Source organism: Carcharodon carcharias, chromosome 2, assembly GCF_017639515.1.
Source record: "Carcharodon carcharias isolate sCarCar2 chromosome 2, sCarCar2.pri, whole genome shotgun sequence".
NCBI lineage: Eukaryota > Metazoa > Chordata > Chondrichthyes > Lamniformes > Lamnidae > Carcharodon > Carcharodon carcharias.
In genome coordinates, this window is record NC_054468.1 from 218,157,405 (window position 1) to 218,417,730 (window position 260,326).

Here is a 260,326-nt window from a genome sequence, read left to right on the forward strand (position 1 = left end):
GGTACTGTACTCAGTCCCACATTAACCCTATATGTGCCAGACCCTTATACTACAGGAATCCAGACTTGGAGCTTGTAAATTGTAGAGGGATTTTGAAGGGTCAGGAGGTGAGCTATTCATTTTGGAGTACCCAGTCTCTGCCCTGCACTTATAGCTATAGAGTTGGTATGGCTGGTACAGTTACACTTCTGATCAATGGTGACCACTAAGATGTGAGTCAGCAATGATGGTCAGGGCTTTATTTAATTGCACATAGCCATTAACTGGCATTTATGCTCCCTGCCACTTGTCAGCTCAAGTCGGGATCTCATTCATATCCTGCTGTAGGTTGCCATGGGAAATTTTCTTATCAGAGAAGTTATGAATGGAACTGAACACTGTGGAATCACCAGGGAACTACCATTTCCCTTACCTTCTGTTGGAGGAAAGGTCATCAATGAAGCAACTGAAGATGATTGAACAGAACACTCTGTCCTAAAAAAAACTCCTGCAGTGATGTTCTGAGGTTGCAATGATGGAAATGCAACAACCACAGCTATCTTCCTTTGTATGCTTCCACTCACTACAGGATGTTCCCCATAATCCACACTGATCTCATTTTTGCTCAGGCTCTTTGATGCTATACTTGATCAAATGCAGTCTTGATCAAGGCAGCTGCTTTCAACTTTCCCATGGCATTACCTCTTGTCTCAAAGTCTGCACTGTTGAGCTGAGTGGTTTTGGTGGGTGTCATTTGATTGAACTGCTGATAACTTTTTCATCATTTGAAATGTTGATGTTCAAAGGGACCTGGGCGCCCTTGTTCATAAGTCTCTGAAAGCTAACATACAGGACAACAGGCAATTAGGAAGGCAAATGGTATGTTGGCCTTTATTGCAAGAGGATTTCAGAACATGGGTTAAAGATGTCTTGCTGCATTTGTATAGAGCCTTGGTGAGAACACACCTGGAGTATCGTGTACAGTTTTGGATTCCTTAACTAAGGAAGGATATACTTGCCATGGAGGGTGTGCAACAAAGATTCACCAGACTGATCCCTGGGATGGCAGGTTAAGGTTGTCATAGGGAGACAGGGAGGAGACTGGGCCTATATTCTCTAGAGTTTAGAAGATTGAGAGGTGATCTCATTGAAGCATACAAAATTCTTACAGGACTCAACATGGAAGATACAGCAAGGATGTTTACCCTGGCTTGGGGGAATAGACCAGGGAACACAGTCTCAAAATAAGAGGCAGGCCATTTAGGACTGAGATGAGGAGGAATTTCTTCACTCATAGGGTGGTGAACCTTTGGAATTCTCTACCCCAGAGGGCTGTCGAGGGACAATCATTGAGTATGTTCAAGACAGTGATTGATAAATTTCTAGAGATTGAAGGTATCAAGGGATATGGGGATACTGTGGGAAAAAGGCATTGATGTAGAAGTTCAGCCAAGAACTAGTTGAATGGTGGAGCAGGCTCAAGGGGCTGAATGGCCTACTCCTGCTCCTATTTCCTATGTTCCTGTGTCTGATTATTGAAAATAGGTTGATTAGGATAATAATTAATTGGGTTAGAATTATCCTGCTTTTGCGGATATGGTATACCTGAATGATTTTTTAACTTGTTGGTGCATGTCAGTGTCATAGCTCCACTAGAATAGAATAGTTATAGGACAGCTAGTTCTGGTGTAGAGATCTTTGGACGTTCTCGGGTCCAAAATTATCAGAGCCACTTGTTAAATGAATTGCGTTAGCTAAATGTTGGCCTCAGTGATGGTGGGATTCTCTCATGGAGGCTGAATAGAATCATCTAATTGGTGTTGTTTGCTGAAATTGCTTGCAAACACTTCAACATTGTCTCTTGCATTCATGTGGTGGACTCCATCATGATTGACTATGAGGTCGTAGAGGTACAGAGCTTTGCTACCTGTTGTTTGTGGTGCTGTCCTTTAGCATGCCCTTCCCCTTTGAACCATGTGGTGAGTCTCCCAGCTTGATGATGATGGAAGAGTGAGGGATGCAATGGGCTGTGAAGTTGCACATTGTGGTGGTATCCAATTCTGTTGCTGCTGATGACCCATAGCCCTTCATAGAGACTCAGTTTTTGGGATACTACATCTGTCCTTAGTTTATCAATCAAAAAGAAAGACTTGCATTTATCATGCCTTTCATGACCTGCTGGCACACCACCAAGTATTCCTCAGAATGAGGTCCAAACTAGTGAACACACACAGGGCTGCCTCCATGCTGAAAAGGCAGCTAAGTGGTCCCACATAGCACAGCAGTATTGCCACACTACATGACAACAAGTAGCCTCACTGCAGAGGCAAGACTTTGCACTCCCTAAGGTAGTGCAGTGGTCAAACCTATCATTGCTCCTGTGCAAGCTAAAAGCCAGTGAGAATAAGGTCAAATTGTGCACCTCAAACCAAAGTCAGCCCTCAAATCACACAAGCACATTTTCCCACTGAACAAGTTCTACAATTTTTTTACTTGAATTGTTTCTGTCTTTGTCTTTTTCTCCTGATAACACCAACATTGGTGTAAGTAAAGTGCAAACGTTTGACAGGATATAAACCTCCCTGTAGGTGCAATTTGTATTTTCAGGTTTGTCCTCTCACAAATTAATTAAGTCACATTTCAATGGTGGAGAAAGCTGTGTGAGCTTTATTTCTAAGCTTATTCGATCGCAATTAATTTATTGAAGTCCTGGAGTAATGACATTCACTATGCAAATCATATTCTATAGACAATTGTTAGAAAAGAAAATTGAAAACATACAAAAATTGACAGTGAAATACTTTGCGTGGTAACATTTTACAGCATTCAATAAGTTAAATCCTGAAATACTCACATGTAACTTTCACAAAAACAATATAGAAACAGTGCATTTGAAACCTATGAGGCCCCAAAAGCATTCCAAACTGATGACCTTTAGTCTGCTGGGTTCTGGGATTTACACTAAATTGAATTTTTAAGAAATAAAATCTGTCAATTGTACCGGGTAACCCTTAAAAAATTGCAGGTGGTATTTGTAATGGTTCTATTTTTATTGTCTTATAAAATTAAATGAGAGTCTTTCACTTATCTTCTTGGCATCTGTGTTACCATCCTTGCACAATTAATTTGCCTCTGAATCTAAACAGTTTGTCTCTGGCTCTGATTATCACCAAATCATCGCAATAACAAGATAACAAGGACGGTACCAATTCCTAAGTCAATGATCTGTGAAAGAGGGATACGAAAGCTTGATTTACTCTTGTTAGCAAAAAAAAATGCATTAGGTTTCAAAATGGAGAACGAAAGGAGGAATGCTGTTCACACATTATTTACAACATTCTGAGATCTTCACGCTTTGCCAATTCTGGCCTCTTGCGCATTCGCCATTTCCATCGCCCCGCCATTCACAAACATGGTGTCAGCTGCCTTGATCCTAAGTTCTGGAAATTACTAGAACATTAGAAGCAGATGCCATAAGGACATCGCTATAACTAAGTTAACTGCCGCCCCCAACCTCAAGGGCTCCATCTGTGCAGTGCCGCGAAGTTCACAACTACCTGACACTAAGGTGGCACCAGATAGGAGCAGGAAAGAACCATGAGTGAAAATAAGGACTCATATTTTGCAGTCAGCGGTGAAGCAACATGCCCACCACTTACTTCGAAGAAAACTGCGCATAAAGATCAAGCAATCTTTATGGCTTGGACTTCCCCTCTCCCAATGGCAGGTTAAATCTGAAGCAAGTCAAGGAGACATGTTAGCGTACAGAAACAGTGATGTCAGCAAACAGATAAAGAATCAGTCACATTGAAGTATTTACACACAACAAACCAGGAAGTTAAAAACACTCAATGTCCTTCATTTTTAATTTTAGTTTCCAGGTAGTGAAATAAATGATAATGATTGGATTAAGATAGAAACTAAAATAAAGATAAACACAGTTTTAAAAGAAAAGAATTGAAAATATGTAGATTTTTTTTATCATTATGGAAATCCACAAATGTTTAAAATTGTTTTCTCAGGGCCAGTGAGGCTGTTTATAAGTAATTATGAAGTTAGTACATCATTAAAAAAAAACAGTTACACCCCATTGAACAAGGTGTAACTGTTTCAAGGGTTTTTACAATGAGACTGACTAAGTGTTAAAACGAAAATTCTTGTCAAATCATGATTGCAACAGAGATTGCAGTCTGTGGGAATCTCTAAACGCATCCTACGGAGAAGCATAGACTCACAGACAGAAACTTCTGCATTTTTGCATTGCTTGCTGACAGGTTCACTGTGATTACCACAACAAACTCCAGGTCCTGGGTTTTAGGCACAAAGGGTAGTCATGATGTTAAGAAATAGCAGGGGTGGTAGTGCATAAAGATGATAGCGAACATTTACATTTCTGGCCATTTGTTTCTGTACTTTTTACAGGGAAGCAGTTTTCCCTTTATTGTGGTTATTAGTGTTTGTAATTGTCCTTGACCAGAGAGTATACTAGAGAGGCCACAGTCTAGCTGAATGGTTGTCTGAAATTCAGGCAAGAGATCTTGAAGGCTTTGTTACGTCTTATAGGCAGAGGGCACTTTCTTTATTAAAAGAAGATGGTGATGACCCTGATGGCAAGTGCTGCCGGCAGCAGGAATCCTGGCCTACTCTCTCACTTAAAGCATAAAGACATAGAAAATCTACAGTACAGGAGGAGGCCATTTAGCCTATCATGTCTGTGCCAGACAGAAAGAGCTGTACAGCTGAATCAAACATCCCAGTTCTTGACGGGTAGCCCTGTAGGCTATAGGGTTATAGTGCTTCAAGTGCAAACCCAAGTGTGTTTGAAATGTTGTGAGTGTTTCTGCATCTACCACCTTCAAAGCAGTGAATGCTAGACCACTACCACTTTAAATTATTCCTCAATTCTGCTCTAATCCTTCTGCCAATTACTTTTAACCTATGCCACCTGATTATTGACCTCTCTGCTAAGGGAATTAGATCGTTACTATTCACCTCAACCTCCTCTGTTCCAAAGAAAATAACTCGAACCTATCCAACCTTTCCTCGTAGGTAAAATTTTCCATTCATGGCAACACCCTCATAAATCTCCTCTGCACCCTCTCTATTTTCTCATCCTTCCTGTAACGAGGTGACCATAACCGTATGCTGTACTCTACTTTCGTCATGAGCGGGGATTTGTTGTTCGGCACCTTCCACCTCCTCATTTTCAGTGCTTGTAAAGTCCAAACCTTTGCCAAGTTATGGAGGGCACAATAATCCTGGAAGCCTTTTACTACAGGGCATTACTTACTGACCTGTCCAGGCTCCAGGAACAGTACAAGAGTTCCCGATGGTCTGTTTCTCTTGAGCCAGTTTTCAGCCTCTGCCCTCAGATGCCATCATAGGAACAGGAATAAACCATTCAACGCCTTGTGCTCGTTCTGCAATTCAGTCAGATGCGGGCTGGGGCAAGTACCAGTGCTTTTATTGAGCACTACAGGTATGCTAGATTGCCTGGGAATAAACAAAACATGGCTATTCCTCAGAAAACATGGGTTAACATGCACAATGAGGTGGCTAGCCACACTAGATAACTGGGCATTCAGGATATTAAATCATTATCTATGAAGATGCTTTGAAGATTGGCCTTTTATGATTATGCCAACATAGGAGTCAGCAATGGTACCTTGGACTTGTGGGAAACCATCAGGGAGACGCTGATGGCTCTCACTACATCTCTGCTTTGTTGAGTCCACATATAACTGCTTAGAGTGAGTGCTGCACTGTTGGAGCTTCCATCTTTTAGGTGAAATCTTAAACCAAGGCCCCATCTACCCTCTCACATGGATGTAAAAGATCCCAAGGCAATATTTATGGGCCAGGATTTTCCCTATGGTGGGCTGGCTGGGTGGGAGCAGGCAGGGACGGGTGCGGTGCCATTTTACATGGGCGGGCCAATTAAGGCCCACCCAGTGCAATACGCGGCCAGTATCGTTCAGCGCTGCCTGTGCGGGCAAAAGAGAATAGCAATCTCCCTGAGGCACGGAGCTGCCTCGGGGACATTGAATGGATATTAAAATAATTTAAGAGTTGATTTTAAAATTCATTTAAACATGTCCCCTCATGTGACTGCATCACATGAGTGGGGACATTGTTTTATATTTATGAAAATTAATGTATTTATTTAATAAAAGCTTCAGGAAACCGCATCCTGCTCGTGGATGAGGCTTCCTGAAAAACATGAAGGCCACTTGGGCTTTCCACCTGCCCCCCGCCAACCTTAAGGTTGGACAGGCAGCATTCACACGTGATTCAATGAATTTTTAATGGCCTCCGGCGCACGCCCACCAAACGAAATATCGCGATGACATCGGGGCGTACGCCCAACATCATCGCACGTCATTTTACGCATTGGCATGTTGGGCCCACCCCCGCACGCCGACCAGAAAATTCTGCCCATGGGGTATCCTTCTGATATCCTGACCGATATTTATCCCTCATCCAAAATCACTGTTGAGTTACTGCCCTGTGTACTGCCACAAGAGGCAACTAGCTGCACACAGCCTAAGTATTGTCAGCGTTACAAAGCAGGGCCCGTTGTGAAATGGGGCTGCATGACAGCTTCCAAACATTGCCATTTCTCTGCCATGGGGAAAACACAGCTCTCTCTAAGAACAGCCTAGAGGAAAAATGCAGGTGGAATCTCCCTGTGGAATGAAGACCTGCGGATCACATGCTGCCTGGGTGCAGGCTGCTGTACTCTCCTGGTTCCCATTTTTTCCTATGCCCACATCATTTTTCTCCCCCAAGCACTATAGCGATAGTATCTCCAGAGGGAACTGCAATTTTTAGCAATGTATGGCTCTCTTTAAACTGTCAGCACATTTCATTAAACACCTCGGAAGGAATTGCATTTATGTAGTACCTTTCACAAACTCAAGATGTCCCAAAGCGCTTTATAGCCAATTAAGTACTTAAAGTTCAGTAAGGTTCTACAGGCAATGTAATAATAACCAGATAATCTGTTTCAGTTAGTTTTTTGAAGGATAAATATTGTTCAAGGCACCAGAAGAATAATCCCATATCTTTTTGAATATTGCAAGTAGGATATTTCACATCCATATGAGAGGCTAGGTGGGAGACTCAGTTTGACATCTCATCCAAAAGAAGGCACCTCCAAAAATGCAGCATTCTCTCAGTACTGCACTGGAGTAAATGCACATACGTTTCATCTTCTAATGACTCTCAGTCAAAATTGTGTTGCAGAACTGCAGTCCTGTGTGGCCTTTCACCTTCCCAATCACCTCTAACCTGTAGGGTACAGGGCAGTCTCATCATCACCACATTTATAGTTGCAGTGATTGCTCCTCCTCCTCTTTCACGTACCATGCCCTAAGATGGCGTTGACAATCATGGACTTCCATTGGATTGGTCCATGGTTATGCTTGGCAAAGTACTACGGTGGTTTGCCGCTGCCTTTTGCGGTATGGCTGACCTGGAAACTCTCCCACTCTTACTGCCTGCCATCAGGTGTATTGGAAGGCAGTGATTTGCTGAGGTAGTTATTTGCAGAAATGAAGGCAAATGTTTTGCCACATTTGACCATGACGCCTCCCCCGCAAATCACCACCCCACCCCCCCAACCCCCCCCCCAACCCCCTCCCCACCCCCGCCCTCCCAGATTCTTCATTCAAATATCACAGGTGTGCTTCCAGCTGATGGCTCGGAGTCACAATGGTAGGGTTGCCGACTTTGGAAGCCTCAACACATGAACCCCAACTCTAACCCACTCTGCCCTCAAACTGCTGCCATTGCTTGCCCAACATGCCGATACTTGCAGTACACTGCTTTCCCACACCAATTAGAAAGTGAATAGGTTCTTCATTAACTGGTCGGGTGATTCTTGGCTGTCAGTCAAACAGCTCTTTCTTCCCCAAGTCTGATATTTTTAAAACTCATCCACGAAAGTTTTGAAAGAAAATTAAAAAGAATGCCATTTTTAACAGGCTTGAGTGCTCAGAGCAGTGTCTTAGAGATTACCTTGGAGGGTTGCCATCCATACACAACAGAGTCATAGGAGGGTAATCATGACAGCCATCTTCTGGACTGTAAATTCAACAGAGGGTCTCACCATCCTCCCAAACTCCTCTACACCACCCAAACACAACTGTCTTATAAAGGAAAATCTAAGCCTAGGTAAGCACACATTTCTTAGCAATTTGTGCGCACATTTGTGTGTCTTGAAAGATGTGTAGTTTCCTGCATAATTCTGCTTAGGAGAATGCCAACCCAGTAAAACTCTCACAAAGTCCTTCTGATAACTCATAGACATTATACAATGAGGATAGGATTAACAATAAAACATTATTGTAAGGTTAAGGAAGCCACAACTAAACAGTATGTGAGGAGAAATTCTGCTAAACCAAAATGGAAAGTCTTGTGATATGACTGGAGTTAGAAAGATGCTCGCTTGTCTTCAAGACAGAGGAAAAGAGAGGTGACTGAGCTCTATGCAAGTACAGAAAAGGGATTTAAAGTGAGACGACAAGCTGAGTGGACTAAATGGCACAAAAAAGTTAGTAAGTTCATTTGTTTTCTTTTAGAAATTGATAATAGTTAAAAATTGGGAAAACTAGTAGGTATGAGTCTATTATAAGGTATTGGATTGGTTTATAATTGGTCTTGGGAATACACCTTTCAACATTATCCTCAGACCTCAGAACTGTCTCAGTCTATATGATCTTAATAGAGTTTAGCCATAAACCTAGTTGTAAATGACTGTGAAAACCTGACTGTGCAGTGGTCAACCAATTCCTACATCAAGGGGCCTAAATCGCCAGTAATATCAATTTCACTCTGCTGAGCTAAAAAATGGTGTAAGCGTATCAGTCATAATCTCTGCTACTAGCTATTCATTAAAATCACCAGATAATCATAAATACAATTCCCCTCTACTTTAAAGAAAATGGTAAACTATTTTGTGTCCACATAGCAACACTGCTACACTTGCAAAATGAAATTAATTCATACATAATCTTCTGAGGTTGGTATGTTTTCAAACAGGTTTTCTTTGACATAAAGAATATCTTTATAGGGTAGTTATTTACTCTTTTGAAATTAAAATTTTTAAAGTTAAGAAATTTAGGGCAGAATTCATTCCATGCTATGAAATTCCAATGTTCCATTCCGCATCTCCTCAGATCCACCTAGTATGCAGCCAAAAACAAGTATGCCTGCAAGTCAAGGCCAACAATACCATTCCCAGCAGCAATCAAACTCTCCGATTGCCTTTGGAAAAATTATAAGGCAACAAAGGAAAAATTGCAGGACTTTTTTTTTTGTCTCCAGCCACTTTATCCAGACTCTTCTTGACAGTGGCAACATGATACTCCAAAATTCCATGACTTCCTCAGGGTAGATGTCTGGCAACTCACCTGTAACTGTGAGTCCCAGAAACCAACAACTCATTTTAAACTTTTTTGCCTCAAGTTCATGTGTAACCAAAATTAAGTTCAAAAACTGGGAAGACGCTGGGGTTGTTCTCCTTGGAGCAGACAGAAAGTTAAGAGGAGAGTTAATAGGGCTGTTCAAAATCATGAATGGTTTTGATAGAGTAAATAAGGAGAAACTGTTTCCAATGACAGAAAGGTTGGTAACCAAAGGATACACATTCAAGATGATTGGTAAAAGAACCAGAGACAGCATGAAGAAACAATTTTTTGAAATGACCTAAATAACATTGCCTGAAAGGGTGGTGGAAGCAAATTCAACAGTAACTTTGAAAGGAGGATTAGATAAATGCTTGAAGAGAAAAAATATTATAGGGCCATGTGGAAAGGGCAGAGGAGTGGGCAAAGGCAGAGGAGAGTTTGTGCCAGTAGTTTGACCAAACTACTGGCACAAACACAGTGGGCTGAATGGCCTCCTTCTGCACTGTATCATTCTATGATCTATGATCTCATTAATTCTGACAGTCTCCTCTCCAACCAATGTGAGGGTCTAAATGTATTTGCTTGCTCCCTCTAATGATCAGATTGGCATGACACTCCCACTCCTCTGCCTTTTCCACATGGCCCTATAATATTTTTTCTCTTCAAGCATTTATCTAATCCTCCTTTCAAAGTTACTCTTGAACCTGCTTCCACTACCCTTTCAGGCAATGCTATTTAGATCATTTAAAAAAAAAATTATTTCTTCATGCTGTCTCTGGTTCTTTTACCAATCATCTTGAATGTATATCCTTTGGTTACCAACCTTTCTGTCATTGGAAACAGTTTCTCCTTATTTACTCTATCAAAACCATTCATGATTTTGAACAACCCTATTAAATCTCCTCTTAACCTTCTCTACCATCTTAATCTCTCTAACTGCTTTATGGTACTGGAGCAAGGCCATTAAGTCTATCCACTGTCTGTCAGCACTAGTCCCTGTTACAAGTTTGGGAAATTTGCCTAAAGTATTCCACTGAGTACAGCGGTGTTAGTAATTCCTGTAAGTGGCCTGGGAGCCTTATGTTTTAACGTACTGCTGAATTTCTGTTTCATATGGAAATGTTGATATTGTGTTCCCTATATGTTTGTCAGTATATTCATATATATTAAGAAGGGCTATGATCCTAAAACTGAGCCCTGAAAACGCACCATTGTTTACATCCATCCAATCCAAAAATAAATCTATAATTATTACTCTGCTTTTTGCATTGCAGCCAACTTCCTATCCCTGTTGCCACATTCCGTTTAAAACCACAAGCATTAAATTTATTAACAAGTCTTCTGTGCGGCACACATGCATAATACTGACAATCCACCCCCGCCCCCCCCCCAATCATAATGATAAAAGCTGATTTCTTTTGCTGACAACTGATATCATGGGTTGAAACAATGACTGTCAGTTTAAACTGCTGATGATTGACACTGGATGATGAGGAAGCAGTGATTAGATAATACCCAAAGTTTGGATTTAATACCAGATTTCTCAGGTTTGAGACCCTAGAGTTTTTTTCTCTAGTAAGAGTAGAAACGGTTCAGTGGCTCTTGAGGGTAAACCTTCCATTTGGTGAAGTTCATATGTGAGTATTTAATGAGAATTGTACTATATTCCTGTATGTACTATTTTCATCTAGCCTTTAAGTCTATATTAACTCCTGCAGAAAAAAACAGCTGACACAGGAAGGTGGTGCAATTATACAGGTCAAATATCCTTTATTCTATACGTTCGAAAACCAAACACATCCAAAAACCAAGGTTTTTCTGAACGGCAATACAGTTAATTTGTATGTTCATAAAGCAATGTAATATTATACAGGTGTAATAAGTGTTAACAGGTAAGAAGTAGGGTGTGTGAGAGTTGGAAAATGGAGAAACAACCCAGTATTTGTAGACTAAAGCTAGCCTAGCCTATTGTAATGTAAGTAGGCCTGGGCCTACCGTATATATGGTAGATCCAAAAACCGAAAATATTTGTATACCGAAACACAATCAGCCCCAAGGGTTTTGGATAAAGGATACTCAACCTGTATCAAGTAGTCTTGCATGAACTGAAAATTGGGAGGCCTACCCTTTGATGTCAGCATGGTGAGGAAGCAGGGTGAAGGAACATGTTTGGGGTTCTGGAAGGAGCAGCACTACAGCCTTTTCGCCCTCCAGACCAATGTATTCTTTTTTTACTCTAGCCTCCTATATCCCCACTTCCCTACACTCTACCCATTGTGACAAAGCCGTCAATCACCATGGGAACACTGTTTGGAAGTACCTCAGTAAAACTCCCTGCCTCTGTTCCTCTCTCCCCACTTTTAGTGAGTTCCTTAAAATCTATCTCCATTAACTATTTTTCAATCACAGCCTCTAACCACTTCCTTCCAGGCACAAAATTCATTTTCATTATGCCTATTGTGAAGCACCTTAGGGTATTTGTTGCATTAAAGGCAATATTTAAGTGCAAGTTAATTTGGGGGAACAAAAAAATGAAACATCAAAGAAGCATAAGCCATTGTATATATATGTAAAATATACACCACAGTTTGTAAAAATGGGGGTTGGAGATCAAAAGTGAGAGAAGGACGCTAACATTTCTTCTATCTTTTCCCAACATGAGCAATGTACTTGAAGAACCTTTTGGGATATAGGAGCAGTATTTATAATTTGACAGAGGGGGTCTATGGCTTAAGAACCAGAGAAAAACTGTTTGGCACAAAAGAGTGAACCAAAGTTCTTGGCAGCTGGTTTATATGTTGGGGCTCCAAGACAGATACTGAAACCAGGAAATCCAATGTATGAAGACAGATGAAGCTTACAGCAATTGAAGATTGGAGGCAAGGGTAGAGTAATGAGTCATATAAAAAACACAGTCTCTTTCCAAAATTTACAGAAGCAAGATTTTCCGGGTTCCCCACCCAGCCGAGTTCTGTTGATATTACCATGATGGATTAGAATTAAAGAAACATGAAGGTTCCCTATTTTGACAATCAGTCTCTGGCATCGATTTTTAACTTTTGCTTGGCTGACTGCACCAATCAGCTGCTCATTCTGACTGTGAAGTGGTCCCTGGGATTTTGAGGGTCTGGCCTCAATCATGTTCACCAGATGACTTGCAGGACACCAAACACGCAGCCCAACGTTGCTTACCAGGTTCGGCAGAGGGAAAGAGGCTGGAGCTTCTTGCCTGGAAGGCAGGTCATGGGGCAAAAGTGGAAGGAGGTTCCAGGATGACAGCGGCCCTGATTATTTTTTGTGGGCCGCTGGGATACATTTCTGTTCCAATGAGGCCAACAAAAATATAATAGCAATCAGGTCTGATTTATGTCATAGACCCTGATTTCCACATTAAAAGGAGCCAATTATCTGAAACAGACAGGCACTTTGCACATGCAAAGGTAGACCACTTTTAAAATGGTGCCGACTGCATGTGCAGTGTTAGTGGGGTAGTAAGACTACCTATCTCATTTTGAGGCCATTAGCATAAGGCAAAGGGAATGAAAATTGACCCTTGTGTGAATAACTGAACACGTAGATGCTTTCACTTAGTGATTAATGCCTGTGGGAGGTCCTGGATAATTTGCTAAGAAACAGTGGAAGAATACCCATGTATGAACATCAATTTAAGCCTATGCTAATACAGACTTATTATACAAATCTTCAACACAAGGAAGTTAGAAAGAGCAAGGCTATAATTATTATAACCCAAGACCTTTTCTCATTTCAAGTAAGGCCGTCTCCTCACAGGTGAAGTGTTATTACAATTCTCAATTAGAGTCATTTCTCTTTCCAGTGTGTTCATTTAAATCGAGGTCTCACCGTTTAGAATTTAATTAGCTTTCATCTTCAAATATTAAGGCAATTTTGGCTGTCACAAAAAATGAAAAAAAATCAAAATTGATATAACAAACTAAACGTGACATAGAGAGAAAAAAAATCAGCATGCAACTCAGAGCCTGAGTTGGTTTGCAATCATTTTTAAATCACAGTTATTCATCATATCCCATTTAAAAAGCTTGCAAATAATTAATTGATCCACCGCGTTCATAAAAAATAGATTAAGACTAGAATATTGTGTTAAATGCGTAAATTCCTAAAAGCAAACCAACACTGAATAGTGTGAATAGGTTTTGCGGCTGCAGTAACAGATTCAGAAATGGTTTTATTTGTGTCCTCAATGGCTTGGTGGGGTAAATATAATATTGTGTGATACCGAATTGTATAAACATAGGAGATTGTATGTTCAATCTCTGTCCTAACTGATACTTGTTTTAACCTAGGCTTGGTGGTTGCATGCTTGCTTCTGAGTCAGAAGTTCCCACTCCAGAGACTTGCGTATATAATTCTGTACCTTCACAGTCAGTACTGAGGGAGTGCCACCCTATCAGTGATACCATCTTATGGATAACACATTAAACCAAGGAGGTCCCATCTGTGTTCTCAGGTGGATGGAAAAGATAACCATGGCACTATTTGAAGAAGAGCAGGGGGGGGTTCTCCTGGTCTCCTGACCAACATTTATCCCTCAACCAACATCATTAAAACAGTGAATCTGCTAGCTCGTCTCACTGTGGTTTGTGGAACTTTTGCTGTGTCCAAATTGTCTGCCGCATCATCCCACCCTTTGCAACATTTCAGAAGGATTTCATTGGCTGCGAATTACTTTGGGACATCTTGCAATTGCGAAAGGCACTATATAAATGCAAGTCTTTTCCTTTCCTTTAGTATTGGTGCTCTGATCGGTACCCTGGGCTCAAGGATAGAAAACATCTGCCAGAGTTCACCTAATCCCAGAAGCCTGCTGCAAAGTGAACATTGGCTGAGGACAGGTTTCAATTCAGCTGTAGGGGTTCAGCAGCTCGTTGGGATTCATTGACTTGTGAGCAGTTAGAAAAAAGCACTATGACTCAGGTGAGGTATCAGGGAACTGCAGGTCACTGTAGTATGAGTCATCACCCTCAGGACAAAAGGGAAAAGTGATTTTACAGATGTTAAAATAATTGCAACCTTTCATCAGAAATTAGTAATAATATTAGTTCTTCAGTTACCCTAGTCAGGAAAAAGTAATTGGAGCTTTTAAACTCTGATTTCTGCAGTGCTAAAGATACACAGGTACAGCAGCATAGTGATTATGTAACTGGACTAGTTATCTAGGGGCCTGGACTAATGATCTGAAGCTATGAGCTCAAATCCCACCATGTCAGCTGGGGAATTTAAATTCACTTAATTAAATAAGCCTAGAGTAAAAGTATCAGTAAAAGTGGCCTTGAAACTACTAAATTGTCATGAAAGCAAATGTAGTTCACCACAGAGAAGGAAATCTGCTGTCCTTACCTGGTCTGCCTGATTTGTGACTCTAGATCCACAGCAAGGTGGCCTAGCAAGCCACTCAATTGTAACAAACCACTAGGAAATAGGAATAAGACCTGATGGACTGACCAGTATTGACTGAGGCACCAGGCATGCCAAAGGCACACCCAGCCCAGTCAACATTGCAAAAACATCCTCACAAACAGCTGGGGACTGGTGCCAAAATTGGGAGATCTGCCCCACTGATGAATCAAGCAGCAGCCTGACATAGTCAACCTCAGAGAATAGCATTCTCAGCCAATGTCCCAAGCTCTCCCATTACCATCCCTGGGGATGACTTTCGCCACCAGCAGGAAAGACTTACCAGACATGGTTGTGCAGTGATGTACAGTCTGGAGGAAGTGGCCATATGTGAGGTGCATTTCACACGTTAGCCAACACTGTGACCTGTTGCTGAATAATACTATCAATTTACTGCCAGGGCGGTGAATATTTTGCTGAGCCTTTGTGCTCACCATGAATGAAATAACACAGCCTAATTACCTGTGACATCCAGAAAAGCAAACTTTTAATCCCATCAATCTGTATTGGACTTAGACCCAAGAACTTAAGGTTAAAGTACATTACTGTACCCACTTGTATAATGCTTTCCTCAATTTAACTTTACTCCTTGTCTTCTCATTGAAGTTATTCAGGGTCTCTGCACACTAACCTTAAATCTCTTGGTTAATTGTCTTCATAGATCAATCTCCTTTTTTTCTATAGATTTCAAGATTTCATATATTGAGCAGTTAAGGAATTCTCATTCCAAAAAGGTTACTGCAAGCATAACTGTATAAGTTTGTGCTGTTTGATTTTGGTGGTTCAATGCACTAGAAGGTCTTAAGAATAAATAAGTTCAGTGAATTATCCCTAAACTAAAATTTTCTCCATCCTAATTACTGCAAAACTTTCTTACGCATGTTGCTACTGTAGTGAATGCAGCGTACGGCTTATACTTATAATTTGCCAAATTTCCATTGCATTTATTTAGCACCAACCATTGTTCATGGCCTTTATCAACCTCACAAAGGCACTTAGCTCGATCAACCGTGAAGGCTTACGGAGTATCCTCCTCAAATCTCGCTGCCCCAAGACATTTGTCACTATGACATGCAACCCGTGATCCTCACCAACGGAACCACCACAGCCCCTCCCTCAGTGAAGACTGGGGTCAAACAATGCTGTGTCATTGCATCAAGCCTCTTCTCCATCTTCCTCGCTGAAATACTGCACCCAGCTCCAGCAAAATACCCATAGGAGATAATTTACAGAACAGATGGGAAACTGTTCGACCTACACCACCTTCAATCCAAAACCAAAATCGCACCAACTTCAGTCATTCAGCTCCAGTACGAAATGACACTTGTGTGTGTGCTCACTCAGAACCTGAGCTCCAGGGTCATTGATGACTCCTTCTCTGAAGCATATGAGAAAATGGGCCTTTCACTAAACGCTTGGGGCAGAATTTTGAGGTCGTTGGGCGGGCGCAGTGGGTGGGCGCTGGAGTGACCGGGAAACGACCCGCTGCCCATGATCGGCCAACGACCGCAATTCCACGCTAGCTGGCTAATTAGCTGCCAGCCAGCATAAAAGGCGCGCTGAAAGGCTCAGCGACGCCAGGGTGAGAGTGGGAGGAGGGCAAGTGCTGAAGTCAGCATGGGCGCGGGGGGAGCATGCAATGAAAGCTCCGGGAAGACAGAGAGCTGCCTCAGAGAGCTGAAGAATTTGAAACCATCAAATACAGATTCTAAAATGCAGAAAAAAATGTCCACACATCGGACTCACTCACCTAAACATATAGATTATAAAAATTCTGCCCAAACGTTTTTTTAAATTAATATCGGAAACCTCATCCCGCCCTTAGATGAGTTTTCCTCAAAAATCCAAATGCCACCTGGCCAATTTGCCCGCCCGCCAACCGTAACATTGAATGGTCAGTGCAAAATCCAGGTTAATTAATTGTCAACGGGCCCACTGCCGACTCTCATGCACGCGCACCAACCGAAATATCGCACAAGTGCGCAATGACAACGGGACGCTCACCCAACGTCAGTGTGCGTTAATTTACACTCGGGCATGTCGGGCACATCCCCGCATGTCAACTGAAAAGTCCTGCCCCTGGAAAACTAAAGTCTTCTTCTGACTAGTTCCTACAGCACAACACCTCCCCCCATCAATTAAAATCAACAGTGAGGTTTTGGAAACCCCCTCATGACAAAGATGGACATAGATGACAAAACTCATCATTGCACCCAATGTGCCAACTCAGCCTTTGGCTAACTGAGGAAAAGAGTATTTGAGGACCAGGATCTCAAACCTGAGACTAAGGTCATGGTTTACCAGGCAGCAGTGATCTCTACGCTCCTAGATGCTTTGAAAACTTGGGCAACCTACAGGAGGAACCTCAAAGAACTGGAGAAGTACCACGTTGCAGTGTGCTCCAAATCTGGTGACAAGAAAGACGATCCAACAGCAGCATCCTTTCCCAAGCCAACGTGCCCAGCATCAAAGTGCTACTCAAATCCAGCTCTGCTGGGCAGGACATGTTGTTTGTATGCCTGATACCAGACTCCCGAAGCAACTGCTCTACATGGAACTTGGTCATCGGAGGGGATTCCCAGGAGGACTGCGGAAACTCTTTCCTCAAAGCATCTCCAAAGAGGTCAAACTTCCCTGACAACTCATGGGAGCTCTTGGCTTGTGATTGACCGAAATAGTGAAGGTTTATTTGGGGAGGCCTCGAACACTTTGAGAGACTTTGTTGAGAACATGCACAGGCAAAAAGGAGACATCAGAGAGAGCGCACAAATCTCCCAACAACTCATCTGCCTGACCCTCCAAGCACCACCTACCTCACATGTGGCAGAATCTGCAAATTGTGCAATGTGAGTATCAGCCATCTCAGAACCCATCGAACCAGAGTGGAAGCAAGTCATCCTCAATTCCAAAGCCTGCCTAGGAAGAAGGTTTAACCAATACCTTGGGCTCTTACGCTGGATGGCGCTTTAGTCTTTGATCATGATATTGGGCGATCCTTTCAAGTTCCACTACAGCTCATTTGATGATTACCAGGCTAATGGCTGCATTTAGGTTGATACTAGGAACCCTTCCACAAACAAAATCTAATGGAATGCCTGAAGGCAACCACAGATAAATATGGAATATGAACAGCAACTGCTAGAGAAGTATCAATTAAAGGGAATCGAGCAGTAAAGTTGCAATCATCAATAAGAGCTCAAGGACTAACACATTTTCTTCAGCTGCATGTGCAACATTCATTGTCTTGTAGTTCAGAATAATGGTTACCTGTTACATTGCGCAAACCTCCGAGACATCGGTTCTCCTCCAATTCTGGTTTCTTGCCCATTCTCAATTTTAATTGTTCCACCATTGGCAGATGCGCATTCAGCTGCCAGGGCCCTTAAGTTCTGGAATTCCTTCCCTAAATGTCTTCACCTCTTTGCCTCTCTTTCTTTAAGATGTTCCTCAAAAGCCTACCTCATTGACCAAGCTTTTTGTCATCTATCTCAATATCTTCCTATGTACCTCAATGTCAACTTTCATTCAATAATGTTCCTGTGAAATGCCTTGGGACATTTTACTACATTAAAGGTGCTATATAAATACAAGTTAATGTTGTTGTACTGTTGCCTAACATGATTCATCATTTTGCCTGCTACTCCCCCTGTTGTGCATGAGATGCCTGTTTTGTGGGGAGTGCTCTACAGCAGCGAAATCCACTTTAAAAATGACTTTAGAAAGTTTCCAACAATAACAATCTGCTTGAGTGTTGGTTATTTCCCCCAGTGGCTGGGGTAAAGTTCTGCACATGCTAGCACAAATGGCCTGCCTATGTTGTGTGCAAAAGGCTTTGCCTGTAGTCATAAAATGCAAACACCTTGGTATCCAGCAGGATGTATTTATGTAGTAGTGGGAGGCACAGGCTGAAATCAATTCTTGGTGGCGCTTTCTGGCCCCATTGGCACAAAAACTTTTGTTGCTTGGAGGCTGCTATTGACAACAAAGCAACCAAGTAAATGTGCTGTTTCAATCACTCAAATTCCTAATCAGCCATGGATCTGTTGGTTGCACACTTAACCCTGAGTCAAAAGGTTGAGGGTTCAGTTCCAGAGATTTGAGCCTATAATCTAGGCTGACATTCAAGTGCAGCCCAGAGGGTGCACCGCACTGCTGGAGGTGCTGTCTTTTGGGTGAGATATTAAACCGAGACCCCATTTGCTCTCCTGTGTAGTCATAGAAGATCCTATGGTACTATTTTAAAGAAGGGCAAGAGAGTTTTCCCAGGCACCCTGGTCAATATTTATCCCTCAGCCACTAAAACAGATTATCTGGTCACTGTCACATTGCTGCTTGTGGGAGTTTACTGTCTGCAAATTGGCTGCCATGTTTTCTATATTCTAACAGTGAGCGAATTCATGTCAAAAGTACTCGATTGGCTAACATAAAGCACTTTGGGGGAGTCCTGAAGTTGTGAAAGGCGCTGTATAAATGCAAGTATGTCTTTCTTTCTTTTGTACTAAGGTCCAGAAAGCGATAGTCATTTTGGTAAAGACCAAAGGATATGACCTCTTTTTTGGATTCCTTCTGGAGGCAGCAGCTGCTTCACATATCAGTATCAATCCTTTAGCCATTGTCAGGTTATGTGGTTTGCTGTCCTCTCCAGGGCGCTTTTACACTCTTATATAGCCTGACATTATTATCGAGGCAGTCTCACCATCAGTAACCCTTTTTAAAATCAAACAGATATATGGGATTATGGTCAGCTTTAACACATTTTTTTACCCTATCTATTCTCTAGATTCTATTTTAATTTTTTTAACAGCGAGTACCTGCGATGTCATTGGAGAAAAATTGGCTGGGAGAAGTTATTGAGCCCGACTATCTAAAGGAACTGCATTATTCTCAGCAGGCAATAAGGTGCTTGTCAGCAATAAAAATGAAAATTTAAATGAAAAAAAAAAGCAATTTTTGAGGCAATTATTGTAAAATTACCAGCATGAAAACATCCAGTTCCAGGAAGTTTGAATCCACCTGATCTCTGCTGTTCTATTGGCAGCGCAATGATAAATTAAAGTTGATCTTCATTCATTCGTTTTTGAATGCTTGTTAAGATAACTAATTGTCATGCCAAGTGCAAAATTCCATGGAAGTGTAGCCATTGTTTTTTGTCATACGTGAGGGGAAAATTTGAGATATAAGCGTCGGTGCGCGGTGCCTGTTTTGATAGAAAGTTCTACATTTTAGAAGCCATTGTTATGGTTTACTGTTGGTTTGTTCTTTACCTGAATAGGTAACTATTTGCCCATGTCATGTACAAGTTGATGTAGCCTGTATAAAAACTCCACCATTCAATTAATTCATCAAATACTATGTACTGATACAGCATTACGTACTAAATAGCTACCGAAAATATCCATATTAAAAGTGAGTTTGCTCAATATAATTTAGCATGATTATTTTCCATTTGGATGCACAACATATTAACAAGAAAAAAATATTGTTTGTTAAAAAAAATCTTAAGTACCCTATGTGCATTTCTAAGTTCAGAAAGCACAAAACTTGTGCCTTTGTTAGACCAAGTTAAACTGTCACAAGACCCCTAAAATAGCCTCTCTAACAAACTGTCAGGTATCCAAATGACGCTATTTTAAATGATGAGACAAAATACATATTCAACCAGGGTTTCACAAAGAATTCAATGTTCCCCACAATTGTAAAGGACTAGACTTTTAATGCACTTTTAAACAATATGAAGTGCAGCTCCTTAGGGGGCTGAATTACGCAGTGAGTTAGTGCAGTGGATTGGCATATTGCCTTTTCAACCCTGTGATGAGGATTTGAATGCAGCATAGGCTGGATTTCCTTCCTTTCTCTGCTGGCTGTCGAAGGTCCTAATCAAAGTGACTTTTGACAGTCTCAGCCCAGTTCTGAGCAGATGCAGGCACACAGCAGGAGAAAAAAAACACATTAACTGTTAGTCTCACACAAAATGTGCACAAAAACTGCTGCTGAAAGAATTGAGGAAAAAAAATGACATTGGTATAGTCCGGAATGCTCTTCTGAGGTGAAGGGACAGAGGTCAATTTGTATCTGGTTATATTATACTTGATCATGGAGTACTTGATGCTCATGAACATTGCCCAAATCAAAAATGAATTTTAATGGAAATCAAGGGCAACTTGGCTGAAAATTCCGAATCCACCTAGCCAGTGAGTTTATTTTTATTCTTTCCTGTGATGTGGACATTGCTGACAAGGCCAGCATTTGTTGCCCATCCCTAATTGCCCCTGAACTGGTTGGCTTGTTAGGCCATTTCAGAAGGCAGTTAAGAGTCAGCCACATTCAGGCCAAACCAGGTAAGGCCAGCAGATGTCCTTCCCCACAAAAGGACATTAGGGAACCAGATGGGTTTTTATGACAATAGGCACTTACAGATTTGATTAATCAAATTTAAATTCCACCAGCTACCACAGTGGGATTTGAACCCCTATCTCCAGAACATTAACCAGGGCCTCTAGGTTACTAGTCCAGTGATGTTACCACTACAGCACCATCTCCCCAGCAATGCTGACCTACCAGTTACAAACATTGGTAAAACTGGCTTTTAGATCTTGTGCCTTGATGGGCACAAAAATTCACTTAACAGATTTATAACCTATGGCTCAGTCACAGACACATGCTAACATGAAAGAAAACTAGTGGTGGGACATAAAAAATGGTACCTCTACATACCTAACATATAACTTAAAGAGAAAGAACTTGCATTTAAGTTCCATATTTCACATGCCAAGGAAATTCTAAGCAAGTAACTCATCTCCTGTCTCCCCAAAGCCTGTCCACCATCTACAAGGCACAAGTCAGGAGTATGATGGCATATTCTCCATTTGCCTGGATGAGTGCAACTCCAACAACACTCAAGAAACTCAACACCATCCAGAACAAAGCAGCCCGCTTTCACCCTATGCATCACCTTAAACATTCACTCCCTCCACCACCAACATACAATGGCAGCAGTGTGTACTATGTACAAAATGCACTGCAGCAATGCAAGGATCCTTCGACAGCACCTTCCAAATTCATGGTGTCATGACCTAGAAGGACAAGCGCAGTAAACGCATGGGAACACCACCATCTGCAAGTGCCCCTCCAAGCTACACACCTTTCTGACTTGGAAATATATTGCTATTCCTTCATGTAACTCCCTCCCTAACAACATTGTGAGTGTGCCTACACCAGATGAAGAAAGCAGCTCACCACCACTTTCTCTAGGGCAATTAAGGATGGGAAATAAACGCTGGCCTAGCCAGTGACACCCACATCCCTGGAACAAATAAAACAATTCCAAAATAGGTCACAGCTACAAGTTTCTTCTGAACTGCAGTTGCAGCTATTATGTGAGCAGGTGCAGCAGACAAATTGCATACAACAAGGTCACACAAATAGCAAATGAGATAAGTGACCAGTTTTGATCGTGTTGATTAACGGCTAAAATGTTGACCGAGGTACCAGGAGAGCTTACTGCTCTTCTTCAAGTAGTGCTATGGGTTCTGTTACTTTCACTTGAATAGACAGAGGTTGGGCCTGAAGTTTAACATTTCACACAAACGTAAGAAAAGGATAGGATAATTAACTAATCCATCAGGGTCACCCCTTCCAGACATGATGTAGCTATGCTGATCATTGACATTCCTCCTTTGTCTCACAATCTTGTGTAGAGACAGGATAAGAGAGAAAAACCTAAAGGTAATTTAGGGAAAACGCAGGGAGATTTTCTTCTGATGCCGCATGGCAATCAGACAAGCTCCACTAATCTACAGTAAGTTATGAGTCTCAGTAATCCCAGCCATTTATTACTATCGTTTGAAAACCCTTCCTCCTGTGAGGAACTAACCAACTCCCCTTTTGAAGAACTGCATTGAATCCATACTCATTGCATGCAGTAGCAACCTGTGCCAGAGGGTGGTGACTGTTTATGAAAATAGATATTCCCAAACATCCAGCCTAACTTTTTACCTCCATATTTTATACTCAAGACTCCAATGTCCTAATCTTTACCAAACTGAGCATAGTTTCCTCCCTTCATTGGCTTGGAAACCTCAACCAAAGTAGAAAGAATTTACACTTTTATATCATATTTCCCAACCTCAGGGTGTCCAGAAGTCCTTCATGGTCATTGATGTACAATGTAAAGCATGGCTGAGCAACCAATGTCTGTAACAACATCCTAGAAGCAACTCACATCTCATCCACTAATCATTGCAATGCTACACAGGTTGATTATTTCAAAATATTGAACATTTATCAACCACAAAGTGAAACCTGAGGAAACAACTACTCCCTTCCATCACTCAGCTATCTACTTTGGTGCCTTTAATAACCACCATACAGACTGGAGTTATTCATAATCCATCAAAGATGGTAATGGGTTACCAAGTTGGGCATCTAGTAATGACCATGCCCAGAGTCATGAACCTAAACAGCATAGCATTTCCATTCAGTGAAATGCAGTCAAGGCTCTTCCCCTGACAGTCGTTGGTTTGCTTCAATCAACGGACATCCACAACCAGGATAATGCATTATTCTCAATTCTCTGCCACACATCTATTCCAATCTTCATTTATCCCACATCAGACCCAGACTACAAGTCATCAATGGAACTTCAGAAAAACATTTGGACTTTGCTAACAGAGAATGTTGAATAAGTCATTGTCTCTTTCCCATGGCATAATCTCCCAATCAAGGAAACTTACAAACACACTTGTGGCACCCTCTAAAGGTTACAAAATCCATGTTACCTCATGGCTTTTGTCCCTTGTACATGCCACGCTTGGGCAAAGTAAGCACTGATCCATTCAAACTTCGCAAGGAATTTGGTGATTTAGATTATTACCTTGAACTATTTGGTACTGCCCATTGAGCCCATTAGGTAAAGTTAAGCTGAATGTTCCTTTTACTTGCTCGAGTCAAGATAGCTGGAACCTCATCCATCACCTGGATACTGCTCAAAGTCCACCAGACATGATCATCTGTGTCGACAAATGCCATTGCTAGTTGTCTACTGAATGTGGCAAAAGGTCCCAGCAACAAAGTCTTTGAAAAGCACATGATGATTGGCACCACTCGTCAAAATGCCCCAAACTAGCATGCCCCCCCCAAACTTGACGCTGTGCTACATAACAGGAAACCTGCTATGCATCCAGATACCCTGAGTTTTTGAAGAACCTTGGTCCATAAATTCATAATAAAAACAAAAAATGGTGGAAATACTCAGCAAGTCAGGCAGCATCTATGAAGGGAGAAACTACATTTTCACCACGGGAGCCAGGGATCCCAGCCCAGCATAAAATCCCGGCTATTGTTTCAGGCCAATAACCTTTCATCAGAACCGGTAAAGGTTCAAAATATAATATGTTTTAAGGAAGTGAAAGGGGGGGAGGGTAGGAAAAAGCAAAAGGGAAGGTCTGTGTTAGAGTGGAAGGCAGAAGAGACCAAATGACAAAAGGACTGGTGGTGCAAGGCCAAAAGGAATGGTAATGGGATAGGTAAAGAAGCAACAGATGTGTCTAGAGGAGGTGTAAATGGCAGAATGATGAACAGCTACCATCTGAAAGCAAAAACAAGAGTGAAATTGAAACATGCAAAGCAATAGAAAACAAAATGATGACAGAGATTTTGGTCTGAAATTGTTGAACTCAAATGTTCAGGCCAGAGGCTGCAAAGTGCCTTATCGAAAGTTGAGATGCTGTTTCTCCCTTCCAGAACTATGACGGGGTGCTCATCCTCACCTTACACCCCACCAACATCCATATTCAACTGGCCATCCAACACCATTTTGCCACCTCCAGCATGACGCCACCATCAAACACATCTTCCCCTCCTTTCAGATTTCTGAAGGTACTGTTTCCTACATTATGCCCTGGTCTGCTCCTCAAGCATCCATAATCCTCCTCCCCTTCCTGTGGCACTATCTATGCAAGTGCAGGAGATGCAACACTGGCCTTATTACCTCCTCTCTCCTCAATATCCAAACACTCCAAACACTCCTTCCACGTGAAACACCAATATATGCATACCCTTTCAATTTGGTATACTGTATTCACTGCTCACAATATGGTCTCCTCTACATCCGGCAGATCAAACGCAGATTCAGTGACCGCTTTGCAGCACACTTCCATTCAAACTGCAATCATGACCCAAACTTAAGGTTACCCGTCATCACAATTCTCCACCTTACTCTTGCACTGACCTCTTTTTCCTCGGCCTCTGCAATATTCCAATGAAGATTCACGTAAGCTGAGGAACTTATGTTTCAATTTCCCATGCTCTACTGGAGCCACATGCCTGCTCTAAGTGAGTCGGCAAGTAAAAATTCCACCCATAGTATCCTGCAGCATAGAAGGGAGCCATTCAGCCTGCTCTGTCTGTGCTAGCTCCTTGAAAGAGCTGTTGAAATTAGTCCTACCTCCAAGCTTTTTCCCCATAACCCTGTAGATTAGTTCTCTCAAAATACTTGCCCAGTTATCTTTTGAAAGCTTATATGGAATCTGATTCCATCACCCTTCTAGGTAGTGCACACAGGTCTGTGACAAAAACTCTTCATTTCCCCTCTAGTTATTTTGCCAATTATTTTAAAGCTATAGACTCTGGTTATGAACTCATTTACCAGAAGAAACATTTTCTCCTTACTTTATTGAAACCTCTCATAATTTTGAATACTTCTATCAGATCTCCCCTTAACTATCTCTGCTCTAGCCTTCTCCAATCTCCCCACATAATTGAAGCCCCTCTTTTCCTAAGTGTCATGTATGTATTGGCTGTTCCTCAATATGAGGCTGTCATCTACTCAGGGTCACAAGTTTCTACATTGGGTCTTCATGTGACTGAGCAGGCTAATTCTCGACCAATTGATTTTTGGACACATGGGACAGGACGTTCCATGAGGTAGTGAGATCCGGAGTGCAGGATTTGCTTCCTTTTCTTTCCTTCTGTGCTGGTGTTCTGCCTCAGCATTAAGATATTGTGACTCAAAGCATAATGCAGCTTGATGGACAAGCTGTTGCTATTCTGAATGATTGATAGCAAGCTCCTCCCAGTCATTAATATCAATGCTGCCACACTTCCAGGAGAGCTTCAGTGTGCCTTTGAAGCATTTTCTTTGTCCTTCCCTGTTTGAGAGTTGGGAAAACTGGAAAAGTTTCCAGCCATCCAGACACAGTGCCCGGTTCATCAAAGTTGATTTTGCAGGAGTTCTGCCTGAGCGCTTGTGGAGCTGGCTTCAAGGAGGATATTAGTGTTCATTGACGGTCCTTCCATTGAATCCAGAGAATGTGGCGGAGGCACTGCTGTTGGAATTTCTCTAGTGCTCTTCGGTATCGCTGATACAGCATTCAGGTCTCACTGCAGCACAGGAGTGCCGTGATGACAACAACTCTGTAGATTAGGACTTTTAGTGACTTGCAGAGGTCTTTGTTGTCAACCGCTCGCTGCTGTAGTTTGCAAAAGGCTGAGATGGCATGGTAGGTCCTCATCAATGATGGCCTGATGGTGGCTGCCAAGGTATGGAAAGTGCTTAACATATTCCAGTCTCTCCTCCAACATATATGGGAGGTGGAATATTTGGCTGACCAGGTGTGGGTTGATATACATAAGAACATAAGAAATAGGAGCAGGAGTAGGCCATTCAGCCACCCAAGCCTGTGCCATCATTCAATAAGATCATGGCTGATCTGTTCCAGGCCTCAACTCCTCTTTCGTGCCAGCTCCTCATACTACCTGATATTTCAAAAATCTATCTTCCCTCCTCTTTAAATACTTCCAGCGATCTAGCCTCCACAACTCTCTGGGGTAGAGAATTCCAGACATTCACTACCCTCTGAGGGAAGCAATTCCTTCATATCTCAGTTTTAAATGAGTGTCCCCTTATTCTGTAATTAGCTGTTTTGGCAACATTCAAGAACAGGCCGTGTTTCTTGCATACCGAACTGAAGTCCCTCATTACCTACATTAGGCAGTGGCTGCAAAGCACTTTGAAACGTCCGGTGGTCCTGAAAGGCGCTATATAAATGAAAGTCTTCCTTTCTGACATCATCCCGGTAAATCTCCTCCGCCCGAGCCCAGGTCACTTTTGGGTCACAACATTGACTTGCTGCTCATCTGCAGTGTGGTTTGCAGTTTTTTTAGATGTCCAGCGTTTGTGAACTTATAGGAAATGTGGGAATGAGATTTGTAATCACAAAGAGTGGGCCAGATGGCAAATCAGTTTAAACATATGGAACTCTGTTTATTTTAAAGAATAACATATCAAAGTAATTTACGTTTTTTGAGTTCAAATGAATGAAACGAATGAATATCATCCCTGATGAATGTGACTTTGTAGGTCCGCATAGGTTAACTAAGGGCCACGGGCGTGATTTAATGTTTACTCAAGTAGGCTTTTCTCTGCATTATCCGCTTCCCAATCCAGCCCCATTCAGCTTAACCGTGGTTTTATTCCGTTCCAGTTAAAATGGTCGGCGAAATACTTGGAACCCTTTTCATTCGCTCTGGAGGCTGGCAAGTGCTGGGCATTTGGGACACGCACAAATTGGCATCACACTGGCAGGCTCCCTCTGCACTGACAACTGAACAACGACCTCCCCACAGTGCCGGCCTCATTCCCCTTCGTGTCTCCAAACAAAACGCTGCCAAATAGTTTGCCCTTTCTGTCCACGAGTTGCGCTTCTCTTAACGCAGGGGAACGTGGTTGGGGTATTTTTCACTCTCTCTCTCTCTCTCTTTCCTGTCCTGCACGGACTGGAAGCAGGGTTAACTGCATCCCCACGTGGGAAAACTATTTGAGTAACACTGATGGAATGTTGTACAGAAAATTCCTCTTTGCCTCATTTACTCACGGCATCACTGCGGCTATTGGTGGGGGATTTTCATTTAGACCCGGGAGGAAGAAGGGCAAAGGGGGGGGGGGGGGCGGTGGGGAGAGTGAGAGAAAGGGGAAGGGGTGTTGGTGGGTCCTGGAGATTGAAATATTTAAAACTTTTGTCTGGGAGTCTTTGGGAAACAGAAACTTAACATGTCATTTTGGTCTGTCTCACACAGCTCACTTACAGTTACTTCCTGTAATTTCGGTTTCGTGTTATGTAAGCGAGTCGACCTCCCCCCACCCCCCTTCCCTTCCCACCTCCCCTCCCATGTTGGAGTATTGAATTTTTCCGTCATTTCGAAACCTGATTGTAAATGTCAAAGGAACTGCGTCTGACAGACAGGCTATGGAAATGGCACGCTTAAAATCTTTAAAAGTGAAAGGATCACTCAGATATGGAAACGTAACTCTTGAGCGTGAGGGCTATTTATCGACGTTGGGGGGGGGGGGGGTGCGGTGGTGGTGTGGAGGGAGTGAGATTTATCCTTTGTATGCACGGGAATCTGCAGAATGTGTCCATTTCTCTTGTGCCTGGTTGGTTTGTACCTGTGAAAAAAGGATAGGGCTTTTAAATGTGGCATTTACTACCACCAACCTTCCAGAATTGCATACATTATTTGTCACAGTATTGGATATATATATATATATGGGGAAACTGCTCGCCACACAGCCGCAAGGAAGGGCCAAAAAAAAAGGAAGGATAATTTAGATGGCTTGCAACAATGTCTGGAATGCACGCATGCGCTCTGGGTTCGGTTGTTGCGGGAGGGGCGGGGGGAGAGAGAGATGAGCGAGGCCCCGCCCCCCCAGGAAAGTTTGGGGGGGGGGGAGAGGAGGTGGGGCTTATTTTTCTTTTGGATGTTGTGCAGGCGCGCGTGTCCAATCAGCGGACGAGGAAGGCGCGGGGCGGGGCGGGGAAGAGGCTGTGAGACGTCACAATAGCGGCGAGGTTTGATTGACGTGCCTGCGTGTGTGTGTGTGTGTGTGTGTGTGTGTGTGAGAGAGCGAGATGGGCGGGGGGAATGCGGTTGGTTGGTTGGCTGCTTGCGGGTTGAGTTGGTTGGTGTGTCAATGTGTGTGTATCCATGTGCCTGAGTGCGGACCGAGCGTTGCGCTGCTCAGCTCCAGCTCACTCACTCACTCCAAGCCTGAGCTTGTGCCATTAAGCCGAACGCTCCTTATGACAGTCCGACAAGGCGCTCGCTCGACAGCTCCGAGGAAATCCCCTTCCCTTTGAGAAGGAAGCAACATCCGAACAAATTCTTTTTTTTGGTGGAGTGAGAGTGAGAGAGAGGGGGGTTTGGAAAAAAAAAACCAAAAAATTGTGGAAAGAACTCTCCAGCTTCGCAGTTCAGTTTTGTACGGACAATTCCGATTCTGTTTGAAGAGACAGGGTGTTGTGTTAGGGAGGGAGGGGGGCGGGAGGGTGGTGGTGGTGTGTGGGGGGGGGGGGGGGATTGTGTTGAAGTAGAGAAAATTAAGAAAGCCTGGACAACTTTCTTGAAGTCTTTCACCCAGACAGAAACTTTTTATTTTGATTTTTTGAGGGGAGGGGGGTGAAGGCAAAAAGGAAAAGAAATTCTTGATTCTCTTGTTTTCCCTTTCTTCCCCCCCCCCCCACTCCACCACTCCACCACCCCCTCCTGTCTCTCTCTGCATGTCCCTGTCTTGTGTCGGAGTGGCATCCTCTGAAGTGATCGTCCAAGAGGAGAAGAGTTTTTAATCTTTGAAACTTTCGCCGTGATTTTAAGTTTTTTTTGGGGGGGGGTGGGGGGGGAGAAAAGTTGTTTTGTCCCTTTTTTTTAAAAAAAAAGAAAAACAGCGGGTGCGGAAAATGTTCCCTTCAGGGATGTACCTGGCTGCCAAGTTGTTGGCAGTCCTGCATCTTCTTCAGTTATTGGCTCAGGGCGGCCGGGCTCTGGTGTGTTTACCGTGCGATGCATCCAAATGCGAGGAACCCAGGAACTGCCCCGGGAGTATCGTGATGGACTTCTGCGGCTGCTGCTCCACTTGCGCCAAGCAGAAGAACGAGAGCTGCGGCGGGGTGTACGGTCTGTACGGGACTTGCGACCGCGGCCTCCGGTGTGTGATCAGACCCCCTTTCCACGGCGACTCCATCACCGGCTACCAAGTCGGGCTTTGCGAAGGTAGCTTGAGCTCAAAGCGCGGAGTTTTAGTAACATGGCGCGATGGCATGCGTGTGCTGTAACTTGGACCCGAGAGTGAAGTTAACTCCAGTTGCAGTTTGCACATTTCAGTGGGAGGGGAAAGCGACGTTTTTTCTTTATATCTCTGTGTGTGTGTGTGTGTGTGTGTATATATATATATATAATTACATTTATATAATCTCGCCCCCAGGCATTGGAAGCAACATTTTGCCCTGCTGTATTTTCCAAAAAGCAATGCACCTTTCTGGGGCTTTGCTGGGTTTTAGATTTTGTATTGTATTGGATCGTGGCTCGGATCTGTATGTTAACTGCGTGGTTGTGGGTTTTTTTTTTGCATTGGCGTGATGACTTGCATAGCATTGGATTCGCTATTTTTTAAAATTTATATATATATATATATATATATAAAATATATAATAGTACATCCCCAGCTGTGTGAGGCTGTGATCTGTTAGAATGTACAGGCGATCCATTTTTTTTTCGCTTGCCAACAGATGCCTTGCTGTTTTTGGATTCGGTGCTGGGAGCCCTGCCTTTGACTGTGGGCTGTTGAGAAGCGGGGGGGGGGGGGGGGGGGCGGGGGGTTGACAGGAATGTTTGCTATGTCTGATTACGGATCGGCTCCTAAGATTTGGAAGCCACACCGCTCTTCTTGCCTCCAGGAAGCTGAGCTGCGAGACACTGTGAGCTGTCGATGTCGAAGGCAACGCTTCTTTCTGTCTGTTTAGGACACAACAGCCGCACGCGCACAAACAAACAAACAAGCACACCAGAGGAACTTTTCGCTGCAACTTTCACCTATTCCCTCGGTGTAGCTCACTCCTGTCATTTAAAAGGGAGAATGCACCGTTACAGATGTGGAGCATCTGATAATGGTTATCCATTAGTTTAAGAAGATTGGCTTAATATAGTGGTTGGGGTGAAACACCTTGCCCACTTACTACACTAGGCTATCTTATATATTGGAATTGGCATCGGAAACCTCATGCTCTCAATCCGATCACGTACTTGGTTTAGTTTTCACCAGAGCTGTACCTGTGTTTGTAGATAAGATGGGGGGGGGGGGGGGGTGTGATTTGATGTGCAGGGTCTATTTTATTTTTTTTTGTTTTGGAAGCTTCATAGAATCAAATTGGCAAGAGGATTAAAAACATAAATGTCATCCAATTTTTTAAAGATGTTGGAAACACTTCGCCTTCTGCAAATTTGGCTCCAGCGCGAACCGGACCGACCTGATTTCATTCAGTCAGCAGAGTTTTTAAAAGTAGAACAAATATTGCAGCCCTCTCAAGAGGACAGTAGTTATATTTAAAAAAAAAATCTCGCGAAATACTTTTCAAACCTCTAACGCTCCCCACCCCGCCCCCGTTAATTCTTCCTATTAATTTTCAAGTGCAGAAACTTGCAAGCAAGAAGCTGTCTTGAGCTTCCAGCCTTGAAAGACAGGCGGCAGCAATGAGTCTTGGAAAATAAATTCTCACGATGGAGCAAACAAAACAATAGCTGAATTCAAAATCTCTTCTCCAGGAACTTAAGTCGATCGTTTCTTTATTTGTTTGTCCGGCTACTGCCGCAGTTACCAATCACCTAACTTTGTTTCTGAGACCTTTGATTGGGGAGAGAGTCAAAGGCTTTGGGTGGTTTTGGAGGGGGGGTGGGGGGTGCAGAATCAGATCAGCCATGGTCTTATCAAATGGTGGAACAGGCTTGAGGGGCTGAATGGCATCCTCCTGCTCCTAAGTCCCATGTTCCTATGTTTCAGGCTGTGAGGAGGGAGGGAGGGGTGGAAAGGAGTGTTGGAAACCAGGTACACAGCATGCGTGAGAAATATGTTTGTTTTGTAAAGGTAACTTAACTTTTGGCCTCCAGAGCTTTCTTCCAAATTCCTGGGCAGCAGGAATGTCAGCATTTTTTTTTTCCCTTTCTTATTCTGAAAGTTTAGAGCTCTCCACCCTCTCTCCTTTATATCCCAAGGATTTCCTTAACTGTACCACTGGGACCTCTTTGGGCTCAGTTCCAACCCCAAAGCACATGATATAGCAAAACAAGAGTTGAGCACTTAGGATGACACAAAAGAGAGCAGCTCCAGCACACCCCAAACCCATGACCTGAACTTCCTAACTTTTAAACAAAGCAAGATTTTGATATGTCTAATTCTGGTGTGAAATTCTGAAGCAGAAGTTTACAGGGGAATGTTGGTTAAAGGTGTTATTTCAGGCTTCTGAATGCCTCAGCAAGTTTAACTAGTAAGCAGCTGAGCCCAGGCCTTAGTCAAGATCATGATTAGATGGTTTCAGCTGGTGAGGGAGTAAGGATGCTGTGGTAGATGTAATTTGGGTTTAAAATAGTGGAAAAGTGGAAATAGCATCAAAGAATCGCAATAATTATACAGATGGAAGATATTTGAACCACAGTTTTTCAAGTGGGGCTACCTGCTTTAATCCCATTTCCCAGCTTTTTTCTCCCCATCCTTTTATATTCCTCCTTTTCAAATATTTACCCAGTTCTTTTTAAATGGCACTACAGCCTCTGCCTTGGTCGGTGGTAAAGTGTTACAGTGTCCCTCTGTGTGCAGCTTCCCCTCCATTCTAGTGACATCAGTGCATTGGGGTTCCCAAGTTCCAGGAGGCACCAAATATAATGTTAGTTCTTGTAACTAACAAGAGTTAGTTAAGGGCAAATCAGGGATATTTGACTTAATCAGTGTCCAGTGATCTCAGCTGGAAAACTGATAGGATGAGGCTTAGCCAAGATGCTACCTCCAGTCACACAAGACTGACATAGGATGCTGACCACTGGACTGAGGTACCAAAGGGAACCCATGGTCTAGTAGGAGTAAGTGCTTGTACAAGGGAAGAACATTGACAAGAGGAGGTTGATAAGGTACCGGAGGGCAACTTGGGTCTGTGAAAACTTACCCTAATTAAGAGTCGATGCCTGTACAAGAGAAGAGCAGAACATTGACCTGGAAAGAGGGAAATTGTGTTATAAATCTTACAAACCTAATAGCCTAGGAGAATTATCTGATAATTGAGATATAGGCCACAGTGCAAATGGGATAATGTGATCACTGATGGATTTATTACTATGCACTATATTTATACTCCACTTTAAATTAAAAGAAACTCAAAGTACTGTAACAAAAACAGAATTACCTGGAAAAACTCAGCAGGTCTGGCAGCATCGGCGGAGAAGAAAAGAGTTGACGTTTCGAGTCCTCGTGACCCTTCGACAGTTCTGTCGAAGGGTCATGAGGACTCGAAACGTCAACTCTTTTCTTCTCCGCCGATGCTGCCAGACCTGCTGAGTTTTTCCAGGTAATTCTGTTTTTGTTTTGGATTTCCAGCATCCGCAGTTTTTTTGTTTTTATCAAAGTACTGTAAAATGGGTAAATTTCACGGATATGTTTTTCCACAATATTCATTCGTGACAATAGCACCTCGAAGTTTTTTTTTGAAAAATTAGTAAGTGCTGTGTATTATATTGACTAATAGAGTATGTGAGCTGACAGTATGTTAACTGCAAGACCAGCAGCCTATTGTCCCAGCTCGTGACCTCCTCCATGCTTAGACTGCTGAGAAGGGCTACGAAGAGCATATATAGGTTGCTGGTTAAGATCGAAGGGCCAACAAGGGGAATAAACATGTTGATTACAAGAACTAACGTTGTATTTGGTGCTTCCTGGGACTTGGGAACCACGATGTGCTAATGTCACTAGAATGGAGGGCAAGCTGGATGAAGTCATTGCACACAGAGGGATACCTTAAGACTTTACCACAAGTGGCTATCAAGGCAGAGGCTGCAGCACCATTTAAAATGAATTGGATAAATATTTGAAAAAGAAGAACATAAAAGGATGGGGAGAAAAAAGCTCGAAATGGGACTAAAGCAGGTAGACCCACTTCAAGAACTGTGGTTCAAATAACCTCCACTTGTATAATCACTGTGATTCTTTGGTGCTATTTCCTCCTTTATCCAGTATTTTAAACCCAAATTTTTGCTTTGTTATCCATATGAAACGTTTTCTTTTATTTCTTGCTATGTCATAGATTTCCATTGTGTTATCTCCATGAAATGCAAGAAGGAACTTTATAATTGATAAGGGAAAGCCATCAGTCAGGTTTAAGTGATTACACAGGATAGTTATTAAAAAGCTCCCCTAGTGACCTTGGTGGGTAAATTTAGGGGGTGGCGTGATGCTGAATGATATACATCATGGAAACCCCTGATCATTCTCTAGTGTGCACTGAAATAGCTGGTCTCAGGCAGAGGAGGAATAAGGGTTCCTTCAGATTGGACAAGAGGAGGGAGAAAACAGTTCTGGAGATGGATGGGGTGTGAGCTCCTGCCACAAGTCCAGTGAGCTGGAAGGCGCTAGTCAGACAAGGACATGATCTGGCACAGCCACAGTGCATCTGTAGCCTGTCGGCACCTCGTGGTCTAAGCTCACACATGTAGAATGGACACTTGGGGGCGGTACTGCAGAACTCCTGCTACCTGTGGAACTGTAGCATAACATGAGTCAGCAGATACTGGAGAGGAGAAAATGGGAAAAAATGGGCATAAACAAATGCAAAATATAGTGTAACTTGTACTATTTTATCAAATATTTTTACCATATCATTTGTTTGTGTGTGCAGAAAAGTTCCAGGTCAGATGTCTAAATGTGACCCGCAATGCGGGAAGAGAAAAGATCCTTTCTGTTTTCTTTTTAAATCTGGACCTGCCATGATTTCATATGCTGTTTGTTAACTGAAGAATATTCAGAATGAGTAAAGTGAAAGTAAAATTGCGGGTGTGTGCACACAAGAATTGTGAATAACTTGAAGCTAACCACCGACATCACTCTGGTGTCCATAATCACATCTGTATCACACCTCTAAAATAATATCTTCCGCCATCATTATTGTGGGATGGTGGTGGGAGCCTTTAAATGCTCAGTACTTTTAAAGGCACTGTGCTATTCAAAACTTCAGTGTTGTAGGACATACATGGGGTGTTGCAGTGCTTTTATTTATTGTCTCCGTACCACTCTGATATTCCCCTTTAAAGCATTGACTAAATTTGAATGCTTAAAGAAAGATTGTTTTTAAAACTTTGAAGGCGAATCATGTGGAAAGCGATTAGTTATTGAGTGTTAGAGAGGACCCCACATATGTCATATATAAACAAGTATTTGGGAGCAATTCCATTAATCAGTATCTAAACTAGTGCCAAGATTGTGACTTCTTTGATACTTAAGCACAGTTTACAGCAACATGTAAATTGTAGACTTATTTTGATCCTGGCCATGTTCTGAAAATACTTTTCTTTCAGATGAGAGCTGGGAAGACGACCAACTCCTTGGACTTGAGCCCTGCAATGAGAACCTAGCAACAGGCTGCAACATAGTCAATGGGAAGTGTGAGTGTGACACCATTCGGACCTGTAGCAACCCATTTGTCTTTCCCAGTCGGGAAAGCTGCCTTTCGGCGTTAAAGCGGATTGAAGGTAAATAAGCACTGAATGTCAGTAAAGTACTTAAGATTAGGAGTTGTAAATTTGGCATTGCCTTCTGTCCCAGGTCATGCTAAATATTGGTCACATATATATATAAACTGACTGTTTAGTAGGTGTGGGCAGATAGAGAATTGAGAGTAGAGTCCTTTAGACTGATGTCTGTCTTCAATCCACACCCACTGATTCACTCTGTCACTGTTTGCACCTATTATCTATTTGAAAGCCTCTGTTCTACCACAGAATTCTGTATGCCCCGAAGCTCAAAGGTGTTTTGTTTACATTTCCATTTGTTATCTAGCTGTTATTTCTGTAGTCCTATGAAGTCAGTTTTACTAAAATTTCAGTGCAGAAGGAAGCCATTTCCCTGCTTTTTCCTGCACCCTATAATATGTTTCTAGTTTCCCCAATTGCCACTCATCTTTCTCCTGAAAACCTGCTTTTAAGAACAATCTCTCAAAGGTTTGGGAATGACAGACCCAATCAGAACCAGGAGAGACATTAAGAGGAAGTGACTGAACTCATGGTTGAGGAGTAAGGTTTCAAGGGGGCTTTTGAAGGTGAGAAGCTATGTAGCAAAGGCAAAGGCGTTTACAGGAGGAATTGGAGTGCCAGGTCAAGAGAGTTGAAGGCTCTAAAGTAGTGGTAAAGTGGAAGGACAGGAGCATATGCAGCAGATCAGAGCTGGAAGGTTGGAGGATTAAAGAAATGATACTAAGACTGAATGCCGCTACGGGCGCAAAATGGAAGGTAGCAGATGGGCTGCTCATTTCTACACCATGCCCCAGTTTCCCCTTCCACTGTAGTCAATAGCCAACCCACTGCTGCCTGTTTTTCTTCCTGCCCCAGTGGAATTTTTCCAAAGGGCTGGAGGAAGGAGGTCATGGCACAGTGGGTAGTGTCCCTACCTCTGGGCCAGAAGCTCTGTGTTCAAGTCCTATTCTGGGACTTGATGACCATGTAAATCTTTCGAGTACAAACCCGTTTCCATCTGTTTCAGATGAAGTTGCATTGTTTCATAGTTTGCCATTGTGAGATTTGAACTCTTGATCTTGGGGTTACAAGCCCAGTACCATAACCACTTGGCTATTTAGGCCAAGCCCGAAGGTGCATTGATAATCTGGCCAAGTAGATTGATTATCAGCCTGCAAATCTTTCCAATACACCTGATGGCAGGCAGTAAGAGTGGGAGAGTTTCCTGGTCAGCCTAAATGCAGAAGGCTAAGGCAAACCAGTGCAGTACTTTGCCAAGCATGATCATGGTGATCATGGTCACCAAAGCTTTTGAAGGGCCTGATACCTGGAAGAGGAGAGTTGAAGGAGGCCACAATGGCAGTGGAGGGATTTTTAGACCTGATTCTTTTTTATCTATTCTTAGTATTGAAATTATTCCCCTTGCTACAAACTGTGGAAATAATCTTTCATTATTTAATCTCAACCCCTTTCATAATTTGGAGCTGTTCTGTGTAAACCCCACCCACCATCAGTGAATACAGACTTCATCTGTTAGCCTGTTTATAACTATATCCTTAAACCCTTAGTATTATCCATGACAGCTGTTGCACTATTTTGATTAAGCGAAAGCATAGATTTCCCCAACATTCTCCTTTAGCCTCGCCCTCCACCTTGTCTTTGGACCAGTTAGCATGAGAGACAAGGTAGTGACTTAAGAAATGGGGGTCAGACATTCAGCTGGGAAACAGGAATTTCCACATTCCAGCACATTAAAAATGCACTGGACACTTTTGTTGGCATTTTAATTTAATGTTACAGATGCTAAAACGTTTCTATCGTTATGCATCTACGCAACGTGTTGCAATTTGCTTGGCTGTTAGCAATAGAATGACAGTACTTGCAATGCTCCTGCTGATAGTTTCTGAAGTTGAAATCAGCCCCGGGGTTCCCGGGAGCATGTTAATGTTTGCAGGACGTTCCTCTGTGCACAAAACATATGCAAAACACTGCTGTATGGTACAGTGGACACACAGATGGGCTGCTTTTAATGAGCACAGTCATAATATTCACTGGCAGTTCCAAAAGTCCAAAATATACGCACTCAGCGGAAAGCCAAGTGGCATTTGCTGCCATGCCCTGTGTAATGGGAGGAGGTATAAAGAAAATTTCTTAAGTGGGTCAATGTCGACAGGATGTCTTGTACCCAGCCAGCTGCAACATCGAAAACAACCTTTAGCTTGGCTTAAAGGAGCTGTATGCCTTGAAACAGGCAGGTTACACAATGAGGGCCTCAACGTTTCAACCCCTGGAATCTGCGACTTAAAATAGCAGCTGGCATAAGTGTGGTGGCAAGCAGGAGGGCAGGATGCTGCCTCTGCTTTACACCTCCCTCCCCATGCCCTGTTCTTGACGGGTGCTGGAGGAGGAGGGATGAGAGGATGAAATTATTCCTAGTTACCCATAGGAAAGGATGGACTGGATTTTCCATCTGGGGTCAGGATCCCAGCGTTGGGATCAAATGTAGGTCCTGACCCCACACCAACAGAAATGGTCACCCTATGCGATTTACGGCGAGCTGGCCAGTGAGTTCCCATAGGGCCCGCTCGCCTTTCATTTAAGGCTGACGGGTGGGCACCGAAGGCTGGAGGACCTATAGGAGGCCCTCCAGCAATGACACGTCAGTGGCCTCACTGTCCAAGGTGAGAGCTGCCGATGCCTGCCGAGAGAAAGAGAGGGAAGGGTGCCCTCAAAATGAAGATGTCCTCTGAAGGCCAGGTTAAAAAAAAAAACAATTTGTTTTAAAAATGGGCACAGCTGCCGCACCACGACCAGTTGATCAAATGTGGGTGCAACTATGGCCCGACAGCCCATGATGGGTCTGGGATGGGGTGTCCCTAGGGGGATGAAGCAGCCCTGTCCCATCCCCACTCCCATCTCCCGCCTGCAGGTCATCTCCTCTCACTGGCCGTGCTTCAGTCACTGTGTTGGGTGCACCCCCCCTCTCCAGTTTGATTGCATAAGGAGAAATTAATTACCTGAATTGGTACCTGCCACTTGCCATGGGTAGCCGTTCCACCCCCAACCCGGCCTTCCCAAAAATATCTCAGGGGCAGAAAGATGCTGACAAAACCAGCACGCTGGCTGGCAGCTCAGAAACCCTGCCCAAAATTTCATCAGTGTACACAGCACCAAAAATAACATCCTTTATAAGCCAACAGACATGGAAAGAGTGAGAAATCCACTGGTAGATAGGTAGAAATCTAATGGCTTCAGGGATGTGTTAAGTTGTGGAGACCCTAGTTTTTAAGTCTGTGCTTCAGAGGTGAGTATCAGCTCCATCTGCGTGACTAATCCATTGCTTTCTTTGTTATTGGAGCCACTCTGCTCTTTCTAGGCAGAGGTGTCTTAGTAAATTCCACCTTTGGGTAGAATGGGTTTATTTTTGTTTCAAGGAGAGTGCTCAGTGTGTGTCTGTGTGTGTGTCTGGCTGTGAGTGTGTGCGAGTCTGTGTGTGCGTGTGTCTGTCTGTGAGTGTGCGTCTGTCTGTCTCTCTGAATGTGTGTGTGTGTGTGTGTGTGTGTTTAAAAAAATGAATTTCTGTTTTCCTTTGTGGAAAAATGGGAAATCCTAAACTGCATGGGTGAAAATTAGCCACTACTGTGGCTGAGCAAGGTATAAAAGCCGATATACCCCGCCCAACATCCTTCTACACTCATTGCACAGAGGGACCTGTTGTTTTGGTCTTGATCTGCTGAAAACAAATATTTGGCAAGTTTGTTTGGGTTTGTCCTCCTGGCTATGTGCAGGTGCTGGCAGATAGCTGCATAGCAGTCTCATTATTTCACTGGTGATAAAGCAACGTTTCAAAAGGCTCCTACTGCCTCTGAAAAAAACAAAATGGGAAGGGGGCAGTCTGTGGAGCTTGCTGGAAGTTATTTGGCCTTTTTTTTTTATTGACCACCCCTTTATCGCCCCCACACATGCAATATTTGATTGAGTCCCTTTTTTAGCAAAGTGAGGAATGCCTCTGCTGGGAAACATAATATGTTTCCGTGTTATGCATCCAATGTCAGGACTTTATGCACCATGTGAGGAGCAGTAATTGTTAGATTTAAAAAAAGAAGCTCCCTCATCTGTGTCCCTACAAGTGCCTTGATTTCAACTTCTATTATCCCTGCTATACTATTTCCATGTTTCACATCAGTCATCCCTGTGAAGATCGGGTGGGGCATGTAAGTTCCTCTGTGCAAGATTTTAAATTAGTTTAGCTACAGCCTACAGTGGCTCTAGAGTGGCAGTTCAGTTTACATTGTGCTTTTTGATAGCACAGTCAGGACTGTCCTACGCTCATTTTAGTCTCAGGCCCTTATGCAGCTGGAAGAGAAAGGAAACTTTGCCACAGCCCGTGGACTGGACTTAAGACAAGGTCCCTAGATGAAAGGATAGCGCACTAACTAACACGCTGCACCACCCAGTCTCCTCTTTCACACTTTTGTATCAGTTCCAGACTTCTAACAGTTGAACAAATCAAGCACTGGAAATAATGTTCTCTGTTAAATAGTTTGAAAGCTTGTGTTGGATTGCATCTTTGTTACTTGGCAGGACAGTGTTTTGCAAGACAAACTTGGCATGATGTGACGTTAATTGATCCAAGAGATATATGTGTTTGAGATGCAGTAAAGAACACATTTCCCTGCTATGAGGGGCATTTGCTCTGCTGTCGGCCACCGACACCCCGACTGACGAGGTCTTTTCTTCATTATGATTCTTAAATGCCAGAGATGCCCCATCGTACAGAACCATTTGGATGTGTAGGTGATTGTGTACTTGTCAGTCAATGTATATTTGTCTCCTGAAGATATTTAGCAGGGGCCTTTGCCTGTCTAATATTGCTGATGGTAGAATCAAGTAGGATTAGAACTGGTTGGTGTAGAGAAGAATTAAACATTTTCAGGTGACGAGGTAATAATCACGGCAAAGTCACTGGATGAAAACAGGCAAGTAATTAAATTCACTAAAGGGTTGGTTGGAAATCAGCTAAGCATCCAGATAAAACAGCTGAAGGAGATATAATTTGAAAATGCTTTGTAATTGCAGTTTTAACTACACACTAAAATATCCTGCACTAGAATGAAAATGTAGTCCTGTTATAGGATACGGAGTTGACTGATGTTCTTTTCCAACTCTGACTGAATAAGCACTGCTTTTGGTCGATTGTGTTGGATGTATTCAAATGCCGAAATGTCCAGTCTTCCTAGACTTTTTCTCCTAAACTGGCCCGGATTATTTTTTTGCTCTCTCAGGAGATCGCATGGTTTGGAGAGAGGTGGGGAGTGTCTATGTTGAGAAAAAGAAGGTATTGCAATTGTGTGAACCAGGCTGGATGGACTTAGAGGGTCTTTACCTGTCCGTCATTGATATATGTTCATATTTCAGTACAGTACATTATGTACAGTAGAAAGGATGAGAGAAGTCCACCTTGTCAGTGCTTTTGTTACCCACTGCCTGGGTGCCCCAGCTGTGCTGGAAAGGGCACATGTGTGGATGTCAGGCGAGAACTGTGTTGGGCTCAGCTGTGATGTCCTTCATGATAGATGAGCTTGCTGATACCTACTTGGATAAAAGAGGTCTTTTGGTCTGGGCATTGGAGGAACATTACGCCAAAAAGCAGGGCTCAGGAGAGAAGGGAAGGAAAACTTTGGTGGGGTTTGAGGAGGGAGTGGGGGTGGTGTCAGGGAAGTGGGTTAACATCCTCCTGACTGATTGGGTTTGACTGCTAACTTCATGCAACAACTTTTCATTTGATAAGAATCTTTAGATTCATCCCATCTTCAAAATTGAGGCTGCGTTCGAGTGTTGGGGTCAGGCTTAGTTTGAGCTCAGGACCCACCTTCGCTACTAAGTGTTCTCAAGCTTGCCACTTTGGCTAGGGTTATTGTTATTGGCTTACCAGATACTGAATTGCTGCTTTTATTATTATTATTTAAGCCTAGGTGTAAACATTTTCTCATGCATTTACTCACTTATCTATTGAGTACAGCAGGCAACACAACAGGAATAAGGTTAATGTTTGCTTTATTTAATTGGGTTGTTAAACTGCCCTTCTGAGCCGTTGCAGATGACACAATTCCAGTGACTTCTAAATGGAGACAGATTAGTGGGGAGAGGATGTGTGGGGACACATACTCCTCAGATTAGTACCTGCATGACAAAAATTGTTTATGTAGGCAGTACTCATGAGGGCATGTAGTCATTTCTCAGTACCAGTTATTTTATTTGCATGACCTAGCAGCCATAATCTCCTTAATGGATTAAAATCCTTTCCAAAGTTTAAAAAGTCACTTGCACCCATATCTGATGCATTTGTTCACCCAGGAGGTGTTTACATAAGATGTTAAGAAAGATTAAGAATTCTACCCCCCCCCCCAATCTATTTTTAACGGGCTGATACCTTGGTGTCGTGACCCGGAAGTGGTTCTACATGTCGTTCCATAAATGGAACAAAAACAGTCAGCGAGAAGCCATCTGGGATAGATTTAAGATGGAAAAGCATTTGGTGGTTGTTCAGAGCTCACTTTTTCTTTTACTCCCCGTTTTCGCTTTCATTCTGGCAGAAGCAAAAGGCTTAGAGAATATTAAAACCACGAGCAGGCTTGGGATACTAAGCTACTGGATTTAGAAAGCAAAGTTTGTTGCATTGATGATCTGGGCAGCAGAGTGACTAGAAAATCTTTTCACCATTGTTATTTTAAGCTCAGAGACAGAGGTGAATCAACACCATTTTCTCTCAGCAAGCCATGACATGAGAAGTGAATTATACAAAAGAATGAAAATCCAATCATTCAAATTTATGTGCCAGTTAAATAAAAAGGCATTGCTAAATCTAACATTTCCTGGTGATTAATTCTAAATGTTAATTTAATAATACTTTCCCTAATACCAACTGCTAATGAGAAAACACGAATAATCTATGAGAGGTATTGCAGACTGAAGAGTTAAATGTGAATGCTGAGGGAAAGCACTAGGTTTGAGTGTTGTGGCCAGGCACTGGGACTGAGTATTCAGATGAGGCACTGGGATTGAGTGTTGAGTGGAGGTGCTTGAATTGAATATTATGGTGAGACACATAAGATCATAAGTAGGAGCAGGGCTAGGCCACTTGGCCTACAACACCTGCTCCGCTATTTGATATCATTGCTGATCTAGTTGTGTCCTTAATTCCTAGCTTCGGCAGCACATATACTAAAATTGGAACGATACAGAGAAGATTAGCATGGCCCCTGCGCAAGGATGACACGCAAATTCGTGAAGCGTTCCATATTTTAGACTTACAAAAATTTCACCTTAATTCCACTTTCCTCCTTGTCCCCCATAATCTCTAATTCCCTTGTCGATCAAAAATCTGTCCAACTCAGCCTTGAATATATTCAGTGACCCAGCCTCCACTGCTCTCTGGGATAGAGAATTCCAAAAACTAACAACCCTCTGATAGAGGAAATGCCTCCCATCTTAATTGGGAGACCCCTTATTTTTAAACTGTGCCCATGGTTCTAGATTCCCCAATGTGGAGAAACATTCTCTCAGCATTTACCATGTCAAGCCCCCTCAGAATCCTATATTTCAATAATATCACCCCTCGTTCTTCTAAACTCCAATGAGTATATGCCCAACCTGCTCAACCATATAAGACAACTCCTTCATCCCAGGAATCAGCCTGGAGAACCTTCTCTGAACTGTTTCCAATGCAAGTATATCCCCAAGTAAGTAAGGATTGACTGTTGAGGCCAGGCACCGGGGCCGAGTGTTGAGGCCAGGCACCGGGGCCGAGTGTTGAGGCCAGGCACCGGGGCCGAGTGTTGAGGCCAGGCACCGGGGCCGAGTGTTAAAATAGGTGAGAGTGTTTCACGATACAAAAGAGGGGTTCAGACGATGCCATGGATTGTGTGAATAAATGTCGAGCACTTTATACAGTTATTAGAGCACAGAGATTATACAGTAACCCCTAATGCATTCTCGGTGATCAGATAATACTCTTGTTCGCATTACGGTCCATTATTGTAACCTGTCAGTTCAAGATAGGCAGTGTGATTTGCTCCTCCCGTTGCACAACATTGAAGTTTTAGTTTAAGGAAATCCTCAAATGTTGCACAAAGTTTTAAGTATTTGTCATGAATGAGATGGAACACGCTGAGCTCGTGCTAAATGTATGTGCTCCAAAAGACAAATGTTATTTTAATGGTCTCTGTGTGGGCCTCAGCAAGACCAGAAAAGTATTCGAGGAGGAGTTGGTAATTTGGAGCTATTCTCCTCCGGTCTTTCGACCTTCTCATCTAGAGGACATTACAGAGGAAATGTTTCACATTCCATTATTTTGCTTTTGTGTCTTTATAATCTTTGGCAGGATAACAGCAATGAATATTTGTACCATGCAGCTAGCCATGCTATTTGTAGACTTCTTTGTGTGGACAAAGAACAGTAATGAGTGCCAAGACCAACATGTTGCTGCTCTCTGCACTGAGCCTGGCGCTGTTAAATAATTTGTTGTTTTATAAGGAAGTCGTGAGAGAGAAACAACACCTTGTGGATTCCAGCTATAGTTAGCAGCCACTCCTTGTTCTCATTGGCCTTCCTAACAGTACTGCAGCCAACAGCAAAGCACAGTGTTTCCACAAGGCTACTGATCATGTCCTTCATCTGCACAACACCCTAGCCTGCTTGTCAGTTCATGCTAAGAGACTTCCATATTTTACAGTGATTGTCCTACTCGTACACCCCCACCCATCACTCCATGCTATGCTTCGTTCCTTGGCTTAGAAGGCAAAGGGATATTTATGCATTGCTGACAAAATACACATGTTGTCGAAGCTTTTCGTCATGCACCCATCAGGACAATCCACAAGAATGCCAAATGTAAAGGGAAAATCACACAAATGAGTAATGCAGCATATGAATTTCAGTGCCGGTGTCATGCTAGGTAGGTAAGCCCAAAGACTGGCAGATCAAACAACATGTCACTTGAGCTGTTCGCAACAGGCAAGGCACTGACCGTATCTAACCAGCCCACGCATGCAAAACTTAAAACATAGTGCCCAACATTAAATGTGATTTCATAATTGGACAACATTTGCTAAACAAACGACTATCAGTCGGGCTTGGCAGCGTGGCGCATTTAGGCACACTAGAAGCTACACACGTTAATACACCTGACAGAGAGAAAGAACATGTACACACTTTGCGCCTTTTCAACTAAACAAAATTGGCGACAGCCAGTTCCCCAGGGTAATGCCTTGATCAATCACAGGCAACCTACCTGCTTTGAATTGAAACAAATTTTGGCAATTAACTGTCATCAGTTAACTGAAGCATTCTCAAAGGTAATGCAAGAGTCCACTTGCCAAACAATCAGCACTTTCTTCTCATGCAGTATAAATTGTTGTTCCCTTTATATTTGGTATTTTTGCAAATTATTTTGATGAGAGCAAGACAAGATCACAGAATCACACAGGGCAGAAGAAGCCCTTCGGCCCATCGAGTCTACACGGATATGTGAGAAACCCCTGACTTACCTACCTAATCCCATTTACCAGCACTTGGCCCATAGCCTTGAATGTTAGGATGTGCCAAATGCTCACCCAGGTACTTTTTAAAGGATGTGAGGCATCCCGCCTCCATCACCCTACCAGTCAGTGCATTCCAGACCGGCACCACCCTCTGGGTAAAAAAGGTTTTCCTCACATCCCCCCTAAACCTCCTGCCCCTCACCTTGAACTTGTGTGTCTGACTGACCCTTCAACTAAGGGGAACAGCTGCTCCCTGTCCATGCCCCTCAATCTTGTACACCTCGATCAGGTCACCCCTCAGTCTTCTCTGCTCCAACGAAAACAACCCAAGTCTATCCAACCTCTCCTCATAACTCAGATGTTTCATCCCAGGCAACATTCTGGTGAATCTCCTCTGCACCCACTCCAGCGCAATCACATCCTTCCTATAATGTGGTGATCAGAACTGCAACAGTACTCCAGCTGTGGCCTCACCAAGGTTCTATACAACTCCAACATGACCTCCCTATTTTTGTAATCTATGCCTCGATTGATAAAGGCAAGTGTCCCAAATGCCTATTTCACCACCCACTAACATACCCCTCTGCCTACAGAGGTCTATGGGCACACACACCAAGGTCCCTTTGTTCCTCAGAATTTCTTAGCGTCATGCCATTCATTGAATACTTCCTTGTCAAATTACTCCTTCCTTTTCAGGGTTAAAATCCATCTGCCACTTATCTGCTCATTTGACCATCCTGTCTACATCTTCCTGTAGCCCAAGACACTCAACCTCAATCTTTGTGTCATCCGCAAACTTACTAATCCTACCCCCCACATAGTCAACTATGTTGTTTATATAAATGACGAATAATAGGGGACCCAGCACTGATCCCTGTGGTATGCCACTGGACACGGGCTACCAGTCACTAAAGCATCCTTCTGTCATCACCCTCTGTCTCCTACAACTAAGCCAATTTTGAATCCACCTTATCAAATTACCCTGTATCCCATGTGCATTTGCCTTCTTTATAAGTCTCCCATGTGGGACCTTGTCAAAGGCTTTGCTGAAATCCATATAAACGACATCAATTGCACTACCCTCATCTACACACCTGATCATGTCCTCAAAAAATTCAATCAAATTTGTTAGGCATGACCTCCCTCTGACAAATCCATGCTGACGATCCCTAATCAAACCTTGCCTCTCCAAATGGAGATGGATTCCCTCCTTCAGAATTTTCTCCAATAGCTTCCCTACCACTGATGTGAGACTCATTGGTCTGTAGTTCCCTGGCTTATCTCTACAACCCTTCTCAAAGAGCAGAACTACAGTAGCTGTTCTCCAGTCCTCTGGCACCTCCCCCGTGGCCAGAGAGGAATTAAAAATTTGAGTCAGAGCCCCTGCGATCTTCTCCCTTTCCTCTCTCAGCAGTCTGGGACACAAATCATCGAGACCTGGAGATTTGTCCACTTTTAAGCCTGCCAACACCTCCAATACCTTGTCACTCCCTATGTCAATTTGCTCAAGAACGTCACAGTTTCTCTCCCTGAGTTTGATACCTTCATCCTCATTCTCTTGGGTGAAGATGAATGTGAAGTATTCGTTCAACATTCTACCAATGTCCTCTGGCTCCACCCATAGATTGCCCCCTTGGTCCCTAATGGGCCCTACTCTTTCCCTGGTTATCCTCTTCCCATTGATATACTTATAGAATATCTCAGGATTTTCCCTACTTTTACCTGCCAGTGCTTTCTCATATCCCTCTTTGCTCTGCTAATTACTTTCTTAAGCTCCACCCTGCACTTTCTGTACTCCACTAATGCCTCAGCTGATTTGCTCTCCTTGTGCCTGGTAAAAGCCTCTCTTTTCCTTCTCATCATATCCTGAATATCTCTGTTCATCCATGGTTCTCTGGGCTTGTTGCTCCTTCCTATCCTTCCATGTTGAGCCTGTACCCTCCCCATTTCCTTTTTGAACACCCCCCACTGCTCCTCTGTAGATTTCCCCACAAGTAGCTGTTCCCAGTCTACCTTGGCCAGATCGTGTCTCATTTTACGAAAATCCACTCTCTCTCTCCACCCCACCCCCCTCCAATCCAAAACATTTTTTTGCAACTTGTCGATTTCTTATCCATAACAAACTTAAACTGTACCATGTTGTGGTCGCTATCACTAAAATGCTCCCCCACCACCACCTCAGCCACCTATCTGCCTTCGTTCCCCAGAATTAGGTCCAGCACTGCGCCATCCCTTGTTGGACCCTCTACATATTGACCTAAAATGTTCGCCTGTACACATTTCAAGAAATCCACTCCATCAAGCCCTTAACACTATGTTTATCCCAATTGATGTTCGGAAAGTTGAAATCACCTAATATAATTACCCTATTATTGTTTTTACACACCTCTGCGAATTGTGCACATATTTGCTCCTCAATTTCCCGTTGACTATCTGGGGGTCTATAATAAACACCTAACAATGTGGCTGCCCCTTTTTTATTCCTAAGCTCTACCCACAAAGCTTCATTTGATGCCCCCTCCAAGATATCATCTCTCCTTACTGCAGTGGTAACTGACCCCTTTACTAATAATGCAATGCCTCCTCCTCTTTTACCCCCTCCCCTGTCTCGCCTGAAGATTCTGTATCCCGGAATGTTAAGCTGCCAATCCTGCCCCTCCCTCAACCACATCTCCGTGATGGCTACTATATCACAATTCCTCGTGTCAATCCTCACCTTAACTCATCCGTTTTACCTATAATACTCCTGGCATTAAAGTAGAGGCTATCCAGCCTTGCCTTATTCCCCTGACACTTAATGCAGCTGTACTCCCTCTGACTTGATTGTTTTACTGTATTATGATGTGTCCCTATTCTTCTAACATTGTCTCCCCTCCCCCTGCCGAATAAGTTTAACCTCCTCCCAACAGCACTAGCAAACCTGCCCGCAAGGATGTTAGTCCCGCTCTGGTTCAGATGTGGACTGTCCCGCTTGTACAGGTCCCACCTTCCTCAGAAATGGTCCCAGTGATCCAGGAATCTAAAACCCTCCCTCCTGCACCAACTCTTAAGCCACGTATTCATCTGTGTTATCCTCCTATTTCTGTTCTTGCTAGCACGTGGCAGTTTGAGTAATCCAGAGATTACAACCTGAGAGGTCCTGCTTTTCAGTCTACTGCCTAACTCCCTGAATTCCTGATGCAAGACCTCATCCCTCTTTCTACCTATGTCATTGGTACCAACATGTACCATAACCTCTGCCTTATCACCCTTCCCCTTCAGGATGCCCTGCAGCCGTTCAGTGACATCCCGGATCCTGGCACCAGGGAGGCAACACACCATCCTGGATTCACATTGATGGCCACAGTAGCACCTATCTTTTCCCTTAACTATAGAATCCCCTATTACTATTGCTCTTCCTCCCCTCCTGTACAGACAGGCTGTTTGTGGTGCCAGAAGCTTGGCTCTGTCTGCACTCCCTGGAGGAACCAGCGCCCTCATCAGCCTCCAAAATGGAATATCGCTTTGCGAGCGGGACCCCAGGGGACTCCTGAACTACCTGCTTGTTTGTCTTAGACTGCCTGGTGGTCACCCATTCCCTTCCTTCCTCAAGTCCCTTCAGCTGCAGTGTGACCACCTCTCTAAACATACTATCTACATTGCTCTCAGACTCGCAGATGCTCCACAGTGTCCTTAGCCGCTGTTCCAGCTCTGAAACCCAAGCTTCCAGGAGCTGCAGCTGGACACACTTCCTGCACACATGCTTGTCCTGGGCACTGGAAATGTTCCTGGCTTCCCACATGGAACACGAGGAGCACACCACGGCTTCGAGCTCTCCTGTCTTTAAATTAAACCTTTTAAATCAATTACTCTAGGGCTCTCCTTTCCTGATCCTCGTTACTACAGAATATACAAAGTATAAACCACAAAAAGACCTTAAACTATAAGTGATAAAAGTAGTAAATACATACCCGACCTTACCCACTACTTATCAGTCATTTCTCTTCCTTGTAGCCTCTTCTGCTGCAGCAGGGCAAGACCACTCTCTGAAGATTTAAGAAGCAAAGAAAAAATGCAAAGAGTACCTCTTCCCCTCTGCACCAAATTCCCACTGTGCACCAAATTTCCAATACCCACACTCACTCTGGCTATGTCTCACGCAGGATGAGGCCTCTCCCTTGCTCATGTGCTTGGATAGCACGTCTCTTTTTTCAGCAATACTCAAGTTCTGTACTACCAAACGACTATTTGAATATTTGTGTTGTACGGCCCCTTCCACTTATTTTCTGCATCAAAGCGATGTTTTGAGAGTAGATCTCGTGCATCCCTGATTTTAATGACTCCACAACTGGCGCCTGTGCCTTCAGCATTTGATGCCTTCAGCTCTGGAATTCCTTCCATAAACATCTCCGCCTCCCCACATCACTCACTTCTTTAAGAAATTCTGTAAAATATACTTCTTCGACCAAGCTTTTCATTGTCTGTCCCAAAATCTCTTTATGTGCTGTCTGATAGCATTCCTGAAAAATGCCTCAGGATGTTCTTAACTATATTATAAAGGCGCTATACAAAGGCAGGTTGTTGTTGAGTGGTTTTTTTTTCACCCCCTGCTTCCCATCAAGGAAGTGTGTCCGTTACCCAGCGCTTTCCACTGAGCAGGGTAGAGATTGGAAACTTGCCTGACCAGGCTTGTCAAATACAACCTGTCCCTGGCACTGGCCTTGTTGGAATCCCAACCCACAGCCATCAACAATATTTTAACAATGTGCTTTCCTCCCGAATACTTTGGTCTCCCTCATGCAACGGGAATCATGTAAAAGCTGTTCATGAGGACTCAAGTTACTTAAAGAAGGAAGCCTCGCACCGTTAGGACTCTTCTTAAAATTTGATGACAAGCAGCTCATGATTAAATGTAACGTTTTTTTTTAAGTTTTATTTTGTTTAAAGGATGAGTGCTAATGACATCAAAGAAGCTTTTGGACTTGACAGTGCAGGGCAGATGAATTAACATGCACAGTCACAAGAGCACGATTGTGGAAGCAGTCTGGATTAATGGCTGTATCACTGCTGATGCTAATTCAGCTCCATCACACTGTCAGGCTCTGCAACTCCTCCCAGCCAGTTCTCCTCAGTACTTTCATCTGGACTAATCCAATTATTCACCAAATGACAGGGATAGATAGAAGAGAAAATAGGGAAGCAATAGGATGTTAAAGTTGCAGATTGTCCCATTTGCTTTTTCTTTAATGTGCTGATAGCAATGCTCCCTCTTTACAGCGTGACAGTCTATCTCATGTAAATGAGCTGCCAAAATGCTGTTACTAGATGAGCCCTGACAGCGAATGTCAAACCAGCTCCCTGGCCGTATAATTAAGCCTAATGCAGGAAAAGTCTAATCCAGGTTGCTTCCCCATAATTCTGTAGCTATGCCTCATTCTGTAGTTAACCCTTCTCCCTGTTGTGCAGATGTTGTGAAGCTCTTGGCTTTCAAAGAGTTACCTGAGTCAGCAGAGGGGCATAGTGGCTAGGAACAGGAGTGCAAGAGGACTGCATGCGTGAGTGACAACACGCACGGCAGAGAGGCAGCAAATAGCCAGCAGTTTTCATAGTGCAGGAAACAGTAGCAGGGAGCCTGATGATAGAATATTCAACAGGTCAAAGCCATCAGAGTCATTGATTTCGGCAGTATTGCAAACTTTATCATCTAAGCAGTTGCTTTTTTGGGAGGGGTTTGATATCAGCAGCTCAATAGCGCATTAGGTGGATTATCAAACTCAGCTATGCAGAATGTCTAGAAACCTGTGCTTATCCTAAGGCAGCACCCCCATGGAGCCATTGCCTTAGTGCAAAGACCCCTTGAATACAATCTCAAGGCATAAGACCGCTTTGCCGGTGACTTGGATGATGCCAGCGATATGGCACCTTGCCGACTGGTGTTTCTCATGTTGAAAATAAATTTCTGTGCGAAAATCACTGGAGCGTGTAGCATACTGGGTAGTGGTGACGGGGGGTGGATGGTGGAGTCTATTCCCATCTGTGCCTATTTCGGAAAGAATTCAGTGGCATCAGAATGATTGCTTAGCCGCCCACACAAATTTCTAGCTGTAATTTGACATGCTGCACCAATGGGGGTGCTTTCCCAACTTTCCATGACCAAAGCTCTGAGCCTGAAGACTGAATTGGCAAAATGATTCCTTTTCATTATGCATCTGTAAAGTTAAGAGAGACACATTTCAGTAATGCCCACACCATGATACGGGGAGCTTTCAGAGTTAATCTTGTTGACTGGGCTCGTGTGTTTCTGTTGTACCCCTAGAGAGCTGTGTTTGACACGAGCCATACCGTTATCCAGGTTGTGTGTGTCAGTACATGCCTGCCAGCACCTGAGTCTGAATGCATTTGGGGCAGAGGTGAAGGGTAAGCTGATGGGATGTAGGTTTCCTGAGTTGGGACATGTCAGTCGTTGATATTTCAAGAGCTGAGCAGCGCTGAATTAATTCTGCTCAAGGGGTGAGTGTTGCCATTAGGAATCTTAGTTTGAAGGAATTACCTTTGCAACAAAAGAACATGAACAGTAACACTTTAATGTTCTGATTGCTTTTGGCACATGTGGCCATATTTTTAATTAACTCCCAATGTCATATGGGAACCTATCTGGGAAAAGATTATTGGATCTGACAGTCTGCAGAGTTCAGTTAAAACTGAAGACAGTTTTACACTGATAGAGTGTCATTGACTCCCAGTGCCCAGTGCTTCTAATATTGATGCTACTGTTTAATATAGATGACCTTAACATGGGAGACTTGGCCTCTCTATATTCATTGGCAGTGTGAGCTGCCGTTTGCTCCCTTGTGTGGAGGGAGATTTTCTGACAGATGGAAGGAGGAAACCAGGGCTCTGAAAAATAGCAGGTCTGTCTCAGCACTTTCTTCCCACTGATGGCCCCGCCTGTCTTCCAAGCTCAGGGGCTTACTTCTGGACAATCAAAGCGTAAATCAATTAGTGCTGATATGTGTGAGGAGCCAGATTGCTGTCTTAATACTTAAGGAGCTAATGAAGAGGAGCCTGAAAGGTTAATTTGAACTTATTCTTGTGAGGAGCAGGAGTGCCTCTACGGGCTCCACAAGGAAAACCGACTTGGGTAGTGCCAAAATATATTCTGTAGGGATCTACCTTCCTCTGGGCCCTTGCTGCTCTTGACCACAGGAGGAAACATTCTCTCTGCATCCACTCTATCAAAACCTTTCATAATTTTAAAGAGCTGTATTAGGTTACCTCTCAGCCCTCTTCTTTTCAAGAGAAAAGAAATCCAGCCTGTCAATCTTTTCCTGATATGCACATGCGCTAATCATCCTTGTAAATCTCTGCACCCTCTCCTGTGCCTCCATCCTTTTTATAATATGGTGACCAGAACTGCACACTGTACTCTTAAGTGTGGCCTAACCATAGTTCATTACTGGTTAAGCATAGCTTTTCTACTGTTCAATTTTATCCCTCGAGGCATAAAGCCTAGTTTGCTCTTTTTTAATGGCATTGCTAACCTGTGCCACAACTTTTAGCAATTAGTGTATTTGTACTCCGAGATCCCTTTGTTCCACTACCCCACCTTGACTCGCACCCTCAAGTAATGAATTGCCTCCCAATTCTTCCCTACCAAATGTATGACCTTACATTTATCTGTGTTGAACTTCATTAGTCAATTATTTGGTGGTTATATGGGTTGGTTAATACAGCCTTTGGCACTCTAATTCAGTGCGATGAGTTTGCATTGATATCCTGTACCTTATGAGGCGCAGAAATTGGAACCGCCCTCCTCCTCCCCCTGCACCACCACCACACAGGCACCCCCCCCCCCCCCCCCCCCCCCCCCCCCAACCCATCTTCTGTCCACCAAAGTAAAGAAACAAACTGTCATTACACATCTGTCATTATGATAAGTGTTTCTGTGGTTGCAGTTGCAGCTTCATCATAGCCCATTGGAGAAGACAAACCTTAATAACCTATTGCTTCAGTTCTGTCAAGTTTATTATAATGTGTTCAGACTGTGTTTAGTCTGTGGGTGACTGAGCCATTTTCCACAAACCACCAGTAACAGTACTTTATTATTACAAATAGCTGGCACACATTCTGCTTGTGGGGTGGGCTGGGGGGGAGTCAGCAACACAAGATTACGAGGTTGGGAGAAGGGTCTTATTTCCCTGGACAATAGCTGCGATAATTTGGCTGAGCATCGGGAAGCTGCAGTATTCTGCTCACTTCCCTTGTATTGTCAATGTTGGATAAAATCAGTGCCATATTCTCTATGATGCCTGCTTAAGCAGCGGGAAGCAATGGCATAGTGATAATATCACTGGACTAGCAATACAGAGCCCAGGCTAATGCTCTGTGGACACGGGTTCAGATGGCAACAGGTGGAATTTAAATTTATTTTTATTTTTATTTTGGATTTCCAGCATCCGCAGTTTTTTTACTTTTATCTTAGAATTTAAATTCAGTCAAACTTGGTAATGGTGACCACGAAACCATTGTCAATTGTTGTAAAAAATGCATCTGGTTCACTAATGTTCCTTTGGGAAGGAAACTTGCCATCTTTACCTGGTCTGGCCTATATGTGACTCCAGACCTACAGCAATGTGGTTGACTCTTAAATGCCCTCTGAAATGGCCTAGCAAGCCACTCAGTTGTATCAAACTGCTACAAAATCTAAAAGGAATGAAACCAGATGGACCACCCAGCATCGACCTAGGCACCAGAAATGTCAGCAGCAAAATCGGCCCTGTTTACCCTGCAAAGTCCTCCTTACTAACATATGGCGGCTTGTGCCAAAATTGGGACAATTGTCCCACAGACTAGTCAAGCCTGACATGGTCATACTCATCCCTTACAATGTCCCAGACACCGCCATCACCATCCTTGTGTGTGTCCTGTCCCAGCAACAGGACAGACCCACCAGAGGTGGTGCGACTCAGTCAGAAGGGAGTTGCCCTGAGAGTTTACAACATGAATTCTGGATCCCATGAAACCTCATGGCATCAAGTCAAACATGGACAAAGAGACCTGTTGCTAGTTACCACACACCAGTCCCCCGCTCCCCTCAGCTGATGAATCGCTACTCCTCCATGTTGAACTCCACTTGGGGTGGCAAGGGCGCAGAATGTACTCTGGGTGGGGGACTTCAATATCCATCACCAAGAGTGACTTGATGGTACTGCTACTGACCGAGCTGGCTGAGTCCTGAAGGATATAGCTGCTCTACTGGGCCTGTGGCAGGTGGTGAGGGAAAAACCTACATGACTTCGTTCTCACCTGCTACCTGTCGCAGATGCATCTGACCATGACAGTATTGGTAGGAGTGACCACCGTATGATCTTTGAGGAGGCAAAGTCCCATCTTCGTATACCCATCATCGTGTTGTGTGGCACTACCACCGTGCTAAATGGAGTAGATTTCGAACAGATATAGCAACTCAAAACTGAACATCCGTGAGGCTCTGTGTGCCATCAGCAGCAGCTGAATTGTACTCGAACACGATCTGTAACCTCATGGCCCGGCATATCCCCCACTCCACCATTACCATCAAGCCAGGGGATCAACCCTGGTTCAATGAAGAGTGCAGGAGGGCATGCCAGGAGCAGCACCAGGTATACCTTAAAAATGAGGTGTCAACCTGGTGAAGCTACGATACAGGACTGCTTGTATGCCAAACAGCGGAAGCAGCATGCGATAGATAGAGCTAAGCAATTCCAAAATCTAAGCCCAGCAGTCCTGCCACATCCAGTCATGAATAAGGTGGTGGACATTTAAACAATTCATTGGAGGAGGAGGCCCCACAAATATCTGTATCCTCAATGATGGGGTGCCCAGCACATCAGTGCAAAAGATGAGGCTGAAGCAACCGTCTCCAGCCAGAAGTGCTGAGTGGATGATGCATCTCAGCCTCTCCCTGAGGTCCTCAGCATCACAGATGCCAATCTTCAGCCAATTTGTTTCACTCTGTGTCATATCAAGAAACGGCTGAAGGTACTGGATACTGCAAAGGCTATGGGCCCTAACAATATTCCGGCAATAGTACTGAAAACTTGTGCTCCAGAACCAGCCGCGCCCCTAGCCAAGTTGCTCCAGTACAGCTACAATACTGGCATCTCTGGCAATGTGGACAATTGCCCAGGTATGTCCTGTCCACAAAAAGCAGGACAAATCCAACCTAGCCAATTACCACCCCATCGGTCTACTCTCAATCATGTAGTGGAAGGAATCATTGACAGTGCTATCAGCTGGCACTTACTGAGCAATAACCTGCTCACTGACGCTCAGTTTAGGTACTGCCAGGGCCTCTCAGCTCCTGACCTCATTTCCGCCTTAGTCCAAACATGGACAAAAGAGCTGAAGTCAAGAGGTGAGGTGAGAGTGACTGCTCTTGGCATCATTTGGCTGAGTGTGGCACCAAGAAGTCCTAGCAAGACTGGAGTCAATGGGAATTAGGGGGAAAGTCTCCACTGGTTGAATCCATACCTAGCACAAAGGAAGGTTGTTGTGGTTATTGGAGGTCAATCATCTCAGCCCTAGGACATCAATGCAGAAGTTTCTCAGGATAGTGTCCTCAGCCCAACCATCTTGAATTGCTTTACCAATGATTTTCCTTCCATCACAAGGTCAGAGTGGGGATATTCGCTGATGATTGCTCAACGTTCAGCATTATTTGCAATTCCTCAGATACCAAAGTAGTGCGTCCCCACATGCAACAAGACCTGGACAGCATTCAGGCTTGGGCTGATAAGTGACTAGTGACGTTTGCGCCACACAAGCAGTGACTGTCTACAACAAGAGAGAATCCTGCCATCTGTCCTTGACATTCAATGGCATTATCATCACTGAATCCCCCACTAGCAACACCCTGGGGGTTACCATTCACCAGAAACTAAACTGGACAAGCCATATAAATACTGTGGCTACAAGAGCAGGTCAGAGGCTGGGAATCCTGCATCAAGTAACTCAACTCTTGACTCCCTGAAGCCTGTCCACCATCTATAAAGCACAAGTCAGGGGTGTAATGGACTGCTCTCCACTTGCCTGGATGCATGCAGCTCCAACAACACTCAAGAAGCTCAACACCATCCAGAACAAAGCAGTCCACTTGATTGCAACCCTATCCACAACCTTCAACATTCACTTCCTCCAAGACTGATGAACAGTGGTAGCAGTGTGTACCATCTACAAGATGCACTGTAGTAACTCACCAAGGCTCCATCGACAGCACCTTCCAAACCCACAGCCCCTATCACCTAGAAGGACAAAGGCAGCAGATGCATGGGAACACCACCACTTGGAAGTTCCCCTCCAATGCACACACCATCCTGACTTGGAACTATATTACTGATCCTTCATTGTCGGTGGGTCGCAATCCTGGAACTCCCTCCGTATCAGCACCATGTGTGTACCTACACCCACATGGACTGCAGCAGTTTCTCGAGGACAATTAGGGATGGGCAATAAATGGTGGCCTAGCCAGCGACGCCCACATCCCATGAATGAATAAAAAAAGCCCAATAATACTCACCCTTCAGGCACATAAGTAAGTTGCCTGGACCAAGGAGAATTCCCCAACAAAGGTGGAGTGGATAAGCCAAAAGGAGAAAATAAGAGCCACAGTAAAGAACAGAAAGACAGGACTATGATGATGTACTCTTGGATTGGATGGTGGATCAGGAATAAAGGATCAGAAAATTACAGCTGTTACAAATTTTTATAATGATAATTTTGCCTCTTAGAAAAACAAATATTTTTATTAAAAATAAAAGACTTGCATTTATAGCTTCAGACATGATCTCAGAACACCCCAAAATGCCTTTTAGACATCAATTACTTTTGAACTGTAGTCACTGTTGTAATGTGGAAAGGGTGTTAAAGGTTATGTGTGTTAGGTATGGATATGGAACCAAGGCAGGAGATGGAAGTTTAAAATATGCATCAGTCATGCTGACGTTGGCTGTCGGAACAGGCTCGAGGGGCTGATAGGTCTTCTGCTGCTCCTATGTTCTCTTTTTTGCTGCGCAGTAATCTCTTGAGAGTGAGTGAAAAGTTTAGAACTGCAGCACAGCTACTAATAGATCCAGCCATGTGTGTGTCTGTCTGTCTGTCTCTGGAGTGAACAATACTAAAAGTGACGGAGGTGGGATTTATCACATAGAAGTATGGCATTGAAAGTTGCAGCACAGAAGGAGGTCATTTTACCTGTGCCTGTGCAGAATCTTTGAAAGTTAGTTCCACTTCCCTGCTCCTTCCCCATAGCCCTGCCAGTGTTATCCAAGTATTCATAGCTGGCCCTTTTCCCACTCAAAAGGGTATGCTGAGAGGGGATTGACCCCGTTCTCTGCAGAGTGCTATGTTAAACTGCATTGCCATTGTCCCTGTGAGAGTGCAGATTTGTATTACAACAGGTGCTTCCTTCCCATGATGTCAGCTTTCGGTCATCTGCAGGACAGGACAACAGTTCCACTGAGGCTTGTGCAGAAGCAAGTTAGTTCCACACCCCGCCCCCAACCCGTTCCTCCCGTATTGGGGGAGGTGAGTAGGATTTCTATCCATCAGGAAGCCCTTTGTCTTAATGGGCTGCATGCTTAATATCTGCTGTGCAACCCCCGGGGCAGATATAAAGTTGAAATCCATATCCTCATTGATTTGCATGGATCTTACATTGACAGTGTTAACAGACACAGTAGGGTGTTCTCACTTAGGAATTATTCTGACTGATGAGACAATGTTGCTAGAAACGGACCCTTTCCAAAACCTCCAGCTTCGCCAAGTTCAAGCTGAGTGAACCGGTAAATAAGAATCAAATCAGTTGCCTGGGCTTTCAGAAGATGGATCAAGAGGGGCTCAGGACCCATCTGCAGCTCCTCAGCCACACTTTGGGCCCGATCACAATGGAGACAGTTCTCCTTACCCCCTTAATCCTCAGGTAGACATTGGAAACTGATGCAGCATTGAGATTGAGAAATCCAAATAGCTATAGTACACCTGTTTCCCAGGTGCAAGAATAAAGAATAATTCAATACACCTACCATGGTTTGAATTTAATCATTTCTGGGCTGAATGGTCGATTTAAGTTAGATTGATAGTGTTAGCGGGCTGATGACTTCTGCCAGGATTTGGGTATCAGAAAGGAGCGTAACCAGAGTGCAGATAATATGGATTCCTCCATGTTCAAGTTTTCTCAGCATTATATAATCCCTGACAAGGGGAAGCTCTGCCTCAGGTTGTAGTTCCACTCCACTCTCGGGCTGAACCTGTTTTGCTGATCCTGCGAAATCTGTAATACTGCATTTTAACTCCTTTTAGTTTGGGGAGAATGCCATCACTCAGACAGCACATTCCCACTTCTGCAACATTGCTCACCTTCACCTCTATCTCACCCCTTCGATCACTGAAATCCTGATGGTGAGGATATGAAGCCCTGTCTTGTTCAACCTGAGCAAGCAGCAAGATGGGGTGGGGGAAGTGGGTGGGCGGAAGTGATGGGGGGTGTGGGGGAGTGCAGTGGAGATGGGATTCAGGAGCAAGAGATTGAAGTTTATGGCGGAACTGAATAAGATTGCTCCAGTTTCCCCACAGCCTTGGGATCTATTAGGTCTGCCTAAGAAGGCAGGCTGGGCCTCAGTTTAACATCTGATCCAGAAGACAGCACCTCTGACAGTGCAGCACTGTCGGTACTGCACAGGAGTGTCAGCCTAGATTGTATGCTCTGGCGTGGAAGTTGAACGCACAACCTTCTGACTCAGAGGCAAGAGTGTTACCAGCTAAACTGACACCTTCGCATGCTGAATTGAAGTTTTGTCAAGGTGTAAGATAATGTTAATATGACAGACAGAAATAATGGCAGTCAATTCTATAAATACAATATTCTGCATCAATAATGGCCCTTTACTCTGGAACGACATTCTAAGGCACTTCAAGCAGACAAGAATGGATCAAATTGTAATAGATGAATAAAAGCGGAGGGAAAGTACACTTTGCAAAGGTAGCTTCTGAGGAGCTTTTACCACAGGGAACTGAAGTAGGGAGGTGAAGAGCTTTAAGAAGGAAGTTCCAGAGGGCTGGACAAAACAGCCGAAAGCTTTTGTATCCAAGTGAGACCAGAGCTCCTTTATTATCATCAGAAATCTCAGGCCACTCATGTATACTCTTTGGAGATGAATTAGAATCCTAATCATATCAGTTTAAGTAGAGAATAATGGTTAGCATCGCGAGGAGGGATTACACAGCACTAATCTAATCAAGGGATTCTGAAGATGCATTTAATGGCTTGTAACTGTCATCTGATCCCCTCCTGCCCCCTCCCCACTCCCATTTGAATTCAGCCTTGAAATTAATCCCCACTGTTCTGCAGTTTTACTATTGAATACCACGCAGATTTTAGGTGGGGATAGGCCTTTGTTTTGGGTTTGTCCTTGTACACAGTGGATATAGACACAGGCTACTTGCTTTGTGTACCTGATAACACTCATTCCAAAGGATCACAGAACAGTGCATTCATGACTACTGAGAAATAATCTACAGCAGTTGTGTATGGATGTGTTAATTTAGAATGATAAGGAAAGGCCATTTGAGTCATGGATGTTTGTCACATTAAACCTAATTCTCCACTTGTGACATCTAACTGTATATTGAAACGACCCCAATGTTTTAGCCTTTGCTCATTTTTAAGTGGCTCATCTTACTCTTACAGTGTCCTGCTAGTAGATAATGCAGCAACTTAATACCCAAGCTGGAATACTTTGGCCAGTACTGGTGCATATAGTTTTGAATTTACATTACTAACTTCTTTAATATAGAGTTAAACTCCAGTGATTAAAGAATTCATCTTGCACCATTATCTGCTGCATGCCTTGGTTGGTAACATCTTTGCCCCAGAATCACTGGGGACTTGAGCACTTAACCCAGGCTGACACTTCAGTTGCCTACTGAGAGAATGCTACATTGCCTGAGGTTGTATCTTTCAGACAAGATGTCAAAACCAAGGCCTCATCTGCCCGTTCAGGTGAGCATAAAAGATCCTGTGACATTTTTTGAAGAAGGGAGTTCCTCCAGTATTCCTTCCTTGAACCAATGCCACCAGACATTTATGGGATATACTTCACAACAGTGACTTCACTGCAGAAGTAGTTTTATCTGTCATAAAACCCCGAGGATATGATGAGCTGCTGTACACATTTAAGCTCTATTCTTTCTTGATTTTCATAGCTCTGCTTTTAATGTTGCAAGGCTCTAGTGGCATTATTGCCAATTCCTATTTGCCAGCTGCACAGATCATTTCCTGCCTCATGGTGTGGACATATGACCGGCTCCTATTCTTGGTTGGTATTGTCCTGTAATCTGCTGAAAGAGCACCCCGCTCCCCCACAAACCAAGAATAATTCTCACTTACATTCCTCCTTCCTGTAAGTTAACCACCCCACTCCAAATTCTCCCTTCAACTATTTCAATTCTTTTCCCCTCCATCTAAATTCTCTTTCCCTCCATCCAACCTATCCTTTCCCCCCCTCCCCTCAGAATTCTCTCTCTAAGTTCTCCTATCATCCCTCCCTTCCTCTGAATTCTCCCTCTGTCTCCCCCCCCCTTCTGAATTTGTCTTCTCTAAATCCTCTTCCATCCCTCTGAATTTTTCCACCCTCTTTAAATTCTTCTTTCCTGTCCTTGTTTTTTTTTGTAGACTTTGTAGCAGTTGTGATTCAACTGAGTGCCTTGCTAAACCATTTTAAGAGTCAACCACATTGCTGTGGGTCTGGAGTCACACATCAGATTTCCTCCCCTAATGGACATTAGTGAACCAGATGGGCTTTTACAACAATCAACATTGGTTTGATGGTCACTATTACTGAGACTAGCTTTTTAATTCCAGATTTATTAACTGAATTTAAATTCCACCAGCTGTCAGTGAGATTTGAACACATGTCCCCAGAACATTAGCCTAGGCCTCTGGATTACTAGGCCAGTGACATTGCCACTGTGCCACCTCTAGCCTCAATATTCTTCCCCTCATGTAAGTGGGTAGGGTGTTGTGGGTATGAGCATATGCTTTACCACACTGCTCTGAGGCAACAACAGGCAGAGGCTAAGGAAGGAAAGTTGCAGCCAATTCTCTGGATGTTCCTGTGCAGTTTCTAGTGACTGTTTATAGACTGCCACCACCAGAGCGCTGTTAGCGTTGGATATCTTGTGATCTAGGAGTCTGAGATGGGCTAAGAGAAGAAAGATGACTTAAAAATAGACAACTCATACATGGTTTTAAAAAAACTTGCAAGGGGAAGTTCACTCTGACCTTTCAGCATTAATACTGTGGTGTGTTACTCACAATAAGTGCTTGAGGTGAAAGAATAAGCCCAAAGCTAGACATCTTCCACAAGTTGGTTTATTCTTTACACAGCTCTTCAGTGTAACAGATTTCCCAGCAGCTCTCATTCCAGAATGTTCCAGCTGTATCTATTTATAGTGTTCTGATGGGAGAACCAATGCCCACCCCCATTTTATACAGTGGTTGTCTTTAACAGTGTAATTGCTATGCAGTGTAATTACTGATACATTGACATGATGCTCCGGCTACAATGTGTGTACCCAGTTCAACTCAGAAGGAAGACAAACTCATAATTTTATCACCAGCTCAATCATGAGGTATTGGTACCCAATTCATTCTCAGGATATGGATATCACCAGCAAGGCGAGCATTTATTGCCCATCCCTGGTTGCTCTTGAGAAGCTGGTGGTGGGCCTTTTTCTTGAATCACTACAGTCCGGGTGATGAAGGTGCTCCCACAATGCTGTTAAAGTAGAGTTCTGGCACAGCAACAATGAAAGAACGGCAATAAAGGTCCAAGTCAGGGCGATGTGTAACTTGGAGGGGAAAGTGGAGGTGATGGTGTCCCCATGACCCTGCTACCCTTGTTTTTCTAGGTGGTGGAGGTTACAGGTTTGGGAAGTGCTGTTGAAGAGACGTTGGTGAGCTCCTGCAGTGCATCCTAGATTGCACTGAACTCCATTCCAAGCTGTCTGTGACCCAAGTGTCAGAGAGTTAAATGACATGACCGCAGTGGACACAGCACCACTGACCACCTGAACCCACCACTCAGTCAAACAATGGCTTTGTGTCTCTACCCCAGCTGCAAGTTGAGCTGTGCCTTTGAAAAGCTAAATGGTTTTAAAGCCATGCATGTTGCCTCCAGCTTGCCAGGAAAAGCCATCCTGCTCCTGGTGTAATCAGATCTGCAATTTGTCAGACAAAGAAAGTGCCAGCTAGGGTGAACTGATCTTTTTCCTGCTATCAACCCACGTTTTTTCCCAGATCACAGACAGTTTTAGGTTCCACCTAACAAAGTACAGCCATGTACATATGTCAACGCCTTCCTTTATTGCCCCATAGGCAATATTCCACAAACAAACCAGATAACATAGGTACAGTATCGAGCTTGCCCCGACTTTGGCAGCAAGATAAGTTGTGATAGCAGCGTGTTATTGTGCCACAGGCACATCAGGCTGATGGAGTTTCACTTTTCCAACCACTTAGGCAGGAAATGAAACATTTGTCGTGTTAAAGCTTCTATACATTTTTGTATCTATTTAGCTCTTGCATGTGAATGCAAGCCTGTCTGAGCTAGCTGTTGCTGTAAAAACTTTGGAGTCTTTGTGCAGGATTACCGGTGCGCCAGGGATGCCTCAGGCTGTCGAAACCACTGTGATCCTGGTCACAACTTGCATGCTGTAATTATTTAATATGTATTGAAAACAGTGTGCCACCGAGTAATCCACTGCAGCAAGAAAACAGAAGGTAGAAGTGGAGAGTTTACCATCTCTGGCTTTATTTCCTCCTGAGGCATTCAGGATATGGTCATAACGATGGACTGCTGTGTTCTCAGCTTCTTCCTTTGCCATTCACCTCCCTCTTTCCTGAAGATAGCGGCTGTCTCTGAAGAACTAGAGAACTAAGGGTCACATTTGTAGGGAGTCAAATTGGTCGACACCAGTGGTGCAGAATGGGCTCATAGCAAAACGACAGCTGCCTTTTCACTGTCTCCAATCTTCCTTCCACTGAAGTTCACAAAATGATAATTCCAACTCTTTTAGGAAATTCATTTCCTAATTTCACTGTTGTTATTACTTGGTTTGAAATTAAAGCCTTGGCAATATTTTCCAAGTCGGTGGAAAGTAAAAACTGGTGCGTTGGAAAATCGGCTGTTGATTCACAATGAACCTGTTCCACGCTGACTAATTTCACTCCATGAGTATTTTTTCACAACCTCAGGACATCCCAAAGTGCTATACACCAGTGAAGTACTTTAGAAGCATTGTCAGCTGTTGTAACGTTGGAAACATAGCAGGCAGTGTGTGAATAGCAAGCTCCCACAGACAACAGCATAATACTGATCAGTTAATCAGCTTTGATGGTATTGTCTGAGGGATGTATATAGGCCAGGACACACTGGGGGAAAGCTCCCTTGCTCTTCTTCAAATAGTGCCATGGGATCTTTCTGGTTCATCTGTAAGATATTTGGTTTATCATCTCCCCAGGAGGTAGCATCTCCAACAGTGAAACACTCCTTAATTGCTGCACTGGAGAGTTGGTTGAGATTCTGTGCTCAAGTCTCTGGCATGGGAATTGAACCCCTGGCCTTCTGACTGAGAGGTGGGAGCATTACCCACTGAGCCAAGGCTGAAATGTTGTAGTGTGCTTCCACAAGTGCCAGTCACCCACTGGCACCTCATGCAAATAGTCGGTCTTCATTGGTGAGGCAAAGTAGTGAGTCTTGGTGGGTACACAGACATTGGAGTGGAGGGGAAGCATCAAAAGGAATCCAATCCTACCCTCATTCAGAATCTCCACTTGCATGGTGACTGGCTGAGGGTAGTGAGCAGGAATTCTGGCTGATTTTTCTCACTCTTGCCATGAAGAGCTGATATCAGTTAAAACTTCTTCCCCCAGAATACTACCAATGAAATCCACTAACATTGAGCAGATCAGGAATCAAGCCAGAGTTCTTCCTGGTCTATAGGGATCAGACCCTCAGTGGCTAAAGTTTCTGAGCTTTTATTTTCCTTCTTTATTCATTCACAGGGTGTGACATCACTGATAAGGCTATCCCTAATTGCCCCAAACCACGTGGTTTGATGGGCCAAATTACATTGCTGTAAGTCTAGAATTACAGGTAGGCCAGACCACGTAAGGAAGGCAGATTTCCTTCCCTAAAGGGCATTAGTAACCAGATAGGTTTTTATGACAATCGATGATAGTTGTCATGGTCGCCATTATTGTGGCACACTCTGTATTCTAGTTTTTAAAATTTAAATTCCGCCAGCTGCTGCCATGGTGGGATTTGAACCCCTGGCCCCACAGCATTAGCCTGGGCCTTGGGATCACCAATCCAGTTTCATTACCACCACACCACCATCTCCCCTGCCAGGAAGTGTCTTCTGATTTTGAAAAAAAGGACACTTTTCTTTCAATTACATTGCTAAATCAAAAATGCAGCAAGAAAGCAAAATGAAGTACATAAGAATACTTCTTCAAAACACAATAATGCAACATATGTGTCTGGCAGTGGGTTGAATGCTGCAGCTTTAATTTTGTGGTTTTGACAGCTGTAAACTATTCAAACTTTGCTTCTTTGATTAATTCACTGGCTGACTTTGTTCATAACTATCAATTATTCACCAATTCTTTCCACACTCTATCACTATCACCCCTTTATCCTTGATGGCCTACATTGGATTCCAGTGCCCCAGTTTAAAATTCTCATCCCCTGTTAAAACTCCTTCTCTACCTCTTTAACCTCCTCCACACCAGTGACCCCTCCCCCAACTCTACATTTCTTTGACTCTGGCCTTGTGTGTATCTGCATTTCTCTTCGCCCACCATTGGCGTTGTTACCTTCAGGAACCTCTGTAAACCTCGCTCGCACTCCCTCCACCTCCTTCTCTTCCATCAAGCCCTTCCTCAATACCCACCACTTGGCCAGTCGTTTTGATCACTTTTCCTTCTTTGGCTCAGCATCCATTTAAGTCTTGTTTCATCTTGGTAAAGCAGCTTGCTTTCCATCTTAAAGGTACTGTATATAAACGCCAGTCGTTGTCTGATACAAGATTGATTTGTTTACCTGTCTAGTTAATAATATGGCAAGTCGTACTTGCCTGTTTTTCTGAACGGTAGCTGATACAAGTTGCCAGTGGATGACCTGTTTGTGGTCTCACAGGCAATGTGCTTGTGGTGAGTCTACCCAGAATACTACGTGCAGAGTTAACTTTGGTGGTTTAGCCTTTTGCGGTTAGTTCTTCAAGGATTGAAAAATATAATAATTTTTTTTGTGTTTGCGCAGTGAGTAAGTGACTGTGGCAGCTTTGTTGTAATAAGGTTTGCTTTGTGAAGGAGTGCCGTTCTCTTGACCCATGTAGACTAACTGGGTGTAATTTATCTTGGAGGGGGGAATACCTGTGTGTGCTAGAGAGTTGCTTCAGGATTCTGAAGGGGTTCATCAACAGTGGTGTTTTGTTTTAGCTTCTCTTTCCTTTTTTTATTTTTGGAGGGAGCTGAAGCCTTAAACCTTAGGAAAACTTACAAGAAGAAACTATGGAAACTGTACCAAAAAACACATTATTAATGGCTTGGCTGCAGTTCTCTGCTATCTCAAGCGTTTTCAGAAAGAAAAATAGAAGTGTGCAGTATAAAAGTATTAGTTTCCAATGGCCATTAGCAGCCATCTGAAAGTGTCTTTATTTTCCGAATATATTAGCCTGTGATTTCATGGGCTTCATAATCCAGACAGTGAGTTCAAATCCAACCACAGCAGTTGAGAATTCAAAATCAGTTTTAAAAATCTAGAGAGAGAAAAAAAAATTCTGATATTGTTAAAACTGACCCAGCTATCGATTCAGATTTTTTTGTTAAGGCAAGGGTATTAAGGAACCAAGGCGGTTGTATGGAGTTAAGATGCAGATGAGCCATGATCTAATTGAATGGCAGAACAGGCTCGAGGGTCTGAATTACCTGCCACTGTTCCTATGTCCTAATGAATATGTAAATAAGATTCAGAAAAGAAATTTGGCTTCTTTACCATAACTTAATGTTGTCTGTTTATCACCGCAAATTATCCTCACTGCCCCAGTATCCATGATAGGAAAGGTAAACTGCAGCATTTCAGTCGTATTCTGTTTGGCTGAAGATAATTTTCCTATTAAAGACCAAATTTTCCCATTCCACTTAGCACACAGCGGAAATCTTCCCCACAAGTGGTAAGCCGTCTAAAGATGTAAAAATGAGTAAGTGTGTGCTAAATCACTATAGTGGTTGATAGGTTTGCCAAGAAAAGTTCAGCTTGCGGTAAAATCCAATTTATGGAAAGAGGGACTAGGGAAATGTACTTTGGAATCCTGTGCTTGGATTTCCTGTTTTCCATGGAAACTCAAATCAGGAGAGATGTATGACAGGCGACTAATTCCATATTGATCCTTAGACATTATTACGCAAAGTCAACATCCCTCCCAGTGTGTTTTTTTTTCAGATTTTGCTGTCTTTTTTCTTTTGTCTTTTTTCTTTGCAATGAAGGGGTATGGTTGCCGAGCGGCATGGACTAGACTGTGAACTCTCGCAGTCGTGTGTCCAAGTCCACTCAGGGTTGTGCTAGTGAACCTAGTGTCACAAAATGACCATGAAGTTTACTGGCAAAACCCAACTGGCAAAACCCAACTGGTTACATAATGCCATGCCGTCAAGACTAATCGGTCCATCATCAACACGAACGGGATGGATTTAGCAGTGTAGTTGCTGGGTCCCATGGAATTCAAACTCTTAACATCGTAAAAGCGACTTTCAGCAGACAAAGGACTTTGTGACGATGTCAACCTGTCTTCGCTCTTCTCAGATGTCAACAGGCCTGCTCAGCATTTTCTGTTCTTGTTTCAGATTTGCTACATTTGTTGTTTCTGTTTTTACCTCTGAAAGTTTGATATCCGCACAAGGCTAAAATAAATAGGGCAACTACTATGTTCCCCTAGCCATCCCTTTGATGAACACACAGCCCACCTACACCCCTTACCCACATCAAACTCCCCTGTAAAAGAAAACCTGAACTAAAGAACACTGCAAGATAAACCTACAGTTTAAAAGCTGGAGTCAAACTGATGGGATGGGAGGTAATGCTTTTAAGAGGAATCTAAGACTCTTGTTGCTTCTATCATTTTATATGGGCTATCCTGCCTCCATCAGAAATGTATTATTTTACAAGACTGTCAGATGTTGGAGAAAGGGTTTCAGATACTGTAACGTATACTAAAGTACCTTTTAATCCACAGATTAAGTTTCTCTTTTGTGTGTGCCGTGTTGACAGAGGGCGCCTGAAATGGAAGAGCCTGTGGTACTGTCAGCATTAAGAGTGGGAGAGATGAATGGCAGTGAAAGAGTGCAAGGTAACCTGAGTAATTGGGGGATAAGCGTTATGTGACAGGGCTTTGAGATAATTATGGTATGTGCGTGCACGGAAATGCGTTCAACTACAGAAACATTTTTTTTTTTATTTAAAAAGAAACTTCTGTGCTCTGAAGACTGCCTGAGCTTGACAGCATTGCCTTCTTAACAAGCATAGCTGGAGGCAGATGTTAGTGTGAGTACGAGTGTAAACACACCTCTTTGCTGTTGATTCACACACACATCAGGAAAAGGAAGGAAGGAGGAGTCTTGCATTTATACAAAGCCTTTCACAACCTCAGGGTGTCCCAAAGTGCTTTACAGTCCCACCTGCCCTCTCAGGAAGGTGTAAAAGATTTCATGAGGAAGAGCAGAGGAATTTTCCCTAGTCCCTTGGTCAGTATTTATCCTTCAACCAACATCACTAATAAAACAGATTATCTTGGAGTGCCTCAGGGATCAGAGCTGGGATCTCAACTGTATACAATCAAATCACCAACGTGGATGAAAGGGCCAAGCGTATGGTAGCTAAATTTGCCAAGGACACCAAGATAGGTAGGAAAGTAAGTTGTCAAGAGGAGGTAACAGGATGTAGACAGGTTAAGCAAGTGAGCAAAGAACTGGCAAATGGAGTATAATGTGGGAAAATGTGAATTTGTCCACTTTGGCAGGAAGTTTAAAAAAGCAGTATAATATTTAAATGGGGAGAGATTGCAGAACTTGGTGGTACAGAAGGATCTTAGTGTCCGGATACATGAATCATGAAAGGTTTGTCTGCAGGTATAGTAAGTGATAGGAAGGCAGATGGAATGCTGGCGTTTATTGCAAGGGGAATGGAATATAGAAGTAGGGAAGTTTCACTACAGCTGCACAGGGCCTTGGTGAAACTCCACCTGAAGTGCTGTGTATAGTTTTGGTCTCCTTATTTGAAAAAGGTTATGATTGCATTAGCAGCAATTCAGAGAAGGTTCACTCGACTCATTCCTGGGATGAAGGGCTAATCTTATGAGGAAAGGCTGGGCCTATACCCGTTGAAGTTTACAAGAATGATCTTATTGAAACATATGGATCCTGAAGGGACTTGACAGGGTGGATACCCAGGGGATGTTTCTTCTAATGGGGTGAGTAGAACTAGGGAGCACAGCTTAAGAGCAAGAAGTCCCCCATTTCAGACAGAGATGAGAATTCTTTTTCCCTGAGGGTCTTTAGTATGTGGAATTCTCTTCCCCAGAGTTAGACAGATTTTTAATAGATACAGGAGTCAAGGGTTAGGGAGGGCAGACAAGAATTTAGAATCGAGACTGCAACAAAATCAGCTATAATCTTATCAAAGGGCCAAATGGCCCACTCCTGTTCCTAAATCCTGTATTCCTGTATCGCGTTGCTGTTTGTGGGAGCTTGCCATGTTTCTTACATTGTGACAGTGACCACACTTTAAAAGTACTTAATTGACTGCGTAGTGCTTTAGGAATGCCCTGATATTGTGAAAGGCGCTATGCAAATTCCAAGTTATTTCTTTCCTTGTTGCTAATCAGTAACTCCTGCCTGCCTTTGTGGATGCCATGTGAGGTCAGGGTCAAGTTCAGCAATGCTCCAGTGCCCTGCCTGCTAACGTTTACATATCATTGGGCTCTGCTGCAATGTCTTGCGTGCGCTCCGTTCCCCCTCTATGACTTGTGTAACCTATTGATACACACTGTAGGCTCACACGTGGAGAGTAGTCACCGAGGCTGGATGGCACCTGATGCCTGTGGATTTGTATCCCAGAAGATGAGAGGGTGAAAAATCAGGAGGAAATAAAGGTTTGAAAATAAACACAAGTAGGATAAAAAAAATAATTCCCCCTCACACCCAGAATCATGGCACGTTCCCTGGCCAGTCAAACTGGCGCACTGGCTCACTTTTCTTTTATATCAGAGAAAAGCTTTTCTATCCTGACATTGGGAATCGAATGCTTAGGGAAGCAAGAGCAAACTAGCATATCCTGATGGTGCATTACTGCTGCGTGTAAGCTGGTGTTTTCAATTCACCCGTTTACACTGCAACCAGGGTAGCCAAGTGGAAACAACTGCAGGGGTGCAGCTGCCGAAATGTTGAATTTGCCACCCTGTGTTGTTGTCTTTGGACCTTCATGGGACCAGCAGCGTGGAAGTCAGAAGCAGCCCCCACTGTGCTGAAAAGGAAAAGTGCCAGGCACCACCAGAGGACCATTGTCTGGAAAACCCAGCGAAAGCTCATTGATGTCTCCGGAGATGCTAATTTTACCTTGCCTGCATCACCTTGCTGGCTCAGAAAGCACACAACACAACCAGGGTGAGACCCATAGCCCACCAACACACTGCTGCACCCAACCAGATTCCCAAAGAATATGTCTCCAGTTTGGGCTGGTTGTTTTGTTCAGCATTCTTGGATTTGGCAGACAAAGCAGAAAGAATGTTTCCAGGCATCTATCATTAGCCATGATTCCAGCAGAAGGTGTAAAAGGAGAGAACTGAAGGCTTGTTAGCCATAAAAGGTGGACTCAAAATCAGCGTGAAAAGTTTGAAGCATTGATATATCAATGAGTAATTCTTACTGGTGTTTCATCACTAGAATGTAAATTAAAGCAATTTTGCAATTCAATTTCTCAATAGTGCATTCCTTAGGTTAGGTAATTACAGACAGATTCACTTTGTACTGCATAGTGTATGGCATCTTTTCAACTTCGGGAATTAATTACGTGCCGTAGAATTGTTCAGCTGTGAGCAGCAGCTGACATTAAATTCTTTATTAAAAAAATTAAATGAACAAATCAGAAAATGTTGAGATTAGCTGTCCCCCACTCACTTGTGTCTGTGTATTTGCTTCCAACTCTCCCTGTAGTGTCTGTCTATTTATATCTTTTCTATTTCCTTTTGAGTGTATATCTCATCCTCTGCGTCTTTTGCGCATGTATTCCTGTTTCTGTACTGCATATATCTCTGTATGTCCTCCTGACTGCCTCTGTGTCTCCATGTCAGCCTGTCTCTGCCTCTCTTGTGTGTCTGTTTCTTACAAATGCATGTATCCATTTTTTTTCTCTCTCTCTGTCTCACTCTCTCTGTCTCTCCATCTCTGCCTATCTCTCTCCCAGTTTCGCCCTGTCTATCTCTCTCTCTCTCTCTCTCTCTCTCTCTGTCCCCCCCTGCCTCCCTCTCTCTTCCATTCTCACTCAACCTTGCTCTGTCTGCCCACTCCCTTCCCCTCTCTTGCTGTATGACTACAATTCAATGGATAATCTCCCACTATCTCTCTGTCACAAGGCAGTGCTTTAGTTTTTTTTCTTTTGTAAGCAGACTATTGTTGTCATACAGACACTTATGCCAGAATACCACATTATTCCAGTTCAGTTTCTTGGAATTAATTTAGAAAGAACACCTGATTCGTGGGCTGTCGAAGATGGCAGGATTTTCAGTCATAAAAGATGTCTGAGGACGGAGTGTAATTGTAAACAGTTAGGTGGACTATAAGCTCCTTTCTTCTGAAAATAAGAAGGTTGCCTTAAGGAGTGACCCATGAGAAAAGATGATGAGGCATTAGTGAAACGCTGCGTTTAGTCCAGTCACTCAGAGAAGTCATGCTCATTATCTTGAGGGGTCATTTGAAGGTGGTTCATTCATATAAAAAATATTTTCTTCAGAAGAAAGCTGTTTAGCACCATGTTAATTGACCATTATAGGAATTTTTGAAGTTAATACAGATGTAATTATGCCCATGAGTGGGTAACCGGGTATCCTCGACTGCAAGGGTATTAGCCTCCACTGTAATCTGATCTTTGATGTGTGAGGGTGGAGATTTGTTGTGTGGGTGTGTTAACTGAGCTGGTGGTCCCTGGTCCAGTCCTCCCTGCAGCTGCTTCCTCAGATGATAAGTTTAAAAAGTTTTTCTCTTTCAGGTGCAAATGGGTTACCTGTTTGTCAAATCTACTCATTACCCCACTACTCACCATCACCCGCCACCTCCACCACCCCAACCAACATAACATGATTGGTTTTACAGAGTGATGGATGCTCTGGTGGTGTTCCACAATGCCAAATAGGTAAATTCGTCCCACTACTGAGAGTTTTGGGCCAAATGCCTCGTTTCTGTGCCACATATCCTATGTAAACCATGACAATAGGACCAGGCAAAACAGGGTTAAACTGGTGAAGCAAATTTAGGACAGTTTTCGGAAATAATGATACACGTATGGGTACAGTTTCGGTGGCTAAAAGCCCAAAGGTCTTTTAAGACACCATCGTCGAGTCCGCAAATGCCTGTCATTTTCATTCCCCCGCCCCTCCCCAACTCCAACTTCCACCCTCATTTCTCCATCCTAGGCCTCTGACACTGTTCGAGTGAAACTCAACATCAGCTTGAGGAGTAACACCTCATTTCTCGATTAGGCACCTTACAGCCTTCCAGGCTTAACGCTGAGTTCAGCAATTTCAGATCAGAGCCACAGCTCCTAATTTTTCAGAGAGCTGCTGTTGGATTCTTCAATTCCCATTTACACCTCCTCTAGACCCATCCTTTGTTTCTTTACCTGATCTATTACCATCTCCTTTTGCCTTGCACCATCACCCCTCTTGTCCTTTAAATCTCCTGCCTTCCATCCTATCACAGACTTTTCCTTTTGTGCTTCTCCCCCCCACACCAATGCCCACCCCCCACCACCCACTACTTTGCATCTGGACTTGCTTAAAAACCTATTGCATCTCTAACTTTTTCCAGTCCTGATGAAAGGCCAAAGACCTGAAACAATAACTCTGTTTCTCTCTCTGCAGCTGCCGAATGACCTACTGGGTATTTGCCACATTTTCTGTTTTTGTAACCTTTAAGAAACAATGAATACTGTGATAGGTCACCACTTTTATTCCTGAATTGATGATGTAATGTGGAAACATTGGTCTCTTTCATCTGCCTTTACTCTGCGATCTTAATTGGGAAGCTCTTGGGATTGAGACGGTCTTTACCCTTGTGTATTGGAGTATGAGATTAAGCGACAGCTGTTTTCCCCCCCGTCAACCTCCCCTCCCCCCGCCCCCACCCCAAGACTGCGCTGGTGGTAAATCAGTGCTACCCACTTCCTCTCATTTGATGGGGGGAAGGTCTAATGCAACTGTGCCAGCCATGTCCTTGCTGCTTGACACTCCATCAGGAATGTCCTTTGGGGTCCCTGGGTAGCAGTGAGGACAAGTGGAGTTTAGTGTGCTGTCGCCATCCAATCCCACCTTGTGTTAAAGCTGGACAACATGATCAAAACTGAGCAGCCAGCAGACTGCCGCAGCATTGCCAGTGTCTCGCAGCCTCCATTGATTGCAGAAATGTTGGAGACCACAAAATATCCTTCTGTTAAACGCAGCGCCTATGAAGTCTGGGTCCCAGGGCTCTGCGATTGAGAATGGACGTGAGCTGGCCCTCTGGTCCGAAGGCTGCCATTTCTCCCCTGTCACCCTGCTGCTCACTCCTGCTGGGGCATTCGCCTTAAGCTAACTAGCTAATTCCTTCGGGGTGGATATATCAATGCAATGAATTGCTAGCAGGAGAGTCAGTGACCTGTTGGGCCAGAATTTTACGTTGAACATGCAGGCGCGCGCCCGACCTGGAATCACGCACGGAAAGACATCGGGCACACGGCCTGAGGTCATTGCGCTCACGCGCTGAAGTCAGAAGCACACTCGCCGAAAATTAAGTGGGCAATTCAGCCCATTAAGGAGCCGCTTGTCAGTGATCTTACGCGGCCCGTCCACTTTTACGATGGGCGGACGGGCCAAACAGCCACGCGGCCTTTACGTTTTCACTACAAACTACATCCAGGGCCGGATGAAATGTCCGTGGTTAAATAAAATAAAGGAAGACGTTTGAGGAATGATTTGCTATGTAGTCTGCTGCCAGACTACATTGACAGTATTGTCACAGTTTGCAGCAGTTTATTGAGCTTATTTCATTTTTAAATTACTGCAGCTCCCTGAGGCAGCTCCACTGCAGCCGTCAGCCTTCAGGGAGCACAAAGCCACACCCTCCCTTCTCTCAGCGCCCGCCCTCTTCCCGCACCACCATCCCCACCCACACCCCATCAGCGCTGAGCCTTTCTCAGCGCATGTTTCATGCTGACTGGCCGGTAATTGGCCAGCCAGCGTGAGATTGCGTTCGGGGGGCTGATTGCGGGCAGAAGCACATTTCACACCCGCTTCGGGATCTCCGCTTGTGGGTGCCCAATGCACATAAAATTCGGGCCTTGGTTTCCTAAGTGTCACCAGCTCAGCCGGTTCTTGCAGTTCACTTCCAGAAACTGAAGAGGAATGCATTAGAATTCTGACTACAAGACATGCTACTCAGATAGAGATTGCATGGTTAATGATAAATTATGGTGTGCTGGAATGTGTGCATGTGAGTGAGTGGAGAAAGAATAATAGGAATTGTCAGTAATAGCCCTAAACTTTAACAGATCTATATTAATGACTTAGGCAAAGGGACTGAGCGTGCTGTATCTAAGTTTGCTGGTAATGCAAAGTGGGAATGTAAGCTGTACAGAGGACAGAAAGAGGCTGCAAAGGGATATAGAAAGGTTAAGTGAATGGGCAAGAAGGTGGCCGTTGAAGTGTCGAAAAGCAGAATGCTGTGGATGCTGGAAATCTGAAATAAAAGCAGAAAGTGCTGGAAGTACTCAGATGGTCAGGCAGCCCTTGTGGAGAGGGAAACAGAGTCAACGTTTCAGGTTCAGTTCTGATGAAAGGTCATCAACCTGAAACGTTTGGCAGAACTATACAAGATGCCGGATCTCCCCCCACCCCCCCCCCCCACCCAGACTAAAAGGTCAGCGGGTAGCCTGCCCCTGCGACCACAAGGGCCAGTTGGCTGTTAATAAGCTGGAGGCGGGATTTCCTCCCCTCCAGGAACAGGCAGCCCTACCTTGGAGAGCCGCCGGCCGGCCAGTCAGAGGCCAACAGCTTTCCCGCACTTCGGATCAGAGGCATGCAACACTGGATTGAGACTTGGAGAAGTGCTTGGGGGTCCTGCCAGGTGCCAAGCCAGCAGGCCCACTGAGGGGCTTGAGAGGGGGTGGGGACCTGGGGTTTGAGAGGCTATGGGGGAGATGTTTGTTACAACTTGGAGGCCTTCTGGTCTGCCCCGGTGTCCAGTCGAGGAGGGAACCCTGACCCCCAACCCCCACCCCGCCCAAGGCTGCAACCAGCCCACACAGGGAAACCAGTCTGGCTGACTGCTTGGCATAGGCTTCTCCTGCCACTGGTTAAATACCGGCAACAGCAGGATGAGGCACTTAAGTGGGAATTAATTGCCCGCCGAAGGACCAAAATTGGCAGGCTGGCCACCCGACGTTCCCTCCGCCATTGGTATAAATGTGTGGGGACAGGACTGTGTGGATCTGCTGCCCATTGGATTTAACAAGCCCCCCCCAAACCCCCCGCCAACCCCCCGCCTTCAAACGAGCTGGCAGCAGAGTGTAAAATGAGCCCGTTAACTCTCTCTCTCGCACTCTCTCTCTCTCTCTCTCTCTCCACTGATGCTGCCAGATCTGCTGAGCATTTCTAGCATTTTCTGTTTTTTACAGCAGGTGGTGTATAATGTGGTGAAGTGTGAGATTATTCACTTTTGCAGTAAAAATAGAGAAGCAGAATATCTTTTAAAAGGTGTGAGACTTCAAGCCGTTGATGGTAGATGGACTCGCACAAGGAACAGAGAAAGTTAGCACCCAGGTGCAGCAAGCAATTAGGAATCAAATGGCATGTTGGCCTTTATTACAAGAGGATTGGAGTACAGGAATAAAGAAGCCTTGCTGCAGTTGTATAGGGCTTTGGTGAGACCACGGCTGGAACACTATGCAGTTTTGCTGTCCACACTTAAGTATAGATATTCTTGCATTGGGGGCAGTACAGCAAAGGTTCACTAGATTGGTCCCTGGGATGAGAGGGTTGAGGCAGAAGATCAGCCATGACCATATTGAATGGCGGAGCAGGCTCAAGGGGGCCAAATGGTCTACTCCTGCTCCTATTTCTCATATTCTTTTGTTCGAAAGAGGGCTCCAGCTTAACCTGGGACCTGAGAGTTGGTTAGGGTGGTCGGGATTCACCCATTCAGTTTAATGCAGAAAGCCCTGGTGAGGTCAGACCGCTACAGTCCTGACACCGAAGGCTTGGGAACAGAAACTTTCACACTTGCATGTGCATTCAGTGTTGTGAATGCCAATTGCCAACATGGATAGCAACTTTGTGCCTCATATCACTATTGTGGCAGGTACTCCTGTGAGTACTTCGATCCACATCCTGATCAGAAATTCTCAAAATGTGGTCAGTAAGCAACAGTAGCAGCCCATATTTGGAGAAAACAAAATACTTGCAATACACCAGAATCATAAGCCTTGCGCAAAGCCTCTTATACTTCTGAGAATGTACAGTATTTACAGCAATTAATTAATTCTATTAGTGCACGAAAAGGTTTGTGACCCAAACATTGCAACCAAGAACTTAAACATTGGCAGTGTGTCTAAATAATTCACAGGAGGGAAGCTCTGTTGGGGAGAGGTGTCTCTTTGTAACATTCCTTTTTGAAAGTGGGGTGAGGGGAAGCAGAGTTATTGTATGGGTAACAAGAAAAGGATTTTGTAGCTTTCAACTGCAAGGAATTATTTAATACTCTAAGATCAGCTTGTGGCTGCCAGAGTTGTAACAAAAAACCTGTGACACAAAGTAAGTTTACTTCAGCCACTGGAACACAGAATGCCAACTCTCCATTTTTTCATTGTAGCAGTGAAGGCTTTGCATGGCACAAAATAGATTATCTAGTATTTACAGTGCAGGAGCAGGCCATCCAGCCCAACTGGTCCATGATGGTGTTTACGCTTTACAAGAGCCTCTTTGTATCCTTCTTCATCTAACCCCATCAACATAGCCTTCTATGCCTTTCTCCCTCAAGTGCCTATCTAGCTTCCTCACAAATGCTGCCAATGCTATTTGCTTCAACTACTGCATGTGGTAGTGAGCTGTACATTGTAACCACTCTCTGGGTAAAGAAGTTCCTCCTGAATTCCATATTAGATTTGTTAGTGATTCCATATTAGATTTGTTAGTGGCTATCTTATATTTGTAGCCCCTAGTTCTGGTCTCTCTCACAAGTGGAAACGTCATCTCTACATCTAAGCTTTCAAACCCTTTTATAAGTAGGACCTCCATCAGTTCGCTGCCTCAGTCTTCAATTCTCTAGAGAAAAGAGCTCCAACCTGCTCGGTCTTTACTGATAGGTGTAACTGTGGATTTCACTTTTGGGTCAGTGAGTTTTACAGTCTTACCTCTTTCTGGCCTTTGTGTTTGTTTTTGCATTTATTCACTATGTTGCTCCTTTTACGTTACTCTCACTCATCCTGACGAGAAGGCTGTAGACCTCATTTGAAGATGGGCTCTGCTGCTTTGAGCTCTTATGGCTAGATAGCCTGGTAACACTCACATTTCCAGACTTGTACAAGAGTTATACCTGAACGATGGAAGGCCTCAGGTTTGACCTCTTTTCCATGCTGCACTAAGTGATCTCAGCATGGCCAATAGGACTGTGCTGCAGTTTACCATAGCACTGTCGTAGTCAGCTGTCTCTCAGTTCAACAATAGCATCTACTCGGGGTCGTGAGTTTCTGCCACGAGTCTTCATGTGGCTGAACAGGCCGATTCTCGACTAACGTGCCTTTGGACACATGGGGCAGGACATCCCCTGAAGTAGTGGGATCCGGAGTACAGTATTTGCTTCTTTTTCTTTCTTTCTGATGCCGCTCTGCCTGTTCATTAAGGTGTTTGAACTCAAAGCTCGATGAGCTTGATGGACAAGTTGCTGCCATTCTGAACAATTGGTAGCAAGCTCCTCCCAGTCATTAATGCCAATGCTGCCCTGTTTCAAGGAGACCTTCAGAGTGTCTTTGTAGCATGTTCTTTGCTCTCCCCTGGAACGCTGACTATGTGAGAGTTGAGAAAACAGGACCTGTTGGGGGAGATGCTTTTCGGCCATCTGGATAATGTCCAGTCCAAGGTAGTTAATTTTGCAGCAGTTTTGCCTGAATGCTTGTGGACCTGGCTTCAAGAAGGACACTAGCGTTTGTTCAGCAGCTTTCTCATTGAATCCGGAGGATGGGGTGCAGGCATTCCTGATGGAATTTCTCCAGTGCTCTTATGTATTGCTGAAACACAATCCAGGTCTCACTGCAGTACAAGAGTGTGGTGCTAACTGCTCTGTACACTGGGACTTTTGTTGACTTGTGGAGGCCTTTGTTGTCAAACACTCATTGCTGTAGTTTGTAGAAGGCTGAGCTGGAGCAGTGTTGGATCTCCTCATCAATCAATGGTGGCCACCTGAAAAAGGTGGCTGCCTAGGTATGGGAAGTGCTCAACACATTCCAGAGTCCTTCCTTCAATATATATGGGAGGTGGAATATTTTGACTGACCAGGTTTGGGTTGATACAGGTTTTGTTTTGGCAACATTCAAGGACAGGCCAAGTTCCTTGAATGCAGAATTAAAAAGGTCAAGAGTGATTTGCCAATCTGGTGCAGAGTGGGCAACGACACTGCAGTCACCTGCAAACTGTCGGTCATGTATATCTATAGTGGTCAGTTTAGTTTTGGCACAGAAGGGACTGAGGTTAAAGAGTTTTCCAACTAGGTGATATTTAATACTCACACCAGAGGGCAGTTGATCTTTGATGAGGTGAATAGCCACTGTCAGGTAGATTGTAAATAGTGCGGGGGTTATCACACAGCCTTGCTTGACCCCATTCCAAATTTGAAGGTGTCTATTTCAGATCTCCCACTCAAGACAGTTGCAGTCATATCATCGTGAAGTAGTTGTGGGATTATGGTGAAGTTTCTTGGACATCCAAACCTCTGAAGCACAATCCACAGAGTCTCGTAATTTATTGAGTCAAATCGATGGATGCAGAGATAAAAACAAAAAACTGCGGATGCTGGAAATCCAAAACAAAAACAGAATTACATGGAAAAACTCAGCAGGTCTGGCAGCATCGGCGGAGAAGAAAAGAGTTGACGTTTCGAGTCCGGACTCAAAACGTCAACTTTGTTCCTCTCCGCCGATGCTGCCAGACCTGCTGAGTTTTTCCAGGTAATTCTGTTTTTGTTTTGCGATGGATGCAGAGTTCCTTGTGTTGTTCTCAGCATTTTTCTTGGATTTAGCTGGCAACAAAGACCATGTTGTAGGTCTCTGGGAGGTTTCCTTAGGCACAGGAAGTGGTGTGTGTGTGTGTGCACGTGTGTGTGTCACTCTCCTGTTGTCAACTGATCTTTCAACAATCGCCGTTCAAACATACAAGAATACTGATCATCAGGGTGAGGTAACGGAGAGGAACAAGCACCAGGGGAATCTGTACCAAAACATAAATTGATGATTCAGGAAGGGAGGGGGAAGAGGAGAAAATTACTAGAGAAATAATTCTTTAAAATAATCATTTGATTAAGGTGCATATGAAATATATGATTCCTGGGATGAAGGGATTGTCTTATGATAAAAGGTTGAGCAGTTTGGGCCTATGCTCATTGGAGTTTAGAAGAATGAGGTGATCTTATTGAAACACAAAGATGCTGAGGGGGCTTGACAGGGTAGATGCTGGAGGATGTTTCTCCTCATGGGGGAATCGAGAACTAGGGAACACAATTTAAAAATAAGGGCTTGCTCATTTAAGACAGGTGAGGAGAGTTTTTTTTCTCTAAGGGCTATTAGTCTTTGGAATTATCTTCCTGAGAGAGCAGTGGAGGCTGGGGCATTGAATATATTCAAGACTGAGTTAGATTTTTTATCCACAAGAGAGTTAAGGGTTATAGGGTTCAGACAGGAAAATGGAATTAAGCCCACAATCAGACCAGCCATGATCTTATTGAATGGTGGGACAGGCTCAGTGGGCTGAATGACCTACTCCTGCTCTTGTTTCTTCTGTTCTTATGAAATCGATAACCCCGCTTATGTCACTGACTTCAGGAAAGGTGGGGTGAGGGGTGAAAGTAAGACTAAGTTAGTGAAGATTGCCAGCATAAGTCAGATATGTTTTGGTAATACTTTGTACTGTGTATATAGTTTAGTTAGTGGTGTGAATAAGAACTGTGATTTGAGCTGCCTTTGTGGAGGTAGAGAAGCCTGTGGCTGTTATGTAGGCAATTATTGTGGTTAATGTGTGAAGACATGCTGTGTATATCTGCACCAAAGCAGAGGAAAGAATACAACATTCATGATCTATTTGATCTGCCAGGATGGCAATATTAGTCATAACCTCCTGCTTGTTGTATAATTTGGGGCAGTTTGCATATAAAATATCCTGTGGAGCCTCTCTCCATTGCTTTGTTTTCATGTTGTGGAGCATGCTGTGGCTTAGTGACAAAAGTCAGTCTCCTCACTGAAGCACAGAGAGACATTTTTGGCTTGACTTAGTGTAATTTTCCAGTTAGGACTCTGCCCTATGTTTAATGGTCCTTCCCAGTTCCTCAGTGTTACTGTACCCATCTCAGTGTTAGTGTATCCTTCCCAATGTGTTACTCTATCCATTCCACTGTGTATTGAATCCTTCCCACTGTGTTACCACATCCATGTCACTGTTAGTGTATCCTTTCCACTGTGTTACTGTATCCATCCCACTGTGTTACTGTATCCATCCCACTGTTACCGTATCCTTCTCACTGTGTTATGTATCCTTACCACTGTGTTACTGTAGCCTTCTCGCTGTTACTGTAGCCTTCTCGCTGTTACTGTAGCCTTCTCGCTGTTACTGTATCTCACCTACTGTGTTACTGTATCCACCCCTCTGTGTTACTGTATCCACCCCTGTGTTACTGTATCCACCCCTGTGTAACTGTATCCACCCCTCTGTGTTACTGTATCCTTCTCATTGTGTTATGTATCCTTTTCACTTACTGTATACTTCTCGCTGTTACTGTATCCTTCTCACTGTTACTGTAGCTTTACCAATTACTGTATCCTTCTCACTGTGTTGCTGTATCCTTCTCACTGTGTTGCTGTATCCTGTCCTACTCTATTACTGTATTTTTCTCACTGCATTATTGTATCCTTCTCACTGTGTTACTGTGTCCTCCCCACTGGGTTACTGTGTCCTCCCCACTGGGTTACTGTGTCCTCCCCACTGGGTTACTGTGTCCTCCCCACTGGGTTACTGTGTCCTCCCCACTGGGTTACTGTGTCCTCCCCACTGGGTTACTGTGTCCTCCCCACTGGGTTACTGTGTCCTCCCCACTGGGTTACTGTGTCCTCCCCACTGGGTTACTGTGTCCTTCCCACTGGGTTACTCTTTCCCTCCCCACTGGTAACTGTATCCATTCTTACTGTGGTATTGTATCCTTTTCACTGTGTTATTGTATCTTTCCCACTGTTTCACAGTATCCACTTCACCATGTTACTGTATCCTTCCCACTGTATTACTATATCCTTCTCACTGTGGTATTGTATCCATTCTTACTGTGTCACTGTATCCTTCGCACACAGTGCTGTATTGTAGGGATTATGATGAAGCGCATGGGGATGTCACTTGGGGCTAATGTTGTTGTGACAGTGGATTTCTTTTGATTGTTCTTCCTCTTCAGTCAGAAATGATTTTAGGCAATGCCACCTTGCTCAGACAGTGTGACTTCAATGCAATCCATCTCACCGTGTTACTGTATCCATCCCACTGTATTATTGTATCCTTTTCACTGTGTCGCTGTATCTTTCTCACTGTGTTGCTGTATTCAGCCATCATTGTTACTGTATCTTTCCCACTATTTCTGTTTCCTTCTCACTGTGTTACTGTATCCACTTCACTATGTTACAGTATCCTTCTCACCGTGTTTGTGTATTCTTCCCACTGTGTTTCTGTATCCATCCCTCTGTGTTACTGTATCCTTCACACTGTGTTACTGCATCCTTCACACCTTGATGTTTTGTGTTCTTTTCACTGTGTTGTGTGCTGTGTTAAGCTCTGTCCTTTTTCATGTGCTCTGTGTCATTTTGCTGTCTGTTTTCTGCATCTTGTTGTATGTCCTTTACAGCATGCTGTCTGTGATTTGCATGTTTCTGATTGTGCTGTTTTTATTGAGTTGTGCCCTGTGCCCTTAGCTTTGTACATTTTGTATGATGCTTTATATCTCATGCATTGTGCTGTTTCTTTTTGTTGTTCTGTGTCCTTCACATTGTGAAATTTGCTTTGGGTTGTATTCAGTGTCTCTTGTTGTTCTGTCTTTTGAGTTGTGCTATGTATCTCTCAGGTTGTTCTCAGTATTTTGCATTGTGTTCATGCCTCTTGCATTGTTATGTTTGCTTTGAGTTATGTCCCTTGCATTGTACTCGGTTTCCTTTCCCATGCCACTGAAAGCAATTTTAGCTACTTAGTACCTAGAGATGACGCTTGTCTTCATGTGAAAAAACACATTTCAAAAACATTTTTCACTTAGTAAAAACACACGGTGCTGTATTATAGGGATTATGATGAAGCGCATGGGGATGTCACTTGGGGCTAATGTTGTTGTGACAGTGGATTTCTTTTGATTGTTCTTCCTCTTCAATCAGAAATGATTTTAGGCAATGCCACATTGCTCAGACAGTGTGACTTCAATGCAATGGGCCCATCTTATATTAAGAAAGCAATTTTCTAGTGGGAATTACATCATCCAATCCCCACCCATGGGAAAATAAAGAAGGGAGAGGAACTGCTTCTGATTATGTTGTAATCGCTAAAGCTTTGACTGTACTGGAAGGAATAAAGCAAGACACCCAAGTAAAAACATCACTGCCTTTGTCCTTTTGTTCATGACATCTTAGTCAATCTCTCCTTTGCCCCCAGCTATCGCCTTCTATCCAGCTTCACCTGATCCACCCCCTTTAAACGGTATAAATTTCATCACATTTTTCTACTTCTCTGTAGGTCTGAAGAAGGGTCATACGGACTCGAAACATCAGCTGTTTCTCTCTCCACAGATGCTGTCAGACCTGCTGAGTTTTTCCAGCATTTTCTGTTTGTGTTTAAAAACATCACTGATTTACTTATTTATGTTAACTGTACCTCTAACTTCTGCTCTTTTGTGCCTGGCTGGGGTCACTGATCCTGTTTTCTGGGTGTAAGTTGGAGGAGATGGTCCTCCACTGATTGCAGCATCTCTCCCCGCCCCTGGGTTTACCTGTTTTGCTGTCAGTCAGCAGCACATTGAGACCTCATGTCTTCCTTTTCTGTCATTTCAAACCGTAATGATCTGAGCGAGAGCCTCCAAAGAAGCATGGTGAGCCCCAATGCAAAAAGCAAATGGATCAAAGCATGTGACCCCTACCTTGGGGCATGGCATTGTATATGCATTGCACTGTGGATCTGGTCCAGCTGTGCAGCCTGAAGCTCTCCCTCAGCAGATAGCATAGAGTCACACAGGGTCAGCCAGTTGGAGTAGGCCCTGTCACACCTCACCTCTGTATTGGGAAGCTTCAGTCAGTTCAGTTTCATGATGTGAAAAGTCTGAAGAATCTGGAGTGTTTGCCAAGTTTCACCAGGCAACCCCTCAGGCAGAGCCAGCATGCTGATGTCCCCCCCCACCCCTGTCACCCTTAACATACCCTCACTAAGCGTAAGGGCTCTACAGCCCAGCCCAAGATGTTCCCACTTGCGAGGGAGTCTTAAACGAGAGACCATTAATATAAATCCAGTAGGAAATTCAGAATAAACCTATAAACCTAGAGAGTGGTTAGAATGTGGAGCCTGCTACCACCAGGAGTACTTGATGTGATGAGCATCGATGCATTTAAGGGAAAGCTGGAAAAACACAGGAGAGAGAAAAGAATAGAAGGATACATTAGATGATGAAGATTGGGAGGAAGCTCTTGTGGAACATAAACATTACCCTAAACCAGTGGGGCTGTATGGCCTATATCTGTGCTGTACATACCACGTAGAACATTCTCTCTTCAGGTACAATGTCCTGAGAGGGTATTGGGGCCATGGACTTCTGTGCTAATCCTGCTCTGACGTAGGACATTAACTTCTCAAAAAAAATATTCTTATTAGCATCTAAAGTGATGGATTGTAAGTATGGCTTTCACACTGCCCCTCAGTGGTTGGATTGTACAAGCCTTGCTGCGCAGTCAGGCTTGTCAACACCCATCACACCTTCCATTTATGTCATTGCCCCCTTTTTACTGGGGTAAATTGCACTCCCTCCCCCTTTCCCTCCCTCCCCACCGTCCCCCAGCCAAATAACCCACTCACCCACCACCCCCTCCGTTCCCCCTCTCCCACACACTACAATATGAGTAGAAGGTTTGGCACTATCTCAACTGTCGTCTTGTCAGTAAACTGCTCGGGGAAAAGGCGGTTTCAAAATTATTGTTTTCCACATGAGCTGCCCTGCATCAAGTGACCCTGTCTGAGGTAGAACCTGATAACAACATTTAATAGCAAGACTGTTCGAAGCACCTTGTGTGCTCTATAGCCTGTGGCTCCTCTTGCTCTGAAAATCTTCCAAGACGGGATGCTTGGTTTCTTTTTCAGAGTACTACGAGTAAAACTTACACCATCTGACATCTGCTTATTGAAGCATGCTCAGGCTTCCTAAAATCTAATTGCAATCCAGGGCAGGCACAGCCCACAAGGAGGTGTTTGTAGCTGTTGCCAGACGCCAGTTAACGTCATGTAGTTTCTGAGGGCACTCCCAGGCGAGCTGTGTCGCAAACCGCGGCTGCTCGTACTGCATGATTGACCGGTAGATACGCACGGAATGCAACCGGAACTGGGGTGGGCGATGGGGTTGGCGGGGGGGGTGGGGAGTGTGGGAGTGACTTGCATAGACAGAGGAGTGCTGCCTCTGCCCTTGCGTTCCCAGTGTCCTGCCTCCCCATCGCTTGCGCTGTCCTTCTTCACATCCTAACTTTACAGCTTTCCATTGACAATCCCGTCATACTGCCTTCGAGTAAGCAGAGGCCCTTAAATCCAGCTATGCCATTTGCTTCAACTACTCCTTGTGTGGTAGCGAGTTCCACAACCCAAATACCCAATCAGAAAAGCGGCAGCAAAGTTGCACACAGTCAGGTCCCACAAACCAAAATGTGATGCCGATTGAGGGATAAATATTGGCCAGATGAAATACAGTATAAATGCAGCATAAGCATTGACTGAAAGCAGTTGCTTCCTGTCATATGTGTCTGTGTCTGTGTGTGTGTGTGTGTGTGTGTGTGTGTGTGTGTGTGCGTGTCTGTACATGCATGCATTTGTTTGTGTGCATGTGTGTCCATGTTTGTTAGTTTGTGTGTGAATCTGTGTGTGTCTGTATATGCGTTTGTGTGTGTGTGTGTGTGTGTGTGTGTGTGTGTGTGTTTCTTGCCTTCTTGTTTCCTGTTCGGTCAGTTCCCTTTTCTCCCATGTGCTGTTTTGTTTTTTGTGTATTATGTGCACTCGTGGGTTTCATTTAATCCTACAATGTTCTTTCCTGCTATTATCTTTCTAATCACCAGTTTTGTTGTGTTGTAATCTGCCTCTTATTGAATCACACTTCAATAAGAGAATTAGGCGTTGTTCCACAGTGGCCTGGGGTAATGATAATCGCAAACGTTCAGTGAGCAGGCAGCTGAGGCACTGTCGATTGCCATGTTGTGCTGCTCAGCATCAATAACAGGGCTGAGGATGTTCACTGTATTGAAACTTTAACTGTTTCCTCCAGTGAGGCTCAACGTTTCTGTGATCCTTACTGCCTTTGCACCACTGGGTAATGGAACATCGGTTTGTATGCCTGATGCCGCTCCAATTGCTGACTCCCTGGCCTTGGCTGTCCCACCATAAGAAGATACTGAATGGAGATCAGACACTTGCCCTTTGGGAGGTGGGGTAATGGGCTCAACTGTCCCAGGGCCTGAATTTTCAGCTCGGCGGGTGGGCGCGATCAGCCCCCAACCACAGTTTCACGCCGGCTGGTCAGCTAACGGCCAGCCAGCGTGAAACGCACGCTGAAATGCTCAGCGCTGCCAGGGTGGGGGGGTCGGGGGTGTGGGGGAGGGCGGGCGATGACGTTCCCGTGGGAGCGGGCAAGCGCTGAGAGGAAGCTCCCTGAAGGCCAAGAGCTGCCTCCGGGAGCTGCAGACCCAAAAACCGTGAAATAAAGTTCTGAAAGTCAAGGGGAAAAAAAATGTCCAAGCTTCACAATCGGGCGGCTGAACATACAAATGATAAAAATGCTTGTCCGTGGATTTTTATTTTTATTTTATTTGGTAATGGAAACCTCTTCCCGCCCTTGGATGAGGTTTCATGAGAAATGCAAAGCCCGCCTGGCCGATTCGCCCGGCCGCCAATCGTAAGGTTGGACCACAAAAAAATCGGAGTCAGTTGCTCCGTTAATGGGCTTAACTGCCCTCCTGATTGTCGGCGGGCTCACTTCTGACTTTTGCGCGCGCCCACCGACCGAAATATCGCGTGACCGCGGGATGGCGTCGGGTTGCTTGCCCAACGTCATTTCGCAGGATTTCAAGTCTGAACAGATCGGGCGCGTGCCCGCCGGGTCAGAGCCAAATTCTGCCCCAGGTCTCGGCGGAGGGTGAGACACCAATATTGACTTATGCCTTCAAAGCCTTCCCTACTTATGTATTCTCCTCTAACCCGTCGACATTCCTGCACTACCCCCAATTTTGGCCTTACGTGCACCCTCTCAATTTACATCACTCCACCTCCAGCGGCTGTGCATTCAGCTGCTTAGGCCCTGAGCTCTGGGTTTCCCTCCCCTGACCTGTGCTGCTGATTGACCAAGTAGCTGAGGGTGGGCTGCGCGCTCCATCCACACTTACCAATTCTGCCCGTCACATCCCGCTGCCTCCTATCACCAGATTCATCAGGTGGGTGGGACAGTCACACAATCTGACATGAAATTCCCTGAGGTTCTTGGTTGTTGTTGCAAGAACACATCTCTCACTTTCTGCCATTTCCCGACGCTGACACACGTGCATGTTCGTGTGTGGCAAGAGGTGTAATTTCCTTGAATCTTAAAATTATTGTATCTTTCAGCCTTAGCACTTGTGTTTTGTTCATTCATGGGATATGAGCATCACCAGCATTTGTTGCCCATCTCTAATTGCCCTTGAGAGGGTGGTGGTGAACTGGATCCCTGAACCATTGTAGTTCCTCTGGTGTAGATACACCCACAATGCTGTTAGGAAGGGACTTTCAGGACTTTGACTCCGTGACAGTGAAGGAACGGTGATATGTTTCCAAGTCTGGTTGCTGTGACTTGGAGGGGAGCTTGCAGATGGTGGTGCTCACATGCATCTACAACCCTTGTCCTTCTAGGTGATAGAGGTCACAGGTTTGGAAGGTGCTCTGAACTAAACCTTGGCGAGTTGCTTTAGTGCATCTTGTAGATGCTACACACTGCTGCCACTATGCATCAGTGGTGGAGGGAGTGAATGTTGAAAGTGGTGAATGGGGTGCCAACCTAGCAGGTTGCTTTGTCCTGGAAGGTGTCATGCTTCTTGAATGTTGTTTCAGCTGGATTCATCTAGGCAAGTGGGGAGTAATCCATGACACCCCCAACTTGTGCCTTGTAGATGGTGGACAGGCTTTGGGGAGTCAGGAGGTGAGTTACTCCCTGCAGAATTCCCAATCACTGACCTGCTCTTGCAATCCCAGTAACTATATGACTGGTCCAGTTCAGTTTCTGGTCAATGGTAACCCCTCAGGATGTTGATAGTGTGAGGATTTAGCAGTGTCAAGGAGAAATAGATTCTCACTTGTTGGAGATGGTCATTTCCTGGTACTTGTGTGGCACGAATTTTACTTGCCACTTGTCAGCCCAAGCCTGAACGTTGTCCAGATCTTGCTGAATGAAGGCATCGACTGTTTCCCCTATCTGAGGCGTGAACACTGTGCAATCGTCAGCGGACATCCCCACTTCTGACCTTACGATGGAGGGAAGCTCATTGATGAAGCAGCTCAAGATGGTGGGGCACGACAATCACTGCATTCCGATCAGGAGAATTGTGGCTAACAAGTGGAATCTCTATTATGCATCATAATGGAAGTGAACAGTTCCTCACAAATAAAGGAAATAAACAGAGAATCAGAATTCCTCCGTTGATCTTTTGATACACTGAGTTTTTATAATTGGTATATTTTGATTTAGCAATCAGGGGCAGAATTTTGTTGAGATGACAGCTGGAGAGCCTTGCACCACCTCTTTTCGGGAAGGCCCGGCGTATATTGTGCCAGTTAGGCACTTAACAGGCCAGCAGTGGGACTTCCTCCAGGATCAAGGACCCCGAGCCAAAAGTCCTGCAGGCCAATGAGAGGCCAGCGCCCCTATTGAACGGCAGCATCACCGGGCAGGCGGTGGCTGCTGTACTACACACACCTGAGGCCTAGGATCGCCAATGGTCCCAGGACACAGGTGAGTGATGGTGGGAGGGGAGTCGCGGAGTGGGGGTCATGCGGGAGAAGTGGAGAGGAGGCTTGGCAGCAAGAGGGGGTGGGCGGGGAGTTGGGTTGGGTGGGGTGGTGCCAGGCCCCTCGATCAGGCACCCCCACCCCACATCCCCATCCAGCCTCTGATCACACAAATAAACATGCCAACATTTTCTAGGTGTGCTCCTCGCTTGACAAGGGTTAACGCCAGTGGCAGCAGGATGAGACCCTTAAGTGGTCATTAATGGCCACTTAAAAGCCTCAATTGGCAGTAGGATAGAAGACTTTGAATGGACCTTCCCACCCTGGACTTAATTGATGGGGTCACCACCCACCACCGTTCTCCTGCCGGATTAAAAGCTCCCCCACTGCCAAACTCACCACAGTAGGGCACAAGATTCTGCCCCATGTTTCCAGCAATGTGAAAAAGGGCTTGCGGTTCATAGATTCCCTCCTCACAGAAATTCAGAAATGCCTCAAAGCACTTCACATTCAATAAATTACTTCGGGTGTGTGGTGACTTGTGTAGCCACACAGCCAGATCCCACAAACAACAGTAGGACAAACAATTGGTTAGTCTTGATTTGGGATGTCGTTGATTGAGGGAGGATTGTTGATCCAGACACTGGCTTTAGGCCTCTTCATATAGACCTGCATCACTGAAAAAGGCTTGATTTAATGTCTCAAATGAGAAATGATGCAATAATGCTACTCTCCCTCAGACAGCAGTGGCAGCTCTATGGGGCCTCAACCCATAAACTTTAGACTCAGACTCCAGACTGATACCAAGCCACAACAGCCAGCAACCCAAACCCTCATCAACCGGCACCCAAACAGTCATGTCTATCAGGCAGTAAACGACTGGATAACAATTATTTACCCTGCTGGATCGGGAACTAGAGTCTGTGAAAAATCAATTTAAAAACTCAATTGAATTTTAGCTTGGCTTATGCAGAAGCAATTTCCATGAAAATTCACAGGAATAATCAATGCATATAGGAGCAGTGTGGGTAGTCGGGAGTGCAGTAATAATAGCTGTATGGCCCACAAGTTGTTATGATAATTGGTGTGAATGTGAGTTCGGGACAGACTTAGTCTTATTCCTAACTACACTGTTGTTGTTTACACAGCCTGCTTTTGGTATGTTGCTCACAAGGACAACACCCTCCTAACTTTGCACCAGTCTCAGCTGTTGCTAGGCATCATCTGGTAGTTGGCAGATCTGTCGGTGTGTAGATAGCCTTCCACAGGACTCACCAAACAACCATTACCCTGCTGCTCATTTTTTTTTTAAAACATGGCATGAAAATACCTTGCTTGTTTTGACATGCAAGAACTTCAATGTAAAATTAATTAGCCTCTTCCTTCTTTTGAAGAGGAGTTGCAAACCTACTCAGAATTATTTTTGTCTGGCTTTTTTTTTAACTGAGAGTTGTCAGTGAAGAGAAAAAGTATTCCTGGTCTCTTTTTTTTCCCCTCTGACGGCTTTTGAATACTGCTTTGGGTCTCGAACTGGAATTTACTGTTTCGTACTGTGTCACACTAAATATTGGTGCTTAAATATTAATTGAAACTATTTCAAAGGAGAGCAATATCCCAAAAGATTTCTCAGAAAAACTGCTCATAGTTACCTATTATGTAATAGGTACAGCACTGGGCTAAATTTCCATGGATGTTTCCAACTCCACTGTTCTGTCTCAGTTCCTTAAAGATTTTCCTAAGGCTTTCCAACTTGCCATTGTTCTGACACTTAACTCCCTTATTTCTGACTAGCCGCATAGAATTCCGTAGAATATGCAGCGCAGAAACAGGCCATTCAGCCCTACCAATCCATGCAGGCTTTTGCGATCCGGTTGGGCCATTGCCTTTATTTTTCTTTAAAAGAATCTATGGGCAGAATTTTACGGACCTGATTTGGCGGGCACAGGGCCACAGAGTGCGTCGAGCCATTATAAACCCCACTGATTTCAGCGGGGACGTAAAATCCCACTGCCGTAAAATTCTGCTCCCGTGTGTACTTAGCTCCTGAAAATAGTTCTGTTTTAATGGAGCAAGTGAAGCGGAGGGAGGGTTTGTGAGAACTCGAAGGAGCCTTGGTCTCCAAAGCAGCTTTGGAATCCCCAAGCAGTTCTCTGTGGTTTGTGCCTTTGCAGCCTGTCTGGGCCTTCACCCTTTTTCTCAGGCCGGGAACCTTGGACTCGCTGCTGGCTGAGACTGCTCAGTGCTTGAAGTTAGCAGCAGCAGCTACATTATGTTTGACTTGCTTTTCTCTTCTTTGCCAGCAGCCTATTTTGTTGCAAACAAAACCCAGCTAATTGGGCTGGTGTTGAAATTTAAAGAAGTCAGAAATGAAACCAGCAAAATTAGGCTCTGACGCCTTGCTCATCACAGTGTAAGTGTGAACTTAATCACAATCAGCCTGGCAGAAAACACAGTGCACATCACTCTCCGTACACAGCATGGTATAAAGGAGGCACGTTATACGGTGGGGGCACAGTGCACATATGGGGAAAGGCACTGCACAGGGTGCAGTAAATGGGAGACCCTCTAGAAAGCTTCCCATATTCCAGGGTCTCATGTGTATCATCACACTATTTATTGTTGGGACCATTCCAGAGAACCCATATCAGTCAGCTGTTTCACAACCTGAAAATACCTGACATTGTTTATGACTGCCACCAGTATGGAAACTGTGTTTTAAAAATGCAATTTTATATCACATAGACTAAGCGAGGTTACACAGTCCCTGTGAAGTTTCCATTATTGATGGCAACCTATCCGGGAATTTTTAAAAATAAAGTTTAAATGGGCATCGTGGCACTGATTAGGATTATACCAGAAGCAGGTGTGAAACCCCCCAAGGGTGCCAATACCTGTGGGAGGTAGTCACCTATCACATGGCCAAATTTCAAATGACCCTTCAGATTGGCAATTTCAGACTACAGCTCAAATCATTGGTGCATTGCATTGACATGGAGGCTGCAAAATAGCCAGCCTGTGTTGCATTATCAGATGTGCTGTGACCTCAGGTTGTTAATGACTCCCTGGTTAATAGAAAAAGTGTACGAAAAGACTTTATAGACATATGACCCATTTGTTGTATGCCTGCCAATAAATTTATTCTGTAAGAACAGTCTCCCTTATTGGGTGCATATAGAAACATTGCAATCCAAATAAACAGCCATACTGTGGTCATTCAACCGAGCACGAGCTCTCAGCTCTTCACTAGACAGAGAATTTGAAAAACCAGCCGCCAATTAGATTTCATCTCCACCTTTCCGCTCAGCTGTTTGGTGAAATGCTCTTGCATCACATTTACCATCAGGTGGTGTTCCTAAGGCTTCTTGTGGACTGGAGGGTGATTAGTTTAATCTACCTCATTGTTTCTTTTCCATATATGCATCATTTTTATATAAATTATATCTTACCGTATGGAAAAGGAGCTGTACTACACCACTTGGTAGGATATAAAACCAGCAAGCTGAAGATGAGGCCTCCCAACCTTTGAATAAACCAGCAGGTTGAAACTATGGCCAGAATTTTCCAGCCCCCTTGGCGTTGGGCATCATGGCAGGCAGGGGGGAGGTGGGGTGGGGTGGCGACAATATGGCAAGAAGGCCAAAAATATGTTTCACGCCGGCGTGAAAGCACACAGCAGGATCATCTGATGGTGTCCACCATGGCGCAATGCGAATCCCGCTGGAGGCCAGCATGAACCCAACCTGCATCCCAGTAATGGAGTGCAGAGTGAAGCCTGGCTGGAATCTCTACCCCACCCCCCTTTCCCCCGCCCTGGCTCCATGCCAGATTTACTGTTAAGCCAGCGGGAAAACATGCTGTCCCAGAACACACCTGAGCAAGTGTGACGTGCAGCAGTCGGGACTTACCATTAGGACCTCACACAGCTGGCGGTCATCCGGGGAGCAGAAGATGCTGCAGCTACTGGACCCTGGAGGAACACGTGTATCGCATGCTGGGTGGATTCTCATGGGCACGGCTCCACTGTGAAGCAGCTCACGAAAGGTGGGAGGTCTCCGTTGATGCCTTGGTCTGCTTCGGAACATCACGGCCAGTGGCAGCAACGGATGATCGGCGAGGCTAGGGGAGAAGAAGGTCCAGCTGTGAGCAGGAGAGGAATGTTTACCAGGGGTGGAGGGTTGGGGTGGGGGGGGGTTTGGGTGGGATGAAGGTGTCAGGGGTGGTGAGGTTGGGAGGGGGTAGGAGGGAATACTGGGGGGCGGGGGGGAGCGCTGGTAGAGGAGGGTGTAATAGGAGAGAATGCGGCAGGTGGGGAGGTAGGTGTAAGGGAGGGAGTTTGGAGAGGGTAAGGTGTCCACAGGGAGAAGGGGGTCAAGGTGGTGGAGGGAGTAAGGGGTGGTGGGTGACTGTTTGAACGTGCAAGGGAGGGGTCTGTGGAGTCAGTGACTGCCTCCTAGGGAGTGAACTGAGGGCGGGCATGGTAGGAGGGAATGATTAGTACGAGAGGGGACAGAGAGAGCCGGGTGGGAGGGTGAACGTGCGTCACTGGCAGTAGAAAAGATTGCAAGGGTGGCTGGTGGGGAACTGGAAGCAGACACGGACCCTGAAGGAGGGAAGGAAAAGGTCGGGGAAGTCAGTGTGGATGGCGGTAGGATTCTCAGCTGGTAGGGAATGTGCCGGAAAGGCAAGGGTTCTGGTTGGGTAGGTAACGATGTGGAAGTGGAAGGTGATGTCGTGGGTTGACAGTGATGGGGGAAAGGACATAGGTGACTGGAGGAGGGAAAAGGACGGGAGTGCTGTAAATTTGACTGTGACCATCATTGTCTAAATCGAAAGTGAGCGAAGTCTCATGTTGTACAGGCACAGGTGCTGCTTGGGAGTGAGATCATAGCGTGGGTGGAGATGCAGGTCAGCTCAGATGGCCAACTGAAAGAGAGTCCCAGCAGGCAGCATTGAAAATGCTGGGGACAGTAATATGAGTGTGATGGTTGAAGGCTCCTCGTGTGTGGGAGTGTGCTTGCACAGGACTCCAAAAAACCCTGCCACACACACACTTCTCCCTCCAGATTCACTCCTGGTCCGGCTGCGTGCATCTGAACTGCCAGGGGGCTGCCGGGCGAGCACTCACGAAGCCTGTCAAGTAAGCTGAAAGACAACATTGCACATTATTCAATGCAAGTGAATATATTTTCAGATTATAAAGTGACAAAGTGTGTTCCCCGTGCAACCACTTTTGATCAGAATTTCTTAACTTTTCTAGGCCTACCATTTCTTCCAGGTGCTGCCCTAACACCCGCAGCAGGGGTGGAGACAGCCCGTGCAATAGTTGGCGTTGTTCCCTCTGATGACTTCGACGCGTGTTCCCTGGAGAGCCGTGGCCTTGAGGGCCCCGGCTTGCTTTGGCTGGCCTCCTGTGGGCCAGACGCTCCCTCTGCGGTGACAGAGGTCGAGATTGAGGGGGTCACAGGCAAAGGGGACTCGGAGGGAGCGGGCAGCCTCTGAGATTCCTGAGTGGGTGACCCAGGGGTGTCCAGCTGCCGCTCCTCCTCCCTTCGAGTGCCCCGGCCTCACTCCTTGAGGGGAAGGAGCACCTGGAGAGACATCAAGGTGCCCCCTTTCCCTCTCGCGTTGCCAGTGCAGAACTCACCCATGGCTAACTTAATGGAGGGCAGGTCTGCGTGCATCTCCGCGTTCAGCTGGACCAGGGTCTCGATGGTGTCTGCCATCCTTCTCCTGGAGACCTCCATGCGCGCACATGTGGGCACCACTTCCATCAGAGAGCAGGTGGACGCACTCTAACAACCCCCGTGCCACAGGTCGCAGTATGACGGGAATTCTGAGTCTGCCTGCCAGCGATCCAGAGTGTTTCCTGTGAATGCATTATTCACCAGGCAGGGCAGACCGGGAATGAAACCATATAGCGCAAAAACCCGCCATTGTAGCCGGCGGGTAAAAGGACATTTTTCCCACCCGCTACCGCACATTGTGCAAATCTGGGACCATTCTGCCCTATGACTATTTTGTAGGGTTGTGAAGAATATCATTACCTATTAGGAGCGTTAATGAGCTGACACAATACACTGGAGCAGGTTAACCACTGCGACCAGCGAAGAGCATTGTGAAATAAAAACAAAAAAACTGCGGATGCTGGAAATCCAAAACAAAAACAGAATTACCTGGAAAAACTCAGCAGGTCTGGCAGCATCGGCGGAGAAGAAAAGAGTTGACGTTTTGAGTCCTCATGACCCTTCGACAGAACATTGTGAACTTCACCCCAGCCCCCACAATGCCAGCGATGAAAGCAGCTGGTTATTCTGTTCCTGTCAATCAGTGTAAGAAGCTGTGACTGAAGGAAAGTACACTTCACACCAATTGTTTCACTGAGATCCTAGTGTTACAGAAGGGAAGCCTTATGTCATCCAGTGTTATCATAAATCATCCCAAACCAGGTGCAGAGTAAAGCACTCTATTCTTGTCAACAGTGGCACTGCAACCTCAGTCTCAGAGGAATGTCTCCTGGAACATACATTAGTATTAATCAATTTCCCACACTAGCCAGCCTTACATCCTCTCACTGTTTACAGCACAGGTTTCAAACTCGGAAACCTGGACTCTGGGCATCTGTGGAGAGATCACAGGAGATATGTAAGGTCATCCATCCATCATCATATTTCTGAATTACGCTGTATTTGTTTGAGTCACTAACTTGTATTCCTGTTGCTGTATACCAATGAAAGACATTTCCAAAGTGCAGTTGTTGTATTCCTTTGGGTAGCTGGCTCTGGCTTTCAGAAGTACAAGAGGTTCCTGGCAGTGTGTCACTACTTGCAGGGGATTCCCTAGCAGATAAACTTTGCAAGCCACTGTCTTATACCATTAGAAGTTAGAAGCACCAGCACTCTGTGGGGCCATGCCTACTGTTTTGAGACCATTTCATATAGGACCCTCAGAGCCAATTGAGAGGAGACCTCACTGCCATTAGCCTATCTTTACTTCAAACCCTGATCCTAAAATTGAAAGACAGTTCTCTAACCCTCTACACCATCCACTTAATGGAATATTTGTTTGAAGGGAACATTGGCTCAGGTGCCAATGAATTCCTTGTATAGTCCAATGGAAAAATCTACAGACATATACAGGGGAGAGTTTAGACTGGGACCTGCTTCTTGCTTAACCAAACTCATAACCTGCACCATGAATGCTACATTATTGGATTTTTACAGACAATAGGTCCTTTACTAACACACTGCACTGTATTATAATGTGGGACTTGAGAGAAGCAGCTCTGTTTTTTTTCTAATAGTGGTACAGATATATTTAATTTATGTTATGCTCGAGCAGATGTAGGTTTGAAAATCATCTGAATTGCTACATAGCAGGACCAATAAATGACTGGTTCACTCTAAAAGCCTCTGGCATGCCAATGCCACATGTACACAATGCACAAAACACACATGCATATAGACATACATGCACAGCGCACATGCGTACAGACAAAACACATGCACACATGGAGCACGCACTTGACACAAACGTACAATCAACATGCAGAAGCACACAGTGCACCCACATTTGTTCGAAGTGTGCACTCGCTGCATACTCAGTGGGATGGATTTTACCCTCACCCGCTGGCGGGTCTGGTGGCAGTGGAGTTGTGGGGGAGGGGGGGGGGGGGGGCACTTCAAATTCAATGGGTGGCCTTCCCACTGTCTGCCCACCTGCTCCCACCTGTCTGAAGTTTTATGTGGGCTGTGGGAGACACAGGCCCATCCTTGGACTTACTGAGGCCCTTCATTATCCAAATAATGGCCGCTTAAGGGCCTCATCCTGCCGACACCAGAACTTTACCCACGGCGGGGGGGATGTCCACACCATGCCTGGGTGTCAAGCAAGAAGGGGAGGGGCTTCCTTTGCAGTCACCTGGGGCCATCGCAGGCTGCCCCCCCACCTCCCCAAGGTCGTCCCCCGCTTTAATCCTCACCCCCCCCTCCCCCAATGACCTTTAGAAGCAGCCCCTCACCCCTTCCGCTGAGACGCCTGATCCCAGACTAACCTGGGCTCCTCGGTGTGGTGGGACTGCTCGTAATCCCAGAAGTCAACCACCACACCTGGCTGACGCTGCTGTGACTACAGAGCTGTTGGCCATCTGATTGGCCAGCAGCCCTCTAAGGCGGGACTTTCTCCCAAGATAGGAGCAGAAGTCTCATCATAAAGCAATAAGCGCTGCTCCCAGCCATAAATTGCTGCAGAGCAGCCCTGGGGATCATGGTGGGCTCCTCAGCGGTGGAGGGGGCGGGGGGCAGGGTGCTGGCAGATCACCAGGGCACAGTGCCTTGTTAAAATCCAGCCCAAGACATGCACACAAAACATACTCGCATGCAGGACGCAAACACACGCACATGCATTGAATAAGTAGAAATAAATGCAAGGATAGATTGGAGAAGCTGGCTTTGTTTCCTTAAAAAAAGAGAAGGTTGAGAGGAGATTTGATTGAGGGGTTCAAAATCATGAAGAGCCTGAACAGAGTAGGGAGAGAGGAGCTGTTACCTTTGGCAGAATGGTCGAGAGCCATGGGACAACAGTTTAAGGTGATTGGCAGAAAAACCAAAGGCCGCGTGAGGAAATAGTTTTTTTTTTTAATGCAGCGAGTGGCTAGGATCTGGAATTAACTGCCCGATCATGCGGTGGAGGCAGATTCAGTCGTGTCTTTCAAAAGGGAATTGGATGGGCATCTGAAAGGAAAATTTTTCAGGGTGCGAGGGAAGGGTGGGGAAATGGGACTTGATAAATTGCTCTTGCAAAGAGCCATCGCAGGCTCAGTGGGCTGAGAGCCCTCTTTCTGTGCTATAGCCATTCTAAATTCCATGTTGAAAGCTGTTTGTAAGAAGCCTGTGTCATAAGCCTCCTGTGTGTGGGATTGCAGCAGAAAGAGCTTGCACTGTTCAAACTACTTGTAATTAAATCACCTACAAGTGGAAATCCTTTTGAATTAAGTTATTCTCTGTCTCCTTAGTTTTTCATGCTTTAATGGGGAAAACCCTTAGCATGAAATCAGCTAAGGTGAACTATTGTCAATTAAACCAACTGAGATGACCCAAGGGCATTTTCATACCCAATAATAAGCACTTTGGTTGCTCCTTGTTACTTGGAGGTGCTGGGGTTGCCTGTTTAATGCACTTTTGGCATTGTAGTGAGCTTTAGTACATCTGCAACACATTAGCTGGCCACCTTACCTGCTTTAAGTGAACGTTATTGATGTGGAAATAATGTGCCTGGGTGCAGTGGCTTTTGTTGTAAGGGATTGACACTGTATTGGTGTTTGAAGCCCCTGGGAGAAAGGGTACTGTTCATTTTCGGCATCTGGTTGTCGTGTATCACAGTGCTCACACCAGGAATAGCAGCACTTTCACTCGTGCAGTTCATAGTTCCATGCGTAAGGAGTGATGGTATCTCTTTTTAGTTATCTACAGGGTCACAGGAACAGGAGGAAACCATTCAGCCCCTTGAGCCTGTTCCGCTATTCAATTAGACCCACCTTGTTTCCATAACCTTTAATCCGCTTATCTAGCACAAATTAATAAATCACAGTTTTGAAATTTTTGATTGAGCCACCCAGCCTCTACAGCTTTTTGGGGCAGTGAGTTCCAGATGTCCACTCACTACCCTGTGTGTGAAGAAGTGCTTCCTGACATCACCTCTGTACAGCCTAGCTCTAATATTAATGCTATGCCCTCTTGTTCTGCGCTCGCCACTAGATGAAATAGTTTCTCTCTGTCTGCTCTACTGACTCCTTTAATCATCTTAAAACATCTTAATTAGATCACCCCCTTAATCTTATATAACCTTTAAGGGAATACATGCCCAATCTAGGCAACCTGTCCTCATAATTGAACCCTTTTAGGCCAGCTGCCATTCTGCTGAATCTACAGTGCAACAGCTCCAAGGTGAATATATTCTTCCTGAGGGACGGCGCTTATATAGCTGTAACCCAGCTTCCAACCCCTTTCTATCAGATGAGACCTTTTTTTTTAAAAAAACGGCCCAGTTTTCTTCCCTTGTATCTCCCCCTCTTCTGTAGGCACCAACTGGTTTGGTGTACAATTCCCTAGGTGCCATTCACAAGCCATGCTCCCACTGCTAGTTGAGCAGCAATTGTTATCAGTCAGTTGTTAATTGTCAGACTAATTATTATTATTAGTCTCCAGATGAGCAAAGGAGTTCTTGACTAACAAGGGAATCAAAGGATATCGGGTGCAGGGGGAGGTGGGGGTTGTGTGCTGGTGGGCTAGGTGGAATGTAGGGTTGAGACCACAATCAGATCAGCCATAATCTTAATGAATAGCAGAGCAGGCTCGAATGACCTACTGCTGCCCCTAATTCATATGTTTGTATGTCACAGTGGTGATGAATTTCAATACGTGATATAACAACAACTTTCATATAATGCTCTTCACAGAATCTCAAAATCACAGTACAGAAGAGGCCCTTCGGCCCATCGAGTCTGCACCGACACATGAGAAACATCTGACCTACCTAACTAAACCCATTACCAGCACTTGGCCCATAGCCTTGAATGTTATGACGTGCCAAGTGCTCATCCAGGTACTTTTTAAAGGATGTGAGGCAACTCGCCTCCACCATCCTCCCAGCCAGCGCATTCCAGACCGTCATCATCCTCTGGATAAAAAAGTTTTTCCTCACATCCCCCCTAAACCTCCTGCCCCTCACCTTGAACTTATGCCCCCTCGTGACTGACTCTTCAACTAAGGGGAACAGCTGCTCCCTATCCACCCTGTCCATGCCCCTCATAATCTTGTACACCTCGATCAGGTCACCCGCCCCTCAGTCTTCTCTGCTCCAACGAAAACAACCCAAATCTATCCAACCTCTCTTCATTACTTAAATGTTTCATCCTAGGCAACATCCTGGTGAATCTCCTCTGCACCCCCTCCAGTGCAATCACATCCTTCCTATAATGTGGCAACCAGAACTGTACACAGTACTCCAGCTGTGGCCTCACCAAGGTTCTATACAACTCCAACATGACCTCCCTACTTTTGCAATCTATGCCTCAATTGATAAAGGCAAGTGTCCCATATGCCTTTTTCACCACCCCACTAACATGCCGCTCTGCCTTTAGAGATTTATGGACACACACGCAAGGTCCCTTTGTTCCTCAGAAATTCCTAGTGTCATGCCATTCATTGAATATTTCCATGTCAAATTACTCCTTCCAAAGTGTATCACCTCACACTTTTCAGGATTAAATTCCATCTGCCAGTTATCTGCCCATTTGACCATCCCATCTACATATTCCTGTAGCCCAAGACACTCAACCTCACTGTTAACCACCTGGCCAATCTTTGTGTCATCCACAAACCTACTAATCCTACCCCCCACATAGTCATCTATGTTGTTTATATAAATGACGAATAATAAGGGACACAGGACAGATCCCTGTGGTATGCCACTGGACACAGGCTTCCAGTCACTAAAGCATCCTTCTGTCATCACCCTCTGTCTCCTACAACTAAGCCAATTTTGAATCCACCTAATCAAATTACCTTGTATCCCATGTGCATTTCCTTCTTTATAAGTCTCCCATGTGGGACCTTATCAAAGGCTTTGCTGAAATCCATATAAACGACATCAACTGCACTATTCTCATCTACACACCTGGTCACCTCTTCAAAAAATTCAATCAAGTTTGTTAGGCATGACCTCCCTCTGACAAAGTCATGCTGACTATCCCTGATCTAACCTTGCCTCTCCAAGTGGAGATAGATTGTCTCTTTCAGAAATTTCTCCAGTTGTTTCCTTACCACTGACGTGAGACTCACTGGCCTGTAGTTCCCTGGCTTATCTCTACAACCCTTCTTAAATAGCAGAACCCCCGTGGCCAGAGAGGAATTAAAAATTTGGGTCAGAGCCCCTGCGATCTCCTCCCTTGCCTCCCTCAGCAGTCTGGGACACAAATCATCGAGACTTGGAGATTTGTCCACTTTTAAGCCTGCCAACACCTCCAATGCCTTGTCATTTGCTTAAGAATCTCACAGTCTCTCTCCCCAAGTTCGATACCTTCATCCTCATTCTCTTGGGTGAAGACTCGTTCAACACTCTAGCGATGTCCTCTGGCTCCAACCATAGATTGCCCCCTTGGTCCCTTATGGGCACTACTCTTTCCCTGGTTATCCTCTTCCCATTGATATACTTACAGAATATCTTGGGATTTTCCCTACTTTTACCAGCCAGAGCTTTCTCATATCCCCTCTTTGCTCTCCTAATTGCTTTCTTAAGCTCCACCCTGCACTTTCTGTACTCCACTAATGCCTCAGCTGATTTGCTTCCCTTGTACCTGCTAAAAGCCTCTCTTTTCCTTCTCATCATAACCTGAATATCTCTGGTCATCCATGGTTTTCTGGGCTTGTTACTCCTTCCTATCACCCTAGAGGGAACATGTTGAGCCTGTACCCTCCCCATTTCCTTTTTGAACACCCCCCCACTGCTCCTCTGTAGATTTCCCCACAAGTAGCTGTTCCCATTCTACCTTGGCCAGATCCTGCCTTATTTTACTAAAATCCACTCTCCCCCAATCCAAAACATTTTTTTGCAACTTGTCGACTTCTTTGTCCATAGCAAACTTAAACTGTACCATGTTGTGGTCGCTATCACTAAAATGCTCACCCACCACCACCTCAGCCACCTGTTCAGCTTCATTCCCCAGAATTAGGTCCAGCACTGCGCCATCCCTTGTTGGACTCTCTACATATTGACCTAAAAAGTTCTCCTGTACACATTTTAAGAAATCCACTCCATCCAAGCCTTTAACACTCTGTCTTTCCCAATTAATTAAAGTTGAAATCACCTAATAGAATTACCCTATTGTTTTTGTTTTTATACACCTCCACAAATTGTGCACATATTTGCTCCTCAATTTCCCGCTGACTATCTGGGGGTCTATAATAAGCACCTAACAATGTGGCTGCCCCTTTTTTATTCCTAAACTCTACCCACAAAGCCTCTTAACATAATATAATGTCCCAAGGCTTTCCACAGGAACGATAACAAACAAAATTTGACACCGAGCCACAGAAGGAGATTTTTGGATAGATGAAGGGGTAGGGTTTGAGGAACATCATAAATGAGGAGAGATGTGGAGAGGTGTAGGTCGGGAATTCCAGAGACTGGGGGTCTGGACAGCTGAAGGCACAACCGCTAATGGTGGAGTTGTTAAAATTGGGGGTTGCTAAAAGAAGCCAGAATTGGAGGAGTGTAGATACCTTGCAGTGCTGTAGGAAGTTAGGGAGATAGGGCAAGGCAAAAGGATGAGAATTTTTAAATTGTGGCATTGCCAATGTAGGTCAGCGAGCATAACGTAGCAATTTCTGAGTTTCACTGCCTATAAAAAAAAAGACAAAATGCCCATATTTATTATTCTTTTAGGTCTCATAGACTTCAAGGGAAGGGTTTTCTGCAGGCTTCAGGACCCTGCCATCAGTCACAAATGGGGGTCAGAAGTCTACACTCTGTGGGGAACAGTCATTCATCCGTAATTATCCCCAAATTGGCCAGTTAACGGCCAGAGGAATGCTCACCATCCACTGAGGGAGAGCAGGTGGGCTCTTGAAGCTGGAGGACCAATAGGAGGCTTCTAGCAGGATGCCTTGGCAGGTAAGTGAGGGAGAGGGTGTCTCTAAAATGAAGACACGCTCCCTTCAACTTTTTCCAATTCGAAATAAAAAAGGCCTTTGCAGACAGGCCAACACTGTGGGGGAGGGGGTTAGGGAAAGGAGGGTTCCCGTGCTGGGCAGCCTGTGGCTGAGGCTGAACCCAGGTGGGCAGGTAAGACTGCATGGAACTCTGCCCCACCCCAATTCCCCTGTCTGCCAGCAGGAGGCTGCCTCCAGGCAGCTGCACTAACCCCTGCCACCTGCAGGGACCTGGGGGCCAAGTGGAAAATCACAGTCGACTTCCAACAAAAGGCTGTTAAGCAACTAGCCATGCCGCTACCCCCGTACTCCCCCCTCATTCCTCACCCCCATCCCACCTCTGGGAATGTGGCCTGGGGTGGGATGGAGCTGGATAAGTGCCAAACTGGCCGACGGCGTGAAATCCCATGCCCATCTGTCTCCATACCTGCCCCAGCAGGGGCTAAATATCCACCCCTTTTGATATATCCCAAACACCTTGGTCAGTTTACTGTCACTCTGATGTATCCATTGTCCTTATAATGTGTGGCCTAGCACCCTGGTCCTGTTCTAAGGGTTTTTCCCTAATTCACAATGGGCAAGAGTCTTGCCCCACTGTTGGATCAAGCGATCTGAGGGGCCGGGTTGATAAAGGGCAGAACTGGCCAGAAGAGTTCCTTCCTGCAGCTCTTCAGCGTGCTGTTTGGCAGGGTGACCAGTAATGGGAGCCCTCAGAGATGTCCCTGGAGCAGAATGGCAGGAAGAAAATACGGATTCAGTGGCGGGGGAAGAGTGTAGGCGAGCATGTTGGAGGAAACGAAGAGGGATGTTTAGAGCGAATAAATCCAGCATTGCTATTCGGATTTGCTTATTGGCACACCTGCAGCCTTCAAACACGTGTTGCTTGTAGTCCAATCCATCAGAGTATTGGCAGTTCTGTAGAAACACATTAAACTCAGAAGTTAAGTATTTTGAACACATGTTAATATTGAAAGCAGATAAAGCTTTTTTGAATCAAAAATAGCCCCATGGACCTGCTGTGCTTACATGTTCCAAACTTATTTCCTTCCAGTCCCAGCTCTCCCTGGTCACCACACCAGCTCTTGCCTAATCCGTTAGTTACTTCTGGTACGGTCACATGAAGAAAGAAGATTAATGAGGCAGGACTCTAATAGGAGTGTTTGAAATCTTGTAGGGGTTTGAGGGGTAAATAGAATTGGAAGCAAGTAGGTATAATATTCAGACTGCTGTACACAAAATGCACAGATTAGAAGAAGTGCTTCCATTGCCGATTAGCTTTTAGAGTATGGAATGCATTACATTAAATGGGTGATGAAGCCAAGTCAATTTTAAGAGGGAATTGGATGAACACTTGAAGAAAACAAAATATTAAAGGTGCAGGGAAGTAGCATTGCGATGAATAGATCCAGTGCAAAGTGAGCACCATCATAAACACGATGTTCTTTAATTCTGGTTGAATGAAGGACACTCCGGCACTCCTGGTCCTTTGCTCTGAAATATCCATCAAGTTTTCTCTTGCCTTCTGATTTTGATTTCTCTCCTCCTCGCCCCGGCATTAATCTGATAAATTTTAAGCTCTCCTGAAAGAAATTATCTCCACGGGCACGCACTCCACTTAACCTCGCCGCTCTCTTTCGGGCACATCTTAGCCAAGAATTTTCAAGGCAGTATAAAACATTGGGCTCGTGTTTTGCCTGCGTTATTCTTTGTATATTGAAAACTTTTGTTCACCCTCTTTCCTTTGGCCTTGTACCTGGTTTGTATGAGACGTGAGACGTTCCTGATGTTTGGTCTGAGCCTGGGCCTTGTCACCTTGCCAGACACTCTAGTGGCAACAGATGCTCGGCTAGCTTGCTTCCATGGCAACTCGAACAAAATGTTACCATAGAGATGAAAGGTCAAATGTAAAGCATGGAAACTAGGGTCCTAATGTTTCCTTGGAGATGCTTAAACTATTCAGCAGCTGGTCTTTCTGTACTGGGACTTTTATGGATGTTAGATATTCCTGGTAATTCTATTTTTCTCTGAATAGGGAATACTTAACAATAAAGATGTCCGAATAACAGTTATATGTGCTCATATTGCCTGTAAAAGTGATTTGTTAATCTGCCAAGCAACCCTTCATGTGGTAATGGAATTCAATAAGGGTTATCATTTCCACATTGTCAGATTTCTGTACCGTAAACTCTGGTGAAGTTTTAGTATTTCCTTTGATTAATTTATATTGAAATTTTCAGTCACAGGGAGTGCACATAGACAGTCTTCCTGCCGTTAGCTGTGTTCTCCATGGCTGCTGTTTTTTCTTCCCCCTTTTTTTTTCTGATAGTGACAGGTTATTGCGGCAACAGTAATGGAAACTGGACGAGTTGTTTAAAACCTGCAAAAGAGTGAATTTAAACCTTCCTGCCTATTAAATCCCATCTGCCAAGGAGAGATATGGCCTGTCGCTGGCACCAGACTGCAGCAGCTTCCCACTTCCACTCATCGCTGATGACTATCGATGGGGTTTCTTATTTCCGTATGTCTGTCACCAGGAATTAGCAGTGTAACTAGCCTAAGATTTTAATGCCACAGTGCGCAGTGTTAAACAGGTGTGCTATAATTATCAGCTAGACCAACGTGCATCCCTCAGTGGATGAATATTAAAGTCTCAGTGTGCCCTGTATCTTTTCGTTAAGATCTTGTGTGATGATTTCTTTAAGGGGTGGTGAGGGGTGCTGGGAGGTTGTTGTTTTGTGGCAAGTGTCTCCTTTTATTTAAACAGATTTTTTTATCTGCTTGCCATGGACTGGCGGGCTCACACCTCCAGCTGCTAGGATGGGCACACGCCAGCAGCTGCTAGGATGGGCTCACACCTCCAGCTGCTAGGATGGGCACACGCCAGCAGCTGCTAGGATGGGCTCACACCTCCAGCTGCTAGGATGGGCTCACCCCTCCAGCTGCTAGGATGGGCACACGCCAGCAGCTGCTAGGATGGGCACACGCCAGCAGCTGCTAGGATGGGCACACACCTCCAGCTGCTAGGATGGGCACACGCCAGCAGCTGCTAGGATGGGCACACGCCAGCAGCTGCTAGGATGGGCACACGCCAGCAGCTGCTAGGATGGGCACACACCTCTAGCTGCTAGGATGGGCACACGCCAGCAGCTGCTAGGATGGGCTCACACCTCCAGCTGCTAGGATGGGCTCACACCTCCAGCTGCTAGGATGGGCACACGCCAGCAGCTGCTAGGATGGGCACACGCCAGCAGCTGCTAGGATGGGCACACGCCAGCAGCTGCTAGGATGGGCACACGCCAGCAGTGCCCACAGAAAGGAGTTGCCAGGGACTGCCCAGGGGGCCACGTACTTCCCCCCGGCTCCGGTTTGACCTTGGCTAGGAGATGCTGCAGTCTCCATTTAACACCTGCCCACCCAAGGCATGGCGATTGGGCACTGAACAGAGTGGAACTCGAAGCTGGCTGTGTTCTGACTGCTGTTCATGGGAGCTTGCTGTGCGCAGTTCAGCGATGTTTTCTACTTCACAGCAGTGACCATACTTCAAAGCTGCTTCACTGGCTAGAAAGCCTGATGGGATGACCTGGGTTCGTGAATGGAGTTTTACTTCTTTAATTAAAAAAAAAAGAGGACTATAACTTTGAGGAAAAGCAATTTTATTGGCACAGCAAAAATATTTGTTCCAGATCGCATTAAAGCAGCAAATGTCGCAATCACAGTGATTTGTTAAAATAAAAATTATGGAGTAATTTACAGCAAGAGGAGGCCATTCGGCCCATCGAGTCCATGCCTATTTCCCCACCTGTCAATCCAGTCAGTCCCATTTCCCCGCTCGGTCCCCGTGGCCTGGAGGTTTATTTCCTTCATGTGCTCATCCAATTTCCCTTTGATCATTTCTGCTTCCACCACCCTCGTGGACAGCGAGTTCCAGGTCATTTCCACTCGCTGTGTAAAAAAAGTTCTTTGCATTCCCCCCCCTGCACCTCTAGCCTTAAACCTTAAATCTGTTCTTTTTGTTTTTAATCATTCATGGGATGTGGGCATCGCAGGCAAGGCCAGCATTTATTGCCCATCCCTAATCGCCCTTGAGAAGGTGGTGGTGAGTGGCTTTGACCTTGTACAATCAGCAAACGGGAAGAGTTTTTACTTTAATAAAAGCAAAATACTGAGGATGCTGGAAATCTGAAACGGAAACTGAAAACGCTGGAGAAACTCAGCAGGTCTAACAGCATCTGTGGAGAGAGAAACAGAGTTAAAGTTTCGAGTCCGTGTGACTCTTTTTTTCTTTGTCTTCCCTAACTAACACTGTCACAATCTTGTACACCACTATCAAATCTCCCCTCGATCTCCTCTGCTCCAAGGGGGACAGCCCCAGCCTTTCCAACCTAACCTTGCAACTAAAACACCCCCCTGACTGGAAACATTCTGGTAAAACTCCTCTGCACCCTGTCAAGGGCCTTCAAACCTTTCCTAAAGTTAAGACTGTAGAGCTAAATTAAGACTGTAGGCAGAATCTTCGGCCTGAATTTTACCACAGGGGTTGAGACCCTGACCTTGCAGTAAAAAAGGGGTCCCAGGCTTGCGCCTACCGACAGCGGGACATGCTCGACAGTTTTGCCACAGGAGACCTCCTCATTGGCTGCCTGTGTACGCACCGTCAAGTTAAGAATGGCAAGCAGGCTCCCGATGCTGTTGGCCCAACCCGAGGTCTGGCAAGCTCTGAAGCCACAGCAGCGCCATCATGGGGCGGGGGGGTGGGGTGTGTGTGTGGGGGGTTGCTGAGGCTGATGGAACACCCCGGCAACTCTGAGAAGGTAAATTTTAAGAAGAAATTTTCAAAGATCACGGGGTGAGTGTCAGAGGGGAAACTGCTCTGGGGAGATCGTTGGGGTCCTGGGAACTGCCCCCCCCACCCCCAATGCTATCGTGGTCCGCCTCTTTGGACCGTCGAGCCTGCCCTCCCCGCTCCCCGTTATTCCAGCCTAGGCTGCCCCAGGGAGGCCGCCTTCGTTTAGCTCGGCTGACGGTCCCGTAAATTGGGCCTTTAACTATGCTGATCAGCCGCCTCTCCCCTTGGGGCGAGCAGCTTCCGAATCCAGCCCCGCCGCTGGGACGAGGTCCTGAAGTAGCTCCCTGCATTTTTACCACCTGCCCGCACCGCCCCTCACCCTCTGCACCACAACCACCTCCACCTCCGAGGAGCCAGTAGAATCCCGGCCTTAGTCTTATTGTCCTTGGGGATACATTCATGTTAGTGGCTTGCTCACTGCCCGCGTTTCAGACTGAAGTATTCGTTCTCCCTCCGGTACCCCGTTTCCTAGCGCCAGCTTACAGGCCCAATAAAGGCTGACAGCTCGCGAGTAGACGTTCAACTTCTGATAATGGAGATGGTGGCTCCCTCAGCATAATTCTTCTGGAGCGCTGTAACAGATTTCGAAGGTCCGGGGATTTGATCGCCAGTCACAGGCTGAATTAACCCTCGTAGGGGCGGCACCTGTTGGCCTCACGGCCCCTGGACTATATGAGGGAAATCTTTGTCGTCACCCACAGAAGCGTAATTGCCAGACAGGATGGAGCACGCTGTGTTGCACCCCAGGGTTGAATATTATCTGGCAGTCCCCCATCAAGCTTCATAACCGGATTAAATTTGTTCCTGGAGGAACATCTCAGTTGAGGGGCACCTTCAGGAATGATGGCGGGGGTAAAGATGGTGAAACAGGCTTGACGGGCTGAATGGCCTCCTTCTGTTTCTGTGAGAGGAATTGTGAGCAGAAGGCCAACTATAAGCAAAAGAAAACAATAAACTTCATAGTATTTTTGTAGCTTTCATTTGTAAGCAATGTGACCCCAGCCTCTTGCATGAATAAAGGAAAGGGATCTTGGCAGCTGGGGCCTCTTTTATTCCCTTTTGCATTGAAAGATATAAACACTACAATTTGAAGAGCTACAGACTGAGCCCGTCTTGTTTATGTCCTGGAAACCAAACAAGCCTTCAGTCAGGATTGAACTGCCCCTTAGATCCTCCCTTAACCCTTCCTTAAACCAGGCTACCCCCTCCCACTGACAGACCTCTCCCCTCATCCCCACAACCTCACCCAAACCCCCGCTTCCCCCCCCCCCCCCACCCCCGCACCCCCCCCGACTGTTCACATAACCCGTTGCCCCCACCTTCAGGCCCCAATTGCTGACAGACTGACAGACACACACCCACACTGACCCTCCCCACAGGCTGTCGATCTGGCCTGTCATCTATCAGCAGGAGACTGCAGCCTGTTATTTAAGCAAGGCCTCCACCCTGGTTCTGCAGCCAATTAGGGCCTCCTCCCCCACACCCTCCACCTTGAAAATCCAGGCCTCGGTGTCTGTACAAAGCAGCAATCTAACAGTATTTCACAGCACCAACCAAAGCAGATCTCACACAATAAACAGAAAACCGCAAAACCCACTAAATTTAATTACAAGAAATGTCATCACATAGAGAGTTTTCTACTAACATGACTGACCTCAGTAGTATTGTGGTTTGACAAGCCATGTACAGTGGTATCTGAGGGAAAATAAATCGCTGCTCCTCATTTCTGACATTTCCTCTCTCAGCTTACTGGCTGATCCCCTGTGGCATTGCTCGTGTACAAAATAGAAACCAATTGATATCTCTTCTCTTGAGGTAATTGTCTCTCTGCTTGTCTCCCACTTCCTAATTCTGTTACATCACTAATACCATTTTGTTTTTCATTTCCTTTTTGTCTTCCTCTTTATGGTACACACTTTTTCTTGTCATCTCACCCGCTTCCCCCTTTATGTAAATTTTTCTTTGCCTCGTTTCCCCTCTTTCTGTAGGCGCCTCGTTCCCCCTCTTTCTGTAGGCGCCTCGTTCCCCTCTTTCTGTAGGCGCCTCATTTCCCCTCTTTCTGTAGGCGCCTCGTTCCCCCTCTTTCTGTAGGCGCCTCGTTCCCCTCTTTCTGTAGGCGCCTCGTTCCCCTCTTTCTGTAGGCGCCTCGTTCCCCCACTTTCTGTAGGCACCTCGTTCCCCCTCTTTCTGTAGGCTCCTTGTTTCCCCTCTTTCTGTAGGCTCCTCGTTCCCCCTCTTTCTGTAGGCTCCTCGTTCCCCCTCTTTCTGTAGGCGCCTCGTTCCCCTCTTTCTGTAGGCGCCTCATTTCCCCTCTTTCTGTAGGCGCCTCGTTCCCCCTCTTTCTGTAGGCGCCTCGTTCCCCTCTTTCTGTAGGCGCCTCGTTCCCCTCTTTCTGTAGGTGCCTCGTTCCCCCTCTTTCTGTAGGCGCCTCGTTCCCCCTCTTTCTGTAGGCTCCTTGTTTCCCCTCTTTCTGTAGGCTCCTCGTTCCCCCTCTTTCTGTAGGCTCCTTGTTTCCCCTCTTTCCGTAGGCGCCTCGTTCCCCCCTTTCCGTAGGCGCCTCATTCCCCCTCTTTCCGTAGGCGCCTCGTTCCCCCTCTTTCCGTAGGCGCCTCGTTCCCCCTCTTTCCGTAGGCGCCTCATTCCCCCTCTTTCCGTAGGCGCCTCGTTCCCCCTCTTTCCGTAGGCGCCTCGTTCCCCCTCTTTCTGTAGGCGCCTCGTTCCCCCTCTTTCTGTAGGCCTCGTTCCCCCTCTTTATGTAGGCGACTCGTTCCCCCTCTTTCTGTAGGCGTCTCGTTCCCCTCTTTCTGTAGGCGCCTCGTTCCCCCTCTTTCTGTAGGCGTCTCGTTCCCCCTCTTTCTGTAGGCGCCTCGTTCCCCCTCTTTCTGTAGGCGCCTCGTTCCCCCTCTTTCTGTAGGCCTCGTTCCCCCTCTTTCTGTAGGCGCCTCATTCCCCCTCTTTCCGTAGGCGCCTCATTCCCCCTCTTTCCGTAGGCGCCTCGTTCCCCCTCTTTCTGTAGGCGCCTCGTTCCCCCTCTTTCTGTAGGCCTCGTTCCCCCTCTTTCTGTAGGCGCCTCGTTCCCCCTCTTTCTGTAGGCCTCGTTCCCCCTCTTTCTGTAGGCGCCTCGTTCCCCCTCTTTCTGTAGGCGCCTCGTTCCCCCTCTTTCTGTAGGCGTCTCGTTCCCCCTCTTTCTGTAGGTGCCTCGTTCCCCCTCTTTCTGTAGGTGCCTCGTTCCTCCTCTTTCTGTAGGTGCCTCGTTCCTCCTCTTTCTGTAGGCTCCTCGTTTCCCCTCTTTCTGTAGGTGCCTCGTTCCTCCTCTTTCTGTAGGTGCCTCGTTCCCCCTCTTTCCGTAGGCGCCTCGTTCCCCCTCTTTCTGTAGGCGCCTCGTTCCCCCTCTTTCTGTAGGCGCCTCGTTCCCCCTCTTTCTGTAGGCGCCTCGTTCCCCCTCTTTCTGTAGGCGTCTCGTTCCCCTCTTTCTGTAGGTGCCTCGTTCCCCCTCTTTCTGTAGGCGCCTCGTTCCCCCTCTTTCTGTAGGCGCCTCGTTCCCCCTCTTTCTGTAGGCTCCTTGTTTCCCCTCTTTCTGTAGGTGCCTCGTTCCTCCTCTTTCTGTAGGCGCCTCGTTCCCCCTCTTTCTGTAGGCGCCTCGTTCCCCCTCTTTCTGTAGGCTCCTTGTTTCCCCTCTTTCTGTAGGTGCCTCGTTCCTCCTCTTTCTGTAGGTGCCTCGTTCCTCCTCTTTCTGTAGGCGCCTCGTTCCCCCTCTTTCTGTAGGCGCCTCGTTCCCCCTCTTTCTGTAGGCACCTCGTTCCCCCTCTTTCTGTAGGCTCCTCGTTCCCCCTCTTTCTGTAGGCGCCTCGTTCCCCCTCTTTCTGTAGGCGCCTCGTTCCCCCTCTTTCTGTAGGCGCCTCGTTCCCCCTCTTTCTGTAGGCGTCTCGTTCCCCTCTTTCTGTAGGCGCCTCGTACTCTGTGGGCAGGATTTTCGGGTCATCGGGTGGGCGGGCCCAGCCCAGGAGCGGCCGAGAAGCAGGCCGCTGCCCGCGATCAAACCCCACCCCCCCCCCCTGCCCCGGTCACAATTGTTAATTGACCAGCCAGCATGAAAGGCTCAGCACTGCCGGGGGTGGTGGCGGAGGAGGGCAGTCGCTGGAGTCTGTGCAGGCGCGGGGTCGCGCGCAATGCGAGCTCCCCTGAAGGCAGGAAGCTGAAGAATTTTAAAATCAAAAATAAAGATGCGGAAAGTGTGAAAAAGTGGAACCCCCTCCAAACCCACCACCAGAGGACTCACTCCCACCTACATAACAAAATTTAGGTCAGAAAACATTTTTTTAAATTAACGTGGGAAACCTCACCCTGCCCGTGGACGAAGCTTCCTCAAAAATGCAGAGGCCGCCTGGCCAATTCGCTGACCCGCTGGCCAATCCGCTGACCCGCTGGCCAATCCGCTGACCCGCTGGCCAATTCGCTGACCCGCTGGCCAATTCGCTGACCCGCTGGCCAATCCGCTGACCCGCTGGCCAATCCGCTGACCCGCTGGCCAATTCGCTGACCCGCTGGCCAATTGGCTGGCCCGCCCGCCGACCGTAACGTTGGCAGAGCAGCCAAAAATCTCTGATAATTAATGATTGAATGGCCTCAACGGGCCTCTTAATTGTTGGTGGGGTGCGCTGCCGACTCTCGCGTGCCCGCTGACCGAAACATTGCACAGGACGTCGGGACCCTCACCCGGCATCGTCGCGCGCTATTTCACGCTTGAGCATGTCGGGCACGTGCCCGCACACCTAGCGGAAGATTCTGCTCTATATGTTCGGCACTCCTTTGGCGGGTCATTCACTTTCTCTCCCCTTCCCTCTGTAGGTCCGTCCCTGACTTGTATGCCATCTACTGTCTCCCACTTAAGGACCTCAATTGGTCCCTTGGCTGGCGAGCTGTCCTCCGCTGGTAAAATTGCTGCGGGGGCAGGGGTGGGCAGGTAGGCGGTGGCAGGCCACTCTTGTTTTTACATGCCCCTCCCCCTCCCCCCCCCCAGCAGGAAGGTGTATAATCCAGCTCATAGTGTGGCTGGAGTGCAGAAAGAGGCTATTCAACCCATCGCCTTTGTGCCAGCTCCCTGCAAGAGCGACCCACCTGGTCCCACTCCAGTGCTCTTTCCCTGTAGCCCTGCACTTTCTTTCCTTCAGGAGTTTATCCAATTCCCTTTTGAAAGTCCCAATTATTACCGGCCTCCACCACACTCTCAGTTCAGACCCTAACCACTCACCGTGTGAACAGGTTTTTCCTCACATCCCCATTGGTTCCTTTACCGGTCACCTTAAATCGGTGTCCTCTGACTCTCGACCTTCACCAACGAGAACAATTTGTCTCTGTCTGCTCTGCCGAGGCTCCACGTGACTTTCCACACATCTATCAAATCTCCTCTCAACCTGCCCTTCGCTAAGGAGAACAAGCCCATGCTTCTCCAGCCTAAACAAATAATTGACGTACCTCATGCCTGGAACCATTCTCCTTGGATCATTCTCGTAAATCTTTTATGCACCATCCCTGAAGCCTTTTTACGTCTTTCTGGCGGGACCGGCAATTCCTGCCACGTGCCGATAGACTTTTTGTCAGTCCGCCAAATTTCCTGTCCCGCCTGCGACGGGTCCCACCCCCCCCAGCCGCCAATGTTTTATAAAGGTTCATCATAGCCTTCCTGCTTTTACACTCTGTGCCTCTGTCTATAAAGCCGACGATCCCATATGCTTTTTTAACCACTTTCTCAAGCTGTCCTGTCACCTTCAATGATTTGTGCAAATGTACCCGCAGGTCCCTCTGTTCCTGCGCCCCCTTTTAAGAATTGAGCCCGTTATTTTATATTACCTTTCCTCGTTCTTTCTGCCAAAATTGTGTCACTTTGTACTTCTCCGCGTTAAATTTCCCCTGCCGTGCGCCTGCCATTCCACCAGCCCGAGTCCCTGAAGAATTTATCTGTCCTCCCTGCAGTCCACAATACTTCCAAATCTTGCGTCATCTGTAAATTTTGAAGTTATGACCTGCACACCCAAACCTAGTCATTCATATAGTTCAGGAAAAGCAGTGGCCGTGGTACCGACGCCTAGGGAATCCCATCGCGTACGTTCCTCCAGTCTGAAAAACAACCATTCAGCACTCCTGTCTGTTTCCTGTCACTCAGCCAACATCACTTTCCCTTTTACTCCATGGGCTTCGACTTTGGTGGCAAGACTACTAATGCAGCACTTCCTCAAGTTACCTTTGGAAGTCCACGTACACCACATCAACTGCATTACCCTCGTCAACCCTGTCTGTTAACTCAACAAAAAAAGTCTATCAAGTTTGCCTTAACAAATCCATGCTATATTTCCCTAATTAGTCCACAATTGCCCAAGTGATTGTTATATTTGCCCTGCATTTTAAAGCGTTCCCTCGACTGAGGTTCAACTATCTGGCCTGTAGTTGCTGAGCTGATCCTTACACACTTTTTGAACAAAGGTATAAGGTTGCATTCTCTAGCCCTCTGGCACCACCCCTGTATCTAAGGAGCATTGGAAGATTATGGCCAGTGCCTCCACAATTTCTGCCTTTATTTCCCTCAGCATCCTGGATCCATCCCATCCACCCCTGGTGACTTTCAATGTTAAATATAGCCAGCCTTTCTAATTCCTCTTCATGTAGCAATTTTTAGCGCATCCAGCAGCTCAACTACCTCCTCTTTCACAATGACTTTGGTAGCATCTTCTTCCTTTTTAAAGACAGGTGCAAAGTAGCCATTTAATACCTCAGCCTTGCCCCTACCTCAATGAGTAGATCCCCTTTTTGGTCCCTAAGTGGGTCTCCAATCCTCTTCTTACTACGCTTTTGCTGTTTTTATGCTTGTAGAAGATTTTTGGATTGACTTTTATGTTAGTTACCAGTCGCTTCTCTTACTCTCTCTTTGCCTCTCATGTTTCCTTTTCTTCATTTCCCCTCTGAGTTTTCTATATTCAGCCTGGTCCTCACCTATAATGTCAACTTAACATCTGTCATTCTCCCTCTTTTTCTGCTTCATTTTACTCTCTATCTCTCTCATCGTCGAGGGACCTCTGGCTTTGGTTGCGCTACCCTTACCCCTCCTCACCCTGACTGTACCCGAGCCATCTCCTCTTTAAAGGCAGACCGTTACTGTATTAAAATGATCCGGTCTTTCCTCCAGAAACAGGGGAGTGGGGTATACAATTTGTATAAAAAAGGAGAGGGAGATCAGTGTACAAGTCGGGAGTCAAAAGAGTTGGAGAGAATGAAGTCCTGATTTCTTAACTAAAACTATTGTCTCCAATCCATGTTTCGTATGCTACTTAAAAAAAAAAGGGGTGGCTTTGCATCTGTGGCTCTTAGGTTTCGGGTAATCATTTTCTGCTTTGCAGCTAGGAGTTGAGTATTCGCTTAGAACTGTTGCAGGTGTTTATATTAATTGAGTCGGGATGGATAATCAGCTCCAAACATCCTACCTGCTCCTGATTTTCTAATATTAGCACATGGCTGTAAGGGCAAGCGAGAGCTGCCCACTTATCCAGTGTTGCTAGTAGGTGTGTTTGTTATACTATATTGGAGGAGAGCTCACACTTCAGCCAGTGCCCCTCAGTGTTATGCAGTGCATTTATTTGCGACTCTCTTAATTCATCACCTCAAATTGCTTCCACTGCCAGCGACAGATCTGAAGCTAACAGTACTTCGGGCTAATATAAAGCCCTGTTTATGTTAATTGCTGCTTCCAGTGAGAGCAGTCCTGCACCAGATCCCAGTATGCTTGCTGCCGAACCTACCTCGTTTCTATTGCAGGAAGCATTCAGCGCCGGCAAATATCCACATGGATGTGAATGTTGTATTCTCATGCCCCACAGTAGGACCCTAGGTTATATTTATCAATGCAGGTGGCACTAAGTGAAATGTTAGTATGTCTGCTGGCATCAATGTCTCTAAGATCAATGAGCCCAATATTTACTGTAACTTAGGTACTGAAGTAGGCCATTTAGCCCCTTGAGCCTGCCCCACCATAATCTGTACGTCAGCTTCCATTTACCTGCCTTTGATCCAGATCTCTTGATACCCTGACCTAATAAAAATCTGTCACCCTCTGTCTTGAATATACCCAGAGCTTTTGGGGGAGGGGAGAGAATTTCAAATTTCCACTCCCCTTTGTGTGAAAATTTGCTTCCTGATTTCATTCTTAGATGGGTTTTGTTTTCGTTCTAAGATTGTGATCCCTTGGGGGAAGAGTTTTCTCCCCGTTGGGCGGGCTGGGCGCAGATGGGGGCACAGCCGATCGCTGCCCCCGATCAGCTGCGTCCCGCCATTTATTGGCCTGCCCAGCATGACGCGCAGCCAGAAGCGCTGAGTGCTCCCTGTGCGGGCGGGGAGAGGAGGGAGAGTCGGGGTGCGTGCGCTTGCCAAGAGCGCAGAAATCTCCGAGGCACGGAGCTGCTTCAGGGAGATTTTATTTTGCCCTTTGTGAAAACTGAAAAGAATAGAAAAAAATTATTCAGACATGTCCCCTTATGTAGCATTGGCACATGAGCTGGGACACGTCAATGAATTTTAATTAAAAATTTTATTTGATTTATAAACCCTTCGTGAAACCTCATCCCGCCCGTGGTTGAGGTTTCATGGGAAATGCGAAGGCCGCCTGGGCTCTTTGCCCGCCCGCCATCCTTAAGGTTGGATGGGGCAGCCCAGACAATTAGTTTAATTAGTTATTAAATGGCCTTAATAGGCCCTTGACAGCTTGGCAGGCGCGTAGCCGACTCCGGTGCGAGCCCGCCAAACTGAAGATCGGAATGATGCGCAGTGACGTTAGGGATGCACACCTGACGTCGCCATGCATCACTTTATGCGTCGGCGAGTGGAGCCTGCCCCCGTATGATGACCAGAAGATTCAGGCCCTTGTTCTGGAAAGCCCCCACTAGGGGAAATAGCTTCTCTCAATGTATTTGAACATCCCAATTAGATCACGCCTGGTGGTGGTGCCTTACAGTTCACTCAAGAACTCCGAGTTGTTCTGACAACATGCACTTTTGCAAGCATGTTGTAGTCTAAGGCTGTGGATGGTGATGGTAGAGGCTCCAAAGTTCTTTCCATCACATGGCTGACTAGGAATCTCTCCTGTTCTTATCACCTGCCATAGGCATGTGTGGGAAGGATTAGCAGGTTGTTCTTCAACCTGATGGCCATGTTATAAACGCACCTTCCTTGACCATCAAGTCCTGGGGTGGGACATGAACCCAGAGCTTCTGGCTCTGATGCATGGGCGCCTTGCCCCTGCGTCACAAGATCCTCTACACTCAGGTAAACAATAAAGCCAAGCTTATGCTGACTACCCTCATAATTGAACCATTTTAGCCCCAGAATCATTTTGGTGAAATGGTTCCTAAGGTTGATACATCCTTCCTGAGGTGTGGTGCCCAAAGCTGAATGCAGTGCTCCAGTTGCCTGACCAAAGGCTCTATGCAACTGAATCATCAGCCTCCCTGCCCTTTGTATTCCAACCACCCTGTGATAAAGGCCAACACTCCATTAGGCTTTTTGATTACCGCTGTCTTGGGCTGACCCACACTATTGTAACTTCAACATCCAATTTGACTTCATCCCATACCTTCTCATTTTTAAAGACCACCTACTATTATCTCCATTAAGTCATCCATCTCCACCCTCGCTTCAACCCACTTGCTGCTGAAAGCCTCAGCAATGCCTCTGTCATCTCCAGACTCCAATACTCTCCTAGCCAACGTCCCACCTTCCATAAACTTCAAGCTCATCCATGGTGCCCATATCCTATTCTGCATCAAGTCCTGCTCACTTGCCAGCCCCTCCCATCATTGCTTCATGTGTAAATTCCAGATAAGAGCAAGACTGAGATGCTTTTCATGGTGATATCCTACCTATGTTCACACATGAAGAATTGCCAGGTGAGAGATACCAGAAGACACCCTGTCCCAGGAAACTATATCCCACTATGGGTTAGCGCCTTATGGAGGTTGGGGATGAGGTATGTTCCAGCTATTCCACTGTGTATTGCACAGAATTTGAGAGGAACCTGTCGCTTCTGCCTGTTTCCTGGAGTACGTCCAGTGTAATATCAAGATGAGCCTTGTATGTCTCTGACTATGATTGGTAGGTGCAAGACAATATACTTACTCAGGGAGTAGGCAAGTTGACAGGTGAATGGTATTGAATGGGGCACTGTTTGGTTGGGCTTCCAGGTTCTGTTGAGCCTTGCCACTCAGCGCCATCTAAACACGGCTCGACGCTGACACATGTTAAACGTGCGTTGTCCAGCTGGGTGGGACTGCACTCGCCTGGTTTCACAATTATCTATCAAATTGTAGCCAGAGACCCGCCGTCAATAACTTCTCTTCCCATTCCCGTACCACCGGGCAGGATTTAAGGGTGGTCGGTCGGGTGGGCGGGTGGGCACGGTGGGTGGGCTCTGGAGCGGCTGGGAAATGATCCGCCACCTGCCGTTCGTTAACAACCATCGTAAAAGGGGCGCTGAAAGGCTCTGCGCAGCCGGGGTGGGGGAGGGAGGAGTGGGGGCGCAAAAGTCTGCGCATGTGTTTGTTTGGGGGGTGGGGGGGCGGGGTGGCGCAGTGAAAGCTCCCCAAAGGCAGAAAGCTGAACAATTTTAAAATCAAAAACAACGATTGTTAAAATCTGAAAAAAAAAACGTCCTGACAGGGGCCTCACTCACAATCACGTCAACAGAATAAAAATTCTGCCCAAAAATTTGTATTTATTTTTTATCTAATTGTGGAAACCCCTTCCTGCCCATGGATGAGGATTGCTTAAAAAAAAATCAAAAGGCCGCCTGGCCGATTCACCCGCCCCCACCCTCCGTCAGCGGAAAATATGTTTAAATTAATTGATTAAGGACCTTCATGGGCCTCTGAATCGTCGGCAGGTGCACTGCCGACTCTGGTGCACGCCCGCCGACCGAAATATCATGCGAGCGCGGATAGATGTCAGGGCCCTCGCCTGACGTCATCACGCACTATTTCATGCTCAGGCCACACGCCAAACTAAAAATCCTGCCCATTATCTCTGATGTCCCCCAAGGATCAATCCTTGCCCCCGCCCCCCCCACCCCCATTTCCCATCTACATGCTGCCCTTTGGTGACATTAACAGTGTCTGTTTCCACGTGTACGTTGATGACACCCAGCTGTACCTCACCACCACCTCTCCCGACCCCTCCACTGTCTGTGAATTGACAGACTGCTTGTCTGACGTCCAGCATTGGGTGAGCAGAAGTTTTCCTCCAATTTAATATTGGGAAGACTAAAGCCATTGCCTTCTGTACCTGCCACAATTCTCATTCCAGCTCTATCACTCTCCCAGGCTGAGGATGAGCCCGAGTCATATTTGACCCTGAGATGTGCTTTGAACCACATACCCGCGCCATCGCTAAGACCGCCTATTTCCACTTGCGTAACACCTCGTGACTGCCACTGCTTCACCTCTTCTGCTTCTGAAACCCTCCATCCTGCCTTAGTTACCTCCAGACCATAATATTCTAATGCACTCCTGGCCAACCTCCCACGTTCTACCACCTGTAAACTTGAGATCATCTAAAACTCTGCTCCACATGTCCTACCTCTCACCAAATCCCATTCAACCAGCACCCCTGTGCTCACTGACTTACATAGGCTCCAGGTTAAACAATAACTCAAAGTTAAAATTCTCCTCAATGTTTTGAAGTATCTCCAGGGCCTGGCTCCTCCCTATCTCTGTAATCTCCTCCAGCCCTACAACCCTCCATGAACTCTGCACTCCAATTCCAGCCTGTTAGCATACAATTATTCCTAATTTTAATCGCTCTATCATTGATGGCCGTGCCTTCAGCTGTCTAGGCCCTAAGGTTTAGAATTCCTTCCTAAACCTCTTTGCCTCTCTACTTTTCTGCCCTCCTTTAAGTCACTCCTTAAAACCTATTTGTTTGACCAAGGTTCTGGTCACTGGTCCTAAAATTACCTTACGTGGCCCAGTGTCGAAATGTTACCGGTGGTGCTCCTGTGGGATGTTATAATACATTAAAGATACTTTATACATGCAAGGATCATGGAAACGTTGCAGGGATACGTGGATTTTATAAAGCGAAATCGCCAATACCATTAGCAGTGTGTTAGATATCCTTTTTAAAAGCCCACACATTGAGTCAAAAGCTACTTTTATATAATGTTTAATGCTGTCCCAGGACCTCTGGCTCCAACATGTGGGTCTCATGCAGCCAAAGTCAGTGCCAAACTAAATCACTAAGAACGGCAGTCAGCAAGGTTCATTTGAAAGCTAGGTTCAAGGTGGAAGCTGCACAGATAGAGTTGGGTGAAATGTGGCCTTCTACTGCACTGTATGATTCCGTGATTCATTCTATGCCAAATATAAATGGATGGAACTTGCATGGCGCATCTGCCGTTCATTGGAACCTGAAAATTTCACGGGGGTCTTACATGTGGAGAGCGAGAGGATTGACAGCATGAGTAAGCTGGTAAGTCAGCGCACTGATATTTTCCCTCCATCTCCATCCCATTCCCAATCAAAAGCTGGGACAGAAATTGGCCATTGATTAGACCATTGGGAAACAAAAGACAAAAATAATACAGAAAAATGTACAGAAGCAAAATAACACACCAGCCACAGTTTGCATGATCCTAAAGCCTGACTAGCAAGTTGAACCTGCTATTTGATGTTCTGTTATTTTAATTTATCCCCTTAAGGAATTTCATTTATCTTAATATGTAATTGGGAAATGATATTTGAATTAATACATAGATGAGGGCAAAGTCACTGAGACGATGCTCTTATATTGGGCGCTTGCTCGTGGAAGCACCGGTTGGGATACAGCTATAAAATTATAACTCTGATTCCCCCATCTGTACCATCTTCTGACTTTGTACTAATAAGGAGACACTTGCACTGAACTGTGCTCATCTTTCAGTTGAGCAGACATCTTTTACCCATTGCAGTATCTGCCCTGACATGTTCATGCAGACAGTTGTCCCTTCAAAGTAATGAGGAAAATGACCTCTAAATTGGAATTGTTCTTTCAAAAATGGTTCAAATTCCCCTTCAGGCTAAAGGAACCTGCAGCCTCCCCCAACAAGGGCTTTTTGCAATCTACTCGGGCATATCCACAGCCAGTTTGAATGCCTGGCCAGACTGTCAGACGATTCCAAGGTTAATGGTTTATTTTTGGATACTTTACGAATTCCCTGATAACTAATGACGTAGTGTAACACAAAAAAAAAGTGAAAAATTTTCCAGCTATTGAGAAAAAGCAATTAACTTTTAAATAATTTTATTTCACATCCATTCTTGTACCAGCCTTGAACAGCATTAAAAATAATCCATTTATCTTTGCCAGTTCTCTCCCTTCATCTCCTCCCCCGAAAGTGCAAGTCATTCAACGCTGCGACTTCAATTTTCTTAGCTGCCCATTGTCCCACCAGTGGTGGGTCAGAGGTGGCAACTGTGCTGCAGGAAGCCATGGTAAAGTGAGGCAGGACCCCCTCAGCTTATATTTAGAGCTTCAAATTTCACAAAGCACTTGAGAAGCCAAATAATTTATATTTTTGGTGGAGGCCATATCACCTCAATAGCTGGAAAATTTTTCACTGCTTTTTTTTTTGTGTTACACTACGTCATTCGTTATCCATATCATTCATGTGCAAAACACTTTATAATCACAGGACAAGGTCATGACTAAGCAAAATTATAGTACCAGCATTTAGAAGGTGCCTGTTTCCCCTGAGGCATATCAGAAGAGCTTAACGATCCAGCTCTCTCGCAGGCACAATGAGGATTGCATACATAAAGAGTCCAGTAGGGACTCCATTCTGACTAAATCCTCACTTCAGAAGCCCTTGATAAAGGTACAGGAAGAATGATTAAATAGAGCCATAGAGTGATTACAGCACCGAAGGTGGTCCATCAATTCCATGCCAGGTCTCTCTACAGCAATCCAGTCAGCCCATTCTCCCACTCTACCCCCGTGGCACTGCAACTTTATTTTCCACATGCCCATCCAATTTTCTTTTGAAATAATTGATCATCTTCGCTTCCACCACCCTCATTGGCAGCAAGTCCAAGGTCATTACTACTGGCTACGCAAAAATAGCTTTTTTCTCACATCGCCCCCTGCATCTCTTACACGAAACTTCAAATCTGTTCTCAACAAGGGCAAAAATTAAAATTTAATGCTGTCCCAGGACCTCCCCCAACATTATAATAGCAAGTGATTCCTTTCCCACCTTTAAAGTATACTTGTAGTTGACCCAGTGTCACCAGTGCACTTAGTGTGGCATTGGATGGCTGTATATTCCCAGTGCACCAATAGTCCCACACAGAATGGAGCTGATTGGGTCATTCCCTGTCAATCACAGCAGAAGGCCACACTGCTGTAAGTGACTAGTTACACACACAAATTTTATTATGTTACTATCCTCCACTCACTGCATTTCACTGGAGAAATCCCCCTGCTTTTATCAGGAAATGCTTCTACAATTTCAGTCATGCATAAGGTCTGTGTGCTAATGTTCTTGGAGACTCTTTTTAAATAAACTCTGTAGACCATTGGCGATAATTTTTTTAAAACAGAATCTGCTGTTGCACACACTTGCTTTGCTGTTATCGCTCCACCATGGGTGGATGCCTTGTGCTGCCTCGGAACTAAGCTCTGAAATTCCCTCCCTAAACCTTTTCCGCCTCCCTACCTTGCTCTCCTTCAAGACTCTCCTTAAAATCTACTGCATCTGTCCTTTGATCTCTTTATGCAGCTCAGTGTCAAATTCTGTTTGAGAAAGGTCCTGTGAAGTGCCTTGTGATGTCTTCCTACGTCAAAGGCTCTATATAAATGCAATATATTGTTCTAGTTGTAAAGTAGACTCTTTGTTGTGAGTCCTACTGTAAAGAGTGACCTGACTCCAATTTATTGGGTGACACAGCAGTGTCAGCAATCTGATTGAAGATCCCAGGTGCGATCACTGGTCACTGCTGAATTGGTTGACCTCAGCCAGGGTGACACTAGAAACACAGCATTTGACAACCATGTCACATGGAGATGGAGTGTAAAACATTAGGCAAGGTTCCAGCCCCTTAAAATTTACACTGTGACCCTGCTGAAAAGACCATTTGTGTGGCTGTTATTCAAGGACATACATCAGTAATTTGGAAGTAGGCTTAGTGGGAGTGGAGTTGAAAGGTGCAGATGATAATAAAGTATGAGGCTTGGTTCATTCTTCAGAAGACCTCAGGAAGGTGCAGTGATAGCACAGGAGAAATGAGCTAAATTGTGACAGTTTAAAATTCTATATTGGTGAGTCTAAAGCAGTATATTTGATTCAAAACATAACAGTAATAACAATGCTCTGAATGTAAATAGGATCAATGCTGTTAAGAGAGATGGGGTTTTGAGGTACAGATTCACAGGACATTAAAGGCAGCACCTCAGGTTGATAGAGCTGTAAAAAGCTAATGGAATTCTACATTTTATCAAAAGAGAAATAGTGTATAAAAGTCGAGAGTTAATGATGAGCCTAGATAAAACCTTAAGACCTCAGTTAAAATACTGGATGCAGTATTGAGTCCATAGTATAGGAAGGATATTAGGCATTAGAGAGGGTACAAGACGGATTGACTAGGCTGCTGCCTGGTATGAGGAAGTACAAATATAAAGAAAGACTTAGAAAATTATGTCTTTTTTATTAGAACAGGGCAGATTAAGGGACAATCCGCTAGATCTGTTTAAAATGTTGGAAGGATGGGACAGAGCCATCAGAAGCGGATTGCTTCCTGTAGTTGAGTGGCCATAGACACAAGGTTAAATGTGAGCGATTTCGAACAGAGGGCAGGAGAAATTGTTTTACGTAGGGCAGAATTTTTCCCCCATCGGGGGGTGGGGGGGATGTTCAGGAGTGGGACGCGCCTCCGATCGGCAGCCCCAGTTAAGGTCCACCCAACATGACGTCCGCAGGGAAGCGCTATGCGCCCCCTGTGCGGGCAGTGCAGGGAATTCCCTGAGCCAAAACATGTCCATCACTTTTAAATAAACTTTTACTAAATTTTTAAAAGCCTACATGAAACCTCATCCCGCCCTTTTTCTAAAGCCCAGCCTGCCCGTCAACCTTAAGGCTGGACGGGCAGGTCCGCTAATTATTTTAATTATTTTTGTCAATGGCCTCAGTAGGCCATTGACAGGTCGGCGGGTGCACAGCTGATTCAGCTGAGCCCCCGCCGACCTGAAAATTGAAATGAGGCGGCGTGACGTCAGGAGTTCTGCCCAGCGTCATTTTACGGGTCGGCAAGTAGGCCCCCCCACCCCCGTTCACCGACCGGGAAATCCTGGCCATAGAGACCTTGACAGCTCTGGAACTTAATTCTAGGGTTAAAGGTTAAGGCCAAAATTCCCTGTCAGCAGGCAAATTAGATTAGATAGATGGATGAAGGAAAAGGGAGAATAAAGGGATATGGATATTGAGTGGTGTAAATGTGATTAGATCTAATTCCATCCATGGAATGCAAATATCTACATGAAGTAGTAGAGGGAGCGGCCTAGTTCCATGTTCTAGCTTCTATGCATGTAAAAGGCACAGCTTACGAAAGTGCAGACAGAGAGGCAATGGGTAACCATCAGTCAGAAGAAAGGTGTCAGTCAGGAAGTCCCCAGGGTGCATCTCACTCAAGAACTGCTTTTGTGTGTTAGAAAATGGTTCCTCTGGGGAGTGCAGCCACGCTTATGGCACTGTGAGTGGTTCAGCTGCATGGGGTGGGAGGAAAAAGAGGGGAAGAGCAATAATGGCAGGAGACTTGATAGTAAGGGGAACAGACAGGCGTTTCTGCGGTCGTAGACATGACTCCAGGATGGTATGTTGCTTCCCTGGTGGCAGGGCCAAGGATGTCACTGAGCGGCTGCAGGGCATTCTAAAGGGGGAGGGCAAACAGACAGAGATCACGGTACATATTGGTGCCAACGACATAGGTAGGAAGAGGGACGAGGTCCTGCAAGCAGAATTTAGGGAGCTAGGAAGCAGATTTAAAACAGGACCTCAAAGGTAGTAATCTCTGGATTGCTTCCGGTGCCACTCGCTAGTGAGTATAGAAATCGGAGGTTAGTCCAGATGAATGCGTGGCTGGAGAGATGGTACAGGAGGGAGGGCTTTAGATTTCTGGGACAATGGGACCTGTTTCTGGGGGTGGTGGGACCTGTAAAAGGCAGACGGGTTGCACCTGAACTGGAATGGGACCAACATCCTTGCAGGGAGGCTTGTTAGTGCTGTTGGGGAGGGTTTAAACTCACTTGGCGGGGGGGTGGGATCCTGAGAGGAGGTTCAGCAAGGGGAGATGCAGAGCCAAAATAGAAGAGAGAGCAAGTAAGTCTGGAAGGCATAGTAATTACAGGTCAGTTAAGGCACAAGGGAGTTTGGCAAGGTTGGATAATATTTAATGCAAGGAGTCTGACGAATAAGGCAGATGAGTCGAGGGCACAAATTAACACATGGAAGTATGATGTCATTGCTGTCACAGAGACATGGTTGAGAGAGGGTAGGATTAGCAGCTCAATATTCCAAGACATAAGGTCTTCAGGTGAGAAAGGGAAGGAGGTAATAGGGGAGGGGATATTGCAATATTGATCAAGGAATCAATTACAGCAGTAAGGAGGGATGACATCTTAGAAGGCTCCTCAAATGAAGCCATATGGGTAGAACTGAAAAACAAAAAAAGAGCAATCACATTGCTGGGAGTGAACTATAGGCCCCCAAACAGTCAGAGAGAAATAGAAGAGCAGATGTGTAGGCAAATTTCAGAGAAGTGTAAAAATAATAGGGTAGTAATAGTGGGGGATTTCAAATTCCCCAACATTAACTGGGCTAGTCATAGTGTGATAGGTTTAGAGGGAGCGGAATTCTTAAAATGCATCCAGGAGATCTTTTTAAGCCAGTACGTAGAAGGTCCCACAAGAAAGGGGGCGGACCTAGACTTAATTTTAGGGAATGAAGCCGGGCAAGTGGTAGAGGTATCAGTGGGGGAGCATTTTGCAGATAGCGATCACAACTCCGTTAGATTCAAGGTTGGAAAAGGACAAGGATGGGCTAGAATTCAGAGTTCTACATTGGGGGGAACGCCGATTTTAATAAGATCAGATATGATTTGGCCAGAGTGGACTGGGAGCAGCTACTTTTAGGTAAATCTGCATCAGAGCAGAGGGACTCATTCAAGACAGAAATAGGGAGAGTACAGGGCCAACATATTCCAGTAAAGATAAAGGGTGGGACCAACAATTCCAGGGAACCCTGGATGTCAAGGGATATACAGGATTGGATAAAGAGAAAAAGGGAGGCTTTTGGCAGATTCCGAGGGCTCAAAACAGCAGAAGACCTAAAGGTGTATAGAATGTGTAGGGGGGAGCTTAAAAAGGAAATTAGGAGAGCAAAAAGGGGGCATGATAAACATTGGCAGGTAAAATAAAGGAAAATCCAAAGTTATTTTACAAGTACATTAAGAGTAAGGGTATAGCTAGGGAAAGAGTGGGGCCGAGTAAGGACCATAGTGGTAATTTGTGTGTGGAGCCAGAAGACGTAGGTAAGGTTCTAAATGAATACTTTGTGTCGGTGTTCACAAGTGAGAGGGACGACGTGGGTATGGAAATTAGGCAGAAGGACTGTGATGTAATTGAAGAAATTAGCATAGAAAGGGAGGACGTTCTAAATGGTCTGGCAGGCTTAAAAGTAGATAAATCTCCAGGCCTGGATGAAATGTATCCCAGGCTGTTGAGTAAGGCAAGGGAGGAGATCGCAGGGGCGCTGGCAATAATTTTCAATACCTCTCTGGCCACAGGAGAGATGCCAGAGGACTGGAGCACAGCCAGTGTGGTACCGTTATTCAAGAAGGGAGGAAGGGATAAACCAGGGAACTACAGGCCAGTCAGTCTAACCTCAGTGGTGGGGAAACTATTGGAAGCAATTCTGAGGGACAGAATTTTCGAAGATATGATTAGGTGTGTAGATGAGGGCAATGCATTTGACGTAGTCATCTTGGACTTCAGCAAGGCTTTTGATAAGATTCCACATGGGAGACTGATAACAAAGGTAAGAGCCCATGGGATCCAAGGCAATTTGGAAATTGAATCCAGAATTGGCTGAGTGGCAGGAAGCAGAGGGTGATGGTCAAGGGCTGTTTTTGCAACTGTATGCCTGTGTCTAGTGGGGTTCCACAGGGATCGGTGTTGGATCCTTTGCTGTTTGTGATTGCACTAGAGAGAGTGCAGAGGAGATTTACCAGGATGTTGCCTGGGCTGGAGAGTTTTAGTTATGAGGAGAGATTGGATGGACTGGGGTTATTTTCCCTGGAGCAGAGGAGATTGAGGAGAGACATGATTGAGGCATATAAAATTATGAGGGGCATAGATAAGGTAGACAGGAAGGAACATTTCCCCTTGGTGGAGGGATCAATAACCAGGGGACATAGATTTAAGGTGAGGGGCAGGAGGCTTAGAGGGGATGTGAGGAAGAATTTTTTCACCCAAAGGGTGGTGGGAATCTGGAAGTCACTGCCTGAAAGGGTGGTAGAGGCAGAAACCCTCATAACATTTAAGAAATATTTGGATGGGCCCTTGGTACACAAGGCTATGGGCCTAGTGCTGGAAAATGGGATTAGAATAGTTAGGTACTTGTTTGACCGGCGCAGACTCGATGGGCTGAAGGGCCTTTTTCTGTGCTGTAGGCCTCTACGACTCTATGAACTTGGATTGATCACTCCAATCTCCTCATCACAGTCGTATAGCCTACCACCACTCACCCTTTACACATGCCTGTGAATACTCATCAGTCAGGTGCTACCGAACCTCCCACCTCGTCCACCCTCCCACCCTATCCCCAGCATCCAAGGCACCATAGCCACAGCTTTCAGGAGAGGAATAAAAAAATAAAGAGGATGGGAGGGAAGTATAAATTGAGCAAGTAATTTTCAAATACCAGTGACAAAAGGAAAGTGAGCAGATACGAATAAAATATCACATCAGAATTGAGCCACTGGTGTTAATTGCTTTTTTTTTGTTTCAAGAGTTGAGTTGCATAAAATTTGAAGTTCTAAAATATCAGCCATGGCATCCTGTGTCACTTCATCACCATGAGCTACTAGAAGCTGATACCAGCCTGCATGCTTCCGAACCTCCTTCTGAATGCCACCCACAACCCCCTAGCGCAACCTCCACCACCCCCCCTCAACCCCCTGCCTGCCCCCTAGTCAGAATTACAGCATTTATCGCTTCATGAGCCAGCTCAATTGATAGACATGTTGAAAGAAAGATCCTTTGCCTCATCTGTGAAGGTGCCCAGGGTCACTGCCAGATCTTGTGCCTTGTTCTAACTCAGTTGCTTTGGTGAGGGGCAAGAGGATGTGGAATCATACAGCACAGAAGGAGGCCATTGAGCCCCATCATGCCTCTACCACACCGCACTAGTCCCATCGTGAAGGAGGACATGGTGCCGCTCCCACAGAAGAAACAAGGTACTGCTCCCTCAGAAAAGAGCAAGCGCAGCTCCCACAGGGGAGGACAAGATGCTACAGGAGAGGGAGCCAATGTGGTATTTGTAGCAAAGAATGACAATGGGATACTTCCATGGGGATGCAAGGCAATATGTTACCCACCCCACCCCTAAAAAAATTGCTCCCTAAACCCATGTGATTCTTCCTCTTTGTAACAAGCTCCCTGTGGTAGAGACCAGGATAGGCAGAGGGTTAGGGAGCAGACACCCACACCATCAACCTACTGAGGTGCGGCGTGAAGGAATGCACTTTTTATTTCTACTTCTTTAAACAAGTTATAAAATGGATCCTACCAAGCTTGCCTGGTGGCATTAGGGAGTAGCTGAATGAACAGACCAGGTCACAGGTTCAGTTCTATTTCTATACTGAGATAGCTGATCTCAATTGGAGTTGAGGCGATGCTCGATTAGAGAAGAAGCTCTGCCTGGATTCTTTCTCTGGAACATGATGAAGTGACTCCCTCTAGAAATTGCTGGTTTGGTCAACAAGCGAGGATGGAATTGACTTCAGTTTCAGCCTCTCTCATGATTGAATAGATTGTCGAGGCTTGTGTATGAATAAGAGCCACCTGTATTCTACTACCTATAGCCAGGTGGTGAAGGATAGAACTAGAGCCCAGTCTTTACACACTATATAAACCTTTATTTACAGAGACACACACTACAAACATGTACCTCCAAACCCAATAACCATAGTTAGCCTGTTCCTAGGTATGGTGACACAAGTGAAACCACAGTTGATACCCACACCTGAATACAATTATATTGTACATAATTAATAATTATAATAATACTAATTGATTAGTATTATTAGCAAACAGTTAACAACTTGGGCAAAGCATTGGAGGATGACCTTAGAAGATAGAAGAATGATGAAGAGGGGAGATGGAAAACTCAGAAAGAAGTTTCAGAGACGAGAGGGGTTACACTTTTCTACAGTCTCAAAACTTCCACTTATTTCCAAACCAACAAACCTCAAGTAAAATAAAGAACGCCAGAGGTAGGATGTGGTTGACTGATCGCGTGGAAACAGCAAACATACCTGAACAAAATGATGACCTAATCCCAACAGCAACATAACTAACAAGTGTTTCAGACGAGAAAAACCAACAGCAGAATTTCAATTGGATTTCCCCTCCAGTGGAACGGTGCAGCCTACACTAATAAGAAATTGTATATTATAAATATATCACTAACATTGCTTTTCGTTTAAACCCATGACTTCGACTCCCTTCCAAAAGTGGGGTAAACTAGACAAATGTGCGCCATCAGATTCTGTCACGCACAATTAACCTACCGTCTATCAGATTTCGCCACGCTAGGCTGCGCAACATTCTCAAGACTGTTGAACAGATTTTTCTTTATCCGTTCCACGCGCCTCACGCTCTGTGTCCCCACCCTACCCCTCCTACTGTCAACCCCTCTGTAAAACTTGGCTGCTGAACGGTGTTGCCCTGGAGTAGGAGATGGAGCCAGGCTGCAGCTGTTTATGTACTCAGTATTTCCTGCTCCTGTAGGATAACGCTGGAAGGTAGCAAAGGAAGGTTGGCAGTGTTTCCAGCTCTTCTTCCCAGCAGCCAAGATTACAGGCTTGAGAGTAGCTCGCTGCTGCTTGCCCGCTGCACCAGTTTGGCCAGTCTCCCAGAGCTGCTTCTTTCAATAACAATAATGATAACACTTGCATTGCATACTGCTTGTTACATCAAAAATATCTCAATCGTATTCAACGCAGTGAACTAGAGCACAGTGACTATTGCTGTGTAGACAATAACTGTGCCAACAGCAATGAGGCACATGACTAGTTCATTTATATTTCAAAGGCTGAGGGAGGAATATTGGTCAAGGACAGGTGGACAACTCTTCTTTGAATGATGCCATGGGGTCCGCCCCTTGAAGAAGCAGGCTGGACTATGATTTTACATCTGTGGCCCATAACTTTCGATCTCTGTGGGGGGAGTTGTTCCCAGGAGGTAGATGCACCGGGGGACTCCACCAGAAGTCCCCAAGCAAAGACTGCACAGGAAATGCCCGGGAAGTTCAAACTTCTGATGGGCAAATGCCCTGCACTAGGAACCATCTGATACTCTGATTTAAATCGGAGACGTCAATGGTTCCGAATCTCTTAGCAGAATAGGTACCCAGGAAAAATTAGAAGAATTAAAAACACTTCTAACTCCTGGGTAACTGTACTGGTGATGCCCCTGACTAGCCCCCCCACTGGAACCCCCCCTCCCACCCCCAACTATCCTCCCCACCCCCGACTACCCTCCTGACTCCCAGACTACCCCACCACTACCTCCCACCAACTACACTTCCGACCCCACACCACCCCCAACTACCCCCCAGCCCTCCAACTACCCACCCAAACCCACCGACAGACCACCCGCCCACCCCTCAACTGACCACCCAACCCCACAATCCAACCTACCCTCCCCACCCACCACACGAGCCCACCCACCTGAGTGACCACCCGGCGCCTCCTAACCCCCACCCCCCCGCCGCCCCTCCCGACCCATCCTACCCACCCAAACCTTCAAAACTCCCCAACCCATCCTAACCACCCAAACTCTCAAAACTCCCTGACCCATCCTACCTCCTCTGACCCATACTGTCTGCCCCCCCTCCCAACCCATCCTATCTCTTCCCCGCACCCACCCCCCCCACCATCCTATTCACTTACCTTACATAATTACCTTCTCCCTGGCTCCTCAAAGTGGCTGGGCCTTAAAACTTAGCTCCTTTATGGCAGCTAGTGTTGTAAAAAATGGGAGGCATGTCTTCCTTTCCCCCGACTCTGCCGCAGTGCCACCAGAGGCCTCGGGAATCTGCTGCGCTGCACTTTTCTCCCCCGGCCCGAGTCAGAAGGTGGGGTGAGAAAGGTAAGGCTGCATTGCAGGGTAAGTAAAAAGGAGCAGTGTGGCTATCCAACTGTGTACATAGTTGCTTACATAGTTTGCTTTGTGAGCACTGGGCTTTCTTCTTCTGTGGGTAGCTCTGACATTCTGCTCATTGCCTCCAATGGTTACGTTTCATAGTGAGCTGCACAGAGACATGAGAACATTCAGTATTCACTCTCGTTCAAAACAAGGTGGGGTGGATTGGCATACAAAAAAATAAACTGCATACACTGGGTTCTTTGGGAAAGTTGTTGGGTTAAGATGTCAGTGTGTTCCAAACGCACGCCGTTTCAATTATTGGCAGGGAAGTTAGAGTTGGATTTCTGTTTGAGGCTGCGTTCCCACCCCCTCTGCCCTCCCGGGAGCTATTCAGTGAGTGTGTTCCAGCCAGAGGCATTCTCCAGAGACGCTGTGTTCTTTGTTTTAATGTGGTTTCTCAAACCATGAAGGTCCAGACAGAAGCCAGAGCGAGACGGCACATAGATCTGATTGCTCAAGAGCGGTCCCTCGTTGAAGTCACACAATGTTGACTCCTAAGAATCTGTGGCGTAAGAAACGGGACAGCTCAGTCATCAAACTCATCCGGTTCAAAGGACAGCGGGAGCTCTTGTGAACTGTCACCTTCCTGATCTCTATCCTGTGAATTATCTGTTATTAAATATGCCACCGGTTCCCAAACAAGATCCAGGGATAATGTTTGGACTGGCTTTGTAAATATGTTTGTTTCTTTTCTTTTTGTTGGGGATTCTGCCAAACCGGCATCGAACTCTCTATGCTTTACTTATAGCTGTAGAGCAGATAATTCATCATTCTGGTCAGCTTTTCAGCTCTGAATAATTATATCAATACATAAGGCAACAGAGCCTTTCTGTTTGTCACAAAATGATAAACAGTGACAGACATTCCTATTTTTACAATTCCCTTCCCTGCATGTGGATTAATTATTCATGGTAAGGATTAGAGTAAAATAGTTTTTGGGGGAAAAATATGATGCTTTTCAACATTTCATTATGCTGTTAATTATATCAGTTGAAGGAAAGCTTTTCCTATTAACCCAATGCCCAAAAGGACATAAAACTTATTCATATAATGCTGTACAACCTACTCCAGTGAGACAGTACCAACTTTAACCATGTAATGTGATACACTGATAGAAGCAAATGTTCATTATTTTACCAATGCAAACAACTCTATCCAATCACAAAGAGTCCAGTTAACTGATTAAGGATTCAGTTTGTTTGTTGTTAGATATTGGCTGCTGTTAATTACAAAGACACTAGTACATTGTTCAGTGGTGCAACATGTGAGACTGGGAGACCAGTGTTTTTCCTCAATAATGTTCACACACTGGGAAAGTCCAAAATGAACTGGGGTGGGAATGAGACGCTTAATCAACAAGTCTAATCATCCTAGAGTTTGACGTTGATGTTGGATATGCATCTGCGAAGGTGACTGTAGGTGGTGGAACAAATGGTGAACTGGCAGATCCGATGTCATTGACCCAATTTTAGTTCTGTTGACTTCAGTGGCTGGAGAAGTCAGGAGAGATGTAAATTGTCACCTTGCTATCACCTGTTTTGCGCTTTCGCACAAAGTCAAGATCCACCTCATGAAGCCCCAATGTAGCAATCGAGGCTTGAACATTCAGACAAGCCGCATTGAGACAGGTAGATCACATTCCTATGCTGTTCCTGGTGTCTGAGCTGCTGTAGGGTTTATCACCTTGCAGACCGATCCCACAGACCCAGTTACCTCTGTATTTACTAATATTCACAACTGACTGCTTAAAGGAGTTAAGCTGTGGAACTTGGGCATCTTCAGCTGTAGCTCTTGCCCAGTTCAAATTCAGGCTCCATCCTTTTTAAGTTCCCAGCCAAAGGCAAAAAGAGTTGAGCTGACCAGGATGGTCTCAAGAGGCATTTGCTGACAATTGATTGTTTAGTGAAGGGAGCAAGCAGAATGTCATTAAAGTGGCATTACAGTGAGGACATGATGGTTTGAATAGTCTTTTTCTCTCTTGAGAGAATGTCATTCACCAATTTAGGTTGGCAGTGCCACTGAGCTTTCCATCCCTTAAATTACTACATTTAATTGGGTATCCTTGTTTAATATGTTGAGGTTACTTCAAGCTATGAGGTTTTTTTTTAAAACCCTCAAAACAGACTAATCAATTCCCTTTTCTTTATGACAGAAACCTTCTACTGAAACCAATTATTGCGCTCAGCTGGCTGGGTTCATTTTCCGATTGCCTGGTTTTTAAAGTAGAAGGTGATTGACAATATACCAAAGGTTAATTGCCCCAAATTTACACAAAGAAACGCTTGATCGTTTCAAATGCCGGCGTTTTGATCAATACGAAAATGAGAAAAATGAAATGGAAAATTAGATCTTTGTCAGTGGTCCTATTAAAGCTAATTGCAATGAAGAGCCCACTGAATCTGTGGAGCTAAGTGAACCAATCAATGTTTTCCTCAGTGTTGCTGGAAGAGGGCTGCAGTCATCCTTCCTCCCCCACAAAACAGAAAAGATGAATTCCAATTGGCTACTAAAAACAGCCTGGGGAGTGGGGGGGGGGATGGGGGTGGGGGGGAGCAGGATATAGCAGTGATTTCCATTCATACACTCCACTTTCACTTGCCTTCTGGCAATTTCCCATCCTCGGTTGTGCTACTTCAGACAATGGAGGAAGAGCAGTCCCTCCCCAGACCCCACCCCGCTCCCATGAGAGGGAAGGTTACACCCGCTACGTCCTAGTTGAAAAGCTGCCGTTGACAAAGGCCTGGGTGCAGCCCAGCCTCCCACAGTCAATTTTGCGACTCTGGCGCTCCTGGAGGGGAGCTTCGCCTCGCCCACTGGGAACATGTACCTGAAACTTGGGTGACGCTGTGTGTTTTCCTAACCATTTAAGTAGCCCAAATGCAAAGTGCCAGAGGGCAGTACTTCTCCATCAAGACAGAAGATTACTTCTATAGCTCGACAGATTAAGGGTAAATAAAAGCAAAATACTGCGGATGCTGGAAACCTGAAACAAAAAACAAAAACTCCGCAGGTCTGACAGCCTCTGTGGAAAGGAAGACAGAGTTAACGTTACAAGTCCGTATGACTCTTCATTCAGGTGGCATAGGCACATTTAAAAATGCTGGAGAAAAGGATAAAGCTGGTGAGTGCGATTGTGTTACTGGACTAGTAATTCAGAGGCCCGGACCAATTAAGTGGATGCGTGAGTTCAAATCCTACCACGGCAGCTGAGGGAATTTAGATTGAGTTAATTAAATAAACAAATCTGGATTTAAAAATCTAATATCACCATTGTTGCCAGTGAAATTACCAGATTGTTGTAAAAACTGGTTCACTGATGCCATTTAGGAAAGGAAATCTGCCATCCCTACCCGGTCCGGCCTTAATGTGATTCCAGACCCACAGCAATGTGATTGATTCTTGACATCTCTTGAGGTGGACAATAAATGCTGGCCTTGCCCATGACGCCCAGCATCCTGTGAATGAATAAGTAATGAGGAAATCTAGCAAGCAGTCAAGGTGTTTGTGAGGAGGTCCTCACAATGGCATTGCGGGTTGATGCCCTTGTGCTGTGGCCCTGCGCCTAAGTGATCAGGAAGATCCCAGAACTGATTCGCGGCCGGTGCTCAATTAGCTGATCTCAGTTGGACAGTGGTTGAGATACCACGGTATGCCTTAGTGCCCCTGGAGTAAGAGAACTAGTTGGGATTCCCATTCCTAGCTGCTGCTGTAAACTGCCCTCTTCCGATCAGATTCAGCTGCAAAAGCCTAAGAGCCTGCCAGGTACTCAAGCGAAGGGCAACCGGCCCCAGTGAGATTATATGCCAGAAAAACAGAGATGGTGTCTGCAGGAGTGGAGGAGAAAGTGATAGCGAGAAGGAGAATTCAAAGTAAAAATTTCTACAATGTTTAATTTTCTTCAAAGGTGACAGAGAGTTGCCAAAAAGGCATAGGGGAAATGAGAATAAAGCAAGACAGAAATTTGAAAGTCAAATTCCATTCATATCCTTTGGAGGATTTATCATTGTGGCAACTTAATCACCAGAGCGTAGTACTTCATCTACAAAAGGAGCATTTATGAAATGTGTGTCAGAATCCAATCTAACTCAATGTAGGAGGTGTCGGGTGGTAAAATTGGTTTTGCGACCATTATCAGGGTCATGTCCCACTGGGCTACATTGTTTGGTGAACAGAGAAAAAGCTGCAGCAGCATCTCAGCAACGGTTTTCAGTGTGGCTGTGACAGTAATAGGTTTAAGGACATCATTATAGACAGTTCCAACCAATTTGTATCTGTGTCCGGCGTCCTGAGGAGCTTAGTGGAGCCAAATTGAGGTTTTGAGTTGCGGACTAGTCTCTTGTTATTTTGTACGTTGGAAAGATTTTGAACCACAGAACAGGTCATAATGGGATTCGAACTTGTGGATAGAAAGGATTGCGTAAATGATAAGAATATAGGCCTCAGATTCTGTAGACAGAGCTGTGCTGGAATGCCCTTAACAGTAAATCTCTGACCCTCATTGTGGGCCCATTTAGCCAAAGCTAGGCTGACAAGCCTTGGCTTCCTGTAACAGGTTCTCAGCTTCTTTTCACCACTGTGTTATTCAGCCAGCTGTTTGTCCCATTTTTATTATCACTGCTTTTCATAGAAACATGCAGCACAGAAGGAGACCATTCGGCCCATTGTGCTATACCAGCACTTTGAAAGCACTGTCTAATTAGTCTAACCCCCTCGTTTTACTTTTCAAGTATATACTCAATCCCTTTTGAAAGTTATTATTGAATCTGCTTCCACTAACCTTACAGGCGTGCATTCATCTTGCTGTGTTAGAAAAATATTCTCATGCCTCCTCTGGTTCTTTTCTTATTCTAAGTCTCCAAAAACAATTTCAGTGTCTCTTTGTGTCGTCACTTACAGCATCCCCTCTCCTGAAGATGCTGAGTTACAGCGCTACAAGTTCCACCAACATTTCAATACAAGGGACTGTTCTTGGCTGAGTCTCAATAGCATGTGTTGACCTGCCCTACAACTATGTAGGAGGTGGGTAAGCACTCCTGTAAGGCCCAACCCTGTCCTTGCCCCAATAGCTACACGCACTACTTTTCACTTAGCACAGCATCATTGAGTAATATTGTGGCAACCCTACTGCTGCCACACCTAGGATCAGCTTCCTAGTCTGTTCAGCTTCATGTTGTGAGGTCCGTTTAAGCCCATTGGAGAGACCTGGCATTCTTTTTCTAAGATTATAATTAAGAGACAAATCCACTTAATCAGGCCCATCTTGCTCCCCTTCCACCCTGTTTAATGTGAGCCTATCTTGCCCATGTTCCACAGGCTTTCTGAGGGCTAGTCAGCAGGGAACAGGAAGGTGCAGTAGCAGCCCAACCTAATTGAAATCAGTGGCTTTGACACCGTTGCTGGGTCACTACTATGTTTGGAATTAATTCTGTTTTATTTTTTAAATGGGGCAAAGAGTTAAATACGCCTAATTTTTTTTTGCCATTTACCATTTTATTGACCTTAGATTTGCAGTGTTGACCATCACCATCATTGAATGCAGGCGTTGACGTCCTTTATCCTCCATCCCTCTACCATAGTTCTCAGCAAGGCCCAGGGTGTTCCAACTCAGATAGCCAGGCAATGAACTGCAGTCATGACTTTGTACACTTGTAGGCTTTTATGTACAGAAACATGCATTATAAATCGTGCAGCTCCAACCCACAGTTTCAGCCTGTTCCTATATATATGAGCACCCAATTAATGCCCAGCTCCTTGGTAGCATTAATTAAACACTCAGTTAATATACAATTAACCCTGGGTGCTTACTGATATTATTTTCAATATCTGCCAATGTTTGAATTCCAGCTGCTCTGCTGGCATTTTGATCAGTGAACACCAAACTTTTGATCTACTTCACTTTTGTTGCTTTTCACACACTTAAATCCTCTAGTTCCATCCTTCTGTGCGCTCCCCTGCCTCCCTAATTACCCGCCTCTCTTCCCCCTGCATCTTCATAAAAGCCTCTTAGAAAAGCTTTGCCATGGATTTGGTCATCTTCCTCCTGCACTTGCCCAACGTGGCCCAAAAGGCCCAATCAATTAATACTTTTTTCTCTCAGAAGAATTTTGGGATGTTTTTCTTTGTTCAGGATATCGGATCAATGTAAATTGCTGTGGTTTTATCACTCTTTTGAATCATAAAGGTCTGTGTTCACACAGGAGGCTCAGTGAAACCTAAACAGACCTCAGGCTTGGTTAGCATGTGTCAGGATCAGTAAAGTGAAACAGTTGCTCAGAGTTAAGGCTAAGTCTTAACTTGCTTGACAAGTGTTTTGTTTATGCCGCAGTTACTAATCATTGCAGGAAGTGGCTGTTGAGTTACTAAGCCCCACATTTGGAGAGATGCAGCTGTTATTTATATTCTTTCCCTTCCAGTTCCTTTGCCTTTGTTTCCATCCCTCTTTTCCCCTCTCAAGGACGTTGTCTTTTGCTGGAATACAACCTCCTGGGTACTTGTAGCCTTCTGATGCCTCATGCAGCTGGTGAGTGTGAATGCTGGCAAGCTATCCCACTACAAAAGTAGGAATGACAGCCAAACCTAATCCTCTCTTCATCCAATGTTCCCACATGCATACTTCATCAGTGGTCATCAGCGGCAGAAGCCACCTCCATTCCCACTGCACTATTTCCCCTCTCTCAGTCCAAATTGAGCTGATGGGCCACAATCAAAAGAAAGTAATGTTCATGCCACACAAGTGCCAGACAATGACTCTCCCCAACAAGAGTGAATCCAGCTATTTGTCCTTGACATTCAACTGCATTACTGTCATGAAGAGATATTAGTGTATATAATGTTATTGGAAATTATTTTAAATTGGGCTTGTAGTAGGTTCTGTGTCTGTGGGTGTGACTGTGTGTGTGTGTGTGTTAATTGGATTAAAGCCAGCTAGTCTGGGTGCTTTGATGAATAGTAGTTTTGAGTCGTTAAACAGTAAGGTAAAGGGGACATTTGCATTTTGTTGAATAAACCATTCAAAGACTGGGGGTGAAATCTTGCACCAAGCTAGGAGACACTGAGAAATATGTTTATATTACTAATAAAAATAAAAGTTAGGATCTATCAAGCTGGGGTCCACTCTGGGATCAAGCTTGTCCAGGGGTAGCCTCAGCTTGGATCGTAACAATTACCATTGCTGAATCCCCTGCTATCGACATCCTGGGGTTACCATTGACCAGGTACTTATGATCAGCCATATAAATACTGTGGCTGTAAGAGCAGATCAGAGGCTGGGAATTCTGCGGCGTGTAACTCACTTCCTGACTTTCGAAGCCTGATCACCATCTCCAAGGCACAAGTCAGGAGGTTAACCGAATACATTCCACTTGCCTGGATGAGTGTGGCTCCAACAACACTCAAGAAGCTCGACACCATCCAGGATAAAACAGCCTGCTTGTTTGGCACCCAATCCACTACCTTAAACATTCAGTTGCTCCACCACTGGTGCACTGTGTCACCTGTGTGTGCCATCTGCAAGATGCACTACAGTTATTTACCAAGGCTCCTTCGACAGCACCTTTCACGCGTACGCAACCTTTACCACCTAGAAGGATAAGAACAGCAGAAGCATGGGAACACCACTATAAGCAAGCTTTCCTCCAAGCCACACACCACCCTGACTTGGAAATATATTACCATTCCTTCACTGTCGCTGGGTCAAGACCCTGAAACTCCCTTCCTGACAGCACTTTAGGTGTGCTTACACTAAGTGGACTGCAGCGGTTCAAGAAGGCGGCTCAACACCACCTTCTCAAGGGCAGCTAGGGATGAACAACAAATGCTGGCCCAGCCACAGACGCTCAGATCCCATGAAAGAATGAAAAAACTGGAAATAAAACCAGGGACCTTCCTGACCTGGAGTTTTACCCCCCTGCACAGTATATTCAACTACAAAGTCATTGTAGAAGCCAAAGATTAAGCTGTTAACACTGTATTGCTTCAGCAATTACATCGTTTCAACTCTGTGTGGTCAAACTCTCTCCCTTCCTCTCTCCCTCTTTCTATCGCATGCACTTGTGCTCAGGCAACCTTTGAACTTCAGGAATTGTTTTTTGAAAAAAAAATAAAGTAAAAGAAAAACAACTTAGAAATATTCGAGAGTCATCTGTGATGTCCCAGGCATTAAATGCACCAGTCGGTATGGCTGTGAGTCATTAGGAACAGACTTTACCCCTCTTCAATGCCCAGTTGGCTGACCTCTGGCGAGGCACTAGTACAGATGCTACAGGTGATCCCAATGTCCTGTTTTTTAGCTCAGGAAGCAAACAATCATCCGAGACACCTGCTTCTGACTGCTATCCAACATGATTCTTATCAGAAGAAAGAAAGGAGAGGGGGAGGGAGGAAGCAGGGCGAGAGGAAGGGAAGATGGAGGGAGGGAAGGAAGGAGGGATGGAAGGAAGAACCTGCATTGATATGAAAAGATTACTGACAGTGGAGGTGGGATGAGGAGGGTGGCGATTGGCCGTGATGCCTTCCCCATTCAGCCACAGATGAATTGTCAGCTGGCGTTGATTGACTGGCCTCACCTGGGTGAAGCACCCAAGGGTGGCAGCTCGCTGTGGAACTGTGAATCCAGCAAGAGCCAGGAGAGGAGGGGAGACCTGGCAGCCAAAACCACTACTGCAAGTGCCGGAGTTTAAATTGGGCCAGTGTTGTGCAGAAGCTGAGGGGTGGACAGCGTAATGCATTTCCCTAATACAGTAAAATCTTTGTTATCCGGCATGCTTGGGCAATGGGTGGTGTCACTTAAACAAAAATGCCAGTTAATGGGGTGTTGCATTACTCCAGACACAAGACAAGGTGCAGTGTATCTTTGTTCAGGCACAATAACCAAAACTGACCCAATAATTTAATGATTTCAATGTAAAACCTAAGAACAGCTTCTGCAGATTTACGGTCCATCATCGTTATTAGTTTTTTTTTTAAAGAATGCATCACCCGAACACTGAAAGTGATCGGACCTCTTAAAAAAAAAACAAGCCGTCAGAAATTCTGGTTACTGGAGAATTCTGGTTGGGAGAGTGCCGGATAACGCAAAGCTCACTGTATATCCTCAATTCTTATTTTTCAGAGGAGAAGCCAGACTGCTCTAAAGCCAGGTGTGAGGTCCAGTTCTCCCCCCGTTGCCCGGAAGACTCCATCCTGATTGAAGGCTACGCCCCTCCCGGCGAGTGTTGCCCCCTCCCAAGCCGCTGCGTCTGCAATCCAGCTGGTTGTTTGCGGAAAGTCTGTCAGCCTGGATACCAGAGTATTCTAGTTTCCAAAGCATCAGGAAAGCCAGGGGAATGCTGCGACCTGTATGAATGCAAGAAAGGTTTGGGGAAAAAATCACTTACTTTCAGTTCAAGAAATTACTTGAGAATGATACAAGTAAAACGCTGACGGTGTTACACAAATAACACCTATTGTTTGGTTTTGTGGGAAGGAAACCATGTTTCTCTGGATATTAATAATATTTGACTATAGAATATATTAAAAACCTTACAGATGCAACCACTTCATTCACTCAATTTGTCTGTTATAAATTCATATTCTGTCCACATTTATAGTGAAGACTGCCTATCTAAACTTGTCAACCTGTCATTATACCCTCCTGCCAGTGATGACAGTATAGCAGCTCAACCTTTGTTCTATTTCTTGGCTTCCCAAATTGGCGTAACTTATATCAGTGTTATATGAAGAAATGGATAGAATTTCTGCAGGGTTTTCCAACAAACCTCTGCCAAAGTTTCAACTGATATTCAGGAGAATCCCTAGAGATTACTGGGTATTTATGTGGCTTGTGGCATGAAGCTCAAAGTTATCTTATCACCATAAATCTTCTGCTTTATGAGATCCTCAAATATATTATCAAAATAAAGCTTTTCTTTGTATTTTTCTCAAGAATTTGCCAAAGGTTTAGATTAGAAGTCAACACAGCGATGCTGGCTCACCAATGCACAGGCCCATGAGATGAATGAATACGGATATGGGGAGGTGGTGGTATTGTGGTAATATCAGTGGACTAGAAATCTGGAGGCCTAGGCTAATGCTTTGGGGACATGGATTCAAATACCACCACAGCAGTTTAATAGTTCAATTAATAAATCTGGAATATAAAGCTAGCCTTAGTAATGCTCATTGATTAATGTAAAAACCCATCTGGTTCACTACTGTCCCTTAGGGAAGGAAATCTGCATCCTTACCTGGTCTGCCCTACATGTGACTCCAAATTCACAGCAATGTGGCTGGCTCTTAACTGCTCTCTGAAATGGCCTAGCAAGCCACTCAATTCAAGGACAATTAGGGATGGGCCACAAATGTTGGCCTTGATGGTGACACCCAGATCCCATGAAAGAATAAATTATAAAAAAAAAATACATGGGAACAGGCATAGGCCATTTACTCCTTTAAGCCTAATCAGTTAGATTGTAGGTACTCTGTATTCTCAACTACATTTATCTGCCTTTGTTCCATATTGCTAATAATGCCCTTGCCTAACAAAAAAAACCTCAATTTTGAATTGACACCCAGCCTCAAATGCTTTATGGGGTAGAGAGTTCCAGACTTCCACGACCCTCTTCGTGAAGCAGTACTTCATGACATCATCCCTGAATGGCCTATTTTTAAGATTATGCCTTCCTTCTTCTGGACCTTCCAAACATTTCCTCTCTATCTACCCTGTCAAAGAATTATATTCCCATGGCAAATTAGCTCTAATCAGAACACAAGCAAGGAATGTCTTCAGGGTGAAGGAGGGGCTTATGAGCCATGGGAGCAAGGCAGGCAAAGAATATGGGAGAGAAAACGTTTGAAACCGAGTGAATGCATGTTTGATTCCTTTCTGTCTTCTGCGATCCCAGTGTCAGCCATTGTGCTGCAGGCAGATACTGAACAGAGTCCTTCACTCCTGTCAAGAGAAGGAATGTTTGAAGGACAGTCCCAACCAGGAAGAGCCAAGAGCCGCATTATTGGTAGCCTGGGAGCATCCCATCACGATTATCTTTTGATCGTCAGAGTAATGAGTAACTTGGAGCGTATGACGCTCCTGTCACTTCTGAAATCATAACTGAAGCTTCCTATGTGTGCCATACCTCCCTGGTTCTTTCATTCTTTGGGCAGAATTTTACGGTCGTTCCGGCCAGCCATATGTTTCGGTCCTAGCAAAGTGAGTGGACTTTTGAACGACTCGCTGCATTTTCCAGTCCCACCCCCCACCACAACAGGGTTGTAAAATTCCACCCTTTTCTGTCAATCTCTCATTTCACTCTGTCTAATTTTCTGTATTTACTCTCTCCTATTTTTCTCCTATTCTCTCTCCCTGCCTCTTTATCTCCCTCTCCCTCCCTCTCACTCTCTCTCTCTCTTCCTCTCTCTCTCTCTTTCTCCTGCTTGATACCCCTTTCCGCCATCCTCAGGAATTCTCTGCTTACATTTCGTCACCACGATTAGGTCCTGATTAAAAATAGCTCTAATTTGCCATGAGATCATGAGTATTTTTAGGATCAGTTGGCCCAAACAAACCCAACAACCCTTTTAAGTTCTGATTGAATCCAGTCTTCTGTCCAGTGAGATAACAACCAGACGTTGTGAAAGTCAGGAGTAGTGTTTCCTTCGTCAACTTGTTTCAGCTGTCATCAGCGATACGGGAAAACAGAGGAGCTCGATCCGCACTACATGCAGGTGCTGGTATTTTTTGTTAACAATTCTTCAAATGCCAGCCAGCTCTGGAATTCCCCCACACCTGATAAAACACAAAATAAGTAACCTACTTAGTGAAAGGTTTCCCCTCATTCATCAATGCTGTGCAAATGCGAGCATCTGATCTCTGTCAAATGAACGGAAAGCAAAGATACTGCAGATGCTGGGAATCTGCAATAGTAACAGAAAATGCTGGAAATATTCAGCAGATCAGGCAGCACCTGTAAAGATAGAGAAGCAGCATTCATGTTTCAGGTCAGTGACCTGTCGTTAGAACTGGGAAACATAGTTGGGTTCAAGTGAGTGAAAGTGGGGGGGGAGGATGGGAGAAAGAACGAAAGGAAATGTCTAAGGTAGGTTGGAAGGCAGGAGAGATTAAATGACAAAAGGATGTGAATGGCAGAATGATGAACAACTGTTGTCCAAAAGCAAAAACAAGAGAATAATGAGTTAAAACCAAGACGTGCAAGAAAACTATATGGGGGCAGAATTTATGGTCTGAAATTGTTGAACTGTCTGTTGAGTCCAGAATGTTGTAAAGAGTCTAATTGAAAGAAGGGGTGCTGTTCCTCCTTGAGCTTTATTGGGACACTGCTGGAGGCCGAGGGCAGAGAGGTTAAGGGGCAAGCAAGATGGAGAATTAAAACGACAGGCAGTGGAAACTCAGGGTCGCAAGCGTGGTGAAAGCTGAAGTTTACTGATTTAGTCTTTGTGATTTGTTGACAAAATCTAGGCCCTTACTAACAAACTAAACAACCATCCCAAAGGCATTACATTATCCAGTGAACTAGTCAATCTCTGCTATCCCTTCATATTACCCTGTGAACTTGCCCTTCTCTGCCATGGCATTGTTGTTGATGGTTTGTCCATCATTGTCGAGGATAAAAGCCGATGCTTCATCGCCAATTTAACACAGGCTCTGGGTTGTTATATGACTGTAAAGTCTGATTTTCATGGGGAATGTTTTCCCACATAACAGGATATTGGATGTCAGATTGACCTAAGGGCTGATCGTTCCTTAATTTCCTTTGGGCTTAACTGGGTATGACTTGCTTTATCATGCCTTCGTGAATTATCTGCAACTTTTGCCCAACACAAGCTCCCAAGTATTAGTCGTGCTGCCACATTTTCCTTAGATTGGTCTTTAGGCAAGCCTTATATCTTTTGAACTGACCACCGTGAGAGTGTGAATAGGATTGCCCAGATGTTCACTGAGTTTCACTGCTTGACTTTGCTACTCTTCTTCATATACATGCTGCCTCTTGGAGACATCGTCCAAAGACATAGGGTCAGCTTTCACATGTACACTGGTGATTCACGGCTCTACCTCAGTGTGGTCAATGGTTAGACTTGAGCTGTTCCCTAGCATCTGATTTCATTCCGCTCCCTGGCTCCCATCTCAGGCTGAACCAGACTGTTCGCAATCCCTGTTTCCTTTTTGATCCCAAACTGAGATTCCAATCCCACGCCCATCACAAAAACCGCCTACTTTGATACCATCACCTGTCTCAACCCACCTGCTGCGGAAACCCTCATCCATGCCTTTGTCACCTCCAGATGATTCCAATGCTTTCCTGGACAAACTTCTATCTTCCAATTTCCAAGTTCAGTTCATCCAAAACTCTGCCCTATTTAGCCACACCAGTTCTTCCTCATGCATCACCTCTGTGCTCACTTTGACTCCCAGTCACCATGCCTCAAATTTAAAACTTCCATCATTGTGTTAAAACCATTCATAGCCTCACCCTATAACCTTATTGTAATATCTATAACCTTCTTCAGCCCTACAATCCTCTGAGAACTTTGTGTTCTCCAACTCTGGCTCCTTGTGCATTATTGATCCCTTTAGCAGCCATTCAGTTAGACATCTGGACCCTACTGCCTGGAATTCTCTTCCTAACCTTTCCTTCCCTGTCCTTTTTTATACCAACTTTTGACGATGTTAGTCTCCCCCATCATTCATCTCCTCCTTTGTCTCAGTGTCAATTTTATCCTGATTACGCACCTAAACAAGTGAAGAGTCTGGGGATGCTTTTCATCATTGAAGGCGCTATGTAAGTACGTGTTGTTGTTGTTGTAACAAGCTTGGGCTAAAATCATATTTTGCAATGTTAGTAATAAAACCATTAGCATGCTCTTGTGAAATCCACAGGTTGGAAGCCTTTAAAAAACAGACAGAGGAATTTTAAGTGAAACCATGAACACATTTGTTACTAATATCGCATCACACGATTTCAATCCTTTTTGTATTCAAAGAACATTGAGCCTGTTAAACCCACAGAAACTGACAGCCAGCTTCCCTTCTCCCTTGCACACATATTCACAAACACTCGCGCGCACACACATGCACATTCAAACACAAGTACTCACTCGTGCACACTCTCACTGACACACATACACGTACATACTCATGCATGCTCGCTCGCTCACACGCACGTCCATGCACACATATACACACACACACACACACACACACACACACACACACACACACACACACACACAGAGTCCTGTTGCTGTGTCAGGAGAAGTATTCAAGACACTCAAAGACAATTCTCCATCCTTTCCAGCAGACTGAAGAAGACCACATGTAGCAGCTTTAGCTGATCATGAGATTTTATCAACTTTACTTTAAATTTCACAAATCATTTAGCTAAATGTAAAAGCATAAGGCTTCCATCCAGAGCTCAGTGGTAGGAAAGAAGAGGGGAGGACACCTGGAAAAATCTAAGGTACTAATTTACTGGGTTTGTGCCAAGTCCCCTCATCCTTTCCCCCACACCACCTGCTTTGTGGAATTATAGAACGATTGCAACACTGAAGGAGACTATTCAACCTATCATGTCTGTGCCAGCTTTCTACAAGAGCAACTAGCTTAGTCCCAATCTCCTATGGCCCTGCAAATCCTTTCTTCTCAGCTAACTAGCCAATTCCCTTTGGAAGGTCTTGATTGAATCTGCCTCCACCACACTCTTGGGCAGTAAGCTGCCGCGTAAACACGTTTTTCCTCACGTCACCTTTGCTTCTTTTACTAATCGCCTGAAATTGGTGTCCACAGCTTCTGGACCTTTCTGTCAATGAAGACAGTTTGTCCATACCTACTCTGTCCAGACCCCGCATGATTTTGAACACCATTAGCCGTGTGGGCAGTGAGATCTCAGAAGATAAATGCTGGAGTAGCTGGCAGTCATGGTAAGGCACCAAATCTTCCTACTGTCCTCAGCAAAGCTCCATCGCAGAAGGAAGTGTTGTCTAGAAGTTACAGTTCGCAGTGACAAAGTGCAGCTGCTTAATACGTCCAGTATCCGAAGTGGTTAATTCTTCCTGCACATCTCACAAACTAACAAAAAGCATTGAGTGCTCGATGTTGACGCTTTCTTTTGCCTCTCGTAGTCTATAATGTGGACTGCAGCACCGTGGATTGCCCTGCCATTCAGCAAGCGGTCTGCCCATCCGACAGCTACGAGACTGCCACCCGGTTGACTGCCGACGGCTGCTGCACTCTCCCGACACGGTGAGTCTTCCTGCTGGTGCTGATACTGGCAGTGGTGGGAAAGGAGATTCATCACCCCCAGGATGTACAATGTCAAACCCGGGCTGTTCAGTTGTTCCATCTGTTGAGGATTTATTTGTACAGCTACTATAAATGAAATGATGATTTTGTAGAACCAGAATTAATAGGCTAGACTCACATTGAGTCGCTAATATATACGCTTCATTTCTAGAAAAAAGGAGTGACTTGATTGAGGTCTTTATAGTGATGTCAGACCGTCATAGGGTAGATGTGGAGAAAATGTCTGCACTTGTGGGGAGACCAAAACTATGGGCCATAACTATATGATTGTCACTAATAAATCTTACAAGAACTTGAGGAGAACTTCTTGACCCTGAGAGTGGTTAGAATGTGGAATGCCTTACCACAAGGAATAGTTGAGGTAACTAGCATGGATGAGTTTAAGGGGGGGCTAGATAAACAATGTGAGCCAGAAAGGAGTAGAAGGGTCTGCTCATAGGTTTAGCTGAGGAAACATGGGAGGAGGCCTGTGTGGAGCATAAATACCGAGATGAACAAGTTTAGCTGACAAGTTTCTGATCTGAAGCCGCAATGTAACTAGATAAATATGCTAATCTCAGCTAGGGCGATAACAGTGGAATCACAATTAGCCTCAGTGGCCTTGGCCAGGGCATTCGGCCATTGTCCCGCTCCCTGTTCCTGATCAGCTCCGATTCTGGCAGGGAATGTGAGCACTAGGTAAGAACAGGATTGGGATCAGCTCTGATTCCCTCCATGTTAGGTTAGCCAACTGACTCTTATTGCCAGTGAGACTAGGGCTAATGGAATTATACAGTATCGAGGGTCAGAGCTTTTCAAGGGAAGAAAAAACTTGATACTGGTTTCAAGAAAGAATGAAATTCTCAATGAAATCTCAGTATTTCTGCATTCTTGGGTACCCAGTCTCAGCAGGGAACACCCCTGGGTCAGGTACAGCACAGTCTAAGCAGTAGAGATCGTCATTGCCAACCCAAGGACTCAGCACCAATCTCACTAGGCCTCACCTCCTACTCCACTGGTGGGATAATTTACCATTATCCATACCGCCCATTCCTGGTTGTGACCACCAATTAGTATGAGATTAAAAGCAGTTCTGAGCCGTGGCTCCATGTCTTTTAGGTGGACTGAGATGGCCTATATCTATTTCATAGTCTATAGCCAGTCATCCTGTGCGGGATCAAACCCAGATGGCATTGACGTAAAACCAATGCCAAACTCAATGTCCATGTCATTAGCCTTTAGGCTAAAGTGTAACAGTGATGAATGCTGCCATTTATTGCCAAGTATGGGGAATCACAGGAGCTACAGGGTTGGTTGGTGCTACAGGGCTGTTTCCAAATGTGTTTCTGCAGCTCCTTCTCCCAGCATCTCAATTTAGCTTGTGGCAAGTAAATAGTGGAAAAAGTGCCAAGTTAGCAGGTGCAGTTTTTAAGCTGAATTCCACCCCTCAAGCTATTTAAAAAAAACCCCACACACACTCAGGAAAATCAGGCACGATGGATGGTAACGCAACTTCAGGCCAGAGTTGCCGGCTTGGGAAGAATATAGTCTTGAGTACGCTGAATGGACGCAGCGCTTGTGACCTCCTCTTGGGCATCCACATGTTTCACTGCATTCCCGCCTTCAAAGCACTCATTTGTTGTGTCTTGTTTGGGTTCCAGGTGCAAGTGTTTGCTGGGAATCTGTCGAGTCCCTAAGTGTGAGGCGGGCACTGTGCCACGAATAATTTCCCCTGGGGATGGTGTCCCTGGAAAATGCTGCGATCTATTCGAGTGCATCAACGGTACGTGCTGATTCAATAAAACTATAGTCCAAAGCTGGAAATGTTTGCGAAAAATGATTCCCTTGAAGGGGTGGGGGTGGGGGGGGGGGGGTGGCGGGGAATGGGGCAGGTGGGGTGCTGGCGGGGGGGGCTGGTGGCAGAGGGTGTTTGTTGGTGGAGGGAGATTAATAAGCCAGAATGAGAAACTTGTTCTGCACAAGGCTGTGGGGGAGGTTTCAGAAATGGGCTGTTGTCAGCCTGTATTGATAGTACTTTAGACTAATTAAAAAAGAAGTCTAAACAATGTCCACATTTAAACGTTTGAAAATGCCTTCAGTGCTTTTTACAACCTTTGGTTAAAAGCCCGCATCCCAGCTTTAAAGCTACATTTTATTACTTCTTTCGCGCTCTTCTGCGTAACTTGATTACAGTTTTTATGAATGTTTGAAAAGCTCAGTGATATAAAAAAGCCCATTATTAGGAGATATATATAAAACACTGTGTATAGTCTATGAAGTTGTGAATCCTGCTTTTCTTCCCCTCTTACTCCAAGTTTCCTCAGACCATGTGCTATCTCCAGCCAAGAAGGCTGTCTTTTGCTGTCAGGATGTGGGTAACACTGGCAAGGTTGCATTTATTGCGCATCCTTAGTTGTGCCTGAGAAGACGCTGATGGACCTTCTTGAACCACTGCTCTACAGATGATGATGGTGCTCCCAAAATGGGTTAGGCAGGGAATTGCATTACATTAACCCAACAATGATGGCAGCTAGAGCAGAAATAAAATGTCAAAGTCAGGATGAGGTGTGACTTGGGAGGTCATAGTCATACAGTCATAGTCGTAGAGGTCTCCAGCACAGAAAAAGGCCCTTTGGCCCATCGAGTCTGCGCCGGTCAAGCAAGTACCTCTAATCCTATTTTCCAGCACCAGGCCCAAAGCCTTGTATGTCATGGCATCACAAGTGCACATCCAAATACTTCTTAAATGTTATGAGGGTTTCTGCCTCTACCACCCTTTCAGGCACTGAGTTCCGGATCCCCACCACCCTCTGGGTGGAAAAATTCTTCCTCACATCCCTTCTAAACCTCCTGCCCCTTACCTTAAATCTATGCCTCCTGGTTATTGATCCCTCCACCAAGGGGAAAAGTTCCTTCCTGTCTACCCTATCTATGCCCCTCATAATTTTATATACTTCAATCATGTCCTTCCTCAATCTCCTCTGCTTCAGGGAAAATAACCCCTGTCTATCCAATCCCTCCTCATAACTAAAACTCTCCAGCCCAGGCAGCATCCTGGTAAATCCCCTCTGCACTCTCTCTAGTGCAATCACATCCTTCCTATAATGTGGATTCCAGAACTGCATGCAGTACTCTAGCTGTGGCCTAGCCAGCGTTTTATACAGTTCCAGCATAACCTCCCTGCTCTTATATTCTATGCCTCGGCTAATAAAGGCAAGTATCCCATATGCCTTCTTAACCACCTTATCTAGCTGTCCCACTACCTTAAGGGACCGGTGGACATGCACACCAAGGTCCCTCTATCCTCAGTACTTCCCAGGGTCCTACCATTCATCGTGCATTCCCATGCCTTGTTTGTCCTGCCCAAGTGCATTACCTCACACTTATCTGGATTAAATTCCATTTGCTACTGCCCATCTATGTCCTCCTGTAATCTAAGGCTATCCTCCTTACTATCATCCCACCAATTTTCATGTCATCCGCAAACCTACTGACCAACCCTCCTACATTCAAGTCTAAATCGTTTATATTTACCACAAACAGCAAGGGACCCAACACCGATCCCTGTGGAACCCCACTGGACACAGGCATCCAGTCACAAAAACACCCCTCGACCATCACCCTCTGCCTCCTGCCACTCGGCCAATTCTGGATCCAATTTGCCGAATTGCCTTGGATCCCATGGGATCTTACCTTCGTTATCAGTCTCCGATGCAGGATCTTACCAAAAGCCTTGTTAAATTCCAAGTAGACTGCATCAAATGCATTGTTCTCATCTGCACACCTGGTCACATCTTCGAAAAATTAAATCAAGTTGGTCAGACATAACCTTCCCTTAACAAAACCATGCTGACTGTCGTTGATTAATCCCTGCCTCTCCAAGTGTAGATTAATTCTGTCCCTCAGAGTTGCTTTCAATAGTTTTCCCACCACTGAGGTTAGACTGGCTGGCCTATAGTTCCCTGGTTTATCCCTCCCTCCCTTCTTGAATAAGGGTACCACATTGGCTGTCCTCCAATCCTCTGGCACCTCTCCTGTGGCCAGAGAGATATTGAAAATTATTGCCTGCTATCTCCTCCCTTGCCTCCCTCAACAGCCTGGTTTACATTTAATCCAGGCCTGGAGATTTATCTACGCCAATTTCCTTAATTATAGCACAGTCCTTCTGCCTAATTTCAATACCCACATCGTCCCTCTCACTTGTGAACGCGACACAAAGTATTCATTTAGAACCCTAACTATGTCTTCCGGCTCCACACACAAATTAACACTATGGTCCTTAATGGGCCCTATTCTTTCCCTAGTTATCCTCTTACTTTTAATGTACTTGTAAAATAACTTTGGATTTTCCTTTATTTTACCTGCCAAATTTTTTGCATGCCCCTTTCTGCTCTCCTAATTTCCTTTTTAAGTTCCCCCTACACATTCTATACTCCTATAGGGCTTCTGCTGTTTTGAGCCCTCGGTATCTGCCATAAGCCTCCTTTTTCCCTTTATCCAATCCTGTATATCCCTCGACATTCAGGGTTCCCTAGATTTGTCCCACCCTTTATCTTTAGTGGAATATGTTAGCCCTGTACTCTCCCTATTTCCTTCTTGAATGAGTCCCACTGCTCTAATGCAGATTTACCTAAAAGTAGCTGCTCCCAGTCCACTCTGGCCAAATTATATCTGATCTTATTAAAACCAGCCTTCCCCCAACTTAGAACTCTGATTTCTAGCCCATCCTTGTCTTTTTCCAAGACAACCTTGAATCTAACAGAGTTATGATCGCTATCTGCACAATGCTCCGCCACTGATACCTCTACCACATGCCTGACTTCATTCCCTAAAATTAATTCCAGGACCACCCCCTTCTACGTACTGGCTTACAAAGCTCTCCTGGATGTATTTTAAGAATTCCGCTCCCTCTAATCCTATCACACTATGATTAACCCAGTTAATGTTGGGGAAGTTGAAATCCCCTGCTATTACTGCCCTATTGTTTTTACACTTTTCTGAAATTTGCCCACATATCTGCTCTTCTATTTCTCTCTAAATGTTTGGGGGCCTATAGTGCACTCACAGCAATGTGATTGCTCCTTTTTTGTTTTTCAGTTCCACCCATATGGCTTCATTTGAGGAGCCTTCTAAGCTGTCATCCCTCCTTACTGCTGTAATTGATTCCTTGATCAATATTGCGATACCCCCTCCTTTTTTACCTCCTTCCCTGTCTTACCTGAAGACCCTATATCCTGGAATATTGAGCTGCCAATCCTGCCCCTCTCTCAACCACATCTCTGTGACAGCTAGATATCATACTTCCACATGTTAACTTGTGCCCTCAACTCATCTGCCTTATTCATCAGACTCCTTGCATTAAAATAAATACCATCCATCCTTGCCAAACCCCCTTTTGCCTTAACTGGCGTATAATTTCTATGCCTTCCAGACTCACTTGCTCTCTCTTCTAATTTTGGCTGTGAATCTTCCCCTGCTGAACCTCCTCTCAGGATCCCATCCCCCTGCCAAGTTAGCTTAAACCCTCCCCAACAGCACTAGCAAACCTACCTGCAAGGATGTTGGTCCCATTCCAGTTCAGGTGCAACCTGTCCGCCTTGTACAGGTCCCACCGCCCCCAGAAACAGGTCCCAATGTCCCAGAAATCTAAAGCCCTCCCTCCTGCACCATCCCTCCAGCCACTCATTCATCTGGACTAACCTCCTATTTCTATACTCACTAGCACATGGCACCGGAAGTGATCCAGAGATTACTACCTTTGAGGCCCCGTTTTTTAATCTGCTTCGTAGCTCCTAAATTCTGCTTGCAGGACCTCATCCTGCTGTCTACCTATGTCCTTGGTACCAATATGTACCACGATTCCTGTCTGTTTGCCCTTCCTCCTTTAGTATGCCCTGCAGCCGTTCAGTGACATCCTACCACTATTGCTCTTCCCCTCTTTTTCCTCCCACCTCTGTGTAGCTGAGCCACTCACAGTGCCATGAGTGTGGCTGCACTCCCCAGAGGAACCGTCACCCTCACAGTTTTCCAACACAGAAAAACAGTTCTCCAGCGAGATGCCCGCTGGGGATTTCCTGACCACCTGCCTGACACCTTTCTTCTGACTGATGGTCACCCTTTCCCTCTCTGCCCGCACTTCCGTAAGCCGTGAGGTGACCATGTCTAAAAGCGTGCTATCTCAGCCTTGTGGACGCACCTCAGTGCCGCCAGCTGCCGCTCAAGCTCTGAAACTCAGAGCTCCAGTAGGTGCAGTTGGTGGCACTTCCTGCACGCTTAGTCGGTCAGAGCACAAGGAGCGTCTAGGACTTCCCACATGTTGCAGGCAGTACATAACATGGGACTGAGTTGCCCTGCCGTGCCTCTAGTTGAAATAAAAACCTTACTTTAACTTAAATACAATTAAAAATGTTACATTCTTTATGTACTTTAAATAAAAACTAGAACTCTTACCTTTCCTTAGCTTAATCCATGTTAAGCTGGAGAAAAACACTTACCCACTACTCACCAATCAGCTCTCACCTTTGTGCTGATGTCACTTTTTGAAGCTTTCCTGCACTCGCGCAGGTTCTGATCTCTCTGCCACTCTCTCGCTCTGTCTTGTGATGTCACTCTTGTTATTTTCAACAAGAACTGACTGCAGGACACTCTTCCCAGACTGATTCACCATGATGCTGACTGCAGGACACTCTTCCCAGACTGCTTCACCGTGATACTGGCTGCAGGACACTCTTCCCAGGCTGCTTCACTGTGATGCTGACTGCAGGACACTCTTCCCAGACTCCAGTGGGAGGTGATGCCATTGCAATGTCACCGCTGCTCTCGTGCTTCCCAGTGATAGAGGTTGCTGGGCTGGTCGCAGACCTCAGCTAGTCACTGCATCAGACATGGTCAAAGCAGACTTTCCTGCCACTTTTCCCTCCATTTTGTGTGGGGGGCTTCCACCCATCTGCTTACGGGTACCTCCTGTCCACAAGCGATGCAGCTGATCCAAGAATTCGTCAGAATGGAGGGTTGGGCCCATCTTGATGCATTGTATTTTGTGGCTTCAACATTCCAACTTACTGGGCTGCAGCAGGTTTTGCGAAGGATTGAAGAATTTAAAACCTTTGCCGTCATCATGTCTGTGTTTTCATGTTTGTATTGTTGGCGTTGCTGTTGGAACAGCTCCATCTTCATCATTGGTACTGCTATTGGAACACCCCCATCTTCATCGTTGGTATTGCTATTGGAACACCCCCATCTTCATTGTTGGTGTTGCTGTTGAAACACCCCGATCTTGAATGTCCCATAAACCAGTAACCCTCCTGAATTGATTTTTTTAATTCTTTCATGGGATGTGAGCATCATTGGCAAGGCCAACATTTGTGGCCCATCCCTAATTACCCTTAAGAAGGCGGTGATAAGCCGTCTTCTTATAGCGCTACAATCCATCTGGTGTAGGTACACCTACAGTGCTATTAGGTATGGGGTCTTTATTCACTCAAGCCTCTGTCAGTGATATGTTGGGCTTGTTCATTCTTCTTTCAGTCTCCCTGTAATTGGTTCTATGCATCACTGTTGATCACCCTGCTAAAGACCCTGTGTGAGAAAACTCAAGAAGTCAACTTGCCACTCTGTCAACCAGCACTTTGGCAACATCCACATCCTCTGCAACCAAGCAGACTCATGCCTTCCATTTGAATTCCGCACCACTTGTCTAACCAGTGTGTTGTGTATTCTTTACTCTTTCATGGGATGTGGGCATCACTGGTAAGGCCAGCAATTGTTGCCCATCCCCAATTGCCCTTCAACTAACCTTGTTAGATCACTTCAGAGGGCAGTTAAGAGTCAACCAGATTGCCACTGCCAGGTAAGGACTGCAGATTTCCTTCCCTAAAAGACATTAGTGAACCAGATGGGTTTTTACAACAATTGATGATAATTTCATGGTCATCATTATTGAGAGTAGCTTTCAATTCCAGATTTATTAATTGAATTTAAATTCCACCAGCCGCCGTGGTGGGATTTGAGCCCCTGTCCCCAGAGTGTTAGCCTGGGCCTTTGGATTACTAGTCCAGCGACAATACCACTACGCCACCATCTCAAGGAGCATCCAAACTCAAGAGGCTGTTGCAGCTGAGTGATAAGTTTGATATTGAGTTATTTCTGGAGGGTGCAGGAAAATACTAATCCGAACGGAAAGAATGTGTTTTGTAAAGTATGAAGGACACTTTCAACCATAACATTTATTGCTGCTGTGGTATTCATAAACAGTCAACATAGCAACACTGCATCAGCAGGTTCTGGCTACTTAAATATAGCACAATGTTTCGGCTTGGATGGAAACTAAATATAGAGAATGCTGTGCTCCACCTTGCTGAAACACTTGGCACTGTGACAACAATGTCTCAAAGGATAAATGAGTCTGCTTGACAGCAACACAATTAATTTATTTAGTCAACATTGGAAGAAGGTATCACTGAAATATGGCAATGTTGAAGCTTCCCCCACCCCCCCGCCACCTCATGCTTTCATTCAGATTGCATACTATCAGCTGCCTGCCCTACCTTTTTCCCCTCCACCCCTTTTGAAGGGTTGCGAAGCAATTTCCCATTTTCTGGATGTCATCGCAAAGAACTTTCTGAACTCAGACTATGGCGCCAGCAAATTTCTCGTCATTCTGCTAATCGAATCGCTTCATCCAAAACAATGTAAGTGGAAAGCTGAGGGTGGTTCAGGGAGTTATGCATGAGGGCAGTTCATTATGTACTGAGAAACTGGATGTTGCAACGCCTTTGGTTTCTAGAGAAGTAAGAAGAAAGCTTTCTCGAATGTTGGTATGTATGTTCATCCCATCTTCCTGGTTTCTAGGTTATAAACCAAACCAGAAACATGGGATGAGAAAGCCTTCTTATTTCTCTTTCACTTTTTCACTCTCTCATTCTCTTTCTTTCTCTTCTCTCTCGCTGACTGTAAGGATCCTTAATGGATGAGTTCAGAGCAGCTTCAACCCAGTTGTAACACACTTGTGCTGTAGAATCCTATGGCAATAAATATTTGATGGCTGGTAGAGAGTTATAAGCAAAAAATGTCAGATAGCAAATGACCTGCTGTCCATCCAGCCTGTCTCATGCAATCATGATCTCTTGTGCATCACAGTACAAATGCTCCCCATTCCACCAAGCCCAGAAACCATGTTTATTATATCAAGGCTGAAAAAATTTCCTCCAAATGCAAACAGTGGACCTCTTCAGTTGTGCTCCATCCACTTTAAGTGTCAAATCCCCATGCTTGACGTAGTGCAGAAGGGGATTCACTTTGGTGTGTTGGAGAGATGCAGATAGGTGTGTGAGGCCACCTTCATTGGCACTTGAATGTGACAATCAACCGTTCCCACTCTTAATTCTCAGAGGATTGGGGATAAAGTTTTTGAGTCCCCAAGACACTGTTGGCGCAGCAGGTGCCATGTCAGGAAACTGCTCATGCACTGTCCTCGATTTCCCATCCATTCCATTCAGTGCTTGTCTCAGGAAATTTATCTTTTGCTCTCTCTCAGTATCAGTTGCTCACAATGTATCTTCTTACTTAGCCTTCAGGTTTTAATTTGTCTCTCACTTCTTTCCCCTCTGTGGCCCTCTTGCTGGGGTGTGGTTCCATAGCTATAAGCAGCCTGCAAGAACCTATCCAAATGTGTTAGCTCCACAGTAAATGTTAATCTTGCCACCAAGCCCAGCCATGACCCTTCTTCACACCCACTGCCCAGCTGAACTCACTGGATGGTGGTCAGGGGCAGCCACCGGAGCTGATTCCGTTTGCTTGCCTCCGAATCAGAAGTCCGATTTTAGAGACTTGAGCACAAAATCTAGGCAGACACTCCAGTGCAGTACTGAGGGAGTGCTGCACTGTCAGAGGTGTTGTCAATTGGATGAGATGTGAAACTAAGGCCCTGTGTGCCATCTGGGATGAATGTTAAAGACCCCACGACACTGTATTGCAAAAGAGCAGGGGAGTGCGCCCTGGTGCTCTTAGCCAATATCTATCCCTCAACCAACGTCACTAAAGGCAGATTATACATCACTGTTGTGGGAACTTGTTCTTGTGGGAGTCAAGGGTTATGGGGCAGACAGAAAAGTGGAGTTGAGGCCACAGTCAGATCAGCCATGATCTTATCAAATGATGGAGTGGACTCGAGGAGCTGAATGGCCTACTCCTCCTAATTCTTATGTTCTTTTGTTGTGTACATATCAGCTGCCATGTTTTCTACATTAACGACAGTGACTACACTTCATTGGCTGTAAAGCTTTTTGGGATGTCTTGAGGCTGTGAAAGGTGCTTTATAAATACAAATCGTTACCTTTCTTTGCTAAGGCCAGTTGCATTTCATGCTGCCGTAGCTGAGATCACATAGCTCAGACTAGGGGCTGCATCTTCGAGTGGGGGTGGGGGGGGGGGCCTGCTCGCCGACACGTAAGATGATGCGCGGTGACATCAAGTGGGCGTCCCGACATCACCGCGGGTCATTTAGATTTTCAGTTCGGTGGGCGTGCAGCTGACTCGGCTGCGCACCCGCCGAACTGTCAAAGGCCTATTAAGGCCATTAAAAAAAGTAATTAAATTGATTAACGGACCTGCCCGTCCAACCTTAAAGTTGGCGGGCAGGCGAAGAGGTCAGGCGGCCTTCAGAAAAAACATAAAACCTCATCCACGGGTAAGATGAGGTTTCATGAGGGACTTAAAATGTTTATAAAATGTTGACATAAAAGAAATTGACACGTCCCAGCTCATGTGACAGTATCACATGGGACAGTATCACATGGGACAGTATCACATGGACAGTATCACATGGGACAGTATCTCATGTGACAGTATCACATGAGCTGGGACATGTCAGGAATTTTTTTTCTAATCTTTATTGACTATTGGAAACCTGAGCCAATCTCCCTGAGGCAGCGCTTTGCCTCAAGGAGACCTGTGCGCTTTTTCACGCGCCCCGGCTCAGGGAATCTCCCCCACCCGAACAGGGAGCGCGTATAGCGCTCCCTGGTGCACGTCACGTTGGGCCGGCCTTAATTAGCCCGCCCATGTAAAATGGTGGCGCGCCCCCAATCGGGAGCACCGATCGGGAGCTACTCAGCAGGCCTGGCAGCGTCTACAGAGAAAGAAACAGAGGATGGAATTTCCAATGCCCATTGGCGTGGGGCATCATGGCGAGTGTGAGTGGACAATATGGTGGGAAACCAGTTTGCGATCGTCCGCTCTGCCTGTCAGTGGTGGGCCGCCTTTCACGCCGCCGGGTGTCGGGAACTTCGTTTTACTACGTCTGCATATCGTTATAAGCCCTGCTTGCCGGAATCATCCCCCCCCCCCCACACTGGATCATCCGGGCACACGCTGATGTGTTTCATAACTGAACGTAAGCTGCACTTCACTTCACTCGGGACTTTGCTTCCAGCAGCGCTCACAGTCATCAGCGCCAGGCTTCACAGGCGGCACCATATCACTCTTAGGAGGGGCTCACAGGCAGGTTTCTACCTACCAGATCAGCCGTAAGGTGGGGGTGGCTCTTCCTCGGCTGCAGGGCTACGGCTTGCTTGAGGAAGGGCGGGTATCCCAGGATGTGTGTGGGGACACGTGTTGATCTGTTGAGGCAAGTGGCCTCAAGAGGGCTGAGGAGACAAGTCTCCAAGAGGAGATGAGGCCAGATGGAGGTGTGAGGGTGTGTGTGTGAGAGAGTGAGTGGTGATGCCCCTTGAGCTGGCAGTGAGTGAAATGCCAGTGAGTGTGTGATGGGCTTGTGAGTGTTGAGAGTTTAGAGTGATGAGATGGTTGCCTTACCCTGGCGGCACAGATTAGATCATTCATCCTCTTTCTGCATTGGATGACTGACCTTTTCTGTGCAGAGTTGGCACCGACCATCACTGCCACCGCCTCCCAAGCTGGATTGGTGAACTGATTGGCCTCCTGCAACCAGAACGGGGGTAGAAGGCACCTCATGGGGCTCCCGTGGTGTCCAGGGATGTGTCACTGAATCAAGCCGGGGGTGCTGCAGTCTTTTTGCCTTTCGGGGCTGTGCTTTCTGTGCAGCAGTCCTGGGTTGGAAACACTGACAGGTGCTTTAAATATGGCACCCAGCGTGAAGAAGCGGTGAGGTGATGGGGGTGGGGTTGGGGGGGGGTGGGCAGGTGAATCAGAGGCCACCCACCATTGAAACAGTGTGTTTCCCAGGAAGGCATGATTAACGAAGCAGCATGTAAACTCGGCATTGCGCCCGGCAGATAAAACATCCTTTTTCCTGCCCGCTACCGCACTTCGTACACAACTGGGATGATTCCATCCAGGTTAACGTTTCAGGTCTATGTCCTTTAATCAGAACCCAGGTTATTATTGTTTCCTAGCTGCTGTGATTTGCTATAAAGTTGGTCCAAGCAGCAGATAGGGTGCAATGGCACTTCAGTGTACTTGGCTAGTTTGAATACTCGGGACAATTAGTTTTCTCCTTTGTTCAAAAATTCTATTTGAATTCCATCTACTGAAAAATCACAGTGTTATTCAAGCAAAGAGGAATCTAGGTTGATGACAGCTGCTCAGCAATGGCTTCAAATCTAAGTTTCAATCTGTTGGGGATTAGTTGTAAATCAGCTATATTTTCACACCATCATTAGAAACTTGGTTACAGTATTTTATTGTCAATTAGTTGTTCTATAATTTATTAATGTAGCAACAAGGACTGAGTTATGAGAAAGGGCTGAAGAAACTCGGGTTCTTCGGCCTTGAAAGGAGGTAATTCAGACCTCGTACAAAATCATAGAATAGTACAGCACAGAAGAATCCCATTTGGCCCGTCAGGTCTGCACCAGCTCATTTGCAGAACAATCCAGTAATTTCTGCTCCCCTACCCTTTCCCCATATCTCTGCAAATTTTTCTCCTTGAAGTATTTACCCGTAACCTTTTTGAAGACTTATGTTGAATCCATACCCACAATTCCATTAGGCGGTGCATTTTGATAGGTTTATAAAATAGCATCCACTATCAGGAAGACATATCCATAAATGTGCTTCGTACCATTGCAACAGGATGTCGAATTCCGATTAATGTCACGTGATTCCCAATCAAACAAAGACTGATCAATATATGGATGGAAATTTCATGAGACAAATTGCCTGGGACTGTTTGAGAAACAGATGGATGCTTTGGCGGGGAGATAGTAGATTTCTCTACTGAAATAGCTAAGGTCTTATCTAAGGAGCCTTCTTTATTCGCACCTCCCTCCGTGATTGGATTCATGCCCAAACAGAGAGTTCAGACCATTGTAGCATTGCTTCCATACAGGAAGCAAAGAACATTGTAAAGGGGAAATCACCTTAGAATTCTTGGGCAACACCAACTTTTGACTATTCAAGGGGCAACACACTCGGGGCAAGATAGCTACCTGCTGCCTTGGCTAGGGATCGGGCATGGCACAGGAAGCAAGTGGAGTTGAAAGAGGAAGCCTTTGCAGCATTATAGCTTGCAAAGGGCTGTCGTTGATATTAGCAGAACAATATCATGCACACTTACATGACATACTTTATTTATCTTTAATGGGTTAGCACCTCTGCTAAAATATCACACAGAGGAATGTTATGCACGCTTGTTAAACATTCCTTAATTGATATTGTCAAAAATAATCTCTTGGTTTGTATTATCTGAACAGGCCATTGAAATCCAAGCGGAGTAGGCAAGGGGTGGGGGGGGGTGTTGTAATACTACTGGATGCTGTGCAGGAGTAACTTAGTCATTCTAGTGTTAACGGTTGGTCTGTGTTATTCTAGGCAGGAGTCGGGGTAGGGAGGGATTTGTGCATTCACAGCCCAATGTGAGAGATTATCTCAACTCGAAGTATTTGCCGCCATTGATCTTTTCATGGTTGGGAAAAAGACACCTACCTGCCTGTTGAAGTTAGCAGCTCAAATCAGAGAGCCCTGTGTACCCATGTGCTGCAGAAACATCCAGAGTGTGCAAAAAAGGAGAGAAGTACCTGTTAGTATTTTGTACCAGGCAAGCATATGTGGTTATTTGAATGCACAACTCAAAGAGAAAATAATCTGTCTTAAAATAAATAAAAGCCAGTGGAAGAAAGCTTATGTGAGCTGTGACTATTAACAATCGTCAGTTGATATTTTGGTTTGTAGCTGTGTAGTCCAAGTATAAGTTATATCTATATTTGTCTACGGTTTATAATGAAACACATTTTACCCACAAGACTTTTTTAAAATCAGTTTAGTTTTGAACAGGTGTACATACTGTTGCGCAAACCTAATAGATTGGGAACAGTAGCAATAGTGGTTATGTTACTGGGCTAATATTCTAGTAGGCCTGGATTGATGATCTATAGATATGAGTTCAAAGCCCACCACAGGAACTGGGGAATTTTAAATTCAGTTGATTAAGTAAATCTGGAATAAAATGCTAGTATCTGTAATGATGATGATGTAACTACCAGATTGTCATAAAAACCCATCTGGCCCACTAATTTGCTTGCAGTAAGAAAATCTATTGTCCTTACCCAGTCTAGCCTAGATGTGACCCTAGATCCACAGCAATGTGGTTGACTCTTAGCTATCCTCTGAGAGGGCCACTCAGTTGTCAAGAAGGCAACTCACTGCCACCTTCTCAAGGGCAATTAGAGATGGGGGATAATGGTTTAAAAAACACATACTCAAGCTCATGCACATATAATGATATATTTACATATATACATGCATGCAGCAGTGCAGTCTCAACATGTGCACACTCCTAGGCCAGAATTAAATTGCTGAGAGGGTTGCATGCCCTATTGAGCAATTTCCCCAACTCGGCATTTATACAGGCATGCCTGGCCTACTGGCAGTGCATGTTGAAAACACACTGCTCATTAACGGTCAGAAAATCAAGTGGACCGGCCACATAAATTGCATGCTCCCTGTGGATAAGGCACCCTGTATGAAGCATGAAACCAAAGAAAATGCCACCTTTCATGTCAGCAATTTATATAGTGCAATTTTTAAAAAGATTTGCCTTCACATAACACCCGATCACACATCTCAGAAATGCCAACAGCACTTTTCGTGCCATTCGCTCTCTAGCCCGCACATGTGGTTTATCAGAGGGGGGAGGACTTAGAGAGAGATAGCGGAGAATCATTACATTTCCCGAGGCGGAAGGTGGAGCGGGGGGTGGCGGGTTGGGGTGGTTATAAGGCCATGTCTGAGGTTGTAAACTTATTTATGCTCCATCCTCTTTTGTCACTGCTCAGGAATTCACAACACAGACAAACAGGGGTAGCATGCAGGAGTAGACAGACGAACCTTGAGATGACAGACATTCCCAGATTCTTGTGGTTTACCAACCTGAACTTATTTCCATATCAGGGCTGGGCTCTGCAATTGAAAGAGTGCGAGTGTGTTGTTGGCAGGGCCTGTACTGCCCTTCCAATCAACATCGTAGTCCCAGCTTCTGTTAGGAAGTACTTGTAGACATCTGGAGGCCACACATTGAAGCAATGTGGCTCCATGCCAATAAATTAAACTTCTTTTGGGTAGAACTTTTCATTTTTCTCTTTTTTTCATAAAAAGAAAAAAATTGGCTTTAAGTTTGCATATACTTGTAATACTTCCCAAATGTTTGTGGGATGACTACTTTGAACTAGCTCCATGATTGTCCCCAGAAAAGGGAAGTGAGTTCTTCATGCTCTTGCATGTCAAGATATCTTACCTCAGCCTAGAGCTCATTCTCATTATCAAAATCTTACTTATGCTTCCATACAGATTTAACCCTTTGTCCCAGACCATGACAATCTTGAACCAGATAGGATCTTATAAAATAGCAGTTTTGCTTCCATTATTTAGAAGTAGACATTGTTCTGCATCTTTACTACGTTGCGTAGTACCTTTTTATTATTTTCATTACTTTTCCCTCTTCACTCTCCCATATTAAACTATCCCCACGATCTTTCCTCACACACACTAAGATCTCCCTGCAGGAGTGGGGAAGTGTTAACAAATAAGTAAAAGTGTTCAAAGAAAACAAGAGGAAAAAAGCACAATTGGCTTTCAAATTTCAGATTCCAACCTGCCCAATTTCCATCCAAACAATACACCCTTTGAACGGCCTGTCTAAAAATGGATATAAGAAGTCTGCTTTTGAAACAGAGCTCCTTATTTAAAAGTTCTTTCTTACATAAGGCATTGATTACCATTGAGGTTGTTAATTTTTTTTTAATTAATTTCAGTAGAAGCAAAGTCAAGCCTTGATCCCATTCTATGTTCCCCCATCTGTCTAGTTTTGAATGGTCACTAACTCTGATTGGCTGCTGGCAGAGTAACAGAAGTACAAGTGCTTTTTCATATCCCTCTACTTTTCATTTCACCTTCTATCCTTTGGGGAAGCATCTCTACTCACTGTGACTTTCTTACAGCCTGATTGTTCAGCTGTTCACTGAACAGGGAGTCACAGCCATCTTTGGCTAATGGATGTTAGTGTCAAGGTGGGGCACTAAGGTGCCAGGCAACCAAGACAATGCTAGCTGTCAGCGGTGATTCAGTGGGTGGGGCACTTGTCTGAATCAGAAGGCCATGGTTTTAAGCCATGCACCAGAGACTTCTAAACACAAAATCTAGGCTAACACTTCATTGCAGTACTGAGGGAGTGCTGCACTGTCAGAGGTGCCATCTTTTCATGAGATGTTAAATCAAGGCCCTATCTGTCTTCTAAGGCAGACATAAAAGATTCCACATAACTAGTCAAAGAAGAATAGGGGACTTACCCTAGTGTCTTGGCCAATATTTATCCTTTCACAAACATACTCAAACAAATTATCTTGTCAATATCGCATTACTGTTTTTGAGACCTTGCTGTGTGTAAATTGGCTGCCACACTTCCTACGTTAACAAAGTAACTATGCTTCAAAAGTACTTCATTGGCTATTCATCAGGACATCCTGAGGTTATGAAAGAGGCTACATATATATAAAAATGCAATTGTTCCTCAATTTTTTTTTAGCCTTGCTCCCTCATCATTTGTTCATTTGCAGTGGGGTTCCCTTTTTCCCATTCCACATTTATCCAGAACAGAGCAGCTGTAGGTCCAGAGCCATTCCGTGATCATCTTCAATGGAAGTTGCACCTAGTAAGAGTGACTTTTTCTCAAATTTTTCTGAATCCTCCTCTCCCTACCCTTGCATTTCCGTGTGAAAGATGGAGTGTTCCACTGCTAATTGTTAATAAAATTATTGGGGGTGGGGGAGGGGGTGATTTTCCACCATGTATTGAGTTGGGGGGGGGGTGGGGGCGGCCTTCTGTCAGGGCCACAGCAGGAAAACTGTACAGAAGCTCAGCCCCCTGTTATATTTTATATTTTGTTCCCAAAATCTAGCTGAAGAAGGACTTGCATTGATAATTCTGCTATTCATATTAAGCAAAACCATTTTTTCCCATGTAAAAAGAGAAAATAATTTATCATGTGGCAACAGTAAAGGACAAGTTTCTGTTGTTGACATTTCCCTTCTCCGCCCCATGTGAAACATGTAATGATTTATGCTGTTTCTCAATTTTTTTAAGACTCGCTTCCTTATCTTTTGTTCATGTGTAGTTCGCTTTCCCTTTCCAATTCCACATTTATCCAGGATACTGAATTATTTCAATGACACATTGTTGACTGTAAAAGAACACGAGCACTTCCACATTATTGATACAGCGGCTTCCAGTTCATTTCTCAAAGGAAATCGAGGTACCGGTTTTGTACAAATAGCCGTCAAAAGGGGTGGGTGGGGGGGTTGGAGAAGAGTGTGTTTACTCTAGAAGTCAACACATTCCTAACCCAACAGTGCACTGTTCAGGGGTCACGGAGGGTCAGCATTTTGTTTTCGAGGCGGTGCGCAGGCTTTCTGAACTCCTGGTGTCAACAGTCAGGAAGAAATACTCACAAGTCTGGAATTTTCAGGAAATAGCGCACAAAACAAAACCAGAGCTTCTTCCATCTAGCACTCGCACAGCGAGCTCCTTTACCCAGTGTGCAAACAAATGGATAGGCAACCTAAAACTGGCATGCATAAAATCATCAAATGCTGTTGCAGGTGCAGGCAGTAGTATAACATAATGTGTGAATTGATAAATCTGCCATGTAGCATTGTAAAGGCTAATTTAATGGGGTGATCAATAGTCAGATAATGGCTATAATTCATGGAACAAAAGAATGTTTCCACATAACCGGAATATTATGAGGCATAAAAGGGGAGGGTGATTAATAACTCCGTGCAAAAATGCATACACACCTCGGTAATTGAATCCAAAGGGTAAAAAGTGTCTGATAGTATTGTGACACAGAGCAATGATTAGTGGCGTTGTATGTTAAGATAAAGGGATAGCTCCTTTGTAAAGGCTCAGTATCGATGGGAGTGTCAGGAAGCTTGATCTCTGGAGCATTGTTCTGAGCACAAATTAGAAGTAATAATAGGAATTGTTTGAAGATGAGCACAGATTAATGAAGCATGTATAGTTCTGAGCACTGCACCTTGGAAAGAATATATTGACCTTGGAAACTGGCCAGATTCACCAGAATGTTGCCATGGCTCCAAGGATTAGATTATAAGAGAATACATAAATTAGCCTTGTATTCCCTGCAACGTAGTGATTTGATTGACATTTTGAGGAGTTTTTAATGAATCAATAGGTGAGAGGTGGTCTTCATTCCACTGATAGGGAACTTAAAATCAGTGCCAGTCCATTTAGGAGAGAAATTAGGAAACACTTCTCCACACATAGGGTTGTAGAAATGTGGAAATCTCTCCCACAGAACTAGTAGATGCTAGCTTAATTAATGGTATTAAACCTGAGATCAATAGATTTTCGACGAACAAGGATAGCAAAGGATATCAAGCGAAGGCAGGTAGAAAAAAATAAGATATAAAGCACCATATGATCTCATTGAATGGCAGAACAGACTCAAGGGGCTTAATGGCCTACACCCTATTCTTATGATCCAATTCTCAACATGGTTTTCATAAAATTTGCTTTGACGAGGACTCCTACATCCGCACAACCTCTGAAGTCACCTCCGGCTCCGCATCCTAGCTCTTCCGAGTGATCAGCTATGTAACTCTCCAACACCACCCCACATCACTATACTCTGTTATAAGTGCCAGAGCCTTCAGCAAGATGACATCGCTCTCTTGACTCTTAGCAAATCTTATTATCGTACTTCATCTCTCCCCATCTTCAAGCATTACCTTAAGGTCCTGTTCACATGTTCAGCCTCATGTCTGACCACCTCCTTGAGCACTGCTTTCAGTTCTTACCCCAGTTACCAACTCCCCCCCCCCCCCCCAACAACCCCAAATTCCGCTCACCCCACCTTGCAAAGCACTTGCGATTTTGCAGTACATTTAAGATGCTGGGATTGTTATCCTAAGAGCAGAAAAGATTATGGGGTAATTTGAAAGAGGTGTTCATAATTATGACAGGTTATGATGGAACAGATTGGGAGAAAATCTTTCTACTGGCAGGAGGCTCAGTAACCAGAGGTCACAGATTGAAAATAATTGGCAAAAGAACCAGAAGGAAGATGAGCAGAAATCTAGCAAGTTATGATCTGAAATGCACTGCTGGAAAGGATAGTGGAAGCAGATTCAATCGTAACTTTCAAACAGAAATTGGATAGATACTTGAAAGGAGAAAAAATTACTTGCAAGGCTGCGGGGAAGAAGCAGGGGAGTGGAAATAATTGGATAGCTCTTTCAGAGAGCTAGCACAAGCCAGGTGGGCTGAACGGCCTCCTTTTTGTGCTTGATGGTTTTATGACATAAGTAAATCATTTCCAATTTTATTTTTCAGCTAATGTGCATATTACTGAACATCTGCCAAGATTCCATGCAGCACATTGGTCACAGAACGACACGTTTGGTCTCTATTGTCCCACACCCTACCTTCCCATTCTGCTGAGTTGCCTATCTCAGCTGGAGTGAGATTGCCAGCTGAGGTCAGGTGCCTCCCCAAAGGGTAGAATCACATCGTTAAGTGCCTCTGTGCAGCTGGTTAAGAGTGGCCCTTACAGAAACTTGGGTTCAAGTTGATTAACAGCTCTGCTGTAGGAGATTTGAGGTGAGTAGGAAATGAGCAGAATGGGAAGGAATGAGGGATTTCGTACTCTTAAAAAGTAAAGTCATGATCTTATCCCCTTTGTGCCTTCTAGTCTGCTCCTCTTTCTCATCTTACTTTCCTATGTCCCCAGTGACCTCCCTATTTGAGAGCGCTGGGGCATGACACTGGCAGACCAGCCAGGGGAATTGATGGATGACAGCATTCGTTTTCCTTCCTGACCCAGACAACCAGGTCAAGTCTGAGGAAGTTTGTCCTCTAGGAGTCCCCAAAGTGCACTGAGTCTAGAGTTCAGGCTCGGGTTTCCTAGACGGGAGTTCCTGCTCTACCAGTGGACTGTGAAGACAGCCGTCATCGGTCCAACTGTGTTTACGTCAACATGCTCAAACTAACCTTTGCACCAACCCTCCCCCCCCTCCTCCCACTGCCCTTTGCTCCGCTCCCTCTTCCAACACATCCCCAAAAACAGGGGTCTTTCCTGGGTAGCAGGGGGTGTTGTTAAGCTTCAGAACTTCACTAAATGCTTCGCTAAGCAAGGCTGAAAGCTACATTTCCATCACAATTTCTCCTGCTCATACTTGCCTTTCAACATGTGATCCTCGGAGCCAGCCCAATGTGTGCGGCTGCATCTTAGTGAAAGTTGCCGCTAATGGTACCCCACAAAACAAGAATAGATAGCAGAGCGCTGGCACTGTCCCAGAACATTCCAGATTCTCAACTTAGAAGACAGCAGTCCATGTTGGCATGTCAGAAGTGCTGCCATGTGAGTTCGCAGCATGATTTTTCTTGATGCGTGCTGAAAGCAGACTCCTAATCATGGTTAATTCTATAAAAACATGCTTCAGGAGGGACATGTATTGCCAGTAGTGTTAGCAGATGTGCATTCCCTTCCTGTCACGCAAGTTTTTTTTAAAAAAATCACTTCATGTTGTGTTTTACTTTCTTTGCTGCCCATCACACAAAGGGGCAAACCTGTAGACTAGGTCGTTTTGGTAGATCGCCTGTCATTGCTCTTTGTCCACCTCGGGCTTACTCAGTTTTCTGCTTCTTACAAATGTATTTAAATAAGAGAAAGACTTGCATTTATACAGCGCCTCGCACGTCCTCAGGACTGTCCCACAGTCTTCACAGCCAATGAAGTACTTTTGAAGTGTAGTCACCATTTTAATGTAGGAAACACGGCAGCCAGTTAGAACGCAGCAAGCTCCCACAAACAGAAATGTGTTAATAATCAGTTAATCAGCTTTTTGTGATGAAGGATAAATATTGACCAGGACATTGGGGAGAAGTCCCCTGCTCTTTTTCAGAATTGTGCCCTGGGATCTTTTACGACCAGACTGAACCTCAGTTTAATGTATTATCCAAAGGACAGCACTTCTGACAGTTTAGCACTCCCTCAGTAATGCACTGGAGTGTCGGCCTTGATTTTGTCCTCAGGCCTCTGGAGTGGGACTTGAACGCTTAATCTCCCTCTCCCCAGCTTGAGAATGTTGAGGTCAATTATGGTAATCCTGGTGTGGTATGTGTGCTGTGCCCAGAGGCAGGTCCTTGGCTCATTCTCATCCTGAGCTGTTTTCTTGACAGTTTTTGTCAGTGGGTGGTTTGCCACTGTCTTCCACTCTCGAGGCAGGGCAAGGAGGCAGATCCCAAATCTACCTCAACTGGATTGGGAACCAAACCCACGCTGTTGGTTATTCTGAACCACACCCTAACCATCTAGCCATTTAAGCTGACCAGCCATTATAGTGCTCCCCTGCCCTTGAAAGTAAACATCCTCGGATATTAGGTAAGGACAGGGTCTGTGATGCTTCACATGGATGAATAGCACAGGGGCTTAGAGCTTTCCCCTGCCTGCTCCAATTTCATCATTTTCTGATATATAGCCATCCATAATTATTTTTCAAGGCAAGGGTTCCCCCCCGCCCCCTTTCTTCATAACTTATGATTTATTGGTTGTTGTGCAGCTTACCCACCCCCCCCCCACCCAAAGCTAAAGATCTCGAGGCTGTCTCGTACAGAAGTGGTTTGAAGCTAGTTGCTTTTCAGCACTATCACTCAGAATAATTGCCTAATGCCATAGGTGCTTGGGATCCATCCACCCACGTCCAGCGGAGAACGTTGGCAACACAATCGCCGTACCTCCTGTTAGTCAGCATCAGTAAGATGTTACTGGTATAGCCTCAGGTAAAGCAGCAGTTCCCGCAGGAAGTTGAAAGGGATTTAGTTGCAGCAATCATTGAAATACGAGTATGAGACAGACTGAATAATGGGTTTTTTAGGGCTGTAGGATTGCCTTCTGGTTTGTTTTGTCTTTTTTGTAACGCAGAGTCTATTACAGTATTCTCAACAGGAATAACGATTGTTGACTCAGTTCTGCAGTAGCATATTGCCTGGGGACAAGAAATTTCAGTTGAATTCAGATAAACCAAGCATAAATTACTGAAGTAAACACACTCTCCCTGTTTCTCCTACTTTCTGCTTGTCACCTCTTGATTTCTTTCTGTGGTTTTGCGACAACCTACATGCGTACATGTCCATCCATTTCTCTACATCTCGACCTGTGTTTATATCAATTTCTATATATGTTTCACTTTCTGCCTCTGTTCCGTATACGCATTTCCTCTCTGTCCATTTTTTCACTTGTGCATGTGTGCCTGCCTCCTTTGGTCTACTTTTTTTGCGCGTGAGTATCTCTCTCTATCTCCCTCCCCATACCCTGTCCCGGTATTTTATCCTGTGTATGCACTTACATATCCCTCAGTTTCTCGTTATGTGTCTTTTTTTTCATCTGTTTCTGTTAACAGTTTCTTCTTAAAACTTAGCTCTTTTGCCACGTTGGTCACCAGTCCTAAGTCTCCTGTGGCTCTGTGTCAGTTTCTGTCTGATGACCCTCTTGTGAAGCACCTTGGGACATTTTAGTACATTAAAGGTGCTAGGTAAACGTAAGCTGTTGTTGAATTAGTAACTTTTCCTTTTGTATGTCCTTCAGTTCTTCTATCCGTTTTTCTCTCTCTTTCCCTATTGTATGTCGCTCTCTGTGTTTTTGGCTTACTATTAGCTTATCTCTCTTTCTGTCTTCCAATGTCTGTGTCCTCTCCCCAGCCTTATTTAGCTATATTTCTCTGCGTCCAATTCTCCCCGTTTATTTGTCCTCACTTTCCATCTCTTGCTGTGTGTGCACGTGGGTATCTTTCTCTCTCTCTCCGTTACATTTTCAATTCTTTTTGGATAGATGGTGTTCACACGAATGACACTTGTTGAGTGTGAACAGAATTTAAAATGACAGGCAGTCCAATCCAGACCGCCATTGTGACGATAAACTCTGCTGCTTTATACCTGACGGCATTGGAAGCCTGTAAAAAGGTAAAGCTACGATTCTGCCACAGGATAAGGTTTGGGTTTTGTGGGCACGAGGAGGCAGTCCTGCACGCTTGTTGCCTCTGGAGAAAGCCAAGCCCAAGAGGGTTCCTGAGAACCAGCTCCCTGGTCTGAACGTAAAAGCGGGAGAGTGATGCCCATAGTGTGGCTTCCCAGAAATGGGAATGAAGTTGTGTGAAGTTAGATCGCAGCTACAAATTTATCCTCATCTGGCCTACTAACTCATTGTCACCGGCTTCATGAGATACAGTGATTGAAGGGCAAAAGGCTTGCCATTTTTGTCGCCCAGATCAGAGAAATTTTGTCAGCTACTTCTGCAAGTTGGCTGCTCAGATTTGCCGATGCGAAACATCTGTTCGAGTTTACACTCTGCTATAAACTAGTCAGAAAACTAATCGTCAGGTTTTTAATCTGTGGCTGGGATTAGTTGTTGGGTTTATCTGGCTTCACGTATTCCACAGATGGTGAAAAGGTTCCAGAGAAGTCAATCTCTACCCTCAGTTTTGTTGACAAAATAACAACCAACTCAAATGATGACCATGCCTCACCCCCTCAACCACCACCATTATGTAAATAGTTGTCACTGCCCACTCATGACTCAGTGGTTACGTGTATTGTGTGGCAATGGCAACAGGTTGTACAGACCATACATTTCCAGGTTCAATCCAGGGTCTGTGCTAAGTTAGCTGATTTCATCTGAGACAGTAGGAGTTACAGTTGGCCTCAGAACCCTCTCCAGGCTAGGAAAGCCAGGTGGCTAAATATTCACCTAAAGCTTGTAATCACTATCCACCAATTATTCATCCTTGTGATGTGAGCATCACTGATAAGATACCTCCTCCCACCATTCTTCATCTGACCCCATCCCTAATTGCCCTTGAGAAGATGGCGGCGAGCTGCCTTCTTGAACTGCTGCAGTCTTTGTGGTGTAGGTACACCCACTATACTATTAGGAAGGAAATTCCAGCTTTTTGACCCAGTGACAGTGAAGGGACAGTGATGTAATTCCAAGTCAGGATGGTGTGTGGCTTGGAGGGGAACTTGAACGTGGTGGTGTTCACATGTACCTGCTGCCCTTGTCCGTCCAGGTGGTAGAGGTCACAAATTTGGAAGGTCCTGTTGATGGAGCCTTGATGAGTTGCTGCATTGTGCATCAGTGGTGGAGGGAGTGAATGTTTCAGGTGGTGGAGGGGGTGCCAATCAAGTGGGCTGCTTTGTCCTGCAAGGTGTCGAGCTTCTTGAGTGTTGTTGGAGCTGCATTCATCAGGCAAGTGCAGAATATTCCATCACACTTCTGACTTTTGCCTTGTAGATGGTGGACATGCTTTGGGGAGTCAGGAGATGAGTTACTCCCTGCAGAATTCAAGCCTCTGATCTGTCTTGTAGCTACAGTATTTATATAATGTTTCCAGTTGAGTGTCTGATCAATGGTAACACTCAGGATGTTGATGGTGGGAGATTCAGCAAATGTCAAGGGGAGATGATTAGATTCTCTCTTATCAGAGATGTTCATTGCTTGGCACTTGTGAGATGTGAATATCACTTGGCACTTATCAGCCCAAGCTTGAATGTTGCCCAGGCCTTACTGCATATGGGCATGGGCTGCTTCAGCATCTGAGGAGTCATAAATGGTATTGAGCGCTGTGCAACCATAAGCGAACATCCCTAATTCTGACCTTATGATGGAGGGAAGGTCATTGATGAAGCAGCTGAAGATGGTTGGGCCTCGGACACTACCCTGAGGAACTCCTGTTGCAATGTCCTTGGACTGAGATGACTGACCTCCAAAAGCCATAACCATCTTCCTTTGTCCTAAGTATGACTCCAACCAGTGGAGAGTGCACAGAGCTGCCTCAGGGAAATGAAGAGTTTAAAACGTTAAAAATAAAGATTTTTAAAATGTTATAAAACATGCCCCCTCATGTGACTCTGTCACATGAGCAGGGACATGTTATTAATGAAATGTTTTAATTTTCAATAGCTGTTGGAAACCTCATCCCACCCATGGATGAGGTTTCCTAAAAAGTGCAAACGCCTCTTTGCCTACCCACCAACCATAAGGTTGGATGAGCAGCGAAAAATTTCATTCAATTACCTTCTTAATGGCCTTAATAGGCCTTTTAATTGTCGGCAGGCGTGCTGCCGACTCTGGCACGCACCAGCCGACTGGAATATTTTGCGCGTCATTTTATGCTTGGTCGAGTCGCGAGTGCACCCGCCTGACGAGCGTTATATTCTGGCCCCAGGAGTTGGCAGTCACCAGTGTTGTCAGCTGGATATAAATTGGGCCACAGCCACTGATAAAATTACAAAGTATTTACAGCAGGGAAACAGGCCATTCAGTTCATCATGCCCATACCGTACTTGTGCTCCACCCCAGCCTCCCACCCCCACCGCCATTCTTCATCAGACCCCATCAACACATCCACCTATTGCTTTCTCCCTTGTTTGTTTATCCAGCTTCCCCTTAAATGCATATGTGATGTAACCGAGTCTAACGAGAACTTTATTGATGCTCTGTCCTTGCAGAGACAAAGCCCACCTGCATATTCAACGGAGTGGAATATTACGATGGGAATATGTTCCGGATGGATGCGTGCCGCTTCTGCAGGTGTCAAGGGGGCGTCTCTATTTGCTTCTCTGCGCAGTGCGGTGAGCTGCACTGTGAGAGGTACTACGTGCCTGAAGGGGAGTGCTGCCCGGTTTGTGAAGGTAAACCTTTCTGCTTTAACATCCTGTTAAATGCATGAAGGGAAATTGAGGTGGGGGGGAGGGGGTTGATTGGGGTTGGGGTGTGTGGGTGGGGGTGGGGACAGCACCTTACATTTTTGTCTTCAGCACCTGACCTGGATCGGGATCACCTGCCTGTAACAGAATCCGCCCAACTTTCTTTCCATTAAAATCAGTGAAATGAAAATTGGATGGGTTGTAAAGAGGCAGGCGAGTGTCCATGCCAGATTACTGCCCAGGTGATGAAGACAGTTAGTTAAGAAAGTCTGAAATGAACTGGCATTTATATAACTCCTTTCACTCCCTCGGAGTGTCCCAAAGCACTTTACAGCCACAGCAACAATGTAGGAAATGCGGCAGCCAATTGGTGAACAGCAAGGTCCCACAAACACAGGCTCCCATTTAAAACGGAGATGAGGAGAAATGTTATTTCCTCAGAGGCTCGTGAGTCTTTGGAACTCTGTTCCCTGGAGAGAGGTGGAGGCAAGCTCAGTGAATAATTTTAAGGCAAAGGTAGATAGATTCTTGACTAACAAGGGAGTCAAAGATGATCAGGGGTCGGAGGAATGTGGACTTGAGGTCACAATCAGATCAGCCACGATCTTATTGAATGGCGGGGGAGGCTCGAGGGGCCGAATTTTTTTACTTATTCATTCACGGGATGTGGGCTTCGCTGGCTGGGCCAGCATTTATTGCCCATCCCTAATTGCCCTTGAGAAGGTGGTGGTGAGCTTCCTTCTTGAACCGCTGCAGCCCATGTGGTGTAGGTACACCCACAGTGCTATTAGGGAGGGAGTTCCAGGATTTTGACCCAGCGACAGTGAAGGAACGGGGATATATTTCCAAGTCAGAATGATGAGTGACTTGGAGGAGAACTTCCAGGTGGTGGTGTTCCCATCTATCTGCAGCCCTTGTCCTTCTAGATGGTAGTGGTCGTGTGTTTGGAAGGTGCTGTCTAAGGAGCTTTGGTGAATTCCTGTAGTGCATTGTGTAGATGGTACACACTGCTGCTACTGTATGTGGGTGGTGGAGGGAATGAATGTTTGTGGATGGGGTGCCAATCAACCAGGCTGCTTTGTCCTGGATGGTGTTGAGTTTCTTGAGTGTTGTGGGATCTACACTCATCCAGGCAAGTGGGGAGTATTCCACCACACTCCTGACTTGTGCCTTGTAGATGGAGGACAGGCTTTGGGGAGTCAGGAGGTGGGTTACTTGTCACAGGATTCCTAGCCTTCTGACCTGCTGTTGTAGCCACAGTATTTATATGGCTAGTCCAGTTCAGTTTCTGGTCAATGGTAACCCCAGGTTGGTGATAGTGGGGGATTCAGCGATGGTAATGCCATTGAACATCAAGGGGCGATGGTTAGATTCTCTCTTGTTGGAGATGGTCATTGCCTGGCACTTGTGTGGCGCAAATGTTACTTGCCACTTGTCGGTCCAAGCCTGGATGTTGTCCAAGTCTTGCTGCATTTGGACATGGACTGCTTCATTATCTGAGGAGTTGCGAATGGTGCTGAACATCGTGCAATCATCAGTGAACATCCTCACTTCTGACCTTATGATGAAAGGAAAGTCATTGATGAAGCAGCTGAAGATGGTTGGGCCGAGGACACTTTTGTCCATGTTTGAACCAAGACTGTAATGAAGTCAGGAGCTGAGTAACCCTGGTGTCAGTGAGCAGGTTATTGCTAAGCAAGTGCCACTTGATTGCACAGTTGGCCTACTCCTGCTCCTAATTTGTATATTCGTATCTAGGTACAGACAGCAATGTGATAATCACTGGATTTTTTTTAATGATATTGTTTGAGGGGTAACTAGAGGCCAGGACTCTAGGCAGAACTCCCCTGCTCTTCCTCAAATAGTGAGAACTTTATCGTTCACTGAGAGGGCCTAAAATCTCATCCGAAAGACAGCATCCCCAACAGCGCAGCACTCCCTCAGGACACCACAGGAGCGTCAGCCTAGGTTTACATGCTCAACTCTCTGAGGTGTGGCTTGAACCCCTGACCTTTGGACCCAGGCGAGAGCACCACCACTGAAACACAGCTAATGTTAAATTTCTTAACACCAGTTGGTGAAGGAGGAGACCAGAAGTCAATCTTTACTCAGTTTTAGTTTTATTCACCAAGTGAAACATTACAACAGTAGCTAACCCTACTACTCAACACAGTGTCACCAAGTGTCATCTTATACTCTTCTGAGGACTCATAAAACAGATGACCAACCCCTTGTAAAGGCACTGCTGAGATTCAAACGGAATGTCCTGTTTACACGACGGACGCTTTAACCAGTTAAACCACAGCCCCATGCTCAAAATCAATCTAGATGAAAGCTACTTCCACGCCGCCCAAATTATGGAGTGAATCTTGAACCTAGGCCGTCCTGAACCAGAGGATAGCGCTTCTGTGCTCCTCCTTGAGTGAGCCACAGGGATTCCAAAATCAGTCCGCTTGAGAGGTAACACCATGGCACACAAGTCCTGGACTGGCTCTTGTACCTGAGTCCTTCTGATCCAGAGACCGGAGAGCTATTGACCGAGCCACTCGGACTTCAAAAAACAACATTACCTGAAAAGGAATCGTTCCCAGGGAGCAAGAGTGGTGTGTTGAGTACAGACCGCTGGACCACTATGGAAACTAAAAGTTATTGCCCAACATGGGGGGCATGAGACAATGGCTCTGGTATTAAGAACCCCATTAACTATCAAATGAGCTAGTCAGGTTGTATGTGCAGAAGCAATTATCTAATGAATGCTCCCCACCTGCCCCCCCCCCTCCCCCCCCCAACCATTAGGCACATAACCTTAATTTATAAATTTAACAGCTAAGACATTAATCAATTTAATTTGGAGATTTACCCCACATCACACAGTTAAGGAGGTTTCAGGTTCAATTCTTGTTTTGACTGAATCAGCGGGCAAGTCAAGGTGTTATTGTCGGCTTCATTGCATCTGAGATGAAGCACATAGAATGGGAGGTGGTTTGTGTGGAGCATAAAGACTGGCATGGCCTGTTTCTGTGCTGTACAGTCCATGTAATTCGATGTTTAAAAAAAACAATCAGCCACCATTCTCTCTCTTCAGTTACAATGGAGTCTGCTAGAAAATACATCTGTGAGCATCAGCTAAGAGAGGCATCTGGCTCAGCTGTGATAATGTTCTCTGCTCAAATACCTGCTGCTACAAGCTAGTAGAGCAATGGTCACCTGAATGAAATAGCACCGAGATCTGCAGTAAAGCTATACCCCAATATCAGACCCTACCTTTACCTTCAGGGAAGATAAAGAGGGTAAAAAGGAACGTATTGATTCGGATCTGCACAAGTGGGTCCTCTAAACACCCAGTAGTAACTAATGACATTAGCTCATCTCTCACCCATTGGCAGGTTTTTATTTAGGCACAAGAGATTGTTAAACTGGCCCATTAGGCTGCATTGGACCAGATCCATTACATGGCAGTAACAGGATTTTGCTCTCTGCTCTATTGCACTTAATTTATTTAAAGGGATGCTGGAGTTTCCAGTCTGCTTCTGTTTAACGCGCTGAACCAGCACCTAATTCCCAGTTAATTTCACCTTCACAGGGAGGAATAAACATTTTATGTTTACAGAAAGCAAGCGTTTACTGCTTTGGAAGAGTCATGTTTTTTGTATACATTGCAAGAGAATCGTGGTCCAAACCCATGACCTCTACCACCTGAAAGGACAAGGGGAGCAAGTGCATGGGAACACCATCTCCTGCAAATTCCCCTCCAAGCCACACACCATCCTGACTTGGAAATATATCACCATTCCTTCACTGTCGCTGGGTCAAAATCCTGGAAACCCCCCCACCCCCCCTCTCCCTAACAGCGCTGTGGGTTTACCCATATCACAGCTGCAGTGGACTGCAGCAGTTCAAGAAGGCAGCACACCACCACCTTCTCAAGGACAATTAGGGATAGGCAATATATGCTGGCCTTGTCAGCGAGCCCCACATCCCATGAAAAAATATTTTTAAAAATGACAGCGGTCAGATTTTCCCAAACGCAGATCTCACACTGCGACTCCGCTGCTGGGGAGGCCCATTTAACGCACAGACCTGATCTCTTTTACCTGTACAGGGCCTCCCATACCTGGTGAACCTGGAGGAACCAGTACAATGTGAAGTTGCACCTTCTTCGTATCGTCCGGAAGTGACTGTGTGTACCTTGCTCCTGCCAAATGCACTGCATTGCTTAGCCCTCCTTCCTTCCTCGTCCCCAACTGTGGGGCACAGTAAGGGTTAAGGTATCCCCTGATTTCCCTTGTAGTCTCACCCAGCAGTGTGAGAAGCGGCATTTTGAGCTGAAGACAGAGGGTTGCAAGCAGTTTGCCCCACCACAACAGTGCACGGCAGTGGCTCCTAAGTAACAAGGCGGCCACCTTCAAATCTCTGGCTTAACTGCAGAGATGAAATGACAAATAGTGATGAGTATTAGCAGCAAGAGGCTGCCAGTTGGAGCTTCCCTTTCAAGGGGCTTTATGACCCATTTATTTAGAAATAATGTCTCCTGAGAGAGGGGAATTTAACCAGAGACCCACCGCCTCTGTGTGGTGCCCTCCCCATTTATCGGTGACTCCAAAATTTGACCTTTATCCAATAGATGGAGGCAGGTGGCAGCATGCAAACCCCACCTAAAAGCTTGGATTCAGACCTGCTGCTGCTTATATTGGGGATTGCTTGTTTCCCATCACTCCTAATTGTCATAGGGTTATGCCCTTTTAGTTTTGAAAATATGATTTTTAAACTTTCAACTGGCTGGGAATTTTGCAACTTGAACTGAGACAGAGCAAACTGCTTAAAAATGCAAGGCCACATTCCAAGGTGGAGGTGAGAAACAAACAAAATCACCCTCAGTGCGATAGTGAAGAGAGAAACATTTCCTATAATCCAGACACCCAACGAAACTCGTAACTGTCTAAGGAAGAGACATTAAAAATGTAAAGTACTGAATATTGAAACAGACACAGCTGCTGCAGACATACACACACCCAAAACTTATTGAAAATACATAATGGACGAGGTATTTAAAAAGAAGTATTTCAAGGCAAGGCTGCCCAGCCACTAGAGAGAGATTGCAAGTGATACAGGTGGTGTCAAGAAAGTCTTCAGCAGAGGAAACAGGCTAACGCCTGCCCTCTCTCCCCCTCTCTCTCTCTTTTGGAATGAATGTATCGCCCAGTTCGAGAAGCCAACTCTACCAAAAACCTACCAGTGAACTGAGATCTGGTAATAATTGCAACATCATCTACGTCTGATCACATCCAAGAAACCAGCTAACCCAAATCAGCTGCTAATTTTAAAATCTGCGCAGCAAGGACAATCAAAGTACACCTAACTGTATATTCTTTTACAAATAGTCATATGGTAGTATGGAACTTGAATATTGCTGAAAAAAGAGACACGTCTAAGCTTTTAGTCTTGCACTCATCAGGACATTCGCAAGAGTACCAACATAAGGGGGAAAACAACAATTTATACTGGGGTGAATTTTCCACCTGTCGGGGGGGGAAGTAGATGGGTGGCGCATGTGGGCGCACTTCCGATTGGTGCCCTCCGATCGGAGGCGCGGCACCATTTTACATGGGCAGCCCAGTGTGACATCCACAGGGAAGCGCGATGTGCTCCCTGTGTGGACGGTGGGAATGCCTAAAATCGAGAGTGTGCTCTTTCGTGCACGCGCATGAAAGAGCACATTCATCTCCCTGAGGCTAAGTGCAGCCTCAGGGAGATCGCCTCTATGTGCAAAAGTATTAAAAATAGAAAATAAATTTCCTTTACAGGTCCCCCTCATGTGACAATGCCGCATGAGTTGGGATATTTTCATAATTTCCAAAAAAACTTTATTAAAATTTTTAAAACTCGACATGAAACCTTATCCCGCCAGTGGATGAGGTTTCATGTTTTTTCTACTTCCCGCCGGGGCTCCTGGCCTGCCCGCCAACCTTAAGCTTGGACGGGCAGGTCCGCTAATTACTTTAATTGACCTGTCAATGGCCTCAATTGGCCATTGACAGGTCGGCGGGCCCGCAGCTGATTTTGCTGCGCCCCCGTCTTCCTGAAAATTTAAATGGGGCGCGGTGACGTCGCCCCCGCTTGCCGATGGTAAAATCCAGCCCAGTGTATGTGAAGAGAGTGCTGATTCGTTGGCAAGTGGCAACATCCTATAAGAATCTCTGTCATGCCCTGTAGGAATTCTCTAAGTTTCAGTGAGATCACCTGCGTTCCCACCGGGACCCTGCCAAATACCCCAGATGTTGGACATAGTCATCTTCACCTTGAAGGACAAACAACCAAACCAAATAGACAAGTGACTCCTCTGTGTAATACCTCTGTAACCAGCAATTTGATTTCTCTTACCTTATAGCCTATTCCCCAGAAACAGCCCTGTAATGTACCTGCCTCTATAGACAGTGCTGCACTATAAACAGCTTCATGGCCCAATCTCTCTGGATATTGTGCTGTCATATAAAGGCGGTGATGTATCAGTCTCTATTAGACAGTTCCCCACCATAAACAATTTGATGTACCAGTTTCAATGTACAGTGCTCTATTATAAAGGAGGTGATGTAGCTGTCTCTGTAGACATTGCTACAAAGGAGATGTATACAGTGCCGTATTATAAAGGAGGCATGGACAGAGCTGTATTTAAAGGAGATGTATACAGTGCTGTATTATAAAGGTGTAGTTAGTGCTGTATTATAAAGGAGATGTAGACCGTGCTGTATTATAAAGGATGCGTAAGCAGTGCTGTATTATACAGGAGGCATAGACAGTTCTTTATTATAATGGAGATGTTGACCTGCTGTATTATAAAGTAGATGTAGACAGTGCTGTATTATAAAGTAGATGCAGACAGTGTGGTATTGTAAAGGAGGTGTAGATAGTGCTTTATTATAAAGGAGATGTATACAGTGCTGTGTTATAAAGGAGATGTATACAGTGCTGTATTATAAAGGAGGTGTGGACAGCGCTGCATTATAAAAGAGATGTAGACAGTGCTGTATTATAAAGGAGATGTATACCGTGCTGTATTATAAAGGAGGTGTAGATAGTGCTGCATTATAAAAGAGATGTAGACAGTGTTATATTATAAAAGAGATGTATACTGTGCTGTGTTATAAAGAAGGTGTAGACAGTGCTGCATGATAAAGTAGGCAATGTACCTGTCTCTATATACAGTTGTGTATTATAAGGGAGGCATAGACAGTGCTGTATTATAAGAGAGTTGATGGACCAGTTTTTTTGGACAATGCGGTACTATGTTACTCTAGATCGATGATCCTGCTGAAGCTTGGTCAGTCTGGCATACAGGAGCACAGGCTGAGTCCAAGTTGTTTTGTATCCCTGAAGGAGAACAAAATCTTGCCTCTTACATATTGCTTTGCACAACCCGAAACGTCCTATGGTTCTTTACAGGGACTTTGGGGTATCTGAGCAGGGAGGAGGACAAATAGCAAGTTGAATTCGGCAAATTAACATATGAGCGCAGCATCTTTTCCTAGTAATATTGAATACTGTATCCATCAGTGGGTGTGGCTCTTTTCTACAGCTAGCGCCCGTGTTTACGTACATCTGTGTCTCACAGATATGTTTGTGTGTTTTGTATGTGCATCTCTCATGATAGCTACCTGTGTGTGTGTCTGCTTCACGGGTCGTGTCTGCCTGTGTATCCATCTGTGATTGGCGTGTGCAAGTCTCTCTCCCGCGTGTGTCCGTTTCTCTTCCCTGCCCGGTGTGCCCGCCTCTCCCTTTTTGTGTCTGCCTAATTCTGCGTTTACTCTCAGAACGATTGCAACAATCGCAGCTCATTAATTGAGTTGTGTTTTTTTTGCACCGACAGATCCGATATACCCCATCCACAACCCTGCTGGGTGTTATGCCAATGGGCAGATCCGCGCACACGGTGATAGGTGGCGTGAGGACGACTGCACCTTCTGCCAGTGTATTAATGGCGAGCCGCACTGTATGGCCACAGCCTGTGGCCAGAGCTGCCTGAACCCAGTGAAGATTCCTGGAGAGTGCTGCCCTGTGTGTGAAGGTAAGGAAGCTTCTCAAACTAAGCATTATTTTTAATGTGGGCTTCCCTGGCTGGGCCCAGCATTTATTGCCCATCCCTAATTGCCCTTGAGAAGGTGGTGGTGAGCTGCCTTCTTGAGCCGCTGCAGTCCCTGTGGCGCATGTACACCCGCAGTGCTGTCAGGGAGGGAGTTCCAGGATTTTGACCCGGCGACAGTGGAGGAACGTATTAATCCAGGGCAAGTAAAAGTCCTTATTGAAACAGGCTTACATAAAAATGAAAGTTGCAACCATGCATGTTCAGGGGACATTAATATTCTACTCCGCCATTAGAGTTAATGATAATTATTCCTGGAAACCAAAAATCTTCTCATCAGCTACTTAAGCTTTGAGTCAGACTTCATTGCCTTTTATTATGTTGACGAGCCTCCAGTGCCAACACGTACTGCTGATTGGGCACTTTCAATACAAGAGGCACAGACTGTCAGCGCGCTCCAGGTCCCCATATCTCCTTGGCTCTGCAGTGCGGCTGAGAGAGAGAGAGAGAGAGAGAGCATGCGGGAAGTACCGAGTTCCGCTTTGTGGCCACTCTTCCACCATAAGCGAGAGATGTGACGGCAAAGGGAAGTTGGGAGGTCAGCACTAGGAGATTCTCATCCTGTAACTCAGTCTGCTCAGTGTAAGCGTGAAGCCCTGCAAGCTGCTGCTTCCATGCTGTACCCGCTACTCCAAAGTGTAAGGAGTGACCTTCATTGATACTGAAGCCCCGCTCTGGCATATTGTCACCCGTGGCGATGTAAAAATCGTCTCCCAGCCTCCTCAGACCCCGATTTTAACCTGGGGCCTGACCGCTAGCCCCAACTCATCAATGTGATGTTGGGGATCATTTTAATGCCCGCACTTCATGCTCGTCCCTGAAACCTGGCAGGAATGATGTGGAGCATGGCAGGAGGCTGCCAGTGGATAGTGCCCGTGGTGTCAGGGAATCGCCTCGGGATGAGGCAGAGGGGGAGTCGGATCCAATCAGACGAGGCGGGTGGGAAGCCTGGGGTAGGAGAGGTCCATGTCATCCAGAGGAGCTGAGCCTGCTCCTCCTGGCTCACAAGGAAATCTTTAGAAAATGAAAATGACTTACCATCTTGTCCTTCTGACTCTGGGCACCTGGTGGGGTCAGCACCAGGCACTGATAATGCAACTGCGTCAAAATGGCCTTGGGTGTGAATTACAGTCAGCTCTTGAGCTCCATGTTTATGGTCCCCTGTGGTGAGGGCCTCTCACCTTCTGAAACCTGGGATATACAATACCACCTCACCGAGGGGTCCCAGACTGAGAAGAAGGGTATCTCTTCTGTTTTAGCCACTGACAGTTCCTCCCAGCCGCACCCACCCCCCACCCCCCCACCCACGTCCTTGCCATGCACACACCCATTCTCATTCGGAACAGGGGCTGCAGCATGAAGAGAGGTGTTCATATCAATCCTCTAGTGTTTAGGAGGAGAAATGCTTTGTCTTGTGAAATCCTACACACAAACATAAATACACATACCACATATACACATACACACACACACCCCTCCCCCAAACTGCTGAAGCCCGACACTGGGCTGCTTCAAATAATTTATGTCATTCCCTCATTTCAAACGAGAAACCGGGAATCTGAGGAATGCAAGTGGTAAATGAAAAGTTATTTTTGGAATGATGTGTATGTTTTCACAGGGATCTTTCAACAACATTTACAGTAAATTTTCAAATTCACGCCTGGCAGGTGGCTGCTTTGAGGCATCAGGGTCGTGAAGGAAACTAACATGTAAAGCTTGATTTGTTCCCCTCAATGTGTGCTGTTTGGTTTATCTATCCCTTTCATGCGTAGTGTATGGTATGTTGCTGTATCATATGCTAATTTCAGTACAGTTTCTTTCCTGCAGGAGCCTGGAGACATAGGAGTGTAAATTAGAGATAGGTCTACAACTCTAGCTCCGATTCTTCCTTTGTGTGGTAAATGCTACTTGTCGTGAGAAAGGTTTACAAATGAAGAAGCCCAGCTTCCCATTTGATCTCAGTGCAGTCCCTTTGCTTTCATCATGCCAGGTTACCAACCTAAATATCTTCCCCATTACAGCATCTATTTCCTTCTTAAATGGCTACAGTGTTCTAGCTTCAGCCACAACCTCATGGCAACCGACTCCATCCGTTCACTGCTCACCTTCTGTGCAAATAAATATTTCCTGGCATTCATCCCAAACTTTCCCTCCATAGCCCTGACCCTGTGCCCTCCTGCCCTGCAGCATCTAAAAGTATTGGCCCAGGTTTCTTTTCTCTATTCCATTCTCAGTCAGTTCCTGTCCCAGAGGCTTGAGCACATAATCTAGGCTGACACTCAAGTGCAGCACTGAGGGAGCACTGCACTGTCAGAGCTGCTGTCTTTTTGGATGAGCAATTGGACCAAGGCTCCATCCTCCCTCTCAGATGGGTGTTAAAGACCTTTTAGGCATTATTTGAAGAAAGAGCAGAGACAGTCTCCCTAGTGTGCTGGCCATTATGTACCCCTTTAGCAACATCATTAGAACGGATTATCTGGGAGCTGGGATAATGTATTGGAGAACTAAGGCAGGCCTCCTAAATGGCCAGCCTTCGCATCCACACTGTCAATCAATGTAAGGAAGCAGGTGGTTAGATTTTGTTCAAGGTTCAAAACCAGGTTTTATTTTTAATCAGCCAGAGCCATTTAAATCACAGTGGAAAAGATGACAGCACAGGCTGACAAGACATTTTGTAACTTTTTTTTACTGCATTATGGCACTTTCTCCATTGGAAAAACACTGTAACGCATTTGAACAAATACACAAGGCTGCTCATTGTAAGTGTCGACTTAACTTTAAAGGATAGATTCCCTACATTACAGTACAGCACCTAATAGTGGCATTTGAATGTGTGGAAACACTCTACACCTTTCAAACTGTTCCAGATTCCTCAGAAGGTTTTCATTTTCTTCAAGAACTGTCAAACCTGATGTACTTTTAATGACTTTCCAAAGCTCCGCACCATCTGGTGAGAATAGTGTGCAGAAGGAAATCCGATTTTCATCCTTCATTTAAAATGGAGAACCCAACCTCAGCAGGGGAGGTGCACACACTCAGCACTCCCAAACTGCAAGAAGCCCAGAGGAAAATGGCACGGGATCAGGAATGCGGAGAAAAATCCGATTTCCTCAAAAAAAAACCCCTAAATGTTGCCATACGCACACCGAAATGCACCTCCGTACATAGACAAAAATTCAGCTTCTGGTCTCTATCTAAAATGATATAGAGGACCTGGGGAAGGTGCAAAAAGGACTCGCTTGAATGATACCAGAATTGAGAGGTTATGAGGGGTGACCTGATAGAGGACTAAAAGGGATTAATAGGGTAGACATAGAGACGTAGACGTAATATCTGAGTGTAGAACCCATGTCATTTGATCTCGAGATAGTGTGTGTAAATGGGGCAGAGATTGTGGAACAAAGTGTACATGGGCTCCTGAACAAGAAGAAATGCAATAACGCTAATAGAGTAAATAGCCTCACGGCGACTGGTAGTGATCCACTTGTTACTTGTCAGGCTCCTTCCTGGAGCGTTTCACACAGAATAAAATTTCAAGTGTCTTGGTATCTTCAGTAGTTAAGTGTCCCAATCATAGCTAGACAGCCAGTGGTCCCGGTGTTGCAAATCAGTGAAGGTCGGTCTATTATTCAACCTTCAGGAGAAATCCAAGTTTAGCAATGGAAGGCAACGCTCACCTGTGAACCCAGCTGGGAAAGAAAGACTTGCATTTATATCACGCTTTTTATGACATCTTCTCAGGGCGTCCCAAAGCACTGTGCAGCCAGTGAAGTACTTTTCTTGAAGTAGTCTCTGTTGTCATGTAGGAAACACGACAGCCAATCTGCTTATAGCAAGCTCCTGCAAACTGCAACATGAAACGACCAGGTAACCTGTGTTTTTAAGCAATGATGGTTGAGGGATTAGATGCACTAAATATAAACTTGCTTCCCTTATCTAAGCTTGGGTGAGTTTTCCCCACTTGACTGTCGTGTACAGCAGAGAAAGCTTGACTTCTTAATGGTGCCCCCTCCCTAGCCAAACCCCCTCCCCAGCAAAAGCCCATCCAGCTCCAGCTGCCTGGTCACATGAAAGCACTGATATCATCAGATGTCACAGACCACCCCTGCCTCTGGCTGGCCTTCCCAAGGCTCATGCCATGTACAGCAACCATCAAGAGGCAAAGCAGAGAGAGAGCGAGATAATAAATCCAAAGTTAGCATGACCCAAATTCTTTGGAGGAACTCCGGATGGGTGGTGTCGTTACATTCCAGCTTTGAAATCTTCTCGTGGCAAGTAAATATCTCAAGCTGTAAGATTTTTATTTGTAGTCTCTGAGAGCAGAGTGCCTGATGTCACCTGATATACACTGAGAAGTACAGAACAGAGAGCTCTGAGTGCAATCAAATGCCAACATAGACACACACAAAAAAAGAGCAATTCTGACCTGTCAGTTCTAGGAATCAATGCAATCTTAGCAACATTTTCCAGAGTTGAGGCAGATACATCATCACTGAATGGGACCCACACGTTTATATTTAAGCACTAAGTAACAGAAACTCAATCCAGGTAAAGCAACATTCTAGTGGGTGCTTGAGCATGTGGGAAGCAGAATCGGAGTCATTTTAGAGATTTTTTAAAAATAGAAAGGTATTTGACACCCTAATGTTTGCTTTCTTATAATTCAATTCAGTGCAGTAAAAGAAAAATCGCTTATAATAGAAATCCTTTGTAACAATTGTCTTGAAATACAGATCTTTTATCCCTATTGTCTTATTTGGTAGAGTCCCTTAAAGCAAAATTGGTTGAAGCAAATTATTACTCATTAGCACCTTCATTGCCAATATAATGAAACCCAGACCCACTGACCATTTAAAACACCTTTCAAGTTCCAGTTAGCCTTGGTCACATGCACCCAGTCTGTGCCACCTGCTGTTCAGTTTCCCTTGGTGCTAATACTCATGTCCAGTTTAGTGAGACAGTACTGCTTACATTGCATGAAGTAAAAGTTAAGTACTTGCAACTCCCAACATCTTCTTAGTGATATGTTTACTGACTGGTTTTGGTCTTAAAATTGGAGCTGGCCTGGGTCTTAGACACACTATTAAATTGAGGGATCAGAACACTAGCTGTGTGAACTTTTGAGATGACCTCTAAAAAGCCATTCATTGTCATGATTGTCATCATGGGAGACGTGTTTCGCACCCCTTTGTCCCACCTAACTGCTGTGTGTAGAGGGTCACCATGCGGCGTTTGTCTGCGTATCAGTCATTGCATTTCAAAAGTAATTCATTGTTTGACGTACTTCAAGATGTTTTTACATGATAAGGTGCTGTATAATAGAGGTGTTATTGTAATAGATTGCAGGAAACTGGCTCACTGAAAAATGATATAAACAAATCTCCAAAAATAGTATTGGAAAGAAGAGTTGAAGATATTGACGGCACAAATTGAAGCATGAAAATAGTTAAATTTCAAATATTTTCACATGATTAAAAAGCCTATTAGTCTTTTTCTTTTGATGGATGAAATTTGTGCTCATCAAGATGTGAAAGAAGTTAAACACTGGAAAATAGAACCATGTCCCATTTCATTGTCAGTCAGTATCAAAGACACCCAGGAACCCCCAACAATGTGCCTCAACTTCAGAAGAGCACCTGCTCCTGAACTAATGTGGCATTTGAACTGCCCCCCCTCCCCCTCCCAGCAGCCATTCTCTCACCATGCTGGCAATTTGTGTCTGATTCAACAAGAACAACAACTTATATTTACCTAGCACCTATAATGTTATGAAACATCCCAAGGGGCACCACAGGAGCATTATAAAACAAAATATGACACCCAGCCACCTAAGGAGATATTAAATTAAATGACCGAAAGCTTGGTCAAAGAGGTAGGTATTAAGAAGTGCCTTAAAGGAGGTAAGCGAGGTTGAGAGATGTAGGGAGGGAATTCCAGAGCTTGGGCCTAGGCAACTGAAGGCGTGGCCACCAGTGCTGGAGTAAATATAATTGGGAATGCACAGGAGGCTGAAATTGGAGGAGCGCAGATATTTCAAAGAGTTGTAGGATTGGCAGAGATTACAGAGGTAGGGAGGGACAAGGCCATGGAGGGATTTGAAAACAAAAATTCAGAAGAATCTTCTTCTGAAGATGTGGTAGCATAGTGGTGACTCTTGTAGCTTCCTTTCTGAAAATTTTCCTCAGTGCTGTTAATATCCTCTTAATTTCTGTTGATTCTTTTTTGGATATCTTAGCTGAAATACTGACTATTAACCATTTAATCCAGGAGTCACTGGCTGGGAGGAATGACTGACCCTGACAGATAGTTCAGGACATCAGACTTCTATAACTCAAACTGAAATCGTGCCAATTTAAGGGCTTCTCTTCAAAGGAACGAACAATGGGTCTGTGGAAGTTTCAGGATGTGGGAGAGGACTTGGGATGTCAGCCGGCCAGGCTTGAATGAGGAAGATGTTAGGATAGATGAATACCCCAGAGTGTTGCTAAATTCCCTTGGGAATTGAGCAATGCATATGTAGAGACCAAGAGAGGGTATATGGTGTAGAAGGGCTGGGCTTGATGGACAAAATGACCATTCCCTCAACTATGCTTTACTATATCAAGATGGTGGAATTATATCAGTGTCAGCACTCCCAGGTGCCTGCCTGCCATTGGGTCAGTTGAGGCCCTTAAGTGGTCATTAAGGGCTTCTTCCCTCCACTGCTTGTATACCTTGGTGGCCTGACTATGGCCTGAAAAAGGGGGTGGTGGGAAGGAACTGGTAACCCCCTCCCAGGCCCTCTCAATCCACCCCCACCCCAACCATCCCCTAAACCCACTTCCCTTCACCAGGACCTGCCTGACTGGCACCGATGAGCTCAGCCCACTCACCTCTCTTCCAGACCTGCTCCATCATTGATGCTCTAGGGACTGCTGATCGACTGGCACCTCTTAGAGGGAGGACATCCTGCCCCAGGGGGCGGAAGCCACAACCTCAGGCTTACAACCTAATTGCCTGTGCCACGTAAAACTCAGTCGTGGTTTCCTGGGCTCACCCTGACTTTTCAGCTAGTGGGCAGGTCCGCTATTTCCGCATGAAATTCCGGCCAATGAATTACCATTTTTCTTACTATTGGTGAGCTGACATGGAGCACAGTCCAGATAGTTGGTCACTGCTCACATCTACCACTGTTAAGAATGTCATTAACCAGAAGCCTTGGTACAGAAGCAGGTGTCTAAGAGGTGAGTTTTAAGGAGGATCTTAAAGAAAGAGAGGGAGGTGGAGAAGCAAAATTGTTTAGGCAGGGAATTCCAGAGCATGGGACCTAGGCAGCTGAGGGATTTTTTGACAAATAATGGTGAGGTGAAGGAGGCAGGTGCACAAGAGGCTGGAGCCAGCAGAACCTACAGTTCAGGGAGGGGCTGGGATGTAGAACTGGAGGAGTTTACAGAGTTAGGGAGGATGAGGTCTTGAAGGGATTTAAATACAAGGATGAATATGTCCTGTTCTTTCATGAGACTGCTGTGATGGTTGAAGACAAACTATGGATATTAGTCATTTTCTGCTAGCAGTTCCGATGTGAGTTTGAGACATAGATCAATGATGAACTTGGTGCAGGGTAGTACACAGACAGGAGAGTTCTAGATGAGCCATGGTTTAACGAGGCTGAATGCTGGATGGCCAACCAGGAGAGGATTGTAATAGCTGGGTCTGGAGGTGATAAAAGACATGAATGCAACATCTGATGAATAAATGTTTGCTGGAAAAAACTGAATTTCTAACAGATTCCATATCATCTCAATTTTTAAAAATCACAATAAGTTGACGCAAAATTAGCCCTTGGAAGTTGTGCACATTTTTTTGCATTTGCTTCCACAAGGCCAATATATAATAGTGAGTTCCTAATGCTAAGGGACAGTCAAGGTGAGGGGTTGCCATGGATACAGCAAGCAGACAAATGGGGACCAAAAAAAACTTTTAAATTGCTTTTAGCTCACAGGTAATGGTTCTATACCAGATATTATCTCCTTTCTATATGCAAAATAAATTCCATGCTCCTTGAATGTGAGATAAGAATGTGTTGCTCATTGCACTAGACTGCATACACTATATAAATTACGCACACATACACATTGCTGAAGAAATCCTACATATCACTGAAGAATTCAATCTCCAAAACAATTCACTCTGTTTAATCCCTCTGAAACCCTTACAACATAAGGGCACACATACACGCACTCACAATTGTGCACGCACACCACAAGCACATGTGCACGCACACACAACACACAAACACACAAGTATATACATGCAGAACCTAAGTTTCCCCTGCTTCAGTAGTTCAGGGCAATGCACTCAACCTTGCAAGACTACTGACATGAGCACTACTACAATCAGCTATTGAGAAACCTGCATAGCTCACATTCCAGAGGGCTTGGTCTCAGTAAATAACTGCACCCCTGAAAGTAGGAGGATCATGGAGAGAGGAAAAGTCATGTTGGGAGGTGTGTGTGAGGTGGGTGGGTAGAAACAAATAGGATTAGATTGACACATTCTCCCCTAGGACCAATGAGTTCTGTTTCTCTTCTCCGATCCCCTCTGAGATCTGTGCTGTTTTCCTACCCATCATCCGCTCGTGCACTGGTTTCGCCCACTACCAGAGTGCAGCAGTCAGAGGAGATTAGATTGTATGGCCTGTGTAGGGCTTTTTTTTTCCAAGCTTAGCTACTGTTTGTCTATTCAACTGCACGGAAGCCTGGCAATGATTCTGGCTTTATTTGTTGAGTCTTGTCTGATGAAGTGAAAAGGGCAGATACTCTTTTTTTTATGTCTGCATTTTTTTGCGAAATTATTTCCATTGTCCTCCGCTTGCAGCTCATTTAATCACAGGCATGCATATAAAAAAAATGAACAGGGTTTGAATCTGCACCTTGACACACAAAAAGCTACTCAAGCCTGTCCACAAACAATCAGCCTGCAGACAGGTCCTGTATCCTCTGGGAAAAGCAGCTATGAGCTTTGATTCTCCCAGCCTTTCAGTTCCTGGCTGTGGTGTCAGCCATGGCTCAGAAAGTAGCATTCTTGCTTCTGAGTAAGAAGGTTGTGGGCTCAATAATAGGTTGAGGATAACCGACTGACACTTAATTGTGGTACTGAGGGATTCCTGCACTGTCAGAGGTGCACAGCCCCATCTGTCTGCACAGATAGCGGATTGTACAGCATTATTTGAAGAAGACTACCAGGGGAGTCCTGCCCGTACTCAGGCTGGTCCCTAAACCAATATAACTCCAACAGGTTCAGTTTATTATCACGCTGCTCTTTACAGGAGTTTGCTCTGTGCAAATTAGTTGCCACATTTCCTACATTGCAATAGTGCCCCACTCCAAAAGTACTTCATTAACTGTAAAGTGTTTTGGGATGTCCTGGGGCCATCAAGGCACTATATAAATGTAAGTATTTTGTGCCTTGTGCTCCTGGCAGCATTAATGGGTTTTGCCTTTTTAAGACTGGGCTCCCATTCATTATTGATATTTGAGCCATGTCTGTCTAAAATTCAGAAATACTTTCCATAATAAGGAACCATCTGTAACAAGCCATAATGCCCTCCCACTTTGTAGAAGCATGTCACTTTTTTTAAGAATGAAAAGTTGTTGGAGGAGGTGGAGGACGTTGGAATAATTACACTCACCAGTAGTGTCATGGGATTCTTACCACAGTTCCACATGCCAAGAGGACTTGATCATTTTTTGTGGCTTGAGAAAATCAGAGGGTCATTCGTATAATGAGATAGAGCAGAGCAAGGCCATTCTGCACAGCCTCTTTGGGAGAGCTATCCAGTTAGTTCCACTTCCCTACTCTTTCCTCATAGCCGTGCAATTTTTTCCACTTCGAAATGTTTATCCTATTCCTTTTTGAAAGTCACTACTTAACCTCCTTCCATCACGCTTTCAGGCCGTGCAATCTAAATCATAACTCACTGCATACATTTCTTTTGCTTCTCACCTCACCTCTAGTTCTTCTGGCAATCATCTTAAATCTGCATGCTCTACTCACCGAGCCTTCTGTCATGGAAAACAATTTCGCCTTACTTGCTCCATCAAAACCCTTAATGATCACAAACACCACTCTCAAATTTCCCCTTAACCTTCTCTGCTCCAAGGAGAACGGCTCCAGTTTCTCCAGTCTCCACATAACTGAAGCCTTTTATCCCTGGGACTAGTCCAGTAAATCCACCATGTACCCTCTATAAGGCCTTGACATCCTTCCGAAACTGAGGTTCCCAGAATTGGACACACAATCCTCCAGCTGGGGCCTAACCAGTGTTTTAGAACGGTTCAGCATAACTGCCTTGGTTTTGCACTCTCTAGGCTCGATTTTAACTCTGCACGTGAATGGGTTTTGGGTGTGTTAAAATCTTGCCCTTTGCCCCTATTTATAAAGCCAAAGGCTTCGTACAACTTTTTTTAACAGCCTTCCCAACCTGTCCTGCCAACCAACTACTCTAAACCTAATGATATTGTGATCACTGTTTTTCAAATGATCCGCACTGAAACATACTTCACTTGCCTCTCTTCATTCCCCAGAACTAGACTGCACTGCTTCCTTCCTTGCTGGACTGGAAACGTTCTGATCAAGAAGATTCTCTTTGCCCTTTACACTGCTATTTTCCTGGTCTATATAGGATAACTGAAGTTTACTTTTATCACACAACTCTAAAATTCTTGCATCTTTCTGAAATTTACCTGCAAATTTGCTCCTTCTCATTGTTTTGGTGGTCTATTATTATAGTACACCCAGCAGCATAATAGCTCCTGTATTGTCCCTTAATTCTAACCAAATAGGTTCTGTCTTCAAACACTCAAGTACACCATTCATTTCTAGTGCTGCAACAGTATCGTTGCTCAATATTGTTACATCTCCTTGCTTTTTTCTTCCCTGCCTTTCCTTGCTGCATTTTACCCAGGACTATTATGTTCCTGTTCCTCCCCTTGCTTGCGCCATGTCTTCCTTATTGCCACTATATTATAATCCCATGTAGCTACTTGTGCTTGCAGCTCACTAACTTTATTTATTACAGTCCTTACCTTTCCGCATTTGCGCTCAAAACCCACCTCAGCCTGCCTCACATTTCCATGTGTCCAATCACTCCTCTTCCTGAACTACTCTTTCCTCTAATGCTTCTCGTCTTCCCCAGTCCTCTGCGCATCTTGTATCGCTGCTCTAATGCTCTGTGCTAATGCCCCTCCCCCTACCAAATTATTTTTAAACCCCCTCCCTCAGCATTAGTCAACCTTCCCACGAGGACATTTGTTCCAACCCTTTTGAGTTGCAATCCAGCTGTTGTTTATTGGCCCCTTCTGCCCCCAAGCTGCTGCCCAAGGGGGCAGTCAAAGTATCGACAATGGACCACAACCACTTTCCCAAGAGGAGAATCTTGTGGTTCAGAGAAATGAAAAAGAGAAGAATATTGAAATCCCCCCCCCCACCCACAACTCCACCGCCACTGCTCCCCATCCATCAGCCAAAACAAAAACGCACTTGAGACACCAGTCTCCACTCTTTAGCATCCCGTCCCACCTCAAGCCAACTACTCCTGGGACTTTAGTGAAAATTAGGCTGAGATGGTACATCAGTGAGCAATCATGAATCGCTCAATGCCTAGTCTTTGCCCTTGTTGTGGTGACAGTCTTGTTCCAATTTACTAGTTCAGGGTCATTCAAAAATGTGTGGTGCTCTAGCAGTTGCTCATTTGTTAAGATGATTGTCCAATGTGGTAATAATGTGCCACAAGCCACGGCAGATGGTGAAATTTGAATTCCATAAAAAAAATCTGGAATTAAAAGTCTGATGACGACCATGAAACCATTGCCAAAACCCACCTGGTTCACTAATGTCCTTTAGGGAAGGAAATCTGCCATCCTTACCTGGTCTGGCCTACATGTGACTCCAGACCCACAGCAATGTGGTTGACTCTTAAGTGCCAGTGACGCCCACGTCCACGAATGAATTTTTAAAAACCTATCCTGGGATGTCATTCGGGGCATTAAAGTTACGTATATTTGCTGAGGTAGGGAATCAGAAAAGCTTGCCTGGAGTTCTATGCCTGATCGAGATCTGTGGAGTTCTTTACCACAGGGGGCTGCAGAGGCTGGGTCATTAAGTATATTCAAGACTGAGATAGACAGATTTTTAATCAGTAAGGGAAGCAAGGGTAATGGGGAAAAGGCAGGAAAGTAGAGTTGAGGATTATCAGATCAGCCATGATCTCATTGAATGGCGGAGCAGACTCGATGGGCTGAATGGCCTACTTCTGCTCCTATGTCTTATGGAACTGTGAATGATTTTTAAGACAGGGAGCTAAGAAACATACACACACATACTTGCCCATACAGTACACAAGCAGATGATGAATTGTGAGTGTTTCATCTCACCAAGCCCATAAAGTGACTGGTGCCTAGCTGGCTGGTGATGTAGTCCTGATTACTCCCAGCAGTCTAACTGCAAGAACCTTGCAGAAAATTTCCCCATTCTCAGAGGGATTCGTCACCACAGCCCCCCAGCTCCCTTGGGGTACTCAGATTGTTTCCCATGTGAAATATGACAGAAAGGCTCAAAGGCCCTTCCTGAATCTCCCTCTTCCTCCCTCCACATCCTACTTTGCAGTTTTCCTGTCCCTCACCCAAGTTTGAAATGTAGGGTGACTGGTTTTGTTGTAGCTACTTCTTTGTTGATTGGACCTGTTCACTTTTTTTTTGACTTGTCTATTTGCACCGATTGTAGTTCCTGATTTGTCAGTTTTAGTCAAAGGTAGGAAGAAGGATGAGCCAATCACATTGCTTGTGTGGTAAACAATGGGTGATGTAGCAGTCAGTGGGTGTTGTTATGATGTGGGTAATCTGGGCACATACGTTAGATAGATAGATAAGTAGGTTATTTTTAAAATACTAATATTACAAATAAGAATGGGAGCCAAATTAGCACACGAGGAAGTAACCCTTCAAGAATGTCGAACTCAAATTGAGATTTAGACGTCAACACATATTGACTTTTGCTCTTTTTAACCACATCATGTTGATACTCAATCTCACTTTAGCAAGCGGGTCCCCTCAAGGGTCTGTATCTCGTGTTGCTTCTCATTTTCAAAGTTAAGTGATAAAAAACATGCCTAACTTCACCTCCGGCTACGAGAGATTGGCTGTGCCAGATGATTAATAGCTGGAATAAGCTGAACTCTGCTGCGTCCCCGTCACATTTAGCAGCTGGTGCAGAAATGCTACTGTGGGGCTGCAGAGGATTATCCAACGCTGTGAAGTTGAAGCTCCGGCCCTAGGTTATTTTGACATTTCAGAACAATGCCTTTTGCAGATAGGCTGGGTGTGTGTCTGTGTATGCGGGTGAGGGGGCATGGAGGTGGGTGAGGGGGGGTGGGGGGCACAGACACAGTTGGGAAGCTGCTTCTCCAGTCTCAACGCTGACCCTCCCACCCCCAGTTGAGCTTCAAACTCAACACCTGCTTTTAGTTTCCATGGCAACTGTGAGCAGCCTAGACTGCCTTTGACCTTGAACTGGAATCATCCTCTGACTGAAAACAATCAAGGCCAAGAGAGGCTTTGCACAATGAGAGGCTCTCCTGCCAAGGAATTTTAGATACCTGGGATACTGCAGCCTGATTAGAGTGGTGCGGTGAGTGCTCAGATATCTGAAAAAATGGGAAGAATGTTACACATGAGAGGCAGAAAAGCTGATGGAATGCTTTCTCGGGATAAAATGGAAAGTTGTGCAAGAGAGTTTCAAATGGCATTTCTTTTTTTCCACTCTCCTGCCTGAAGTTTTATTTATACTTTACAACCCTCCCTTTTTCTCAACAAACTCCAGACTATTCAACGGCCAAGAGGCTTAGTAATTCTCAATTTTCGGGTCTTTATCAATGTTGTTCTTAAGCTGACATGTAAATTTGTATTGCCTTTTAACTTACTATCCAATTGATATGTGTGTGTAGGTGCTCTAAAATTCTTCCCCCAGAAAATACAATTATTAGTAACATGGTTATTGGCCACAGCCCAAAGTTAAGCCTTCAGCCCTGGAGGAAACTGCTTATCAACTCATAAATAGGCCACATGTCCAGCTGATGTTTTTGCTTTGGTGGAGTGGAGCCTGTAACTAAGCGAATGCATTTTCAAAGTTGACCATTTTAGATAACATAGGCTCCTCAAGGCCATTCTTAATTGACACATCTTGCGCCCCCTGTAACAATAATTCTAAAAGTCCCATCCACAGTCCCCAAAAGCCAGTTGCCAACAGAATCAGCTGGCCCCCTGCCTGTCACGGAGCCAGGCATGGGCCTGATATTAACTCTGTGTAAGTGAATGTGTTTTGAGTGAGTTAAAATCGGCCCAGAGTTAGGAGATCTTAAAGCTAAGTGTCAAACAATGCCACCTATTTGGAGACTTAGAATAGACTGTATGATATATAGAAAAGACTATTGAATAGCCCCTTCCCCATAGTGTCTGACTGATCAACTAACTTAATTGCCTGGTATCTGTTTCATTCTTGTACTGGTGGAGTGTAAGCACAGCCCTAATTAACCTATCGTTTTTAAGAAATTGAAGCATCAGAAGCCATGAAATGAGTAAGGTCTGTTCTGTCCAACCAGCTCATTCTCTGCACATGTCGTACACCATTTGCTGCATCAACAATTCTGCCCTGCCCAAATACAAAAGCAAAGTACTACAGATGTTATGAAATCTGAAATGAAAACAGAAAATGCTCTGCAGATCAGGCAGCCGCTGTGGAGAGAGAAGTGGAGCCAACATTTCAAGTCCATGATCCTGCTTCAGAATTTTTTTACCCGCTGGAGCAGGATCCAGTCTTTGGTTTGAGATATTAAACTGAGGTTCCATTTGGCCTCTTGGGCAGATGGAAGAGATTCCATGGCGCTTTTTGAAGATGAGCAAGACAGTTCTCCCAGTACCCTGATCACAATTCATCCCTCAACAGACATCACTGAAACAGATTATCTGGTCGGTTATTCCACTGCTATTTGCGGGATCTTGCTGTGCACAAATTGCCAGTTGCTTTTCCCTAAATTACATCAGTGGCAGTAGTTCATTGGCAATGAGGTGCTTCTGAGCATCTTGCTGTCCTGAAAGTTGTTTCTTAATCTCGGCTGCCCCCCTGCCCCGCCCCCCCCATATAAAATTCTATATAGGCGGATTGATTAGAGCCATCCCATTTGGTCTGATGACTTTCTGCTGAACAGTGTTACAAACAATGAAGTTCTCCTACTGAATTCGCAGACAGAAGTTTGTACGACATTAGACCTTACCTACATCAACCTGACAAGTGTCCAATTCTGTACGACTATGGAATTTACCCTTAGGGTGGATCTGGTTAAAACCAATCCAGATTTGGGATTCCTAGCTTGACCCAATTTCATGCTCTTCCACTGGTTAGTCTGCTGGATGTTGACTGAAGCCAATTGCTTACAAAGTTAAGCCACGATGGAAGCCTTAGCTCTGAATAAAAAAATGGCATTCAAAATTCCATTATTGGCCTGCTGGAGATTAATTAAATGGCATTTTTTGATTGTAACCAGGTGCACCATCATTTTCTTTGTTTTTCAAAATCCTTTGTTAATTTTATGCTGAAACTGTAGTGCTCCTGCCACCCATAGCCAGCTAGTGATAAATGGGCTGTGCCTGTGATCTTTGACACTCTGGCCTCCATGAGTTTCAGTCCAGGAGACATTCCTTCCATGGTAAATAGCCATTGAGTACAGCTTGAAATGTGAAATATGCTCCCTGCACTGAGGTTTTGGCAGGTTTACTTACAGTACAGTAATAAAAAAGAAAGGATCAGGACAATTCAATCAATTTGTTTGGCTAAGTGGAATAAAGTCCTGTTAATTTTTAAATCAGATTTGACTTGAATTCGTATCACTCTCACAGGGTTTGACACAACTCCAAAAGTCTCACAATGCCTCAGCTATTTGTGATTCCCCTACCCCCCCCCCAAACCTTTCCTTTATTTTTTTGAGCAGACATCTGGTACTATATGAATGTTCTGAGTAAGCTTTTACACTGCTGCAGTGCCACCTTTAACATGGGGTAATGTGGTGGTGTGTTACAGTTCACTCCCAGGGAGGCCAAATTGCTGTGACAACATGCACTTTTTACATGCATGTTGTAGTCTGAGGCTATGGGTTGTGTGACAGTAGAGGCTCCAACATTCTTTCCATCACATGGCTGACCAGGATTCTGTCCCGCTCTTACTCTCTGTCATTGGTGTCTGTTGGAAGGATTGGCAAGGTGATACCCAACCGGCTTGGCCACATTATGAATGCACTTCCCGTGGCCTTCAAGTCCTGGAGTGTGCCTTGAACCCTGAGCTTCCCACTCAAAGACCGGGTGCTACCCACTGCATCACAAGACCTCCTTATGGGATAGTGCGCAATACTTTAATACCAAACTCTCTGTCCAGTCCAGGCTGGGAATTTAGCGAAACAGACGAAGACATTTCCCGTTAGGAGAGGATTTTGGTTCTCATCTTTCAGGGAGGACTGCTGTTTGTAGAAGGAATACACAGTTCAGAAAGAAAGACTTGCATTTATATATCATCTTTCACAACATCCGTACGACCCAAAGCACTTTAAGCTGATGAGGTGCTTTGAAGCACAGACACTGGTGTAATGTAGGATATGTCGCAGCCAGTCTGTGCACAGCAAGCTCCCACAAGCAGCAACGTGATAATGACCAGATAATCTGGCTTTTTTGCAATGTTGGTTAAGGGATAAATATTTACTAGGACATCAGAGATAACCCCACTGCTTTCCTTTGAAATAGTGTAATGGAATCTTTTGCGTGAACCAGAAAGGGCCTCAGTTCAACATCTCATCTGAAAGACAACACCTCCAGCAGTGCCACACTTCCTCAGTACTGCACTAGAGTGCCAGACTAGACTTTTTTGATCAAGTCCTAGACTAGAGTGTGAACTCTGAGGCTAGAGTGCCACCAATTGAGCAATGCTAACACCTTCATAAGGTGAAAGCAACATAGGCACTATACACTAAGGGAACAAGAGAAGGCCATTCAGCCCCTTGAGCCTTTCCACCGTTCAGTTAGATTATGGCTGATCTGTATCTTAACTCCATCTAATTAACCATTGCTGTGTAAAAACATCTTCTGTTGCTCTATTTCTTTTGTGTTAATGCCATAACTGGTTATAGCAAACTATGTCTCCTTCACTATATATACTGGTAGCTCCTTTCAATCCACTTAAGTTTAGTTCAGCCAATTGTTTGTAGATGCACAGCACATCTGCACCCTTGGCCATATGATTATTATTAATGTCGCTTATATTTATAAAGCTCCATATCACGTGAAAATGGCTCAAAGCCCTTCACGCAATGAATTCCCTATGAAGTGCAGAAACTGTTGCTATGCAGGCAAATGTGGCCATTCTGTGTGGCAACATCCCACAAACAACAGTAGAATAAGTGGTGAAGCAATGTATTTTTTTCATTGTATTGATTTTGTTAACCTCTGGTCTTGACTTTCTTCATTTGTGAGCTTACAAAGTGAGTAGCAGTAAGCTGTTTGACGATAGGAACATTAAAAATGAACCCATCCATGTTCACCAATCAATCTGCACAAGGGTAAAATGCGCACGCACAATTGCATCAGGTGTCATATGGTAACAGTCAGGCTGAGAAGCACTGGTTGACATTTATTGCTCATCCTCACCCTGAGTCCAACTATAGCACACCAGCTTTGCTTGATTGAGATCAGCTATCTCATCACAGACCAGGGATGAGCACGGGACTTCCCCTCGTCTGTATGGTTCAATGCACACAACACAGTCTTCAGTTTCTAATTGAACCCTGGAGTGCTCGCTAAAGGCCTGTATGTGAATACTTATCCTCATTCATCAGGAGCAAGAAAAAGAAAGACGGAAAGATCATAACAATAGCCAAAATAGGAAGCCAGCACAATCCAAAAGGATCCTTCGCCCTATGATTCCCTGATGACCTCCATATACACTCAGTTGTCAGCTGCAGAAATGCAGGGCCCTTGTAAATTGAAAGTTTTGAGAAAATGGCGTTGGATGTAAAAAATAAAATAACTAGGACGCACTATGAAAGGAGGTACTTCCCAACAAATGATGCATCCTTAATGGAATGTTGCCCTGTTAGCTGAGGCACAAGCAAGTGCAATTAATTTTTTAAAAAATTTCACTGATATTCTGCTTTATCACTTTGAAATGTCTCAGAGTACTTTATACATTTAATTAGTTTTGAAGTGCAGTGATCGTCGCAAACAAATGTAAAAGTACTCTGCTCCGAATATGGCCCATAAACAGGCAGAGAGATGAATGAGCCATCCATCTGATCTCATGGGTGGCTGTGGTTTCGGCGGTAGTTGTTGATACTGAGGGTTGAGCCTGCTCTTCAAATAGGACTGTAGAGGATCTTTAAACTTCATTGGAACAAGCAAACAGCACCTTCCATTTAAAGTGTCATCCAAAGATCAGTGCCTCAGGCAATTTAGTGTCACTTCGGTGCTGCAGAGCCTAAATTATCTACTTGAACCTATGACTTTCTGATCCCTGAGTGTGAGCTCTGCCAAATATGCCAAGCTGGCTATAAAAAAAGGAAGAGTGATGTATACAAACTTTTCTAACACCTCTCTTCCCCCCCTCTCTCTCTCTCTCCCTCTCTCTGGCATTCCTCCACTGCTGCAGAGCCAACATACATCACCATTGGACCTCCGATATGCGAGCTGCTAATCAACTGCACCCTGACAGAGAGAGACTGTATCTATGGCTTCAAACTGGACCACAGTGGATGCCGCACATGTCAATGCAAAACCAGTGAGTACGGCCTTCCTCATTCTGCTCAACATCTGTCAGCTGGTGTGTGTGTGTGTGTGTGTGTCAGATAGCAACAAGGATTCAGTCTGCGTTGCCACCTGAATCTACTAAAAGGGTTTATAAATAGGATTTCCCCACTGTGTGATATGATAAATATCACCAGAAGTGTGGCTGATGCAAATGATTCACAAGTGGGTTAAGGCAGCCACACAAGTAGAAATATTGATCGCAGTACACTGTTGCCCATGACATATTCAATTTATAACATTTTTGCAGTGCGGCTTCAGACAGAGGGAAAAGATACTTTAGAAAAAGCAATTCAATTGAACCTCCTCCATTGTGACACTATTGCTGTGGTCCCGTGCCAGGAAAACGCCTCTTCTTTTCTTCCATTTTCTGTTGGTGTTTTCTCACGTAATCTCATTGACAGGAACTGCAGAGTGCAGTGATATCTTATTTACTCCGTGCTGCATTCCATGTATTTATGCTTTAAATGTGAAAAATAAAAGTAGAATCCCTTAGCCTTGCTGCACCGGTGACACCACTACCGGGAGACATTCCTGGGTGCCACTGAGCAGCTGCATTTGCATTCCAGGCCTCTTGTGTGTCCTCTGATACTAGGCGGCTTTTGCAAGACTCTCAGGCCGATTTTGAAATCATAAAAGTCGTGCCTTTATATTGCTCCTTTCACAACCTCAAGATGTTGAAAAGCACCTCGCAGCCAATTAGGTTTTTTTTAAAAGCGTAGTCACTGTTGAGGGGGGTCTTGTGGTGCAGTGATAGGGTCCCTCCCTCTGGGCTAGAAGCTCCGGGTTTAAGACTCACTTCAGGATTTGATGGCCATGGAAGGTGCGTTCAAAACATGGCCAAACCGGTCAATTATCAACATTTTCATGTAAATCCTTCCAATGTGCCTGATGTCGGGTGGTAAGAGCAGGAGCGTTCCCTGGTCAGCAGTCCTTCAGAAGGCAGAGGCAAACCACTGCAGTACTTTGCCAAGCATAATCATGGATCAGCCTAATGGAAGCCCATGGTCGCCAACACCCTCTGAGGTCATGATACCCAAAGGAGGAAGAGTCACCATTGTCATGGCTTAGCACTGTACAGTGGAGGCTCCCTGAGGAACTCTCGTGATAGGCCGAGCCTCCAATGCTAGTCAGGGAGGAGGACTTTATTTAAGGGTTACTATGCCAACAGGAACACTGAAGCTCTAAAGTAATGTTTCTGGTATTAGGGTTCAACTTGTCCCTTTACGATTAAAAGGAGCAGTTTCAGCAGCAAGAACCACTCAGGATTCTGAAATGACTCAGTAATTTATCCAGTGAATAATTAGGTCACTTGAAACCATGAAGCTCCAAGCTTGATCCCTGGTTTACATTAACTTGGCTGACCTCAGTAATAGCAAATTATGCTGCAATTGATCTTAGCATCTCTGTGCTAGGGAAGGGAAAAATTGGACCAGAAACTGCTGCTGAAAGTAAATAGAACAGCCCCAGAAAACTCCTGGGTAAGGGGGCAATTGAATTCAACTAGGATGCTGCCCCCGTGGTCAAATAGCTTGCTGACACTGGAAGGATGATCACAGGTATAGATACTGGATGGCCCTCTATGACCCCCACGTAGAACTACAACAGGGAGAGAAGTATGGAAAATGCATCAGGGAAACACTTGGCCCTCCACAATTTAAACGCACAAGAACCCCAGCAGCACACCCTGGTGTAGCACCACGAGCATGTGGAAGGTGAATAGTATTTAATGGGCTTAAACCTGCCACAGGTACAAGAGAAGCTGCTACCTTTTCTCCTCCATTATTTTAGAGGAAAGAGCAGGTCTATTAAAAATCCTTCCCCTACCTTCGGCTTTCTTTCTCCTGCCGTGTTTAATCCTGCCTCTTCTCCCTCTGAACAAGGAATACTAAGTATTTTTCAGGCTGTACATAACCCAAAGCCAGAATTTTTTTGTTCAACAAGCAGGCTTCAAAGACCCAATAAAAATTCCACTTGCCACATTGTTATGGAAAAAGTGTATTCTCACCATGCATTTTGTTAATTAGCCTGCTGGCAGGTCATTAAAAGCTGAGTCATTATAAACATTTGGGTCAGGGGCTACAATTAAGCGATCAAAGGTGGGTTATGTTTTCTTTTTTAAAAAAATCCTTTAGCATGTTTAACATAATTGTCTCTCTGTTGAGACTGTACAGTTAAAGGGTTTTTTTTTTCTAAAGTGAGTAAACTGCTGAAGGCAAGGGGCCACATCCCACAGTCTCAGGATATAATGGAGATTCAAAGGGGTAAGGAAGATAAATCAAGATGTCATCGTTCAGTGAAAGGGACCAGGCAAAGCAAGGATGAGCTTTCTTTAAATCTGTTCCCAGATTGTGTTGCCGATCCCAAGTCCTGAGAAGGCGAAGATGAGAGTTCTCCTTGACCCGGTGCAGTACTTCTGTTAATGCTGTTCCCATGATGGTGTTAGATAGGGAATTCCAGGGTGTGTGGCCTGCATTTACTGGAGTGCTTCGAAGGAATCACATGTGCTGTGGATAAAGGGGAACCAGTGGATGTACTGCACTTAGATTTCCAGAAGGCATTTGATAAAGTGTCACATCAAAGATCATTGCAGAAAATAAAAGCTCATGGTGTGGCGGGTAATGTATTGGCATGGATCAAATATTGGCTAGCTAATAGGAAGCAGACAGTTGGCATAAGTGGGTCTTTTTCTGGTTGGCAGGATGTGATGAGTGGTGTGCCACAGGGATCAGTGCTGGGACCTCAACTTTTTACAATTTACATAAATGACTTGGATGAAGGGACCGAAGGAATAGTTGCTACATTTGCTGACGACACATAGATAGGTAGGAAAGTAAATTGTGACATAGGTTAAGTGAATGGGCAAAGGTCTGGCAAATGGAGCATAATGTAGGAAAATGTGAAATTGTTCATTTTGGCAGGAAGAATAAAAAAGAAGCTTATTATATAAATGGTGAGAGATTGCAGAGTTCTGAGATTCAGAGGGATCTGGGTGTTCTAGTCCATGAATCACAAAAGGCTAGTATGCAGGTACAGCAGGAAATTAGGAAAGCTAATAGAATGTTGTCATTTATTGTGAAGGGAATTGATTACAAAAGTAGGAAGGTTATGCTTCAGTTGTGCAGGGCACTGGTGAGACCACAACTGGAGTACTGTGTACAGTACTGATCTCCTTATTTAAGAAAAGATGCAAATATGTTAGAAGCAGTTGAGAGAAGGTTCACTAAACTAATACCAGGAATGAGCAGATGGTCTTATGAGGAAAAGTTAGACAGGTTAGGATTGTATCCACTGGAATTTAGAAGAGTAAGAGGCAACTTGATTGAAACCTTTAAGATCCTGAAGGGTCTTGACAGGGTGGATGTGGAGACGGTGTGTCCTCTTGTGGGAGATCTAGAACTAGGGGTCACTGTTTAAAAATAAGGCGTCGCTCATTTAAGACAGAGATGAGAAATTTTTTTCACTCAGAGGGTCGTGAGTTTTTGGAACTCTCTTCCTCAAAAGGCAGTGAAAGCAGAGTCTTTGAATACCTTTAAGGCAGAGCTAGATATATTTTTGATTAACAAGGGGGTGAAAGGTTATTGGGGGTAGGCAGGAATGTGGGGTTGAGGCTACATTCAGACCGGCCATGATTTTATCAGATGGCGGAGCAGCCTCCAGGGGCCGAGTGGCCTAGTCATGCTCCTAATTCGTATGTTCATATGGGAACCTACAGGTGATGGTGTTCCGATTAAGTTGCTGCTCTTGCCATGGTAGAAGGCCTGGGGAGTCAGTGGCATTGTGGTAATGTCACTAGACTAGTGATTGTTATGGCACAGCCAATGGTAAATGCTGAGCTGTTCAATTCCCAGAGGGAAACTTGAAACAACTGTCACAACTAATTTTCACTTTGTATAAATTTCGAGATAATGCCTTGAATTCAGTAGTAATAAGACCACCAAGTCTTATAGGCTTTCATAAAACTACATTAAACGTTTATTAATAGGAAAGATCATTTTAAATGCATACATAGATCTACAAATTGCTACTATGATAACTTCTAAATCCCCTACTCAATCTAACTCCCAGTTACACTTTCATTAAGGCAACAGTAAGATACAGAAAGACCTAGGCCAAGAATCATGATACCCTGAACAAGTCGACTTCCAAGTTAGTTTTCTTAATTTCAGCCCTTTGAAGATGGCAGCTTGGAGCATAGATGCTGAAGGCTTTTCATACTTGTAAGATCTTAAAAATGGCTTCCTTACAAACAGTCTTCTCTCCTTTATACATATCTAACTCTTTGAATGCAATTACCCATTGTTTCACTATGTCTTTGGACTGATAATAAAACCCTCTCATAGCACTAAGTTTTACCAGTAATCTTTGGGAAAAATAAACACACTGGGCAAAATTTTTAGCTCGGTGGGCAAGAAGGCATGAGCCCGACCCGCTCGAGCATAAAACGATGCGCCTTGATGTCAGGCGAGCATCCTGATGTCAACGTGCAGTTGCGCGATATTTCCTTCGGCTGGTGCATGCAGCAGCACACCCGCCAGCAATTAAAGGATCAATTGAACAGAATTTTTCGCTGCCCATCCAAACTTAAGGTTGGCAGGCAAACGAAAAGGCCAAGCGGCCTTTGCACTTTTCAGGAGCCCTCATCCTCATTGGGCAGGATGAGGTTTCCTAAAGCAAATAAAAATAAAATTAAAAATTAACTATTTAATTAATAACATGTCCCTGTTCATGTGACAGAGTCACATGAAGGGACATGTTTTGTTACATTCTTGATTGCTTTATTGATTTTTTTGAAAATGCTTCATCTCCCCGAGGCAGCTCTGTGCCTCAGGGAGATTATCAAGCGCGCGCGGGCATGCATGCACAAAGTTCGTGATCACCCCTCCTGTACTCCTCCCCTCGTCCACACAGGCAGCGCTGCCACTGGTGGGGGGGGGGGGGGGGCTGGGCCTTAATTGGTCCGCCAGCGTGAAATCGACTCCCAGTCTCGATCACGGGCAACCGTCAGCTTGAAGACCACCCCCGCCTGCCCCTGCCGAGCCCGTCCGACAAGGGTGAAATTCCGCCCACTGTTTCTAAACTTCAGCTGGCTAGGTGACACATTTCAACCCTCCTGTGTAAATAATCCAGTCTGGTTTATTTCAAAAAGCAAATGTTTCCTTGACACCTATGTTTCTAAACTTCCCTGTGTTTATCTAATTAACATTTCAAACCTAACCTCTCTTCTTAGATCAAAGCACCCAGACTAGCTGCCTCTAATTCAATTAAATCTCACACACACACACACTCTAACTCTATTTTACAATAAATTCCAGTCACATTACGAGAATTATTATTTCTTCTTGACGGTGATCCAGAGACCAAAGTGAATTCTCTGGGGGACATGGGTTCATATCCCATCAGGGCCTGCGGTGGAATTTAAAATCAACAATTTCAGCAATGGTGACCATGAACCCTTTGAAGTAAAAACCCACCAGGTTTATTAATTTAGGGAAGGAGATCTGCTGTCCTGATCTGGCCTGACCTACTTGGGACTCCAGGTCCACTGCAGCGTGGTTGACTCTTAACTGCCCTATGAAATGGCCTAGCAAGCCACTCAGTTTGTAGGGCAATTAGGGTTGGGCAGCAAATGCTGGCCTTGCCAGTGACGCCCACATTCCACGAAGGAATTTTTTTTTAAAGTACAATTGTTGGTGCGGTGCATCCTGCATATCATGCATGCTGCAGCCACAGGGCACCTGTGATATTATGCTACAAAAGCAAAAAAAAAAATAATCCGCCAGGATAGGAAACAGTTCTGCGTTCATTTATGTTTGTTTTGTTCATTCATGGGATGTGACCATCACTGGCAAGGCCAGCATTTATTGCCCATTCTTAATTGCCCTTGAGAAGGTGGTGGTGGGTCTGCTGTTCCCCCACAGGATGGGCAGAATTTTTAGGTCGGCGTGCGGGTGCATCCGGACGCGGAATCCGGACTGATGTCATCCCGGGCTCGCATAATATTTCGGTTAGCGGGCGCGCGCAAGTGTTGGGATGAGGTTTAAATTTTTAAAAAGACCTACGGGCGGAATTTCCATCCTGTCTATTGTTCGGGTGACTGATTCTGACCCATGATGCATTTTTTTCTGGACGTTAACGTCTTTATTCAATTGCTTTGAAGCCTTCAGCTCCCTGAGGCAGCTCCCTGTCCTTCAGGGAGCCTTCATTCCGCTCTCGCCCACGCCCGCACTTGGGTCAGCACCCGCCCTCCTCCCGACCCCCCACCCCAGCTGCACTGAGCATTTCAGCGTGCGGCTGGGGGCTGATCGCTGGCGGTAGCCCATTCCCCCGTTGCTCGCGGGACCGGCCAACCGCACCCACCTGCCGACCTTAAAATCCTGCCTGATGAGTTTTTCGACATTAGCAGGTTTGTCTGGGGATGGTGTTAATAGACAATGGCCGGAATTTTCCAGGCCCGTTGGCGTCAGGCATCATGGGCGCGGGGAGGGGGAGTGGGGGGAGGGATGGAGACAGGACAATATGGCAGGAAAGCACAGCGGGATAATCCGGTTGGTGCCCATGGCTGGGCGTGAACCTGATTTGCATCCCAGTAGTGGGATGCAAAGTAAGGCCCAACCAGAATCGTCCCCACTTGCCAGATTTACCGTCACGCCAGCGGGAAAACACGCCCGCCCAGAACATGTCTGGACAAGTGTGACGTGCAGAAGCCGGGACTTACCATTAGGGCCTTGCTCAGATTGAGCTCATCCGAGGAGCAGAAGATGCTGGATCCCTACAGCTACCAGACCCTGGAAGAACATGTGCATCGTATGCTGGGTGGATCCCCATGGACATGGCTCCTTCACGAAGCAGCTCATAGAAGGTGGGAGGTCTCCGCTGATGCTTTGGGTCTACCTCAGAACATCACGTTCTTGGCCATGGGCTGCTACAGATGATCAGAGATGGGGAGAGAAAGGTTCAGCTGTCAGTGTGAGAGGAAGGTGTAGCAGGGGTGGTGGGAGAGGAAGGTCTAGGTGTGACTGGGAAAGGAAGGTATATTGGGCAGTGGGGGGAAGAGTGGGGGTTGAGGGGGGCGGGTGGTGAGGTGTCACTAAATTTGGGGTCTGGCATCTTCTTTGCTTTCAGGGCCATCTGTCACCTGGAGTAGTGCTGGGTCTGTAGGCACGAAGTAGGCTGCGCACTGGTGCACTTCAAATATGGCACCCGGATTGAGGGAGTGCTGAGATCGTGGTGTGGTGGGCAAATTCGAGACCACCTGCCAGCAAATGTTTCCCGTGAATGAATTATTAGTGAGGCGGGACGCGCTGGACAATGTTACGATAGGCGCAAAAATCTGACATTGCGGCCAGTTGGTAAAACAACTTTTTTCCCGTCTGCTACTGCACGTTGTGCAAATCTGGGACGGTTCCGCCCTATGTAGAGACTTTCCTTCAATAAGGCAGCGAGAAGGTCATTTCAGCTGCTCTTTTGCAATTCAACTAAGAAATTAACCTGAGTTCCCACCGGCCTGTTCAGATGGGCTTAGAAGATACCATGCCACTAACTGAAAAAGAGTAATCAGTTCTCCCAGCATTCACTAACCATTTTCCCTCAATCAAGACTACCAACACAGAGTATCTGGGCATAGAAACATAGAAAATAGGAGCAGGAGTAGGTCATTTGGCCCTTTGAGCCTGCTCTGCCATTCAATATGATCATGGCTGATCCTCTATCTCAACGCTGTACTCCCGCTCTCTCCCCATACCCCTTGAAGCCTTCAGAGTCCAGAAATTTATCCATTTCCTTCTTAAATATATCCAGTGACTTGATCTCCACAGCCTTTTGAGGTAGAGAATTCCACAGGTTCACCACCGTCTGAGTGAAGAAGTTTCTCCTCATCTCAGTCCTAAATGGTCTACCCCTAATCCTGAGACAGTGACCCCTTGCTTTTGCATCCCCCCCCCCCCACCCAGCCAGAGAAAATATTATCCCTGCATCCAGTCTGTCCATCCCTGTCAGAATTTTACATGTTCCAATGAGATCCCTTCTCATTCTTCTAAACTCCAGTGAATACAGGCCTAGTCGGCCCAATCTCTCCTCATAAGTGTATCCTTTTTTTAGGTAAGGAGACCAAAACTGCACACAATATATCTGATTGCTATTTGTGGGACTTCGCAATTCAGAATTGTCTGCCAGCTTTGCCTACAAAAGAAGAGTGACTTATTTTGAAAGTAATTAATTGGCTGTGAAGCACTTTAGGGTGCCTTGGGGACAAAAAAGATGTTCTAGAATTGCATTTTTTTTTCCTTTTTAAGTCCAGGGGCACAGGAACAGCATTGGAACAGATGCCAGGTGCTTACCCACTCAAGTGACAGTGGATTCAGGAGGGATATCCAAACCAAGAGACAGGACGACACTTTATTTTGAAAAAGGGTGGACACCAATCTTAGATTTAAGGGTCCCTCAAGATCCAATTTCCTTAAAGTTATTATACCAAAAGGCAGAGCCCATCCCTAAATTATAACAGCAACTGCACCTCACTTAAGTACTCCATTGACTCTGGGGGCAGGACTTTGCGCTTTGAGTCGGAGCCCCAATATCAGGGTCAAATGGAAGTCACAACCCTGCACTTTGTGGGGAAGAGTCACCCTCAGCGATTTTCCCCGAATTGGTCAATTAGTTGTCGGGGTGGGCTCGCTGCCCAATGCCCAATGAAGGATGCTGGGCAGGCTTGCAAAACTGGGGGCTTAATAGGAGACTCGCCAACACTGAACAAGCAGCGGGATGGAGTGGGCTGCTGACAGTAGGCCATAATAGGTCTTTAAGGGCCCTTAATTGGCTACCCACTGCTCGCAGGCAGGTAGAACTTCTCCCCCCCATATCCCCCCCCCCGGACCCCATCCTGCCTCCGGGTAAATGGCCCTGGGGCAGGATAGTGTGAAGACACCAGCTGGTGTCACAAATATTCGTGTTCACCCACCTCCAGGCTAAACACCCTGCCCCAGGAGTCCTAAGGAAGTGAAAGGCATTGGGTAAATATGTCTTTTTTTCCCTTCTTGCTGTAAATGAAGCTTTGTTAATGCTTAAGTTTAATGTAACCTTGTCTTCTTTCCAGGAGAAGAGCTATGTACAGGCCTCATATCAGGCTGTGGTTTGGACTGCCCCTTCGGCTTACAGACTGATGTACACGGCTGTGAGATCTGCCAGTGCCGCACACGACCAAAGAAATGCAAACCGGTGGTTTGCGACAAGTACTGTCCCTTTGGATACATGTACGTGCAAGTGTTTTCTTACTGTTGTAAAGCTGTAGTTACCAATCCTTACAGAGCATGTGCCTAAATAGGGGTAACTTTCAACTCTGGCAGGGGGCGTAAAAGTGGTGGCATCCACTTGGCTGCATATTAAACACTACACCCTTTAGATTTTTCTACATCTTTTCCTAATTTGGGATGGGTCACAAAATAGGAGTGACAACCTTTTGTTCCAGTTTGTGAAACTGCGAACCATTTGCTGTCTCTTAAACAAGCTTCCATCAGTTTGTAATCTTGCTTCACACTTAACACATCTTGAGGATCCCTCCTCGCATTTCCCCAACATGGAAGACTCACGCTGTTCTGCATGTTTTACATCCGTAAAGCCCTGTAAGTGCTGTACCTTGGATCACAGTTGGAGAAGAAAGTCGCGCTCATACCTAATTGGCTTGTTTTCATTAAACAGCAATAAATCAGAACTAAACGGATCAAGCAATGGTTCGCTGTAGGTATATATATCTCCTTTAGAAAAAAGTAATTTCTTTCTGGCTGCTTCCAGCTGCCAAACTACAAATGTGCTTCAGCAATTCATCTCAAACTGTATTTACAGTAATTGGACTTTGTGGCCTCACAAAGACAATTACACAGAATTCCATCTCAGCAGTAGAGAAATACATTGTGCACTCCATGGCACAATGATTGTAAAATAGTGTGTGCCAACTTAACAGGTGGAATTTAATGCCCTTGAGAGGTTTGTGGCAGGGGGGCATTTAATCGGGCGGGGCCGCTTTCCCACCTTTTCACTGAATAAGTCTGTGGTGGGAAGACTCATGGACACCTTGCCACCTCGCCACCAATTGAAGCCCTTAAGAAGGCAATTAATACCTACTTAAGGTTTTCATCTCACCACTGCTGATACTCACCCATTGGCAGACACCTATTAGAGATCCAGAATTAACAATAATATGTGGCATGTTCCTGTAATTTTCTATGGGATTGTCTCACTGCAGTGTGTTCACTCTCACTGTGGTCTAGCAGCGGGAAGCCCTGCAGGGGTTGGTTGCAGACTTGCCGGGGGGAGGGGGGGTCCTTGTTCAAAGGCACTCAGTGCCTGATCGAGGGATCCAACATCAGGAAAGGGAGGAGAGCCCACTGAGAACAAACTGAGCTCTAGCTGCCAACTTCCCTTCCCCCAAGACCGTGCCCCCCCACCCCCGACCCACCACCTGCCATCACACACACCTGTAGCCTGGGTCCCTTGGCAGTCCTGGACCTTGGGTGGGTGCATTACCAGCTGTCGAGCAGTGAGAGCTGCCGGCCTCTGATTGGTTCTTGATCCTGCGAAGGCCCTCCACTGCCAAGTTAAGTGCCTGATTGGTGCTTAATATGAAGGCCCTGCTGGCAAAGAGAGGATGCAGAGCCCTCATCAGCTCTCAAGACAATGGGTCGGACTCCTGTTGCCTGCATGAAGTTCCACCCAGTTTTCCACTTCTGCAACATCGCCCAACTTCCCCTGTCTCAGCTCAGCTGCTACTGAAAGCCTCATCCACGCCTTTGTTACTTCTAGACTTCACTATTCCAATGCTGTCCTGGCTGGTCTCTCACATTCCTGGCTGGTCTCTCACATTCCACCTTCAGTAAACTTGAGGTCATCCAAAAACTTGCTGCCGTGTCTTAAGATGCACCAAGCCCTGTTCCCCAAAAACCCTTGCGCACACTGGCCTGCATTGATTCCTGGTCAAGCAACACCTTGATTTTAAAATTCACATCCTTATTTTCAAATCCCTCCATGTCCTCGTTCCTCTCTATCTCTATCATCAGCTCCAGTTCCACATTCCAGCCTCTTGGGCACCCTTATTTTAAATCACTCCACCATCAGTGGCCATCTCTTCAGTTGCCCAGGCCCTAAACTCTGGAATACCCTCACTACACCTCTCTACCCTCTTTTAAGATAATCCTTAGAATCTTTTAGACATCTGACCTAATATCTCTTTTTTTTAAATTTGTGGGATATGGACATCACTGGCTGGGCCAGCATCCCTAATTGCCCATGTTAAGAGCGTTTTAAGAGTCAACCATATTGCTGTGGTTTTGGAGTCATATGTAGACCAGACAAGGATGGCAGATTTCTTTCCCTAAAGGGAAAGTAAACCAGATGAGTTTTTACAACAATCAGCAATGATTTTGTGGTCATCATCAGACTAATTCCAGATTTGGATTCAAATTTTACCATCTGCCATGGCGAGACTTGAACCCAGATCCCCTGACCATTACCCTGGGGTCTCTAGAATACTGGTCCAGTGATAACACCACAGTGCTGCTGCCGCCTCCCCCTAATGTGACTTGATGTCATTTTTTGTTTTATAATGCTCCTGTGAAGTGCCCTGGGCTGTATCATTACATTAAAGGTGCTGTATAAATAATAGCTGTTATTGTTATTACAAGCATTGCTTTCGGAGATCCAGAATTACCTATAATATGTGGCATTTTGCTGTTACTTTCTCACTGCAGCAAGATTCACTCTCACTGTGGTCTAGCAGCTATTGCCTTTAACATGCTCCAAGCTTAGAGCTACTGACCTGTAAGCCCCTGATTCTTTATTATTGCCCTGTAATAGCCTCATATCTATGTGTTATTGATGCCCGAGATATAATCAGCCAACTGAGCACACAGTAGGGATGAAACCTGAGACTTGCCTGGTCTGGAAAGATCAGTGCCACACCATGTGGTACATTTACTCTCTGAACCATCACAGGAACATTTCTCTTCTACCAACGAGGCAGAAAGATTTTTTTTTAAATTGTGGATTCCATCAGATCTGCAAAAGAAAGCAAAACATTTTAACAGACATCACTGTTATCAGTGCTCAGATCTCAAGCCATACCTAAGCAGTGTTTTGATAACATCTCAACGTTGAAGTGAATGTCGATGATTTAGGGAGAAGTTAAGATTCGCAGATGCACGAGTAGAAGCCTGAGACAGGGGACACTGGTGTTATACAGCCTTCTCCAAAAAAACATGCTGTTTACAGCAAGCCAGTCGCATTCAAGAATGGTATGTTGGCACGCAGCTCATCTGCAGATGCCATTGCAATCAAGCCCAATCCTGCCCTTCTCCAATGTCAGCGTGCACACTTTTTCTTTTTGCCTGGGTTCACTGGAATTTGATTAGGAGGACAGAAGCAGACTGGTAATCTTACTGGATTAGTACTCCAGAGGCCTGGACAAATGCTCCAGAGCCATGAATTCAAATCCCACCAAGGCAGCTTGGTGTGGTGGGGGGTAGGGGAGTGGGGTGGAGGGGGGGTGTGGTGCAAACTTAAATTCAGTTAATTCATACATCTGGAATAAAATGCTAGTCTCATTAAAAATGATCATGAAACCACGGGGTTGTCATTAAAGACCATCTGGTTTACTAATCTGCCGTCCTTAACCAGTCTGGCCAACACATGACTCCAGGTTCCACAGCAATGTGGTTGACTCTTAACTGCCCTCTGAAATGGCCCATCAAGCCACACAGTTCTATCAAACTGCTACAGTAGCAGCACTGTGGGTGTATCTACACCACATGGACTGTAGCAGTTCAAGAATTTGGCTCACCACCACCTTCTCAAGGGAAATTCAGGATGGGCAAATAACTGCCAGCCTTGCCTGCAATATTCACATCCCAAGACTAAATCACTGAAAGTACTTAAAGAGGAGTTAGGTAGATTTTTGAAATATCGGGGAGTTGAGGGTTATGAAGGGCTGGCACGAAAGAGCAGTTGAGGTCTGGGGCAGATCAGCCACGATCTTACTGAATGGCAGGGCAGGCTTGAGGGGCTGATTGGCCCACTCCTGCTCCTATTTCTTATGGTCTAAGACAAATAATGAAAAAAGAGAGAACGCTGGGTGACCTATCCATCCCTAGTCCAGACCAAAATGAGGAAGCCTGCTGTAAAAAGTTACTGAGCCTGACTGCAAGTGAGCTGGAGTAACACACACAACTGAAAAGGCACAACCACTGAAGTATCTCTATGGCCAAGATATTGAGGTCAGCGAGCGGGGGGCGGGGGTGGGGCCACTTGCCGATGCGGAATGACGCCTGGCAGAACTCCCGACCTCACCCCGCGTCATTTCAGTTTTCAGGTCGGCGGGGTCACAGCCGAATCAGCTGTGCACTCGCCGACCTGTCAACGGCCTATTGAGGCCATTTAAAAAGTAATTAATGGACCTGCCCGTCCAACCTTAAGGTCAGTGGGCAGGCCGGGAGCCTGGCGGGCTTCAGAAAAAGCCTGAAACCTCATCCACGGGCGGGATGAGGTTTCATGAGGCTTTTTAAAAATTTAATAACGGTTTGATTAAAAGTGATGGACACGTCCCAACTCAAGTGACAGTGTCACATGGGGGGACATGTCAGGGAAATTTTATTTTTGCCCCTTTACCATTTTTAGATTTGGCGCCGACCTCCCTGAGGCAGCACTTAGCCTCAGGGAGATGAGAGCACTCCTTCATGCACATGCACATTCCACTGTTTCTAAAGTTTGCACTGGCGGACAGGTGGGTAGCCGGAGGACACAGGTTCAAAAAAAGAGCCAGAAGGGAGATGAGGAGATTTTTACTATACAATGAGTTGTTGCACTGGAATACACTCCATGAAAGCGTGGTAGAAGCAGATTCAATAGTAACTTCTGAAAGGGAATTGGATAAATGTTCAAAAGGAAATATTTGCAGGCCGTTAGGAAAGGGCAGAAGAGCGGAATGAATTGAATAGCTCTTTCAAAGAGCCAGTGTAGACAAGATAGGCCGAATGGCCTCCTGTGATTTAATATTCTGTGTTTCCTCGTTCTCTTTGCTCTTAGCCTTCATTCACCACTGTCCCGTTGAGTTTTGCAACTGAGAATGAACAAGCCCTCCACATGACCATGAAACCTTGTGCTGCCTCATTGTGTCCCAAGACTCCAGACAGAATGGAGCCACCACCTTCCCATCAGCAGCCCGCCCCCCCCCCAAACCACCCTTCATCTTTCACTTGGCGGTATCCAGGCAACAGCAGCGTGAAACCCAAACTGCTTTGTAGCTGAGTTTCTACGGGTAGAAGTTTGAAATTAAGTTCTAAATGCAAGTTGCTCAGACTGGTTTGAAAGATGTTTGTATTACTTAAATTGTAATGGGCAGCTTTTGCTTGTTTGGGAATTACTTTCTTCAATACCTTTTCTTTTAAAAACAGGAAGAACAAACATAGCTGTGATATCTGTCGCTGCAAGAAGTGCCCAGAGCGTCCATGTGACAAGTATTGTCCAATGGGATTCGAACAAGACATTTATGGCTGTCTTATCTGCAAGTGCAAGGGTAGGGGAGCTAATTGCTTTTACCTGACGCATTGAGTTTTTGTCACACTAGGCTTAAGGAAGAAGATAATAATTATCAGGCGCTAATGTGAATCCTATTTCTCTGAGGCCCAAGGAAAATTGTAGTGTCTGTTCTCCTGTTAATTAAGATAGTCATCTTCAGCAAAGGCACCTTTCCTGAAAAGACTTTGATCCTACTCAACTCCCTTAAGCGAACAGGAGAACATAAGCTAATCACTCATACAGGAAAGGTACCCTTTATGTATTGCAGACTGCCTCTCAAGAGGGCCTTGGTGTGCGGGTAAGTGGAAGAGAATTCCAATGAGTGATTCTATCCTGGTTTCAAGGTTTTATTTTAGATTTACTGAGTAAATAATAGGCCTTTTCAGTCGACTCCTAGTTCACCTGCTGAAGTGTCAGAGGCCTGTCCAATGATGGTTCCACTGATTGTGGCATCTTTCATATGCCTCAGCACTTGTGGTATTTTAAGAAGCACCCTAAAGAAAGAGAGGGAGGTCTAGGGAGGGAACTCTAGGGCTTAGGACCCTAGAAGGTACGGCTCTCAATGGTGAAGCGATTAAAATTGGGGAAGCTCAAGAGGTGAGAACTGGAGGAGAACAGAGATATTAGGAGGATACAGGAATAGGATCCAAAGATGAGAATTTTAAAAGTCAAATTGGGAAGTATTTCAACTGCTAAGAAGGCTGGTAATCAAACAGCAGCTTTTTTAAGATTTGCAAAATTCTAAGGAGCTGATACGGTGGAGTGATTAAATAAGTAAAAAGATGATGGTGCAAAACAAAGATCTCCTGGTTATCCTCTGAGCCCTGGTGAAGGTACAAGGGATGTGGGAGCCAGGTAAGGACAGGATCAGAACTCACCTGTGTCACCCTCTGTAGCAATTCAGAACCGTGACTGGGGCAAGGTACTGGAGGGCATTTGGTGTCTGTAGAAAAACGTTCATCATGTGGGAGTTAGTGCTGGTAGGAGATGAGAGAGGAGGTGAAGATGAAGAGATAAATAAAAAATAGGAACTCATCACAGCACAACGTGTGTCCCTGACCTAATTTGATTCTCTCTAAGGAGCCTGGTAACACAGTTACATTAACCACTTCACCTCAAACCATTTGAAACCATTGGAGCTGTCATGAGCAGGAATTTATTTAGGTCATTTATTTAATCAGCGACTCTGTACAAACAGTTGAATTCTTCAACCCATATTTTTTCTTTTGGGGCACATGCGTCTCAGTATTCTAAATTGGATTTTTTTAAAATGGCCTTCTGTTGAATTACCTTATTGGTCTCCAGAAAGCTTCCTGCTTCCAATTTTTTTTTTTATTCTTTCATGTGATGTGGGTGTCACTGGCTAGGCCAGCATTTAGTGCCCATCCCTAATTGCCCTTGAGAAGGTGGTGGTGAGCTGCCTTCCTGAACCGCTGCAGCCCATGTGATGTAAGTACACCCACAATGCTGTTAGGAAAGGAACTGCAGGATTTTGACCCAGCGACAGCGAAGGAATATATAGTTGCAAGTCAGGATGGTGAGTGGCTTCCAGGTGGTGGTATTCTCACGTGTCTGCTGCACTTGTCCTTCTGGATGGTAGTGGTCATGGGTTTAGGGACAATCTAAACTTTGTGAGTTCCCACAGTGCATCCTGTAGATGGTACACACTGCTGCTGCTGTGCGTTGGTGGCGGAGGGAGTGAATGTTTGTGGATGGGGTGCCAATCAAGAGGGCAGCCTATTATCCAGTTGAGTGCTGCAGGTGAATTCAAGTTGGAGACAGGACTGGACTCAGTTGTGATGCACTTCTGATTCAATAATATTGCCAGTGCTAACTCTCTGAACTTACACGCGAAGAGTGGCTACATGGATTAAATAGCAGAGGGAAGCCAGCACCTCTTTAACACAAGAATGTAAGAAATTGGAGCAGAAGTAGCCCACATGATCCCTTTCGCCTGCTCACCATTCTGTAAGACCATAGCTGATCTTCTACACCCATCCACTTTACTGCCCTGTCCCAATATCTCCTGATTCCCTTAGTTCACAAAAATTTAACAATCTCAGTTTTGGACATATATTCAGCAACTGAGCATCCACAACTTTCTGGGCTAGAGAATTCTAAAGATTCACAACTCCCTGGGTGAATAAATTTCTCATCCTCTCAGTCCTAAATTGTCGACCCCTCATCCTGAGATTATGAACGATAGTTCGTAGAACCTCCAAAACGTTATCCCAAGGAGGAAGCCCCTTTGGGGGCTGGGGGAGGAAGTAATTGTGCGGAACAGAAGTTTAATTATTCTTGTTGCTTTTATTCATTATTTTTTTTTCTCAGACACATCACTTACGCAGGTGTATTTTTCAGTGAGTAAGGAAGTGTTTTCTTTTCATTTTTGGACTCACGAGCAGGCATGTCCTAAACGGTGGCATTCTGTCCTCCAAATGTCATTGTAATAGAAAGAGCCAGTGCAGAAATGTGTTGAGCAGGCAGATGTCCAGCTGTGACTTCTCAGTAGGAGAAACATTGGGCTATTTGGATAGAGCTATTTAATCGAGCAATTGATTTCAGCAAGTTATTTGTCACCATAATCACTGGGGAACTGACCTGGAGTTTCCTGGGCTTCTTAGCCGAACATTCAGCAGTTCCAAGAGTTTCTTCCCAGCAATGGCTGACTTGAAGTCACCCACGTGAAAGGGCTTGCAAAGTTTTATAGTATTATGCTGCACAGTTATAGGTAAAATCCTTATGATCAAGTTTAATCCCCAGTAGATGGATGAGTCTGACTCAGGTGAGAAGGGAAAATGTTAAGAATTTCAAACAGGATCCCAAAATGCCTCAAACACAATTTTAGTAGAAGCGGCAGGCAATCAATCCACTCTCAGGACACGGGTTGATCATTCAGACCTGTTTAAGGAGGCTGTGGGCCTCAGGAAACAAGTCAGGTTAAAAAAAAAAGAGGCAGGAAAGGCATAAGGTAAAATTACTTTATTGCACTGCTTGTGGGCTAAGAGGAGCAGGCGTTTTTCCTCCAGCCTCATCAGGTTAAAACTTTAAACTCACCACCACCATCACCTGCACAGTCTCCTTGCCCCTGATAACCGCCCCGACCACCTCATAATCACCCCATTTGCTCCCCATGACCTGCATCTGACCCTCCCACAGGCCCCTGAGATCTCTCCCACAACTGCCCCATACCTCCCCGCCCCACGCACACACACCCCATCCAACTTACCTGCTCTTTGGAGCCACAGCTTTACCCACTAAGACACAAGCACACCAGTAAGACAAGCTAGGTGTCAGGTGGGGAACCTGGATAAAACAATTCAAATACAGTTAAATCTCCATGGCGATGGGAGAAACCTGCGCTTCCAAATTTCCTCATTGTAAATCCTCCCCTGCCCATTTCCTCACTCCAAAACCACACCTCAATGCAAGTGCTATATATTTGTTTGTCCTCATATGCCTGGATGCTACTGAGCTAGATTACCTGGGTGGCAGCATCAAACACGTTGATACTCCAGTCTCACTCTGGGTCAGTGGTGCCCATGGTGAGTCTATATTCTTGGCTATGCCTCCATGGGGGAGATGTCAGGCAGGAATCTTTCCACCACAGTAAGGGATAAAATCATGCCAGTAAGTCCAGCAAGTAGCCGCGGTAAGTCCAACGTTCAACCCCTGGTCAGTCCTGAGTTAGCCAATTTCAACCAAGGTAGCAAGGTGAAACTCCCAAGTTTGTGTTGGTATCCAAATTAGATATGGGAAATCAGCCCGGATTTCCACTCCTGATCAGTGTCCACCAATCACTAGTAGTGTGGAAATGTCAGCGGAAAAGAGGATCAGGCCCTACCGTAAATACAAGGTAAACGATGGCCATTTTGATGAGTTATCAGAGGGAAACCAGCGCTTATGAAACCATACTCCAGAAACTGTGTCCTAGAAAGAGATTCTAGGTGGCAGAGTGGGTTAAACAGTGCATTTTAATCTGTGAGCCAAATTGAGCCCAGATTGACAGGATGAAAGTCTTCTCTGGTTGCAAGGATTCCATAGAATCATAGAAAAGCTCAACCCATCAAGTGTGTACCAGCTCGTTCAAAGAGTAATCCCGTTTATCCCACTCCCCTGCTCTTCCCCATCTTCCTGCAATTTTTTTCTCTTTCAAATAGCTATCTAATTCCTTCGTGAAGGCTACCATTAAATCTGAACCCTGCCAGGCAGTTCATTCCAAACCCTAACTACTCGTTGTCTAAAAGATTTTTCCTTCTGTCACCTCAGGTTCTTTTGCTAGTCACCTTAAATCTGTGCCCTCTGCCTGTCGACCCATCAACCATTGGAAACACTTGCTCGGTATTTACATCATGTGACAGGAGGTCATGTAGTCTCAATCCAGCTCCATGTGGACATGGTCCTGCAATATGACCCGCTGTTCGTTTGATGCTAATTTAGAATCTCACTCAAAGACCTCTGATGTGGTGAATGGAAGAAATGTCATATTGTCTTAAGAAATGTCATTAAGGGTTGAGGTATATCGTTAGGGAAGAATAAAGGAAACCTTTTGGCTCAGTTGTTAGCACTCTCATCTCTGAGTTATGGGTTCAAGCCACTCCACTTGAGCACGTAATCTAGGCTGGCACACTCTAGTGTGGCATGAGGGAGCGCTGCAGTGTTGGAGGTGTATTTTTCCAGATGAGGTGTTAAACTAAAGTCCCACCTTACTATTTCAAAGAAGAGCCAGGGGAGTTATCACCGGTGCCCTGGTCAATATTTGTCCCTCAATTAATATCACTGAAAACAAATGATCTGGTCACATATCTCATTGGGGTGTTTGTGGGATCTTGCTGTGTGCAAATTAGCTGCCATGTTTCCTACTTTATAACAGCGATGGCACTTCAAAAGTGCTTCATAGGCAGTGACGTGCTTTGGAACTTTCTGAGGCTATAGAAGGCATCATATCGATTTAAGTTGCTTTTTAATGCAATGTTAAGATTTCACGGAGTATTGTTCTCCTTTTGGTTTGGAAACAGAGCAGCCATGATCTAATTGAATGGAGGAGCAGGCTTGAGGAGCTGAATGGTCTGCTCCTATTCCTGTGCACAAAGTCACAATGGGCCTGCTCAGGTGTAAGAAAAAGCCATATGGTTAAGAGGGAGGGACAGCCCTACACAATGACTAACTCTCGTTTGTCCAATTCTCAATATCTAGATGTGCCCACAACCATCATGCCACCGGTCAAAACTGGCTCGTGCTTGTCCATGGATGGGCGACGACATGAGAGTGGCGAGAGTTGGCACGACGGTTGCCGTGAGTGTTATTGCTACAGTGGGCGAGAGATGTGCGCCCTCATCACCTGCTCCGTGCCCAACTGTGGAAATCCTACCATCCGCCCTGGACAATGCTGTCCATCATGCCCAGGTAATCAGCACTTAACTAACCCCTCACTCCCTCTCCTTCCCCGCACCCCCCCCCCTGCCGACCCTGTATATATAGTGGGGCAGAGGTGGGGCTATTTTATTAACGTGGGCCCTTAGTAAGGGCTTGCCTCTGACCGGTGCACTTTACTGCACAGAAAGAGGTCATTCAGACCACCACATTTTGGCTGGCTATCAGAAAGAGCCCTTAACTGTGGAACAGGAACATTTTTTTGTGTTTGGTAAAATTTATTCTGAGTATTAACTATTATTAATAAGACTCTCAGCATTGTAGGCTTGTGCTAAACCTAAAATGTCAGGGTCACTGAGCACCGGCTATGCATAAATGTTAATCCAATATGCCAAACGCATAGATTAATTTTAGAGGATCCTTTGCTGTGTTGGTATCACTGAAGTTATCTTGTTGAGTCCAGCTTTGAAGCTTGTTCAGATAATCATTAGCTGGAGTTTGCCATTAATTGATAGTAAAACACTGCACTAATTGAAGAGTGGGTAAACGCATCATGCCATGTGATACTAAAACAGATTTTATACTAACACAGTTTTAGATTGTGTTCCAGAAGTCCAGCTTCAGTGACATACCTTCATCATTTACTGTTACATCTAGCTTCCTTATCCCAGCAGCAAGACACACAGCCCCATGATAAACTGGGGAAAGGAAAATAAGGATAAAAATAGAATAAGAAAGCCCAGAGCACAATTTTCACCCCCCCCCCCCCCCCACCCCGCCCCAGTGGGGCAAGAATGGAGTCAGGCGGGCGTGCAATTTTACATCACCAGCCTGGTACCAGTTTATCGGCACCATCCCACCCCTGAGCCATTTTCCCAGAGGCAAGATCAGGCGCGGGAAGGTTACCTACCCGCCAAGCGGCGAGTAGCCAATTCAAGTCAGTCCATGGCCAATTATCAGAGGTTGACTGGATTATTCCAGCCAGCCTGCAGACCCCACCCTCCCCAGCACCGGGAACTAGTCAGTTTCCTGAAAGTGGCCTCCCAACAGCCGAATGAGAAGGATGGAGGAGCCCTCTCTCGTATCTGAAAAGACAGCCTGTTGCTTCCACCATGCTGGAGCACCTTCTGATGGTCCTCTGGCTTTGAGAGCTCACCCACCATCCTTAAATGGACGGTGAGTGGTCCTCTGGCCACCAGTTAACCTTTTCGGGGAACATCGTTGCCAGGTGACTTATTTCCCACAAAGTATGGGGTCAGGACCCCTACATCAGTGTGATAACAGCTTACATGTGGTAAAGCAAAGGGAAGGGCTGTTTTGTTTTCTTATCCCTAGCCCAGGAGCATGAAGACCTGTTCACCCAGGCTGGGATCAGCAAAGTCTGCACAGTCTAGGAATAGAACCTGGAACTTTCCAGATCCATGTTTTTGTTTGGGAACGACCTAACAAAGAGCCAGCACAGGCATGAATGGGCCAAATGGCCACCTACTATTTTGTGGATTATATTGGACATTGAACCTCTGCGTTGAGCCATCTATTGTCCATCAGCTTCTGCCACTTCGTCACCGCCTCTAATTTCACCTGTTTAGGGACATTTCAGAGTAATGAGCTTTAAACCAAAATGCAGAGAGTTAATGGTACTGTGTCCCATTATATTACAATGATATGATAGTATTGATAAGCATATTAAAGAAATAACCAACTGATGATAAAGTACAGCCTCACTCAGTGCTGTAAAGGAATTCATTTCTCCCTCTGATATATTACAACTTTTTAATTCATAAATTGAAAGAAATCACAGCACAAAAGGAAGCCATTCATCCTGTACCTGTGTAGTGCTGGCTTTTCAGTCTGGCTTATCGGTTCAAATTGCTTTTCTCCGCCCTTTCTTTGTATCTTTTAATATTCTTCCCTTTTGAACAGTTCCCTTTCAACTGATATTAATAGTCGCGGTCTCAATTGTCGCTAGTGGTAAAGCATTCCAGGTTCTGATAACCTGTGTGACTAAATTGTTAACTGTGTTCTCAGAGGACTCTGGCCTTTGGAAGCCCGAGCTAAGTGATACATCAATCTGCCACGCTCCTGGCGGTGAATATTTTGTGGAAGGAGAGACCTGGAACATCGATTCCTGCACCCAATGCACATGCCACAGCGGCCGTGTGCTCTGTGACACCGAGGTCTGCCCGCCCATCCTCTGCCAGAATCCCATCAGGACTCCAGACTCATGCTGCCCGCAGTGCCCAGGTACGTTTAACAACAAGCTGAGCGACAACTTGCATTTATATAGCGACCTTGATGTATTAAGACCTCCCAAGGCGCTTCACAGGAGTAACCAAACGAAGATTGACACACTGCTTCAAAAGGAAGCGATCACAGCAGAGGACGTGAGAGGGGTTTGTGGGAGGGCTCTGGAAGAATATGACAAGAAGAAGAGAGGTGGGGGAGGAGGCTCGTATGGAGCATAAAGCATTTGGGCTGAATGGCCTGTTTCTGTGCTGTATGTTCTGTGTAATTTTATAGAGCGATTTCATCTGCCCTAAGAAACATGAGTAAGCACTGCTGCCATTTTGAGCAGATACCTCAGGAGACTGGCCCCTGTCCCTGCTGTCCCGGTCATCTGCTTGGCCTTGGCTTTAACCTTATTGTTGCAGTTTCTCTGCCAGATTCCCACTTCCTTGACCTGTGGCATGGTAGTTAAAATGGCTGCTGTTCCTACCTGTCCTCCTCAGCGCAGGTGGACCTTCTCCAGAGAGATTATTGAGGGGTTTCAGTTGTGCTCAGGAACTTGGGCAAACACCACCGAAATTTCGACTTGACATATATCAGCTGGGAGTTCAGTACAGGACCTCACTTGTAAGTGCATCCTTTGGATGAAGTGTTTTTTTCATTCATCTGAATTGGACTAAAGTGACCTCTACAGAACTAAATGAATGTTTACTTCACATTTACAAATTATTAACTTATGGAATTATACTGCCAATTAGCACATCAAATACCGATTTCACTGAACCATAAATCGATCTGTGAGTTGAAGTTCCTGGTTTAGTGCTGAGGCAGAAGGCCAATGAATATAGCCCAAGCAGGTCATACACTTGAAAGGACAGTATTTATTGGGCTGAATGGCCTCTCTCTTGACCGAATCTTTTTACTATTTACTAGACCATTACCAACATTACTTAAAAAAACAAGATTATTTGGTCAACATCACATTGCTGTTTGTGGGATCTTGCTTTTCTCCTCACTCACTTACGGGATGCGGGCTTCGCTGACTGGGCCAGCATTTATTGCCAATCCCTAATTGCACTTGAGAAGGTGGTGGTGAGCTGTCTTCTTGAACCTCTGCAGTCCATATGGTGTAGATACAGTGCTGCGTGCAAATTGGCTGTTGTGTTTCTTACATTTGTTGTAACGCATATTAGGGCACCCTGACTCTGTGAAAGGTGCTATATAAATACAAATTCTTTATTTCTGTCCCTCAGGAGCCTGTTTTGTGCTGTGTTATTTGTCTAATCTATTCCTTGTGGTAGTGAGTTCCACATTTTAAACAGTCGCTGAGTAAAGAACTTAGTTTACACATGGGACCCTGGTTTAAACACGTCAGCATTTTACTTAACGCAACAAGTCCACTTGTCAATAATATTCAATTTGGAGGAGTGGGGAAGTTGACTTCATTTTAATCTCTCACTAAATTGGTATCTATTCTGCTCACACAGACGAACCCCTTCAGCCTCTGTCACCAAGCAACCGAACTATGCCTGGTTACTGCAAGAACGAGGAGGGTGATATCTTCTTGGCAGCTGAATCCTGGAAGCCAAACGTGTGCACCAGCTGCATTTGCATGGAGGGCGTCATCAGCTGCTACTCAGAGTCGTGTCCAGCTGTGACCTGTGCCCGGCCTGTCCTGCGGAAAGGGCAGTGCTGCCCTTACTGCATTGGTGAGTAATAGCGCTGAAGAAATGGAGGGAGCAAAGGAAAATGGCATGCCGTTCTCCATCAGGAGACGGCCCATCTGCTTTTGTTGGGTACACATTTCAGCTGTCTGCTATCCAGGGCATATTGATTCAGCTCGAGTACGCAATGGCTCCTGTCAAATTCACCACCGGAACTTCCGGGGCTTCTCTCCTGCAATCTCCCTCTCTTGCCTTTATGGCCGACCTCTGGGCAGATGAGGAATGCACAGGGTAAACCCATCTCGAAACAAATGAAGGAAAAATTTGAGCAAAGTCACTCCTGCCCTGCTCTCCTGAACCTCCCAAGACTTCTCTGCTAACACAGCTAATGAGGGCCGATGGAACACATGCATCAGCAGAGAGGTCCTGGGAGCTACTAGCTGCTGTGTTTGCACTATGGGCAAACTCTCTTCCTTTATTATTTAATGCATCCAAAATGAGGAACAAAAGGACAGCAAAATCCATAGCGCCCCGCTCTAACTCCTGTTATAGCCCAGTATTAACCCACAGCTTGGCCATTAAGGCTGAGGCCCCAGTCTTTGTCCCCTGAGACACACGCCTCCTAACGCAACTGAAGCTGTTACTCAGATGTGCCAGCTGCGACCAGCTCTAGTTGGACGTGTGAGGCATGGTATTTTCTCCTGAAGCTGGGCTGGTGCTGGGGAGAACATCACCTTTCAGGTGATTATCACCACATCTCTCCTGCTGCCCAGCCGCAGGGCCTGCGGCATTCATTATCTGCATTTTGCCTGTACAAGCCCCAATCCACCAGAGTTCAACATCACTGAAACCAGCTTCTGTTGTTATAAATTGATTATTAACATTTCAGCATCATTAGAGGCACTCGTGTATTCAGATAATTATCAATAATATAACCAAAAAGGCAGTGGGAAATTAGCATCACCTCACAAAACTGCAAGGAGTAATTCATTCTTCTCCCAAATTCATCCTGCTTATAAAATTAACCTGATTGTTTAATTTATACATTAGAATAAATATAACAAAGCATGAACCATCACTCCCACCCCCTCCAAAAACCCTTATCTATTTCATTTTGGTGGTATTCTAGTGAAGGTGACAATAGTTCTGAGTTCATTCTTACACAGTCCCAAGTTAGTAAGGGCACTTTCAACCTGGTCATTTCTATGATTCAGCCAATTCATCCTCACACACTGTACATTCCTCTAACCCCTCACCCACTCCTCTAAACCTCATTCACTCCTCTTACCCCTCACTCACTCTTCTAACCATCACAGACTCCTCCAAACCTCATTCACTCCTCCAACACACACCCACTCCACTTACCTCGTCACTCATTCCTCTTACTCCCTTACACACTCCACTTAATGCCGTAGCTATCTTCACACTGTGGAGTTCTTGCTCCCTCTAGTGACAAGCTGCAACTCACTGGCATGAAGAGCGAAATTACAGACAGTTGCTCGGTCATACAGAACGTGAGTATTGCTGGGAAGAGAGACATGTTTTCGAAGCTTTTCATCTTGCGCTCATCAGGACAAATGCAAGAATACCAAGTTTCAAATGTTGTGATCACGTGACAAAAATCTTCCACAACCTGTGTCTCTTTTCAGCAACAACATTACAGCAACTCCTTGCTAGCATCTTTTCATTTTCCCCTTTTCACCTTATCCTGGGTGTACCCTGCCAGAAGTACTTCCAATGAGATTGTGAGCTTTACTGATCTGTTGCTCTGTGACAGTGCTATCAGTGCCAGGCAATCAACCCTCATGGTACGCGAAACAACCTGAACTGTCTGATTTCATTTCACACAATATTTTATGTGCTAAAAAACAGTCCAGGCCTTCCCAGTAGCTCCGTATCAATTAAAGTGACCGTGAAACAGTTGTATTGTGGTAAAAATCCAACTGGTTCCCTAAGAGAAAGAAAGCTGCTGTCCTTATCCAGTCTGGTCTTTACATGGCTCCAGTCCCACAGCAATCTGGTTAACTCCTGATTCCCCTCTGAAATGGCCAAGAAAGCCGCTCAGTTGTCGCAAACCACTCTCAGCCAGTCAAATACAAGTCCCACCATTTCAGAGCACCCCAAGGATGGCCAATAAATATCAGCCTTACCAGTGATGCACTCATCCGGAGAACGACATGTTTAACAGGTTTTATAAGCCAGTCTGGCCAGGTAGATCCAGAATTTGATCATCAAGACTGCTCGTGAAGATGCCTACATCTAATGATAAATGCTAGTGAGCTGAGGGTGGGGAAGAAAAATCAGCCAGCTCTAACAATGTCTGGGGGGGAGGCGGTGATGTTGGTGGGGGCAGGCACTGTTTTAAGGGATTAAAATGTCCCAAGTTACTTACCAGTTGTTTGCTCAGTAGACAGGCAGCTGGCGATGGACTGCAGTTGCCGGAGAGGAAACAAAACTCTTTAAAGTAGTATTTCTGTGACTGAAAAATGGATGAAGCACTGTGGTGCCCAGATTGGGAGCTTGATGAGGATGAAGCTGCTTTAGTTACTGTTCTCGTCAGAATTCACCATTCGAACTGAAACACTTTGCCACTGCAGGTCCTGTCAGTGAGTGGAGGATGATTAAATGATTGCTCACCCACAGCCTAACTATGCTCCTCTCTTTTTCCCTACTTCCTTCGCCCTTCAACAGAGGAGAGCATCCCAAGTAAGGTGGTGTGTCACTTCAATGAAAAGACTTACGCAGACGAGGAGAGATGGGACATCGACAGCTGCACCCACTGTTACTGCCTACAAGGACAGACCCTCTGTTCAACAGTCAGCTGCCCTCCGCTCCCCTGCCTGGAGCCTGTCTACGTGGATGGAAGCTGCTGCCCTGTCTGCCCAGGTAATTGGAGGGCAGCCAGCTTGTTATAATTTCCAGGACAGAGAGAGAGAGAGGGCACCTCCATCTCTCACTGCATCCTAGTGCACACAGATCAAGTGTCTTTTCCCCTAATTTATTTTTATCCACAGTTAATGAAGAGCATCTGCTTTGTACAGACCCATTTGGCTTTCAGAATAAAATGCAGGAAGTGCTGCTGTTGAATCTCTGACTCCAGCGAGCAGCTCACTTTCCCTCCACTCCTGAAAGATAACTCTGCAAATCATCCTCTCATCCTACTTCAGCTTCCCCAACAGGCACCCAACACACTCTACCCCACCCCAACCAACCCTTACCACCACCACCAACCCCCCACAATACACACTCTATCCTCCAGTCAATCCTGACCCTTAGCAACACACACTCTACCCCACCCCCAATCAACCCTTACTCCCCCCCCACAATACACATTCTACCCCACCCCCAATCAACCCTTACTCCCCCGCCACAATACACATTCTACCCCACCCCAACCAACCCTTACCCCTCCCACAATGCACATTCTACCCCACCCCAACCAACCCTTACCCCCTCCCTCACAACACACACTCTACCCTCCAGTCAATCCTAAACCCTAACAACACACACTCCACCCCCCCCCCCAAATCAATCGCCCTCAACATTACACATTCTACTCCCCAACAACAATGCACACTATACCCCACAATAGGCTCCCCAACAGCACACACTTTACCCTCCCCTATTCAACCCGTATGCGCCCCCCCCAGAACACCCCCTCTGACCCCTAATCAATCCACCCCCCCAACACTCATTTTTTCCCCCTGTCAACCCTCACCTCCCATCCCCCCATAAACACACACTCTACCCTCCCCTGAATCACAGCACTCCACAATGACACACACCCTAACGACCACACCACCCCCCCCTCCACAAATGAACATTCCAATCCTCACCCCTATAACACCCTCTGCCCCAGGAATCACCTCCTGCCCTTCACCAGGAACACACCCTCACAGAGATACCCCCATCACCTGCAATGCCCCCCCCCCACGGACGACACCCACACCAAGCAGCAGCCTCCTGCTCAGCTTTGCCCCCATCTGAGCAACATACATCCCACTTCCTTCGACCAACTGCTCCCACCCCGCCCATCAGTGCCTCACAACCAGAACTGTCCCCCTTCACCCTTACACGTAGACAACATAACGCCCTGCCACCCCACACACTTGCAGTCCTAAACACTACAAATGATAGATAAACTGACTTTGGTGACATGATAATAAGGAACAAATCTGTAAGACACTCGTGTAATTTCTGTCTGTTGCCTCGACGAATGTGCTGGTGTTTATTTAAAACTGTTTCTCTTCCCCCCCCCCCACCACCACCACCACCACCACCACCTCCAGCTGACTAAAAAGTCAGTCAGGAGCCCGCTCACCATAAAGCCGGCAGCCCTGCAGCCATTTTATATTCAGCAGTGGTGTTAATTGGCTAAAGGCAAAACTCCAACCCCCATCTGGAGAGGAGGTCTCGCCATAAGAGGGCTGTAATCGCAGCAGCCTCCAGGCTTGAGCGGTGGCCACTGCTGGGACTACAGCCAGTCCCCGAACAAGAGGAGGCTATGGAAGCCAGGCTGAACTTAAGTCCAGGATATCGGCATAGCCTGGTTACCAGGGCCCCTGCGACCCTGCAAGGGGTGGGGGGGCTTGCAAGGGAGGTCAGGGGCTGGGCTTGAGAGGCTATGGAAGAGGATTAAGGGGAGGGGTATGACCTGGGTGGAGAGTTGGGGGTGCGAATTCCTCCGATGGGCACAAGGGTACCCCCAGAAGCGGTGTGTGTTCCCCACCCCCCCCCCCGCTTCTTACCCAATACCAGCTTGGCTAGTAAAATCTACCAAGGGCAGGATGCGGCACATAAGTGGCCACTTAAGAGCCTCGATAGGCCCAAGGGTGAGGCAGGGCCGCGCACTGATCTTCAAGTGCACCCCTTGCCTTCAAACAGGCCGGCGGAGGACCGTCCAATCCAGCCCATGGATTCATTCCATGCAGCATTCCTGGGTATATTCCTGCCAAAATACGACAGTAAATATCCAATCTACACAAGTGTTAACTTACAGGAGGACCAAAGTCATTCACAAATGTCTTTCATTCTGCCTTGCTCTCTCCCCCTTTAGACCTGTACATGCCGGAGCCCACCAACATCCCCATCGAAAAGTTTGACCCGAGGGGAGAGATTGAAGTGGAAGCCCCTTTCTGGCCAACGCCCAGTGGAAATGAAATTCCCGCACACCTTCGGAATGACGGTAAGTGAAATGGGCATTTCACTCTAGGCGACACACGTCCACTCTTTATAGTGTTTTACCTCATACATTTGCTATGATTCTTTTCTTTGTTAAATGACCCTTTAGTGCCCAGAAAGTAGAACTGGGAGTGGATCAGGAGGACAGATCAATCAATATTGATGCTGCTAACATTTTGGGTACACAAGTTCAGATTGTCCCACAGTGTAAATAATATGATGAATTGATTCCATCATGCACACCGTAGTTTTGACACAGTATGGAGTGTGCAATTGTTATGATTATAGCACGTTATTGTCGTTTTTCAATTATTCTCTTTCACTTTTTTTTTGCCATCTATTTTTCTTCATTGACACCTTCCTTTCAGCTCCTGAAAGTGTCCATTCAATGCAGGGGAGTAGGTCAGTTTCATAGCAGCCAATGACTCTCCAGCACCTCAATCCATGTTTCTGCTCCAAGAGTCAGCAGCAGAGCACCTCGGGAGTTACTTTTATGGGAGACACCCGATTAAGAGGACGACTCTGGGATTGCCATCCAATTAGGGACATCAAGCGGGTTGTGGAGGCCGGAGGGCGAGTTGGCCCATGAGACTGCAAGGCCGGCTGTCCAGCAGCCTTCACTGTGTGTGCAGCGAGAGTGCTGCAGGAGTCCATGGTGTGGCAGAGGGCTGGGCACAGTGGAGGAGGGAAAGGGCTGGAGGCCACAGCCGCCACTCCCTCACCACCAGCACTGATTCATGCTGCAGCCTCCAGGAGATTGGAAGGAAGTTGCAAAGCCCTTGCCTGCCGAGGACCCCAGGCTAGTCAATTTGCATCCTAAGTTTTGAATTATTTGTCCTGACCCTCCAAACACCCGCTCTGCACGCACCTCCTGTTACCCGACGAGCTGCAACGCCGGTAAAACCTCGCTTACACTGGAAAATTGCTGCTCATCGGTTGCTGATGAGCCTCAGTTGACTTCCCACCGCTGCCGGTGGGTTGCCATCACCGCGCTGAAGCTGTCTCCGGGCAGAGCAACACGAGGCAGTAACGTGCCGGGAAACTGGCACAACCTCTTTCCCCGTGACATTCCAGGCACCAACCTCCGGCGGGATGTTTGACCACGGTGGGCATTGCAGCCACCCTGACAACGCACCAGCACCCTCCAGGAGATTTGCTTGATAAGTCCCCAAGAACAGCGATGGCAATCAGTTTTCTCCCACCTAATCCAAAAGCTACTCGCATAGCCCACATGGGGGGGATAGTGACTCTTGCCAGAAGCATGTCCTTCCTGAATAAACCATGCACTGAAAAGTGAGGGGTAGGCAGGAGGGAAATCTACACTTCAGCAAGGAGTCAGCGGTTGCAGGAGAGGGTTAATAATTGAGGATGACTTTTTATAAATATTTAAAGAGGTGTTGTGACCTACGACAAATTGAAAATTGTTCCTTCTAATGCATCTGCTTATGTTCACCATGAGGTAATGTTAATGTGGGCAATAATTTGTGAATGCTGGATTTACTTACCTGTGAGAAAGCCCGTAAAATTCACTAGCATCCGAGAGGGTTCCAGAATCATGGCCTGCTCAGTAAACCAGTAATGCAATGCCCTTTATCATTCAGCAGTTCCCAGGAGATAGAGCTATGGAAGACACAATCCATTGTACAACTATGAACTTTGTAAATCTTGAGTCAGCAGCCATTTCTGAGATTAAAGAAGGCATCCTCATGATACCCGGCATCTCCACCTTTTACAGTTCCTGTTGCTCAACAGAGAAAAGACTTATTCATTTCTTAAATCTGCCATTCCCTAGGCAGCTGCCAGAATGTTCAACTTTGGCGGGATTATATAATGGGTGATGGCAGATTGTGCACTTTGTCTGATTTCCCTTAGCATTAGGGTGTGTAACTTTACCTCATCTCATCCAATCAGCATAACCTTCTACTCATTTCTCCCTCATGTACTTAACTAGCACGCCCTTATGTGCATTTGTACTATTTGCCTCAGCTACTCCATAAATTAACAAGTTCTACAGTCTCTGGGTAGAGGAGTTTCTCCTGAATTCCCTATTAGACTTATTAGTGACTGTCTTATATCTATGGCCCCTAGTTGTTGTCTACCCCAGAAATGGCATCATTTTCTCCATATTTAGCCTATCCAAACTCTTCATAATCCTAACAACCTCTGGCAAGCCTTGACTTTGCTAGAAAAAAGAGCCCCAGCCTGTTCAGTCTTTCTTGTTCCGGTATCAGCCTTGTAAATCTTTTCATGCACCTTCTCAATGTCTCCATGTCCTTTCATTGTAATATAGAAACCAGAACTGAATAGCTGTGGCCTGTACAAATTTTACCTAAGTTCTTTGCTTTTGGATGCCAGTCCTCAGGAAAACAGATTAGAAGCAGAATAGTACATTTAAAATAAATTAACTAGCATCTAAACATAAAGTGATTCTGTCAGTATTGAGCAGAGAACTTGTAGCCCAGTGGTAGCATCCCTACCTCTGGGCCAGAAGCTCCAGGTTCAAATCCCACTTCTGAACTTGATGGACTTGGCAGGTGCGTTCATAATGTGGCCAAACAGGTTGATTATCAGCCTGTAAGTCCTTTCAATAAGAGTGGGAGAGTTTCCTGGTCAAGCATACTGCAGAAGGCAATGGTAAACCACTCTAGTACTTTGCCAAGCATTATCATGGACCAATCCAATGGAGGTCCATGGTTGCCAAAAAGGACATGATACCTGGAGGAAGAGGAGGTCAGTATGGAGCATGTGTCATCTCTGCCCTGCACTAGGCTGTTGAATGTTCTCCACCTCAGTGTCCTTTGTGAAACCCCGCTCGACTAACATCCCATTTTTTTCCCTCTTCATCTCCTACAGAGAACCTCCGTGTTAACGCGATAGGTGGAGACTACCCCCGGTACAATGAAGACTCCGCTATGCATTCTGTGGCGTGGGTAGCACTGCCCATTATGATTGCTCTCATTCTAGTCATAGCGCTGCTGCTGGTCAACCAGAAGAAGCAGTGGATCCCAGTGCCCTGTTACAGAACTCCTACAAAGGTACAGTATCCTTGACAAAATCATCAACCTGAGCATGCTCTTAAATCTGGCTAAGTTAAAGTGGGTGGGGGAGTTATTTCCACAATATGGTGTCCCGAATAAATCTCATAAACATCTACCCTTCCAGCACATTGTTCAGTTTGCTGCAGAGTTTCAGAATGTTCAAATCACTTACCCAATTCGATTAGTTAATAAATCTGGAATTAAATGCTGGTTTCAGTAATGATGATTATGAAACTACCAGATTGTCATTAAACTCATCTGGTTCAATAGTCCCCTTCAGAGGAGGAAATCTGCCAACTTTACCCAGTCTGGCCTATATGTGACTCTAGACCCACAGCAACGTAGTTGACTCCTAACTACCCTCAAATGGCCTATCACTCAGTTGTATCAAACTGCTACATGCAATTTGGGATGGGCAGTAAATGCTGGACTTGCTAGTGACACTTACACCCCAGGAATGAAAGAAAAAAGAATGCGTGCATGCGTTGAAATCAAGTGAGCATGGAACCGGGCTCAGATATGGTGCCCTACAGTGTCAATGGTAGGCCTACGCTCGGTGTGAAAACTCACAGCTGGAAAATGGGCACATTTTTGGAGGGTAACTGGTGTCCTTGGTACTGTAACCCAGCAAGGGAAGCCTGCACCTTTGGAAGAAGAGGAAGTGAGTAGAGGTAATTGGCAAGTGAGATATACCTCAATAAACCTGTCTCTGTTGCCACATTCCAAGTTGAGCCTTCAGCAACTGGGCTGGTCATCAGCAGGTTATTCTGTGTAGATTGGTACAGTAGAGACCAAAGGCAAATCGGTAATAGGCTATAGTGTAACTCGAAAACTCACTGTAACTGTAGGAGGTCTTGTGGTGCAGTGGTGGTGTTCCTACCTCTGGGCCTGAAGCTGTAGGTTTAAAGTCCCACTTGGCGGGCCCGGGAATGGTCAGGAAATGGACCACCAACCGTAATTGGCCCCCGACCACACATTTCACGCTGACTGGCCGTTAATTGGCCAGCCAGCGTGCAACGGGCACTGAAGTGCTCAGCGCTGCCAGGGTGGGGGCAGGAAGAAGGCGGGCGATGACATTTCAGCAGACGCGGATGAGCGCTGCAAGGTAGCTCCCCGAAGGCAGACGGCTGCCTCAGGGAGCTGGAGACCTGAAAAGGCTGAAGTAAAGGTTTTAAAAGCTGAAAAAAAAGTGTCCAGGCATCATAATCAATCACCTGAAACTATAGCTGATATAAAAGTGCTGTCCACAGAAATTTATTTTTATTTTATTTCATCACAGAAATTTCATCCTGCCCTTGGATGAGTTTTGATGATAAAAGCAAAGGCGGCCTGGCCAATTGGCCCGTCCAGCAGCTGTAAGGTTGGATGGGTAACAAAAAATCAGAGTCAGTTGCACCGTTAATGGGCTTAATCGCCCTCTTAATTGTTGGCGGGTGCGCTTCCGACTTTTGTGTGAGCCCGCCGAGCGAAATATCGCACGAGTGCGCAACGATGTCAGGATGCTCGCCCGAAGTCTTCTCGCATGATTTTATGGCCGATCAGTTCAGGTGCGTGCCCGCAGGATGTAAAATTCTGCCCCAGGACTTGATGGCCAGAGAAAGTATAGTCCTTCCAGTACACCGCCAGTCCAGGCGGTAAGAACTGGAAGAGTTTCCTGTGTTAGCCGTACTGCAGAAGGCAGCAGCAAAGCACTGCCCTACTTTGCCAAGTATAATCATGGACCTATCCAATGGAAGCCCATGGTCACCAACGCCCTATTAGGGCATTGTACCTTGAGGAGGATTGTAAATGTAGCCATTCAAAATGTCAATAAAATAAAAAGGTCTCTGTCCCATCTCAAGTAATTACTCCCAATATTAAAAGTGCTCCTTAGTTTGAAAATAACTGTTACATCCTAATTTGTTTTTTCCCCTCAACATCTCACTTGTTGATTTCCATTAATGAAATACTTATACCTTAAACATGAAAACACAGTTGACTTTAGAATAATTGATTGGGAAGTGCTACTGAGCTGAGCACTGAGAGAGAGAGAGAGAACTGAATTAACACTTGAGGCTGTTAGTTGATTCACTCCAGGTTAATTACTGCATCTTTCCTGTTGTTAATTGAGCTCCATAGCTCCTCCATGCCAATTACCTGAGTGCGCTTGGCAATTCGCTGTTTAAGGACAGCTAATAATAAGTAGCTGGGGGAAAAGGCAGGATGGTACAGGTTCTTAGCTCTTGGTTTCAGAAGGAGATGGATGGTGAAGCTTAAACCTTATGTGACAATAGTAGTTTAGAACTTGAGCACAAAATTCCCGGCTGTCACTCCAGTGCAGTACTGGGACAGTACAGCACTGCTGGAGGTGCTGCCTTTCAGCTGAGACCTTAAAGCCAGGCCCCACCTACCCGCTCGTGTGGATGTAAAGATCCCCAGGCACTATTTCGCAGAGAAGGAAGGGGGTTCTCCCCACTGTCCTGGTCAATATCTGTCCCTCAATAAACATCACAAAAACAGATTATCTGGTCATTATCACATTTCTATTTGTGGGAGCTTGCTATGTGCAAATTGGCTGCAGTGTTTCCTTCATTACAACAGTGATTACACTTCACAATATTTCATTGGCTGCAAAGCGCCTTGAGATGACTGATGGTCGTGAAAGGCACTATATAAATGCAAGTTTTTTTTTCCCCTTTAATTCAACAGTATACAACAAGCTGTCAACCTGATACACCTTAAGTTAAAAACAGCCCCATATAAACATAGCCACTAAGTATTGACTCAGGCTCCCCATAATAGTTGCAGCTTTTAATAGTCTTAATTGCTGACATAGCCATTGGTGATTGTACTGCCCGTCACTGAACCCTACCAACAGGAAGATCCCAGGTTCAAACCCTGGGTGGGGTTGACCTATCTGATTTCAGACCGAGTGACCATATGTGGCTTCACGTAAGTTGACTTATTTAGTAGCACCGTTACCTGGGAAAGCCATCCCGGCTTGCGTATTGGAAAGTTGGACTGTATCCAACAAGAATCTGATACTTGGGAAGGGAAGAGATAGTCCTTATAAATAAACAAAAACTAAAATGAATGGTACCTCTGAGCATTTTGGAAGCTAAAAGTAGTTTGCTGGGTAATTGCAGGGCTCAGTGAGAGAAAAAAAACATCTTCTTTCTCTCCCACCAGCATTCTGTACTGAAAGCATCCATCTTCCATCCCAACTGCCCACTTAGCTTCTATCCGACTAGTGCACAAAACTGACGTCCAATTCAGTCCTGGGCTGAGCTTCAAGCCCTGTGTTACATCTATCAGTGAAACTGCTTATTCCCATCAACACAATGTTGGCTGTCTGTGCTGCTAACTCACCCCCCACCCCATCAAGATCCTGATTCACACTTGCATTACGTCAAGACACAACTTCTCCAGCAACCTCCTCACCAGCTTCCTGATGTCTACTGACCGGAACTCCAAACTCCCCAGACTCAGGGCAGGATTTTACATTTGGGGTCGGGATCAGGATCAAGTGCAGGTCCTGACCCTACACTGTCAGGAACACGTGACAGCGACTTCTACAAGATTGTCCAATTAGTGCCATCCAATGAAGGATGGTGGGGCTGGCTCTTGTAGCTGGAGGGCCAGTAGGAGACTTTGTCCGCCTCTGGTCAATGGCCTTAATTGGCCTTTCAAATGAGTTAATAAGCTGCCTACCATTCTCGGGTGGGTAGCCATTCCAGATTCATTTCAGCCTAAAGAAAATGGCTAGTTGCCTGGTCTGTGATGGGGAGCTAACACACCAGCCAGGGAATTCCTGGCCTTCCCATCTTGCTTCCTGTCCCCATATTGGCACCAAAATGCTGCCCTAAGTCTTTCCTCTCCATCACCTCTGCCTGGTTTTGTTCCCCATTGGCTCACTATAGCACATAAGGAGGTCATTGGTCCATTGTGTTACACAAATTAGTCTCATTCCCTACCCACTCTGTCCCATAGTCCTGAATTTATTTTTATTTCCAACTATATATCCAATTCCCTTTTTATAGTGCATATTGAATCTGCTTCCACCACACATTGAGGCAGTGCGTAAAAAATAATTTTCTCATCTCCACTATCCTTACCTTCAGGCCCATCTATGGCCTCACCTCAATCAATATTCTCTGACTTTATGTTCCAGTCACTGCTCTTTGGCTTCCCCTGACAATGGTTGTGGAACATTTGAGTGCTTAATTGCTCTACCCTTGAACTCACTTTCATAAACCTCTCTCCAGCTGATCCTTCCTCTCTCTGTGAAATATCTCTCATCTTTTTACTACACTGAGGGCCCCATACAAATATACATTGCTGATGATAAGAATTGGCTCCTTGTCAAGAGACCTTGCACGACACTCCAGCATTTACTAAATTGGCCTGAGTTATTTTACAAAAACTTCATTTTTACTTACTGTACTGAACTGCAACTTAAAGTAAAGAAATCTGAGCAAACAAAAAGAATTACAAAATAGGAGATTCGCGGCATTAAAGAGTGAGTGAGTTGCATTTGATAGTGTTCTGTTTATTCGTTCATGGGATATGGGCGTTGCTTTCAAGGCCAGCATTTATTGCCCATCCCTAATTGCCCTAAGAAGATGGGTGCTGTGCTTCCTTCTTGAACTAGTACAGTGTGCGAGCTTAAATGTAGAGCAAGTGCCAAAAGGATGATGATGTATTAAAGGGAGTGATAGAATGAAGGTTTTGATAGGACCAAGCTGATTCTTAAAGGATAATAAAAGTTATGGAAATACATATAAGAGTTCTGCGACGGGTGTCATAATGCAGGCATCATATTTTCACATCACAGGCATAATGTGACATTAGTCATGCTTGTTACCATCTCAGTAAGAAAAGATAAACGCAGCCAGTCATTAACCCAGAGGCTGAAATTTAACATTTTGTTGAGAAACTGAAGGCAGGTTTTTCTGGTGGGCGAGCGGGGGCGGGGCCCACTCGCCAGCGGGGAGTACGTCAGGCATGCGTCCCGACATCACCCCGCATCATTCAGATTTTCAGTTCGGCTGCGCGCCCGCCAAACTGTCCACGGCCTATTAAGGCCATTAAAAAACCAATTGATGATGGACCTGCCTGTCTAACCTTAAGGTTGGCGGGCAGGCCAGGAGCCCAGGCGGGTCTCGGAAAAAACATGAAACCTCATCCGCGGGTACTTTCATGAGGGTACTTAAATTTTAATTAAATATTGGAGTAATAGTTATGGACATATACCAACTCATGCGACAATGTCACATGAGGGGACATGGCAGGGAATTTTTTTTATCACCTTCATTGAAAGTTTAAATTGGAGCCGATCTCCCTGAGGCAGCACTTTGCCCCAGGGAGATCTGAGCGCTCTTTCACACGCATGCACGAAAGAGCGCACTCCCCCCCACCCACACAAGGAGTGCATAGTGCTTCTGGGCGGGCCTTAATTGGCCCACCCACAAAAAATGGCAGCGCGCCCCCAATAGGGGGCGCTGATCGGAAGCTCGCCTGCCCGCTCCCGCACTCTCCCCCCCCTCCCCCCCGACGGAATATTAGACACTGTGTATGACAGCTGATCCAATATGATACCCCCCTCCCTTTTCTGCCCAAGACAAATTTCATTCACATGGTCAGGCAATGTGACTGCGGTATTGGAACACCGCATCTACTGTCACCACCGGCCCCCGCCCCCCCCCCCCCCCCCCCCCCCCCGCAACCTCGATTCCCTTTTGAAGAAATCTGTCAATCGAAACCCAGCGAGTCAAGTTCCTTTCCTGCCTCACTCTGTACCAGGGACACCAATGAGCCATACCCAGCAAGAAGGCCCAAAATTCAATTTGTAGCATGAGCTCAGTTAGTGGATCTTACACGGGGCAGTGATGGTGTTCCTGACCTAGGAAAGCCAAAGCACAAATCAGGGTTCATGCTCCTGTCGCTATCCAGCAGCCCTACTGGACAGCGTCTGCGTCTGTGTCTGTGTGTGAAGGTCAGGTGGGGGTCAAATTTATAATGACTATGATACCCCAATAGTGGGATAGCCCTGTGGACACAGAGGCCAGGATTTTAACTTACTCGACCTCCCGCCAGCCAGAGCATTGCCAGCAAGGCTTGGGGAACCCAGAGGTCAAGATGCCCTGCCCCGCCTGCGTGTGTGTGACATTACTGACCAGTTCCCCTGCCGGATGCAAGCCTGACTGACAGGTTTTGCTTCCCTTCAGGTGGGGAAACAGGTTGGTGGAGGCCGCAGGGTACATGCCTAGCAGGGGATGGGGTCGGTTGCGATCCCAAGGCCAGTGATCCTGGGGGAGGGGATCATGGAGGCCCAGGTGTAGGGAGCGGTCAGAAGCCTCACGGAGAAGGTCAGAGTGAAATGTCCAATGGTGGGGGGGGGGGGGGTCACCCATGCAGGTAGTCGTAGCTCCTTGGTCCGGCAGCCCTCACCTATGTGTACTCAACCCTACAAAATTTTTAAAAAGTTGAATAACAACTAGGATCACCGCCTCATCGTAATATTCAAGATGCTGAGCCATCTCCTTGGTATAGGCTGGTCACCTGCCCACACCTCCATCAAAGGCAGAAGTGGGCAGGGTGGAGGTGGGATTCTGATTTTTAAGGCTTTAACAATCCCCGCTTGATATCCCATGAATGTCAATCCTCACACATCGGGAACAAAAGTGAGTGACTGGGCTTTCAGGGTCTGCGGAACCATCAGGAGAGGATTGGAGCAGGGAGGAAAGTATTTGTGAACAAAATGCAACTGATGTAAAATTGTAAGCACGTTAAAGGAATTGGTGTACTTGAGAATATGTTTGAGGGATTGGGAATGACTCCAACTAAGTCTTGTTTATCTTGCTTGCTCTACCAGCCCTCGTGTCTGAACAACCAGCTGGTGTATGTGGACTGTAAGAAAGGAACCATGGTTCAGGTGGACAGCTCCCAGAGGATGCTGAGAATGGCGGATCCAGACTCCAGACACAGCGGTTTCTACAGCATGCCAAACACAAAGCAAAACAACTTACAAGGGGACAGCTTCTATCAGACGGTGTGAGACACCTCTCTGTGCAGAAAGACTTTTTTCTTTACCCGCTACAAAAAAAAACACAAAAAAAATCACAAAAAAAACAGCTACAATTGTGCACTTGCTTAATGGACTGTATTGGGTTTGTGAATTCATGTACAGCTCTGAGACTTTAACGGGATGGGCTCCGTTTCACTCCTGCCTTGTGCCAGAGAGAAAAAAAAAATCATTCCCACTTTTCCTTGTGATATTTGACCAAGTGTTTCCTAGAACACTTTAGCACCAAAGTTAAAGTTACTACGGTTTTTCTGCATGTAATATATAGCTGTAGAGAGGAGAAGGACATTGTGCAGAAGGAGAGTCCTTTCAGGTTGACTACCAAACAGCAACTTTCCAAGTTGGTAGACTCTTTTAAGTTTTCTCGCTGTCTGTACTCGTTAACGACAAAGCCTAACCCACTGAAAACTAGAGAGAAAGAGCCCTTGGCATGAACGTCCTAGAGTGCGCCACAAGTACAAACTTATATAAGAGAATCAACATGGTTCCAGGCCTACCATAGAGACAATGTTTTCTGTACACATGGAAACTTAAGATAACATGGATTTTTTTTTGTTGCTGTTGTTGTTTATAAGAGCATGGCAGATGTTAAGGGTGGGTTGACTGAGGCCATCTTAAAGTGTACTGTGTGCTGCTTTTTAATGGCCAGTTGCTTGGCAAGGACAGCGCGAGGCTGCGGCCTAAACTTCCTTTTTTTTTGTTTTGTATGATATTAGCACTGGATCATGTAAAGATACTACCAGAGATGAGGACAACCACAGCAGGCTTTCCCCTGAAAACCACCAGCCTCTCTGGTGGGTTCCTAAGATTTTCGGAAGGTGGAAAATAGAAGAAACTTTGTTGGACAAAGTTCCTGCTCAATACTGAAAGAGAGAGAAAAAAAAAAAGACTGGGTTTTGTACTTACTGGTATGCAGATTAGAGACTGCTTCCGTGGTAGGAAGCTTCGTAATTATATATATTACTCAAGCACCTTTTTTGAAGCTCAGAAAAAGGAGATTATGCTTTGTGAAACATTAGCATTATAGGAATATTTATGTTAATATATATTATGCTAAAACAAAAGTATTTGTACATATATATAATTTTCTATGTTTTCCTGTTTAATGTATTTATATCCTAGAGAGATTTTATCCAGTTTAAAAAAAAAATTAGCTTAACAGGCATTCCATTTTAGTGCTTGATGGCTCACAGGACTCGCGAAAGGAAAGAGCATCTCATTTTACCTAAGATTTTGTGCCTTTTTGCTGACGGCTTCAGCATTGCTCTCGCTACTTCTGATTTCAGCCTACAAAGGGCTTTAAAGATCGCAAAATGGGTCTCACAGTTATCCATAATACAGTACCAATGCTCGTCAATCTTGAATTTTTTCTTTCCTTAAAAGTCAGTCTTTCTTTTGTCCAGCTAGTATGTCGTTGATTAACTTGTACAGCTTATCGTGTGAGTCTGTTGTTTGATTCCTGTTGCAATTTAACCATGAGGATATTATGCACTGGGCAGCATTTCTTTTTTTTGGTTCCTGTTATAAACTGCGTGCTTTGTATTTGTTTGTCTTTTTCTTCCCTCCCGTGGAAGGTTTGACAGGCAGCTTTCCTCTTCCAGATCCCATTGGAATGCACCAGGCTGTCTTTATCAAAAAAAAGTCTTCCCCCAAGGCTGGGTGAATAAATGCACAGCCTGATGTGGAGCTCCGCTCACAGGACAGGGAGGTCCCAGTCTCAATTCCTTGCCATGCTTGAAGTAGCCCCCTCTCTGACAGGGCAGGGGCAAGGAAGCCACAATCGGCCGCAAGGTCCACGGGTTCAGGAGGGAATGATTCAAGCCAGCACTCCTGCCTCTGGTCGCTTTCCCTGATGGAAATTGGATGTGTGCAGAAGTTGGGGCAAAGGCAGGAGCAGGCTCTGCTGTGTTGTTGCCCTTCTGAGGTCACATAGTTGGCTGGCACTCATTATCTGTGCACACATGAAGAATGCCCTCTTCAGCAAGGCAAACATCATCCATAGAACAATGGCCTAGCAAGAAAGGAAAGGAGGGGATGAAAGAAAATTGCAATAAAACTGATCGGATTGCCCAAGGTTACGAGTTCTGCACTGAATGACTCCACATCCTCAGTGATTTCAACCTCCATCTTAACTCACTTTGCTTTCTCCTCTGAGTACACTGCCCTTCCTAAATCTCTAGCTCCGCATTAGCAATCCTACTCATATTCATTGCTTTCACCGACCATCTTGCATGGATGCTCTGTTTCTATCATCTCAGTCACAGACAATGCCATCCCTGATCTCTCACCACTCACATTCCCTTTCCCAACCCCATTTCATTTTGCATCTGGTAAAATCTTAACTCCCAACACCCGATTGTCGAGCCTTTGGGCCTCTGTTTGTAGCTGTTAATTTGCTAAATCATTCGCTCACCTCTGCTTCTGATCTGTTCTTCCCCAGTAAAACCCACCCACTGTTCCAACCTGCCCTAATCCCTGGTATGGCCTCTATCATCGTTTCCCCCATGTCCAAGAAGTTCATACTTAGACATATTTGACACTCAAGTGGTTTAACCATTAATCACTAGATCTGATTGAACCACATAAAGTACAGTCGGGCCCTATTCTTTGCTTCCAAAACTGATCAGAACTCCAGGATTGCCCTAAAGTCCAATGGGAACTTATGATTACTTTCTCCACTATTTATCTGTCTCCTTAAATCACTCCATCTTCAACTCCAACAAGTGTGAGGAACTCATGGGACTTTGTCAATAAAATTGAGTCCATTTGTTTAGTTGTGTCGAGTGCCATGCTCCTCCTTCCCCTGCCCACCAAGCCGAGGATTCTCCCAACCCCCCCTGCCCTTGCCCTGAACTGGTATCATCTAGTTTCTCTCCTAGGTCTCTTCATGCCCTCTCTGAGCTCATCTTGACTACACGATCCACTCCCTGCTCTCTCAATCCAATTCCCATTAAACAGCTGATCACCCAACTTCCCTTCCTGACTATCACATTAGCTAAGATTGTAAACAGTTTCCTCTCCTCAGGAATTCCCACCCACCCTCGTTGCACCAGCACCCCTTTCCTCAAAAGCACACCCCTGACCCTTCTGTCCTTGCAAACTACCACCCCATCTCCAACCCCCCCCCCCCGCCTTTCGTCCCCAAAGTCCCTGAATGTGTTGTCACCTTCTCCCAGTTCCATGTTTTTACCCCTCCCATCAGACTTGGCGTCTTTCCAACTCTGATCTTTTACACATCCCCCCTGTCCCTTTGCCCTAAAATTGGCGGCTGTGCCTTCAGCCATGTTGGCCCTAAGGTCCGGAATTCCCTCCCTAAGCCACCACAATTCATTCTCTCTCTCTCTCTCTACTAACACAATCCTTAAAACCTACCTCTTTGACCAAGCTTTTAGTCAGCCATCTTAATACCCCCTCCTTTGACTCGGTGTCAGTTTTTGTTTGATTACGCTCATGTGAAGCGCCTTCGGTGGGGGCCATTTTAACCAAGAAAAAGGCGCTACGCAAATACAAGTTGTTGTCGACTGGGGGAACAGATGATTTTTTTTTAATCTCCAGTGCAGGATGTATTATGGGTAATTGTGAAGAGCTCCAGATGACATTGAAGGCATCACAAACACACATTGAGGGAGAGAGACAAAATAAATGACATGCTTCCTGTTACCGAAGAGTTACTAACAAAAGAACTACTGGAATGTTGGCATTGATAAGCTGGACTTTTTTTTTTGTAGTATGCCTATTAGTGGTAATAACTTACTAAATTTATTAAAAAAAAGACAGGTCTTGGCACTTTTTCTACTAATTACCCCTTTTTGTGTAATACCTTTTTAAAGTGCTTTCACAAGAGAATCCATTACCCAGTTTGCTTTAATGTGAAAACATTTGTACTTTTGTTTCGTAGTGAAGTTCTCAAGTATTGTTGTAGATACTCGGGAGCAGAGCTTGCTGAACTTGAAGCTGAAAAAAAAATCTAATTTATTGTTTGACCTAATTTATTAATCTGAAGATTAATCAAAAGTTAGAACATTGCAAGATGTACGGTTTTTTTTTGCGCTATTTGTACGGGAGGAAAAGAAAGGTGATCTGGTTTAATTAAGGGTCGAGATTTTTTTCCTGTCTACGTGACTTTCTCATTTTTCCCACCAAACGATGATTATCTCCTAAACCTAGTCTTCCCTGCTGTCTCCACCACCGCCTCCCCCTCCTCCCACTCCACCCCTAACCCTCCCCACTTGCGTACAGGAATGGAATTCATCCTGTATGGTCAAGACCAATTGTCAATTCCTTTCCCAACCAAAGGAGTTATGTTGAGAAATGTTTTTAACAGGTAGTATTCACCGCTTGTTCTTCTTTTTTTGTGATTGTGGTTGAATTCTGGAGAAGACAAAAAAAAACTAACAGGATGCAGGACATATGGGGTAAGATGTTTTTTTTTTTAAATATTAGAGGGGGAAAAAGATTGCTGTCCACTACGTACTGTATCCATTACACTCTTGTACTTTGGTTACTGTTGTGCTAATGTAAAATAATGCAAAATATTTCTAAAATAGATGCGTATGTGGCACTTGGAGTGCACTGCAGTTCCGCAGTTTGCTTGTTTACTTTTTTTTTTAAATGTAAGGCATTTTCTTGTAAATTTGCTCTTGGCAGCACAATAAACACCGTTAAACCCACTCCTACTGTCTATGGTTGTGATCCCGAGCAAGCCTGAATTTGGAGTGGCCACTTCATGCCCAACTCCCAGGGCATGTCCAGGGCACTGAGCAGAAGGATGCATTTGGTTGATTGTCAAATAGTGTTGGGCTCATCTGACTTTGCACCAGGCAGACACCCTTTCAAGTCAGACATCCAGGAACGAAGCAAAGCGTCTTTGTTTTTTCTCTCCTCCGTCCTTCAGATGAGACATTAAAACTGACATCTCTTCTGCCTAATTAAAATCAAAAAGGCAGGAAATGTTCAGCAGGTTTGGCGGTATCCACGGGGAGAGAAATAGAGTTAATGGCTCAGGTCTGTGACCTTTCATCAGAACCCTCGTCTGTAATCGCGGGTGGATCCAAAACACAAAAGGTGGAACTTCAGGTGGAATCCACGTAGAATAAGTTGGAGCCGGAGACGTTTGCTAAGGAAAGGGATGTGGCAGCAACTGCAAAGTTTTGGTAGATACCTGACCAAACACGAGAAGGGAAATAGAAAGCAATGAAGGTGAACGAGTTAGAAGAGACAAATCAAAATTCTGTCGGAGAGAAAAGAAAAACTTCTTCAAGGTGGACATTCCTGGAAGAAAAGTGACAGTGAATTAAGTTTACAGACCTAAAACATTAACTCTGCTTCTTTCTCCATGGATCCTGCCTGACTTGCTGAGTACTTCCAGCATTTTCTGCTTTTATTTCAGATTTCCAGCATCTGCAGTATTTTGCTTTTCTCATCTGCCTAGTTCAGGTAAGCAGTGACAATCAAAGGAGTTTTCCCAGATCCCTGCCCAACATTCCCACCTCAGCCGGAAACCCATTAATAGCCCAGAAATTCGATAGCACCACACCCGTTTTCGAGATATTAGAAGAACAGGCACCTAAGAGCCTAACAAGGGCTCCTCCATAAGTGGCCAGGGTGACCAGAAGAAATGGAAAGCTCATTAAAACACTATGGGACCTTTATGCGCTTTTCAGCTGTGCCAGTGCCTGACTCATCAGATAATAAACTTCCTCAGCAACTCTTGGCACTCAGTACGAACCCTTCAGCAGCACTATTTAAAGGGTTCATCCACGAAATGCAGGTTGGTTGCTGGTTTGACCCTTTAGGTTGCTAGTGGACGGTTGAGCATTTTCTTTTTTTGTTAAACCAATTTCCTGGCTTCTCAGCTGGATTTCTAACTTCTGCTCAAAAGGAATTAGCTGGTGCCGGACTGATGTTTGTCTGTCTCCAAAACAGTTTTACTGCAGTAACAGATGATCTGTTAGATCTGCCCATGGGAGTGGAGGAGGAGGGGTGGGGCACATGCAGGAAAGCACAACAAAAGCAACGGTGATCAGGCAGCACCGCTCGTACCTCAGCTTCACTGAGGAGTGACATATAAGGCTCCTTCTCAAAGGAGGCTGTCACTGAACAATGATACCTTTTGCAGCCACACCATGAGCCTCGACCAGTGGACAGCACTGCCTGCGGCTATGTCAAGGTCAACTGTGGCCCGTTTACTTTTATGGCATGATGTCAGTTCAGGTGGCATCAGAGACATCTCCCAGTCTGCCACTGAATCTGGGAGGATCTGTGCACTAGGAGCAACACTTTCAAGCAATAGGCTTGGCCCAATTTGCAGGCATCTCCAGGCTGCAGGGTGCCATAGACTGCACTTCGTCACCTTTTGTGCTCCCTAACGCCAGCCTGACATCTCTATGAATAGAAATATTCTACAACCTCAGCATCCAGCTTGTTTGCAGATATAAGCCCGGTTTTCTTGGCTCATTCACCCTGCGCCACCAGTCCTCTCTGAAACTTTTATTCCAAATACCTGTCAGGTCACAGGCTGGTGGCTGGTGACCAAACAACAAAGGGCTTCAGAAATGGCTCGTGAGTCTTTTCAGGGACCCTGGGTACAGCTGCAGAGTTGTTGTACGCAAAAATGTAGCCAGAGTTCCCGTAACTAGCCTTTGGCTAGTTATGGGAACTCTGGCTACATTTGTAGCTGTAAATAGTTGCCATCGGGGCATTGGTCCCTTTAAAAGGGAGGGGGCATTGGTGGGGGCAGGTTGGCACGTAGAGGGCCATTTTGGGCCACAAAATGGTGGAGCAGGAGGGCTTGTCCCAAGTTACCACCCCTCCCCCCACACTCCCCCTCCGTCCCCCACCCCATCTCACCCCACCAGACAGGGAGGCTGTCAAACTTCGGTGGGCATCTCCCCTCCCAGAGCAGGGAGCCACCCACCGCTGGTAAAATGTCGTCAGCAGGAAGCAGCCCTTAAGTAGCACAATTGGCCTTTGGGCAGGAGGGCCGCCCTCCTCATTTTGCCGCTGGTAAAATGTCATGGCGACGGAACGATGACAGGCGCACCCTCCCCTGCCTTCCCTGGTCATTTTACATGTTGCCCATTGTGGTCCACAGCTCTGCACTGGAACAGAGTGTCGGAATAATCTCAGGCGCTGGAAGTCCCTGTCAATGCTGGCCCCAGAACCAAAATGGTGGCCATCTTAGTTTCCACGGCTACAGAATGAGCTGTGTGGTGGCTGTCCGCAAATGCACCACTGTTATGTGAAATGAGTTGACCGCTCACTCCATGTTGGACAGGAGGGTTTGCTTGCTCTGGGAAGGTATCAATGTAAGTTGGAGCTGCAGAGCCTTCGCACACAAGCTCCCAGCATCTGCAGAATGCCCATGAGCCTTCTTCGGTACAGTGTGAACAAAACCAGAAAGCGCTGGAAGTACTCAGCAGGTCTGGCAGCATCTGTGTAGAGAGAAATCGAGTTAACATTTCAGTGGCCTGGGCCCTTGAAGTCAGCCTGTGTGTCCGCTGCAGCACAACTAGTATTTGACCTCACCTTCCAGTGAGCTACCATCTGTGGCATCCTTTTCCCCTGCCCTAGCTCCTGTGCCTCATTTGGATACCTCCTCCAGCCTACTGTCTAAAGTACTCTTGGTGTCAGTATCTAAGGTGGTGCATCTTCACAAAGGCTGGACTTCCTCCTGAAGTGACATAGAGTGTCCACACTTTCAGCACCTGAAATGAGATAAAAGAGAATGACAAGCATTAGCTTTTGTGTGAAGGGAGAACAGCAAGAAGGGGCTGATGACCACAGTTGCAGTTCACTATGCAGGGTATATAGAATGAGAGGTAAAAAAGGGAGAGAGAAGATAAGGTGCCAGGACACCTTGGTGACATCTCCTCCAGCATTGCCACTCACTAGTCATGCCTCTCCTCCTAACTGTGATGGTCAGCCTGGATTGGATGAGCAGCCAGGTTCGTCCTCTTGTCACATGGTGTACATGATTTCCTCCTGTAAGAAAGAATGTAATGTGTTAGTGACATCCTCATGTGGTGTTTAGATTATATTAGCTCATGATAAACACACTTCAATGTGTGAAATGTGTTTAAATTGTGAAATGTGGAAAAATGAGGGTTGCAATAGCAGAAAGAATAGGAACTGCAGAACAATCAACTAAGGACAAGGAGATGAATTGAAGTGTAGTGCATTGAGTGTAGGAAAGTGAAGTGGAAGGGATATTTTGAGTGGCTGGAGCTATGAATAGAGCATAAAGAGAGCAAAATTCTTACCTTGAGAACTGGGGCGAGGTCATTGAACTTTTTTCTGCATCGTACCCATGTCATGTGAGCTAGGTTCCTGGCATTAACCTCTATTGCAACCTCTTCCCAATGGCAAGAACAGGGTCTCCCACCATCTGGATAAGGCCCATCAACATTTCATCGGAGAACCTGAGAGCCTGTTTTGCAGTTGTTGCAGCCATGTCTTGCTCAGATAGCTTCTCTTCGGTCTGCAACCAGAGGGCACTCCCCTATCAGAGATGCTTTTAGGTGCTATCTGTGAAGCTCAATTTTGCACCCCACCAAGCGCCCAAGTCAATGCAGGCCTGAAGCATGAAAATGATCTGGAAGCACCAATGTAAACATAGTCCCTGTAGCCACATGAGCGGGTTCCTGTTCTGCCTCTGTTTACCTGGTTTCCAGATCAATCCAGTATCTAGCCCATTAACTGGTCATCCGTCTTATTCAAAGGTTGTTGGACTTCAGCAAAACAATTGGTATGAAGCACTTTCAAATATTTTGACAGGATGAAACGTGTAAATGCGTATGTTATTCATTATTTTCTTCCCTTCTGCATTTTATGATGGTGTCAGGGCATTAGTTACAAAGGCTTTCAGTTAAAAGTAAGTGGTCAACTGAAGTCCTTTTTCAATGGTGCTGAAATACAGAAGATTGATGTTGATAGATCAGAGATTTCAGTGGACTCAAACCTCAAGTTGTGAAATGGCAATCAACAGATACAATACTGAACTACCTCACCAGCTCAAAGCACATAAGTTCAGGAAAATGCTTAATGTGGCTTTAATGTGCCTAACGTTTTAATGCTATAACGACAGTGCTCTGAACAAAAGCATAAAGAAATTTTCCCCCTTTGACCAACATGACCAACTCTATAACATTATGAGGAGGGACTTGAAAATTTAGGACTGTATCCCTTCATGGGATGTGGGCATCATTTGTTGCCCATCCCTAATTGTCCTTGAACTTGAGTGGCTTGCTAGGCCATTTACGAGGGTAGTTCAGAGTCAACAACTTTACTGTAGGTCTGGAGTCACATGTACGCCAGACTGGGAAAGGGCAGCAGATTTCCTTCCCTAAAGGGGCATGAGTGAACCTGATGGGTTTTTACAACAATCAATGATAGTTTCATGGTCACCATTACTGAGGCTAGCTTTCAATTCCAGATTTATTAATTAATTGAATTTAAGTTCCACCAGCTGCTGTGGGGGGATTTGAACCCTTCTACCCAGAGCATTAGCTTAAGTCTCTGGATTACTGGTCCAGTGACATTCCCATTGTGCCACCAAAACCTCCTCCCTGGCCTTTAATCCCCAATATTGATGTTTTTAGCTGCAAGGCTAAATGCTGCAAGTTACCATCCATTTATCAGGCTGAATACTGAAGAATCAAAACTGATTTACAGCTGGAGGAGCAGTTACGAAGTTTACTAAGGCATTTAAGATCATAAATTTGGACGTAAGGGAGCGAGCCAAGATTTACTCTGCAAAATTCCCTGGAAATTGTTGGGGCAAGTGCATACAACCCATTTGGTTGTTCATGAATTGAGAACAAAGAAGAACTGTCCTGTAGAAAGAAAAGAGTTGCATTTAAACAGCATTTTCCATGACTCCAGGACATCCCTAAATGCTTTGCAGCCAAGTGAAGAGTAGCCACTGTTTTAATTTCGGAAATATCCTGGCAATTATTGTCCACAGGAGGGTCCCATATACAGCCATGTGATAATGAACAGATAACCTGTTTTGGTGATGATGTTGGTTCAGTAGATAACTATTTGTTAGAACACTGGGAGAACTCCCCTGGCCTTCTTCAAAATAGTGCCATGTGATCTTTCACATGCACCTGAGAGGGTAGAAGGGACCTCAGTTTAACGTCTCATCTGAAAGATGGCACCTCCAACCCATAGCACTCTATCTGTGCTGCACTACGGTGTCAGCTTAGATTTTTTTCAAGACCCAATGAGGGCACTGTCTCCAAAACACCCAGTGTAGCAGATTTGGAAGCGAATTGTGCAGAGAGTAGATGGTTTTCGCAGGGTGTTGTGAACGTGTACAAATCAGGGAGAAGACTATTAAACTGGTATTTAGAAGAAGTAATAGATCAGAGATTAGATATCTCGAACCATTCAGAGGGAAAGGGAATCACTGTGGGAAATAAAATGTGAATATTGCCCACTAAAAAGCATAAATTGGTATCCATTTGCAATCCTTTGCTACTTTGTCCTGAGGTTCCCTTTATCATTGTGCAGAATAAGGTATCAGCAAAAGATAGGAGTTGACAATAGTTGATTGATTTAGAACATAAAATCCTTTTACATATTAAACAGAGGCGATAAAGAGGGAAAGTCATGCATCTACATAGCGTCTTTCATGACCTCGGGATATTCCAAAACACCTAACAGTCAGTGAAGTATTTTAGAATGTAGTCTGTATTGTAATGTTGGAAATTATGGGGTCTAATTTGTGCACAGCAAGCTCCCACAAACAGCAATGTGATCATGACCAAATTTTCTCTTTTTAGTGATATTGGTCGAGGGATAAATATTGGCCAACACTTACCTGCTCTTCTTCAAAATTGGGCTATGGGATCTTTTACATTCACCAGAGATGGCAGACAGGGCCCTCTGGTGATAGACTGTCCACCAATATCCATTACAAACCCACCGACTCCCACAGCTATCTCGACTACAGCTCCTCACAACCCGCTTCCTGTAAGGACTCCATCCCATTCTCTCAGTTCCTTCGCCTCCGTCGCATCTGTTCCGATGATGCTACCTTCAAAAACAGTTCCTCTGACATGTCCTCCTTCTTCCTTAACCAAGGTTTTCCACCCACGGTCGTTGACAGGGCCCTCAACCGTGTCCGGCCCATCTCCGGCGCATCCACCCTCACGCCTTCTCCTCCCTCCCAGAAACATGATAGGGTCCCCCTTGTCCTCACTTATCACCCCACCAGCCTCCGCATTCAAAGGATCATCCTCCGCCATTTCCGCCAACTCCAGCATGATGCCATCACCAAACACATCTTCCCTTCACCCCCCCATCGGCATTCCGTAGGGATCGCTCCCTCCGGGACACCCTGGTCCACTCCTCCATCACCCCCTACTCCTCAACCCCCTCCTATGGCACCACCCCATGCCCACGCAAAAGATGCAATACCTGCCCCTTCACTTCCTCTCTCCTCACCGTCCAAGGACCCAAACACTCCTTTCAAGTGAAGCAGCATTTCACTTGCATTTCCCCCAACTTAGTCTACTGCATTCGTTTCTCCCAATGTGGTCTCCTCTACATTGGAGAGACCAAACATAAACTGGGCGACCGCTTTGCAGAACACCTGCGGTCTGTCCGCAAGAATGACCCAAACCTCCCTGTCGCTTGCCATTTTAACACTCCACCCTGCTCTCTTGCCCACATGTCTGTCCTTGGCTTGCTGCATTGTTCCAGTGAAGCCCAACGCAAACTGGAGGAACAACACCTCATCTTCTGACTAGGCACTTTACAGCCATCCGGACTGAATATTGAATTCAACAACTTTAGGTCGTGAGCTCCCTCCCCCACCCCACCCCCTTTCTGTTTCCCCCTTCCTTTTTTTATTCCAATAAATTATATAGATTTTCCTTTTCCCACCTATTTCCATTATAAAAAAAGAAAAAGAAAAAAAAAAGATATTTATTTATTTTTTACATCTTTTATGCCCTCCCCACCCCCACTAGAGCTATACCTTGAGTGCCCTACCATCCATTCTTAATTAGCACATTCGTTTAGATAATACCACCAACTTTAACTTTAACACCTATGTGTTCTTTTGTTTTATTGTTGTTGACATCTTTTGATGATCTGCTTCTATCACTGCTTGTTTGTCCCTACAACCACACCCCCACTCCACCTCTCTCTCTCTCTCTCTCTCCGCCCCCCACACACACACCTTGAACCAGCTTATATTTCAACTCTTTCTTGGACTCGAACTCAAGTTCTGTCGAAGGGTCATGAGGACTCGAAACGTCAACTCTTTTCTTCTCCGCCGATGCTGCCAGACCTGCTGAGTTTTTCCAGGTAATTCTGTTTTTGTTTTTGTTTTGCCTCAGTTTAACATCTCATCTGAAAGGCCTCACATCTGACAGTGTAACACTCACTTAGTACGACACAGGAGTGTCAGCCTAGATTTCTGTGTCCAAAGTACTTGAAGTCACAACTTTCTGAGTCAAAGGTGAGAGAACTATCCACTTAGCAACTGGTGTCACTGCTTAAAAGAGAAAAAAGCTTTTGAAAAGAAACAACATAAAAGAATACAAAGAAATGGTATTGCAATAGACAACTGCCTCTCCCCTAAACCTTAGTCTCTTCAGTCATTACCGGGTAACTATGCTTGGTCATGTAGATACAAAGAGTGGCAGAGTGCAATACATCTTCAATGTTAACTGACCTACTGGCAGCCCTTCTAAGCTCTTCTTTATTTAACCAAGTGCAAGAAACATGGGATGCTGGTCCCCATTGCAGAGAAACCTGGGTCACCAGAAACTCAATGATACTGCCAATACCTTCCAATTCCCGACCAGTGAGAACACGCCTCATTTTAAACACACCAATTTCACACAGCAGTGGGATCACATTGCACATGCAGTGTACAAAAACTCTGGTGGGCTGGCCTCGTAAGTATTAATTATCCAGGAATCAAGGGCATGTTAAGCTTGATGCATGCATGATACTGCATGGTAACTCTCACACAGTTCCAGGTGAGGGGTAGATTTAGCCAGCTTTTGTTTTCTACTTATGCACTTTGCAGGTGAATCCTCTTGCATCTGTGTTAACCCCCACTTCCCTTCACCCTGTTCCTTTTTAAATGCTGTAATTTCTTCCAGTTCTGACACCTGAAATGTCAAAATACTGCAATACTGCTGGAAATCTGAAATAAAGACAGAAGGTGCTGAAAATACTTGACAGGTCAAGCAGCATCTGTGACGAGGGAAACAGTAAACATTGGTGACCTTTCATCATAACCAGGAAAAGTTAGAAGTGTAATTAGTTTTAAACAAGAGAAGAGTGAGGGGGAAAATAAAGGGAAGGTCTGTGATGGGTGCAAAACAGCAGAGATTAAATGACAAAAGGTTGGTGGTGCAAGGCTAACAGAAGTGATAATGGGACAAAAAAAATGTTAGCTTGCCTGTTCTCTCTACAGATGCTAATTGGCCTGCTGATTTTTTTTTAACATTTTCCATTTTTAGCTAGACCAATATTGCTCTCAGCTCACGTGGCTGTAGGTCAGAAGGTTGGGGCTTTGAGTTACCCACTTGGTCTTCGAAGCACAATGCCACACTGAGGAGTCGCTGCTCTGCCAGTGATCCTATGTTCTTGGATGAGACATTAAAGCAAAATCCTGTCATCCTATTCGGTTGAACAAACTAATAGGAGGACAATATTATGAAAGGGTGGGACCAAATGGATTTAGAATAATGTGCACTCTTCGAGTCTCCATATTGCAAAGAAGGATATTGAGGCATTGGAAAAGGTGCAAAAAAATTTGTTTTTAAATTCATTTATGGGATGTGGGCATTGCTGGCTAGACCAGCATTTATTGCCCATTCCTAATTGCCCTCGAGAAAGTGGTGGTGAGCTGCCTTCTTGAACTGCTGCAGTCCACGTGGTGCAGGTACATCCACTGTGCTGTAAGGAGGGAGTGCCAGGATTTTGACCCAGCAACAGTGACGGAATGGCGATATATTTCCAAGTCGGGATGTTGAGTGGCTTGGAGGGGAACTTCCAGGTAGCGGTGTTCCCATGTGCCCTTGTCCTTCTAAATGGTAGTGGTCGTGGGTTTGGAAGGTGCTGTCTAAGGAACTTTGGTGAATTTCTGCAATGCACCTTGTAGATGGTACACACTGCTGCCACTATTTGTTGGTGGTGGAGGTACTGAATGTTTGTGGAAGGGGTGCCAATCAAGTGGGCTGCTTTGTCCTGGATGATGTCAAGCTTCTTGGGTGTTTTGGGAGCTGCACTCATCCAAGCAAGTGGGGAGTATTCCATCACACTCCTGACTGTGCCTTGTAAGTGGTGGACCAAGGCTTTGGGGAGTCAGGTGGTGAGTTACTAGGATTCCTAGCTTCTGACCTGCTCTTGTTGCCACAGTATTTATATGGCTAGCCCAGTTCAGTTTTTGGCCAATAGTAACCCCCCAGGATGTTGATAGTGGGAGATTCAATTATGGTAATGCCATTGAATGTCAAGGGGCAATGGTTAGATTCTCTTTGTTGGTGATGGTCATTGCCTGGCACTTGTGTGGTGCGAATGTTACTTACCACTTGTCAGCCCAAACCTGGATATTGTCCAGGTCTTGCTGCATTTGGACATGGACTGCTTCAGTATCTGAGGAGTTGTGAATGATACTGAACACTGTGCAATCATCAGCGAACATCCCCACTTCTGACCTTATGATGGAAGGAAGGTCATTGATGAAGCAGCTGAAGATGGTTGGGCCGAGGACACGACCCTGAGGAACTTCTGCAGTGATGTCTTGGATCTGAAGTGATTGACCTCCAACAACTACAAACATCTTCCTTTGTGCTAGGTATGACACCAACCAGCGGAGAGTTTCCCCCTGATTCCCATTGACTCCAGTCAAAAGTGACTCCACTTTTGCTAGGGCTCCTTGATGCCACACTTGGTCAAATGCTGCCTTGATGTCAGGGGCAATCACTCTCATCTCACCTCGGGAGTTCCAATCTTTTGTCCATGTTTGAACCAAGGCTGTAATGAGGCCAGGAGCTGAGTGACCTTGGTGGAACCCAAACTGAGCGTCAGTGAGCAGGTGATTGCTAAGCAAGTGCCGTTTGATAGCACTGTTGATGACTCCTTCCAGCACTTTACTGATGATGGAGAGTAGACTCATGGGGTGGTAATTGGCTGGACTGGGTTTGGATGATACCAGAATTGACCGGTTATAAAGACTGAACAAGTTGAGGCTTTTTTCCTTAGAAAAAAGGCTGAGGGATGACCTAATAGAGCTCTTCTAAAATGATGAAAGAGTTCAATAGGCTCGACACAGAGAAAACATTCATGCTTATGGAGGAAATCAAACCTAGGGGGTCATGTTAAATCTCGGGGGATTTAGGAGAAACTTCTTGACCCAAACAGGGGTTAGAATGTGAAACTTGTGTCGAACTTAAACACCAACATAGACCAGTTGGATTGAGTGACATATTTTTCTGCCATAAAGTCTGTGTAATTCCATATATCATGGTCAGTACAACCATGAGGATATCAGATGTCACAGACTGTAAAATGATACTTTGTGAAAGTGGCCACAAAACTTGTTAAGGTGGCTGCAAATTAACACATGACTATGGGCATTTAAACTGTGGACAGTGTTCATTTCTGTGACCAATATTTAGTTAAACATGGACCTGAATCAGCGTATTTCACAGCCACCTGTGAAGTTTAACATGTCATTGTTTAAGGATGAACCAGCATTTGAGGAATGTGGGATCTTTAGCATTTTGGTCTTTGAGTACCATATTAAACAAAGGAAAATATGAGAGCTCAAGTTGGGGTAGAGATAAGGGTGAAGGACCATTGGCAACTGCTATTGTATCATGGTGGTCTGAACCCCAGAAGTGTTAACACCATGCAATCATATGACTGAAACTAACTTTTAGGAATTGCAGTTTAAAATATCCTGAACAAAGCAAATCCAGAGGAACATCTGAATCCCCAAGAAACATCTGAAACAGCTGAACCATCATAGTTGAAAGTGTTCTAATGCAGCCAAAGTTCAGTATTTGTTCCAGTTTCCAAGCCCACCTGAGAAGGAATCATCTGGCTATGCATCTATAAGAGGCTTCGCAGCTTCATGAGGACTGAGTTATAAATTCCATCTTTATAATTACGGCTTTCACGTCATCTGAATTTAACCTTAGCATGTGTGATAGTGTCAGTGAGACGAGTGATTAAGACATTGCGTTTCAAACATCCGGGTCAAGTTTGTGATAACAAATGCCCCTCTTTATTTTTAAAGTCACCAAAAAGCCTGCTGCTGAAATTTATTTTAAATTAAGATGAATCACTCTGAGGGTAAGGAAATACACACATCTTATGCACAAACATCCTGATTATGGACTGGAGGGGACCACACAAATTCTGTGCATAACATGTGTAAGAGCTTTCTTCACCTTAGCCGAGATCTTGAATTAAAAATTAAACTGAAAGCAAGCAGACTGAGAACTGACTACTGTCGAAACTCCCCAGTGGAGGTGATTTTGACAGCAGTGAAGCAGGGAGCCAAGAAATAAGTGCTTGAGGGACTGGTTCCTCCATAATGGGCCATTAAGCTTTTACCTGCTTGATCAGGAAGCACTGTAAAATTGAGTTGTTACCAGATGTTTGCTTTCTTGCTGTTCAGGTAATGATGTGTGACAATCTATGACTCTCCTGTTGCTACATCAAAGATGTTGATCAAAAGAAGAGACAGTCAAGGTGGGACCTGTTAATCGGGTACAATTAGCTGCCAGTTTACAAGTATGCAAATAGAGACTCTGTGGAGCATAAGCACTGGCAGAGACAAGTTGACCTGAATGGTTAGTTTTTGTGCTGTGATTAAATTCTACGTAACACTGTGTTCCCTGATCTGACATTGGAATTATGGCCTCTATCTGAACAATCAAGCTTGCAATGGTGGACTAATGGTAGACTTCACATCTAAACAGAGCTGAGTAGTACAGGGCTTTTTTAACACTACACAAGAACTGCGGTGTGACCACTGTCACATGCTGACAACTACTTGAAGCCACAAGTGAGAGCTGGGCGAAGGTGAAGACCAATACTGGGTGAGCAACTCCAAAGAGTGCACCAACTCTGCCCATCAGAGGTGCTACCCATCCCTTACACCCCAGCCAGAATGCCTGATGCTCGCTTAACAAGGCTTACCAAAGCTCACCAATACCTCCACGGAGAGACAAAAGCAGAAAATGGCTGGAAAAACTCAGCAGGTCTAACAGCAACTGTGGAAAGAAAAACAGAGTTAACGTTTCAAGTCCGTTTGACTCTTCTATGGAGAGCTTGAGTCTGGGGTGCACTCTCATGGCAGTCGAAGGAAGTGCTACAAGGATACCCTGAAGGCTTCACTTAGGAATTTTGATACTGATTTTGAGTCCCAGGAGAAGCTCGTCCGGGATCGCTGCTTCTGGTGCAACCAAATAAAAAATGTTGCGGACTCCTTCGGAAGCAAACGCAAGAAAGAAAGCACAAGGAAAGGAAATCGAGCCAGTCCTGGCTATTCCAACCATGGCATCTTCCGTACCAAAGCTTTTGAAGAGCTCGACTGTGCAGTAACGTAGGGAAATTGCTTAGCCCCACAATTTCCCAGGACAAAGATTGCATTGAGCTATCATATAAAAGGGTCATTTATTTCGCTGACTGAGGTAGGGCTGTTGGCAACGGGCACAGCCTGCGCAGAGACAACAGCATCACTTCACCTGAAGCCAGTGAAGTAAACATGGCTGGTCAGTGCAAAATGGCAGGGAAAATGTGACTGATTTCCATAGTGTCTTTACCTGCAAGTTAACAAGGAGGCCATGCAGAGGAACGTATTATATAAAGTGAAAGCATAACTATTTAGCAAGCTTTAAGAACAATGGAATATTTATTCACCAAGAAGTCTTTAGTAGTTGAGATCCGCAATCAGTTTGTGCCCAATAGTCCACATTACTACATCTTACCTAATTTGACTTAGATGAATAATGATTTAAATCAGGTGTAGGCCTCAGTAAGAAATGCTTGGACTTTTAAATTTTGCTTTTGGTGTCTTACCTATTAGATATTGCAAATGAAAGCAAAATACTGCAGATGCTGTCAATCTGAATTAAAAACAGAAAGTACTGGAAGAATTCTCCGAATAAGAGTCATATTGGACTCGAAACTGCACTCTTTGGGGTGGCTCATCCTGTATTGGTCCTCACTTCACCCAGCTCTCACCTGTGGACTTGAAATGTTAACTCTGTTTGTCTCTCTCCACCGATGCCGCCAGACCTGCTGAGGTTTTCCAGCACTTTCTGTGGATATTTCAAACGTTGGGCCTGGATATTGCAGTTGTGGCGAGAGGAAGACTTATCAGCATTTGCCATCATCGCCCTGCTGAAATGGGCAGCAACTTTCCCAGTCCAAGCACACGCAGAACAACACGGAGATCCAGAAGTTGCCGTCAGGGATCCTTTGCTTCTCCAGAGGGTGCACTGTTGCAGTTCACCCCGATACTGCAATCCCTAAACAATCAGTGAACTGATAAAAAAAAACCCTTCACTTTTACACCGTTAGTCTCATTGTAAAAACACTTGGGGTGGAATTTTACGCTCGGCGGGCGAGCGCACGAGCGTGAAATGAGGCGCATTGACGTCAGCCGAGCGCGCCAGCGTCAACGCGCAGTCGCACGATAGTTCCGTCGGCGGGCACACACCAGAGCTGGCAGCGCGCCCGCCAACAATTAAAAGGCTTGTTAAGGCCATTCAGTAATCAATTCAATTAAATTTTTGGGCTGCCCATCCATCCTAAGGGTCAGTGGGCAGGCGAAAAGGCCAAGCGGCATTTACATTTTTTTTTTGGAAACCTCATCCACAGGCGGGATGAGGTTTCCAAAGGCAAATGAAAATAAAATGGAAACTTTATTTTTCTTCCCGTTAATACACGTCCCTGCTCGTGTGACAGAATCACACATGATGGAGACATGGTCCGTTACTTCCTTTAATCATTATTTTTTTTTTCGGTATCTCTTCAACTCCCTCAGGCAGCTCCGTGCCTCAGAGAGATTGTGAAGCGCTCGCTCGCTCGCTCGCTTGCGCAAAGTTCGGGCTCGGTCCACTCGGGGCCCCCCTCCTCCCCCGCCCCAGACATCGCTCAGCGCTGCTGCTCGCGTTTCACCGCTGGACGGTCCTTAATTGGCCTGTCCTGCACCAAATTGCGGTCCAGTGCTGACGGTGGGCAGCGGTCAGCTCCCCAGCCACCTCCTGCAAACACCCCTGCCAAGGGCAACTTAAACGTTAAAACTTGTTGGATAAGGTGTAACTCTGCTTATAGCAGCATGCTAACTTCATTGGGCCGGTAAAGGTAATTTTAACTTTGTGGAATTTTAAATTTCTTCTTAATGATACTAAATTCCACATATATTTTTTTTTAAAAAAAGATACGTTTTTAAAGTTTGTTTAACGTTATTTTAGCTTCTGCCTTAATTCCAATCTTTTTTAAAAATTCATTCTTGGGATGTGAACATTGTTGGCAGGGCCAGCATATCCCTAATTGCCCTTGGGCAAGTGGTGATGAACCAGCTATGGTTGAGTGACATGTTAGGCCATTTCAGAGAGCAGTTAAGAGTCAATAACATTGGTATGGCTCTGGAGTCAACATGTAGGCCAGACCGGGTAAGGGCAGCAGATTTCCTTCCCAAAAGGATATTATTTTACTAGATTTTTTTTTTTACAACATTCCAGTAGCTTCATGATCATTATGAATGAGAATAGCACTTGATTCCAGATTTATTAAGGAACTGAATTTCCCCAGCTGCTGTGGTGGGATTTGAACATGTCTCCAGAGCAACAATCCATTCCCCTGGATCACTAGCCCAGTACCGTCAATCATAATCATTTCAGTTCGCTATCCGAACACTTAAATTCAGAGTTAAGGGGGAGAATTTTCTCCCCGTTGGGCGGGCTGGGCGTGAGCGGGCACGCAGCTGTTCGCCACCTGCGATCGGCTGCATGCCGCCATTTTATGTGCCAACCTTAAGGTTGGATGGGCAGCTCAGTTAAGTATTTTAATTGACATTTAAATGGCCTTAACTAGGCCTTTGACAGTTTGGTGGGCACGCAGCCGACTCCGGTGCGCACGCCCGCCAAACTGAACATCTGAATGACGCGCGGTGACGTCGGAGCGCGCACCTGAAGTCACCACACGTCATTTTACGCATCGGCAAGCAGGGCCTACCCCCACACGCCAACCAGAAGTTTCTGCCCAAGAATTCAGTTGTTGTCACTTCCTGATTTGCTGTCTATGAGAATAATTCAATGTGATTGGCTGCTTACCCTGCTTACTGATATCACTGTTGCTGGATACCTGAAGATCCCACTGACTTAAACAGCCATCATGAAGGGAAAATCCATGCCAAAGAGATTGCTAGACATTTGCGGACAGCTTTCCTTGAAGTCAGCAGCAAGCGCCATCGCTTCACTGCTGACTGCAAAATCTAGCCCATTAATCTTCTGTTCAATGCAACATCGCTTTAACCATTGTGCAATAATGGGTAGCTGTGAAGAAAATGCCCTTGTATCTCAGCCAACAAGTCCACTAACACACTGATTAGCTCTTATGGTGATAAGGGAAAGACATTCTATGCAGGAGATGGTCAGAGGACTAGATGCCTTAGAATTTCAAGTGTCTATTAGAAGCAGCCATCAAGGCTTCAATAGAAATAAACTGAGCCAATTTCACTCTGTTGTGGTTTTGTTTCAGGAATTGGGGGGGGCGGGGGTGATGCGGATGGGTGACTGACGTCACTCAGTCGTTGTTTCATGATTGTGTATTGGTACATTACTGACCAGCAATAACTAAAACCATCCCCGGCATGCCACAGGGAAAGGCTGCTTATCAAGGAGAAGGAAGTATTCCTGTTTCCTTAAGACTTCCCCCGCTGTTAATACATGGTGTCCTCTTCATTCAAATGCCGCCCCCAAGTGATCACTTTTGGTACTTTATATTCAGATAAAACAAACACAACATTAAGCTTGGACAACAACAAGCGCAGGAATTCATGAGCATCCTCTTTGCTTTTCTTGGGTGGCTGATAAAACGATTAACTAAACAGCGTTTCTTTCTCATCATTACTCCGAGGAGATAAGTAAACACAGACGTGCAACTTGACTAACGGCACAGTTTAACCGGAACATCTGTGAAGGGGAAATGTAAAGTCCTATTCTCAACTCCGAGGCTCTTTGTTTTAAATTCTCTGTAGAATTCCTGCAGGGACTAGTTGGCCCACAGTTGCCGGTCAGCCTACTTTTTTGACCGGGAAAAGGGAAGAGACGACCCTCAGAGGATAGCCCCAAATTACAACGGCTCAGATTTTGCGGGGATTTTTTGACCGTGAACCACCGGCGTTCATTAGCACATGGCAGATAAACACGGGGATCCTGAAGCTGCGGTCCGTCACTTACCGCTCCAACACAGGCTGTGCTGCGGCACCATGGCCCCCATGCTTAGCCAACAGCCAATGCAAATCAGTTGTCATGACGAGAACCTCCTCTTCTCAGCTCTGATATTGCTATTGAAACGCCCGTAAAAAAAATACACCTTGGGCGGACCTTTTCGTTCAGCGTGCGGGTGTGCGCCTGACACTCCCAAAGGTAAAACAGTGCGCGATGACATGGGGCCAGTGCCCTGATGTCATCGCGCACTCGCGTATTTCAGCCAGCGGGTGCGCTAGAGAGTCAGCAGTGCGCCCGCCGACAATTAAGGGGCCTGTTGAGGCCATGAATGTATTAATTAATCTGGATTTTTCGCTGCCCGTCCAACGTTACAGGTTGGCGGGCGGGCAGCCGAATTGGCCAGGCGGCCTTTGGATTTTTGAAGAAACCTCATCCAAGGGCGGGACGAGGTTTCCTGGATTTAGGCAAGTGAGTCCGACGTGTGGACAATTTTTTTTTCCGCATTTTAAAATCTTTATTGGATGGTTCTAAATTTGGTCAGCTCTCCGAGGCAGCTCTCTGCCTTCAGGGAGCGTTCATTGCGCACTCCCCCCCCCCACGCTGACTTCAGCCCTCACCCTCCTTCTGCCCCCACCTTGGCAGCGCTGAGCCTTTCAGCGCGCCTTTCACCCTCTCACGCTGGTTGGCCAGTTTAACGACTTCAAACCTCCATAGGGTGTAATCAGGTTCTTAAGCAGCAATCTGCGTAATAGGTGTTGCTGCTCCACAGATCTGAAAAAATAATTTTATATTTGTGGAATGTTAATAAATGTCTCCATTATAATTAATGATTAGACTTCTTTGAACTAATTTTTAAAATGGTATTTTTTAAAGTTTTGTCATGATATTTCATCTCCTACCTTCACCCATGTGTACATCTCAATCTGTATTTTCCCCGATGTAATTTTTAAAAATATAATCTGATTTTAGTGCTTTTTATTTCCTGGTTGGCCGACTGTGAGAATTCTTTAATCTGATTGGTTGCTTGGGCAGTTTGGTGCCATCACTGGAGCTCCATGCTGGAGCCACGTTAAACTTCGCCATACCCAATTGCACGTCGAGAGAGTTAAATTTCTCGCCACAGAGGTTGCTAGATCTCTCAGCGAGGTATTCTTCTTGATCAGCAGTACGTGCCCTTGCTTCACCACTGACCGCAAACCCCAGGCCAATATCTCCATGAAGATCAAGAGCATCTCTTTGGGCGGAAATTTCCCATCCCACCCCTGGCAGGTTTCATGGCGGGCGGGAGCAGAGAATCCAGCGGCAGGCAAAAAGTCGCAAATCCACCATCGTAAAAATAGGTTGCAATTCTCCCGATGGTGTGTTTATGGTGGGTTGGTTATCCCACCAACTAATGGCATGAATTCCATTTGCGTTCATTAACATGTTACGAATGCTCATTGAAACAGCTGCTCGGTGGAATCTGGCCAGGCCTTCCGATCTTGTGACACGCCAGCAGGAAATTATGTCGGCCTCAAACCCATTTGAAAAGGGGTGATGT

The 260,326-nt window shown here is 45.3% G+C and overlaps 1 protein-coding gene and 1 pseudogene across 3 annotated transcripts; both read left to right on the forward strand.

The window, feature by feature from the left end:
• The first annotated feature begins 29,509 nt into the window (after nucleotides 1-29,509).
• crim1 (cysteine rich transmembrane BMP regulator 1 (chordin-like)) lies at nucleotides 29,510-242,013 on the forward strand. 3 transcript variants are annotated; one of them, XM_041215149.1, is made up of 18 exons: nucleotides 29,510-29,867; nucleotides 35,205-35,378; nucleotides 138,867-139,109; nucleotides 144,869-144,989; nucleotides 146,690-146,811; nucleotides 171,027-171,209; nucleotides 179,089-179,286; nucleotides 198,082-198,210; nucleotides 207,331-207,487; nucleotides 212,675-212,796; nucleotides 217,995-218,204; nucleotides 220,200-220,415; nucleotides 221,885-222,106; nucleotides 224,753-224,947; nucleotides 227,118-227,246; nucleotides 230,096-230,277; nucleotides 237,134-237,310; nucleotides 238,060-242,013. In XM_041215149.1, the coding sequence occupies exons 1-18, from the start codon at nucleotides 29,555-29,557 to the stop codon at nucleotides 238,072-238,074; spliced, it is 3,108 nt and encodes a 1,035-aa protein (XP_041071083.1). In that variant the 5' UTR covers nucleotides 29,510-29,554; the 3' UTR covers nucleotides 238,075-242,013. The 3 variants fall into 3 exon arrangements, with proteins under 3 accessions (XP_041071083.1, XP_041071092.1, XP_041071101.1); XM_041215158.1 differs by lacking the exon at nucleotides 171,027-171,209; XM_041215167.1 differs by lacking the exon at nucleotides 138,867-139,109.
• LOC121275502 lies at nucleotides 42,550-42,664 on the forward strand (annotated as a pseudogene).
• Nucleotides 242,014-260,326: the final 18,313 nt, after the last annotated feature.

Excerpts from the sequence above, each read along its gene's own strand:
- crim1 (XM_041215149.1), top strand. The coding sequence starts at position 29,555 with ATGTTCCCTTCAGGGATGTACCTGGCTGCCAAGTTGTTGGCAGTCCTG. Across the intron at positions 144,990-146,689 it reads TGCTGCACTCTCCCGACACG|GTGCAAGTGTTTGCTGGGAA; the intron begins GTGAGTCTTCCT and ends TTTGGGTTCCAG. Across the intron at positions 230,278-237,133 it reads GTTACAGAACTCCTACAAAG|CCCTCGTGTCTGAACAACCA; the intron begins GTACAGTATCCT and ends TTGCTCTACCAG.